The 288,358-nt window shown below is 40.4% G+C and overlaps 7 protein-coding genes and 2 pseudogenes across 22 annotated transcripts; 3 read left to right on the plus strand and 6 right to left on the minus strand.

Moving 5' to 3' along the window:
- Window positions 1–17,558: 17,558 nt before the first annotated feature.
- Window positions 17,559–42,248, minus strand: Pttg1ip2 (PTTG1IP family member 2). Its single transcript, XM_076913176.1, has 5 exons — window positions 42,015–42,248; window positions 34,591–34,637; window positions 23,765–23,858; window positions 22,351–22,444; window positions 17,559–17,655 (listed from the first exon to the last, which is right to left on the minus strand). The coding sequence occupies exons 1-5, from the start codon at window positions 42,160–42,162 to the stop codon at window positions 17,559–17,561; spliced, it is 480 nt and encodes a 159-aa protein (XP_076769291.1). The 5' UTR covers window positions 42,163–42,248.
- A 26,926-nt stretch (window positions 42,249–69,174) lies between these two features.
- On the minus strand, window positions 69,175–69,296 carry LOC117721101 (small nucleolar RNA SNORA17; annotated as a pseudogene).
- Window positions 69,297–79,461: 10,165 nt separating this feature from the next.
- Cldn12 (claudin 12) lies at window positions 79,462–89,242 on the minus strand. 5 transcript variants are annotated; one of them, XM_034519546.2, is made up of 4 exons: window positions 89,073–89,242; window positions 87,509–87,567; window positions 85,433–85,485; window positions 79,462–82,901 (listed from the first exon to the last, which is right to left on the minus strand). In XM_034519546.2, the coding sequence occupies exon 4, from the start codon at window positions 82,870–82,872 to the stop codon at window positions 82,138–82,140; it is 735 nt and encodes a 244-aa protein (XP_034375437.1). In that variant the 5' UTR covers window positions 82,873–82,901; window positions 85,433–85,485; window positions 87,509–87,567; window positions 89,073–89,242; the 3' UTR covers window positions 79,462–82,137. The 5 variants fall into 5 exon arrangements, with proteins under 5 accessions (XP_034375437.1, XP_034375435.1, XP_034375436.1 ...); XM_034519544.2 differs by having other exon boundaries at window positions 87,509–87,589; XM_034519545.2 differs by having other exon boundaries at window positions 87,509–87,594.
- A 21,129-nt stretch (window positions 89,243–110,371) lies between these two features.
- Window positions 110,372–131,618, minus strand: Gtpbp10 (GTP binding protein 10). 2 transcript variants are annotated; one of them, XM_076913086.1, is made up of 11 exons: window positions 131,514–131,605; window positions 130,809–130,912; window positions 129,511–129,704; window positions 128,380–128,471; window positions 127,574–127,718; window positions 119,634–119,707; window positions 118,096–118,148; window positions 115,703–115,810; window positions 114,913–114,990; window positions 113,933–114,056; window positions 110,372–111,109 (listed from the first exon to the last, which is right to left on the minus strand). In XM_076913086.1, the coding sequence occupies exons 3-11, from the start codon at window positions 129,648–129,650 to the stop codon at window positions 110,901–110,903; spliced, it is 1,023 nt and encodes a 340-aa protein (XP_076769201.1). In that variant the 5' UTR covers window positions 129,651–129,704; window positions 130,809–130,912; window positions 131,514–131,605; the 3' UTR covers window positions 110,372–110,900. The 2 variants fall into 2 exon arrangements, with proteins under 2 accessions (XP_076769201.1, XP_034374623.1); XM_034518732.2 differs by lacking the exon at window positions 130,809–130,912 and having other exon boundaries at window positions 131,514–131,618.
- Window positions 131,350–133,356, plus strand: LOC143434432 (uncharacterized). The gene is made up of 2 exons (XM_076913087.1): window positions 131,350–131,682; window positions 132,891–133,356. Exons 1-2 carry the CDS (start codon window positions 131,404–131,406, stop codon window positions 133,188–133,190), a joined length of 579 nt encoding a protein of 192 aa, XP_076769202.1. The 5' UTR covers window positions 131,350–131,403; the 3' UTR covers window positions 133,191–133,356.
- Window positions 133,357–142,038: 8,682 nt separating this feature from the next.
- Window positions 142,039–145,377, plus strand: LOC117720465 (large ribosomal subunit protein eL21 pseudogene; annotated as a pseudogene).
- An 8,838-nt stretch (window positions 145,378–154,215) lies between these two features.
- On the plus strand, window positions 154,216–154,635 carry Fam237b (family with sequence similarity 237 member B). Its single transcript, XM_076913202.1, has one exon. It carries the CDS (start codon window positions 154,216–154,218, stop codon window positions 154,633–154,635), a length of 420 nt encoding a protein of 139 aa, XP_076769317.1.
- A 3,964-nt stretch (window positions 154,636–158,599) lies between these two features.
- Window positions 158,600–225,619, minus strand: Cfap69 (cilia and flagella associated protein 69). 3 transcript variants are annotated; one of them, XM_034519524.2, is made up of 23 exons: window positions 225,286–225,619; window positions 219,016–219,075; window positions 215,772–215,837; window positions 212,886–212,995; window positions 210,356–210,432; window positions 206,611–206,709; window positions 199,627–199,776; window positions 199,353–199,530; window positions 195,552–195,675; window positions 192,757–192,805; window positions 192,538–192,659; window positions 190,878–191,094; window positions 187,575–187,739; window positions 180,856–180,974; window positions 178,614–178,732; window positions 176,501–176,582; window positions 171,241–171,433; window positions 169,380–169,517; window positions 168,661–168,737; window positions 162,464–162,661; window positions 160,261–160,347; window positions 159,721–159,825; window positions 158,600–159,185 (listed from the first exon to the last, which is right to left on the minus strand). In XM_034519524.2, the coding sequence occupies exons 1-23, from the start codon at window positions 225,406–225,408 to the stop codon at window positions 159,018–159,020; spliced, it is 2,826 nt and encodes a 941-aa protein (XP_034375415.1). In that variant the 5' UTR covers window positions 225,409–225,619; the 3' UTR covers window positions 158,600–159,017. The 3 variants fall into 3 exon arrangements, with proteins under 3 accessions (XP_034375415.1, XP_076769203.1, XP_034375416.1); XM_076913088.1 differs by lacking the exon at window positions 225,286–225,619 and adding an exon at window positions 224,420–224,686; XM_034519525.2 differs by lacking the exon at window positions 169,380–169,517 and having other exon boundaries at window positions 158,877–159,185; window positions 225,286–225,617.
- A 7,499-nt stretch (window positions 225,620–233,118) lies between these two features.
- Window positions 233,119–254,950, minus strand: Steap2 (STEAP2 metalloreductase). 9 transcript variants are annotated; one of them, XM_076913089.1, is made up of 6 exons: window positions 254,768–254,950; window positions 243,971–244,095; window positions 243,207–243,728; window positions 238,946–239,473; window positions 237,388–237,552; window positions 233,119–235,141 (listed from the first exon to the last, which is right to left on the minus strand). In XM_076913089.1, exons 3-6 carry the CDS (start codon window positions 243,693–243,695, stop codon window positions 234,854–234,856), a joined length of 1,470 nt encoding a protein of 489 aa, XP_076769204.1. In that variant the 5' UTR covers window positions 243,696–243,728; window positions 243,971–244,095; window positions 254,768–254,950; the 3' UTR covers window positions 233,119–234,853. The 9 variants fall into 9 exon arrangements, with proteins under 9 accessions (XP_076769204.1, XP_034374860.1, XP_034374861.1 ...); XM_034518969.2 differs by having other exon boundaries at window positions 254,434–254,872; XM_034518970.2 differs by having other exon boundaries at window positions 254,611–254,798.
- Between the last annotated feature and the right edge of the window lie 33,408 nt (window positions 254,951–288,358).

Consider the following 288,358-nt stretch of genomic DNA (forward strand, 5'->3'; position numbering starts at 1 on the left):
ATCAGCACAACAGCCATGGCGGCCCCTGAGCACAATGCCTCCCATTCCCAGGGCAACTGCTCAGCCTCTTAGCTGATTTCTCACCTCTCTGAAACTCTTCTAAACCATGATCCCATAGCTTTTGCTTTTCCACCTGAAATATCTGCTTCCAAATAGTTCCCAGTGCAAGTCCAGTGAAAACTCACTTCCCCTATTATGTCTGGTGAAGCCTTCCCTTCTGAACCGCACCGCCTGCTATGCCCTTCCTCCCACTCTTCTGGTTGACCCCCCATATCATAGTTTGGGGTATTTTCATTATTGTATGTTGTTTATATATAACAATAGGTTTACTTATGAGATTTTTTTCATATATACAATATGTGTTCACATTCATCCCTTTTCATTGTACCTTCTTCTCTCCCACAGTTCCCCAAGCAGTCTCATTTCTACCTTGATATATTTTTTTAAAAAAATCTAGACTTTGCACATGTGAGAAGACACAGGTGTGCAGTATTCTGGGTGTTGATTAAGATGCACTCCTTCAGGGACAGCTTCTTGCTGATCCCAAGTAGACCACTCCCCCAGGGCCCTGGTTTCCACCCCTTCTTATCCTCCAGAGCTGCCACAGCGTTCAAGCATTTTTCTTTGCACCTTACTCTTTTTTTTTATCCACACTAGAAAAGATCTGCTCCCCGAGCATAAAGAGTTTTTCCTGTCTTGTCTAAGTTGTATTCTTAGTGCTTGACATACAGAAGAGAAAATCAATAGCTCCTCAATCAATTCTATCCCTCTCTAATCTAGCCCATGCCAGATTCCTTTATTCCAGATTCCTTTATTCTTACCAACTGCACAGCGAACCAAACTCACTACCTATTCAGTTTCATCACTGATAGTCAAATCAATAGGCCTGGGTCTGAGAGGTGCAGCTGTCAAAGCCATTGTACACTCAGAGCCTCTGGTGTAGAGAGGATTTATCAGGCTTTGTATGTTACCAGACCACCACCTCAACCATGTGGGCATGCAACTGTCGTAATCCTGATTTCACAGCAACGAAGTGGAGATCTAGAAAGGCTAATGATGTGCCCAGGACACCACGAGCAGTGAGAATTCTATATTCTACAAGGAGAGATGCAGTACCGGTCCTACCGCGAGTACCAGGAGAGGATGTAGTACCGGTCCTACTGCGAGTACCAGGAGAGGATGCAGTACCGGTCCTACCGCGAGTACCAGGATAGGATGTAGTACCAGTCCTACCGCGAGTACCAGGAGAGGATGCAGTACCGATCCTACCGCGAGTACCAGGAGAGGATGCAGTACGGTCCTACCGTGAGTACCAGGAGAGGATATAGTACCGATCCTACCGCGAGTACCAGGAGAGATGCAGTACCGGTCCTACCTCGAGTACCAGGAAGGGGAGGGGAAATAACATGAGCTGCTCATTCAAGAGAAAAAAAATATGGGTCAAAGAGACCAGGATCATTTGTATGAAGATGAAAGTTGAGTTTTGAGAGAAAAAAGATTAGGGTTTTAATGAGGAACACCAGTAATGGCTTTAGGGTCCTTATCAGAAAGTAAAGAGTGACAGCAAACCTACACAGGAAAAGATGTTACAAGAACATGAGAAATGTAAAACAAGAAAAAAAGACTTATTTTCTTGAGTTAAGGTTTGAAGATTACTGTGATATCTACAGTTAACCTGTTTTCTAGTGATACCCTCCGTTTCCTATCTCCTTCTGGTCACTACTGCCAGTTATTATAAAAGGGTTTGTTTTTTTTTTTTTTTTTTTTAATGACAGGCACTATCAAAATCTTATACTGTTATAAGCAGAAAGAAAAATCTGACAATGTCAGCAGGTAAGAAAAAGAAAAGCCAAGGAGACTCAAAAGAGGCCAGGCTCGGGTTCAGTCAGTGCCAGTGGCACAGAGAGAGCACAACCCTTGCGTTTGAGGTCCTGACATTCTGACGGAGACCTGAGTGCTGCTATACATTCCTGTAGCAGAGCAAATGCAAAGGGTCACAACTCCCAAATTCTGCAAAACAAAATTATTTAAAAATTAATACTGAGGCTAGGAAGATGACTTGGCTGGGTATACTGCTTAGTGTGCAAACATGCCAACCTGGTTCAGAATTCTCAGAGCCCACAGACACAGTGGCACACACCTTAGCCCAGTGTTAGTGGTTGAAAGGGGCAGAGCGATAGACAGATCCTTGAGACTCCAAAGGCCAGCTAGTCTGGCTGAAACAGTAAAGCTCCCGGTTCAGGAGAGGATACTGACTCAAAAACTAACAGAATGAACAGTAGACAGAGACACCTGACATTGACCTCTGGCTTCTACATATGCACACTCAGGCAAATGCACCCATGTACACCTGAGCACACATGTTCATGCACCCCCCCCAACACACACAAAAGTATACATACATAATACTTAAAATAAAAAATAATTTCACAGCTAGAAAGATGGCTCACAACCCAAAATGCAAAAAAATTAGTTCTAATAGTTATCTAAGTTAGTCATATTTTCAAAGGTATTTATGCAAAAACTTCAATACTAAAACAAGTATTTGCTGTGACAAGTGAAAATAAAATAGAAAGTAAAAGCTGCACATATTTATATGGAGTAGGGAGAAGGGCATTTGAACTTAATGTGACTGGGAAAATCCCCTTGGTGAATAGTCCAACTGCCTTCATGTTTCCTGGTCCCTGCCTGCGGCTTTCTGTAATGAAATTTCTTGAGCTGAAGAAACAACTTTCTCCCTCTTTCAATAGAACACAATTACTTTAATTCTCCTTACACACCTCTACTATCCCCTAAGAGTATTTCCCTAATTTCCTAAATAAGTAAACAGAGAGAGAGAGAGAGAGAGAGAGAGAGAGAGAGAGAGAAACTCTTCAGTGTGCATAATTCTGTTGTTTACACAACCAAAGACAATGCTTTTCACTCCTGTACTTTAGAAAGCTTGGCATTCTCCTGTTTATGGGAAGTGAGCACTGGAGAACTTCACAGTGCAAAATTACAGAGACTTGCTGCTCTCCCTCCCTCTCCCCTCTCTCCCCTCTCTCCCCTCTCTCCCCTCTCTCCCCTCTCTCCCCTCTCTCCCCTCTCTCCCCTCTCTCCCCTCTCTCCCCTCTCTCTCTCCCCTCTCTCCCCTCTCGCCTCTCTCGCCTCTCTCGCCTCTCTCCCCCCCTCTCCCCCCTCCCTCCCCCTCTCCCTCCCCTCTCTCCCCTCTCTCTCCCCTCTCTCTCCCCTCTCTCTCCCCTCTCTCCCCTCTCTCCTGTCTCCTTTCTCCTTTCTCCCCTCTCCCCTCTCCCCTCTCTCCCCTCTCTCCCCTCTCTCCCCTCTCTCCCGTCTCCTTTCTCCTTTCTCCTTTCTCCCCTCTCCCCTCTCCCCTCTCCCTTCCTTCTTTCTCCCTTCTCCCTTCTCCCTTCTCCCTTCTCCCTTCTCCCTTCTCCCTTCTCCCTTCTCCTCCCTTCTCCCTTCTCCCTTCTCCCTTCTCCCTTCTCCCTTCTCCCTTCTCCCTTCTCCCTTCTCCCTTCTCCCTTCTCCCTTCTCCCTTCTCCCTTCTCCCTTCTCTTCTCCCTTCTCCCCCTCCCCCTCCCCCTCCCCCTCCCTCTCCCCCTCCCCCTCCCCCTCTCCCTCCCCCTCCCCCTCCCCCTCCCCCTCTCCCTCTCCCTCTCCCCGTTTCCCCCTTTCCCCCTCTTTCCCCCTCCCCCTCCCCCTCCCCCTCCCTCTCCCCCCCTCTCTCTCTCACATACACACATACATACACACACAAAGTCAAAAATGTATAAATGTACTAATATCAATCACACAACTGTGAAGTGCAAACAGTCCCTTAGGAAGCATCAAAGAGAGGAGAAGGTGTGACTTGGTGGCGTGTTCCCTATTCTGCCACTCCTAGGTACATATTGCCAGATCACAGTATTCCTTGGCACAGAATATCCCTAGGCATGGTTTCGATTCCTTTATTGCTCAATACTTCAGACAGCCACTGTCTGTTAAGATAAAACATTTATTGTGCATGACTGCCATTCACTTAGTGCACAGGATGCCCCCTGTAACTCAAGGCCCTCTAGGTAGCTCTAGTCTATTTTCAGCTGCCATAGAACCTATTATTTGGCACAGTGCTTCTTAGTAGCTCGAAACACTAATGGCTTAAAAGCATTGCTGCAGCTTATAGAATAGACTGTATAAGCAGCTCTTGCCTGTGCTGTGAAGAGAGAACATTATCCCCAGCAAGAAGCTTCACAATAAGATGAAACAGGTACAGAGAAGTCCTATGAGTTAGGGTATCTTTATCAAGTTACAGAAAGAGAAAAGAGGAGAGGTAATTATGTTCCTGAAGTCTCAGCCCTAGATCAGATTGCAGAGGTAGATGCTGAAACCATGGAAACCTTAATTTAAGCTTCTGGACTTTGGCAGTCTCTCCAACCTGCATGTTGTTCAGCCTATAGCAGGAATGAATTCCAAAACATCACTAGGAACCATTTGAATCCATTTTGTAGTATTTTTAAGAAACCTGAAGAAAACTTAAAAAAAAAAAAATCCATCCTTGAAGTGGAAGTTTCTTGTTAGATCATGTGATGCAGATTCATGTGATGTTTTGCTGAAGCAAGACCCATGGGAGGACATGTGATGTTTATAGTATAAATAGGACTCAATGGTTAGTGACAACACACTTGCATAGCTAGCTGTGCAGCTCTTCATTGAGGAAGAGACACTGCAGAGAACTCCCGGCATTCCAGCTGGTCCTGGTCACTCCAGCTCACTCATGTCGATTCTGTGGAGGCCTGGTGGTTTCTGCTGCATGTGTTCTGTTGCTGATTCGTGGTTGGTGATACTTTTGAACTGGACTGTTGGTGTCCTGACACTAATGAACTGGACTGCTAGTATCCTGATGAGATTAAAATCACCCTAAGAACGACATCTAAACAGGTCCACATCCCCTTGTCCTATTTACCACTTTTTCTCCCCTAACTTCGGACGGTGGGCTAGAAGGTCAAAGCATTAAAAAATTTTTATTAAAGTAGGATTCAAAAAAATCTAAGTCTATACATCCTTTTTATAGAAACTCCTCCATCTTCCCCATCTTTTATCAGCGCATCACTATCTCCAGTCAGGCAAGCTAGAACAGTGGGAATTTCTCTAGCATCTTTCTTCACTCCCTGCTACTCTATGATTGATCATTGGGCTTTCCTATTCTAACCTCAAACAGTATTCACATCCTTCCTCAACTCTGAATTCCTAACACCCTATGTGGGCTTTCTCCTGTGTTTGTTTTAATCTCTGGAAGGCTCCTTTTAATTATTTTTCCTGCCTCAATCTCTTCTCTTCACACACAGTCTAAAACTTCCCTGCCTCCCCTCACCTTCAGCAATACCATCAAAGTATGTTCTCTTACAAATTTGATTATTTTATCCTTTACCCATTTGAACTGTCACATTCCTTCAAATTAAAGATTGTATACTGCCATCACATTTAAAATAATGCCCAAGTCCCAAGGCATAGATTTTGAGGTTTAACTGCAGATAAAAGACCAAGTGCCTTTCTCAACGCACACTGCCATAAATGACAGCAGAGGTTCTGGAAGCAGAGTGGCCAGCTGTGTGACAATGAGCAAGCCTCTGAGCCATGGATGTTGGCTGAGGTGTCCTATCTGGGGCATCAGGCTGAGATACAGGCATATGAAAGCAGGTTGCTGAGCCATGACTATGCTGTGTCCCTCAGGAGAGCACTTTAGACCCAGAAGAAAGTGGTACCATTTTCTCTTTCACAGAAAGACAACATAGATGAGGGCTTAGTTTCCCTATATGTACAGTGTGGATAATACTGGGTTTACCTACTGGGACTCTTATAAGGACTCAATGAATTAATATACATGTAGCCCTTCGAACAGTGCCCAAAATGTGAATCCAGAAAGGGTGCCAGCCTAATTTATGTGAGTAATAGAACTGACTTACAGTTGCTCATGTGTAATCTGTATTTTTCCACCCCTTTCAGCGCTCATTCTTATTCTTCTTACAAACCTCCACTTCTATCACAGATAGATTTTTTTCCTGTTTATATGCTATGCCCTTCCTTGCTTAGCTGGGATGCCATGATTCCCTGCTCTAAGCCCTACCTGACCCCAGGTGTACATATTCACTGCCCTTTAACTTACCCTTGGACACCTACAAATCTGTGTCATGGAATCTACCAGAATACATTTGGTACTATGTAAACTTGTCCTTAAGTTATGTTTTCCTTGAGGGATTTTAAATGTCTTTCAAAGTTTGAAAGTTCTCAAGAGAATTATAGCGCCATAATAGGCTTGGAGAGCTACAATAGGGTCATTTATAAAGCACCTACTACAAATCAGTTACTGAAACAGTATTTTTACCTTTAGTATTCATTTCTCAAATAATTTTTACAATTTTTTCCTTTCATTCAGGGACAATTCAATAGTTTAAGTAACTCTCTTGAATAGCAAACAAAATATACACAAAAACGCAAAAACAAAAACACAATAGAAGCAAAGGCTATTTGAGATCTTCGTGGCTCAGACAGAGATCTTCCTATTTTGTGGCAGTTAGTACCATGCCTGACTCTTCCCCTGCCCTTTTTACCATGCCTGGCTCTCTTTCTGCCCTGTACTATACCTGGCTCTTCCCCAGACCTGGAGCTGCCCTTTACTGATCATGTGTTATATATTCCAGGAGATTTTCTTATGTTACTGTTCACTTTTCTAGCAAAGCAGTTCTTATTATGCCTCCATCACAGATAAGAAATCAAGGTCTGGAGATATTGAACAACTGCTTTAGATGACCCAGAATCAGTAACTTCCACATGTAACTTATAAACCTGATTCTAGAACTCTCCTTCATTAAGAGGATAAATTTTATTATTTAAATATGTTACTATATAAGCAATTGATCAAGAACATGAGTGATTTATAATTAATATTTATCATCATTAACTTCACTAAACCATTGCATTTTATTTTATACATCATTGTATGCAAGTAACTTGAGAAAGGATAAAATGAAACTCACAAAATAAGTAGGTGTGAGTTTGCTCCCCCAAAGGTATATTAAACTAAACATATTCACAGACAGCAAAGGGGAAAGAAAGATGTAGAATCAGAAGCAACCATCAGGTTTTAATGTAGTTTAAGAATATAATTTCAGTAAGAAAAAAAACTGGGGAGAGGTTTAATAAGACTTAGTATGGCTGACTGCTGAGGCAGATTGTGTTCTGACATATAAGGGACTACCAAGGCCATGAAAAGGTTCTGAAAATATACACAGCATTTAACCAGACATGATTTGAACAGTGCTATTCAATTTTGTCAATGACCATTAACTTGATCAGAAAATTCCTATTGTTTTTTAAAGATATAGATATACATATATATGTGTATATATATATGTATATATACACACGTATATGTATACATATATATATACATATACGTGTGTATATATACATATATATGTATGCTTTTAGAGTCATTTATTTGGAAATACTTTTTTCATATATATATAATACTAATATATATATATGTATTTCCAAATAAATGACTCTAAAAGCATACTGCTGATTATGGCAGTGGTAGTGTCTAGAGCTCCCAGGCTAAGTAGAGCGGCCCTGCAATGCATTATAAATGGGTAATTAACATTCACAAGGAGGAAAGAAGCCGGTGAGTGAAGTAAGGGAAAATCATTTTCTTACAGCTAACCATAAAGCTAGCATTTCAGACAATAATAATCTAATTTACTGAGCCCCATTAACAAGGCCATTGTTATTCTGCCACTCACCCCCGTGTCTTTAACTGGCACCATCTACCAGAGAAAACAATAGGTTAGATCTTTTTTCATGATTTTCAATCACAATTTGTTCATTAGGCTCTGGCATGTTCAGCATATAATTTCATAGGATTTGTTTATCCAAAGACAGACAAGGAATGGAAAGGTTTCTCTTTAAATCGGCTTCAAAGTAAAAATATTAAGTTATAAGATCACATTTAAATGATCATTTGATCATCTAAACAGGTATCCACAGATCATGGCTCATATGCCAAAAACATGTACCTTGCATGTATTTGTAAAAAAAAAAAAAAAAAAAGCAAAACAAAAACAAACAAACAAAAACCTTGATTGGCACACAGACATACATCCATTTTTGAATTGTATATGGGTGTCTTCTCACTACATCAATGCAGTTGTGTCAGGGATTAGAAATCTCCCAAAGCCTAAAGTACTTACTGGCCCTTTAATAGAAGCAGCCAGTTTCAGCTCTCTTTTTTCTAACTGAAACACCGTTCCTTCTGGAAACGCTCTCCTCTTCTTGTTTTCCATCCTCATCCGTTAGTCTGTCTTTAATCTACATCACCCAAAATATTCCATTTAAACGTTTTTGTTTCCTGGTAAATCTCCCATCTCATTTAGTAACTGGCACAATTAACTCCATTCTAAAATTTATTAAAGTTGTGTATTACAAAGGTCAAATGCGGCTCAGTTTCTGCATGAGACTGATTTTAAAAGTCAACTCAATAATGACGAGAAGATAATTGGAAAAAAACTTAAAGTTTACTTAGTGCCCTAGCTAAGGTTTCTACTGCTGTGATGACGAAAGCAACTTAGGAGGAAAGGCTTTACTTAGCTTATACCTCCACGGTACTGTTCATCATCAAAGGAAGTCTGGACAGGAACTCAAGCAAGGCAGAAACCTGGAGGCAGGAGCTGAAGCAGAGGTCATAGAGGAGGAAGGCTTACTGTCTTGCTCTCCCTGGCTTCCTCAGCCTGCTTTCTAGCAGAACCCACAACTTCATAGGGTTTGCCCCCACACAATGATCTGGTCCTTCCCTATCAATCACTAATTAAGAAAATACTCTAGGGCTGGAGAGATGGCTCAGCAGTTAAGAGCACTGGCTGCTCTTCCAGAGGTCCTGAGTTCAATCCCATCACAACTATGGTGGCTCACAACCATCTGTAATGAGATCATGCCCTCTCTTCAGGTTTATCAGTAACAGCATGCTCATATACACAAAATGGATAAATAAATCTTTTAAAAGGAAAGAAAGAAAAGGAAGGAAGGAAGGAAGGAAGGAAGGAAGGAAGGAAGGAAGGAAGGAAGGAAGGAAGGAAGGAAAGACAAGACTCTACAGGTCTGCCTATAGCCCAGTCTTATGGAGGCACTTTCCCAACTGAGGCTCCCTCCTCTCTAGCGCCTCTAGCTTGTACCAAGTTGACACAACACTAGCCAGAACACTTAGACTTTAAAGAGGGGAGGGAAATGCTACCATCACCCCAGATTCATTGTCCTTCACATTCCTCAAGAGAATGGTCTTCAACCTAATACTGCGACCCTTTAATAAATTCCTTATGTTGTGGTGACCCCAACCAAACTTATTTTCATTGCTACTTCACAAGTGTAATTGTGCTCCTGGGTCATAATGCAAATATCTGTGTTTTCCCATGGTCTTGGGCAACTCCTCTGACTCTTGCAAGGGGTCGAGACCCACAGGTTGAGAACCATGGTCCCCATTGCCCTAGCTCAATGTCTGTCTCTGTTGTGGGGACCTTGTCATATTGCTCATATTTCTCCTTTAGGAACAAGGCATTCATTCCTCCAGATGCCAGCCCCTTTTTGGAAACTGACCTCAGTCTGTGTACTGTACCCCACGTCTAGTGATTTACACAGCTACCTCTGTGTGGGTCAGCCCCCAAAGACCTTACTGGTTCCAAAGCTGCTTCTATGATTTGTCATCTCTCCTCTCTCTCTCTTCCCCTCTCCCTCTCTCCTCTCTCTCCTCCCTCTCTTTCTCCCTCTCTTTCTCCCTCTCTCTTCCCTCCCTCTCTCTCCCCTCCCTCTCTCTTCCCTCCCTCTCTCTCCCCTCCCTCTCTCTTCCCTCCCTCTCTCTCCCCTCCCTCTCTCTCCCTCTCCCTCTCTCTCCTCCCCTCTCTCTCCCCCTCTCTCTCCCTCTCTCTCCCCCCTCTCTCCTCCCCTTTCCCCCCTCTCCCCCTCTCTCTCTCCCCCTCTCTCTCCCCCTCTCTCCCTCTTCTCTCTCTCCCTCCTCTCTCCCCCCTCTCTTCTCCCCTTTCCCCCCTCCCCCTCCTCTCTCTCTCTCTCTCTCTCTCTCTCTCTCTCTCTCTCTCTCTCCCCGCCCCTTGGTTGTCTATCTGCAGTTCAACTTTTCCCTCTGCCCAAGTCTGTCTGTGCTTCTCCTGATGGCACCTCTGCCTTTGACATCCTTGGGGAGAGCAGCACTTAGCATGGCTGCTCTCTTCCAGCTCTGCTTCTCTCTTCCTGTGCTCTCCACTCCAACACCTCCTCTTTCTGCCTACTTACTCCCCACCCTTCCTTCTAGCCCTGCTGCCTACATGGCTAGATCAATACATTTTCCCTCGAGAGAGTTCATTATCTTTCCTTTAAATTTACCAACAAATATAAAAGACAAACATGCTAGTTCTAGAATTTGCACTAGTACGTCTCAATGGCTTAACCTACACTTTTAAAATACCCCCTTATAAGCATTTCCACGGTTTGTAAATACCAGGTATAATTTTTTAAACTTTTTATTGATTATTTGTGAGTTTCACATCACATACCCCAGTCCCACTCATCCCTTCATATCTGCCCTCTGTCCTTGCAAGGCTCCCCTCCCCCCACACCCCACAAAAGAAAATAAAATTAAACAGAACAAAACAAAATATAGAAAACATCTCATCATGGAGGCCGTGTGTCCCACAGTATACTCTTTTGTCCACACACCTTTACTTGCAAATATTCATTGCAATGAGTCTGGTTCGAGGCCTTTGGCTTCTACTACACTATCAATACTGGATCCTCACCAGGACTCCTCTGGGATATCCTGTAGTTGCCCTGTGTCATGGAGATCCTGCAGCTTTGGATCTGCAGGACTGGCCCTTTCACATGCTCCAGCAGTTCACAGATGAGTGAATTTGGGAGTGGGCCAACTCAGAGCCCTGGATCTGGGCCTGGGCCATAGCTGAGTTGTCAGCCCAACCACCAGCTCTCCTGTACCCCCACCAGAGAGAGCTCTCCAGCACTGCCCAGGCTAGCTCACTGAGTTCTGCAACCAGCAAGAGATGGGCCCAGCTCTCTTGCTCTTATGACCTCTGAGCCTGCTCTTCCACTGCCTCAGAGGGGAAGGGCGATATATCCCTTATCACCCTATGGCAGGTAAGTGATCCAATGGCTGGCTCACCTGCACCCTCACCAGCATGGCCAGCTGTACTGTGCTGCCAAGCAAGGTGTAGAGCCTGTTCTCTGGAGTGCTACAATGGTGAAAGGAGGGACCAGATCTACAGAGTGTCCAGCCAGTGACTGCGGGACCAGCTCTGCACCCTTGGGTATTTACATGGTCCCAGGCAGTAACCGAGACCAGGGATGCCCACATGTTCTTTAGTGGTAATATGAGCCACAGACAGCACAGTTCCCTGTTGCTGCATGGCTACAGACACAGACACTGCCCTCGGTGGAGTGTAGGCTGGGACTTCACGGTGACCTCAGGCAGTGGGGCTGGCTGCTCGCGACAGGCTACTCCTCTTCAGCCTTGCATCCGCAGTTCCTCCTCTCTTCATAATGCTCAAACTGCTTCTTTTTCTCTCCCATCCACCCAGCATACCCTTACACATCGTAGTGACTCCCCGCCCTGGGCAGGCCACACTGCTGGCAAGACTCTGGGTGTCCTCCTTTGCCCTCACTGTGTGGTGTGGCCCCAGGTGTAATTATTAACAGCGATTTAACATTTCAACAAAATACCTAATCAGAAGTATTTAAGTTTATGTCTTTTCTATTATACATTTAGAAGTCTTTCCATGGTAGTTTAGGGGAACCAGAGCGAGAAAGAGCTTTTCGCCCAGCTTGGTTCTCCCGCCATGGTGTTTTTAAATTACTTTTTTATTGGCGATGTTTCATAAGGACAAATTCAAGGATATCCTGTACTTTCCCATATTCATCTTTCACCACATTCTTTCCTTCCTTTCTTCCTTTACCTCCTTCCTCCAGTCTCCAGCCTTCATTCTATCTTGTTTGTGTATAAACAACAGATTTAATGTATCTGTAAACAATCCAGGATCCACAATGTGAGAAAACATGTAGCAATGGTTGTCTTGTTGAATCTGCCTTATTTTGACGAATAGAAAGATTTTTCAGTTCCACCCACTTTCCAGATAAAAATGATCTAAGTTTGTTGCATATGGCTGAATACAGCTCCATTGTACCTGTATTCCACAGTTTCATTTTTGGAATATTTCATACATGTACAGAATATATTTTAATGATATCCATTCCTCACTCAGACTCCCCCGGACCTGCACAATAAACTTCCCTTCACACTTCATCTCATATATAAACATGATCTAAGTACTGCTGTGCATACGCACACAGTGCGGCTCAGCCGCTGGTGTGTGTGCAACCTGCCAGGGGACAGCCCCTCAAAAAAAGGACTCCTTTTCTGAGGAGCCATTAATTGCTAATAGGCCCTCAGATAGGGATGGGATGCTGGGGTCTCCTCCATGTTGAAATTGTGAACTGTTTTGATCTTGTTCAGGTCGTATATGGGTAAACATGGCTATTCTAGGCTCCTGTCTTGCAAGAGTTATCTCTTATCCAGAAGACAACATTTCATAGTTCTCATTTCTATCCTCTAACACACATACACACACACACACACATACACACACACACACACACACAGAGGGGAGGGTAGTTAGATAGATAGATAGATAGATAGATAGATAGATAGATAGATGGATGGATAGATAGATAGATGAATAGACAGATAGATGGATAGGTGATAGATAGATGGATGGATGGATGGATAGATAGATAGATAGATAGATAGATAGGCTTCCTAGTCCATGATGTTCCCTGAGCCTTGCTAAGGGTTTGGTATAGGAGCCTCATTTACAGCTGAGCATCCATAGTCACTTATACTCAGCAGTTTGAAGTTATGTCTCTGCTGTCTTCTGCAATAAGAAGCTTGTCTGACCTCGGTTGGGAGCAGCATGTGTAACCGGAGATAAGGAGACCTATTCCACATTTTCTGTATGCATTTGTTGAGTGTGGGGAAGTAGAGAGTGCAGATGACTAAGATACATCTGGATATAGTTTCACGATGGTACAGCTAGATCATAAGAGTAATCGTATTTTTAGTTTTTTAGGGATCACCATCCTGGTTTCCATGATGACTGGTCCAGTTTACAATCCCTTAATCATCCTCCTGGCATCTACTGTTGTTCGCTTTCTTAGGCATTTCCAGCCTCTCTGTTTCAATCCCATCCATTTTAATTTGTATTTCCCTGATGGCTAGAAAGGATGAACACTTTTCCATAAGTTTGTTGGACATTTGCAGTTCATCTTTGGTGAATTATCTATTTTATAAGTGCATTCATTAGTGTGTTGTGGGTTGCTAGTTATATTTTCTGCTCCCTCAAGAAGGGTACCCACATTCAGATGAAATCTTAATTGGTCAGATAAGGCGAGAGCCTGTGACTGGGCAGTGGAAGGAAAGGCCGAGCTAAAAGTTTTAGAGAGGGAAAAGAGAGAGATGGAGAGAGACAAGATGAAACCAAAAGGAGAAGATGGATCTGACCCATGTGGTCTGGAGAAGCTGCAAGTATCTAGAGATTTCATAGGTAGGCAATAGAGTAATGTAGGGTACATTTGTCCAGTTGAGGTGTGCAGCTTGTATTTATATCAATTGAGTTTTCTGTTCATTTGGGGGTTGAAGATTTACCTTTATAAATCTGGCTGGTATTTTACAAGTTTCTAGTGTTATCATTTAAGGGGCTCTGAGCAAGTGGAAGCTGGCTTTTTGCAGGCTAGCCACGGGGGAAGGGGGGGCGTGGATGGCCCGGGAAGATCAGAGAGGTTTAGCAGTAGCTGGCCACAAAAAAAAAACAGGGAAAGACCACCACTGGGGTTCCCAATGGCTGTAGGTGAGACCTCCGAGGTGGTGTCTAGCCAGATAAGTGAGATGCTTTTAAAACTACATACTACATTAGAGTGGGTGGGTGTTTGGGTACTTAGTTGGTTGTATTTTAGTTATTTATGTAGTATAACTATCAATCTTCTGTCATCCAATACCATTTGATTCACAACAAATGCTCTGTACAAACAGGAAGGGTGAGAGATGCATTTTAAACTCTTAAAACTAACTTTGTAAAACTAAGTTAAAAATAAGTTTGTTTGGCAAACTTCTGGGGAGGATATGGTGGAAAAGAGAGGGGAATGGAAGAAAATGGGGGAGCACAAAAGATGAAAGTGGAGAAATGAAGAGAATGAAATCCAGAAAGAAACCAGAGTGAAACAAATCTTTAAAAAAGATACTTTTAATTCATGATTTGCTTTGTATGGCAACAGCTACTGAACAATGATTTCCAGAGACTATATATTTGTGAAATAGCATTGGAAGAATATAAATATTCTAGTTAAAATTAAAGTTTTAATAAAAAATAGAAACAAGAAGAATAATGTAATGTATGGGATAGTTTAATTTCATCAACATATTTAAATTATTTATGAGGCTTCACAGTGTGACTATCATGGTACTATTGCTCACCTCTGGCTTTTTCAAGGACTGCACAGGAACATACACACACACACACACACACACATACACACATGCACACGTACACCAAACACAAACACTATATGCGTAGGAAATGATCAAATAGATAACGAATGGCAATGAATAGATGTGCAAAGAAATACTACAGTGTGTGGAGATGGCTCAGTAGGAAAATGCTTGCTGCACAAGCATGAGACCTTAGTTTGGGTCCTCAGCTCCCACATAGAAGCCAGGTGTGTCAATGCTCGGCTGTCACTCCTGGGCTGAGGAGGACACAGGTCTGGCAGAGACAGGAGGATCCTAAGGACTCACTAGCCAGTCAGTCTAGCTAAAACCATAAGTTCCTGATTAAGTGAGGGGCCTTGTATCAAATGATAAAGTAGAGATTATGGCAGAAAACACTATTGTTCATCTCTGGCTTTTTCAGGGACTGCACAGGAATACACACACACACACACACACACACACACCAAACACTATATATGTTTGTGTATGTGTATTTGTTCTAAAAGGTGAATAGAAATTATACTAGGAAAAAGATTCCATCTCATATAACTCATATAAAAATAGACTTTTGAAATAAAGTGTGATAACATCTTTATCATTACACAAAGAAGATTTTTGTCTCTTCTTATAATGCTTTATTTTTCTGGTGTTGCAGGTCTCCTGTATTTTATATTGGCCTTAAACTCACTATGTAGCTAAGGATGAACTTCTGACCCTATGTCTATTTTCCAAAAGCTGGAATTCAGACATATGTCCCCACACCCAGATTTTTCAATGCTAGGACTAACCTCAGGGCTTGGTGAATGCTAATCAAGAATGTTACCAAAGGAGGTCCAATACCAATTTTAGACGTGCTTTTTTATAAACTAAATTCTATTTTGAATGATTTGAGTATACTTAGCCTTGTTCTCTTTCAATTTCCATTTGCATGGAATGTCTTCTACCACATGTTTTTGTATCAAAGAGGAAATGGGTTTCTTGTGTACAGCATTTAGCTGAGGTTGTTTTAAAATATATTCAAAGCCTTTTGATTATAGAATTTATTATATTTATTTCATGATAATTGATGTTATCTTTATTAGTTTTATAGTAACTATCTAGTGACAAAAGAGTTAATTCACCAGGAACTGTAAATACATGCACATCCATCATTGGCACATCTGAAAATGCAAACAAATATTAAATAAATATGATGTGAAAGAAAATAAGAGGGAATTTCAATATCCCAGTTTCAACAGTGTATAGATTATCTATACAGAAACTCAATAAGAAAATGTGGGGTTTGAACAATAATTTAGACTATGCAGACATATACAGAACAGTAGCAACAGAACAGACATGGTCAAAAACCCATGAATCATTTGCTAGAATAATTATGTTTGAGCACTAAACAAACCGTATAAAATTAAAATTTCAATTATCTTCTTTGGTCACAAATTATAAAACTAAAAATCAGAAAAAAAAGAAACCCTCACAGGTATGAGAAAATTAAGCAACATGTTCCTGAACAATAGCAGATCGAATAAGTCAAAGGGAAATCAGAAAATTTATTGAGAAAGAAAAATATAGAAACGTGTAGGGTCAGCAAAGGTAGTTCTAGAAGAAACGTTAATGGTAATGAGTGACATTGCTAAGGAGGCAGCAAGAATGAGCCACTGGGGTTACACACAAGGAAGACACAGGATGTAAGCATGGAGTTAGGGGGACGTAGTGAAGATTGAGACGAAAGTCTTAAATACAAGCCAGGGAAAAGACAAAAGAAGACCCATAAAGCAAAAGCTGGTGCCGTGAAAAGACACCTGTTACCAGCAGCCTTTTAGATAGTCCATGTCCAGATGAAAACAGAAGCCCAACTCAGAAACCCCCACATCTCCATCTTCTGGTGCATTCTATGTTCAGAGATCGAGATTTGTCCATAGAATTTACAGAGTCTGTGTTTATTTCTCAACAATTCTAATTATATATCCCTGAAAAGGTATTTTATACAAACTTTGACTACAGAAATTTCCAGCGGTGTTACTGAGAACCTTACCACGGAAGAACGTTCTCCTTCTCCCTCTGGAAGATCTGTCTTGTCCACTATTTATCAGTAATATGCTATGGAAAAAGAAAATAAATTCACCTTTTAAAATACTTTTTATAAAATTCAATAAAAGCATTAAAGTTTTAACCTTTAAAACATTAACCATAAAATGTACACAAATGTCATAACTACACTAAGGACTTGTGTGCTGTGATTTTAATGTAACTGCTCTTTAATATTTATGGGCCACAAAATATAAGATGTCATTAGCCTGGGTGGAAATTTGACAGAAAGAAAGGGCTAAATGTTTGAGGAAAGCACAAGGTGAGTTGTTCTCAGTGACAGACAATCCACAGACACTCAGTGACTCTAAGCCAGGAAATCATCTGGATACATTTTCTAGGAAAACAGTGTGGGCCAGAAAGCGTGCTCTCTCTCTCTCTCTCCCACTCCCTTTGTGAGACGCACTGTGCTAAAACCACATTGTATGAGCGCCATATTTTCCTCCTCCACAGGCCAGAAGCTTGTTTATTTTCTGTCTTGTATAAACAAAGGTCACCAGCCAGGGAAGCCACACTTTGAGTCCTCTGTAACGGAGCAACTGAAGGACAACTTGAAGAACCCAGAGAAGATTTGGACATCCCTAGAGTACTCGGGGAGATGAAGGGAAATGACAACAAGGATTCCTTCAGACAAAGGTCTCCTTGAGTTCCCTCAGTTAAGTGAGAAAGAAGAAAAAAGGGAAGTAATTAAATCCCCAGGTGAATAGAAAAATTTTAATACTTCACATTCCAATGTTCCCAATTATTATTACAATTACTATTTCACAAATCCCAGTCTAACTATTGAGCATATAGAAGTGTATTTCAAAATGGGGATAAAATCTGCTGTCATGTTTCCCACATGAACGTTAACGCTGTGGTCTACACAGGAAGAACATGACTTCTAGCTGACGGTCACAGACAAAGCCTAGGGGAACCTATGGAAAGGATAAAAGCACTTGCCAGTAGCATTCCTGTTGTAACCAGGAAGTTGTCCACCTCTTGCATAATAAAAGGCCATCTGCCTGTTAAAAAGGATGGTGAATATACAGTAAGTTTAAGAATAGTTATAGTTGAAATTATCTTAATTCATTATATACAGTATAGTTACATGTTAGCATCTTTGTTTTATTAACTTCAAGTCTTTCATCTACTCATCAGGAGAATTAGTTCATTTTATTAAGGAAAATACAGCTGAATTAAATGGAATTCCATCTAAAAATCAATTAACAATGAAACCAACAGTTGCTTCTTTACTCATCTCTGTCCCACATAAAGGAAAAGTATTGGTCTTTTCATAATTATATCTCTGGTGACAGAGCCATATAGCTCATAACAAATAATTATCTTGACAGATGCATTCAAAAAACATCAATTATATTAAATAACTATATTTTATTAATATTTAAAACATTTAAATTCCTTTAACTTTATATGCTAACAAAATTATATCAAATAAAATAACAAACATTTTTAAAATAAAGACTGATGTTTCTATAAGAATCTCTTTTCAAGCCAGGCGGTGGTGGCGCACGCCTTTAATCCCAGCACTTGGGAGGCAGAGGCAGGCGGATTTCTGAGTTCGAGGCCAGCCTGGTCTACAGAGTGAGTTCCAGGTCAGCCAAGGCTATACAGAGAAACCCTGTTTTGAAAAACAAAAAAAAAAAAAAAAAAAAAAAAAAAAAAATCTCTTTTCAGTGCTGTGACTTGAACCCGAGGCCCTATGCATGCTAGACAGATGCTTTTCCACTGCACCACACATCCAGTGGTGCACTAAAACCTAAGAAGGATGATTGGATTATCAAGAACATCTCCTTGATAGAATAAAATCCTCTTGTAAGTCCTGTGCCCACTCAGTTAACAAAGGTAGAGAATGTTCATATAAAAAATTTAAAATGAAGATGGACAACTAAGTTAAAACAGAACTAAATACAATTGTTAGAGCGTGTTTACAAATCTTTCTTTTAAACTGTCAATAAAAGAAGCTTCAGCAATGGGTTTTGCTAAGGCCTCTACTTTTAATTGGTGTCATTTGCTATTTTGTTCATAATAACTACACAACAAAATAATGACATAATACACCATAATATTTTCTAAAATATAAAATATAGTCTCTTGCCATGCAAGTACTGTACTCCATTAGTTCTCCTCTCTTAGTTGTTTTGTTGTTGTTTGAGAGGAAAAGAATATGAACACCTTACTCTGTCTTGTACTAATATGTTAATAAGGAAAGGACATAAAACCCTGATACCAGAAAAAATATAACTTTCTAGACAAAGATGCAAAACAAGCAAACTGTATATATATGTATATATTACATATATTTAAATATATATTTAATATTACACATTAAAAATATATATTAATTTTTAAAAGATTTGTAAACATGCTCTAACAATTATATATGTACATATATATATTTTTTACATGCAGATAAGCCTATCTATGTGCATCTATTTATCTTTGATTCTACCTATTTTATCTACGGGCTCTTCTTATAAAAAGCATACAATCTGACAAAGGAAACACTTATACCAGGCTATAAAAAGGAGGGAGAAGGAAAAAGACAAATTGGTAAGCGACTATGAACTATATGATTACTTTTCTTTATTTTATTTTATTTTATTTTATTTTTTTCCCAGCAGAGTCTTTTTATTTATTTACATTTCAGATTTCCCCATTCCCGCCCCCAGAGACTAACCCCTATCCCATCTCCCCTCCTCCTGCTTCTATGAGGGTATGCCCCCACCCACCCACCCATTCTCACCTCCCCACCCTCAAATTCCCCCACACTGGGGCATCCAGCCTTCACAGGACCAAGGATCTCCTCTCCTACTAGTGCCCAACAAGGCCATACTCCCTTACATATATAGCTGAAGCCATGAGGCCCTCCCTATGTGCTCCCAGGCTGGTGGTTTAGACCCTGGGGAGCTCTGGTTGGTTGGTATTGTTGCTCTCCACATGGGGCCACAAACCCCTTCAGCTCTTTCAGTCTTCTCTCTAACTCCTCCTTTGGGAACCCCTTGATCAGCTCAATGGTTAGCTGTGAACATCCACCTCTGCATATGTCAGGCTCTGTATATGTCAGGCTCCAGCAGACCTCTAAGGAGACAGCTATATCAGGCTCCTGTCCACATGCACTTCCTGACATCCACATCAGCTTCTGCCTTTGGTGACTGCACAAGGGATGGATACCCAGGTAGGGCAGTCTCTGGATGGCCCCTCCTTCAGTTTCTGTTCTACACTTTGTCTCCATATTTGCTCCCATGAGTATTTTGTTACTCCTTTTAAGAAGGACAGAAGCATCCACACTCTGATCTTTCTTCTTCATGAGCTTCATGTGGTCTGTGAGTTGTATCTTGGGTACTGTAAGCTTCTGGGCTAATATCCACATATCAGTGAATGAACGCCATTCTGTGCTAATATCCACATATCAGTGAATGAACACCATTCTGTGTGTTCTTTTGTGATTGGGTTACCTCACTCAGGATCATATTTTTCAGTTCCATCCATTTGCCTAAGAATGTCATGAATTCATTGTTTTTAATAGCTGAGTAATACTCCATTGTGTAAATGTAGCACATTTTCTGTATTCGTTCCTCTGTTGAAGGACATCTGGGTTGTTTCCAGCTTCTGGCTATTATACATAAGGCTGCTATGAACATAGTGGAGCATGTGTCCTTGTTATATGTTGGAGCATCTTTTGAATATATGCCCAAGAGTGATATAGCTGGATCCTCAGATAATACTATGTCCAATTTTCTGAGGAACTGCCAGACTGATTTCCAGAATGGTTGTATCAGCTTGCAATCCCACCAACAATGGAGGAGTGTGCCTCTTTCTCCACATCCTTGCCAGCATCTGCTATCACCTGAATTTTTGATCTTAGCCATTCTGACTGACGTGAGGTGGGATCTCGGGGTTGTTTTAATTTGCATTTCCCTGATGACTAAGGATGTTGAACATTTCTTTAAGTGTTTCTCAGCCATTTGAGTTCCCTCAGTTGAGAATTTTTTGTTTAGCTCTGTACCCCATTTTTAATAGGGTTATTTGATTATCTGGAGTCTAATTTCTTGAGTTTTTTGTATATGTTAGATCTTAGCCCTCTATCATATGTAGGGTTGGAAACCATCTTTTCCCAATATGTTGGTTGCTATTTTGTCAAACTCTGCAACTCCCATTTGGAAAAAGACACTATATTCTACAGGAAAGGAAAAGGGAGGTTCTAAAAAGAAGACAGAAAATCAAAATATTCTCTTCCTTAGGTTATGAAGAGAAACTTTTTGTGAATTGCAGTAAGGTGTTGATAAAAACACGACTGAGGACTACTGGATACATGGAAGGGGGAAGCAGGGTAAGGGAGACAGAGGAAAGGGACCGAAGAGTAAGAACAAAGTGTAATAACATATACTTATAAAAACGTCATAGTGAATAATTATGTGTACGCCAACTTAATTAAAAACTCAGAATAGGATGTCAGCAAAGTTGCAGAAGAGCAACTGTAGGAAAAATATTTTATGAAATATAAAGTTGAATAGTTAGAATAAAAAATACTTTTTTTGTTTGTTTGTTTCTTAAGACAGGGTCTCTCTAGGTAGTCCTGGCTATCCTGAAACTTGCTCTGTAGATCAGGTTTGGCCTCGAAAACACAGAGATCCACTTGCACTTCTCAAGTGCTGGGATCAAAAATATTGAAAATCCAAGGGGGGTGGGTAAAACTCCTGGAAACACAAGGATAGACTAAGAAAGACATCGTGTGTATGTGAAGCAAGCTAATAATGGTATGAATGTAAGAAACGAGTGTGAAGAAAGAGAATTCCATTTACATGGCCATTGATAATTCTCCTTGAAGAAACATGGACTGGTGGCATAAAATTATATTTTCTACTTCCACTTTGAATTTTTATAGAATATTTATACAGTTGTATGTTTTAGTCTCTTGAATAGTTAAAGGTTTTAGACTTAAATGTGAGTATTCCGGGATGTAATTAAAGACACAAAATCTAAACTTACATCTACATAAAGTCAAATGAATGAGAAAGCTTACAGAACTGGAGATCTCAAGGAAAAAAATGGAGAAATGACAATAAGTATAAGGAACCAAAGAATTTTTGAGGCACAATCTCTCTATGTGAGAGATCTCATTCATCCCACCGACTTTCCAGTCCTCCCAGGTCCAACATCCCAGCCTTGTGGGCTCCCAACTCCTCCCCGAAGAATAAAAAGAAGGGGGAGGAGGAGAAAGAGGAAGAAGAGGGGCAGGAGGGGAGGAGGAGAAAGGGTAGAAGAAAGAGAAGGGGCAGGAGGAAAAGAGGAGGAGAGGGGGGAGGAGGAATAGAAGAAGAAAAGAAGGAAGAAGAGGAGGAGGAGAAGGAGGAGAAGGAGGGAGAGAAAAACAAATCCAATTTGTGTTGCCCAGATACTCAATCACTGGAGCATGGTCAAATTCCACGAGTCCTTCCCTACCTACATCCCCACCAGAAGCTGTCAGCTGTGGAGAGCTACACTTCAGCATCCTTACCACACTTTTTAAGAGTTCTCTTTGATGGATTCCTGTCTAGGCTGTTACTATTTTGGGGGTGGGAAATGAGGTGAGGGGTTGTAGGGGTTATCACAGAAGCCTTCTACATCCCTCTTAGACACTTCCTGTTAACTATCTTAGGGTTTTTTTTAATGCTATCATCTTTGAGTGAGTTCTTAGGAAGAATAAAATGACATACTCTTGCATATAAAAGTAATAGACGAGGCAATACCAGACAAATGCTATTATTAACACTACAATCAGTATCAGCATCACGAGTCCAAACAGGTCAACTGAAATTGAAGAAAAGAGACATATTTTAGTGGCAGATCAAAATTTTTCTTATTTTTTTTAACTTTTCTAGTTTTGTGCAATTTTGATTCTTGGTTATACATTTTCAGATCATTGTTGAACATAAGACTACAATAACACGTACAGTATGTTCTTAAAAAACAACCATTAAGACAGAAATCACTGCTGTGAAATTCATCTAGATTTTAGAAGAGGTAAACAAATCATTGCATCATTTTTCTCTCTTCATTTTGCCTTCAATTTAATTTTTGGTACTTTCTCAACAGGTGAGGTAGCATGTGCCTCAGATTGCTGTGGAGGTGCATGGAGACAACACGGGTTGGCTTATTGTATAAGTGCTTGACTTTTTATGATTAGAAACAGCCCACACCTGCTGGGAAAGCAGATTTCTAAGTCTGGTGAGCCCAACCACCCTTCAGACTAGATAATTAATTAGCCTGGTGTACTGTGAAAGGAAATAGAAAGGAAAACATTAAATAGAAGATCAGAGTTTCTGTTCAGACTGAATGAAAAGTTTTTCTTTACAAGGTGCAAATACACATGGTTTAAGCAGATCTATAGAACCTGAAGCAAACAGGGATTCAGGGAAAAAATTACATATTTTCACTTCAATTGAGAAAAAATACTAGACAACTGGTTGATAGAATTTTCTCATAAAGGTAACGTTCTTTTGGAAAGTCACCTGTTTTAGGTTCTCTGGAAATTTCATTTAAAAATATTATGACATTTTTTCTTCCTTATTAACTATCAAATAATGTGGTCAAATTTGATATTACAAATGTAAAGATTCTTTTTGGTAAATGATATTTGCTGTCTTAAGGAGTCACTATTCTTAGTGATAATTCTCCATATAGACTTCATTTGCTGAGGAAATAGATTACAGTAACACCACTGGACTCACTACATGTGCATTTCAGAACTAGCATGCACACACACAAACACATACATACACACACACTTGTGCACACATACACACATACACTCTGTCAGAGTTCCTACAGCATTAGAACACAAACACCCCTTAACTAGGTTATAAATATAATAAAACAGACATTTCTACAAATGAATCTAAACTATCAAGTATTATGGCAAGAGCTCTACCTGACTCAACTTACATCAGCACCGCCTGGCACAATCAATGAGCTTAGATCAGAGGGCAAGAGTGAAGTAGAGCCCTGGACTAGAGGATTTGGCCAAATTCCCTAGCAGATCTAGTCCTTTACAATCCTTTAAGTGTAACAAAGTTCTACTATTTGCAAGTCCATTGAAATGAAGTCACAACAATTTAAAGGAGAACTCACCATTACAGTTTGCCCAAAATATAGAATTGAATTTACAGTCAGAATATGGAAAACAGTACTTTTTGCAAACCCTTTCTTCTCGGCACCAAATACACTGTATATGAAAAATAAAAATAAAAGCAGTGTCAACGTGTAATAACATCTACAGCACGTTTTCTGAACTAGTGTAATACATAATCAATCAACACCCGCCATTCTCATCACTGTTTTGGTTATGGTAGACGCCATTGGTGGTCTGTGGATAGCCTTTTCAGACTGCTGTTCTCAAACCTTAGTATCAGTGAATGCTGGCTGCCAAAGGAAAAAACTCCCCTTGGGAATGTTTCCCCTGGGGTGGCCAGCTTGCTCTTGAGGTTGGTATCTCTCATGGGCCAGTAACTGACTAGTATGGAGTTCCAAACAGTGACCCTTTGCTTTTATTTAAAGGACAATTCTGGTATGTGATTTTTCCCCCAACAGGTAACCCACCAGTCAGGGAAAATGTAGATGCAGAGACCTTAGCCTTTCCTAGCTCTTGTCCCTTATCTTCTTGGAATCCATTTTTCATGGGATTTTTGCTATACCTCAGTCACACCGATGTCTGCCACACTGAAATTCCTTTCTCTGATGCCACATTTGGAGGACTCAACCCACAACCTATGTCAGGAAGTAGTGTTGAGAACTGCTTGAGATAGGATTTAAAATGTCTCTAATGCCTTTCTGAAGATGCTTCTCTGAAGCATCTACTCTGTCTTCTGAGGGAGCCTTCCTATGTGACATATGGTTCTGGTAGTGCTGTCAATCAGTCTTAAGTCAGTTCCCTACACCTGCTCACTGATGATCAGGAAGACTGAACTCGAAGCCCTTGAAAATGTAAGGCACAAAGAAGACAACCACTCTGTGAGACAAGACCAGAGCCTGGAAGAGGTAGTAGACAAAATGTCAAGAGTAGAGCTGGAGAGATCGTTCATCCATCAAGAGGAACTGTTATTCTTTCAGAAGGTCTGGATTTCAATTCCCAGTATCAAATCAGGTGGCTTACAACCAACCACCTGTGACTCCAGTTCTAGTGGACCTAACTCCCTCTTCTGGCCTATGAAGGATCCAGGCATGCATGTCGTATACATATTTGCAATCAAACACTTAAACACATAAAATAAAAATAAAACTTTTTTTTAATGTCAAGACTGATAAACTGGCTGTCACATAGGGCTTAGCCTGTGACAGGCAGTGTTCTAAGTCTTTCATACGCGTGAATTCATTTTGTTCTCATGGAAATACTGTAAGCTAGTGGTTATATAGGTGAGGACAGTGAGGCACAGAACAAGCCACTGACTTGCACAATATGATCACACAGCTAGTTAAGATGGCAGCCAGAGGCTTGACTAGTAAACCATTATGGGGATGACCCTAAATACACTTGCAGCATTCCTTGCTGCAGAATCCCAAAACTGGCAAAGGTAATGACTCACCCAGTGTAAAGAATCCCCTTAGGCACTGCCTGAGAACAGGAGTTTTATCACAGACCAGCTTTGTTCCATACTTGCAGAGATCGAAGGTCAAGTTCAAGCTGGTAAAGCAAATCTAAGACTGATGTCACTTGGGACACTGAGCCTGTTTCCTTAGGCTATGGTTTAAAGACAGGAACTATAAAGGCAAGGTCTAGGCTCAATGAAAAAGGCCTATAGCCAGCCTTAGCTGTTAGATCTCAGAGCTCCTCAAAGTCAAGCTTGTGGAATATGGCAGAGTTTTAAGAGAGAGACTTTGACAGAATAAATGTGAACTAACTTGTTATCTGAGTGCTAAGCTGATTGAACCCACAAGTAAACTAAAGTAGCTCACTCCTCAAATGAGACACCCCTCTTATGTCTCCTCTCTCTTTCTCTCTCTCTCTTTCTTCTTCTTCTTCTTCTTCTTCTTCTTCTTCTTCTTCTTCTTCTTCTTCTTCTTCTTCTTCTTCTTCTTCTCTCTTCTCTCTCCTCTCTCCTCTCTACTCTCTTCTCTCTTCTTTCTTCTCTCTCCTCTCCTCTCTTCTCTCTTTTCCTCTCTTCTCTCTTTTCTCCCCTCTTTTCCCCTCTTCTCCCCTCTTTTCTTCCCTCTTCTCTCCCCTCTTCTCTCCTCTTCTCCCCTCCTTTCCCCTCTCCCCTCCCCTCCCCTCTCTTCTTCTTCTTCTTCTTCTTCTTCTTCTTCTTCTTCTTCTTCTTCTTCTTCTTCTTCTTCTTCCTCTCTCTCTCTCTCTCTCTCTCTCTCTCTCTCTCTCTCTCTCTCTCTCTCCCTCCCCCTCTCTCTCTGGAAAATGGATATCCACATATTTGGTGACCAAAGAACTCATGGCTTGACTTGAGAAACTCAAGATGAGAGCATAGCATACACTCGGTTTGTTATAACACCACTAACCACTACCTTTTTCTCTGAACAGGAATTTCAGCTACTGTTATCTTGACTTTGCTTCTGTGTTGATTAGTGGGTTCTGGGGAGTTGGTTTTGTTGATAGTATAGCTGACTTGATGGAGTATGGAACATAAAGAGTCACATCTAATCCCAGAATTTGTTCATGTCTCTATGAGAGTCTAGACCTGGGGCTGGGAGCAGAGCTCACAGTGACTGTGGGTCAATGTAATTTTTAGTGAGAACTGGTAGCATTATTTTGCCAGGGATAATTTTTAATAATATAGGGGGGAGGGTAAAATGAAATATGTATCCCAAGCAGGCAGAGCCTAACAGGCGGCAGAGGGAAGCAGGGTTTTATTGTTGTTGTTGTTTTATTTTGTTTTTTTTTTTTTAATGTTTGACTATCTTGTGTTTTCTCTTCTGATAATCAGTCCTTGTGGGCATCTTCAATCAATGCTATGTGGCTTTAAAGTTGTCAGTCAGTTCCTTTCTTACAACTAGGGTGACAAACACTCCAGGTAGTCTGTCCAGTCTACAGTGCTGGTTTGATTATAAAACTGAGAGAGGAGCAATTAGAACTTCCTCTGGAGTTACAGACACTGTGAGTGATCAGCTAGCAGAGAGCCTCTCCCTTGCTTGTTAAGAGAGTGCCCATTACTGTGGAAGAAAATGAGGTCAACATCCTGATTGTTGTGGCTGGGAGCTGAAAGCAAGGAGAGAAACTGGAGTGTGACCTCCTCTGAGATTCAGCTGAGCATGAAGCCGTGCATACCCAATTTTGTAAAGGAGTGAATCCCCCCCTTCTATTAACTTACTTTGCATTGAGTTTCTACCACTTACTACAGAAAAAGATAGGATACCTTAACTCCGGTAACTGTGTCTAAAAAGTCTTCAAAGCATGGAACTTCACATTCATTGCCCAGAGGAACAGAATAATATACTGAGCATCCCTAAATTGGCAATGTATAATTTAAGACAAATTACATGGTATTTTCCTTGTAGCTAAGAAGGGTGAACCATGTAACTATGAGAACTTTTCAACCTCAACCTCTTAATATGTGACAACTGAGAAGCCAGTTAAAGGCTTTAGGTGATACATATTGCTCCACAAGAAAACTGAAATCTTTATTTTGAAGTAGAAACCATTTTAATAACTAGCTATAGATATAGAAATTGCTGTTTTATATGAAATGTCATTAAAATAAAAATACAGGAAGGAGAGGCATATAATGATTAATGAGTCATTAGCATTGTATTTAAAAGACCTGATATTAATGCTACCAGACATAGAAAATGAGTGTTAGGAGACAAAGAACAAAAGAAGGTTTCTAATACAAATGCCAGATGTACCAGAGATTACACAGATCATCAGAGCATTGTTTCTGCTTCCTGGAAGGCACAGTGTGCACAAATTTACCATTTGTTTATCTCTGAATCTATTAAACATTTATCTCTGAATGGATGAATGTCATAACATCAAAATGATCAATATTGAAAATGTGATAGTTAACAAGAGAAAGTACTCACTTCGATTCAGAATAACTGGATAAGATTTTTTAAGAAATATGGGAAATAGGTCTTGAGGAACAAATGCATGGAGAGGAGGGAGACAGGCAGAAGTCACAGCAGAACAGTAAGACAAAGACCATGATGGAAAGGTGAAAATCTATCATGGTAGGTTTTCATAATGGCATTCAGAAAGATGATCTCTTGTGGTGGGTCGTGATGGCTTGTGATGGTCAAACTAAGGAGTTTATATATTTTGTTTTATTTGACAACAGAGACTGAATTGGGTTACTTGGAATTCAAAGGTGACTTCATTAAAAACATAAATATAATGATAAAGCATGAGAAGAGACTGAAGGTGTGGGGCTAGGGTGGGAGATACAGTAGCAATTTGAAAGGTCTAGGATTGCATCATTTGAAAGGAAAAAAAATGGACAGATGTTTTATGGAGGCACGAAAAACTTTTTTTTTTTTTTTTTTTTTTTTTTTTTTTTTTTTTTGGTTTTTCGAGACAGGGTTTCTCTGTGTAGCCCTGGCTGTCCTGGAACTCACTCTGTAGACCAGGCTGGCCTCGAACTCAGAAATCCGCCTGCCTCTGCCTCCCAAGTGCTGGGATTAAAGGCGTGCGCCACCACCGCCCGGCGAGTCAAAAACTTTTAAGATTAGAATTCTTGAGGGATGGTGCCAGGAATAAATAAGGAAGTTTTTTAAAAAATTAGCTCCTTTGGGAAGACAAAATGATAAATTTAGTTAGAGATATTTTAAAGTTTGAGGTGATTAAAACAGATACCAAGAAGGAAATGTCAGTCAAGCAACAGAGAGCATGACTAGTAGAGTTCTGGGAGGTGAGATGGTTTCTAGTTAGAAGCCATGACTGCAGGTAAGAGAGCACACGATGACAGTTATGCAGCAGAAGAGTGTTCTTCTTGCAGTGGATGGAAATAAACCCAGAGACCCACAACTGGGCACTGTGCAGAGGCTGAGAGACTTTGGAGTGCTCTGTCCTAAATGGGATGTATTTATGTCCAACCCCTCGAGGTTCAGAAGTCTATGCAGAGGAGCCAGCAGAAAGATTGTAAGGTCTGGAGGTGGTGAGTGACCCCAAGGAAACAGTGTTCCAGATGCAACGTGGCTGGGCACATACGAACTCAGAGACAGTGACAGCTTGTGTAAGACCTGCACAAGTTCAACCCAGACAAAATTCTAGCACAAAGATGAAGTAGCCACAAAGTCTGACCCCCTAGTCAAGAACATATTTGTAACGGACATGCTGAGAGGTGGAAAAATCAGGTTCCTTCAATGAATATATTCCTCAATGAGTATGTCAACCATAGTCAAAGATAGGCCTCATAGGCTCAGGAACAGTTGGCCAACAGACAATGTCCTCCATGTTTTATTTTTCTTCTTTAGGGTGTTTTCTTTTGTTTTTTTTCCAGACAGGATTTTTTTGTGTAGCCCTGGATGTCCTAGAACTTGCTCTATACAGCAGGCTGGCCTTGAATTCACAGAGATCCAACTGCTTCAATCTCCTGAGTACTGGGATTAAAGGTGTGTGCTACCACCACCTGGCAGGGTTGTTTTTTTGTGGTTTGTGTTTGTTTTGTTTTTTAATATCTGCTTTTTGTGTTGGTTTGTTCTGGTTTGTTCTGGTTTGTTCTGGTGGGGTCTTTGGTTGTTTGATCTTTTAAGAGAGAAAGAGCATTAAGTTAGATAGGAAGGGAAAACTGTCTTTGAAGAGCTGAGAGAGGGGAAAGAAGAATTTTATCAAAATATGTTGTATAAAAATTTTAATGAAAAACAATGATACTCCACGTTACAAAAACAAAGACAAATCTATTCATTTTTAGAGTGCTCCCATTTAAGAATATGAAATGAAGAATTAGTAAAGAAAGCAGAGGTGTGTGAAGGACGAGGCCCTGGAGAAGGTCAAGATCACCAAAGACTAAGCGTCTTGAAGAGTGCATGCTTGATTTGAAAGGTCATGGCGTTTGGTTCTGGACAGGCTTTTGTAACCTTCAAGTCAGTTTGCTAAAGATGACATGACAATATGTGACAAGCAGTAGTAAAATACATATACTTCCTACTAGAAAGGGAAAAAAGAAGGTTTTAGATTTTTCTGCATTGTATCTGAACTACAGAGGAAGAAACCAAGGCAGAGAAACACACTGCAGTTCTAAGAGATCAGAGAAAAGACAATATCTCTGGGTCTTTAAATGTTTAAAATTGCTCATTTATCTTATTATCATGTATATATACACATGAGTACACACATTATGGTGTGCTTGTGGAGGACAGAGGACAGACAGCTTGCAGGAATCAGTTGTGAGTTGTGGGGTTCTACCTCAGGTCATTAAGCTTTGTGGTAAGCACTGTTACCCACCAAGTCATCTCACCAGCCCTGATTCAGAGTTTGAACCATGGCTAGAGGCACAGACTAAGAGATAAACCTTGAAATCAAGATAGGTTTCTAGAAGAAAGTTTATAAGAAAAGACATCAATACGGCTCAGAAGAGAAGAGAACATAAGTTGAATGGATGGCTTTAAACATCTCAAGAAAAAGCATCATCCATAAGAAGGGTCCTACCAAGAGCATGGAAAGTGTCAGGAATACTTGCCATAGAAAACAGTCCAGTATACTGGTTCTTGTTTGCTCACAATTGGGGGGGGGGGCCTTTTGATAGGTGACACATATATGTTCAATGCCATATTTAGAATTATTTATTTATTATATATATATATATGAAAACACCATCCCTGTCTTCAGACACACCAGAAGAGAGCATCAGACCCCATTACAGATGGTTGTAAGCCACCATGTGGTTGCTGGGAATTGAACTCAGGACCTCTGGAAGAGCAATCTGCTGAGCCATCTCTCCCACCCCAATGCCATATTTAGACTTGAATCTACCTTTGCCTATTACATATGCTCTACACACATTTCTATGTGTTCACTCAGAAAAAAAATGAATATTAAAATGACTCTTGGTTCGGTGTGAGTTACAGCATTTGTAAGCATGTTTGACAGTCATATGCTAATGAAACTTTCATGTGAACTACTCAACAAATAAGGTAGATTACAAGTTCCCTTTAGCTTTCTGTAACATTTCTTTCTATCCTGAACAATAATCCTTATCAATATGCAATGAATGAGAAAGACTTGATTTTAGAGAGACTCTATAATGTACTGAGTTGGTTTTTAATACATTGCAAAGTTCTACCTTATAATTCTCAATAGTCAAGAACAAAACTTATAACACTCTCTGACATCATTATTGAGAACTATCATTTCAAAGACTCAACAGTGAAACGCAAAATGTTAAGTGGCAACAGAAGACCAACAAAGAATGCTTAACCTGTTTTAGTTGGCATGGTTTTTGAAGTCTTACTTTTAATGGGTGTGCATATGAATGAGTGTGTACGCATATAAAGGCCAAGATTCCACTTTAGGTGTGGTTCTTTAGGAGGCATCTAACTTAGTTTTGACACGTGATCTCTCATGGGCCCCAGGTTGGCCAATTAGGCAAGGCTAGCTGGCCAGAAAGCCCCAGATTTGCCTGTCTCGGCTTTCAGAACCTTAGAATTATAAATCATGTCATCATGCTCCCCCCCCCATTGGTCCTAAAGATCATAACTCAGTTCCTCATGCTTCACAGAAGCACTTCAGTCACTTTCCCAGCAGCCCAGTCCCAACATTTTATTTTCTATGTGCTGTGTTTGTGAGTAGTGAGTTAGTGGTAAGGTTTTTATGGATTTGTTTTGTGGAAGACTGTTCTCTAATTCTAGAAAGGCTGGTCCTTTGTTATTAGACTACAAGGAAAACATGCAGCCAGAATCTAAAAATTCTCTTTCACCTAAAAAGAATAAACATGGACTCAACCAACCCCAACTATAATGTTCAGGGAAAATTGGATGCTGGTGTGAAGATTTTCTTGAGGTAAGTGAAAGAATGAACATAATAAAGTAGGACAGTCCAAGACGTGCCAAACACCTTTCATCCTGTGTGAGTCCATGGAGAGCTCAGATCGTCTTGGTTGCTTTAGTAATTGCCACTTGGAAACCTGGACTTTTGTGTAGTAAGTGGTTAAAAACCATAAGGGACAGCCACTGTGTTTCTGGTTTCTGAGAATCTCCTTTCCAAAAGACAATATATACTAACTCTACACTGACCATGCATAGTTGTCCTTTCATTGTTTCCTATCAATTGCTGGGATTGGTTTTCATATTATCCTCTAATGTGCATCTCTCCAGATATGTCATAGTGGTTTATGTGTGGAAATGTTTTAAGATAAAATTCTTGTTACAATAGAGAGTGTATTGAATGTAATTTAAGCTTCTTCTAATAGCTCAAGAGCTAACTCAATAGTTATTGAATGCTTTCCATTCCGTAACTGGAAGTGTGTGAGGTGCATTGACACAAAGGTGAGTAAAATACTCTGTCTATGGGGAGCAGAGAACAAAGGAAATGTGACAGCAAAAAAACCCAATGTATATTGTATGAAAGGAAATTTAGAAATACGTAGATACAAGTCCAGATGCAGTATGGCAGAGCTCCAGGAGGTATTAACCCTTCCAGGACAAATGACAAGGCTATGTAATTCTAAATAAAACTGACAGCCACTCTCTAATTTGGTGAGTGAACTTAATACCCAAAGCCTTTTTTTAATCTACAAAATAAAAGATAAAGTCACCTATTAAGATCAAAGGGGTGTGGGAAAATACTGGTATTTTAAGAGTGGTTATGAAGTTCTGGAATTAATACTATTGCCATTCTTAGGAAATACTGCCAACCAAAAGGGAAAATAACAGGTAGTGTTTGGCATCAGGTCGACCTTGGAAAATTTAAGTCTGGAGCTGTCCTACTGAGGGCTTTGATGTAGTGTGTTTGTGCAGTAGTCAGCCAATAATGCATAGCACACAAGCATAGAGAGATCAGAGGACCAGAGTCAAGCAGTGTAAGCACCATCAAACATGAGGGCAAGTATAATAATTAAGTTAGAGTTTTTGCAGCCCCCAAGGATACAGTGGATACAGCTAAAGAGAATATCATTTACTGATGACATCACCAAAGACTAGACCATATTCTCAGCCCTCTAATAAGTCTTCATCATAAAATATTGCTACCAAAAATCCCTACAGAATCTGATCAATCCCTTATGTCTAGTTACAAATCTATAAGAACAGGAGGGGGAGGGAAACAACATAATAAAACCATATTAGTAATGGGGATATGAGCAGCAAAATCCAGCCTATAGGAAGCTCAACAGGGCAGAAACCTATTCTGTAACAAATACATTTCAGTAAAAGAAAAAGAGAGAAGAGAAAGAATATATATAGACTCAAACAGTCTCAGTGTATGTATCAACAAATTACAGCATATGGATCTGATTTAAACAAATTAACTGAGTAATTAGTTAAGTTTTAGATGTGATTATGTATAGACTTAATACTTTAAAGTATCTATTGAAGACATATATAGAAGGTCAAATATTTACAAATAAAATATGATATCCATATAACCACTTGCTTCATCACTGTTGGTTTGGGGTGTTTGTTTTGTTTTTGTATGTTTGTTGCTTTCTTTAAAGTTGTAAGTGAAAACAATAATAAGAAACATTTATTGACCAGAGGGGGCAGCCTTAGTTATGTAGATTGCTGTCTGTATGCAAAAGTCAAGTAAAATATAAGGCTGTCTGTATGCAAAAGTCAAGTAAAATATAAGGCTAGAGTCTGTGATTGGGCAATGAAAAAGGAAGGTGGGGCTAAGAGTTTCAGAGAGCGCGAGAGGACAGAGATGGACAGACAGCGAGGACAGAGAAAAATGGAGAAGAACCCGATCCACGCGTCTTGAAATAGCCACAGGTAGCCATGAACAACATAGAAGTGCAATAGAGTGATGTAGGGCCATCTGTCCAATCTAGGTGGGCAGCTTGTATCGGTATCAGTTGAGTTTTAAGTTCTTTGAGTGGGCATTTTGTGGCTTGAGAATTTACTGTTATAAATCTGACTGATAAAGTACAAGCTTCTAGAGTTTTGATTTTACTGGGTTACAGGGATTTGTGACAGCTAGCCTCAGGGGGCAGAAGGCTGAGAAAGAGCAGTTTGGAGGCAGGCAAACCCCAGGAAACAGAGAAGACAGAGGCTTACAGCTCCCAATGGGGGAGGAGAGACTGCACTGCTGGAGTGCAGCCAGCATTAGTGCGAATTGATTTTTAATAATTACATGCAACATAGTCACACTGAGGCTAAGGAGCAGTGTGTCATTCCTTCTAGTCTTTAGAGTTTAGAAATAGCACAGAAAAACGTTGCCCTATTTCAAAAGCTATATATAGCTTTCCTTTGCTTACAAAATTCTTCCAACATTTTGGTGTGATTTTCCTTTTTTTAATTAATTAATTATTTTCTTTATTAACATCCTAAACGCTGTCCCCCTCCTAGTCCTGCCTTGAAGAGTTCTTCCCATCATTCCCCCCAAAGTTTTTTTTTTTTTTTTCATTTGATGTGTGTGAGTTGACCTGCATGTACACTGTGTGTGCAGTGTCTGAGGAAGCCAGACGAGGATGCCCTGGAACTGGAGTTACAGATGGTTGTGCGCCATGAGCCATCATGTGGATGCTGAAAACTGAACTCAGATCTGCTGCAGGAGTGGTACACGCTCTAAACCACGGAGCCATCTCTCCAGCTTGTGATTTCCCTTTTCAAGCAAAAACCTGTTTTCTTTTTTGATGTCTAATTTTCCAGATGGAAGTACATGTTTGTACTAAATTATTTCTATTATTTATTCTAGACCCACAAAGAACAGTTTACAATAAAGGAACATATCTTCATAGCTGTCATTCATTCTTGCTATAAGAAGTGTAGAAAAAAACTTAGCATATCTTTGAGATGATAACTGTAAATGGGTGAGTTTATAATATTCCCAGAAAATTTTCTTCATAAGAAAATTAACTTACTCTCTTATCTTGAGTACACAATGGACACGTTTGCTTTTGAGCACATTCTACAAGGGAAAAAAAGCATACTAATTAAAACCAAAGCCAATTTATTATTCAGTTTTATGTAAAAGTGCATTTCATTTAGGCATTCTTGTTTCAAGCCATATACATCTGTATGTAAACATTAGCTGTTTGTATTTGCATATACCTAGATACTTTCCCCCATGTTATAGTTTAAATAAGAACAACCTCTATAGACTCGTGTATCTAAATGGTTTGTCTTTAGTGGTGGAACTATTTTGGGAAGGATTAAAAGGGGGTGGCATTGCTGGAGTAGGTGTGGTCGTGTTAATGGAGGTGTATTACTGGGTGTAGGCTCTGAGGTTTAAAAGCCCACTCCAGACCAGTGTCTCTCTCTGCCTCCTGCTTGTGGGTCAGATGTAAGCTCTTAGTTACTGCCCCAGTGCCCATGCCTTCCTGCCTTCCTGCCTTCTGCCATAATTGCCACCACAATGGCCATAGGCTTACCCTCTGAAATACACTCTACACACAACACTTTTTTACCATGCTTTGGCCATGCTGTCTCTTAACAGCAACAGAAAAGTAACTACAACACCCCACCAGTTCAGTTTAATCCTCATATTAGTTGATAAGCAACCTCACAAAAAAAACTCCCCCAAACAATCAAAATAAGCTCACTGCCAGCATTATCAGACATTTAATACGGCATACTTTAAAGCAATTTAGTAACACATGTGTTGTCAAAACAGTTTTGCAAACACACTCCTGGCTAATTAATTAATCTTTTAACTATTACAAAAAATTCAATGCTCCATTCTGTTTTGTCCCAAAACTTAAAAACTTGTCTCAGATGAAGGCTTTTTCTTTTGTAGAAAAGAGAAAATATCAATAACACTTATATTTGGAAGTTCTAGAATAAAACCTGTGAGTTCAATTTTCAAAACTCATTTTGATGGCTTACTTTATTACTCTGATTTCTTCTGAAAGAAAGTTTCTATCTGATACTCTTGTCTTATGATACTGGGAGAATGTCATTCTACCTATTGTTTTGTGGCAGAATTCATAGGCTTTGAAAGAAAAGACTATTTAACTTGAGATTGCTTAATTGGCTGCAGATCTCACCTAGCTGGGAACAAAAAAATCTTACAGTTTAGTTTTCAAATTAAATCCTGTTAACCATCCATTCCTTTCTACCTTCAGAGAATGTTAAATTTTCTGGAGGAACATTAAGACAATGAGAAGACAAAGTAAATAGAAAAGATTACATGGCTTCAAGTAATCCAAGATGCTGCTCCAGGCTTATTTCAAGGGAAATAACTGTTATCTAAACTCCAATAGCTTCCTGAGCTTGTTTTGTTAGCCAATGGCATACTGTGGCATAATTTCAGATTTCAGGAATATTTTGAAGATAACATAGGCATTCCTCTGTACTCTGGACCCATTGTAAACATCTCTTATTATAAATCACACAAAGAAACTAGGGCCAGCAAATTGGGCTCAGTGAGTAAAGGTACGTGCCTTGTCAGCCTGGAGACCTGAGGTCAAGGACACACAGATGTAGAATGACAGTTGACTACACACAGTCTTTCTTTGACTTACACTGGCATGTGTAGATACACATCATACAACAATAATACATTAAATTAGGTGAACTTCTAAACCCTAAGAAACCAAAATTAATGTATTGCATTGAACTAAACACCAGATTTTCTCAGGATTTACCTAGATTTTACACTAATTTCTTGTTTGTGATCCAAGATCTTGTGGGATTCCATATTGCCTTTAGTCATCTGGTATCCTTAATCTGAAACAGGGCTTAGTGTCTGTCCTTGTTTGTCATGACCTTGGCATTTTTGAGGAGGGTTGATCATCATTTTATGGGACACCATTTGTATTTGTAAGTGTGTGTGTGTGTGTGTGTGTGTGTGTAAGGTTCACATACACCAAGGACATGTGACATGTGTGGATCTCAGAGGACAGCCTCTACTGTTGGTCCTCATCTTCCACCTTATTTTGAGGAAAGTCTCTTGCTTACCATGTCATGTGCCAGGTTAATTGGTCATGAGCATCCAGGAATTAACTTCCATCTGTCTTCCATCTTGCCACAGATGGGGATCACAGATGCATGCTACCACATCTGGCTTTACACGGGTTCTATTGATCCTAGTCCCCCTGCTTTCAGTCAGGTGCTTTACCCACTTCACTATCTTCCAGGCCCCAGCCTGGGTTCTGTGTTTATTTCTTCTGGTTCTTTCCTTCCATGAAACCACATTTTTCCTGCTTTCTAGAGCATCGCTTCATCCTAGATTTTGTGGAATGTTGATGGCCACTCTTTCAAGTCCTGGGGCAGTTTCATCTACTCTGCAATATCCATTATGTTGCTGATCCAGCAAATCTCATCTTTTTCCATGAGGGATAAAATTACAAACGTCTAGAAACACCTGACCTCAGTATTTGTGTCTAATTAACTAATTAACTATGTACCAAATCAAAACTTACTTTTTATTGCCATTGCAATAACTAAATTATTCAACAAAGTTACTTAGGGAAGAAATTTTTTTTCAAGAACAGCTAAGAGAAAAAAAAGATAAACAATGTTCCATTTGCTAAATTCCTAGATACTGAGAACCTGAAACTCTGATAGTGCCACTTAAAGGTTAAGGGGCATTCTTAGATCTATAGCTTACTTCTGTAGCTACTCTGGACCATGTGGCACCTAGTATGCTTATGAGCAGCGGTCACAATACGGTAGTCTTGTCTAGAATATAAATATCTTCTATTGTCTGTTGACACTTTCTCAGAATAAAGACCTTTCCCACCCAGACTGAAAGGACTCAAGGAATTATTCACTATAACAACTCCTACCCTCTCTCTTGAGACCTTGGACGTGTGAACTACTAAAAACTTAAAATTCTCTTCAAAGGAAAAGAAAGGTTATAATTTACAACCTCATGTTTTTCATTTAGTATATTCCAAGATTGAATTCCTTCATAGAAGTCTTTTGTTTTCCTCACTAGTATTTTTTATAACACTATGAGGGAATGTTACTCTTAAACTCAGAAGCTAAAATGAGGACAACTGTATACCTGATAGTTCCAGACAGGCCAACAGCAGCCCAAACAACCTGCCAAATGCTCACAGAAAATGGCTTTGTGTTTTCTAGGAAAAAGCAGTTCCAAACTAAGGTTTTTGGGATACAGGGATTCCAGCCAACTCCTACCACAGCATATACAGAGCCATGCTGACAAGGTGTTATTGGCTAACTACCCTGCCTCCATCTTAAGCTTAGAAGCCATCTTATAGTAGAGACAAGCTGGGTTCATCCATGCTTGTAATTAAATCTCTGGTTTTCAAGGATTGGACTATGCCCAATCTGTAACCTTAATTATAAATGGTTCTGTACTGTCTGTTCCAGGAAATGGCAACCATGACTTTGTTTCAAAAGATTATGTTGACCACATGCTGTTATGCCTACCTTATGCCTACCTTGCAGCCATGTTGGTTTCAGATCATTGCCACTAAGTTGTTCTGCTTCTGTTCTGCTTCTGTGACCCTGCCTATTTCCCTATCAAATCCCCCATTTAGAACCCCGCTACCTCTGAGTTATAAAAACCTTGTCTTCCTCATGCCCAATGTTGACCTCTTGAACACCATCTTAGGGAGAGGTACATGAATAAGAAAGCTTGCTTGATTGAATTGCTTGCTTTAATTATATGAGCCATAATGAGCTATGTCATGGTCTTTCTCCTCTTGTCTTTGGGACTAACAGTTATGGCCCTCATAGGCAGAGATGGTGTATAGTATATAGAAGTAGTTACAGATGGCGAGTCATCATTTTTCACTCCCTAAAGAGATTTTTGAGAGCACAGTTCTCAGGGGTGATTTGAGGCAGGGGAATGGGGCAGATAGTTAAATTCAAAAGGCCTTTGCAAAGGCTACAAATTTAGCATATAAAAAGAATAAGTTGGCAAAAATGAAGGCCAGCATAGCCTCTTTCTAATACTCTCCCTACCCTAACTTCTGGAGACCAGGAGACCAAGGCCAACTAGATTAGCATAGGTACAGAGACCCTCTAGACGGCCTGGCTTATTACAATACCAGTACAGTCCCCTGGATGGGATTGAGAAGCTAATGAGACATGAAGCACAGGAAGTTGTGCATAGAACTGCAACAGTATAGCATTTGTAGAAAAACCCACACTATGCAGATGACCCCCCTACAGCATGTGCTAGTTGATATAAACACCCAACTCTTTTCAGCTTTAAGTGCATCTTTTCTTAATGAACTAACTATCCCTGCTTGTGTTGGGAAAAATTCTCTCTACCCCAATGTTGTACTTGATCTGTTGACTTCTCACATAAATGTGTAATTTGTCAGAATATCTTTCTTAAATAGTGCTTTTGCTGTATCAATTTTAAAAACATATTTTAGGTAAATGAGAGTTCATTAGTGTGTCATCATGGCTTGCTGTACTGTATGCCAATATAAAATGCCACCGGCTCTTTTGCTTGATTTTTAACTTGAAATCTCTCTATTTAATGTTAATATTGCTACGCTTGCCTCCTTCAGTAGCATTTGCAAAGAATTTTTTGTTCAATCTCAAAAACAATTTTATTCATGTTTAAACAGGGGCTGGAGAGAGGGTTGGGCAGTTCAGAGCACTAACTGCCCTTCAGAGGCCCTGAGTTTAATTCCCAGCAAACACATGGTGGCTCACAGCAATCTGTAATGGGATCAGATGCTTTCTTCTGGTGTGTCTGAAGACAGCGATAGTGTACTCACATACATAAAATAAATAAATAAATCTTTAAAAAGAAAAATAAGTAAAATAACAAAATAAACCCCAAGGGAGGAAAGCTCTAAATCTCAGTAGCTGCCCAAAGAAAGACAATGGGGGTGGGGGGGAGGAAGACATGCTGTTTGATCCAGCATGGAGGTAAGAGACATGACTGACAAACAGCCTCATGGTGGGAATGGGGGAGGGCTTTAGAGAAAGTGCCAGGGAGTCCAAAGTGTTGGGGAAAGCATATATATATATATATATATATATATATATATATATATAGAGAGAGAGAGAGAGAGAGAGAGAGAGAGAGAGAGAGAGAGAGAGAGACAGAGACAGAGACAGAGACAGAGAGACAGAGACAGAGAGACAGAGAGAGACAGAGAGAGACAGAGAGAAAGTTTGGTAGAAGTGGTCAGAGTTGAGATTCATGGTTGCAGCTGAGTGAGGTACTGCACCAGGTGCAGGTATTCTGGGAAAACAAAATAACAAACTATATCATCTCAGGAAGAGACTAAGCACTTTGTCTATCTCTCTAGCTTGGCTTCCTAGGGATAGCCCCTTGGCCTGATGGATGATCCCCTCAAATGGAATGCTGTGTCTTCATCCAAGCCAGCAATTCCAATCTCTTGACCAAAAATAGTTTTTTTTTTATCTTAACCCATCTTTCCTGCAACTCTAATATGTCTCCCTCTAAAGAAGTAAGCCTAAAATCACTTAGGGACTAGATCAGGTATGCGAGGTTTCCCAAACACTTATGACATCTCTGGCCTCTGGCAGTGAGGGGGTTGTCAAGATGCAGAACTGGTCACTTTTTTGGGAGTGTCTTTTTATATTAAACTGGAAGCCAGTTTATACCTCCAGCTCTCATCATTTCAGTTTAGGTAGTAGAAAGAAATAAAAAGAGTCCAATATTAACTAGATCTCCCCCAAAACATCAAGAGCCTTTAAAAGTGTCTTACTGAGCACTGATGCAGCAGATACTGCTAATAAAATTATCCATGGTCTGAGGTCAGTATTTCTATTTTGGTCAAGCTTCAAGAGTGGCATATATAGCTTGATCATGCTAGCCCTTTTTGCCCTGGGAATACGTTTATTCCTGTCCATCATGTTAAAGCTTGTCTTTAAAACAACAACATGTTGGTGGCCAAAGTACATGGCTTGAACCTGAAAATAGACCCCCCCCCCCAAACAGAGTTATTAATTTAACAGGCTGGCAAGCCAAGGATGGGTAAGATTCTGCACAGAGCCTTACCAACCTAAAACATAAATGCATTATTTTTGATAATGAATATACCTAGATGGGTAAGAAAGACATTCTTGTCAGAAAGGCCTAAGACAGTCTCAGTCTTGTTTATGAAAAAAAAGGGGGGGGGGAGGTGGAGTGTTGGGAGCCGACTTTAGCAGAAAGCAGCTAGATCAACTTTGCAGCCATCTGGAACCATATACCCTGACGAAAGATTTGGTTTTCAATAGCCTACAACAGCTGAAGCACACTCTGATATCCCACATATTTTGTGTTGCTGTTTACTGGCCCCAGCTGCAAGGTGCATGTGGTAGTCACGCCTGCAAGACATGCGGTTCACGTGCTGTCCACGTGCTATCTACGCCATACATGCCTGTAAGGCGCACGTGCTATCCAAGCCTGCAAGGCATTGCGGTGCACGTGCTGTCCACGCTATAGACGCCTGTAAGGCTTACGTCATATCAACACCTGCAAGGCACGTGGTATCCACGCGCCTACAAGGCAAGTGGCAAAAGCCTATAAATAGCTCAGAATTCCCTTCAATAAAGAGACTTGATCAGACGCCCTGTCTTGTCTCCATTCTTCGAGTCTCTTGCCCCAAGAGCCCCTCTCTCTCTCTTGACCAGAGCACTTAGCCCCAAAAGCGTTGAGGCAAAAGTGTTGAGGCAGAATGTGGGCCTCAACAGTGGAGAGCTTTTGGGGCTGCTTGGCAAGAATCTGACATGGGCCAAGGACAAGGAAATGGGCTGTTTGGCAGGACTATGACTTTGGCCAAGGACAAGGAAGTGGGCTTCAGGCAAGGAATCTGACATTAGGCTAGAACAAAGAGGCAATTTCAGGTAGGAATCTAAATCTTAGGCTAGAACAAAGAAGTAATTTCAGGCAGGATTCTAAATTTTAGGCTAGAACAAGGAAGTAGACATCAGGCATGAAACTGACCTTGGGCTAGGACAGGGAAGTAGGCTCAGATATTTTGGTCATCCTGATAAGCCCTTAGAAACAGTGATCATGGGAGTGTTCACAGAACTTTGTTTATTGCCTTGCTTGTTCTTCAACTATTTGTGTTTATTGTCTTGCTTGTTCCTTGACTATTTGCATCTATTGTATTGCTAGTTCCTCAACCTAGAACTGACCTTACTACTTGCATATAATTAAAATGGTATAAAAGCAAAAAGGAGAAGGGGAGATGGGATAGGGGGTTTCTGGGAGGGAAAATGGGGAAAGGGGATGGCATCTGAAATGTAAATAAATAAAATATCCAATAAAAAAGTGTCTTACCACCACCACCAAAAGGCAAGTTTTGAAATGGACAATTGAGCCAGCCAGGATGCTACAACCAAAAAGCCAGTGGGGTACAGCCACAGCCTCTGCCCAGTTTTACAAATTACTCACCCTGTTCGACATATTTTGCTTCGATTTTCCGCTTCCAGTGATAGTGGGTTTTAGTCTTATGGTCAGAGAAGTTGATAATTAGCTGGATGAGAGCTAGGGAGAGGAACAGGGGCAGAAGGATCTGACTCCACCCCCTCAGCCAGCACATAGCTCCTTTCTCCCTCCAGGTACTGGACTAGACAGGACGATCCTGCTCTAGCACCCTGCCCAGCCCCGGGCGCTAGGCCCTCCTGTTCTGACCCTTCCATGCCAGCATAATTAGCAGAACCTTAGAATGCTCTGAGTAGAATGAGAACTTTGAGACCGCGCTCCGGGCGCACACTATTCTCAAGCTCTCCACGTGCAGTTTGTCCACTGGACTTGAATAAGGTCTCTTTCTCTGTTCTCGAAGGTTACTTTGTTTGCTTGTTTGTTTTGTTTTGATTGGATTTGTGTTTCTGATATGTTGTTGGGTTTTGGTTTTTTTTTTTTGTTTTTTTTTTTGTTTTTTTTTTGTTTTTTTTTGTTTTTTTTGATGAAAGGACTAAGCTCTAATTTTCAGTGTCCATAATATATAAAGTAATTGGCTCGGGAGAGCATGCTTCAGATGTAAATGAATCTCTACCGTCTCACCCTGCTCAAGGTGGTACACAGGATGCAACGAAACTCGCTGTCCAAAAACTCCCAGTCCTGCCCTTGACTTGCCTGGGACAGTGGGTGTTTTCTAATGCAGTTGCTCAACATATGGTGTGGTTTAGGTAGTATACAAATGAATCTTATTTTCATAGTCTCTTAGTAGTTAGTAGATAACAGCAATGATATAAACTTTCCCTTTAAAGTAAATTTATGTGTTAAAAAAAATGAACTTTCAGATATGTAATAGCTGTACACAAAGGACATGGCAGGAACTGTGGGGAGGCTGGTCCAGTCCATAACGACTGAAACTGGAGCACTACTGACTCCATAGAGAATGAACGGGAAGTGATGGGAGACGGATGGAAATGAACCCTGAAGCAAAAACCATCCTGTTCGTTTTTTAAATGGTTATTCCTAGCATACTGCTCTATACTGTGACTTACTAATGAAGTATCTACAACTGACCATAAGGTAGGAGGAAAGACATGGCCAAGAATTCAGTTTTTTCCTTGTCTATTTGTTAGGCGTACACCAAACAAAGAACTATTTCCTATAATATGAAATGTGCTTTCACAAGCAAGGGAGGTACAAAAGCAAAATGAGAAAATGAGTAGAGATATCAAGAGCTCATTTATATAGAAAAGTAAAGTCCAAGTAGGAAATAAGTCTTGAGAAAAAAATCATAGTACAAAAAAAAACTGTACATCACAGCAGTAATGAGCTGTGTGACGCTGTGTTAATCGGGGAGGCAACCATTTACAAGGGAAACAAACCCTGCTCCTGGAGATGTAGGGAAAGTGACCTTTGGCACAGTTGTGAATTGCTAGTGCCTTTGGAAAGCAACCTGGGGTAAGCTACTATATACATATCATCATCATCAAGTGTGCTTCTTGCTGCTCATTGGCTGTTATGGCACAACTCTAGACATGGAAGTGGAGCCTGAAATATTAGACCTGAGAGACTCGCGGCGTGGAGTTCTTTCAAGCTCCGGGCTGGGCTAATGATCTAAGTGTATCCAATCCAAGACACTCTTGTAACTTTTACAGAAGTTTGGAGAGAGGATGCATGTCTCCTCTGGTTTCAGACTTGGAAGAATTTGGTCTCCGGGGCTGCTAAAAGCCACCGTGACATAGAGCAGGGCAGTGAAATGCCCAGATCAAAGCGTCATTGCCTGACGACCTCAGCTGTTGTGGCTCAGCCTCCAGCACCATATTCATCCCAGAGCTATGCTTCCTGCAAATGGCTCAGTCAAGACTAAACACGGTAGGGATACTAATATGGACTGCCTTCAGTGGGACAGGTTGGCTTACAGACTACCCATAAATCTATTTGAAACTTTCTTGGAACCTTGAGGCGTTCTGAACCCCTGCCAACCCACACTTCTGTCTTCTCGGCTTCCCAGGTGTTAGCGCTGTCTGGGTGTTTAAAGGTTCTCCTTGCTTTCAGTAGCTCTTCCTCTTTCATCTTTTCCAACAGTGCTCTACTGGATATCCTGCATGTATAATCCTATTTTGGCGGATGACTCTTCAAGGACCCAAACTAACACAAACACTAATGGAAGAGTTCTGGGAAGCGGTGCTGCGCTCGCCAACAGTGTTTAGTCGCATTCTGAGTTATGGTTAACTGGTAACCGTGGTCTGCCAGGGGTACTATAAGAAGAATGCCACAGACTGGTTGACTTGAACACTGAATTTGTTAGGGTTCTGGAGGTTATACATCTCAGATGAAGACAGGGGCAAGGTTGGCCTCTGCTGGGGGCTTCTCTAAGTTTTGTGAGCAGCACCCTCTGGCGCTGTTCTCACATCTCACGGGTGCTTTTCTCTGTGCACGCAAACCCTTGGCAACTTTTCTTCCTGTAAGGACGGAAGTATTCCTAGCTTTGGATCCCATTTTGTATGACCTCATTTAACTGTAATTCGTTCCTCAAAGTCCCCGTTTCTAAACTGTAATACGGGTGGAAAGAACTTCAGTACATGCATATGCACTCACACCATCATAGTTTGCCATGGTTTGAAGCATTTCTCTGTTGTCATTCAGCTTACTGGGGTGTTTTTTTCAGTGCATTCCTTCAGTGCAGAAATAATCAAAATTATTTCTGATCCCTGCCCCACACATCATCCCTCCTGCTTGCACAGATCCTGCTTCCTCTCTTCTTCCCTGCTTCTGAAGTAATCCCTGGACTTGCCGTAGTCATAAATAAGCAAATGTGTGCCCATTAAAAGTAGATTCCAAGCACTTTTTTAGATTTTTGCATTTATCAGGTACAGAGTCAATATTTCCAAAAGGTGGAAATAGCCAACAAGCTGAAGAAATCCTGTCCAAAAATGTCTAAGTGTGACGACTACCGCCACCTGTTGGTAGCAACAGTCATGGCGTGTTTTTTGTTTAGTTTGTTCTGCGCCATGGACAGGATGGGAGGGTAAAGGGTGATGTAACATCTCTGTTACTCTTTGCTGTTCCTTACCCCTCCGCCTCAGTGCATAGCCAAGTTGGAGACTTCATTAAAATACTTACATAAAGGGACAAAATACAGAGGTGTGGCTGGATTTACAAGAACAAAGGACAGTGACACACTTAGGGGTTAAGGGTGAGGACAAGATGCTACCACATATCATCAACAGGGACTACACAGAACACTGGATCAGAAGCAGCCACTGCTCTGCTGGATGAGAGCTGTGGTCTCGAGGCTACAGAAATTAGTTTGTCTGATAGATTATGGGGATTAATATTACAATTTTTCTGTCTCTCTCCTCCAGTCTCTAACCCATGCCAGAGAGGCAAAGAAACTCGGGCAACACCACTGCAAAGGGTAAGGCAGGGCAGAGAAGAATGGTGGATAGATTTGGAGACTTAACCAGTGATTTACCAGCACAACCAGACCCATCCCTCTCCCACATGCATGAAAAATAACTGTATTATGCATATTTACTTCATATGCCTGATACTTATACTAGCCTGAGATAAAGTTATCAAATGTCTCATCTGTGATGGTAATACTCCTGTACCCCATTACAGAGGAACTCACAAGTATTTTTAAATAAATTAAAGAATGAATGGATTCTCATTTTCTGTCTTCAGTTTAACATCTTGCTGGAGAGAAAGGCCTAATGCAACCTGTTTCATGTTATGTTTTAATGCTTACTGATTTTATCTTGAGACAATATGTCAGCATTCCAATTTTGAATGATACATGTATCAGCAAAAGAAACAAGATAAGTTCTCCGTTGGCCATTTATGTGAGGAGCAAATTCGAATACTATTTTCTATGACTCTTCCCTCACAGTGCGGCTTTTGAACCCAAAATATATAGCATAATTTTTTAAATAGCTTACTATATTTATCTCTAACCTGGCTAAACATCCACACAAAGACTTTAAATGGAAGCAAAAGCCACATTTATCTCTAAAGGCAGCACTAAGATCAACTGCATTCAAATGTAGCCTGACAGCTGAACTTTGAAATACACAGCCTGTGGAAGGACAGCAGATAAACAGTACCCCATCTGCTACAGGTTAACCAGTGAGTATTGTTATAGCCAGTGCCTACATCTCTTCTCCTAAAGACACAGAAAAACTATGCTTATGGTGACTGATGTCCTTCCCTTCCCTCTGACCATTGTGAAGGTGCTCACACCTGTAGAAGGTGCCTGATCAGACATTTAACACAATCGGACAAGTGTCCTCATCATGGCTGTCTGATTACCATGTTGACAGAATGACAGGGTCACATCAATATTTTAGTGGCGCTATCAATCTCTAAACCTCAGAGCAGTTAGTTCTCCAAATGCCACAGTCCTTGTTCATTCCTCATAAGGGTGGGGGAGAATAATGGAAATTGTTGGTATTCTGTTGTTAGAGGAAAAGGAATGTTTATAATCCATGAGGCATTTCTGGGGGTGCATATATAGCATGAAAAGGCATTTCGATGGAAAGCACATACATTCTGGCTCTCGAGTGTTGCTAAGTGCACGATTCAGCAAATGTTCCACTATATTGAGTTTCAGGCATCGGCTGAATTATATTATGGTGAGATTTGTGATTAAGGTATGCTAACTCAAAATGACAAGCAAGGGCATTTAAAGCCTGCATTTCAATGAAACCTGGCAGCACGAAAACAGCTGCCTTAAGTCTGCTCCTCTAGTATTTCAAAGGCAGAATATGAACGGATTTCTGATAGCATGTGTGCCAACTGCAGAAATTCTAGAACAGTGTGAGAGACTGTGGGTGAAAGGGCACACTGCCTTGTACAGATGGCACGTTTAATTATTAAAGAGCAATTTTCATCATTTAATCATCTCAGGCCTTGAAATAAAAGGTCTTCTTGGGTATCCTGAAGTTTGTTGCAACCTAAACTCCACTATGCGACTTGTATGAAGCCAGTAAGTAGCATATGTTATTTCATACCCTAACTTGATTTACGTTCTCATGGGAGTTGAATTTGTTTTGTAGGCAGGCTCTAAAAGACATCTTATGGGGGGAAAATGAAGGTCATGTCTTTGGCAAAGAATTTTTAAATTAAATCTAAGTCTTTGCTTCAGTCTTAAAGCTGGCTCAAATTCTGCAGGAGAACAGCATCTTCTTTCATCAAAATGAAAGAAATTACGTACAAAATGAAAGAAAGACGTACAAAATTACTTGTACGTCTGCTACACAATTTCTTCTCTAACTTCAAAATGTTTTGGAAAATAGTCACTTTAAATTTTCTCTACATGTACACATACAAAAATCACATAATACCATCAGACAGCCTGGTATGTGACTGTCTTACTTTTACTTGCTGCTGACAAAATGCCTTGCCTGACAAAAGCAACCTCAGCAGAAAAAGTGAATTTGGCTCACAGTTTGAGGTTACAGTCCATGAAGCTGGGGAAGGCACGGCAGCGGTGGGTAGCCAGTGCTGGTCATGTGTTCTTAAGAAACAGTGAATGATCAAAGCTTGTGCTAGATCATTTTATCCTTCATGTTTAGTCCAGGTCTCTGGGAATGGTACCATCCACAGTGGGTGGGTCGTTCCACTTCAATTAAGGTAGTGAAGACAATCTACCACGTGCACGCCCAGAGGTCTATCTCCCAAATGACTCTGGATCTCATCTCCTTGACAACAGAAGTCAACTCTCACACATTTAGTAAATGCTAGGCTCTCTCCTCATCTCATTAAATATATGCACACATTTGCGTGCAGGTGTTGGGTTTCACACAGATGTAGTTTAAAAAGGAATATGTAGAATAACATATATTTATATTATTCCTTAAAATCAGAATCCAATAGGGAATTTCTACCATGCAGGACTGGTTAGAAAGCATTCCTTAACGGAAATGCCAGCAACTCCTGGAAGGTGCTGCGCAGGATTGAACTCACGGAGCTGACCCCCACCTCCATGAAATGAACAATTGATCAATCAATATACTTTGTAAATATCTGACTCATGTCCTATTTTTGGTAAGTGGTGGGAAAAGTGGCTTTACAGTCACTCCCATTTAATACCCCAAATTGTTACCAATACTCCTGGGCCAAAGACCAGCAGGGTGTCCTCTGTACTTGAACAGTGAGGTTTGTTCCTTGTTACAGAGGGAAAGAATTCACAGCATGGGAAAATGTGAGTTGTCTAAGTGAAAAGGAGTTAGGAAGTTGTAGCCCAGAATTTAGACTTGTGTTAGAAATTTGAGAGAAATCTAATCTTAAGGACTTTCTCCGGATTTGATTTCTCACACAGAGTGGGGTCAATCTCATCTAGAAGGAAAGGGAGTGTCTGACACCGTAAGTGGTAATCAGTAGTAACTCTTACTAGCTGGAATAAGACAGATAATGACAACCAGAAGGAAGGTGGTAGAATTGGGATTTGAACTGGGTGCCTAGCTATAGTCTGCTTATTTATCTTGTTCCCAGACATTGTCAACAGAAGCGGCAAAGAAGAAGCAAAACAGAGTAGAAAGATGTTCTAAGATGCCTCGGTTTCACAGTCAAACAAAGGATGGGAAGAAGGAGCTCAGTGAATAGATTCCTGTCAAGTTTGCAAAGTCTTGGCCCTATGTGATGCTTGCATGAGACAGGGTTTTTTAGACAGAGCTGACATCTACGATGCTAGCTTGATGCCTCCTTGGAGTTTGTTTTTACTTTGGTCTCTTTCAGGGCTCCTAGATCTTTTTAGTGCTGTGTGGGGAGGTTCTGTCAGGAGATGGCTGCATTAACGCTTGATGAAAAAGCACAATAGGAGAGGAGAGCACAGGCTGTGTTTTCAACAGCAGATCTTTCTGATCTTGAGCAAGAAAGCCCTGGCTTCTCCTGGGCTAGCTTGCCTTTCTTCACTAAACACAGTCTCAGAAGGAAGTGACAGTGACGATTTCTTCTTTACCAAACCATCAACATACATATCAAGGGGGCGTCTCTTGGTACAAATCAGTAAGTCCAGTGGGATGTGGTGTCACATGCCTACAATACCAGTGCTGGAAAGACGGAGACAAGAGGATCAACCTCTTGTAGCTTCAGAGTAAGTTCAAGGCCCCTTATGCTACATGAGACCTTGTCTCAAACCAACATCACACACACCCCTTGGAAGACAGTGTCTCTCTACCCAGATCTTGGATACGGGTGTGAGAGTTGACAGAAGGCTGTTCTCTGTCTGTCCATTCCTTTCACCAAGATCCCTAGAGCTATTTTTTTTAATGACTACAGAGGATTTTGGTTTTTTAAAAAAGATTTATTTTATGTTTATGAGTACTCTGTCTGCATATTCACCTACATGCCAGAGGAGGGCACCAGATCACAGTACAGGTGGTTGTGAGCCACCATATGGTTGCTGGGGATTGAACTTGGGACCTCCAGAAGAACGGACAATGCTCTTAATCTCTAAGCTGCCTTTCCAGCCCTAAGCTTTCTTTCTTGAGGTCTAATTGTTCAGTATTTTTTTCCTGAGGCTTTTGAGCTTCTCAAAACATTTCCAGCAAGTTAACCAGGCTTTGTTGTTTGCATTGAAAGAACCTTATGTGACACAGATTTATTTGGGAATGTTTTTTATTTTTCCAAGTTTGGGTGCAGTGTCCTTTAACAATGTCAGCTCAACATAATGAGAAAGGACACACTAGAAGCTGTGTCTCTCCAGTTCTTAGGGAAAAGGGATGACACTTCCCCCCAAGGTCTCCTGCTTTATGGTGATCAGGAGCTTCTCCCCTAGCACTGAGAGGTGTTCAGAACAAATGCTGCAAAGACAGTGGGTCTTCGGCCTTCATCTTTACTATGTCACTCTCTTCAATGGGAGCAGAAACAGTTGAACACATAGTGCTGACCCAGCTTATGTTATCAGTGAGCAAAAGGAGACACGTTTATTTCTGTTTATGCAGAGAGCTGAACAAAAGACTTCATCTGAAAAGCATCTCTCCAGAAGTTCACTGGTATATGAAATTAAAGTTATTCCCAAGTGAGGTAACATGTGTTTCTTAAAAACAATATCAAGCCTGTGCTTCCAGTTACACGGCTTTATAGTGCACCATTTGAAGATGAACCAAGGCAATTCTTGGGAAATGGTATCATTGGATGGCAGATGGGTGGGGAGACACACAATTATAATTGTATCCCTTGAGAAAAAAATCAGGATGGAGAAGAAAGTGAATTTGCATTGGAAGGTAGATACCAGAAGGTAGTTTTAGCTTAAAAATCAGAGCTCCTGTGAACTTTTTGCCCTGTAAAGTACAAGTCATGACGAGAAAGGTGGCCATTCTAAAAACACTTGTCTTGTATATCAAGATGATTACCCACATAGAAAATCAAAAAAAAAAAAAAAAAAAAACCAAGAAACAAAAACCAAAAACCTGCAAACAGCTCAGACTGATAAATGAGTTCAGAAAGGTTCCTTGAATCCCAGTCATCAGGGAATCCTGTGCACTCACCGTGATGGTTAGAAAATGTGCTTGGACTGAGCAGATCTTGGGTGGCAGCTCTGCCCCCAACCTCCAAGAACCCAGAGGAAGCAGGGATCCCAGGCGCTTTAACTCAGGCAGTATCTTAGGTAAGCAGACAGCAGGGCCTGCCCTAAACAGGGAGTAACTGGGAACCACAAGGACCCAGGAAGTCACTCCCGGCCCGGAACACTGGTTCCTTCCGGTCTGGGCCAGAGCACTGAGCAAGTTTTGGGTGGCAGCTCTGTCCCCAACCTCCAAGAACCCAGAGGAAGCAGGGATCCCAGGCCCTCTAACTTGGACAGTGTCTTAGAAACTACTTCTCAGATCTGAGGCCTGGATCAGACCTCTGCCAGGTCTGCTGTTGTGTGAACCCCGGATTCTACCTGAGACATACTGGAAGGTCCACTCAACCCAGAGCCATAGAGGAACAACTGAACTCAGAGCGTCAGACAACATATCCTGAGATATTCTAGAGGAGACACTGCACCCAGAATAGCAGACACCTAGCTGGACTACTACCTTGGAGGCACCATATCCTGAGGCATCCTAGAGGTACCACTGTAATCAGTGCAGCTGGAAAAGATCACAGAGACACCTCACCCCTAGGAGATCAGACACAAGCTAGATAACTGGAAAGACAGGCTTCAGTCAGAGACAGCAAGTACAGGCAGCACTAGAGTTAACCAGATGGCAAAAGGCAAGAGCAAGAATGTAAGCAACAGAAACCAAAGTTACATGGCATCATCAGAACCCAGCTCCCCCATCAGAGCAAGCGCTGAACACCCCATCACACCAGAAAAGCAGGATTCAGAATTAAAATCACTTCTCATGATGATGATAGAGGGCTTTAAGAAAGACTTAAATAACACTCTCAAAGAACTTAAGGAGAGCACTGGTAGACAGATAGAAACCCTTAAAGAGGAAACACAAAGTCCCTTAAGGAATTGCAAGAAAATGCAACCAAACGGGAGAAGGAATTAAACAGAACCATGCAGGATCTAAAAATGGAAGTAGAAACAATAAAGAAATCTCAAAAGGACAATACCCTGGAGATAGAAAACCTAAAAAAAAAGATCAGGAGTCATAGATACAAGTATCACCAACAGAATACAAGAGATGGAAGAGAGAATCTCATGTGCAGAAGATACCATGGAAAACATTGACACAACTGTCAAAGAAAATGCAAACTACAAAAAGCTACTAACCCAAAATATACAAGAAATCCAAGACACAATGAGAAGGCCAAACCTAAGGATAATAGGTATAGATGAGGGGGAAGACTCCCAACTTAAAGGGCCAGTAAATATCCTCAACAAAATTATAGAGGAAAACTTCCCTAACCTAAAGAAAGAGATGTCCATAAATATACAAGAAGCCTACAGAACTCCAAATAGTTTAGACCAGAAAAGAAATACTTCCCGCCATATAATAGTCAAAACATCAAATGTACAAAACAAAGAAAAAAATACTAAAAGCAGTAAGGGAAAAAGGCAAAGTAACATATAAAGGCAGACCTATAAGAATTACACCAGACTTCTCACCAGAGACCATAAAAGCCAGAAGATCCTGGACCGATATCATACAGACCCTAAGAGAACACAAATGCCAGCCCAGACTACTATACCCAGCAAAACTCTCAATCATTATTGATGGAGAACCCAAAATATTCCATGACAAATCCAAATTTACACAGTATCTCAACACAAATCCAGCACTTCAAAGAATAATTGGTGGAAAACTCCAACACAAGGAGGGAAACTACAACCTAGAAAAAGCAAGAAAGTAATCTTCCAAAAACCCGAAAAGAAGATAATTACACCAACATATCTCCACGGATGTTAGCCCAAAAACTTGGATGAGCAAAGACTCAACCCGCAGACCACATGAAGCTCATGAAGAAGGAAGACCAAGAGGGGATGCCTCAGTTCTACTTAGAATGAGAAACAAAAATGCTCAAGGGAGCAAATAGGGAAACAAAACATGGAACAGAAACTGAAGGAGGGGCCATCAGGAGACCATTCCACCTGGGTATTCACCCCATGTACAGCCACCTAACCTAAACACTGTTGTGGATGGCTGGAAGTGCATAATGTGAGGAACATGATACAGCTGTCTCCTTAGAGGTCTGCCAAAGACTAACACACTCAGAGGACGATGCTCACAGTTAACCACTGATATGATCAGGGGTTTCCCAATGGAGAACTTAGTGAGAGGACTGAAGGAGCAGAAAGGGTTAGTGACCCCAGGTGGAAAGCAACAATACCAAACAACCAGAGCCCCCTAGGGTCTAAACCATCAGCCTGGGAACACATAGGGAGGGACCCAAGACTCCAGAGGTATATGTGGGGGGGGGGGGGATGGCCTTGTTGCACATAGGTGGGAGAGGAGTTTCTTGGTCCCATAAAAAAAATGAACACAGAGTGAGGGAGGGGAATATGAGGGTGGGGAGGGGATAGTGAGGGGGATAGGTGCAGTCACTGCCTCATAGAAGCATGAGGAGGGGGATGGAATAGGAGGTTTCTGGGTGGTGGGAGGAAGTAGGGTAAGGGGATAAAATCTGAAATGTAAACACTACAACCAATTTTAACAAGCAAAAAAAAAGTTGTCAGAACCAGCATCTTTTAAAAAAAAATGTCAGCCCCCTGGAGGCAGGGAATTTTTTTTTCTTGATACTAAAACTTGTTTTGAGAATTGTATATTGCAGAATACACAGCCTTGGTGTATCTACTCATCAAGCATACTGAGCAGACCTGCCCAAACCTCCGATGTCCTGGAATTCCATCTGGATTCAGTGAAGACACAGCATCAGAGGCTTATCAACTTACTCTTCCCCCCACCCCTCTTTTAAAATCTCAACGCCCTTAATCAGCTTGAAGAAGTTAAAGAAGAGTCAGCGCCCCTATTCCCTGAGCTTGGGGACTAATGTGGTTAATAATGGTCTGTCTTTCTAGGGAAAACTAATGGTTTTGTTGGAACGGGGGGATTAGCTAGGACTTATTGCATAGCCATAACCTATTGGTAGAAATCTGTATAATTATTATCAAGATGAAGTTATAATTTCTTAAATGGTACAAAATTTACTTTGATTTCAAATTTAAGGTTTTCATTGATATGAGCCTCTTATTAATATAAAAATGAGATGAATATTGATACTCTCATGGGCATTGTGCCTGTATAACACATTTAGGAATACAAGGCCTAGACCCAGCCCTTTTTTAACTTTTTTAACTGATTTGGGACGGTTAACCTATGAGTTAAGGGACTATAGCAAATTCATGGTTTTGAGTTTATTGTTAGGGTGTTTTCCAAATTTTATTTAGAAATAGCTGAGAGGAGTGAACAGACAACAATCCAGGTTACCTTACATGGATAGTTGGTTTTCAAAACATCAGAAGTCCATAGAACTGACGCTACAAATATTTATATATTAATGTTCATTTTGATTAGAGACCTGTCTGCTCCTGACAGCTTCCTGTCATGGATTCTAAGAAGAAATTGAGCATCCTTGGAGTTACTCCAGTTGTGTGGTGACAGCCACTAGGCAAGAATTGCCTCTCTCCATCTACAGAGAAATTACTGTCCAGAAAAGGACACACATGCAGAATAGTCAACTGATTATATCTGCCTAGACAGAGTAATCAGCCCTTAATAATCCTGCATCACTAAGGTCTGTCAGATGATTCTGGGCCAGAAGGCTGAAGATTTGATGCTCCAGTGTTCGGTAGTATAGGGGCTTTTCAGGTGTTCAGCGGTCTCTATAAATTGGCTAAGTTTTAGAAGTTATGTTTAGTGCTTCCCATAACTTCAGTTAACTCAGTCATTCTGGAATTCTGATGGGGTTGAAGACCTATAGTCTCATAGCCAATCCTGGCTATTTACTTTGAGAGAAAAGATCTGAGTAGATGGTTTTCAGCTGACATTCATTCTAAAGCCAAAAAAGCCAGGATCAAAAGTAAGTGTTTTAGTTAGAAGAGATGACAGAGGTTCTGGTTAGTCAACAAAATGATGGACTGGGTATTAGGACTATCTTGTACCTCACTGGTACAATTAGGAATAAGTATGCTCTAATTGTATTTTGAGAGAAAAGTTTTACTTTAACAGGAAGAGTGATATGTATGAGGAGCTAAGTGGGAAGGAGTATTGAGAGGAAGAGATGGAGTAAGGAGAGAAGATGAAGGTGAGGAGAAGCTAGGTGATGAGAGAGAGAAAGAGAGAGGGGGCATGGAGGCAGATGTTCACATGTCTCCACCAGTCAAAGATAGCTTTTATATCTAGGTTGGGTATTGGGTTATGCTTCTGATTGAGCATTACCAAACTTATAAATCCTTTAACATTTTAAAAAAATCATATAAAAGCAAAAAGGAAAGGGGGGGCATGGGACAGGGGTGTTCTAGGGAGGGGAAATGTGGAAAGGGGATGGCATCTTAAATATAAATAAAATATAATATAAAATAAAATAAAAAGAAAATGTGCTTGGGACAAAATCCATTTGCAATATCACCGAAGCTAAACATTTGGAGCTACTGGTTCTAAATAACATAAATCTCAAAACAACATTGTTTAGAAAATACATGTTGTGGAACAATACATGTAAGATATACAAATGTTAAATTTGTCATTTAAAATAAGGCAAACTCCTTTATGTAGCACATGTGGGTGGGGTGTGTGTGTGTGTGTGTGTGTGTGTGTGTGTGTGCAGCACATATGTGAGATCAGAAGGCCACTTGCTGGAGAGCTTAGCTCTCTCCTACCACATTAGGTTACAAGGATCAAACTGAGGTTTTCAGGCTTGGTGGCAAGTGCTCTTACCTTGGGAGCCATCAATGTTTTTTTTTTTTAAATCCAAATTGAAAGGTATTATACAAATATTTATAGGTTAATACACGAAATGCAGATTACTGGTAATCTTTGGCCAATGAAACAAGAGAATGGGATTTGAGACGCAGTTGTAGGAATGTTATTGCTTAGAAAAGATTGAAATACAAATATATAGAAAATGTTAAGGTGTGTTATATAACACTAAGGTGGAATCATTACTATCCTCTTCCTTATTCTCTATAGTTCTATTTATATTTCACAACAAAATGTCCTTGAAGTCCTATTGTATATCCAAGGAGCAGGAAAAAAATGTCCCCATGACCTTATTTGAGTCAGAGAATCATGCCGTGGAATAAGATGGCTGAGAACGTGTGCCTTCTTTTGTTGGTCTGTGCAAGCCTCATGAGAGCTTTGGCCAGAGCTTAAGTCGTGCTTGAAACAAGCCCTCACCACACATAGAGAACTGGTGCTGTTTGTGGAAATATTTCCTCTGATGGAGAAAATTGTTGTTCAGGTTTCTGCTCAGTGGAAACTGCTATGGTGACTGTGGGCTCAGGAGAAAAATGCCCCAAGTCCAAGTCCCAACTTTGCCAGCTCCTTACCACTCTGCAGAGGTCACTCTCCTGCCCCATCATTGTTGTTACATAGGCTACCGTAGCAACGATCCAAGATTCTCCTACACAATTTTCATTGATTTCCAGGATGAATTTCAGGAAAAGTCAAACATGATTTAGATGTTAGAGGATAAAAAGGCTCATTTTGAGGGGAACTGTTGGTACCCGTACTCTTTGGGCACCACAAATGTTGTGACCCCGTACTCTGCCTCAACGCTTTGGGGCTAAGTGCTCTGGTCAAGAGAGAGAGTGGGGCTGCAGGGGCAGGTGATGTGAAGAATGGAGACAAGACAGGGTGTGATCAAGTCTCAAGTCTCTTTTATTGAAGGGAATTCTGAGGTATTTATACGCTTTTGCCACGTGCCTTGTAGGTGTTGATATGACGTAAAACTTACAGGCGTCTATAGCATGGATAGCACGTGCACCGTGCGCCTTGCAGGCTTGGATACCACGTGCACCTTATAAGCATGTATGGCGTAGATAGCACATAGACAGCACGTGAACCGCATGCCTTGCAGGCGTGGCTACCACGTGTGCCTTGCAGCTGGGGGCAATAAACAGCAAAACAAAATATGTGGGGTATCAGAGTGTGCTTCAGCTGTTGTAGGCTGTTGAAAACCAAATCTCTTATCAGGGTATATGGTTCCAGATGGCTGCAAAGATAATCTAGCCGCTTTCTGCCAAAAGTCAGCTCCCAACAGGGAACAAAAGTATCTGTGTAATAGTGAAGGCTCCAAAACAGGTCATATGCGTGGTATTTAACTCCCAGGATCCTCTTTAGAAAAAACAGACAGCTGGGGATCCATCTCATATACACTCACCAAACCTGGACAATATTGTGGATACTGGGAAGTGCTTGCTGACAGGAGCCTGACATAACTGTCTCCTGAGAGGCTCTGCCAGAGCCTGACAAATACAGAGATGATGCTCTGCTTGGGGCCAACCATTGGACTGAGCGCGAGGGTCCCAGATGGAAGAGTTGGAGAAGGGACTGAAGGAACTGAGGGGGTTTGCAGCTCCGTGGGGGGAGCAACAGTGTCAACCAGCCAGATCCCTCAGAGCTCCAGGTGACTGGACCACCAACCAAAGAGTACACACGGAGGGACCCATGACTCCAGCCGCATATGTGGCAGAAGATGGTCTTATTGGACATCAGTGAGAGGAGCGGCCCTTGGGCCTGAGGGTGTTCGATGCCCCAGTGTAGAGGAATGCCAGGGAGGAAAGATGGGAGTGGGTAGGTGGGTGGGGGAGCACCCTCAGGGGGGGGGGCTATGGGGTTTCTGAAGGGGAGATCTGGAAAGGAGAAAACAATTGAAAAGTAAATAAAGAAAATATCCAATAAAAAAAATAAAAAAATAAAGAAAAGGAAAAACTGAAAAGAAAAGAAAAACTAGACGGTACTCTTTTCTTCAGTTATTACAGGACTTTATTTGAAAGGTGAACCAAAAGATACAATAGAAATGGCAATTCCTTGGGAAATTTTACGAGGCCCAAGCATATCCTCCAGATTTACTCCAAGTTGAGGGTATCAGCTATTTTCTGAATTTGATCACAGATGTAGAAAGGTAGAGGCTAGAAGCTCAAACGCAGTCACACTGGCTCTGAAGCACCTGCACACAATGGACTGGTGATGGTACTATCACTCACCTTTTGACCGTCAGAGTTTCTGAGGTGACCATGCCTCTCGCTCAGGGTGAATCTACATTTGTGGAGCCTGAAGTTCAAGCTGACAGAGAAATCAGGCACTAAAACAGCCACTTCAGCTCCTGGGGAATTGAGGCAGGAGAATTGTGAGTTAGAGGCTAGCTTGAGTTACATAGGGAGATCTTGTCATAAACAAAACAAAACAAAACAAAACAGATAGCCAAACATGGATGTACAATTTAAGAAGAAATAAAAGAAAAAAAAAAATGTTCATTAAAGCTCACCATGTAATACAGGGGTAGTGATATACTGTTTATTCCAGCACTTGGGAGGTAGAAGCAGGAGGATGTCTGTGAGTTCTGAGTTCCAGACCAGCCTGGTCTACACAGTGAATCCTTGGAGAGACCCTGTCTCAAAACAAGCAAGCAAACAAACAAAAAAGCCAACCAAACTAAACAACAAAACAAGTACAACAAAAACATGTTATGAACCCAAGGATAAGCTTAAACTTCTGCGCTTGTCTTCATTCTTAAATGCTAGAATTGCAGCTGAAGAGGCTGGGCAGCCATCCTCCACACTCTCACCACTCACAAAGCTTCCCCTCGCCTCCACACTCCCTTTCAGCTTGAAAACGCTTCCCCTTACCTCTGCCCCTTGCTCTTTCCCGCCCTGATCTTTCAGAGGAGGCATAACCTGGTGCCGAAATAAGGCTATCCCCATTTCATAGTGGGGATTTCATACTCCCTAATGAAAACCCGCTCCTGGAACTGCAAATGCCAGCTTGAGAACAGATGAACAGCAACAACTCCCAGCCCCTGTGTTGCCGAGGCTGGCACCCTCTCTGATGGATGGCTAAGCACTTCTCAGTGCAGGTGGCCTTTTCCTTGGGAAAAGCAAAAGATCAAACATCCTTGGGGAGATAAGTGCCATACTTTGGGGTAATTAAGCATTTCCAGACAGCCGTGGCCAGTTTGTAAAAATATTACTCCCTAATAGCACCATAAAGGCCAAAAGAGCTTCCCTCCCCAGTTGTGCGATCCTGCTCGCTGTCTAATCCATCTAAACTCCGTCTAAACAAACGGTTTTGTGTTTGAGAGATGACTCCCCTGATCACTTTCCCTGTCTTGTAGCCCTGAAACCCCAGAATCTGCCTGTGTATAGAAATTCTGAGCGGGGTCGCAATCCTGCCGAGTGCAATGGGAACAGACTGAGATCCGAACCAGGTTCGTATATAAAAGACTCTTTTGGCTCACTACATCCCGTAGGCAATTCTTTGAGCTCTTCTGGGAATCCCCAGATCTGGGCTTTCAGGGCCATGCACCATCAAGCTCAGTGCTGTACTGAGGACAGAGCCAAAGGCTTCATGCTGGGGAGGACTCTGCTGACTAAGCCTCCAAATCTAATCGATTAAGAAATATCTTCTAATTAACAATTTTTGTTTTCATTGTTTCTGTCTTTTTTTATGGCTTTGCCGTCTACAAAGGTCAAATGGGCCTAAAACTTGTGTCCTCCCTTTTGACTCCAGAGTGTTGAAATTACAGGTGTGGGCCACCACACCCATCAGAGGCCTTTTTTATTGATAAAATAGTTAAATAGAGAAGAGAGAGAATGGTAGAGTATGGTATTTGGGAACGCACTACTTGGAGTGAAAGCATTCTATAGAGATCTATGCATACAGATTAGTAAATAGTGGTTCTTTCCCCTTTTCTGGCTTCAGACATGCTCACTGTAAAGTGCTTAGGACACAGAATAGCACGATGATAAACAGAATCACTCAGCGCCTTCCTCTTCAGAGTCGCTGAGGACATTTCTGGCATAGATCCACCCAGCAGTTTTTCTTTACATAGGCGGTCTTTAGTTTTCTAGGGCAGGGAGCATTAGTCATAGCTTTATGGCTTGTTTTGCAGTTAAGCTCCTAAGTACTTCCTGTGTTGAGTTTTTGTATTATCTGAGATAACAAAGCATCAAAGACAAGGCTTGGCTCACAGTCTTGGACCAGGCTGCGGTTCTGGGGCAGGTGGTGCATGGCTCTATAGTCAGCTCCAAGGCAGAACATCCTGGCAGAGCACATTTGAGGAGGAATCAGCCAGAAGGAAATCAAGAGAAGGAGTGGGGTTAGTGCCCCAAGACCACCTACTGCACCCCACTTCTTAAACATTCCACCTCTTCCTCAAAGTGCCCATTAGGGGACTGTGCCTTCCTTTAACATCTAGGCCTTTGGGGAACATAGAAATACAATGATCACATCTCCCCATGTTACAAAATGCTCTTTAAAAAGCACCTTGGGTAACATAAGTAATGCATGCTCATGACAGACAATATGGTCAGTAGTAGAGAACTGTACAGATTCAAAAGCAAACACTGCTCACCGTGCCAGTGTCCAGTATGTCCTCCTTTTTTTATTGGATATTTTCTTTATTTTATATTTCAAATGTTATCCCCTTTCCCAGTTTCCCCTCTCCCCCAAACACCTTATCCCATCCCTCTCCCTCTGCTTCTATGAGGGTGTGCCCCTACCCATCCACCCACTCCCACTTCACCACCCTCAAATTCCCCTACACTGGGGCATGGAGCCTTCACAGGACCAAGGGCCTCTCCTCCCACTGATGCCTGACAAGGCCATCCTCTGCTACTTATCCAGCTGGACCCATGTGTCCCTCCACGTGTACTCTTTGGTTGGTGATTTAGTTTCCTGGGAGCTCTGGGGGATCTGGTTGGTTGATATTGTTGTTTTTCCTATGGGGTTGCAAACCCTTCAGCTCCTTCAGTCCTTTCCCTAACTCCTCCATTGGGGACCCCATGCTCAATCCAATGGTTGACTGTGAGCATCTGCCTCTGTCATTGTCAGGCTCTTGCAGAGCCTCTCAGGAGACAGGTATATCAGGTTCCTGTCAGCAAGCACTTCTTGTGTCTAGGTTTGGTGACTGTATGTGAGATAGATCCTGAGATGGGCCAGTCTTTGGATGGCCTTTCCTTCAGTCTCTGCTCCACACTTTGTCTCTGTATTTCCTCCCATGAGTATTGTGTTCCCCTTTCTAAGAAGCACTGAAGCATCCACACTTTGGTCTTTCTTCTTCTTGAGCTTCATGTGGTCTGTGAATTGTATCTTGGGTATTCCAAGCTGTAACGCGCGCCCCCAAAATCCCTTTTCGCCCGCGAATAAGGACAGGAGGCGATACGGGTTTACTGCCACGAGGAACTTTTTACTACCGCACACGATAAAGCGGAAAGACCCAAGAAACCGGAAGAGGGTCCCTTAAATACACCCTAGAGTGACGTATTCACTTCTGAATGGCTGCTTGCTCACTACCCAGTATTACGCCTCGGGATAGGCCAGTGGTTTGGCGCTCTTTCTGCCTAGCAGCTGCGCAGAATGATTGTTTATTGCTGGGGAAACATGTGGCCAGCGCCATGTTGGAAAAACGCACGTGTGCAGCCACAGCGGCTCACTACATCTCTCCCTGTTTAAATTATTAATATGAAACAGCCTTTTGCCTATTAAATGTAGTACCAAATAAGATTCGAACTCAAACCCGATCAAGCAAACTCCATCTTGGGGGGGAGTAAGCGATCAAGAGCTTATAGCCCGAAGATTTTTTCCTTACCCTTCCAGGTGCCATGGAAACGAGTCCTCTGGGTGCATGGGCTAAGGAAATATAAAGAGAATTGACACCCATCCCTGTGCAATGGAGTATATATATAGCTCCCAGGAGTGCAAGGGCTGTCAACCTATTATCTGGTATCACAATTATTTAGGCAAGAGCTGACTGGACAAGACTTCTCATCTACCCAGTGCAAATGAGCCGAGCTCTTGGGGTGCATAGACTGAGAATGTCTCTGTCATAGGCTATTTCTAGCCTAGATCATCAAATTTCAGGGAGGATGCTTGCCCCAAGGCTGCGCGTGCTTAGGCTTAGAGCTACCTTGTCACGTTTTTGCTGGGCTTGAGCTTACAAACCATCCATCTATGAATACTAGTTCACATCCTAGAAGTGTATCACGCAGGCCTATTCCGGCTCTTTGGAAAGAAAGAAAGAAGGAAAGAAAAGGCAGAAGAAATTTATTTTTAAGAAGTAAAATCTCCACGGGCAGCAGGTTTCATCCGCTGGAAATCCGAGCTTGTAATCACGGCTGTATCTGGTCCAACTTCCCATTCCACTTTCCTTTTAAGTAAGCAGAAAGATTATGGCTTTAAATAAATGTATCATTCACAAATCTCAGAGGTGAAATACCTGGATATGGGGTCATTGAGACACAGCTCATTTGAGCCACATCTGCCAGCTGTATCAAATGTGCTTGGAGCGAATAAACTCTCTGATTGACCAACACATCCACTTTCTGTGGGAGGGTCAAAAGCCTCAGAGGTTTTTTTCTGAAATTTGATTAGCAACAGTAGCTGCTGTGATTTGATTAACCATGTCTGAGTCAGCTGTTACAGCTGCAATTTGTAGGGATGGTAATAGCAGCGATAAGGGCTGCAGTTATATTAGAATCTCCTTTCTTGTCAGGATAAAATCAAGGTCTCAGACGTCTGAACGGGGATAGGGATCAGAGTGGTAAACTGGCTATTAGACCTGCTTATAGAAAAGCAGACCAGCACTGTAATATAAAGCGAGTTACATTGGTACAAGTTAGCAGCAGCAACGCCTTTTAAGAAGGCAAGGGCATAGGTTTTTGAGAAGCAGATAGGTTAACCATCTAAATTTACTGTATATACTAGGAACCCGATTTTGGAGAGTCCAAATGGGAGCTGAGAGCGTCTGCAGATGAATCCTTCGGGGGGTCTTTTTCAGGAACCGCGAGTCGCCGCGTCAGTCGCTCTGGCAGCCAAAATGGATTGTCTTCCCCCTGTGGAAACACACAGACCGCTCCCCGGGATCTTATTAAAATAGGATCCGGGCCTTTCCATAGACCAGTCAAAACATCTTTCCATTTTACCATTTCTTTTGGCCTAGTTGGTTCCAGGCAATGTCGATCAGCCGCTGAATTGCCTTGACTGTCCAAATTCAGAAAGTTGAGGGTAAAAAGTGCCAGAGAAATAATAGCTCGTGGCACCGTGGGCAGAGCTTCCTCAACTTCTCCCTTTTGTTTTATCAAATAAGTTTTAAGGGTGCGGTGAGCACGCTCAATGATGCCCTGTCCCTGGGGGTTATAAGGAAGACCCGTCAGGTGTGTCACTTCCATATGGCGACAAAATTGTTTAAATTTTTGAGAAGTGTAGGCTGGCCCATTGTCCGTTTTAAGGATTTTAGGCTTTCCCCAAGCACTCCAAGCTTCGAGGCAATGTTGAATAACATGGGCCGCCTTTTCTCCGGTCAAAGGAGAGGCAAATATAACTCCAGAACAAGTATCAATAGAAACATGCAAATATTGTAATTTACCAAAGGATGGGATGTGGGTAACATCCATTTGCCAGATTTGTAAGGGCCCGATTCCCCGAGGGTTAACTCCTGTATGGGGAACAGGTAGGAATAGACAGCAGTTTTGGCATTGAGTAACAATATCTCTGGCCTCCCTTCTAGAGATGTTAAATCGACATCTTAATGTCTCAGCTGTCACATGAAACCTTTTGTGAAAAGCTTTAGCCAAATCTAACTTTGGCGAAAGGGCAATTGCAATTAACCTTGTGGCTCGATCTGCCAGGTCATTGCCACGGGACATAGGTCCCGGTAAGCCTGAGTGAGCCCTAATATGAGTTATAAAGACCGGGGATCTACGCTTAGCCAGGGTAAGCTGAATCTTTTGAAAAACTTCCACAAGTCTGCTAGATGTCTTAATTAACCCAGCAACTTCCAATGCTTTTACTGCATTAACCACATAGAAGGAATCTGAAACAATATTTAAGGGACCTGGAAATATTTCCAGAACCTCTGACACCACTAAGCATTCCACCATTTGAGGTGAGGTTTCATGATATTGTTTGGATGTAACTTTATCATTAACCACATAGGCACCTATTCCTGTTTTTGACCCATCCGTATAAACTACCATTCCATCTGGGAGCGGCTCCTGAGCTGTAGAGCTCAGTCTGCATTGTCTTAATTCAAATGTAAATATTTTTAATCTCCCCCCTGTTCTCTGAGGCCTGAACTGCACATTTTTTTTTTTAACTTTAAATTTAAACTTTAAATTTTAAAAGACACGTGTTGCACCTTTTTTCTATAAACATAGGCAAATCAAAAATTTTCAAACTCTCGGTTGAATTATCAACTGTAGCCAATGGAATATTGGCAGTTTAACTATGTTTTTAAGCCTCTTTTTTAATGTTAGAGTATAACCATATTTTTGAAAAACAAAACCAATCTTTAACGATGTAAGCAATTTATTTTCTTTAAAATCAACATCAAGTAAATTACCTTTATGCTATAAAGTTTTGCTGCCAGTTCTTATATGTAGATGCACGATAGTGCAGCTTTAAATATCTCACCAAAGAGACACTGTTCTTAAATCTTATCTTTACACACCTGGTTTTTGAATGACTCCAACCCTGAGTCACCAATCTTAAGCCAGCCTTTTTTATCAAGGTTGTAAACCTTTTTATCATATCCAATAACTTTAGGCCAATAATTTCTAAAAATCAGTTGGAAGCAAAAATGAAATGACAACACATCTTATATATTTAAACCAAACAAAATTTCTCGATTTCTCTAGCTGTAATTTTAAGATAAAAGCACCTTGTCACTTTGATTTTTCTAGGACAAACTCTTAACTTCCTTATTTAATCCAAAAACATGTTGGTCCCTAGAAAAGGCAGCCTTTCCAGCTGAGCTCAACTCTTTAGCCACTGCTCTGCATATTAAAACTGCCTTTGAAAACCAAGTTAGACTAGACCAAGTGTTGAATCAAGCAATTTTAACAATCTTTTAAACATTAAACATAGAACATGAAACATAGACGACCAATCATTCATACGAGACACGTGGACAGAAAATACAATGAGACACACGTGGACATTGGTGCACCAAGGACAGGACAATAAACAAAAAAGCAGAACTAAGGATTTCTCTTAGTTTCTCTTATACTAAGGCATCTCCTGGAGTCATGGCGGCTGTAGCTAACCTCTCTACTTGGGCTACAGTAAAGTTAGCTCCAATTCCATATGCGCGCACTGCTTCCGCTAATTCTTTGACCTGTCTATAATCTACGGGAGCATAAACGCGGGCGCCTTCTGCCGCTTCAAAGACCGGAAATGCAAGCTGTAGCTGCCTCTGATCCGCCGGGCTGAGGAATGAGTTAGGGCCTCCGCCCGAATCGTAAGTTGGAGGCAAGAGTGGGGCTGAGGAATTCAAAGGCTTTCTTAGTCTTACTTTGGAACCGCCAGCCTTAGTACAGGCAGCTGGTTCCTGCCCCAGGCCCTCTTCCTCTCCTTGTGTTAGATCTTCCTCGGAGCTGCTAAGGTGTATGGAAGCAGGCTCCTTAATTGGGTGCGGGGGTTCCCGCTTCTCTTCACCAGCCGGTGAAGGTTTCCTAGCTTTAACAGGCCCTGCAGTGGCCTGTATCCCTCCTGAACATTCTTTCCTATAACCAAACTCTCTGGCCAGTCTCTCTCCAGACTTCTTCGTCTGTTTCTCTTTTCCCAACCCTATGGCTGAGCACCTGTTGCCACATCCTGGTTCTGATAGCTTAGAGCAGACCTTTTTTGAAACCTCTCCACTCCTATTAGCTGTGCCTCGAGCTAGTTCCTCACAACAAAAATAGACTGCCAACGAAAACCACACAAGGCCAGCTACTACAGCAGCGGCAGTGAATGAAAATTCGGTCGCAACAAAGGTCTCCACGCCAAGCATACCTTCCAGGATGCACCTCGAGTTCCGCAGTTTGTAACCCGTCCCCAAGCTTGGGTGGTCTCCCGCAGCGCCTTAAAATTTCCCGGGTTAATCGGCACCAGATGTAACGCGCGCCCCCAAAATCCCTTTTCGCCCGCGAATAAGGACAGGAGGCGATACGGGTTTACTGCCACGAGGAACTTTTTACTACCGCACACGATAAAGCGGAAAGACCCAAGAAACCGGAAGAGGGTCCCTTAAATACACCCTAGAGTGACGTATTCACTTCTGAATGGCTGCTTGCTCACTACCCAGTATTACGCCTCGGGATAGGCCAGTGGTTTGGCGCTCTTTCTGCCTAGCAGCTGCGCAGAATGATTGTTTATTGCTGGGGAAACATGTGGCCAGCGCCATGTTGGAAAAACGCACGTGTGCAGCCACAGCGGCTCACTACACCAAGCTTTTGGGCTAATATCCATTTATCAGTGAGTGTGTTCTTTTGTAATTGTGTTACCTCACTCAGGATGATATTTTCTAATTTCATTCATTTGCCTAAGAATTTCATGAAGTCATTGTTTTTAATAGCTGAGTAATACTCCATTGTGTAAATGAACCACATTTTCTATATCCATGCCTCTGTTGAAAGACATCTGTGTTCTTTCCAGCTTCTGGATATTATAAATAAGGCTGCTATGAACATAGTGGAGCGTGTGTGAAGGTGTACATATTACCTGCATGAGGTCTGTGCACAGCTTGTGTGCAGTACACACTGATGCCAGAAGAGGGCGGCAGATCCCCTGGAACCAGAGCTAGAAATGGTTGTGAGGTGCTGTGCAGATGCTGGAAGAGCCACTATTGCTCTTAACCTCTGGACCATTTTTCAGCTCCACACTAATAATAATCTTATGTGTGTGTAACTTTGACTAGTCTGTGTGTGTGCCCTTTCAGAAATTTTCTGTGTCTTGCAGGTACATGATTTTTCTGCATAAATAAAATTATATTGTTAATATTGCTCTCATGTATACTGTCATCTTTTCATATCTGAATATATGGGTTCATACCACAATCTTTCTTCATAACTATATTTAGATTTGTCAATCATCTTTATATTGATAAGGAAAAATAGTGTTCTATCTCTATATTTCTTATTGTTGAAATTTCAGGTGATGAAATGTTTAAATGAAATAAAATTGTTTGAGTATACATAGCATGTAATCTGTATAGACATATATGATATTTTACTCTTATCCCCTGAGAGAAGAGGCAGCCATATAGTGTATGAGTTGAAAGTACAATTATAAAGGAAAATGTTACTGTACCTCAATACATGAGGAATTACAACTATGCAAAGCAAACTGTATGCACGAAGCTCCTGATTCAGGCTTGCATGCGGCCTGAACTAGGGATAATGTGCACCTGTGCTTCTGGAGATCGGGTGGAGGGAGAAGGAATACAAGGCCAAAGTTATCTGAGATTGGCCTGGGCTAGCGGTCTTGTCTCAAACAAAAAACTCACTCCCAAAATAAAAACCAAAGCCAATAAATGACAAACTGAGATGTTTTAAATGCAAGTGATGACAAATGGCACATTTCATCAATATAAAAAACTTACAAGAGGGGATATAGACAGATGTTAGTGCTTCATCAATGAATGCAAACGGTCAAACAAAACTTAACACAAAGAAGGAGAATGTGAACGATGGTCCTCGTATTTAGAAATGAAACATTAAGGGAACTGGAGAAATGGCTCAGCACAAAAGATTGTTCTTGCAGAGACTGGGTTCAGCACCCACAGCAGATGCTCTCAACTCCGTGTAACTCCAGCTCCATGAGATCTGGCGCCCTCTTTTGAACTCATGAGCACTGTATTTAGCTGTGCAAATTCCCACACACAGACATACATACACAAATTTTAAACAAAATAATTCTTCCTCTTCCTCCTTCTCCCCCTTCATCCTCCTCTTCCTCATCCTCATCCTCCTCTTTATCCTCCTCTTCATCATCCTCCTCTTCTTCTTCCTTTTCCTCCTCTTCCTTCTCCTCGTCTTCTATTGGCTTTTGGAGACAAAGTTTTCTTTGTGTGGCCCTGCCTGGCAGAGAACTTGCTCTGTAGACCAGGATGGCCTCCAACACAGAGATCCACCTGCTCTGACTTGTGAATGCTGGGATAAAAGGCTAAATAAGTCTTTTTAAGATACAAAAATGAACCTATTAATACTAAGATGAACCTATTGTTGGATGGATGCAGAACTATTATAAGACTTTGGTGGAATAAACTGGTGTGCATCATAGGTGAAACGGCAGGGGCAGTGTCCTAAGTTTAGTATGCTCTGATTTCCCTTCACACTGTATAAATGACCCTTTAAATGAATTTTAAGAAAAATCTCCATTGTAATTACTTGATCTATCCACTAGATGTCAGGGTTGTTCCACATAAAGAAAGCTGCAGGCACAGGCCTCTCATCTAAGTCACTCAGGGCAAGTGAAAAATGGGCGTGTGTGACTACTTTGAAGAGCTACATTTCGTAATCTGATCTTCAAATTATTCTTTATAAGTGTCTCCATGTAAACAGAAGTATTCATTTGGTGACTTTTTAAGATTCATTGGAGTTTAAGCAAGAAAAGTCAGCAACCCTGTGAATGAAACGCAGGACAGCTGAGGTGAGGGCACAGGAGGAAGACAGCTTTTAGAAGACATGGTCTTAGCCTGGGCTTCACATGTCTATGCCACTGCCATCCAAGCTAAATGTTTTATACGTGCTCTCATCCAACGTGGTCTCACCAATATCTTAGGACCCCCAGGCCGTGGGCGGTACTGACCTTATTAAGATCCACACTGTCAGGCATATCTAATGAACCTTTATGAATAGAGATGCACACTTTATTCTGATTTAAAATCGATAAGCAAAAATATGCTAGTGACTAGATGACACTTGTTTCAGTGCTAAGTGATTAGTTTCAGTGCTAAGTGCTAAGTGATTAGTTAATCACTAAAACAAATATTGAAACCAAACCCACATTTGGCTTCTGACTAAGGAGTTCCAAATATAAGAGTTTCTTGTACACATGAGGCAATATGTAAAATAAAACTTCTTTAAGGACAGAAACAGGTTAAACAGGGTTAGGTAAGTGGTCCCTATCCAGTGCAACTCCAAAACACAGACACATGGTCGTGGAATATGTTTGGCCCAAGGGAAGTGGCACTATTAGAAGGTGTGGCCTTAGTGATTAGTGCTGCAGGGCCATGGTCCCAAATGTGACCCCTGGTAGCAGCACGGGCCAAGACTCCACCATGGTTCCAGATGACAACACCAGGTACACACATCAGTGTTTCCCCACTACTCTCGAGTCTCCAGTTCTGCCTCTCTTCATTGTGCCCACATCCTTCTGTTTCTCTTTCTCTTCCATGTCTCCACCGCATACTTGCTCCTCTTATAAACTAACACCCATCGTCTCTCTGAATGTGTGGGATCATCTCAGGAGTGCTATACCCTGCATGAATTATGACACCAGACAGGGGTTATCTCAGGCCTGGACTGCACCCTCCCAGGCTGCCTTGGTACAGGCTGGTTGCAGTCTCAGGCTAGCTCCCTGTCTGGGCCCCACGGCTCCAGTTTGGTGGTGGACTTGGGCTTGCTCCTCTCCTGGGCCTGCCCGAGTAGCCCCATGTGAGGGTTGTCTCATGCCCACCCCGGAGCCCATGGTCCCAGGTGGCAGTGTTCTAGTCTCAGGCTTGTTTCCTGTTCTGGGAAACCATCCGGGCCTACCTAGAACTGAACTGATCATCTCAGGCTCACTTTTTTCCAGTGACTGGTAGCCACTAATCATTCAGATGTTCATAGGTCAGAACACTGAGCGCAGACATAGCCTTCCTCCTCTCTGTCACCTACACATGACACAGCATCACACCTGCAATGCCTCTAGGGCCAGGGCTTTTTTTTTTTTTTTTAATTCAGAATTGTTTTTCTAGGTGTGTGATGTGTAGAGGTCAAAGGATGCCTCTCAGGATCAGTTTTCTCTTTCCACAGTGAATGCTGGGGATGAAGCTCATGTTGTCAGGCTTGGCAGCAAGCACCTTTACCACCGAGCCATCTCATTGGTCCAATGCCTTCTCTCAACAGACTGCCATACAACTTTCAAATCAAGTTGTCAGACATTATTTTACTTTATCCTGGTGAATTAGTTTTCTGTCTTGGTGCAAAACATAGTGACAGCTTGTTACCAAATTTCCCTACCCATAGGTTCATTGAGTTAAATATTCTTTAATGGTAAAGACAGAGTGGAGACAACTGGAGAAACATAATGACAAATGTCTATGTCTAAGGTTTTACTGCTGTGAACAGACACCATGACCAAGGCAACTCTTATGAAGACAACATTTAATTGGGGCTGACTTACAGGTTCAGAGGTTCAGTTCAGTATCATCAAGGTGGGAGCATGGCAGCATCCAGGCAGTCATGGTACAGGCCGAGCTGAGAGTTCTACATCTTCATCTGAAGGTTGCTTGCTAGCAGAATACTAGCTTCCAGGCAGCTAGGATGAAGGTGTTAAGTGACACACCTACTCCAACAAGGCCATACCTCCTAATAGTGCCACTCTGTGAGCCAAGCATATACAAACCATCACAGTCTACCTAGAGAGACAGCAACTGGGTCAGCATCCTGTCTTACCCCAACTCCTTCTGGCTCCAGAATAGAAAATTTTGTTCTGTGAATATATCCTTAGGGTGCGCATGACCAGCAACTGATGGACTACGAAAGCTTCCTCCAGGACCATGGCTAGCATGCACATGGAGGATAGATACTTCCTGCCTGAGAACTGGAAAGTCAGGGCTGCATCATGAATGTACTGGGTGGAAGAACGATGTAATGGCTGTGGCTGCCCCAGGGTCTTTCTAAGGAGTGTCTGCTACCTACCGGAACCCCCCCCCATTACAGCAGCGTACTCTTCACTGCCCCTCCCCCTAAATTGTGGCATCAGCATGCTAAGTGTTAGATCTCATTGCTCATTTTCCCCTTTAAAATTCTAGCCGATACTGGGTGTGGTGACACATACCTGTAATCCCAGCGATAAAGTGGTCGAGGCAGGAGGATTGAAAGTAGAGTCTATCTTGGCCTATATAGCAAGACTCTGCCTCAAAAACATTATAAAAATCCTAGTATGAATAGTTAGACCCTAAAACCCACTGACTGAATCCCTTTACATTCTTTAAGACAGCAAGTTTGGCTAGAAAATTCTTCAGTTTATTGTTCCATCAGATACATAATGCATTTTTAGGAAAGCATACTCATTTTTCAAATACATATATATTAGTATATATTTGGTGTGCTCTCTCCCTGGGAGATGCAAACAAAGTACAAAGGAAAATTTTAATGCTTTTGCCTTTTCAGTCCCAACCCTAACATGAAAGAACAAAGAGAATGTCCAAATATCCACTGCCCTCTGGGCACTGCACTAGGAGAAGGAAGATGACCATTACTAGTCTCAACTTACAGAAGAGAAAACCAAGACACACCAACAGGGAGTTTCAGATGCCAACCCAAAGCCACCCTGCACACAGGATGAAGGCTGGAATGAGAGGGTTCCCAACTGTTTCCCCTTCATATGCTCCCTGCTGTGCCCTCTTCAAAGTACAAGGTCCAGTGCTGTATAGACGTGCATTAATTTTTGAGATAGGACATTCCTATATATGCAAATTGGGCTCCAACTAGTAATCCTCCTGCCTCCGGCTCTCAAGTGTTAGGTTTACAGAAATGAGTTAATGTGGTTACCACATCCGATTTGTGTGCATCTTAAATGACACTGGGTTCCTTTTCTGTTTGAGTCCACTGCAGGCCTAAAAATCGTTGCCTCTTTTAACTTCTGTTCACACTTGATCATGGATGCAATATTTATGAATTAGCCTTTTTACAAAAATCTGTTTGTGACCCAAGTCAGCACTCACTTTGCTTTTGTGGCCACGCTAAGACATCTACAGAGCTGAGAAACATTTCCGTGGGTAGGAACCCTTGTTCCTACTCAGGGGTTAAGAAGGAAACTTTGCCTCTTTGCTTCAGTTCTTGTACTGAGAACAAGCACCCTTTCTGTTGCCTGCTTACTACTGTGTGTGTCTGTGTGTGTGTGTGTGTGTGTGTGTGTGTGTGAGAGAGAGAGAGAGAGAGAGAGAGAGAGAGAGAGAGAGAGAGGTGGGGGGGTTGATTTTGCTGAGTCCCCTGCCTCTGAGGATAATTTGGGATTGCTATGTAGTGTTCACAAGCAGAAGAACATGACATGTCTGCAGGAAGAATGAATGCATTAGGTAACATTTCTTTCTTTCTTTTTTTTTTAAATTTTCGTTTGTTTGGGTTTTTTGTTTTTTTGTTTTTTTGTTTTTATTTATTATATGTAAGTACACTTACTTACTTTTTTATTTATTATATGTAAATACACTGTACTTACAGTGTATAATACACTGTCGCTGTCTTCAGACACCCCATAAGAGGGCATCGGATCTCATTACAGATGGTTGTGAGCCACCATATGGTTGCTGGGATTTGAACTCATGACCTCTGGAAGAGCAGTCAGTGCTCTTAACTGCTGAGCCATCTCACCAGCCCCAACATTTCTTTCCTATTGAACCATAATGCTGCCGGGCATGAGTTGTTAGTAAGACAACATATCCTCATAAATAACATATCCTTAAACAGAAGCACACACGAAATAGTTATAAACCTACCAATTGATTAAAATGTAACCAGAGGTTCCCAGGCATCTCCTGGGTGCAATGGTTTAGGATTTGCTAATTCAGTATCTGTGGTGACCATATTAACTGCCACAAAATAATGAAAACAGGCTATTTAGGCACAATCTCATATACTGGCTTGAGGGACATGATCTCAGTCCTATGGGATGTTAGGATCTGTACTAACTCCCTGCTCTCTTCTCCTGTGGGAACTACACAGCTGATCCCGGTACTACTCAAGATTTTGTTTCTGTACTGGCTAGTTTTATGTCAACTTTAACCTAGCCAAAGACAACAGAACAGAAGGAACCTCAATTAAGATAATACCTCCATGAGATACAGGCAGACCTATAGGCATTTTCTTAATCGGTGATTGATGGAAGAGGGCCCAGTCTATTGTGGGTGGCGCCATCCCTGGGCCAGTGTTCTATGATCTCTAAGAAAGCAGGCTGAGTGACCCATGGGGAGCAAGCCAGAAAGTAGCACTCCTTCATGGCCTCTGCATCAGCTCTTGTCTCCAGGTTCCTTCCCTGCTTGAGTTCCTGTCCTGACTTCTTTTGATGATGAACTGTGGTGAAGAAGCATAACCATATGAACTTATTCTTCCCAAACTTGCTTTTTTGGCCATGACACTTCATTGCAGCAATAAAAACCCTAAGACAGTTTCTCTTTGGCAAGTTCTCTGAAAGGGATGGACAATAAGCTATATCTCTTTGGCTGCAAACATCTTGGGAGCAGGTTTAAAACGAGAAGGTACCTTAGGAGAAGCTGCAGCTTTGATAATGGGAACAGTAGGGAAATCCTCCATTGTGGACAACTAGAAAAGGGACAGACACACAAACATTTACATCGGATCCCATATTCTTTCTATTCACTTTCTTATTTGCACACTTGTCTAACTGAATCATTAACAACAGTATGGCCACATTACAAGAAGTAGCTAACATTAAAAGGACCATTAACTTTCTTTATCTCCATTACAGTTGATATCACAGTCATTAGACTCTATGGAGATTCTGGCGATAGTACGGACAATGTAAGTCCACAGCTCCCTGTAAAACAGACATCTGTTTTTCTAAAGGTATGCATTTTTGTGACCAGCACTAACTTTCTAAAGTTTTTGATAACTTCATACATGTGTACTGTATGTACACTCCTAAAGCCCCTCTCTCTCCTTCCCTGTTTGTTTCCCTACCACCACCACCATCACCACCACCACCACCTCTTTTTCTTTTTTATGGGATAATAATAAAATAAAAGATAAGATAGAACAAAACTAATACATCAGAACCAGACAAGACAAATAACATTTAAAAAAGAGCCCAAGAGAAGACACAAGAAAGAAGACCCTCTCATTCGAACACTCAAGAATCCCATAAAAACACTAAGCTGGAAGCCATAATATTCAAAGGACCTACAGGGTAGAGATTAAGTTTATATAAAATTATAAGATGAATAAAGGAAAATTCTTCACAGAACATTATGAGACAACGAACCTCCAAACATGTGACCGAGTTCATTTTCTATTGGCCATCTATGGCAGGGCATGCAGCCTACTCTTAAGAATAGTTTGTTTCCCTGGTGAGACTCCCTTGAAAGACACAAGTTTTCATTTGAAAGCTGTTATCAATTGAAGACTGTACCCCATAGTTTTAAAAAACAATCCACACTAGATCTGGTTGATCATCGACATTGGGAGTCTTTGTCTATTTCTAGCCCAGTACATAGCCCAAGACCGAGACCATGTGTTTCTCCTAGCCAATGCCTCTCCTACAAATGCTGGCTCTGCCTCTCCAGAGCTCCAAGATCACTCTCTCAGTCCCCATGGCCAACTGTGAGCTCTCTCTCGCCAGTCCACACTCCACTATGGTTACCTCTCCCTGGGAGCTTGGACCTTGCCCAATCTTCCCATTCCAAAACCTGGCCAAACTCCTTCCCAGATATGTTCTTTCCCTCTGCCCCACCTGAGTGACTGGCAAATAGAAAACACCAGACAATCTTAGTTTAAAATCAACAGATGACACAACCGCTGGGCACAAAATCTATCGTCCTAAACTCATCAAGTATTTTATGTTAGAAATCTGGTAGCATTCACCACCACCAAGTCTTAACAATTTCTACATCTTGTTTCCTTTCCTGCCTCACCATAAAAAGGGCCGTTCCTTCCTTCTGCATCCCCTCTTCCCCTCTCAGACCTGGAAGGCTTGCCTCCTCCTTTTTGCCCAGTGATTGGTTTGTCATCTTTATTAGCCAATCAATCAATTAGGAGAAAATTTCACTACAGAACATAGTTTCTGGGTTAGGGACTGGGGGCATGTGTCCACTTCATTCCCCTTAGGACCGCATCAGGTGCAAATCCACGCAAGCCTCTGGCATACTGTCTCAGTCTCTGTGTTCAAACATGCATTGATCCTGTTGATTTAGAGGGCCTTGTTTCCTTGGTCTCCTTCATCCCTTTGGCTCTTACACTCTTTCTGCCTCCTCTTCCAGGAGGTTCCCACATCCCCGAGAGGAGAGATTTGAAGAAACTTAATGATGGCTGAGAAAGGTATTAATTTATTAGGAGTCATTTAATTGCTATTTTTTAAAACAGTAGTATTTGGGTTTACCATAGGTCCCTGGGCTATTTAACCTCAGGTTTTTAGTCACTCAAGCAATGCTGGGTTTGAGTTCCATCTCATGGAGTGGACTTTAATTCAAGTCTGATATTGGGTGATTACTCCGGCAACTTTATGCCACTGTTACTCTAGGATATCTTGCAGGCAAGACAGTACTGTAGATCAAAGTATTTGTGGCTTGGCTGGTGTTTTTGTTTCTCCTTTGGTAGAGTGCAGAACCCCTTCTTGTAGCAATGATGCTTAGGAGTGAAGGTTCTATGTATACAAAAGGTTGACTTCTCTATGATCAATGAGTTGTGTAAGTGTTGGCATCAGTAATGGGGCCTTGCCATCAGTTTGTGGAGAACAACCCATAGACTTGGCAACAGCCTCAGTTATTTGGGGGTTTCCATCAGACCCCTTTGACCAACAACTCAACTGGATGTAACCCAGTCCCAGAATTGGAAACTTTACTTGGTGACAAGATGTACCAGTTGGGGTTCTTACTATTATTTGGTGACTTTGCTTAGGTCACCTTCATATATAAATACATACTTTAGGAAGCTTCTACTCTATTAGGTTTCTATACTACCCCTCAGAGGGCCCTTAACTGTAGCTGTCTTCCTTGTATCCCTTCCCTCATTCTTCTCCTCCCTCCCACACTTCATTTGGTCCTCTTGTCCTAGTCCACCCACCTCCCATCCATCCATTACTTTCTGTTCTATTAACTTTTCCTGGGGAGATCTTCTCCCCCTGTGCCACCCCCCAAGTCCCTTATTCTATATAATCTCTGTGGTTCTACAGACTGTAGCTTTGTTACCACTGATTTAACAACTATATCTACATATAAACAAATGCCATATTTGTCTTTCTGGGCCTGGGTTACCTCCTCACTCAGGATGACTTTTTTTTCCCTAGTTCTAATTACTTGTGACTTTCATTGTTTCATTTATTAAAGCAGCTGAGTAAAACTCTATTGAGTAAATGTAATTTTTATTTATTCATTCATCTTTTGAGGTACACCTAGGCTGTTTCCAATTTCTAAGTATTATAAAAAAGAGCAGCAATGAATATAGTTGAGCAAGTGTCTGTGATAGGACGAATCATTCTTTTGGTATATGTCTAAGAGTAGTATAGCTGGGTCTTGAGGTAGATCAATTTTCATCTTCCAGAGAAACTGCCACACTGATTTCCATAGTAGCTGTACAAATTTGCACTCCCATCAGCAAAGGAGGGGTGTTTCCCTCTATCCTTGGCAGTATGACTTGTCCCTGATCCCAGCCATTCTGATGGGTATTAAGATAAAATCTCCAAGTAATTTTGATTTGTAGGCATAATGTTTTTGTGCACTATGTAAAAAGTATACTTGTGTTATTCAAATGTTGATTTCTCTGCCCTCTTACCTTGTTTCAATTGGATGGGCATTGTAATACTTATGTCAAGAATCTCCTGTCTCAAGTTTGTGTAAACAATGCTCACCATTTCTTCTTTGCCTTGTCAAAAATGGTGATCACTCAGTGGCTGGGCAGAAGAAAGAACAAGGAGGGACTTCCACCAGCCAGGGGAGGGAAAGAGAGAGAACTGTAAAACAGACTGAGCCACAAGAAGGGAGGAGGAGACAGGAGACATCATGAGAGTTCAGCTGGGGCATGGCAGGCCCTAAATGCAAGTGTTATGGGGATTTGGGGTGGAAGGTAGCCAGATTAGCGTAGAGGACTGAGGTGGATCAATGACTGCCCCGGTATTGCAGTAAAGATTGACTAAATCTTGGTATCTCTTTGTTGTTAATTGGGGAGTTAGCTAGAAAAAGTATAAACAGTCACTAAATACATTTATATTAAAAACTGCTGCTCCAATGATTTGCATTCCCCCCGATGACTAAGGATGTTGAACATTTAAGTCTTTCTGAGAGATACTTGCTTGGCCATGCTCATTGCTGCTCTACTCAAAATAGCTAGGAAATACAGACAACCTAAGAATCCTTCAACTTAAGCTGATTGCACAATACTTAGGAAGCTGGTCTTGTCCTGGTGTCAGAAAGCCCCCAAAGACTGTTCCAGCAGAGTCAGGAAAGTGTGTAGTGAGTAGTTCTTGTATTTGGCAATGGCATTATTCATTCTGTGTCATTCATTGCTAATTTCTTTGGCAGCATGGGTGCCTTTGCTTCTAAAATAGATTTCAGAGGCATCTGTCAAAACCAAAACAAATATTTCAATGTAGAAGCACAGGCTGCCAGACTCTAGAAATGTAACCGATGACAGTGGAGCTTTTACAAAAACAGACAACCAAAAAAAAAAAAAAAAAAAAAAAAGACAAAGGCAGGACTTTGTTCCTCAACATTTAAACTTGAAATAACATTAAATTTTGATTCCTTGATTCCTTAACACTTGCTTTTTGTTCTCAAAATAAATGGAATTTGTATCCATCATGCTTTTTTGGATACAGCCTTTGAGCTGTGCTACAGATAATCTCCCTTCCCACAGAGTGTTAGAAATTCCTTGGTTTCTGTTCTGTTCTTTGTCGAAGCCAGCTTAATGCCATGGCACTGTGGTACTTCCACTGTCTTACTCTCCTATCAAGGGGCTCTGTGTCCTCTCTGGACATGGGAAACCATCTGATTTGGTGTTAGGGAAACAATCAGATTAAATGTTCCATACTAAATCACAATGTCTCAGCTTCCTCCTCTAAATCCTTTGCTCAACACTGGCACAAGCTTTGATCATATTTGTCTTACCAGAGGAAAGCTTGACACCTCAACTGCTAATGAGTTTTAGATTAAGCTATTTCCCTCCTCCGAATGAGAAAAATAGCCATGGTACTTTCTTAAATGAGGGACCCTAGAGACAGGTAGTGATATTAGAAGTATGTGTTTTAAAGATAGGAATTGCTTACTGCTACCATAAGTGAATAGCATAATTGACCACAAACATGGTTGAGTAGCAGAGGCTGGTTACATTTCTTAGATCTTTCTGTTGCTTGTGTACAGGAAGAGTTGGTCCCTAACATGGACGGAGCCAGAGCAGTTGTGGACAGGAACACCTGTTAAGAGGCTTTTCAAGTGGTCTTTTCATCAGTTAATAATGCTTTACAGTTGTAAAGCCCAACTTTGGCTATGTTTCCTAACTTCCTTCCTAACTAATCTGAAACTCAGCAATTTGATCTCTTCTGGGCAGCAGTACGCTGGCAAATGTGCAGTAACCAGCTGTCCTGGAAAGAAGAGCCGGACTTGCAGCATTTGGCAAATTTGAAAGCACAAATGCTTCTACCACGGCCAATCTGAAGCTAGCAATGTCACACTGCTCAGTGTGTTGGGAAGCAATGCATCAGCTGGTCCTCAGGGACCACCACCTGGCCACTGCTACCTCTGTGCTCTTAAAGCAGCAACCAGAAGTCTGGTGTCCTGGCACTCCTTAATCACACCTGGGAGGACAGGTCTCTGTGAACTTGGGATCAGCCTGGTTTGCATAGTCAAGGCCAACAAAGGACAAAGTGAGTCTCCCAGACAGCTGCTTACCAGAGAGGAGGGGCTGCCAGGTCTGTGGCAAGCTTCTGGTCTTTCCACTTCACAAGATTATTTACTATACAGGCAAGAAAAAAAAGAGTAGGGTAGGAAGTAGACTAGTGGTTCAGCAGTTAAGAACACTGATGGTTTTTCCAGAGGATCCTAGCTGAATTCCCATGTATCAGCTCATAACATCTGTAACTCCAGTTTCAGAGGATCTGATGTCTTCTTCAGGCTTCTGAAGGCTCCAGGCACACAAGTGGTCAGTAACAGGGAAGACACATACATAAAGATAAAAATAAAGTAGCAGGATATGGGAAGAGAGGACCCCATTTAAAGATGTTAGTGGCCTACCTTGATTTATCAGGTTTTTTTTCTGTATTTTTTTTTAAGTGTAAGTGACTTGCTGCATTTCTATCAGTATGGTCACACAGCTTACTTTACTGAAGAAAGCTCATTACTGTTATTTACTGTGATGCTCAGCCGTTTCCAGTTTGGCCAGTGGGAGTTCCTTGGGTTTGCTGCTGTGTAATTCACCCCCACGGCTCTCAGAGCATTTTCTTTCGTATGGCAAGTGTGCTGTCTTGCCCCAAACCCTGAAGTAGCTGTATGCACAATTTAGATAATGAACGCAAATGATGTGTATTTTCCTTTCTGGCCAAAGCCCAGACTTTTGTGATTTGGTTAGCATAAAATGTCTCTCTAGCATTTGATCACCTTCCACAAAGCTGCAGAGCTGAATGCAAACTCTGGATTACTAGACTTTAGTGTCACTAGCTGGGATGCTCAATTTGAAGCTGTTTCTGATTTTTGGTGCATCATATGGTTCTGCCACCTAATAAACCCATGAGTTTCAGTGGGGGAGTTCATCTCTGGAATGGTTGTAGATGGCTATAATTCCAAAGTAAAGGTTCATCACAGGCTTTAAAAAGTGTTGACGGCACTTTCCTATAAACCTAAGCTTTGAAAAAGGAAAGTTGCCACTACCTACATGTTTCGAATTCCCAATTACTAGCCTACCCATAAAAGTTCACTGATGAAGAAAATTTGGCCAACGACTTTACTGAGTGTTCTTTTGTGGACTGGCAAAAAGCTCACTGAACAAAAGCCCACTGAACAGAGGGTGTGACCCGTCTAAAGAAATGGCGTCTTGCTCTGCAGTGGCCCTAATTCCCCATCCATGGTCTTTAGGAGTGCCTTCCTTTCATTGACATACATGTGACAAACAATTTCCAAAATATTCAACCTTAAAGCTGAGAAAAGAACACAGACAAACTTGTAAAAATACATCTTTTAATAAACATGAGGCAGCACAGCACACCCACTGAGGTTTTCACCTTGTGGTTTATAGCATACACTAGCCATCACAGAGCGTATGTACAAGCAGAGTGAACTCAGGGTCTCGGATTTATTCTTCTCCCAAACCTGGGTAACACAAACTCTGTGCACCATCTCACATTCAAGGCTGTTTGCCAAACTGGCTCCTTAGAAGGCTTTTTAAAATCAACAGCTTTTTAGCAACAAAAGAAGTTATCCACCCGATCTCAATAACAGGAATGTTCAAGTGACTCAAACAGATTGTAAATACATGCTTTCCTTTGATGGCTTTAAAAAAACAGCTATTTATGCCAAATCTGGAACACTAAAAAGATAATACAGAAACAGCTGTTTCTCTTCCTGAGTGAATTCATAATAGTAATTGGAGGCTATAGATGATAATGCCAAAAGATTCTCATAAGAAAACTTAATAGGTATCTGCAGTTACAATCCTGTGAGCTAAAAATTGTCTGGTATTCTCATTGCTGAGTCCACTTTTTTTTTTCCTAAATTTTTTTTTAAGACAACATCTCACTGTGTTTCAAGCTCTGACTGGCTTGAAACTTGCTATGGAGACCAGAATTTCCAGAGATGCACTTGTCACTGCCTCCTGAGTGCTGGTATTAAAGTCAAAAGCCACTACACCTGGCTCTATTTTTATCTCTTTATACCAACACCAAGGTATGGTGGACTTCTTAATTCTTCTGAAAACAGTTTAGTAAGAGAAGAACTAAGATTAATTAACAAAGGGGAAAAAATTAGTATTAATCTCAAAATTCCAGCTGCCATTGTCTTGGAATGAGCAACACTCAGCTTTATTTATAAATGAGAAGAACCAGAGGTGGAAAAGACTAGAAGCCATAATTTTAAAAAACCTTAGATGTGCATGCTTTGTATTGACAGCATTTAAAAATTATACAATTGAATTTACTTGCCTACATGAGTAGTGTTGGACTTAGGGAAAAGTGCTACATATCTCTATAGAATACTCAGATTTGCAAAAGAGGCACCATAAACTGTTACCATAAGACCAGCTGCTTGTAAAAATCTATAACCATAATATACTACAATCCTTACAAACATAATGCTATTAAGTGAACATTATACCAATTAATGAGCAGCTCAAACCCCTAAGAGTTAAGACCCAACATCCCTACTGTCAGAGATGTTAGTACTAACATGGTTTTATCCATTTGATATCACATCAGAAGAGATATTTTCAAAACTTGTCCCTCTCTAATGTATCATCTTAGTTTCAGAGGTAGAACGGGTATAATTTAATCTCTCTCCTTTCTTGCCCATTCTCATGATCTGAGACCATTATTACAGCTTGTGAGCTATGGGAGGAGACCTAACTAAAGTGAATTTCCAGTGTCCAGGCTATTGCTGCGGGTGTACCATAGGCTGGCTGTGTCAGAAAGACATGTTTCGGGTGAAATACATTCCTGGGTCAATGCTTGACAAGTTTACCAGCTACCATAAAGTCAGACTTGCCACTGGTTATCAGGTTTATTAGATCAAATTCCTACACAGACATGGCTACTTCTCCTGTTTCTGTATCCTCTAAAGTACTTACTCAAGTGTTAGGCAGTGTTAGAAGCAAGTAATCAGTCCTGAAGCAGGAACTGAACACAGTACAGCCACTACTCAAATAGTAGCCACTAAATTAATCTTTGGCGCTGACACTGAAGAACAGACTCCCGTGCCCTACCATTTGTGTCTACAAGACAACCATTTGGCTTCAACAACCTTTTACTCATTTGTCCTAGGCACTAAGTGCTTGTGCAGCGCGGGAGCACTACCTGACAGAGATGTCTGAAAGGATTCCTGCTTCGAATGAAGCAACATACTGTCTCCTGACACATTGTTAACCCCAGCAATATAATCAGTTAACTAAAACTTATGGGGCACTAGACGTAGTTGGGTGTGCCTGTAGTTAGTGCTCAGGAGGCCAGCGGGTGGAAAGTTGAGTACACACTGGTCTACAGAGTGATTTCTAGGCCAGCCAGGGCTACACAGCAAGACCCTGTCTGAAACCAACAAAGAAGTCAAATGTTAACCATATTTAAATGTTAGCCTTACTCTGTCATCATTTAAAATGTGTTTTACTCTTCACTGAAATGAGGTAGAAGATAGTAATCTTCAGTAACTGATGCCTATTCAATTAGTCCCAAGAGAGAACAAAATTATACCTTCAAGATGGCAGGGTTCTGAAGACAAACTACTAGCCTTATCCGACCAAGATGTCTTAAATTTGAAACTGCCCCTTTCACTTTTAAGTCATCGGAGACAATGCACAATCTGAAATATCGGTAAGGATCAAACAGCATTGTTCAATATGCTGTTTTCATTGCCTCAGTTGTTATCACGGGTCCTTTCATGTAAGTAATTGATCAGACATCAACAAGGAGGGCTACAGACCCTCCTAGTCTTAGAAGCAAGATAAAAGAAATGTTTCACTTTAGAAGAACACGTACCCCATAAATCTAGCAGCATCTCATTCTACCAAGACACACAAATGTGGCTCCACTGACTGGTAAGGAACATAGGAAACATGTACACAGGTCCGAAAGGCTCGTTATGCAGGGGGCTGTGAGGCTACGAAACACCCTTTGAACAGTTACTTGTGTCTCTGTTAAGTGCTGTGTGAGACTACTGGAATGTCGATCTCAATGGCGGAGAGGCGGGACCGCGATGAATAGGGCCGTGAGTAAGTGTGCATCCCGGGAGGGTGAGAGTACAGTGGCTGCCAGAAAGGAGAGGACAAAGCCTTGCATGCACAATACCAAACGAACAGCAGAAGAGCCGTCATAAACAGGCCCCCTGAGCTAGCAATAGTGACAAACACTGCGTAGTCAAAGGTAAAGACTGGCTCAAACTTCTTGTTGAGATGGCTGTTATAAAAGATGACCCAGATGGATGGAGAGAGGCTCACGGTACCTGCCAGGAAAAACAGGAGTCCAGCCACCAGGTGGCAACCTGCACTATTGACCAGACACTTGGCCAGTTTAATGTTAGGCACGGAGGACTTGAAGGCCGTGTTACACATTCCAATCAAGCAGAGTAGCAAGGCACCCACTGCGATCACGATGCTGAGGGGCAGGGCAAACTGGAGGACACGCAGGTCCAGCTGGTCAACTGACAGGTACCAAGTGCGGTCATACATCAGGCAGTCGGTGCTGCCATCGTACCGGGCGCACTTCACCCACAGGCCTGTGTAAATGGTCAGGTTCTTCTCATTTCTGTTGAACGTGAGCAGCCGCAGTTTCCTCCAGTTGGGAAGCAGAGTCCCCGCAAAGAGGCCTGCTACAGAGGCAATACCACACAGGAAGGACAGGACAGTGGCTGCATGGACATCTCGGCAGCCCATGGCAGGAGGACTTGGGCAGAACGTTCAGTCTGGGGGATGACACACAGAGCGCAAATCAGGCACAGTAGGAGAGCACAGCTAGAGCTGCCACTGACAGGCAGCACATTTACAGAGGAAACACTAGTGCAATCCCAGCACTTCTGAGGCAGGAGGACTGCAATATGTCTCAGGTCAGTCTGGTCTCTAAATTGAGTTCTAGACCAGACCCTGCCACCACCCACCTGTCCCAACAGAAAGAAAGGAAAAACAGAAGATGGAAACCCCTGTTTCTTCCCTGTATAATACGAATGTACATTAGCATGTATGTCCCAGATCAAGTGTGCACATGTGCTTTGTCATCACTTTGTCACACAGTAACAAGTATCTTTAGCTATCATTATTTTTCTTCATAATTAAAGAGAGTAACATCACACCTAAAATTTAAAATTGGTTGTCAATATTCACTCAGCACACATATATGGGCCACTTTGCATATCAGGTATTCAATGAAAAAGCATAAATTACTCAAATTGTAGCAAGGGTTAGAACACTCAATACCTAACAGCTATAGGCTCTACAACTTCAACCTAAGAGCTCAAGCAAATGTAAAGTGAGATCCAAGCAGCAGGTGAGTAAGTGGTCTGCCAAAGGCAAATGAATGGAAGAGCATGGAAGACAGCAGGACAGCTGCCTCTTGACCTGGCTGACAGACAGACATTCCTTGTGCCTTCACTCCTCGCCTGCAAACTAAGTAAGAAAGTAGTGCCTACCTCACAGGGTTTTTTTTCTTATAGATTCAATGAGTTAATGCAATGTCACGTGCTTAGAACATACAGGAAGCACAGTGTAAAGTGAATGCTGGGTATGAGGATGAGTGACTGCCTTTTCTGCTTGACCAGTGCTTAGTACTTGGCACACTAGAATTGTTTAAGCAACATTTACTGAATGAATGCTACATGAGAAAAAGCAAACTCATCTCACTGCTGTAATTTTGGCACACCAGGAAATTATTACAGGTGAAATGGGCCCATCTCCAGTCAATCAGTCAGATAGAAGAGAAGACAAGGCCCTGGGATCTCTGCTTACCTACCTTCTGGATGATTTCATTTGACTCAAGTGCTTTTCAGGGAAATCTCTAGCCCTTGGTAGTTATAAAGCTATTAATGTTAGTGTAAGAGAAATGCAGATTCTGAAGTAGAACATCTTCAGAACACCTTGCCATTGTAACATAGCAGCAGCACAGCCTTTCTTCTCAAATTATAAGGCTGTATTCTTTTCCCATCTATAATTAACTATATACAGCAGTATCTGATTCAGATTTAATTTTCTCCAGAGTTTATAATGTACCTCAAAGCACTACTTAAACCTATTTTCCACCATGACGCAACAGAGCAGACAACTTTTAGGAGCACATTTACTTTGTTGTTATTTAAAGCAAGATGAAGGGGCAAAGTTGACAGTGACTTTTAAATCTGATATAATATCATGATGTTCACAGAATCCATCATCTTTTCCAGAATCAAATATTCTCTACTGAGATGGTACAGGAACATTCCCAGGAAGTCAGAATCAGAAAGATAATCATGGTGAAGTGCTAAGAAACTAGGTTAGCCCACGCTTCAGCAAGCAAACACAATGTTCTGTAGAAAACAATGCCATGTTATACAGCCATATAAATTAGGAATGGTTTTACTAATAAAATTCTATACCTGTGTATTCAAATAATAATACATCATTAAGTGTATAAAGTAGAGCTTGGGCATAAATGGCCTTAAATGAGGTTTTCAAATCAAACATGGGTAGTTCTAAGTTTTCCCACAGTATTAGCTACTACTTGTTATGCTGCCTTCTGTCAGCATCAGACATTGTAACTGTTCCAGAAAATTTTCACAATTAAATTGCAAAAATATAGGTTAGTTTTCATGTAAATTAGAAAAACAATCCACCTTTCTTGTTTAATTTTAGCAACAAAGACTTTGGTTCAGAACTAACACCTTGGTACAGGTTTGAGAATACTTGCATTAGAAATGCTTAGTGATACCAGGTTCCACAATTCAGTTCCAGTTCTTTTTTGACCTGTTTCCCCCATATATGATGAGCAATTTGCATAGTAACTGGCATACAAATCATTTTAGGCTTATATGAATGAGAAGTGGGCCACGTACCAAGGCCATACAGTGTATTCACAAATGTGGGCCAGACAAAGAAACAGCCATGACTAAGAAGTCAGTCATGCAGCAAGTATTTGTAGTGTGTGATGCATATGGAAAATGCCCTGAAAGGACACTGGTTTAGTGTTAATAAAAATATGCTGTTTCATGCAAATTCAAAATACTAATGGTTAACCAACTGTATAATTACCATGTATCAAATGATCATTGTTACTATATTAAGCAACGTAAGCCAGTAAACCATTTATTAAAAAGTTATTGCCCTGGGTTAGGTAAAGATGATGGAGCAATAAGAAAAAAGTTATTCCTGTTTCTTCTAAAGCTTCAAGACTCCTTCAGCAACTACTCTCAACCTCTTAACTCAATCACGATTCCATTCTTGTTTCCAGAGACGGGAAACAAATACTCACAGTTTCAAAGTAATTGGTGTTTCTCCAAACAGCCTGTCCTATGCCACTGATCCCTGCAACCCAAAGGCAATGAAGAACAAGATCAGAATATATAGCTTTATTATTAATACTTTCCAGCAATCCTTAGCCTACAGACAATCAAACAATATTAATGAACTGGGCAGACCAGCATTTATTTCAGCGCTAAGTGTCTTTATACCTTCCTTCGAGTTGATGTTAAATTCTGCATCAGATCTCTGAACTTGCTATGGTAACACATGCTTAGTTAAACTCTCAAGAACTAACAGTTTTATAGAGTCAACTGACATACCATGAAATATATTTCAGAAACAGAACATTAGTGATCTCAAATCTTCAGGTTCAACCCTAGTGCTGAAACTAATGTTTAGCATCTCCTTTGGTCATTTAACTTATCCGGTTATAAACTCTACATATCAATAATTTGACAGTAAGTTTCATCCCATAGTGAGCTACGTCTCACAGGGTGATGGAGGAATGATATGAAATGATATATTTAGTGTTAAAACTAAAAAAATATTGCTTTCAGATTAAGTCTTGTTCAAATCCGAGACTCTTGTGCTATGTCGATAATTTCTGCATCCAAAACAATTTTTTGAGATGCAGACCTATCACTTCCACTTTTTTTCCAACTCAATAGTTTCCCACTTCCTGAATAATGAAATCTCTAAAAACCTCAAACCCACAGTGTACACCCTCTGGCTTCTCCCCATTCTCAGCCTCTTTGTATGCCACTGTCTTATCTTATACAGCTGTATATGTAACCTTACTGTTTATCTTTTCCAAACTTTCTATTTAACCTCTCAGTTTTTCCGCTTTTTAATTCAATTCAAAGCTAGGCCACACGGCATTCTTCAGAACTATCTTTTTAAAGATTTATTTTTATTTTATGTGCATGGATGTTTTGCTTGCATATGTACCTGTGCATCACAGGCACGAAATGTCTGAGGCCAGAAGAGGATGTTAGGTCCTCTGAAACTGGACTTAGAGATGGTTTTAAGCTACTATGTGGGTGCTAGGAACCAAACCAGGTCCTCTGAAAAAGCACCAAGTGCTCTAAACTGCTAAGCCAGCCCTCCAAGCCTTTAAGAACTTTCTAAGTCCCACCATATTCTTTAACTGATATCCAGTCATACTACTGGGGAGGCCTACCTAACCCCTCCTTCCCGTCCACAGCCTTCCTCCATCCCCATCTGCATCATGTGAACAGCACTGTTTTACTGTCTTTGGTAGCAGTGATAATGTCTACAATTCCTTCTTTATATATTCTTCTTTCCCAACAGTTTATGAATTTCAGGACAGAGATCCCTGTTCTATTCAGTGTGTTTCCTACTGACACACAGAAGTACTTCATTACTTACTGACTGAAGGAATCAATACATAGCTAGAGACAGAGACAATTATAAAGTTAGTTTAGTATAAGTTGAACTCATTTCATTTGGTAAAGGTCACTACAGCCTCATCTCTGAAACACTAAAGCTGTTTCAGATTACGTCTCTGTTTCTGCTCCTTATTGGCCAAAAGTCTCTCCAATTTTGTAAAATGAAAGCAAGATTTGTCTAGCAATGACATAACTTTTGTTTTGGCGTGGTTACTGACCAAATCAAATACTCTGTTCCAAAACAGTGACTCCACATTTCTCATCTGTTCCAGAGAGACTTTCAGAGAGGACAATCTGGTACATCAATGTTATTGATGGTATCATTTTTAATAAAAATATTTCAAAAAATTATTTTCTCTGGCTTTGAAGAGAGTTCAAAGAAAGATGATACAGAAATGGTGGCTAAGAGCTTTTGGAATTCTCAAAACCATTATAGTTTTTTCAGGGACAATTCCAAGGAATCACTATAAAAGAATGTATGCCTCATGGCCACAAATTAATTTTTGATGCTAACATTGGCAATCCCTTCTACCTATAATTTGGGTGTCCTTGGAAACTGTAACCATCAATCACTGTACCCACAAAGGTCCTCCACTGTTATTTTCTTGAAGAAGAGAAGAAGAGCAGCGTTCCTGATTGAGACAGCAGAAACATTATAAACCAAGAGACACACTTACCCTTTAGTGTACCTGATCCTCCAAAATCAGGTTAGTGAACTCAGATGGAACAGGAGCATCTGCACACAATGCAGAGATAATCTGGACTTATCAAAGTAGAAAAAAAGAATTATGCTCCAAATTACTACAATCCTTCTCTCATAGGTCTATTTTAATTCACATATAACAGGGAGGGGGGAGCAGTAACCATCTAGACTTAATAAAATGCTACAGCAAACAGGCAGGCAATAAGTTTTTCAAAAAGACTGTTTAAGGTTGGGGTGTGTCTCAGTGCTAGAATTCGAGCCCGTCATGTAGAAGGCCCTAGGTTCAAACACCAGCACCATGAAAAAGCAAAACCAAAAACACAACAAAAATAACACAGGCAGTCTGTTCTTATGTTCACTAGTAAATGTGAGCCTCAAAAGAAAAATAACTCTTATTTTGTGATTTGAAAGTTCAGGATAATTAAGGCTAAAATTAAAAATCACTTCACTGGGTTAGAAATCTAAGAAAAAAAAAAATGATTTTATTTTTCCAAGATCCAGTTCCTGCCTATCGTGTCCTAACGAGCATGATGAAAGCACTATACAACTGTCTTGGAATGAAAAGAAATGCAGTATTTTCTAAAGTGCTTTAAAAAACCGGTATTTACAATAATACCAGACAAAACTGATCTGCATTGTACAACCTAAAATCTGCATGGCATCGCCCTTGGCTCAACCTGTCATTTGGTTTGTTTTCTTATCTCTAAAGAGGAGCGACTTCCTCTTTAGATACCATTTAACTCTAACAGGTAGGATGAGTGAAAACTCATAAACGCCGGGGAGCTTCCCGGATCGAGGCGTTTATCACGGGTCCTATTACAGTAATTATGCAGGATGTGGCCCGGGTGCCGATTTTGATGAGGGTCCCCACCTCCCAGCTACAATTCAACTTGTTATCAAGCACGGTTGCTTCCAAGTCAGAAGGGCTCGGTTTTTTACAACCAATGACACCCCTCGGACCCCCGGGCAACCTTTTCCAGTGAGGTCACCTAGCGTGGACAGTGGCCCCTTTGCAGGCCGGGGCAGTGTCGAGGGACAGCAGAGCCAGCTCGGCCACCTCCGCACGCTCGTCCCCGCCTCGGCCAGCGCCGGTGCCAGCCGCGTCCTCAGGAGACCCCGAGCGGCCGAGCCGGGGGGAAAGGGGACGGCTGCGCACAGCCAATGGCGTGAGTCCGCCCCGCACGCTCGCCGCGAGCCCACCCCTGCCCGGTGCGCGGGGAGCGCGAGCAGGTCAGCGTTACACAACCGGCTCCGTCAGCCGCTCGGTCGAAAATAGCAGCTACCTCGCAGCTCGCGCCTCACACCCCCGCCCCCAGCCCTCGGCTGCCCCGGCAACGCGGCTGCACATTCCCACACTCACTCCTCTGAGGGCACGAAAACGTCTGAACCGCTGTACCAAATACCTCCTCAGCCACTTTCCACAGCCACCCATGTGGGCAACGTTTAAAATGCCGACTCGCCGCCACTTCGCCGGTTCACGCAACACCTTCAACTACTTGCAAAATACTCCGAAACGGGAGCGTTCCTACCACACCTACCGATTCCTCACGGCTCGGGCATCCGGCTCGCCCACTCGCAGCTGCTTCTCCTTGTCTCCCGCCGCTACCGCGGAAGTGCGTTCTGGCGAAGCCGCCCCGGAGGTTTCAGGAAGCCAGTCAGGCTCTCCCCCGGCCCTGCTCTGGAATACCTTGGCTGCCTAGAACTACAGTTCCCAGCATTCATCGGGCCGCTGGCCTGAGGCTATATCCAGAGCCCACCTCCTCCTTCCGGGTCCCGCCTCCTTCGCTTCCTCTTGCACCTTGTTAGAGCTCGGTTTAGGGCTTGAGATTGCTCTCACGCACATGCATGAGAGACAAGCTTTGAGATTCGTTTGGGTACTCAATCAAAAGTTGTTCATTAAATGCAAGAAAAGGTCTAATTTCAGAGTCACGCAGGTTTACAAGGGGGGCTTTGCAAGTTCTGTGGTTATCTAACTATAGGCAAAACACCGCAGTAAAATTCCCTACGTAAAACTAGTCATTAAGTATTTAATTCGACTCTTCTACATACACATCAACTTTCCTCTCCCGTCTTTTTTAAATGTGCAGATAAACATGTCAAACGATTCATATACAGTATTTATTAGATTTTTAAAAAATGATGCCTATGACTTCCAAATGATTCCATCCCGCCGTATACACACGCACAAACGTAGAAACAAAAACTAGTCGATGTTGACAACTTTTCCTTTAATTTATCTTTTTTTTTTTCTTACTCACTTTACACCTTCCTGGATACCCCCTTCCTACACTCCTTCCCCCATCCTCCTCCCCTTCTCTTGAGTGTGTAAACTCTCCCCATCCCCCAACCCTGGCAGTTCAAATCTCTGTGAGGCCAGACAAGGCAGCCCAGCTAGAGGCAGGTACAGTATCCCAGGTACAGGCAACAGCTTTTGGGATAGCTCCTACTCCAGTTGTTCAAGACCCACTTAAAGACCAAACTGTACGTCCGCTGTTTATGAGCAGGAAGGCCGAGGTCCAGCCTGTTTGTTCTTTGGTTTGGTTTGTTCTGAGAGCCCAAGGGTTCAGGACAGTTGGTCTTCCTGTGGAGTTCCTATGCCCTTCTGGGCATGACAGTACTTCCTCCTGCTCTTCACTAAGAGTCCCCAAGCTCCATCCACTGTTTGGCTGTGGGTGTCTGCATCTGTCTGAGTCAGCTGCTGGGTGGAGCCTCTCAGAGGACAGCCATCCTAGGTCCCTGTCTGCAAGTTTAACAGTATCATTAATAATGTCAGGGGTTGATGCTTTCCCATGGGATAGGTCTCAAGTTGGGCTGGTTATTGGCTGGCCATTCCCTCAGTCTCTGCTCCATCCCCTCTGCCTGCGTTCCTTGTAGACAGGATAAATTTGGGGTTGAAAGTTTGGTTGATATCCCTAACACTCCACAAGGGTTTCTGCCTGGCTACAGGAGGCGGGCTCCTCAGATTCCAAGTCCCCAGTGCTGTGAGTCACAGCTAAGGTCACCCCCATTGAGTCTTAGGCACCTCCCATATCCCAGATCTCTATGTTGACAAGTTTTTTATTATTTAATTTTTTCATACGAATTGTTGTTATATTTCCCTCTCCCCAACCCCTTTCAGATCCTTCCCACCTCCCCACTCAACTTCATGTTATTTATCAAAACAAACACAAAGCCCAAGAGACTTAATCAAACAAACTAACCTCAATAAAGCAAGAAATCCCAAACCAAAAGCACACAAAAAACATGGAGTCTTGTTTTGCAGTAGCCAACTGCTCTTGTGGTTGATGTCATTTTGGATAAAACTGGTCTCTTTCCCAGTAGGTATCAATTGCAAAGAGCCTCTAGGTTAGAGAATAACTTTTGAATCTAAGCAAGTATACAATTTTTTTGGTATAATATTTATTTAAAAGTTCTGTAGATTCTCAATTGCCATCTCTCAAAAAGGATACACAATTCTTATAGTTGACAGGACTGTAAACCATCTCACCCATTCTCTGCCCTGGTATTACCTTAGAGAAGAAGACTGGAGTGTCTTATGGTCTCCATCTGTAGAACAGTGTGTTTGTACCAGAAAATCATGAGAATTAAATTAATCTAAGCCTTATAAGAAAGAAAACATAGAAAAGTACAGCAGTACCTCACACACAGTTAGGACTTCACTATTAATACTTTCCATTTTGTGTTGCTATAGTAACCACTAGACTCTTACTCAAAAAGTGGGGGAAGTCTATTATCTGTCCACTGCTATCTTTTTCTCACGATGGCCATATTGCTTCAGATGGCAAACAAGTCCATCTAAGGCCAGAAACAATTAGCCCCCAAGCAGAACTGGAAAAAGCAGGTCTCTAGCACACAGGTCTTGTCACCTGAGTCCTGTTTCTGGCCCAAGCTTTTCTGCCTCCTGAGTGTGCACAAGATGCTTCATGGGCCCTCTCCTCCCATGCAGGCACCACCCTGATGGTTGTACTCTCAAATATAATCCAGAATAAACCATTCCGCCTATGTTCTTTCTGTGAAGTACTTTGTCACAGTCATGAGAAATGCAATGCAGCCCCCTCTTTCCTCCATTCTTCTTCCATCCTAAGAACCCTTTGACTACTTGGGGACACCCAGGCAATACAGGATGTCACAGTTTTATGGACCTGATTAGCAATTTTAAATTCACCCAGAACCTTACCTCACTCTTTGCCATGTAATATGACATGTTTAGGTTTGGAAAAGGTTGTCCTGACTTTAGAAAATCCCATACTGCCTATTATATTCCAACAACCTCTTCCAGGCTGAGTCCAAAAATCTGATTTTTTGAGGCTTAATTTTCTCCACTTTTTTTTTCTTTAACCACTTTTCCAAAAACCTTCTTTTCCTTGGATTTGAAAGTGCTGCTACTTCTATCTCTAATCTCTCCAGTTAGTTCCATGTCAACCTTTCCTTTCCTTTTCTCCTTCCCAATCTCCAGTGTAATTAGCAACAGGCTAGGTCCTCTGCTCTTCCCGCAGCCAACACACTTTCTTGGAGTGGAGCAACCAATTTTCTCAAATCCACATCTTTGGCCCAGACTTGCCATTACTTTAGTATATAATTACCAGCCTGTGTGCTTTTCTGCTCTCACATCTATTCAGTCTTTGCTAATACAAATTAACTATAGCCCTGTGGCGTTAACCAAGGCCTTACCACGTGAGTGGTTTAACTTCATTATCCATTTTTTTATTGATATATTTCTTTTCAGCCATTTTTATTCGATGTTTTATTTATTTATATTTCAGATGTTATCCCCTTTCCCCATTCCTCCTTTCCCCCCTTAATCCCCTATCCCATCCCTTCTCCTTTTTTGCTTTTATACTGTTTAAATTACATGCGAGTATTTCGGTCAGTTCTAGGTTAAGGAACTATGAATACAATAGATGCAAATAGTCAAGGAACAAGCAAGACAAACAGGCAGAAATCTAAAACTAGAACAAAGAAGTAGGCTTCAGGCATGAAAATGACTTTGGGCTAGGACAGAGAAGTAGGCTCTGATATTTTGGTCATCCTGATAAGCCCTCAGAAACAGTGATCATAGGAGTGATCACAGGACTCTGTTTATTGTCCTGCATGTTCTTTGACTATCTGGGTTTATTGATATATTCTTTATACTCTATTTAAATTAGGAATCACATCTTGATTCCTCCTGTAATGGACAAAGAAAACAAGGGAAGACAGTTCTGAGTATTTGTAGTAGTCAGAAAGTGGGAAGCTAGCATTTTTTATTAATTATTTTCTTTCTTTACATTTCAAATGTCCTCCTTGCCAGTCCCTCCTCCTCAAGCCCACCACGCCACCTCCTCCCCTTCAGCTCTAAGAGGGCACACCCCTACCCTCCTCTTTGCCTATTGCATGTGTGTCTTACATTAGGCTTTGTAGTGAGGAACTCGGGCCACTGAGCTAGCAGGGCAATATGAGTAGCATTAACTGCCTGATGCAACAACACTCTTTAATGATGGATTGTGGCCTAGAAGAACAAGCCAAATGAACCCTTTCCTCTCCTAAGTCTTTTGGGTTTTTTCTTTCTCAGAGTGGTTTATGTCAACCATAGGAAATGAAGTGAAACAGTAGGTAAAGGTTTACACAGAACTGTTAAACACCTAGGTGTGGTGCCTCACGCCTATTACTACTTGGCTGAAGCTGGAGGATCATTTCAGCCTGGGAATTCAAACGGCTTCCTGAGTAGTGTAGAATATCAACTCACACACACACACACACACACACACACACACACACACATACACACACAGACACACACACATACACACATACACACACACAGACATACAGAGAGAGAGAGAAAGAGAAGAGAGAGAGAGAGAGAGAGAGAGAGAGAGAAAGAGAGAAGGAAAGGAGAAAACTTTGATGCATTTTCAAAAACTTAGGAATCCGTAGTACAGTCTGTAACAGGAAGCATGACAGCTCATTTGTTTCTTTTTATGAGTTGTTATACTGGGGACTGAGCCTATGGCCTCACACATGCAAAGCAATCTGCTACTAAGTGATATCCCCCCCCCCCCCCTTTTTTGCGTTCATTTTTCAGTCAGGATTATATGTAGCCCAAATTGACCTTGAATTTATTCTTCTTGCCGCTGGGGTTACAGAGCTATCCTACCAAACCTGCAGTAAGATTCTAATCTTTAATAGTTAATCTTTCATCTTTAATAGTTAACAGTTTAATCTTTAATAGTTGCTATCTGCAAATTGAGGAAGAACAGATGATACAGAAAGGTTTGTCTAGAAGTGAGGCAATGGAAGCTTTGTCTGTACCTGTTTTCTGGTTTCTAAACTGTTCAGTGTAACCATGACCACCACCTCCTGCCCTGGTTTCAGTTTTAAAGGAGAAACTTGTGTCTTAACTTTTGTAGGACTACATTACAGATTTGGAAAAATCACATGTCTGGTTCTTTGAAACAGATTAGCTTTGATGGTCTCCTGTTTTATAGGGAAAAAAACCATCTGTATCCATGGTATAGTTTTTTACTGTTATTCTTGATGACTTCTGGGAAAGATTGTTTTTAAAGCTGAGGTTCAATTATTATATAGTATTCTTGTTTTCCCGTCATGATGCAGCTGACTACGGGCTTTTGCTATTTTATTTAATCATGTTTCAAACCTAGTCAGAAGCTTTTACTCAACATCTGTCCTTGGTTTAAAACAGTCTTCATATCTTGTAATTTTTAGAAAACCATATACAAACAGAAATAAAGGTATATTTTAGCTGTATAATTATGTCCTTTTGTTTAATACAATAAAATTATACTGAAGTCTTCTTAAGGCTTTTTATATAGAAATAATATCAAAATAATGTTTGATTACCAATAAAAAATAAAGGCATTGGTTAAAAACCACCGGCAATTTCAGAAAAACACACTGAAATCTGAGGTCATGAACAAAGGAAGCTTTTGTCCTTTGCTTTCAACTTTAAACACACTCAGACTTTAGAAAACAAATAGGAAAAAAATATTTTGTTATATATTGCTCTAAAATTAATTACAATATGAGCCACATATCCTGTTCTTCAAATTCCAAGTATTTCAAAGGTCATGTTTCAGACAGTAGTTATACCTCACATAGCTTGGTATCTATGCATTCCAAAGACTTAAATTTCTACTGTAGACATTTTAATGCTATGTACAAAGAGGATAACTTCCTCTATAGTCTTCCGAATACCTGATAATTATTAATTAATAAACTGTCACATGGTGAAAAACATTTAAAAATTATAATTTGCCCCAAATGAGTGGGCTGGTACAGTCAGAAATAGTAGTTAAAATTAAACTGTCCTGATTAGTGCCAACAGAGGCAACGACCCTGCTTGTTCCTCCTAAGTATCCATGGGGAATTTACAATATTCAAAATTATCTTTCTTCTACCCCCATCCTATTTATATTGTGTGTTTTTTATTCTTTTTCAACTAGTTAACATGCATGCAAAGAAAGATAAAAATGAAACCCTTTGTGAGTATGTTCCCACTGCCTGCCAAGCTCTAATCAGAAGACAAGATACCTCTTTAAGGAGAGAAACAACAAAAACAACACTGTTTTTCCTTTCATTAATTTTAGCCAGGCGGTGGTGGCACACGCCTTTAATCCCAGCACTTGGGAGGCAGAGGCAGGCGGATTTCTGAGTTCGAGGCCAGCCTGGTCTACAGAGTGAGCTCCAGGACAGCCAGGGCTACACAGAGAAACCCTGTCTCGAAAAGCCAAAAAAAAAAAAAAAAATTTACAGTAAAAATGATATTGTCCTAACTGCCAACATTTAATCTGACCTACCATCTCACTGGCTTAATCCCAAGTGATAACATTTTGTAAAGCAGACTATTTTTCCCAAATGTCTTTCACAATTGGCTATTTGAGACTCATACTGTTTTCTTTTCTTACTAATAGTGAGGTAGTCTCATTATATAGCCTTGGCTGACCTGGAATTCAGTAGGTAGACCAGGCTGGCCTCAAACTCATAAAGACTCAATGACTCTGCTGGGATTCAAGGCATGTGTCACCACACCCAGCTTCTCACAACATTTGTATAAAGCCTATATGCCCCTGCCAACATTTAAAAAATGACTAGGAGAAAATGTACTGGGGTATTAGACATATACATATTCTAAGTACTCAGCCTATGGGTACCATTTTATCTGATGTGACAAACAGCACAGTCCACATACAAAATGTCCAAATTTGTTCCATTTATTTTAAAGAAAAGTCAGATTTAAATCAAACTTGTGATGGTCAAGAAATAGAAATACACAGTAAATTCATTATGATCTTTAAACAAAAAGTTGACACACTTTTAAAATAACGCAATCTTATGTGTACTTGTATTTTTTTTTATTTCTCATTTTTTTAAAAAAGATTTATTTATTTATTTTATGTGAAGAAGGCATTGAATCCAGTTACAGATGGTTGTGAGCCACCATGTGGTTGCTGGGAATTGAACTCATGACCTCTGGAGGAGCAGCCAGCCTCTTAACCCCTGAGCCACCTCTCCAGCCCCTTATTTCTCATTTTTTAAGACTACAGTAAGGATGTTTATGCTATTGCTTTGAAATATTTTCATCATTATAATTGAGCATCTGTGATGTTGGAAATCAAACCCAGGGCACTGGACATGTTAGACAAGTGTTGCCACTAACCAACATCCCAAACCACTGAAACATTTTTTAATGTATCTTCTTTGTAGGAACCGGTATTGGCTCAGGACACCCTGAGACCAGTTCTCAGCACAAAGAGGTTTATTTTCCCTAGTGGGACAAAGAGCAGGAGATTGAGACAAAGACAGGAGATACAGGATGAGGAAGAAGGGGAAGAAAACAAGTGAGAGGGGAAGGAGTGTTTGTCTGCCCTGCCCTGTGGTGGGGGGCCCCCCCCCGTACACATGGACAAAAGCAGATTGATATGCCTCGACTAGCTCAATGGTTGAGCATTTCTAAACCTCTTAGTGGCTGGCATACATTTCCCCCTGGTATTCCTGGCTCAACAACTTCTAAATCTATTTTGTCTTTGCTGCCCTGTTACCTTCTGTGAAGCACCCCCTCCCCACATAGGGCTGCTTTCTCTTTCCATCTACATTGCTGGATAATTTTTCTTTTGCAGCTCTTAAATCTGACCCTTCTCCCTCCGAATCATGGTGACTCTCCTCTTCCTCCCCCCGGTACTGTGAGTCTCTGAGGTTTTTGAAGACCATCTATCTATTCACCGGATATCTGAACAAGCAAACATTGCTTGTTTCTAACTCTTTATTATCTGTTCGACCTAGGGTGTATATTTCTGTGATTTCTAGACTAGTACCGGACATGACCATGAGCTTGACTGTCTGACTATTGTATTTCTTAAATACCCTGAACAGATTGTAATAGCAGCTTTTAAAGGACTGGAACCGAAAATCGCATTCTTAAACAAGTTATGAGGGTCCAATACCTTATATGAGACTTGAAAACATGTAGACATAGTATGTTGTGACAAAAATATCCTTAAGTTTTGTATCAACATATAAAGATTTTTATCAATGAGAATCGTAAACCTGTATCACTATACAATAATTCATATCAATGTAAATAAAAATAGCCTTGTTTGAGAGTAGCAATAGATCTAAGTTGAAGAGTACATTCAATAATATACCCTTTTATCTTATTATTCCTACATGATATTTCTATATTCCCCCCTTTTCTTTTCAGCCCTGTTCCCTTTATTTAATAAAGAAAGGATAGATAAAAAGAAAAGCAAGACAGAAATTCCTGAATCTAACCTTGTTCTGTTTTTTGTTTTTTATAATCAGGGTCATTAACAACTTATAAACACCCACCTAAATGACAACAAACATCCATAACTCATAAAATGTCCAAAGCATCTACCTCATCATAAGGGGACAGGATGACAGTCTTATTGAAATTGTTTCCTGGTGATTTGGGTGTCTCAGTATCCCCAAGGTAAATCTCATCAGGGCTCTCTTTTTGGTTTGTATTTACAGCGAACATACAAGCTCTCACAAATGATATACAATTTTGCATTGACATATTATGGAATGGGGAAGGCACACAGATCAGTTAATGAGGAATCTTTGCTCTTTGAGCAGATTTGAAAGATGTCTTTCTTAAGCTTGTATGGATTGTAACTAAACTGCAATATGAATTTTTATCTATGTCATTAAAAGAATTACTATAAGTCCTGGGGATTTTGTAGGATATTTAAGTCCCAGTCAATCTTAGAGCTGTTCCCATAAAGAAGAATCAGCATATAAATTGCCTGTCTTGGTCTTTTTAATTTCCCTCTTCTTGTCTGTAGCTGAGATCTTCAAGATGTGTCTCCTGTCACATCCAAATTTTATCAATTTGGAAGGAATCCATGGTTTTCTTTCCCATGGAAACATAGATGTAAAACTCTCCTTTAGCATAACATATTTTCTGTTTTCCACTCTGAGGTTAGGACATGTTTAAAATACACCAGATAGTTTAGTTCAGCAGTTTTTCCATAATCCAATGTCTCTCAGTACTTGTAGAGTTTTGTTGGCTGGCATTTAAAACATTCATAGTTAATAAAGTACTATGATGTAATCTATCTCTGGGGGTCTTTGTTACCCCTTTCTGTTTGTTAAGCATTTCTTTTAAGGTATGATTGAATCACTCCACAATTGCTTGTCCTGTAGAATTGTGTGGTATACCTGTAATATATGTAGCTGGATATTTTATAATAAACTTCGTAGTGTGAGAGGAGTTGGGAGGAGCAAAGAAAGGAAGGAGAAGGAAGAGGAGGAGCTAAGGAGGAGGACTGGAGAGAGGGGAAGATGGTGGCAGATATACACATGTCTCTAGCAGTGTAAGGTAGTCGTAATATCTAGGTTAGGTATTGGGTAACACCTCTAATTGTGTGGGCTTCTTGTTAATTGAGCATTACCAAACATATAAAGCCTTTGGATAATCTTTAAGCATCAGAGTCTCATTTCTAACGGGTACCATGTGGATGGTGGGATGGTCTGGGCTCAGTCAAGCATTGTGGAGACAGCACAGCAGAGCCAACTCCCATGCTGGCATCTTGTGGGTACAAGGGCTGGTGTTTCTGGCTGGTCATTTCTGCCTGAGCTAAGCAGAGCCACTGCCACTTAGATAGCCCAAGAAAATGATGTTTTAAATTTTAACTTTAACAATATATTTTATATATGTAAAAATATAAATTAATATATATTTATATTTGATTTATATTTATATTATGCATGTATACAAATAATTTATATTTATATATTACACCACTCCTGGGCATCTATCCAAAAGATGCTTCACTCACTAATCTCACAAAGACATGTGCTCCACTGTTTTCATAGCATCCTTATTTGTAACAGCCAGAACCTAGAAACAACCCAGATGTCCCTCAACTGAAGAATGGATACAGAAAATGTGGTTCATTTACACAATGGAACACTGTTCAGCTAATAAAAACGAAGACATCATAAGTTTTATAGGAAAATGGATGGAACTAAAAAATATCATCCTGAGCGATGTAACCCAAGTTAAACTTAAAGTTAAACTGGGGTCCTGAGTCTGCCCTGCCACAGGGCTAGGTCAGCTCGGGGAGGCAGGCTGTGGGAAGTTTGACTGCATTTACCCCAAGCCAGAGGAAGTTGGGCTATGTGAAGCCCAAGGGACACTGCTGGGGGCTGGGGGGAGAGCACAACAGTTTGAGGTCCCAGAGGGCAGCTGAAGCTGGCTCAGGGGTCCCTGGAGCCTGCAGGGTGGCTGGGGACTTTCTGGTTCTCAGGCTCTTTGGAAGCCAAGGAAGACTCCCTGAGGGGAGACTCCTTGGCTTGTCACAGTGGTTGGTGGTCACTGTGGCTGGGAATGTAGAGAGGTCTTCTGTGGAAGATTAGATGGGACTGTTTAGGCAAAGACCTGCTCCATGTTCCCCATGGTGGGTCCCAATGAAGAGAGACAGTCCATGGTTTTAAGACATTTGTTGTCATGGTATAAAGTTTTTCTCAGGGCAGGCCTGAGGTTAAATACCTTTTGCAGGGAGGAGTGTCTGGGAAGGAAAGCTTAATTTGCTAAGCACTTCAGATCTTTAGTACCTCATTAAAACAGAGATCTGTCTTGAGGCTATGTGGCCAGTGGCCACATCCTCTACCTGTGAGGGGCTAGGGGTATTGGCTTTATGTGACTGACTGAAGAACACAAAACTATGGAGGGCTGCGGCCTTATGTCAGGAGCCTAGTGTCTGAGGGCATGGCGAAATGCCTGCCGTTCCTTAGGGTCACCTGGGTTCCCTCAGGATCACCTAGGGTCACCAGGGTTTCCAGCCTGTGCTCAACCAGAAACTAGGCTACCTTTCATGATACTACAACCCATCCCCAAAAGGATTTGTATGGTATGCACTCACGCAGATATTAGCCAAAATGTATAGAATACCCATGATACAACTCACAGACCATATGAAGCTTAACAAGAAGGAAGGCTTGGGTGTGGATACTTCAATCCCACTTAGAAGAAGGAACAAAATAATCACGAGAGGCAGAGAGAGGGAGGGATCTGGGTTGGAAAGAATGGTAGAGTGAGTGGTGAAACAGGGACGCTCAGGTATGGGGGGAGACAGGAGAGAAGCCCAGAGGGCCAGGAGAATGAATGGAAATAGGCAGTAGCAGTGGGTAGGAGGCAGAGGGACCCTCTAGAAAGTTCCAGAGCCCTGGGATGTGAGAGGCTCCCAGGATTCAACTGGGATGACCTTAGCCAAAATGCCCAATAGTGAGCAAGTGGAACTTGAAGAGGCCACCTGCAGTAGATAAACATGGCCCCCAGTTCAGGCATGGGGCCACCCACCCACCTCCAAACTTTTGATCCAGAATTGTTCCTGTCTAAAGGTAATGCAGGGACAAAAATGGAGCAGAGACTGAAGAAAAGGCCATCCAGTGACCAGGCCAACTTGGGATCCATCTTTTGCACAAGCACCAAACCCTGACACAATTGCTGATGCCATGTTGTGCTTGTAGACAGAAGCCTAGCATGGTTGTCCTCTGAGAGGCTCTACTAGCAGCTGACTGAGACAGTTGCAGATACTTACAGCCAACCATTGGACTGAGATTGATGAACCCTATGGAAGAGTTAAGGGAAGGATTGAAGGAGATGAAGGGAATTGTAATCCCATAGGAAGAATAGTATAAACTAACCTGGACACCTGAGAGCTCCCAGAGACTGAGCCACCAACCAAAGAGCATACATGGGCTGGTGTTGGGGGCCGACCTTTAGCAGAAAGCGGCTATCAGCTTTGCAGCCATCTTGAGCCATATACCCTGACATGAGACTTGGATTACAATAGCCTACAACAGCTGAGCACACTCTGATAATCTTGGTTTAGATACCTTGGGTGTGTGAGATTAAAGGTGTGTGAGATTAAAGGTGTGTAACTTAAGAGTGTGACTTAGAAGTGTAGAGATCAGATTTAGAGACAAGACCTAAGGGCATGATTAAAGGTGTGACCAAAAGGCATGGCTTAGAAGTGAGACATATAAAGGTGAGAGGCAGACAGAAGAGGAGAGAATCAGACAAACAATTTGGAGTAACAGAGATTCAGACACTAGGAGTAGGAATAGACATAAGACACTTCAGAGAGTACAACTTGGAGTAGGAATTAGGCATTAGATAGCAGGCACTTGGAAGAGAACTTGGAAGAAGTAACTTGGAACTTGGAGGCACTAAGGACTAGGAACTAGAGACTAGGAACTTAGGACTTGGGACCTGGAGAGAAGAAGAGAGACTGAAGAATAAATGGGATTGAATCACACTCTGTCTGGTCTCCCTCCATTCTTCAAGTCCGTCCTCACTCTCTCTCTTGCTGAACTCTGACCCGCAGACCTGAGCGGCAGCTTGGGCCCGGAAACAGTGGCCTCCAAGCATGGAGTGGAGTGGGCTGAAACATTTTTTGCCGCCCAAAGTGGGCCAGCCTAGGCCTCAACATTTTTGGTGCCTGAACAGGGACTCGAGCTTGGGCCTCAACAGGCTGGTCCATGCCCTCGCCCAGGCCCCCAGCATATATATAGCAGAGGACTGCCTTGTCTGGCCTCAGTGGGAGAGGACTGCCTGAAACTTGGTGTACCAGGGAAGAAGGATGCTGGTGGGATGAGGTGTAGGTGAGTGGGTGAGGGGAGCACCCTCTCAGAAGCAAAGGGAGGGAGAGGGGGTAAAACACTCGAGGAGGGGAATTGGGAAGGGGAGCAACATCTGGAATGTAAATAAAATAATTTAATAAAACATAAATGTTTATATATAAATGTTTATATACAAAGATGTGTGTGTGTGTGTGTGTGTAAAAATTGCAACATTTTACTGGAGACATGCTGGAGCACTGTCAGTCTTAATTTGTACAGGTATCCCCCATAATGGCCATAACTTCTAATAAATGAATAGTTACAGAATCTGCCTTTTCAGAAGATAAAGCTGGTGCCCATTGAAATCCTGAATATGTCTATAGTGTGGTGCACTTATTGTAGTTTCCCGAACTCTGTGAAATGAAACACACCCATTTGTCAAATTTAATTTCTTTGGGGACCTTTAGAGTTACTTCCTGCAGATGATGAGGTTTGGTTATATAAAGAACTAGGATACTTCTTTAGAACTTCCTTACACTGTTGCTAAGTGATAGATAATTCTTTCTTTAAACCTTTGATGTTAACATGTTTTTTAAAATGAAATTCGGAAGCCTCTAGCACAGTTCCTATCAGTAGCTGATCAGTTCCATTATTATCTTGTGCTAGAGGGCCTAGAAGACACTTACAGGATCTGATGTGTTATGTACAATACATGACTTCTATTTCTGATCACTTGTAATTGAATAAATGGTGAAATCAATTTGGAATCATCCTGAATAAGTTCAGTGGTTTCTATATGCAAAACAACTCTTTCTGCATAGAGTCAGTAACTATATTAAGAGACTCTGGAAAAGCTAATAATACCATTAGAACGGCATACAACTCTCATTTTTGAACTCAAAGGGCTCTGAGCCACCTTATTTATTTTCTCTTTCCTTTAACTTTCTTTTCCTAATTTATTATTGCATTAGTAATTATATTCTAAATGTAGCTATTTTGAAATATATTTGAAAGGTAAAATGAATATCCTTGGTAAAAAAAAAAACAAAGTTTATTTCAGGAAATGTTAAATATGTACTTCATTATAAATAAATTAACAGCAATGGAGGTCAAATTCAGTATCCTGAACATGCATTTCTTTAAATTTTTTTTTCTTTTAATAAAGTAGAACATGACTCTGGGACTGTGGAGATAGCTCAGCCATTAAATGTTAGGCTCAGAACCAAAAAGAGTTGCTAGTTGTCATGAAGATCAAAGTTCAGATTCCAGTACTCATGTAAACAAGATTAGTATCTTGCAATGTCTTCAAACTGCAGCTCAGGGGATCCAACCTAAGGCTGCATTGTTGCACATGGACACATATGCACACACACACACTAAATTGTCTTTATAAACCTAGGTTTTCTCTTTTTGTTTAGGAAAATAACCAACAGCTTTAAAAAGATGTAAACAGGCTACACCTTCAATAACATTTTAATTACACAATGAACCATGAATTTCTTTAGTAGTAGCCCAGGCATCACTCATACACGTATTTCTATTCATCTTCAAACCCTGTGGTGGTTTGTATATGTTTGGTCCAGAGAATGGCACTATTAGGAGGTGTGGCCTTGTTGGAGTAGGTGTGTGTCACTGTCTGGCTGGCCTCTAAGGCTCCAGTGCTCAAGTTCCACCCTGTGCAGAACAAACCCACCTCCTGGCTGCTTGCAGAAGAGATTCCCCATCTGACTGCCTTCAGGTCAAGACATGGAACTTTTCAGGTCCTCCAGTACCATGTCTATCTGCATGCTTCCCACCATGATAATGGACTGAACCTTTGAAACTGTAAGCTAGTTCCAATTAGTTTTTCTTAGTTGCCTTGGTCCTTCACAGCAATGAAACCTAAGACAGAATTTAGTCCCAAGGACTGAGGCATTGTTGTGATAGCACTGAGCACGGTTTTGTTTGGAGGAATGTGGATTTGGGGACTTTAGATTTGAAAAGCAACAGAATGTGCTTTATGGGCCAGCCCAGTAGGAATTATGAAAGACACTGTTGCTGAGTATGACTTCAACTGGCTTAAACGGTTTCAGGGGAAAGGAATTTTAATATGTTGCATGGAGAGCAGTCTTATGATGTTTTGGTGAAGAATATGGCTGCTTTTTGCTCTTTTCTGGGGAGTCTGCCTGAGGCTAAGGTGAAGAAATTCAGATTAATTGCATTGACAAAGGGAGTCTCAAATCAAGCAAATTTAGACTGTCCTGTGGTTCACTCTCATGAGGGGCATTTTGATCAAGCATAGAAAGAAAAAATACAAAACATACGGTTCAAGTATTAAAGGGGCACCTGTAAATGCAATGGAGCTAAATCTTGTATTCAGGGATATTGAATGGAATTTAGGGAACCTCAGGGCAAGATTCCACCCAGCTGAGCTTAGAGCTTATGCATTTGCAGTTGAACAAGGGATAGTAGTTATATCATATTAGGCATTATGATGGCCTGGTTATTGCTTCATTTGGACATAAGGAGATATTGTGTCAAAATGACAAGGGGTGGATTATGATGGCTATTCTCAGTTGTCACCTTGACTACATTTGGAATGAACTACAATCCAGAACTTAAAAAGATCTTGTGAAAAGGTAAAGAAATGCTCAAGTTCAGCTCTGGTGGTATACACCTTTAATCCCAGCATTCTGGAGATGGAGGCATACAGATATCTGAGTTCAAGGTCAGTTTACAGAGCAGGTACTAGGACAGCCAAACCTAGGCAGTGAAAGATGTAAACGAACAAGGAGGCCAGGTCCCAACCCCAACAAGCAGCAAAACTTGGCAGCTTTGGTCATGTGGCTCTGGCTTAATAAAAGGGGTTACTGAACAATTGATGCTGGTAAGCTGCAGGTAAGGAATTAGTGGTGATTAAGAAGCAGCCAGCATCGAGGTAAGATCTTCTGGTTAGTGTTTTCTGAGAGCACAAGGATGCTGTGTCACAGAGCTGGCCAAGGTTGTGCCTCGTGCTGGTAGCTGGAGTTGGTAATGTGTAAGAGTCACCCAGGTGGTACTGGTTTTGAGTATAAAGGGGCAGGGAGAGCAGCTGAGGCTTGGCTCTCTGAGAGGCCAGAGACCATTGGTGAAGGTGCAGCCGGTTTCAGTTGACAGCCCAGGACTGAAAGGGTCACCCAAAGAAGTTGAGGCTTGGCACCATGAAGGGAGTCTATGAGAGGCCATTGGTGAAGCCTAGTTATAACAGAAGACCCTAGGGTATTGGAGATGCCACTAACATGGGGTGACCACCAAAATCAGCAGCAGCAGTAGGGTAGAGTTGATCAGAGACTAGAGACTAGACTAGTGCTACAGAGGGCAGAGCTGAAGATGAGACCCAAGTCATCTGGAGGAGCCTAGATGTGTAGATCCCAGACATTGGGACAAGCTATAAAGTTGTGTTGCCTTGGAGACTCCAAGATGTTAGTGATGCAAGAGCTGTGAGATACCTGCAGAGGAAAGCTGCTAACTGTTGGGAGCTGACTTTAGTAGAAAGCGGCTAGATCAACTTTGCAGACATCTGGAACCATCTCTGATGAAACCATTTCATCTCTGATGAAAGACTTGGTTGTCAAAAGCCTATAACAGCTGAAGCACACTCTGATAAACATATTGTTTATCCCACATAGCTTGTTTTGCTGTTTAGTGACCTCAGCTGTATGGTGCATGTGGTAAAGTGTTTTCACCTGTGTTCTCCTGCTTGTGTTGATCAATACCTCAGAATTCCCTTCAATAGGAGAGACTTGATCACACCCTGTCTTGTCTCCATTCTTCGGGTCTCCTGCCCCTGCAGCCCCACTCTCTCTCTTGACCAGAGCACTTAGCTCAACCAAAGCGTTGAGGAAGAGTACGGGTCACAACTTTGTGTCGTCCAACGTCAGGCTCCAGTAAGCGGGATACAGTGGAAGACACCCTGCGTTGGAGAACCAGTCGACTAACGGAGCTGGCTGAATTCGGAAGTGAAACAAAGGTGATTGCATAGTAACAAAAACGGGGCAAGAAATAAGTAAATAGAAACAGATGAAAAAGGTTTTAAAGATGCAAGTAAATTGCAGGCTGCTCTGAGTCAAGAGAGCCAAACAGATAGATAAAGGTTATAGTAACAAAAATGGGGCAAGAAATAAGTGAGTAAAAACAGATGAAAAGCCGGGAGGTGGTGGTGCACGCCTTTAATCCCAGCACTTGGGAGGCAGAGACAGGCAGATTTCTGAGTTTGAGGCCAGCCTGGTCTACAGAGTGAGTTCCAGGACAGCCAGAACTACACAGAGAAACCCTGTCTCAAAAAACCAAAAAAAACAACAACAAAAAAAACCAACAAAAACAAAAACAAAAACAAAACAAAACAAAACAAAAACAGATGAAAAAGGCTTTAAAGACTTGAGGAATAAATAGAAGGCTTCTCTAGGCAGAGAGATAAGAAGAATGATAATGTTAATTGATTTAAGTTTTAAAATGGGTGTGATTCTGAGTTGTATAGTTATATTTTTCTGGATAAAAACTCAATGTAAAGGTTTTTCTGGTTACTGGCTTAAGGAAAGGCTGATTTGGAAAAAAAGGTTTTTCTATGAGTTTTCTGAAGAGGTCATTAAGGTATGCCTTCCAGAATTATATGGATCAGACATGACAGAGGTAGGCCTCCAGAACACTAGATTCCAGAATCAAAATAATTATCTTGATACTAAAATTTGTTTTGAGATTTGTATATTGCAGATTACACAGCTTTGGTGAATAAATCTTCTTACCACCTGCATGTTCACTGATGCCCTGGACTTCCAGCTGGATGCAGTTAAGACAGATGTCAGATGCTTATCAATTTACCCTTCCCCTCATTCCCCTTCTAAAAGTCAACGCCCATGTTCAGCTTGAAGAAGTTAATGAGGAGTCGGCACCCCAATTCCCTGGACTTGGGGACTGAGGTGGCTAATATTAGGCTGTCTTTATCTGTATAATTGTTACTAAGCTGATGCAAAATTCAAGGATTTCATTGGTATAAGTTTGTGGGTACAAGGCTTCGACCTTTTACTTCTCCAACAGGGGAAGTTGTGTGTTGCTTTAATATCAACAGTTTAGATATTAAGTCTTTTGTCTCTCGGGTTCATGCTGTTCAACAAACTGATGGCTTTGGTACAGCAACAGATAACAAATGAAACCCATACAGGTCCAATATTACAGGCTGGAAGTAGGGGACTCAGAAAACTCTGTCATCAAGACTGATGAGGATTAACCCCTAACTTACGTGTTAAGCCGGATAGCCAATGACGAGTAAGAGAGCGTATTGGAGACCCTTGCCCCTAAGATAAGGGAGGCCTCACCATCTTAAGTGAGGCTGGGGTCCTTTGTTCCAACCTAGGACAGGCACGGTTTCCGTAAGTTTTCCCAGCCTTCCCTTTTGAAAAAAATTTAAAAAGGGGGACCTGTTGGGAGCCGACTTTAGTAGAAAGCGGCTAGATCAACTTTGCAGACATCTGGAACCATATACCCTGATGAAAGACTTGATTGTCAAAAGCCTATAACAGCTGAAGCACACTCTGATAAATATATTGTTTATCCCACATAGCTTGTTTTGCTGTTTAGTGACCTCAGCTGTATGGTGCATGTGGTAAAGTGTTTTCACCTGTGTTCTCCTGCTTGTGTTGATCAATACCTCAGAATTCCCTTCAATAGGAGAGACTTGATCACACCCTGTCTTGTCTCCATTCTTCGGGTCTCCTGCCCCTGCAGCCCCACTCTCTCTCTTGACCAGAGAGCACTTAGCTCAACCAAAGTGTTGAGGCAGAGTAAAGGTTACCAACAGCTAACAGGGAGTGGAACCCCTGAAGAAAGAATTGTGTTGCAGTCATCAAAGCTGAAAGGGGATGGACATCAGACAGAGATGTTTGGAGTTTGCCAGCTGGTTTTTTGGCTTGCTTTGGTCCAGTATTTTCTCACATGATGTTTGGAAAGGTAATGTATACATTGTGTGATATTGGAAGTATGCGATCTGCTTTTTGATTTTACAGGGGATTACAGTTAAGAAATTGCATGAAGAGACTCTGCACTTTTAAGCATTGCTGACATGTATTTTGCGTCATGCTCTGGCTAGGTTTGGCCCCATAGTTTTGGCTCATGTGTTTGAACAAGCCTACGGGGCCAGGGAGTGGAATGGAGTAGTTTGAATATGCAGGCAATGGCACTATTAGGAGGTGCGGCCTTGTTGGAAGAAGTGTGTCACCATGGTGGTGGGCTTTGAGTCTCTAGTGCTCAAGCTCCACCCAGTGCAGAAGAGACCTCACCCCCTGGCTGCCCACAGAAGAGTCTCCATCTGGCTGCCATCCAATTAAGATGCAGAACTCTCTGCTCTTGCAGCACCGTATCTGTCTATACACTGCTTTCCTTCCCACCATGCCAGTAATGGACTGAACCTCTGAACCTGTAAGCCAGCTCCAATGAAATGCTGACCTTTATAAGAGTTGCCTTGGTCATGGTGTCTCTTTACAGCAATGAAACCCTAAGATACCCACCTAAGACCACCTAACTAAGACCAGCACTAAGACAAAATCAGATCAAAATGCAGCCCACTGAATTCACCTCATGAAGCTGCCCTCACTGCTACTCGCACGCTGATGGGAGAAAGGGTCTAACAAGGCCAGCTTCAGTCACGCAGGCTGAGCGGTGTAAGCTCCTTCGCCGTGCTTTTCCTCAGCCTCACTTCTTTGTTATGAAGTAGGCCATGGCAGCTCCCTGCAGCCTCTGCTGTGTGGTATGAGTTGGATGAGGATTCTACCTGTTCTTTGTAGCACGCCACGTGCAGCAGCCTGCACAGTGCTCAATAAATTCCCCTGTAATGAAGAAAAAAGAGATATAAGAAAAACTAGTCCATGCACTCGAATGGGAGAGAGGTGGGCATTGGGAACAGAAACTAGATTAAAATGAAAATAATATTTTTATCCAACAATACATATTATCAAGTCAGAAGAAATTTAAGTCCAATCAACATACAATTAAAAAAGAATTTTTAAAAAAGGGTCAGTGACCACAACTGTTACTAAACAATAAATTATTAAATAATTTTTAACAAAAAAGTATTATTAAAGAAAGGGGCTGGAGAGACAGCTCAGCAGTTAAGAACACTGGCTGCTCTTACATGGTGGCTCACAACTGTAGAGAACTCCAGTCCCAGGATATTTGACACCCTCTTTGGGCTGCCACAGGCATTTCATTCACACATCACATGGTACATGTACTTACTTGAAGACAAAATAGCAAACCACATACAATAATAAAATAAACATACTATTAAAAAACAATATTTTTGAAACCTGGTTCCATTATAAAGTGCAGAGCAACCTAGAACCTGCTATGTCACCCAGGAGGGACTTTTTACTCAAAATCCCCTACTTCTCCTTCCCAAACAATGTGAATAGAGAGGCCCACACCACCAGGCTTGGCTAAGGAGGTTTTTAAAGCTCATTAACTTGCTGCTACTTTGTGTGTGTGTGTGTGTGTGTGTGAGAGAGAGAGAGAGAGAGAGAGAGAGAGAGAGAGAGAGAGAGAGAGAGACAGAGAATATTACAGTGAACTCATTACTCATTTGTGGAAAAAAATGTAAAATTTTCCATAAAAACACAAGCTCAACCAGACTGAAGGTCTCAGCAAACAGAAATGTCTTTTGCCTCATACTCCTGTGTACTGCTTGAATTTATTTTTTTAAAAGAGAACATGTACATTTCACATAATAAATTTTACCTAAAGGGAAAAAAAATCTCTATTTGTAAGTATTCTTTAAATACTTCAATCAGGAATTAATAAAATCTATCTCCTTGGAAGGTAGGCTTCCGCACTCATTATATAATGTACTTTTCCTAGAAACTTCAAGTGGCTAACATAAACTGCCTAAATTTGAAAAATAATGTAATAAAGAGGGGGTAGTTGTAAGAAACTTGAAAATCAAAGTTAACCAGTGAGGACCCTTTGACCCAATTAGCTATTAGTCAGACTGTGAGGTCCTGAAGCTCCCACCAATGGGATAGGACCCAGTCACCACCCACATCAGGAATAAAATACAGGAGCCCTGCTGGTCTCAGTGTGCTTTGCTAGCCTGGGTCTTCTGTACACTTTATGCAAAAAGGTAATCGCCTTGCTGAGCTAAAACCAGAAGGAGAATAAAAATTTATCTTCCTGAATGATTGTTGGGAGCTGACTTGTAGCGGCTATCAGCTTTGCAGCCATCTTGAGCCATATACCCTGACATGAGACTTTGTTTTCAACAGCTTACAACAGCTGAAGCACACTCTGATAAATATCTTGTTTATCCCACATATCTTGTTTTGCTGTTCAGTGCCCCCAGCTGCAAGGCGCACATTGTATCCACGCCTGCAAGGCACACGGTGCATGTGTTATCCACACTATACATGTCTGTAAGGCTTACGTCATATCCACACCTGCAAGGCACGTGACAAAGTGTATAAATACCCCAGTCTTCCCTTCAATGAAGGAGAGACAATAAGAGAGAGAAAATGGACTTGATCACACATCCTATCTTGTCTTCATTCTTCGAGTCTCTTGCTAGACCCTGACCCACAGACCAGAGCAACAGCGCAGGCTGCAACATTTTGGCCCCAAAGCATGGGGCAAAATGGTCTGCAACACAGTGGCCACCAAGCCGGGCAGTATGGGCCTCAACAAATGATGACACATATATCAGGAAACCTACCAATAAATACTATCTTTAAAATGTGGACAAGCTTTTAAATTAATGTAATCTCAATGCTATTTTTAATTGATACAAAATTATACATGCATCGTTATTATACACAGCATGTTTAGAAATACAGAGTCAATCTACTTTAAAAGATATTTTTCTCAAAATTTTTTAATAGTTAGAACACTTAAAACCTACTTTCTTACAAAATTTCAAAGTATGATTCATTGTTCTATAAACAAGGTACACACCAGGTCGTCTGTAAAGCTTAACTGAAACTTTGTATCCTTTGACCAACTCTCTTCATCTTCTAGCTCCTACTTGTACCAGGAATAGTTACCATTTTCAGTATTTCTGTCAGCTCCATTTGTCTTTTTAGGATTCCATGTGTGAGACCACTGATATCTGTCTTGCTGTGCCTGCCTTGCTTCTTTGATCATAATGCACTACAGGCTCATCCGTGTTTTAAACACGATTTTCTGATTCCTTAGAACCAAATAGTACTCTGTCAATATGCCACACTAGGTTTAAATGCTGCCCTTTCTGGAAATAGTAGCAGCACAGTTTGAGGTGGCTCAGTCTAAGACACTGAACTGGAACTCCGCAGATGAAGCAACTGTTTGCTATGATATGCATCGTTTTCTTTGTCATCCTGTTCATCCAGTGCTTTTCTTATACAGTTCTTCAACTCTTCAATCCCTTCACCAGTGACTGTTGAGATGGGAATGATATGCTGGAATTCTACAGCCTTCTCTGGAATCATCTTTGCTTCAAACAAATGCAGAAAATCTGAAACAAGAACAGGTGATTTTCATTGCCTTTTAAAAAATTAATTCAAAACTGTGAAACTGACAACTTAGCATCTAGAACTCTTTCCCTGTTCTTCCCTGTCTCATAAACTCTTGGGATTTGTGTTTTATTGCTGACAATGGTGGTTCTTAGCACATGGTCAGTACTGAGTAAATAATTGTTGGACAAATTTATTTTAAACAAAATGAAGAATAAATACTAGGAAATCCTGACAATACTTAAAGGAATAATAAAAATTGCTTGAAGAGGCCAAATAAAATGAGGTAAACATCCTATAAAAACAATGACATCACTTGGAACTTTCTAGCTTACCCTAGTACACATATAAGTTCTAACTTCTTTCAGGCACAGGGTTATCACTATTTAAATGGAGGTCCTGATCCCATTAAAAATTGCAGCACGAGGCCAAACAACTCAAGAGCAGATCATCTTATCTGAGTTTAGTCAATCAATTAGGGGATCACAGATGCTGCATGACTTTATCTTCTTCCTAACACAATGGCAGTCAGGGAGGGGTACAGCCAACTGCCAAATAACCAAAATGGGTAGATTGAAAATATCCTGACTTCTAAGAGTTATAAACCTCCAAGAAAATCCAGAGAGATGAACCCAAGAATTGTGGTGGTCCAGAATACATATATGCTCTTGAGTTACCCTCACGTCTAGCACCTCATCTGCAAGATCAATAAGCACAGTGAACTACTCAACTGATAAGGCAAACGTTATTAGTGAATGAAGACTTTCAGAGAATATTTATGACCCAAGACTAACTTACTAACTCAAAGATAATTCTAACATGTACATTATATAGGGGAATGATTTTCCAGAAAAGAAAAATGATCTTGGTGCTGTCTACTAATCTTAGTATATTAAAGTCTGTTTTCCCCAATTATCATTCCAATAACAGAAAGAAATCAGTATTCTTCAAAAGCAGATGGTCACTTGCCATTTGTGCCTGAGGTCCCCTTCTAGACATCATCACCACAGGATAAAAGTGTTCTACAACACTCAAGTTTGCCACACTGTTAGAGTCCTTGTGGTGGTTTGAATAAGAATGGCCCCTGTAGGCTCATAGATTTTACTCCTTAGTCAGCAAGAAGTGTCACTGTTTGATAGGATCAGGAAGACTAGGAGGTGGTGTTGGAGGAAGTGTGTCACTAGAAGTGGGCTTCCATGCTTTGAAAAGCCCATCTTGGGCCCAGTGTCCATCTGTTTCTCTGCAGATGTCTCTCTGATCAGGATGTAGCTCTCAGCTACTGCTCCAGTGCCATACATGAGGCTATGCCCCATGATGACAATGTACTAAGCCTCTGAAACTGTAAGCAATCCCCCAGTCAAATACTTGCCTTTACAAGAGTTGCCTTTGTCAGGGTGTCTCTCACAGCAATAGAATAGTGACTAAGTCAGTCCCTCTAGGTTTTACAATGGAAATATTTCCATTTAAGAAATTTCAGATATATCCTTTTAGTCACAGATATTAGTCACACACACTACTTTCTCTGTCACATAAACACAGAACTAAATGTTCTTTTCTAAAGACTAATATTCTTCAGAGTTACCAAGTTAATAGTAGTAAAACAACAATAACAACATCAATAAAAAAAAAAATCCCTCTTTAAAGCGACTGGCTTGGGGTCTGGAGAGATGACTCGGCAGTTAAGAACACCGGCTGCTCTTGCAGAGGACAGGTTCAATCCCATCATGACAGCCGATAGCTGTCTGTAACTGCAGACCCGGAACCCGATGCCTTCCACTGGGCATGCACACAGCACACTGACATACACACAAAACACCCATACATAAAGTCTCAAAAAACAAAACAAGAAAAAAAAAATGTAAAACCTTACTAGGTTTGTTAAACTACAGTGTGCACCAGTGACACAAAGTACCAGGGCTGACGAAGCTACTGTGACAGAAACATTACGCTCCACAGGTGTTGCTGACTCTTCTCCTTTTACACACATCTTGAGTGGTTTTGTTTTCTTTTTAAAGATTTATTTTATCTTTAGCTGGTCATGATGGTATATAGCTTTAATGCCAGCATTCAAGAGCAGAAGCAGGTAGATCTCTATGATTTCAAAACCATCCTGGTCTATATAATGATTTCCAGATAGCCAGAGCTACGTTATGAAACCATCAAAAATAAAAAAATAAAAACAAAAAGTCAAGAAACAAAGACCTTTTATCTTTAGTTAAATGTAAGGGAGTATGGGTGCAGAGACAAGAGGCATCTAATTCCCTGATGGGTGGTTATGAGGCACCTGACATGATGTTGGAAAGAACTCTGGTCCTCACTAGAACAGCGTGTGCTCTCAGTGTCTGGGACACCTCTCTAGGCCTTCTCTCACACCCTTTACAGGTCCGTATAAATTGTAGTTTTTTATGAGACCTGACCTTTTCCAACATAAGTAGTCTTTTTTTTTTTTTTTTTTCTTTCTCTGACTTTATGTACTTGTTTTGAGACCGATAATGGCTGCTCAATGCTATTTTAGTGCTTCAAACATCATGTGTTCTTTCTTTAAATATAGAGTTTCTAGAGTAGAAAACACTAGTTTTTTTTTTTTTCCTCATTGATTTTTTTACTATAATCGGCCATACTAGTACATGCCTATAATTCTAGCACCTGGGAGGTAGAGGCAGAAATTCAAGGTGAGTCTTAGATAAACAACAAACTTGAAGCCATCCTAGGCTATAGGAAACCCTGTCTCAAGAACTTAACCCTCCCACTAAAAACAAAAATCCCTGATACTCTCTGCACACAGCTAGCGTTGGGGAACACATGGAAGTGAATGGATGCTTTACCTTTAGGGCTCTGGAGCTGCTTCATCAGTTCATGAAGTTTAACCTGGGCATCCGGCAGGTCCATCTTATTAACTGCCAAGAGTGCTGGTTTTGTCTGCAGTTCTTCTTTGTATAACTCCAACTCCTTTAAATAAACAGTATGAAGGTAATGGCAATCTTTAATAACCTGGTAACTCTGCAGCTCGTTAATATCACCACAAAGCAATAAATCACAATAACTGTAAAACTAACAATGCTTTTTGCTAAACCAGTGAATGGAATGTTAGCTTCACATGACTCCCCAGAAACAACTGAGTTTGTGCCTAGAGCCAAATGCAAGTTACTAGCGTCATATGCTAGTTATAGCAATTTCATATCTGTTGCATTCTTGGAAAAGGCATATATACTTAAAAGTAATATCAATAACATTGTGGGGGATAGCTATAGAATTAAAACAGAAAAGGCTGCAGTTTTTTCCCTTCTTACTTAAGTGTTTAACGTGACATTCAGTCACAGATGCCTAGTAAGTATCTAGTCTAAAGCATAAGTAAGAGCTGGTTACCAGTTACAGACTGAGCAGTCGGGAGCACACTAACTGTAAGAATGAGAAACAACGGCAGTAAGGTGGGATTATTCAGTAACTCTCGGCAGTGTTGCTTACGTGCTGGGAGTACATCTCCATGGCAGAATGCTGGAGCAGCACTCACGGTTTAATCAGCAGTTCCTCCAACAGAGCAAAGAATGTGAGGAACGTTCACAAGCGGAGAATGTTTCAGGAAAGACGCCAGAGCAGGAGCCAGACAAGATGTGAGGGGAAGTGGAGCAGAGGTGGGCGTGGCCAACGTCACAGTTGGGGGAAAGGGTGAACAGTGAAGATTTGGAAACAGCAACCTTAACTTTTCAACTGATATAAAATTTTTAAAAAGGTGGTTATTCTGATTTCTATGTGACATGCCTATGTGGTGGACTAGATCCAGAACACAGTGAACCAGAAAACTTACTTTTGTAAGAAGAATTATAGTTTCAAAGGCAGTTCTATATGGAGTTACAGAAGAAAGCTGAAATCCAGATACATCAACCTAAGGAGAAGAGAAACACAGAACATAAAACAGTTATTCAGTTTTGTGCTTAGAAATATTTTCTCTCAATAATTTCAAAAAGGAGTAATTTCTCAACCTATATTTAACTGGTAATTCAGACATTCAGTGAAATAACAAACTGCATGGTTATGATAACTACAAGCATTACCATAAACTGAGTCACTGATAAAAAACTAGTATAGACAACTGATATCAATACTGACAATCTCATGCTTGACTCAAGCAAACCAACTAGACTGAAAGAGATATTACACAAGACTATGCCAAAATCTCAAGGAATGAAAGTCTTGGAAAGTCTAGCCAAATGTGCATACAAAACAATAGCAGCCGCATTTCCATCCCTGTATTATAGACAAGCATTACCCACTGTACTTGCCCCACTGAAATAGACTTACAGGAGCAATATTTACTAGTACCATCATGTACTGTTTAATACCAGGACTACATTCTGAAAACACATCAAATGATTTTATCACTGTGTGAACTCACAGAGTACGATCGCACGTCTAAGGTGGCTATAGTGGTGTCACCAGGTTGCAGGGTCTTTTGGTGCCACCATAATTTAAGGAACAGCATTCATCAATGGTGAAAACGTGGTGTTGTGACACATTATCTTTAATCTTACTCACAAAGTATTTCTAGAAAGAATAAGTTAATCCATTTGAACATCACTGGCATGCATGTGACTTACAACAAAAAGCAGTTGTCTGGTTCTCTCTAAATGCTTGAGGAACTTGTGGCCCATGCCTTTGTTCATATGTGCCCCTTCTATCAAACCTGGGAGATCAGCTACTGAAATCTGATAAAAAAGGAAAAAAATGAAACCAAGGTCAATTTTTCCCAAATTTTCAAACTTCTTATAGTTTCTAATCCATCACTCTGTGACATCTTTGAAATAAATATGCTAAAATCTTTTGTTATCAGATCTCTGTATCCCATTTTAACTCATTAGTATACCAAATTATAGTTATGGGGGTAGTTTAATAGTTAACAGTTACTACTGTAAGTGTGTAAATAATTACTTAGTGTGTACATCTGTGAGAATGTGTGCAGGCACACATGAACTAGAACATGCATGTGGACAGAAGACAACTCTCAGGAGTCAGTTTTCTCTTGCCATCTTTGGGATCCAGGGATTGAACTCAGGTCATGAGGTCGGCATGTGAGCTCCTCTACCTACCGAGCCCTGTCAGTCTTTAATTCTAACCCTGTGCTATGCTTATCAATTCTTTTATAGAACTATAACTTTGAATTCATTAACATTCACACGTAGCGAATACACTCATATTTTCTAAGTTTTACATTCCAATTGTAAATGGCACCATTGCTCTTTTTCTGTTCAAGATATGCCAGCAGGGTGATGGTCTATTCTTACACAGTGAGACAATACAGCATCCCATAGTCCTCCTATGGATGATCATTATTAACAATCATGTTATACTTTTCAAGCCTTGCTGTGCATCATATATCTGCTGTACCATCACGATCACTGAGGGGGCATCTATTGCAAACAAACTGCCAGGCAATCCATAAGACATTAGTTTGAAGTCTCTGGAGACTAGGCATCTTTTGTCACTGTAGTCCCTAGCCCACCCAGATGGTTTGGGATGCAATAAGGAAGGAGAAGGACTGTCACCCATGTTGTAAAGGAATCCTCAGTCTGAAAGGAAGCTGTGGCTATATGACAGAGGTGTGTGCACCAGCAAGGGGCTCACATCCTAAAATCTCCTTCAGAAATCTCTATTGATCTCCCTTAAACAATAGGCATAGATAATGTTCTTTTCTTCTAAATATTGGTTATTATATTCAACATATACTATACGTTTATTTGGCATTTAATACTTTATAATAGTTGATGTTTTATATTTTTTGTTAACATCACTACTCAGATCTTTTTATTGTGTCTGAAATTTCATGAAAACACTTACACACACCATTACCACTTAAGATCCATATTTTACACAGGGTTCATCCTTGATCTCGTATGTTTTGAAGGTTTTCACAAATAAATGACACATCAGTAGTAATGGTGACACATAGAACAGTTTCTTTATCCTAAAAATCATCCGTGCGTCCTCTATGCATGTCTCCTTTCTCTTTATCGTGACAAAACTGAACTGTTTGTTTTTGCCATCATCTGCTTTTACTAGAGTAAAAATAGTTGAAATTGCAAGAAGATAGCCTTTTGGCTTCTTCCCTGAGTAATATGTATTCAAGATCTTATCTTTGTATGGCGTTGTAATCCATTAATTTTTAAGACTGACTATTCTGTTCTCTAGGTATAACAGACTTAATCCATTCATATACTGAGAATCTTGATTGTTTCCAAGTTCCAGTAATTGTGAATAAAGCTGCTAGAAACACTGCCGTACAGGCTTCTGTGTTCATAAAGGGACCTTAAGAAGAATATAAAGCAAACATCAACGAACCGCCCGCCTCCCCCTTTTTAGAACCAGAAACTTGGAACTAACCAGTTTCACAGAAGTACTATAGTTTCTACAGAAAGTCATTTTAAGAACTAGAGATTAACACTTCACTGGGGTAGTAAAATAAGGACAACACTGAGAAAATACAACCTAGGGAAGACATTAAGACATAATTCTGTAGAGATAAAGTGAGTATAACACTTGGAAGGAGAAGAAATTCAATTTTTGTTTTACTATAATAATGTTGAGCAGAATTACTTTGTCTATAGTTTTACTTATCCTCCTCCAACAACAATAACAACAACAACCCCTCTGTTTTTTCCTTCAAAACCACAGACACATGTAAATATAAAAGTCCTACTACCAGGCAAGAGATAGCTCAGTGGTTAAGAGCATATGTTTTCTTGCAGAGAATCGAAGTCCAATTCCTAGCACACCATCAGATAGCTTAGAACTGCCTGTAACTCTAGCTCCAGTGAATCTGACACCCATTTGACTCATACAAAGACATACATACATACATACATACATACATATTTATAAATAAAACATATTTTTAAAAGTTCTATCAAAAAAAACCCAACTCCCCCCCCCCCCAACAAAAACAAAAGAAAAACCCAAAGCAAAACCAACTGTATTTTAATTTAAAACTACCAACCTGTTTGAAATCATTGTACATAATCTTTCCAAGTTCAGGCCTTAGTGTTGTAACTGAAAGAAGAAATGGCAGTAAATTAAGGAAGGAATAAAAGACTATATTCTCTAGAAAAATGTCAGTGTTATATATAGGTCGAATAATATCTATTTGCTGAATATTTAATCCCATTTTAATTTGTTGACATGGGTATTACAGTTATCTCTGTCATTCAAATTGCATGGCCAGGGCAGCTTGAGAATGTTTAGGGGCTCAGATTTAGGTTCTGACCACAATCACTGGTTCTGCAGTAAACTTTATCTTTCTTTCTAAGAATTCATTACCTTTATGTATTTATTTATCCGGGAAAGGACGTGTGCATGGAATGCTATGCATGTGACGGTCAGAGAACACCTTCAGGACTCAGTTCTCTCCTTCTACCACATGTCAAACTGACTGTCAGGCTTAGCAGCAAGTACCTTTCCTTTACCTACTAAGGCACCACACAGGGCCTGGTGAAGTTCTCATCTGAGCTGTTCTTATGCCTTCCATTTCTATACCAGCCCTCTCCTAGGACTTTTTGTCTTTCGTTCTATCAAGGCTAATCTGGCTTGTCAACTGCCATTCTGTGGGGTTTGTTTAATAATGGCAAATACTGTATCATAGTCACTCAATACTTTAACCTGATCTCTCACTGCGCCCCATCTAGCTACCGCACCAGCATACCGATCACTCTTTCCAGATTCCTTAATGCTTTATGCCAACCAATTTCTATAGTACAGCTAAGAGAACTCTGGAAAGTCTATTCTATCCCTCACATAAAGTCTTCTAAATACTCTTAAGATGTTTAATAAGATGAAAGACAACCCATGTAGTTTATGGAATTTGATCTGATTTTAATCTCACTTCCTCTCTCCATCTCTTACTTCATGTTTTTTAGACAAACAAATTTCCTGTAACTACTGAGCTGTGAATAGGTTCTTTTCATGCCTTAAAGACCCTTTACCTCTATACTAAAGCCCTGATTAATTATAATTACTGTGCATATCTCTGCCCAAACGCAGTCCCTCAGGAAGGTCTACATACAGCAGTTACTTTTGCTCTTTAACACTTCCTCCCCTTATATTTATTTATCAGTGATATTCACACACACAAACACACATTCTTTTCTCCTTAGTCTGAGTATAATTAATGTCACATCATTGCTGGTAAGTTTTGCTTACCAGTTTCTCTAGCAGTATAGCCTAATAAGGTTCCTAGAAAAAAATCCTTATAAAATTAGTAAAAACGTTTATCTTTGTCTTTCCAGTATTTATCACAATGTATAACATGAGCTAAGTAGCATTAAAATCCTATAGTAACCAAGTTAGTGATGTGCAACAGAGAAATAAATGCAGCAATGTTCCTAACAAGGACAAGGACTGTAGTGGTCTGAAAGAGTAAAAAGAAATGTATGGATTCTAACTGCTGAAAGCTTTCAAATGAAAGCTAAACTCTGACTTGCATTAGTCTTATGCAAAGACAAAATACCTCACATATTAGAATACACCAATTATACTTACATGCATAATCTGCAATCACAGGTGTTGCATGGGAAACCCGACTTAGTAAGGAGGATTTTCCAGCATTTGGGAATCTGAAATACGTTATATATGTGCATTATAACAAAATCAGAATTAGTTGCACGTTTCTGAACACTCAACATTTCAAGTGTTTACTACTCTAGTTGGTGGTGTGACCCTGGGGGAGCAGGGGCTAAAAATGAGGTGGAATAAAGTCTCAGGCAATAGCCAATTTTATTCAGAACATCAGGAAATTTATACTTGGGGGTTAAAAAGAATCATATGAGCAAGATGCTCAATCACAAGACTAAGTCACATGTGGCAAACACATGTTTTTCCGTAGAGGCATGTGACTAACAACAGCTGAAGAAAACTTCCTCCTATTGGCTATACCTGGAAGGAACATGAAAACACATTCCAAGAATAGTTCGCTGTTTTGAGGAAACTAGGTTACAAGACTCTTGTTCTCTTGGAGTTTTCTCACAAGCACCCAGAATTCTCATTTGACTCCTTTTTTTTTTTTTTTTTTTTTTTTTGGTTTTTTGAGACAGGGTTTCTCTGTGTAGCCCTGGCTGTCCTGGAACTCACTCTGTAGACCAGGCTGGCCTCGAACTCAGAAATCCCCCTGCCTCTGCCTCCCAAGTGCTGGGATTAAAGGCGTGAGCCACCACCGCCCGGCTTTTGACTCCATTCTTGGACTCTGTTCTGACATGTAGATTTCTTGCTAGGTGGTGACGGCACACCTTTAATCCCAGCACCTGGAAAGCAGAGGGAGGTTCAAAGCCAGCTCAGTCTATAGAGGTCCAGGAGCACCAGGCTACACAGAGAACCCCCGTCTTGCTTTGTTTGTTTTTCGATACAGGGTTTTCTGTATAATCCTGGCTGTCCTGGAACTCTGTAGACCAGACTGACCTCAAACTCACAGAGATTTGCTTGCCCCTGACTCCAAGCCCTTCCTCTCCCAAATGTAGATTTCTTGAGTATTTCTGGAACTATGATTAGAATACAGGGATTACACCTCAATAGTAGAACGTGTACTCTACATTCAAGAAGCATAGGAGTTAATTCCTTATTCTCTCTCCACAAGATTGTAGTCTAAAATAATTTTGGAGTAAGTGAAAAAAATATACTTATAAATAAAGTAAAAGTATGAATTTAAGAATTAAGAGAGTAAAGTACCTCTTTTTTATCTTAAGTAAACAACTAAATAAAAATTCAGGGCTGAAGAGAATGGCTGAAGGATTAAGAAGAGTCTGCACTGCTTCTGCAGAGGCAGAGTCTGTTCTCAGCATCCACGATGGCGGCCCACTAGTGCCTATAGTAACTCCAGCTTCAGAAGGATCTGATAGGTCAAACCTCCACACGACCTGGACTCACCCCCATACAGACACATGTACATACACACAATTAAAAATAATTCTTAAAGCTCAAGACCTTGTAATTCACTCTCTCTCTCTTTTCTCTTACTTTGTCTTTCTGTGTGTGGGTGTTGTGCTTGTATGCCTATGCATCACATGTGTGATGAGACCAGAAGAGGGAATTGGAGACCCTGGGAGTTACAGACAGTGGTGGGTAACCACCTGGATGCTGAGAATTCAACTCAGATCCTCTGGCTGAACATGAACAGCCAGTGCTCCTCACTGCTGAGGAGCTCTTTAGCCCTGCAATTTACTATCTTTACCAAACACTGACAGAACATTACTTAATGATGTTTGGATTGTGAGCATTAGAAACAGAGACAATTAATGTGGTAATCACCGAGCTTCAATTACTATTAATATACTATCAATACCATTTTTATTTAATTTTTACTTTTTCATATTTTTGAGATTATAATACAACTAAGACCTTTCTTCCTTGCCTTTGCTCCCTCCACATTGTCCCATATACGCCTCCCTACTCTCTTTCAAATTCAGTCTCTCATTTCATTGTTATTATACACATGGGTGTGCGCTCACACATACAAATTCCCAAATATAATCTGCTCAATCTGCACAATATTCCTGTATGTATATTTTCATACACATAGTAGTTAGCTAGGTTTCTAGTACCAGATGTGGTATCTCTCTTCTCCCAGCCCCTCTAAACAGGGTCTCGCTGTGTAGCTCTGGCTGCCCTGGAACTCACCATGTAGACTAGGTTGGCCTGGAACTCACAGAGATCCACCTGCCTCTGCCTCCCACGTGCCGATATGTCAAATTTGTCTTAAGTCCAATTAGAGACCTTCTGGCTACTGCCAATGTGTACATGTCACTATTGCACCCTTAGGGTCATGATGCTACGTTGGTTATTGATAGGTTCATACGCATCATAGCTGGATAAGACTGGGTTGCCTTCTTCCTTTGGAAGCTTACATTGTGCTGTTTGTTTCCATGAAAGCTAGCCCTCAGGGAGAAAGCATTCTGGTCAGTTTTAGCTCAGGGGTCTCCAATTTTTAAAGTCTGGTTGTTTGGATACAACTGAAATAAAGCACTGGAATTATAATCAGCTGGAGTGGCTCTGAAATCTCTTTTTCACATAGGCTTACCTTCCATTTTGCTTCTCTTTTGCTATCTATTTTTAAAGAAACTGGGTCATTTGTCCCACAGAGCTTCTTCTCTACAGTTTAGAGTTTCTGCTGCCATGTACACAGATAGCATCATTGAACACAGCCCTTTGCCCTGGATTTTATATGTTTTGTTCCTCTAGAGAACCTTGGCTAATAAAATATGCCTTGATTTTTTTTGAAGAATATTTCATAATTTACTGACCGTTTTTAACCTGTGTGACATTAAGAACAATTTTTCAATGGTTAATACACAATTTATCCAGCCAGCTTTCTAATGACATTCATATTGCTTCTATTTGTTGCAATTATAAATATCTTTGCAAAAATATGTATATAAAAGCCATGGAGAAGCCACTGAGATGGCTCAGTGAATAAAGTCTTACAACTTGTGTTTGATCCCTGGGATCTACATAGTAAAGGAAGTAAGCCAACTCCTGAAAATTATTCTGATTCTACACATGTGTAGAATCAGAATAATTTTCTGTGCTGTGTTGTGCTATGGCAATTACATGCCTACACACATATACACAAACACAAGTAAATGTGATAAAAATATGTACATAACTGGAGAGATATATACTTTCCCCTGATATTTGGAGTGGTAGAATAGCTAAATTGTTCTTTTATTTTCTCTCTGCAAAAAAAAAAAGTAATAATAAATACACATTATGTGCAGCCCCAGTCCCGGGGGATCTGATGCCTTCTTCTGGCTTCTAAGCATACCAGTGGTACACAGATATACCTGAAGGAAAAATACCCACACATAAAATAAAAATTGAAAAACAAAAAGCAATATGGTGATTATCTTAAATCTTTGTATCTTTAATTTCTTTACTATAATAAATTTTTATATGAGTAAATATGGGTTTAAATATGATCATTTTAAAGGCTTTTGATTTTATTGATATATTTCCCTTAAGGGCCCATCTTGTATTAGGTATTAAACAAACATTACGCATAAGAATTAAAAATAAACATCACTTTAAAATATTTTCTAACGATCTGTCCTACACGCTACCACCACAGGTTCCTTCTGTGATTTATCTAACTTCCCTACCCTGCCAGACCTTCTCCAGGGTCTAGCGTAGTGAATCTGACTTCCTCATTCATGCCTTCTCCCCAGCCACTCACAGGTAGCCTGGGTCACATATTCAGGGCCCAGGCTAGTCTGTTCTCCTCTGCAGTCATCTGACATGCACCCTCACCCCCGCCAACCAACTTCCCGAGCCATCTCCAACTTTCCCATCTAGTCCTATCTCTGCCCTACTCCCCGCCAATCCAGGCAGCAAAAGGCACATCTTGTACAGTGCCCCAGTCCACTCTGCTCATCTGACTGACTATTCCACTCAAGCCACTCCAGCCTGCAGGCCCAGCCAATTCATACAGCTTCTTTTCTACCCTACATCAGACTTAGAATCAGCAAAGTCCACATGCCCAAACCAACAAAACCCATATACATAGATTTCATTGCAAAAATATCAACCATACAATACAAAACGATCAAGTTAGTATCTTCACTCTAAAACCTACTAGTCCTTTAGAAATGTTTACTGATGAGAAATATGAGGATGAACTCCAGGACACAGAGTTTAAAAGACAACCATAAGCTTCATCAGATAATTCAGCTGAGTTTAAAGAAAATACAAACAGCTCAGTGAAATTAAGAAGAGGCAACGCAAACATGAAGCTGATGGAACTGTAAGACAATGCAGAACTCGGAAGAGGATCAAACTGAAGTGCAGATGGAAGTGAAAACCCAGCAACTCAACTCGGAAATAAAATGAAAGCCGTTAGAGTAGAAAGAATTAAACAGAGGGGAGAATCAGGAATGGAAGATAAAGTTAAGGAACTAAACAAAATAGGCAAGAAATATGAAAAATTAAAACATGCACACACAGAGGAGGGAGGGAGGGGAAAAAGGAACACAGGAAATGTGGGACACCATAAAAAAACTTTCGAATTACAGGTATTGATGAGGGAGGAGAATCCCAAATCAATGGCATAGGCTAGAGCTTCAATAAGATAATAGAAGGAAGCCTTGCCAAACTAAGGAAGCACGGCCACAGAAATACAAGAAACACACAGAACACAAATAAACAAAGCCAGAAAAGAAAATCTCCATGGTGTACCATAGTTACAACATAAAATACTAAGTATACACAACAAAGAAAGCATATTGAAAGCTGCAAGAGAAAAAACACAAGCCACATGTAAGGAAAAACTCAACAGAATAACAGTTGGTGTCTCAATGGAAACTCTGAAGGGCAGAAGAGCCTGGAACAATGCATTCCAACTCCTAAAAGACTGTGATGGCCAGGCTAGACTAACATTCCCAGCAAAACTATGTGTCAGAACTGAAGGATAAAGAAACACTTTCTATGATATAAACAGCCCTAAACATTCTATCTAACAAACCAAGCCTAACGAGAACACAGGAAGTAGTGCTTGAGGCTGGTGAGAGGAATGAGCACAGCAGAGACCATGGAAGGAAATATGACACCGTGAATCCCCACTGAGAACACAAACAAGCCCAAACCACCAAGCAATGACTGCCCAACACACATCTCAGTAATGACTTCAAGTATCACTGCCCTCAGTTCTTCATCAAACACACAGGCTGACTGACTGAACGGATGACGAAACAATACCTATCTATCTGTAACTTATAAGAAGCACGCCTTACCTTTAAAGATAAGTACTGCACAGACTGAAGGGATGGACAAAAGTACCCCAATCAAATGAGACCAGGAGGCAAACAGGAGTCACTGTCTTAGTGTCTGACAAAATAGACTTCAGACTAAAACTATCCAGAAGAAATAAAAGAGGGCACTTCATTCTGATCGGGGAAGAACTAACCAAGACACATCTCTATCCTAAATATGTATGTACCAGATGCTGGGGAACACAATTTCACAAAATTTCACAATTTCACAGCTTTTCTAAATCATTCCAAATCCTTTGACACATAACGAATCTTTACTAATCCAAAGAGATTGAAATAACTCCTTGTATCCTATGTGATCATAGAGTAATAACATTTAGAATTTGGCCAGACATAGTAGCACATGCCTTTGATCCCAGCACTAGGGAAACAGGCAGGTGAATCACTGTTAAAATTGAGGCTAGCCTGGTCTATAAGAAGAGTCCAGGACAGCCAGGGCTGTTAGACAAAGAGATCCTGTCTAGAAAAACCAAAGAGTAAATGAATAAATGAATGAGTGAGTGAATGAATGAATGAATGAATGAATAAATAAATAAATAAATAAATTTATAATGCACAGCAAACAAATTTCTAGTAAATACACAAACTCATAAAGATTAAACAACTCATCACTAAATGGGTCAAATAAATAAGGAAAAATAATTACCTGCAACTAAATGAAAATGAATTGAGCAATCATGAGGGTGCTGGGAACTAACAATTAACCCAGGTCCTCTGTAATGCTTTTAATCACCAATTCAGCTCTCCAGTTCATGTTCTCTCTCTCTCTCTCTCTCTCTCTCTCTCTCTCTCTCTCTCTCTCTCTCTCTCTCTCTCTCTCTTCCTCTCTGTTGGGGGCCGACTTTTAGCAGAAAGCGGCTATCAGCTTTGCAGCCATCTTGAGCCATATACCCTGACATGAGACTTGGATTACATTAGCCTACAACAGCTGAGCACACTCTGATAATCTTGGTTTAGATACCTTGAGATTAAAGGTGTGTGAGATTAAAGGTGTGTGAGATTAAAGGTGTGTAATTTAAGAGTGTGACTTAGAAGTGTAGAGATCAGAGTTAGAGACAAGACCTAAGGGCATGATTAAAGGTGTAACTTAGAGGCGTGGCTTAGAAGTAAGACATATAAAAGGCAGAGGCAGACAGTAGAGAATCAGACATTAGGGAGACACTTTAGAGAGAACCAGACACAGCAGAGAGAAGACAGGTAGCAGGCACTTGGAAGAGAACTTGGAAGAAGTAACTTGGAACTTGGAGGGACTAGGAGCTAGGGACTAGGCACTAGGAACTCAAGACTTAGGACTTAGACTGAAGAATAAACGGGATTGAATTACACTCTGTCTGGTCTGCATTCTTCGAGTCCGTCCTCACTCTCGATCTTGCTGAACCCCAACCTGCGGACCGGAGCGGCAGCTTGGGCAGGGATACAGTGGCCGCCCAAATGTGGGTCGGCCCGGGCCTCAACATTTTGCTTGTGCCACGACATTTTTTGGCCGCCGGAACGTGGGGCCAGTGTGGTTCTCAACACCTCTCTCCCTACCCGCCCCCCCCCCCCCCCCCCCCGGCTCTCTCTCACACACACACAATTATAAAACACATAATGAGTGTATGCAATTTTTACTACATCTAGTACATATAACATGTAACGTGCAAATAGCACAAAATAAGAACTCCCAGGTCAACAACAGGCTGTTAGTAGTTAAGTTTTCTAGGAATCCAATTATATGCAGACCCAGACCTGGTGACTATGATGTTTACTTTTAATTGTCAACCTGACACAATCTAGAGTCAGCTGAGAAGAGTCTCAGTGAGGGATTATCTACACTAGGTTAGCCTGTAGGGAAGTCTGTGAGGGACTGTCTTGATTGTGCTGGCTGATATGGAAAGACCCAGGCTGAAAGTGGGTGGCTGCATTCCTTGGGTTTGGTTCCTGGACTGTATAAAGTGGGAGAGGTCCAGGTGATTATATGTGTGCATCTCCTGCCTGTTGTCTTAGTTATTTTTCTATTGCCATGACAAAACATCACGGCCAAGACAATTCATTTAAAAAAAAAAAAGTTTAATTTGGGTCTCACTGTTCCAGAAGATTACCTGTACATAGGAGTATCTGAGAATTTACATGAGACAAAGAGAACTAACTAGGAGTGGTGTGGGCTTTTGAAACCTTAAAAGCTGGCCCCCCAATGACACACCTCCTCCAACAAAGCCATATCTAGTCCTTCTTGAACAGTTCCACCAAAGACTAAGCATGCAAATGTATGTACCTATGAAGGCTCTTTTCTTTAAAACCAGCACACCTGCACCTGAGAGGCAATACGTTCATGAGCTTGAGGCTGGCCAGAACTGTTTGGTAATTTCCAAATCAACATGTTTAACATAGTGACCCAAGAAGTAAGTAAGCAAGCAAACAAGGAAGGGGAGAGGGGGAGGAAAGGAGGAACGTAAGGAAGAAAGAAAAATAAAGAAATTATATACAGATTTTTTAATTGCAGGAATATAGTGATGAAATTTGTACCTCAACTCTTAAAATTTTAAGGGTCAGTTATGTTTTTAGCACAAAGTACTAATGTACAAATTACATAAACTAGGAATGTTTACTGCCCAAAATTATTATTTACATGAATTTTGTAGTCTTGAACTGTCTGCTTGAACATATTACAGGAGGATAAATGATACTTACCCTACTAGGCCTACATCAGCTATAACTTTCAGGTCAAGGTGAATTATTCGCTTCTGGCCTTTCAAAGGTAAGAAATTTGTATGTAATTTACCACCAAGGCCACCTTTAGCAACCAGAATTCTGTCTTCTTCCTTATTGAGCTCCCCTTTAAGAGGAAAGATAACAAACATTAATAAATAAAACTAGTAATATGTTTTGTTTTGCTGCATAAATATGTCAAGAAATTCCAATTTAAAAATCTAAAGGGCTAAACTGCAAGATTAAATTTCTTAAAAAACAAAACAAAACACCTTTAAAAGCAATTCCCTAGGGCTGGCTCAGAGGTACAGTGTTTGCCTACCATGGACACAAGGCAAATAAAGACTGACCCCAGAAAAACAATTTGTACACAGCTAAAAGAAAGCTGATTATATGTTTTAAAACCAAGTAAGTAGCCTTACCTCTTTAAAGCCATCTTAAATCTAGCAGTAAGTTTTTGAATACATTTTATATACATTAAAAAAATCTTTAATAAGCTAGTAGCTAAAGTTGTAAATGTTAAAACCCTTTCTTCTGTGAAATGGCTGTGTGTGAACCCTTGTCACCAACCATGATGACCTGAGTTTTATCCCCATCCCACAGGATGGGAGGCGAACTGATTCTTGTGAACTGTCCTTTGACCTCCACGTGTGGTCTCCCAATGCACAAAACAATGTCGTTTTAACACTGAGGAACATTTTCGTCACGCGTTAGGGAACTCTTATGCTTTCCCGCATTAACTTTGGACAATGTGCTCATCTGTCACAGCGTGGAAGCCAGGGCCTCACCTAGCACTTTGCCGTTTTCATCAGTCACTGAGATACCCACAGGAGCAGGCACCTCACAGTCCTTTCCCTTGGAGCCCTTCAGCGCGCTCACTCTACAAAACAAAACAAACACCACTAAATTAAATGATTTATAACAGTGACTAACAATCAGCCCTTCTCACTCAAATAGATATTAAAAGATTAAATACTAAAAAGAAAAGATTATTCTTATTTTTTTTTACATTTTATACTAATGTGTCCTATAAAAAATGGAAATAAGTTGTTACTAAGTTAATCACTAAGTCATTCCAACCTGACATGAACTGATATATTATATATCTGAAATCCAAAGATGACTTCTACAATACAAATCAAGTACAAAGACCCAGCAAGTCTAACAAATATCACTTTTCTAAAAGGCTGACCATAACTGGCAGTGTTTAAGTTGGAAGAGGCTAATTGGCTACTTTAAAGTTGCTTACATAAAAATAAGCGGGTAAAACCTTCTAACAGTAACTCCACTTGGAAGAATTTATCAAAAACATTAAACATATAAAGAGCGTCTATACAGGATATAATTAAAACACTGTGGTTCTGGCAATAAAAAAGGATAGTACCAACACCAGCCTAAACTGGCAAGTGATAAAATGTTAACTCTGACACTGTGTTACACAGCTCTCTGAATTTAGGCTTGAAAAGGTTAAGAGGGCATTGTAAAATACTTTTGCTCTGCTATCTTTTTTCTTCATGCTTGACTCTATACACAAACACATAATCACATTTGTAAAACCACAGAACTGTATTAGAAAAGTCAAGTCAAAGCAAATAGTAGTTATATCTGGGTGGAAGAACTATAAATGAAAGGCTTCCCATAGTGGGGAGTTGCTGGGGCATTACTGAAATTTTGCACAAGGTAAGTTTGGAACAAAGAAGGGATTCAGACAACATCTATTCCCAGGGAGAAATGCAAAAAGGACATGGGGAGAATAAATGGACAAAGGTCAAAACCATCAAAATAGTCCTGTTAGACTTTAGACTTTTGCTTGATGAGAATACAGAAAGTAATACGGGTTATCAGTAAAGTTCTATACTCTGGACTCCCCAGAAGAGCCTGACTTTCATGAAGCTGAGAACCATCCCATAAGCACTCACCGACTGTTTGCTCCTCCTCCAGCCACAAACCGTTTCTGAGGATATTTGTTTTTAAGTTGTTTTAAGGTCATATTTTTATGGGCCACAACCCAGACATCACCACCTTTTCCACCTTCTCCACCTAAACGAGGGTAGCCCATTCCACCGCTTCCTCCCTTGGTGAAGATTCTTAGGTTATCAACAAAATTTCCATACTTAAGAAAATGAGAGAGAAGAGAGAAGGTATTTATACATCAAACATTGTATTAAGGCAAAAGGTTCTAGTTTCATTCTACTGAGGCTTCTTTCAGGAAAGGATCAAAGCTGTCTGCATAGCACTGTATAGCCCTTTCTTACATTACCTTCCTTCCCATCTTCTCTCCCTCAATGATCAATTGTTTCACCTAGCCTCACGGTCTCTGCCTTTTCTCCTGTTTTCATTCTAAACCTTCTCTACAGGGTGATCTCAGTAGGCACTAGTAACTCTCCCCCAGAAGAAGTTAAGTTTTTAATAGTTTAAAACAACTGAAAGCAGAACTGCTTTCCACTTACATTTGAAACCCTTTAAATGAGTAACCTGGTGGGTATCCACTGAGTGGATGTTCCCTCCAAAACAGAATGTTTTAAATGCAGCAGCAGCAACAACGAAAAGCTATTCCCTCAGTTAACTATCAAAGCTTCTCTGCTCACCAAGACTGAACAAATGGATGGCTTTTTACTGTAATGTTTGCTTTCCAAGAAGCCTAACTCCTTTCCAGGACCACTGTCCCCTTAGATCCTTGACTGTTAACTCCAAATGGTCTTTCAGTGTCTCATCATTCCTTCTTAATGCATCTGCCACCATGAGCCAAGAGCATTGTTTTTTTTGTTTTGTTTTGTTTTTTTTTGTTTCCCTTAAATGAACTTGATGTCTATGTTTCTCTTTACTCAGAAATGATTGTGACTTTGGGACTTTACTGCTTATGAAATAATAATAAAGTTCAAGTGCTGGATCCAAAGCCCTCACCCGATGGCTTGTCATTTGTTACAGCTTTACAGTTCTTTTCTGTCCACTGCCCACTCTCTCTGCCACTTGATTCATGTAGTAGATTATCTCTGTGTAGATTATCATTTGTTCTATCATAAACCCATTTTCTGGTATCAGAGTTTCAGTGTATCCTCAAACACAACTAAAATGTGGTTTATGGTTTTATGATCTGAGCATCCTTGGAATGTCCCTCTCATTGAGTCTCTCTGGCTTTGCAGACTTCCTCAGATACTGTATTATACATTCTAGTACTGTATATTTAGTTTCCCTCGCTAAGTAAGTATGTTCTTACCAAGCTCTTGTGTCTTAATCCCAGGCTTCCAAATGATAGAGTAATTGTTTAAGTTAATATTTGCAATTCTGGTAATCTGCAGTACTTTTGGGTAACAAAAATATCTGTGGGTTTAAAAAAAGTGAAGATTGACCCCTGAGATAGTCTTGGTAAAGGCTTTTAAAGCTGTGTTCAATATGTAGTTTTTTCTTTTTCGTCACATTTAGGGACTCTCATTTATAAGGGCTATCTATTTTACAAAGCTTACGTACGGAAGATGACTTCTAGCTTTCACAAACCTTTGCTAGTTAGCTCAGTGATTTTTTTTTTTTAAATCAAAGTGGTTGGTTGTAGATTGTTATAAAAATGAATTCTAAGACAGGCAGTACATAAAAACTGACATAAAATCTCTGAACGAGGCACAACAAGTACACATTTTGGCTTCCAGAAAAAGCAGTGCAAAAAAGGAGAAATGTATAAAAGCAGGTTATGGCCACACGGCACGTGCCCCATAATGCTGTGTCTAAACCGCAGGCAGGTACCCCAACTATCCTCCCATGTGCTTTGGGGAATATTATAGGGATTCCCTAAAGCTGGACCCCGAACAGGCGTAAGCATGTCACAAAGACACACTCTTCTCCCAGGACAACGGGGACTGAGGAACGACAACCCAGGAGGAGAGAGGCGAGAGACACCAAGGTTGGGGGACGACCCCCTGACACGGACCTTTCTCAACAACGCGCAACCGCAGCGCACCATGAGCTCCAAAGGGCAGGACTCACGCCCGCAGAATCCGGACAAACTTCGGTCAGGCGCGCCTTCTGACGTCACTGCTGGTCGCCGAGGTGACGTCCCAGCGGATCCGCGCGTGCGTGCTGCAGTGCTCTCGCGGAAGGTGGGCGTGTGCTTTGGCTGTTCTCCGGGGTCTCTGGGTGCAACAAGGAGCGTGCAAAGCTGAGATTCGTTTAAGTTGTGTGCAAGGGACAGCAGGGCTCAGGGTAGGAGTCTCTGGAGTTGACGTTTTGAACGCTATGCGCTGGAGAGTGTCCTGCCTCACAAACATTTTTATGTTAGCTGAGGAACCTGAGGTGCCAGGATTTTCTCACGTTGAAAAACCCTCGCAACAGGAGTAACGCTAAACTTGTACAAGACATGGAGAGCCCTAAAAGACTGTTGGATGGTGACTTGAGTAATTTTTCTAGCCGAGGCTTTAACTTCAGGAACCAGTCACATAAAGCTTGTAGAAGTATTGAAAGAAGTGCGAGGATCTAGATCTCTTCAAAGAATCGTGTGTGCAGTGGAGGCAAACAAAAACCCCACCGTGGTCTCAGCCAAGAGTTTTCACCTATCTTTTGAAGGCTGCCCTTGTGAGAACACGAGAGATTACATTCCAGCGTGGGAAGGAAGCATCAGAATAAGACCATCGAATGGCAGGCTCATTTTGGCACCTTTCTGCCAAGTCTTTCAGTGAAAAATGCACACAAGCATACCAGAGGGGTCTCTCTACACTGCTCAGTTTATTATTTTCTATCACTGGGATTATTAGGTTTAGAATCCTTCCTGGTGAAATGCAACTCCGTCATGGTCACTGGCCAGGGCATTGCAGCTGAGAGTAGCTGAAAGATTGTTATGTTCTATTTTTCAGTATGAGGTACATTTAAAGTTAGTTACAGATAGCCCGAGGCCCTACGCCTCTAAGGTCGCTGGAACTCGGCAAAGGCTAGTCTTGGAACTCTCAAAATTGCAAAGTTACAGGCAGTCTGCTACATGCCTGAGTCCTGGACTAGAAAACGGGGCTCCAATTTATTTATTTAGATAAGATTCTGAGTCCTAAACAGTAGGATGGGGAATTTGGGAAAGGCGCAAGTCCTAGCATGTGGAAAGAAAGGGAAGGAATTTCACCAGACCAAGGAATTTTTAAAAACCATCTTCTTGTGCCAAATGACCAAGTCAGCCATTTTTGTTCCTTTTCTGTGCTGGTGTCCCTTTTTGCAGAAGGGTATATTAAAACAATTTCTTCTTCTTCTTCTTCTTCTTCTTCTTCTTCTTCTTCTTCTTCTTCTTCTTCTTCTTCTTCTTCTTCTTCTTCTTTTTTTTTTCTAGTTTCTTAATTCTGTTACCTTATTCCGCACACGTCCACACCTTGACGGGACAGCTTCTTCGCTGTTGGGAGCCAACTTTAGCAGAAAGCGGCTAGATCAACTTTGCAGCCATCTGGAACCATATACCCTGACGAAAGATTTGGTTTTCAATAGCCTACAACAGCTGAAGCACACTCTGATATCCCACATATTTTGTGTTGCTGTTTACTGGCCCCACTGCAAGGTGCACGTGGTAGTCACGCCTGCAAGGCATGCAGTTCACGTGCTGTCCACGTGCTATCTACACCATACATGCTTATAAGGCGCATGTGCTATCCACGCCTGCAAGGCATTGCGGTGCACGTGCTGTCCATGCTATAGACGCCTGTAAGGCTTACGTCATATCAACACCTACAAGGCACGTGGTATCCATGCGCCTACAAGGCATGTGGCAAAAGCCTATAAATAGCTCAGAATTCCCTTCAATAAACGAGACTTGATCAGAATCTCTGTCTTGTCTCCATTCTTCGCGTCTCTTCCCCTTTATCCCCACTCTCTCTCTCGCTAGACCCTGACCCTCAGACCGGAACGGACAATAAGGGCTACAACACTTCGCCTCTCATTAATGACACCTATTTGGAAGTACGCACTGTGGAAACTACTGCTCTGTCTAGATTCGTTTACTGTTACTGAACTCTGAAGCTATCATTTTCATTTAGCTACTAACAGCTAGGTGTTTGGTTGGTGGCTTGGTTTTAACCTCTGTAGATTAACATTAAATATTGACCCAAATATCAGATTTTAGCCTCCATCAGTAGGCTAACATACACAGAAAATGATAATAATAAAATATAAATGAAAAAATTGATATCTAAAATGCTATTGATTATTGATGATGTAAACAAAGAAAATACATATACCTTAAACAAAACATGATCAGAGCAAGAGATATTTTATTATAATTCTGATAATAAGATAGAAGAAACTTCAAATCTCTAAACTCTCTCTCCTAAAAACATGCTGCTAAAATTGATCCGAGGTGGAGCTGGAGAGATGACTCATTGGTTAAGAGCATTTCCTACTCTTCTAGAAGACCAGAAGCTGTGTCCTAAACTCAGGCTAATTGTCTCATAGGCTCATGTAATACCAGCTCCAGGGCATCTGATACCCCTCTTTGGCAGCTGAAAGCACCTGCACTCATATGCACATATCCTCACATAGATTGTGTGTGTGTGTGTGTGTGTGTGTGTGTGTGTGCGCGCGCGCGCGCGCGCGCGAGCTCGTACACAGGTACACAGTCCCCCAACCCTGCACACATGAATATATAATTTAAATGCTTTAAAAACTGGCATTAGGTGACCCAAGGGATCATCCAGATGTCATGCAGAGGTCAGTATTGCATGAAAACACTGGCATTTCTATTAGGAGAAGAGCATACTTTCCCAGGAATGTGGCTTCTCCGAAGATGAGAGTAGACAAACCACTAATCTCAGCAGCACTGGGGAATTGTTCATGTTACTCATCAAAGTCACACATGACTCACCACACAACCCATAATTTGATTTAAAAATATTTCAGAACAGAGTTTCTTTAATCAGAATTTTAAGCATTTACTTTTGAAAATTTTTTTTTCTTTTATTTGATTTTTTTGTTTTGGAAAATTAATTCATGTATAGAGCACATTTTGATTACTGTGACTCTTCATTTTCTCTTATCTATTTTCCATCCCCGTTTTCCCTCTTCCCCACAAATCTCTTTTCTACAGTCATAACTCTTCCACCTCATCATCCTTTGAGACCCATTGAGTTTAATCAGAATTGTCTGTAACAATGGCTTTGAAGCTATATATTGAGCCTGATAGACTCCTCAGTGGACACACAATTGAAGACAATGGCAGAATTCATCATCAGTAGCCACAGTAGTTCAAGGAGGCATAGAACCATGAAAACCCCCCTTTCTGACCCATGAATAGCCTTCTAATAGGTCCCTGCTAATAGATCCCATCTTGTACAGGCAATTGCAAACACTCACAACAGATTGAGGTCATGTCTGCAATGTTCTGCCATGTCCAGAAGACAGCATCTCACAGTGATTTCCCTATCTTCCAGTTCTTACATTCTTTCCGCCACCTCTTCTGCAATGATCCTGAGCCTTGGTGGTATAAGTGTTCTGTTTATAGCTCAGCATTCAACAACCACTGATTCCCAGCACCTTGAGTGGTCACGAACATCTTCATTCACTGCAGTTCACTGCAAAGAGAAACTTCTCTGATTCAGCACATTTACCAGTGAGTATAAACAGTGAATATTTAGAAGGCAGCTAGATCCCATAACAGTTCAGCAAGGTTGCCTCTAAGGCCTCCACATCTATGGATTTTCACCAACTTTACACTACCATGTTGTGGCATTTTACCATTTACAAGAAAATTGAAAAGATAGTACAAATTTGCCTAGCTTGTCTTAATGTGAACATATTATATCACTATAAAACTGGGGGAAAATTAGGCTGGACGTAGTAGGGCATGTCTGTAATTCCAGCATGTGAGAGGTTTAAAGCTGGAGGATTGGGCTACATAGTAAATTCAAGGCTTTCCTATATATAATGGGACAGAGCACAAGGGGCAGGAGAAATGGCATTAGGACATTGGTGCTCTTCAGTACTCACAGGGCAGCTTACAATTACAAGAATATGTAACTCTAACAGACCTAACTCCCTCTCCTGACCTGTTCAGGCACTGAGCATATGTGGTGCACAGATAGCAGGCAAAACACCCATACACATAAAATAAAAACAAACGAATCTTTTAAAAAGTTGGTTTGGGTACAATATCATTAATTAAACCTCCAATTTCCATTTGTTTGTTTGTTGAGAACCAATGTTTTGAGCCTGCTAGACAAACACATGAATATTCAGCTACATCCTAGCTGTAAGCACAAACTTTATTTGCTCTGACCTTTATCTATTTCAGGTTCAATTACTGTACAGGTTGCATTTAACCTAACAGATTAGTGTGGATACATTTTAAAACACAGAGTGGACAAATTTAATTAAGAAAGCCATTATGCATTGTTTAAATGTATTAACCAGTTGAAATTCGAGTTGCTTGCCTTGGTTCTCTGCTTTGTAGATTGCGGCCATCAGTCTTTGGCTGTTTTCCTATCCACTCCTTATTTGATTTCTACTATGTGTCTACAATGCTTTGGGCTATCCTTGTACAAGTGGGCCTAACGAAGTTTATGTGATTCAGGCCTTGGCTTCAGTAGAAACTGAATATTTTCTGTTGGTTGTTACTTTATTTAAAAGAGAGACAACAGCTATAGTGCTCACTTATGACAAATTATTTCATTTTATTTATTTTTTATTAGATATTTTATTTACATTTCAGATGCCATCCCTTTTCCCCATTTCCCCTCCCTAGAAAACCCCTATCCCATCCCCCTTCTCCTTTTTGCTTTTATACAGTTTTTATGTTAATCAAAGGCTTCATAAGTTTGATAATGCTCAATAACAGGATGCCCATACAATCAGAAGTGTAACCCAATACCCAACCTAGATATATCAATTATCTTTGACTGGCGGAGACACTCGAACATCCGCCTCCATGTTTCCCCCAAGACCCCTCTCTCTCTTGTCACCTAGCTCTTCCTCTCCTTCTCCTCCTCCTCCTCTCCTTACTCCTCCTCTTTCTCTCGGTACTCCTCCCACCTCAGCTCTTCCTACATATCACCCTTCCTGTTAAAATAAAACTTTTCGCTCAAAATACAATTAGAGCATAACTATACCAATTTGTGTCAGTAAGGTACAAGATAGATTTAATACTCAGTCCATCATTTTGTTGACTAAAAAGAACCTCTATCATCTCTCCTAACTAAAACACTTAGTTCTGAATCTGGCTTTTGGTGTGTGTGTGTGGGGGGGCTTTAGAATGAATGTCAGCTGATAACCATCCTCTCAAATCTTTTCTCTCAAAGTAAATAGCCGGGATTGGCTATGAGACTATATGTCTTCAACCCCATCAGAAATCAAGAATGACTGAGTTAACTGAAATTATGGGAAGCACAAAGCATAGCTTCTAAAACAGCCAATTTATAGAGACTGCTGAACACCTGGACAGTCCCTATACTACAAAATGTTGGAGTATCTGATCTTCAGCCTTCTGGCCCAGGATCATCTGACAGACCTAGTGATGCAGAATTACTAAGGGCTGATCACTCTGTCTTGGCAGATATAACCAGTCAACTATTCTGCAAATGTGTCCTTTTCTGGACAGTGATTTGTCTGTAGATGACAAGAGGCAATTCTTGCCTAGTGGCTGTCTCACCACAACTGGAGTAACTACAAAGATGCTCAATTTCTTCTTAGAATCCAAGACAGGAAGCTGTCAGGAGCAGACAGGTCTCTAATCAAAATGAACATTAATACAGAAATGTTTGTAACATCAATTCTGGGGACTTTTGACATTTTGAAAACCAACTATCCATGTAAGGTAATCTGGATTGCTGTCTGTTAACTCCTCTCAGCTATTTCTAAATAAAATATAGAAAACATCCTAACAATAAACTCAGAGCCGTGAATTTGCTATAGGCCCTTAACTCACAGGCTTACCATCTCAAATCAGTTAGAAAAGTTAAAGAAGGACTGGGTCTAAGCCTTGTATTCCTAAATGTGTTATATAGGCACAATGCCTATGAGAGTAACATATTAATCTCACTTTTATATCAATAAGAAGTTCATACCAATGAAAACCTTAAATTTGAAATCAAAGTAAATTTTGTACCATTTAAGAAATTATAACTTCATCTTAATAACAATTATACATATTTCTACCACTAGGTTATGGATATGCAATAAATCCTAGCTAATTCTCCCTGTTCCAACAAAACCACTACTTTTCCCTAGAAAGACAGCCCAATATTAACTACCTCAGTCCACAAGCCCATGGAATAGGGGCGCCAACTCTTCATTAACTTCTTCAAGTTGATAATGGGCGTTGAGATATTAGAAGAGGGGCAGAGGGAAGAGTAAATTGATAAGCCTCTGACGATGTGTCTTCATTGCATCCAGCTGGAATTCCAGGACATCATAGGTTCCAGCAGGTCTGCTCAGCTTGCTTGATGAGTAGATACACCAAGGCTGTGTATTCTTCAATATACAATTCTCAAAACAAATTTTACTATCAAGATAATTTTTTGTTTGAATTCTGGAATCTAGTCTTCTGGCAGCCTGCTTCTGTCATGTCTAATCCATATAATTCTGGGAGTTTCTATGAGGGTATGCTCCTACCATCCTCCCATTCCTGCCTCCCTGCTCTCGAATTCCCCAACACTAGGGAATCCAAACTTTCAGGCACCAAGGCTGTTCACTTCCACTGATGCCTGACAAGGCCACCCTCAACTACCTATACAGGTGGAGCCTTGAGTCCCTCCCTTTGTGTTCTTGGGCTGGAGATTTTAGAATGGCTCCTCCAGCTTGTTTCTTAGGACTATTTGCTTGAAAAGTTGTTTTCCAGCCTCTTATTCTAAGGTAGAGTCTGTCTTTGTCACTGAGGTGGGTTTTCTGTATGCAACAAAATGCTGGGTCCTGTTTACCTATCCAGTCTGTTAGCCTATGTCTTTTAATTGGGGAATTGAGTCCATTGATGTTAAGAGATATTCAGGAACAGTGAATGTTACTTCTTGTTATTTTTGTTATTAGAGGTGAAGTTATCTTTGTATGGCTATCTTCTTTTGGACTTGTTGGAAGAGGATTACTTTCTTGTTCTTTCTAGGGTAAAAATTTCCTTCTTGTTTTGGAACTTTCCCACTATTATCCTTTGTAATGCTGGGTTTGTGGACAGATATTGTCTAAATTTGGTTTTGTCATGGAATATCTTGGTTTCTCCATCTATGGTAATTGAGAGTTTTACTGTATATAGTAGCCTGGGCTGGCATTTGTGTTCTCTTAGGGTCTGTATGACATCTATCCAGCATCTTCTAGCTTTTATAGTATCTGGTGAGAAGTCTGGTGTAATTCTAATAGGTCTGCCTTTATATGTTATTTTACCTTTTCCCCTTACTGCATTTAATATTCTTTCTTTGTTTTGTGCACTTGGTGTTTTGATTATTATATGACAGGAGGTATTTTTTTTTAGTCTAGTCTATTTGACATTCTATAGGCTTCTTGTATGTTTATGGGCATCTATTTCTTTAGATTAGGGAAGTTTTCTTCTATAATTTTGTTGAAGATATGTATTGGCCCTTTAAGTTGGGAATCTTCACTCTCATCTATACCTATTATCTTTAACTTTGGTCTTCTCATTGTGTCCTGGATTTCCTAGATGTTTTGTGTTAAGAACTTTTTTGCATTTTGCATTTTCTTTGACAGTTGTGTCAATATTTTCCATGGTATCTTCTGTACCTGAGATTCTCTCTTCTATCTCTTGTATTCTGTTGGTGATGCTTGCATCCATGACTCCTGATTTCTTTCCTAGGTTTTCTATCTCCAGGGTCGTCTCCCTTTGAGATTTCTTTATTGTTTCTACTTCCATTTTTATGTCCTGGATGGTTTTGTTCAATTCCTTCACTTGTTTGGTTGTGTTCTCTTGTAATTCTTTAAGGGATTTTTGTGTTTCCTCTTTAAGGGCTTCTACCTGTTTACCTGTGTTCTCAAATTTTTTGAGAGTGTTATTTATGTCCTTCTTAGAGTCCTCTATCATCATCATTAGAAGTGATTTTAAATCCGAATCTTGCTTTCCTAGTGATATTGGGAATTCAGTTCTTTCTCGTGTGGGAGAACTAGGTTCTAATGATGCCAAGTACCCTGGGTTGCTGATGCTTATGTTTTTGTGCTTGCCTTTCACCATCTGGGTCTCCATAAGTGCTACCTGCTCTCTCTCTGACTGGCGCCTGTCTTTCCTATCATCTTGGTTGTATCAAAACTGTGTGGGGTGGGTGTTACTACTGGGCTTATAGCTGAGGCCCAAGATCTGCTCAGTGCTTGGACCCAGACTGGAAGGCAGCAGTGCTCCAGCCCAGGAGTGACTTCCTGGGTCCTAGTGGGTCCCAGTTACTCCATGTTTGGGGTGGTCGTTGCTGTCTCCTTACGTAAGATACTGCTGGTTTAGAGCTCCTGGGATCCCCGCTTTCTCTGGGTTCTGTGAGATTGGGGGCAGAGTTGCCCCCTCCCCCGCGATTTGCTCAGTGCTCGGGCCCAGACCTGAAGGACATGACAAATTATTTTTTAAAACCTGCCAAAGTAACATAGTAAGCAGTCCCTGTTGTATGCTATTCAGATGTTATGACTCCAAGAAATAGTATAAATTAGTGTCTGAAAATTTAATATGAAATCAATTGAATTCTTCCAAATTATAAATGTGACAGTAGATTAAACCAATGCTGGGCTATATACCAGCTAAGGTCCTTATTTCTATAAACAAGGATGAAGTGTCATCACAGTAGCATCCTCTAGATATAGAATCTTTGTCCCTAAACAAGATCTCCATGAAAGAAAAAAGTGGATTTTAAGCATTACCCTTTTTTTCTAGAAATTTGTGGTGTATCATTCTTTCACTTAAACTGCAATTTCTGGACTCTGAATTTGTCCCACACAGCTATGAACAGGGACACTGCCATACCTATTGGAGTACCTGAACCATAATTAAGCAGAATGGTTGAATTAATGTCATAAAAACACATTTTAAAACTTTCTGATACTTAATTTTCTAAAAAGCTGTGAAAAACTCATATTGAATATCATCTGTTTTGTTCTTAACGTATCTTGTTTTAAATCTGAAGAATATCTGTTAAAGGTTCATTTTTAAGAAATACTTATAGAAGCTGTAAGAATCAGTTGAATTATAATTTTAGTATCCGTATTGTCAACCCCTGGTTTCATAGAATTGAAAATACTTAAGGTTGTCTCTATTGTATTACTCATCATCAATTACACCCTCTTACAGATTTTCTTCTATCCATCAACAGGCATAAAAGTATCAGTTCAGTCATTAGATGGAACTCTCACAGTAAGCTTTTTGTTTGTTCAAAACAGATGCTCAGAAAAGCCAGAAATATATTTCGGTTTCTTATTTACTTCATTTTCTTTATTGATTGTATAGAGAATTTATAACATTGTTGCTAACATGACAATTTTTATAACTTAAATAAGGAAAGGTGTAATGCTTTATACACATACTGTTTAAAGCCTTTATTATTGCTATATTGTAATTCAGTGACCTAGAATAATCTCATAAAGAAGCTATCATATGAACATGTTAGCTATTGCTGTATGCATAAATAATGAACTCCTCATCCACGTGTGGTAAGTTACTACCTTGGAATGAAATGTCATTTATACACCTTGCACCTTTTGTATAGAGACTTTTCTGCATAAAGGACATGGCAGATTATTGGAGGACATGGGTGTGAAAGAAGAGAGGGGAGTTATTATAGACTCACTGAATTCAAGAATTATTTAGAGTATTCTGAATACAGGCTTTTACTTTACTTTTTCTGAAAGATAAATGTGATGATTAGTTTTAACTTATAACCTAACACGATCTGGAATTACCCCAGAAAAGTCTCCTTAAGACATTGTCTAACAGTTCTCTGGTAAGCATGTCTGCTGGGAGTTACTTGATTTCATTAATTGATGTGGGTGATGCCATTCCTTGGATTTGGATGACGAGTGGAATAAAGGTGGAAAAGTCTCTCTCTCTCTCTCTCTCTCTCTCTCTCTCTCTCTCTCTCTCTCTCTCTCACACACACACACACACACACACACACACACACACCCTCCCCCTCTGTGTTCTTGAGTGTGTAATTGACAGCTGTTTCAAGTTCCTGTTTTAACTGCTCCACAGTAATGGAGTTGGGAAGTAACATAAACCTTTTCCCATAAGCTTCCCTTTACCACTGTATTTCAGCAACAGAACCGAAACTACGACAATAAGCAAGTGAGATAATTTTAAAAATTAAATCTGACTTTTACTGCTGCTATCCTAGTTCTTGTATAGCATGGCACCCCTCATTTGCCTTACTCGAGGCTCCCGGAAGTCCAGGTTTTCATTTCAAGTATCTGTTGCCTTGCTTGTCACTTGCCCTTCAGTGCACTAGAACTGTAGTCATGTCCCTAACTTTTACCTAACATTGTAAGTACCAAGTCCCTTCCCTGGTCTATATTTTATTTGGCTGGAAATGGCCACTAGCAACAATAAGATCGATGAGATTTTCTCTGTCTTGTTGAACAAACCGAATGTTGATAAAGAAGAGAAAAATGAAGACATAATATCAACAGTACACTGTTTAAAACTTTTATTTTGTATAATTTTTTTTCTTTCTTTCTGTTTCTGTTTCTGTTTTTGTTTCTGTTTCTGTTTTTGTTTCTGTTTCTGTTTTTGTTTCTGTTTCTGTTTTTGTTTTTCGAGACAGGGTTTCTCTGTGTAGTCCTAGCTGTCCTGGAACTCACTCTGTAGACCAGGCTAGCCTCGAACTCAGAAATCTGCCTGCCTCTGCCTCCCAAGTGCTGGGATTAAAGGCGTGCGCCACCACTGCCCGGCTTTTTTTTTTTTTTTTTTCTTTTAAGGAAAGGTCTTACTATGCAGTCCTGGCTGTCCTGAAACTGTGTAGACCAGGCTGGCCTTGAGATGCCTCTGCCTCTCTCCCTGTCTCTCGGCCTCCTCTGCACCTCTTCCCCTCTGCCCTGTACGGTCAGTAAAGGCATGCACCATCATCACCAACCAGCATTTAATTATTTTATATTATTCGTTAAAAAAAAAATAGGCACGAGTCCTAGTGTGTAACAAACAGGGAGGAAACTCCTCATGATTTCGGAGTTAAGTCTGAGCGTCCGTGGAGACCAGGAACTGAACAAAGGAAAGTATGTCTCTCTTTAGTTAGGAGTAAGTGGGCAGTAGATGGCTGTGAACCGAGAAGGGTAATTTGTAGCCAATCTTTGTGATACTTTTTCATGAACTTAAGCCACAACCTATGAGACTTAATTGAAAATTCCCTCTCTCTTACTATTTCCTTAAGTCTTTTTATGGCGGAGGATTTTCTTCACGACTGAATCTGAGCTGGAGATTTTCTGCTCACTTCTAGATGCTGAGTACTCCCAAGACTCTTAAAGCCCTCAGACACTGTGCAGATTAAAACACCGTGTCCATTCAAAAGTGTTGGTTCTTCCACTAGTTTTGTTGACAGGAACAAGAGTATGGCAGCCTGAAAGCCACTGGGTGAAACTGCCCAGTTCAGTCCAGGTGGCTGTGAAGCTAATTACTCCAAGATCCACTCACTAAGAAAGTTGGAGCTGGGCAGTGGTGGCGCACGCCTTTAATCCCAGCACTTGGGAGACAGAGGCAGGTGGATTTCTGAGTTCAAGGCCAGCCTGGTCTACAGAGTGAGTTCCAGGACAGCCAGGCTTACACAGAGAAACCCTGTCTCGAAAAACAAAAAAAACAAAAAACAAAAAAAATAAATAAAAAAAAAAAACCCCCCAAAAAAACAAAAAACAAAAAAAAAAAAAAACAAAAACAAAAACCCCCCAAAAACCAAAAAAAAAAAAAAAAAAAAAAAAAAACCAAAAAAAAGGAAAGCAAGAAAGAAAGTTGAGTCTGCTGTTCATTTGAACATGCACCCTGCATAAAACCTCCCTTGACCAAATACCACTTTTTCATGTCAACAGGTATATTATATGAACAAAATAATATTTTCCTGACATTGGCTTTCCAGAGTGGACAGTCTTGAGAGGCCACAGCTCGTAGCTGTGTGACTCACATTTTGTTTTTAATCTGTCATTGGGTTTGAGCCATTTAACATCTGGGGGTCTGGGTTGTAATTTTGCTTATTATCGTTGCCCTCCTCCTCCTCCTCCTCCTCCTCCTCCTCCTCCTCCTCCTCCTCCCAACTCTGAGTTGCTTTCTGTTACATCCAGGATCTTATTCCTGTTCAGGTTTGTGTCTGTTTCTTCCTGTGAGTTCCTCTTTCTAAAACTGTCTCTGAGGGCTCCTGCTCAGAGTTCATTGTCTTGCCTTGCCCCCTTTCTTTTTTTTTTTTTTTTTTTTCTTTTTCTAATAGTATTGCCATTTCTAAGTGCTCTAAATGCTGAATTTTTATGCAGTTGGTTTAAGTTTTTAACACTTAAGGCTTTATACTTCCTTCTACATAATGTAATTATCATTTTTCCCTCATGGATTTAAACTTCACTCTTATTTACCATAAGAGTAAATTAAAATTAAAAGTGTTGGTTCTTAAATGAAAATCGATAACAATTTTAAGTTACGTCTTGACTTCTCCTTTGTGAGCCCTGATTTAAGGTATAAACATATTAATATTAACTTTGGGATAATACAGATTCGAGAGAATACAAACAAGAAAGATAAGACAAGTTACATTTAGTAGATTGGGTTTGAGTGTTTGGGATTTACAGATTTTGAAGCTAACTCTCATGGGTGCTTTTGAGAGTGCTTGCCTCATCTCTGGGGCCTCATCTCTGGTAACCTAGTAGACAAATAGGCATTTGACTGAATTTAGAATGCCATTGCTTTTCTACCTGAAGAGATATCGGAAACCTAAACCCAGTCACTTCCTTTCTTTTGGTGGCCTGGATAGACTGAATGCAAAGCACTCTACCTCATCTCCAGCCTCCAGGCCATGACACATTCATTTGCACTTTACCACACAAATTTAGAAGAATAGTGCAATCTCAAAGCATTAAAACTCCTTTCTGTAACAATTAGATCGAAAACAATCTAACTGGTGAGCCAATACTGTCACTTCTTGTTTTCTATGGACTTGTCACTGCAGGGGAAATAAAGTCTCTCAGTAGGTTTGTTGTGGATGCTTATCCATCCAAAAGAGGGAACCAAGTACACATCAACCTCCAACGCTTTAGGAGTGGAGGACCTCAGAGGTCTATGAATTTTGTGTTTACCAATCTGAGTTCGTGTTCCACACATTACTTTGGTCTGAAGCATACTCAGACACAGATGCTCCACTTGATGTGTCGTTCAGTAACTGACACATTTCTTATTTGGGAAAATGTAAAATTGGAGGCTAGAATTGAGTTTTATTAAACTGTTTGTTTGTTTGTTTGTTTTTGCTTTCAGCCGCGGCAGCCATCTTCCTTTTAGGAAACATGAAGTTCCTTGGCCACATACATGTGGATCTACAAGAAGGGTGATGTTGTAGACATCAAGGGCACGGGCACTGTTCAAAAAGGAATGCCCCATAAGTGTTACGAGCAAAACCGAAAGAGTCTACAATGTCACCCAGCATGCCTTGCGCATCATTGTAAACAAGGAAGTTAAGGGCGAGATTCTGGCCAAGAGGATCAGTGTGCGGACTGAGAACATCGAGCACTGGAAAAGCAGAGACAGTTTCCTGAAGCGGGGGAAGGAGAACGACCAGAAGAAAAAGGAAGCCGAAGAGAAGGGCACCTGGGTTCAGCTGACGCGCCAGTCAGTCTGCACCACCCAGAGAAGCACACTTTGTGACACTGATGGAAACAAGCCTGAGCCGCTGGAGCCCATTCCATAGGAATCCACGGCACACCGTACAAAAAAGAAATAAAGGACCCGGACTGCAAAGTCTTTTTCTTAAATTTATTTTTAAATACATTTTTCTTCTCTGAGACATCAAACACGTATTATTTATCTTTCCTTAATCAGTGTGGGGGAAAGATAGAAAGGTATTAAATTTTTTTCTTTTCAATTTTTATTATGTGTTTGGAAATGGTATTTCCAGCTCTGTTTTCTTCCAAAATAGGAAATTAAATCATAATCCTACAAATAAACCTCCACGGGTTGCTCTCTCACTGTTAGACCTACCCCCTTCCGTGCTGTTATTAACTCCAGATTTCTCTTTTTTCAGCTGCCTCGATGTCAAGCGCGGCCATCCCTGCTCCTTGACGAAATCACGTCTCACAGAAATGTCATCTTAAAATGTCATGAATGTCAATGCCAAACTATGCCAAACTATGGACAGAAAATCCTCTCACAGATGAAAGATGGTTGTTTATTTATCAAAGAAGCAGTGTTGGGTTATTAGCGGAAGTAGCCTGTCTTCTTAAAAGAAGATGAGCTACGCAATATATGATGCCATCTTAGAGTTCACAGAGGAGACAAACCAATAACCGCATTGGTTTCTCATTGTTCCCTTCTCAGATCCTGAAATGTTACAATGAGAAAGCAGAGATTACACAGAAATCGTAGTCAGTCTAGATATAAAAGACTCTGGCAGAAGTAGAATTAGAGAGGACAAAAAATTGAGTAATCTTGACTTATTTACTTTTCATAGTTACAAGGAATTGCTCCTGAATCAAAGCTATGATCCATCCAGCCCGGTACTTTATTAAAATGATAGCTGAGACATGAATGGGGCCAGATGACATCATAGTAATAGGAACGGGCAAGGCACAGAAAAACAAGTACCATGTTCCTCACTAGACTGTGCAACATAAAATCCAATTGCATAGAAATACAGTGAAGAACAAAAGTCACTAGAAATTAGGAAGGCCAGGGACACCGGGGATACTGAGAAGGTAGAAAAATACAGACTGAAACACGGAAGGGTTTAATGCTTCTAACGGAATAATTGGATGGCAGCGTATACAACAATTAATTACAACGTATATGTTATTATTTAATAAAAATCCAATTCTTATTTTTAGGTTCATTTTTATATAAAAAGGGGGGATCTGAAGCGATAACTCCATGTTTAAGAGGAGTATCTGCTCTCCATAGAGTCTGGGTTTGATTCCCTGCACCAACATGGTGGCTCACAATCATTTGTAACTTCAGTTCCAGTGGATCTAATTCCTTCCCCTTGGGCACCACTAACACATGTATGTGCATCTATGAATGCACATACCCATGCACATAAAATTTAAAAAGAAAAATAAATATTAAAACATTTTCAAAAAATCTAACAAAAGGAGAAAGGCAGAAAAGAAGAGAAGATTGCTGAAGTTTTTCTCTTTTCTCAGAGTCACTATTCCATTCACCAACCTTCCCCATGTTCCTGGAAAAACAGCGCTGCTTCTTCCTTCAATTATCAGAGAACATTTTTTTGTTTTGTCTCTGCAGGGTCCTTCCTTGTTTCAGCCTCATTTCCTGCTCTCTTTATCAGCAAGGTCATTGAATTACACTTTGATAAATACGTCGTAATTAAGGATTACCAGAGGGGATTGGGGTGTGGGTATTTAAAATGAATGTCTTTAATTTTAATGAGTCAGAAAGTCAATGACTAGAAAAATTATTCTTTTCTTGGGTATTCAGCACAATTACGCAGTCAGCGTGTCCCCGCTGTGTGTGGAGGACTCTTCTAGATGCTGTGTGGAGTGATGATGGCAGTATTTCCTGGGGAACTGTGCAATGTAAAACAGAATCAAGATGAGCAGAAGCGTGACAAAGCTGCCTCTGAGTGATTGAAAGAGAGGAAGCAGAGAGACGAGTGAGTCTGCTATTGTTTTGATTAAATCAGGAAACCTTTCCAGGCAGCACTCAGGTTCTGAAGTACTCAAGGACTAAGGCTGCTGAGAAGCTGGAAAGTTCCCATGAAGCTGTAAATTTCTAGCACAGAAATAGAAATCAGCTAAAAATACTTGAGTGTTCTTTGTACCTTATGACAATAACTAGAAAGTCTGTGATAAATGTGTTTTATTATGAGTGATCTCGAGGAAATGACCTATAGTGCTGTACACACAAATCACAAATGATCTAATGAAAACGGACACTTAATTATAGCCATAAAACTGAGCTGTGTGAAAGGGACCTTGCAGTGAGGACCTAAGGTGACAAAGAGGAAGGCAGAGATAGCCTCTATCTAACTTGGAGATGAAGTGTAGGGGCATTGGAAGTGAATTTAGAACAGAATGATTATGATAGGACCATGAGGAATACTTTACCTCTGGTAAAAATCATGACGAATGGCTTGGAAAGCACTTGCTGATAACATTTTTAACTACTTTTAAAATGTTTTATTTATTTTTTATCTCTCTCTCTCTCTCTCTCTCTCTCTCTCTCTCTCTCTCTCTCTCTCTCTCTCTGTATGTGTGTATACCCCTGGAGGCCAGAAGACAGCACTGGATTCTCTAGAGTTGAAATTACATGCCATGTGAACTGCCTGATATGTGAGCTGGAAGCAGAACTCCAGGCCCTCAGAAGAGCAGCAAATGTTAAATTGGTGCACCTTCTCTCCAGATTCTAGAGGGTTAATTTTTGATAAAATGATCAATGAGATGGATACATTAGGTAGCACATTTGGCCGTAGTAGTCACCTCTGAAGTTTAAACTTGTGCAGGCAATTATTATTCCCTCCCCTGTTTGAGAGAGAGGATCTCGAAGTATGGCTCGTGATGGCCAACGAGTACTGATTCCTTTGCTTCGGCTTCCTCAGGCTTGGGCTTAGGATGCACATCACCACACCTGGCCTTTGTAGCCACTTTGGGATGTGTGCTTTTTGCCACTTTACTCCCTGTTTGCCAGATCAATTGTATCAATTCCCCCAGTGCTAGACATTTCTAAGATGCTTAAAGCAATGTAATGTGTCAATCACATCCCATTGTCCTACACTGGTGATTGTCCACTCTGATTGGCCCTAATCTTAGTCCTTCATTGAGCTACCTGACAGTTTATGGGCCCTGTGTTTGAGCAGAGTGCCCCCTCCTCATCCAGACTTTCCGTTGCCAATGCACATATTCTGGCAGCAATTAAGATTCCATCAAAACAAAGTAGTCTCAAATCTAATTGTATTTCTAGGTAATTTTCAGAAATTGTAGGAGACTAAGGACCAGCTCTCATACAGCATGCCAGTTCATCTTTCTCCCCAACCATCCTCTTTCCCCTCCTCCATGTTTGCCAGCCTCACTCTTAGAGCATATATGCTGAAAGAGGTTCTTTTCTCCCTGTCTCCAGCATGTGTAGCCAGACACCAAATATTTTTTCCTATCTTGGAAATATGTCATTCCTGATACTGTCTTACATATTTTTTTGAGAAAGAATGTAATTAAAACACAGGAGCCATAAACACAAAGATATTACAAGGGCTCTGGTGCCACTAGTTTCCCAAGAGGACATAATAATGAACTGTTCCTTACGTACATTTATAGAAACATTTTTAGATTTATTTATTTTATGCATTTGGGTATTTTGCCACATGCATGCCTGGTGCCCCTGAAGTCAGTTAAAAGCATTGGATACCCTGGGACTGGAGTTACAGGTAGTTCTTGACTACCACATTGTTGCTAGAATTTAAACCCAGGTCCTCTGGAAGTGGTCTCATCCTTTAACCATATGTTAGTGCATCTCTGAATCCTATCTGGACAAGTGCCCTGTGTCTTTCACAGATCTATTTCTCTCAAATATCCAGTCTTAACCACATCCCTGAAATGTTATCACCACTAAATTGTTTTACCGCTTACACATATTTACAAAAAAATTAGTTTAATTTGGACTTTGTAAAAATGATGTCTTCTATGATTATATTTTTGAACTAATGCACACAAAGAAAAATCTAACATGTTGTGTACATGTGTGTGCACAACTGCTACCTATTAATCTCATTGATAATATCTTACATTTTAAAAATATTTTACAGTTATCTTAATATTAATGGTCATTTTTCTTGTTTTCATTTTTCTTGTCTTTGCTGTTATGTACAGTGCCACTATGAACATTCTGTTGTCTCTGTTTACAAGAATTCCTTCCAGATCTATTCCTGAGAATGTAAAGACTTATTGAAAGTTATATGTATCTAAGGACCTTTGAAAACACCATCTGGAAACATGCTACAGTGGAAGCTTCCTGAAGCATACTTAGATATACATGTGTGCATGTGTGAGTGAGTACATGTGTGTGTTTAAATGGAGTTATTGTGTAAGAGAGCGACAATGTCTTTCTCAGCCACTATAAACAATCAGGTAAACATATTACCATGCATAGGTTGCCTCTTTTAATTCAAAAAGAGCTGACCAGTGAGGTGCCGTTGATCCTCCAAGCATTATAAGCTATTTCTCTTGGTTAAACTCTAGACCTTGATAGTGAGATCCTGTTGCTGAAGGCATGATATACTCAAGTCATATGACATGGAGAAATCATGCTGGTACCAACCTGAAACTTGGTCCTTACTGGCTAGCTTTCATAGTGCTTGAAGGTACTACATAAGTTAGTTTCTTGGAAGAAAAAGAATCAACAGTCTTTCCCATCTGTGACCCCTGTGAGTTATAAGGACTGGCCTGGAGAGATACACTCACTGGAGCAATCGTCGCATAAATATTACAGGAGTAACTGATCACCTTCAGATTGGCTTTAAAACCCACTCTAGAAGGCAGAACTCATTCCTGATGCTGTTAACTGTGCCAAAAACATGGGGTTGACTAAGCCATAGGCCCTTGGGGGGAACCTAGAACTATTCATTTGCTAAATGGACATAGTGATTAAACTGGTCTTTACGTTTTCATTTTTAGTCTCCCAGATTACTACATTTCTTAACCTTCATCAGAGAAGTTTCCTTTTACAGTAGAGGGTGATTAATACAGAGATACGCAATTACTCCATCCATGGAGAATAAGAAAGTGTAGCATGCTCAGCTCTACATGTGATAGCTACCCACAGAGCCTGGGCTCATCGTGGGAGAGGCTGGAGGGAAGACTCTAAGAGGCAGAGGCAGTGGACATCTTTGGTGGAAGAGTATTTGCCTGACATGACAATGAATACCATTGCACACATGAACTCACAACAGATGTAGCTGCATGCTCAAGACCTGTACGAGATCAAGCCAGCTCAACTCCCAGCCTGGTTGGGGGAGCAGTTCTCAAAGTTCCTCCACTAACAGAGAAGCTGTTGACAATGGTTGGCTTCCAGGGGATGAGGAGTCAGTTTTCTTCAGGAATGCAGCCCCTGAGCGGTTACCCATGCTCTAGTAGATTGCCTGACACCCATGCACACCGAATGGACTTCAGTGGATTTTAAGAAAGAGTGACACAGAGTTGGGGGAGGAATAGTATTGAGGGATTAAAGGTAAAATTGTAGGAGAGAAATGGGGATAAATTTGATCAAAATGTGTTACGGAGTGCATGAAGTTCTCAAAGAAAACACTAGGATTTAAGTTACAGTGCCAATTGTGGCCTAGTTGTACCAATTTACAACATTCCTAGTATTACATGAGAGTGTCACTACTTCAGAAGTTGGTTATGTGTGTGAACTTGACCAAGGGTTCTCCAGGTATTCAGTAAACATTTCTGTGTGAGTCTGAGAGTTTGATATTGAATGAGATTTGTGTTTGAAATGGCAGGCAGAACATAGCAGATTGCCTTACTGTTCTTCCAGTCACTGGGTGGGTGCCATCCAATCCACTAAGGACCCAAGAGAGAACAACAAGGTAGAAAGAGGGAGAGTTTGTTCTCTCCTTGACATTGCTGGCTGGTATTATTTCTCTTGTAGCCTTCAGGTCTTTGGACTCTGGCTAGTACTATATCACCAGCTGTCCTGAACATCCAGCTCCATATTGCATAAGCTAATTAAGGACATTTTATTGGTGTGTGTGTGTGAGAGAGAGAGAGGGGGGGGGGGAGAGACAGAGATAGAAAGACACAGAGAAACCCTGTCTCGAAAAACAAAAACAAAAAGAGAGAGACAGAGAGACAGAGACAGAGACAGAGAGAGAGAGAGAGAGAGAGAGAGAGAGAGAGAGAGAGAGAGAGAGAGAGAGAGGAAAAGGTCACTGTTTTCATATGTATTTTGTAATACTTTAAAGTATTTTATAGTGATAAAGGGGTGTGAAACATTTGAGAAAAAGACCTGGAAAGAAATGTATCAACTGTTGTCTACCTCTGAACATTTTACAGCTTTTCAAAAAAAGAGTTTGCAGGATTTGTATAGGTACATTATTTTATGAAAAGTATCAACTTTTTACAAAGACATATGATTTACATGGTTATTTAACAGAAATTGAATTTAGATGAAATTGTTGAGTGGATAACATTAATTGAAAAGTACAAAAAGGTTTCCTTACGGCAGAGGGTGTGTCTGGGCATTCGTGTGTGTGTGTGTGTGTGTGTGTGTGTGTGTGTGTGTGTGTGTAGTCAAGTGAAATTGGATAGCGGCTTTGGTGAATAGGATTCCGTATAAGAGTACAAAGTTCAAATTTAAGAAGAGGTATTATATTAAGTAACTTTTAACATGTCTACTGTGACAGTCCATGAAGAATTGTGGACTGGGACACCTGAAGTACTGGAGACGTATACTGGTGTGAGATGGTTTTGCATATATTCTGTATGATCTGAGTAACAAATCTTCCCTTTTTCTCAGCCATGTGTATGTAGGAGCTTGGTCCTGGAGGCAGAAGGGACATGGGAAGTGTTTAAGGTTAAGATATGGGGTATTGTAGTTAAACATAAACCTCGGCTCGTAGGATGAGAAGAGCAGAAGGAAATATTTGTAGTATTTATGTGCTGGAGAAGCCTGTTTCATTTTAGGGGGAGCGACAATGAAATGGGGATGTTGGAATTCATCTCCATCCTAGCTCAAGAACCTGCAGGGAAAGAAGACCTTCCTAAACCGAGGAAGGGCTAAATTGGGGTTTTGGATTAATTTTCCATCCCGTCCATCTGACCATTGCCCTGGAGTTTGAGCACAGGAAACAGGTGTAAGTCCCATGATTAATCCTAACGATGCACCAAGGATGAAACCAATGGCAATAATATCACGGATATAACATGTAAGAGACGTTCTCAAATCTTCCTTCTACTGAAGGCTGTAGAATACGGTTATCAGAGTTAAATTGTGTATTGAGGTAGAGGTGAGGTCATACCTGAGTGTGTTAATGGTTAGTGTTAATAATGTAAATGGACATTAAATACGTCTTCAGTCTTAAGAGAATTTTCCTTTGGACACAGGCGCGCGTCACTGAGCGAGAAGATGGCTTAGGGCTGATAACTGCGTACTGCCAACACCGAGGATCTCAGGGAACAGAAAGAGGGAGCCAGGAAGAAAGACAGACGTGATCATGATGAAGTCAAGTCTGGGTAGGCAGGGGCAGGAGGAGCCGCAGGGTCGGGGGACCCCAGAGGGGGCGTGGCCACCCACTTTGCCGGCTTGCTCTGTCCCTAGAAAAGGAGGTCCTGCCTCTGGCTGTCTCCAGAGCGGCGCCCGGAGTCAGCGTAGCACAAAGGGTCCCTGCTTCCAACCTCTGCGCCCCTGGGTCTCGCTGCACCTTCTTCACCTTCCTCCTGCATCCTGAAGTGGGACGCCCCGAGCCTCCCCCGACACCGCCTGTCCTCCAGCCAGAGGCGCATTTGGGTACCGTACTAGGACGCGCGCGTGCCAGATACATCCACCGAAGGTACTTGGTTCCCCGGTTCCCAGGAGGGGAGGGGTTACTCTTCTGCTTCTCAGCAGCAGTGAATGGAAAGGGCGTTGGTCCTGAAACTAACCAATTGAAGGGAAAGAAAGTCTTGGCGCCAACCCCTCACACCCTTTTAGAACTCCTGTTGCCTGCCACGCCTGCTGCCTGCTAGGCTCAGCTCACTCTGCGAGCAATCTGCACAATTCCCGACCATATAAAACGACGTGGATATTAAATTTCTTTCTTCCTTGAAAATAAATTATTATTCTTTTTTTTTTATGATGAAGAGAAAGGCAGTAGTAAACAGGAGATGAATTTTGGTTTCTGGGTACCAGATTCTTCTTCCCATCTTGTCTGAGCTGGCTAGCAAGGGGGTGATACCTACAGGAGTGTTTAGCGTACCAGTCTGGATTAACAGCTACGTAGCGATCTACTGGCTCTTCAGTCCTTGGTGTTTAGCCATGTTCTAGCTCAATTTGCCGAGGAACCAACTGGCAGAGAAACTTTCAGAGAAGGCACTACAACATGATAGTATATGCTGACCGTAAGTGGGTCCGAGTCATCTCATACTAGTTTGTACCCACCCTGTTTTCTTACATTTTTATGGATACATCTTCATTGCTAAACTAATCCCAAACAATCTAAGAAAAACCAGAATCCACCAAACATGAGTGCTTAACAAATATTTTTCCCCCCGTGGGGGGAAAATATGAATACCTGAGACAGCCAGTGCCATTAGGTAAATAGATTTCTAATAATTAAATTAAAAACCAACAGAACCTATTCTAGCTCCACGTAGAATGAGTTGCACTTTAATCCGTTTGGACAGAGAGACAGGAGGCACATCACTGAGAAGTGTTCTAATCTGTTTAGAAAGAAAGAGGGTATACATGTCATTAAGGCTTCTTGCAGCTGTAAAAGCCTGTGATGAAACGAACATCACATTTTTACATAAGTAGATCCCAGTGACTCCCAGAAACACTCTTTTAAAAACATTTTTAAAAATGTCTTTTTTTTCCCCCTCTGTATAGAATGGGCTCTGCTGTAAGAAGGTGGTTCTACCTTCCCCTGGGCTGTCTCCTGCTGTTCAGGCTCTCTGATGCTGACTTGGAATTTCAAAAGGGAGTGCTCGCCAGCGTCAGTACCGGCATCACGGCAGACATAGATCTCCAGTGCTGGAACACTTGCTCTCTGACACTGATAGACCTCAAGGAAATCAAGATAGAGCACAATGTGGATGCGTTCTGGAATTTCATGTTGTTCTTGCAAAAATCTCAGCGGCCTGGGCATTACAGTGTCTTCTTAAACATAGCCCAAGACTTCTGGGACATGTATATAGACTGCTTGCTTTCAAGGTCTCATGGGATGGGCAGAAGACAGGTGCTATCTTCCCAGTATCATTTTCCACAGAAAATGGCAGGACGTGTTCTGAAGGTGTACCTACGCAAGTAGTGATGTTTTATTAAAAACTCGCCATTTAGTTTGATTATTTCAGGTTTGTCAAATAAGCTGGAAAATTATCATGTTTAATTTTTTAAATATACTTTTTTCATTTTTACATTATGTAGAAATCACGAGTGCTTGGTTATAGGTAACCTTGAATATACATTGCTAGATCATTAAAACCATCTCGTTACCGGGTGAGTAGTTCATAAGAAAGCCATGTACCTTTGTATCCATTTCTATTGTAAATACAAAGCTTGTGGTAGCTTTTTAAACAAAGCATTTTCAATCGGGTTGTATAGAAGAATGGAATCTTATACTGGTTTCTCCCAATACTAAAGAAATTGATTATAAAACATTTAAGAAGAAAAACATAAAAAAATACCTCAAGCAAGATGGCAACTGGAAGCTTAACTCTGTATTTTCCAAGTCAAATATTTTCTGTTCTAATTAAAATTATGATTTCCAGTTTCTTAGTCTGGTGGTCTTCTTTCTTAAATATATAATTACCTCATTGGTAGTGGTGAATTAATTGCAAATCTTTAATTTGTTAATAATTTGTTGTTTAGAAAGCATTTTGCCAAGTTATCTTTCAAACATTTTTTACTATTTAGTGAAGTAATTTTATTAAGTATCTGGTACCCTAATATTTAAAACTGTGCTCCAATTAATGCCAGTATCTAAAAGTGATATTTTTCTTGATGTAATATTGTTTGCCTTCTGAAATGTGCATTTCAACACTAATCTATCTTATATAGCAAATATTTTTCTATGTATTAAGGACTAAAACCTTTGATATAAGTCTTTAACATTTTTTGTGTGTATGGATGTGTTCCGTGTGTGTGTGTGTGTGTATTTCCTTGTGTATGTATGTACATGTTTCCTTGTGTGTGTCTTTGTGTATATATGTTTGTGTGCATGTTCATGTGTGGTGTGTGTGTGTGTGTATTTACTGTAGGCATACAGTACCTGTAGAGGCTAAAAGGGCAGTTTGCACATCCTAGCACAGGGATTGCAGATGGTTTTGAGTCACCATGTGGGTGCCAAGGATTGAACCTAGGTTCTCTCCAGAGAGCAGCCAGTGCTCTTAACCTCTGAACCATCTCTTCAGCCCCTATAATTTTTATTGTCTCAACATTAAAAACTACCAACAAAAACAAAGACGCTACAGTTTAGCAGAGTACAACACGACAGAATTTTTGCCTAGGCATTATGTCAGTCCCATTTTAGACTCAGTCCTCTTTATATCACACTTACAACTCACATCATAGTCCACAAACAGAATGAAGCTTTAAAGAATTGTACCACAAGAAAGAACGACACAGGAGGAATTGGAATGCTGGGAAATGATGGCAGGAAACTACTAATACTCAGTTAGGGTTCATATTAGTGATTTGATTGACGTCAAACTGGACTTCTGGGGCTTGGGAGGTGACTCAAGTTGGTAAAGTACTTGTGGCACAAGCAGGAGAGCTTAAGACCAGACACTTAGGCAGAGGAGCATGTGTCTGTAAGCCCTGTCATAGGAAAGGGAGGACAGGAGAATCTCTGGGGCTTCCTGGACAGCCTGTCTAACAGAACTGGTGAGTTTGAGGTAAGTAAGACACCTTGTCTCACAAAATAGAATGAGGAGTGTTAGAGGGAGACACCCAACCTCAGCCTCTTCCCACCACAGCCTATAACTCTGATGGAGACCTGAAAATTGGTGAGATTTTTTATTTTCAAGGTGAAGAGCAGTTTGAAGATTCTTGTTTTCACAAGAAAAACCAAACCAGGTTTTTAAAGGAAATCCCCACACTTTTCCAGGACAAAGAACAAATAGAAATCTGCTCAATAGACTTACCTATCCTTATCATGATATAATTTTCAAATATTTTGATGATGATGACACATTCTTCTCTGTACACAGTTAAATACAAGCAAACTTATAAAACAGCAAAAATACCTGGGTGGTGGTGGCACATGCCTTTCAGTCCAGCACTTGAGAGGCAGAAGCAGGTGATCTCTATGAGTTTGAGGCCAGCCTGGTCTATAGAGATAATTCCAGAACAGCCAGGCCTACACAAAGAAAGCCTGTCTCACCACCACCTCCTAAACCTGGCAAAAAATAATACTGAATAAATATGTCTGATGGCTTGACTTGACCTAAGAATAAAGCTTGAATTAAGAAGGTGTGTATTCTTTGAGTTTGAACCACTTTGAAATTCCCTCCATGGGGAGGGAAAGGGCCGTGTTGGGGATGTAAAATAAATAAATTAATGAAAAAAGGAGAAAGTTGCACCTCATGCTTTCTGCATACAATGTCAACCTTCTCCAGCTTTCCTGTAATTGTACTACAACAGACGCAAATTCTGTATCATCATTTGAGTTTATGTTGAGTTTATTTAACCTGATGTATAACCGGTGAGTTTTTCTAGAAATCCTAAGGATATGGAATTATAAAAACGGCTAATTCTGATTTCAAAACTACAAGGTTTATTTATTTGATTAGTCCATATTTCAGTTTTAAAGCTTTAAAAATTTGTCTCAGCTGACTCACAGAAGAAAATAGACTGTCCCTTGCTCAGGCAGGGCAACCTAGACACCGTATCCACTTGGACTCAAGAGGAGCAGTGTAGGATAGAGAAAGAAGAGCAGGGCAGTTTGTGATGCTCTCAGAGAGCATCCCTGTCTCACTGTGTGATGGCTGGAACTGTACCAGAGAAACGTGTTAGAGATCTGTCTGCTGTGTGTTTAGTTTCTGCATTAAGCACCATTGCTGCTTTCTACCAGCCTATACTTCTTCATGTAGTAAGTATGTGCTAGAACATAATCCGTTTTATCTTTTCTCTCTTCCTACTGGGTAGCAGAACAGTCTGTCGACATCAGATGATGCGGATGGGGATCGGTCTAAATCAACCTGGAGACAGGACACTACTGGGCCTATGTCTAGAACTGATATTCAACTGAATCATATCAAATTTTCTATAATGTTTATATCTACACCATAGCACTTATGCCTTACAACTTGAGAAAAGCCCATAGTTACTTTGAAGTGCATGTATCTGAATTACGTTAACATGCGGCCTTGCTTAGCATCGTGTGTGGAGTATATCCATCCTGTGGGCTGATTCTTCCCTTTGAGGCCAGAGCATTGCTGCCTTTGAAGACATCAAAGGAAGGACTGCCAGAGACAAATCCGTCATCACTAATTTCATTACTGAGGTGCTGGTCATAATCGTAAATTAGACATGTTCTCTCCCTTGCCTTTGGGCAAGTAAAGGTTTGACAAAGCTCATAGGCTGTAAGTGTCGGAAAGATTCATTGCTCTTAGCTATGGACACGGCAAAGGGTTCTGAACCTGTTGGAGATTTTAATGTGACATTATTTGGTGCTGTTTGTATGAACATGTATTCTTCTATCTGCTCCCCCGTATACTACTTGTCCCTATCCCATTAAATAAATAGCATCAGAATTAGCTTCAAACTTCTATTTACTTAAAAGTAAATAAAGGAGTTTTGCTTGCGCATATGTCTGTGTACCACGTGAGTGTCTGGTGCCTGAGGGGGCCAGAAGAGAGATCATATCCTCTGGGTCTGGAGTTACAGATGGTTGTGAACTGCCATGTTGGTGCTGGGAATTAAACCTGAGTACCTCTGGAAGAGCAGTCAGTGCTTTTAAACTCCCATCTCTCCAGCTGCACTTTGAAAATATATAAATTTAGAGTAAAACCATGTGTATCTGTATGTTTATTTTCAGTTTGTGACTGGCACCTGCCTTTAATAGAACACTTTCACCAACATATTTATTGCTTCTGGTATTCATATAGTCTTTGGATAATAGCACCTTGGTTCCCAACTCCATTTAGGTATTTTAGATGATGTTGGACTGTTTATGGCTCCAAGAGGAGGGAGTACTCAGATCTAGCTGACTCTCAGGTGAGATGCTCCAGAGTAGGCATGTGGCCATGGCCAATAAAGGGTTCCAACACACAGAGGGAGCTACACAATTTATTGAGAAAAATACATCTACACTTTGCCACTAGATAAATGTAAGGCTGGGCGGCTGGAAGGAGATCCCTCCTAACTCAGCTTCAGCCCTCTGACCCAACAGTTCCCACAGTCTAAACAAAGAAAGCCCACAGAAATGTCCCTTACTATGGACTATTTGGAGTAACTTATGTACAGCCAAAAGTCTTAATTGTTAAACAAATTTACAATTTCAGATAAGTGATCAATAATCTTTTTGAAGATAGTGGTGTTTTCAATAAAAATAAAGTATATTATCCTAACTTTAATTTTTATAATATTTTACTAAAATATTTATTCTAATTTTTTGCCTTACATTTGTATATAAAATACATTTAACTAAAAAGTTGCCCATAGAATTTATTTCAGACGCTGTGGAACGTATCAGGTGGGGATGCTCTTCTTAGGGTCGCTCAGTGGCTTCACTTTCACCGGCTGCAAGGCTCCTCCTCGAACAGGCAGTTTTTTCAGAGCGATGTCTGTGTCAGCCAGAGGACCTCCCAGCAGACGGGTAGGAGTGCTTTCCACTGTCACCACTCGACCCGAAGGGACCTGGAAAAGGAAAAGACAAATGTCTACAGGTCTTCTTTTAAAACCTTCTGATAACAGAAAAACCCATATATCCTATGGTTTGCTTTGTAAGACATGGAGCAAAAGAGACAGATGACAGAAAAGAAAGATAGGACTCTGGGGCCAGGAAAGTGGGCTTGAGCTCTTCTCTTGTTCATTAGTTTTGTGCCCATGGACAAGCTGTGTCCAGTGAAGATCACTGAGAACACTGGTGTGCGGCCTGGTCTGCTTCCAGGCAAAGGAGAACTGCACTCATCCTACAAGGGAGATGCAATCAACACATGACCAGAACTGGTGGCAGCTTAGGAAGCCTGTGGGGCTGGGTCTGCTCTAACCTAGCACCAGAGGTGAGGATGAGGGAGGGAAAACATATCTTGGAGATAAATATGCCATAATGATGGGAAATTTGAACAACACAAAGCAAAATATATGAAGCAAAAGTTCCCCATAGAAATAACATTTTGGCTGCTCACACTTTGTATGTATTAAGAAAGAGATGTAGGGGAAATGACCTTACCGTTGTGTTAAGACCTTTAATAACTGTTTGGTGGAAGGTTGCATTTTGTGGTCGTTCACTGTATTTAGAGGATTCTATAGCCTTTTCTTGAAGCTTCTTTGCTTTCTGAAATTTTTTAAATTAAAAAGAAAACAATATTAGTCGCCAGTAAAGCATGGCTGATGGTCCTTGCAGAGAAGGTACATTTGTTCTCGTGTTCCTCATTCCACCACTTATAGAAAGGAAATCCTTCAATAAGATGGTTCAGGATGGAGGGCAGGGCACAGTCCTCTCTGCCCTACTTCTGGCCTTCATCTTCCTATTTCAGGAGCACGACCCTGGCTTCCTGGTGTGAAGTAAAATGAAATGCAAAGCAGCATTTTCCATTTGTAAAAATGGGCCCTCAGCTGACAGTCTAAGAGGCAGGCAAACATCTAACAGTAGTAACATCCTACAGAACATTAGCAGAAAAGTGGAAATGAAGATTCTTTCTTCGAAAAAACCTCTGTCCCTATGATTGGCTTGTTGTTGGGTATAGTGGTAGTGCTTTGAAAATCTTACCTTTAATGTTTTAACATTTGATGTTCTAGCCAAGAAGTTTTCCCATGACTTGTTAGCTTGTTCTCTCTGCTTATTTGTGGCTTGGATCTGAAACAAATACGAAAAATTAGGAGTTTCAGTTCATGTGAAACACACCAAAGGGCACAGACGTCCCTATTTTAGAGGAAGTGCCTCTGTTTTGCTAAAGGAAAATTTGAGTCTGGCTGAAAAAGAAATTAGAATGTATAACATAATTAAAAACAAACAAACAAACCAAGTGTTGTTGTTGGGCATGCTGCTAGAAACCTCTAATCTGAGCCCTCTGGAAGCCCAGGGAGGCAGAGATATTCCACTTCTAGGCTAGCCTCCTCTACACAGTGAGTTCCAGGACAGCCAGTGCTACATAAAAACCTAGTTTCAAAAAAAAAAATCTTAAAAAAGTTATTTTGTAGTTAAAATTTGAACTACTTTCCATAGAATGTAAGGCAAATTACTCAAAATAGTTTAATACTAACCATTCTTTGTATAGTTTTGGTATAGTTTATACATATTCTAGGTATAATTTATATATACCAAGACTTCCTGTTTGTGAAGACTTTATAGTCTGGAGAAAACTAAATGTAGGATTTAAAGACAAAATCACAGGTGAAAATACTCTCTTCCAGCCATGGATCATAAGTTTAGGCAAAATTATATTGGTAAAAGTACTTTTAATCTATGACTGCAGCAAGGCAGCAATTTTGTGAGACCACTAAATTTGATGTGATACTGTGGTCTAGAAGGATGAGTATTAACCAACAACTCTATTTCTTAACAGGCTTCCCACCAAATGTATAATCAGAGGATACACGCCATTGGTGTGTGTGTGTGTGTGTGTGTATATCATATAAATACAAACATATAATACTATTATAAATATAATATTCTTAGGGATACTTAAAAATATGTAATTAAACAACTGCTTCAAAAGTGGGAACAGAAGTGCTTACAGCATTACACATGTCATAAAAACTTACCCATGCAAGCATTTGAAATCAATTAGCTGGGGGTGGCATTCACAGGTGAATGGACACAGATCCTAAGCTGTGGAGTCAAACATTCAATAGTCTATGTGGAAAGATTGGACAACAGACAACATTGGAGATCACTTCAAGGAGCTACAGTGCTTAACTGTAGTCACAGAGAACCAGGACAAAATGGTGACATTTCTGTCTATGGATAACACTGTTTAAATTCCTCTTAACCAGTCAAACATGAACAAATGATACCACAGCTTCTCACCTGTGCAAAGTTCTAGGGAACAGGCTATTTTCTTGGCTGGCTTTCTCTGTTTAGTTAAAGTCAGGCCAGTTTTCCAAGGCATGTAGAAAATCAGTGCTCTTAAGTGTTTTGGCATTGAGATGAGGATGAAGCTTATGGATGGATAGCCCTATAGCTGGCAACAGTAAAGGTCTATGACAGAATGAGGTGGGAAAGAAAGACAACTGTATCTCCTTATGAAGTTGTATACTCCTTACAGATAAACTGCCAGGCACATTCAAAGTATATATTTAAGCAGGTTACAACTTTTGGAACCCTGTTGGACATTTCAAAGAACAGAAGTGCATCAGAAGTATCTCCTTACCTTGTAAAATATAAGAGTACAAAAATCAAATTACACAACCAGTAACTTGCTTGTTGTGCAAGCATGAAAACCTGAGCTCACATTCTCAGAACCTATAGAAAAAGCCTGGCATGGTGGCCCAGTGCTGGGGAGAGACAAGAGGATCTCTGAGACTTTCCAGCTAGTTAGTTGAGCTGAATCATGATTTCTGAGCTTAGAGAAAATTTTTTGGAACGTGATTAAGAAAGATACCCAACATCCACCTCTGGGTTCTACATTTATGTATACATCTCCATGCACATAAATGTATAAACATGTATACACCACATGTACACACAGAAAAAAAGAACAAAAAAATTAAATGATAATGCCCAAAGCAACACTGATAATACTAATACTAATACTAATACTAATACTAATACTAATACTACTACCACTAATAATAATAATTGAATTTAACCCCCTAGGCTCCATAGTTTCTTTTAAATTGCACAAAGGCATTGAAAATAGCAGAGAAAAAAACCAATTCAATGTTGAAATATTTACAAATAGGACAAATCTATTTTATGGAAAACATCATGTAGCCTAGTTTATACACTGAAATCAACAACTTGTGCTTACTTTAGCATATACCCTTTGTTCATTTTGCACGTCCTGGAGTGCTTGGTTTTCGATCATCTCAGTTTGCAAGGAGGCAACCATCTTTCCAATGTTTTCTGTTGCTACTATAATAGAGTGCAAAGATTTTTCATCTGTCGTGACTAGTCTTAACTTTTCCAGCTTTATTTCTTCCGATACTTCATTCCATATTTCTCCAATCTGTCATGGCAAAGTTTGAGAAAGTTAGATGAAACAGAAGTGAAACCTTCTTACATAATTCCCTATATGGTGGTCATTCTGTCAATGCTGAAGCATTTCCTAACTTCTTGGGAGTAAGTTAGACATTCTGAGAAAGATATGGGCATCAGCTACATCTGTGGATTCTGGTTAATAGTTCTTTCCCGGTCCCTTCCGGTCTGGGCCAGACCACTGAACAGATCGTGGGTGGCAGCTCTGCCCCCAACCTCCAAGAACCCAGAGGAAGCAGGGATCCAAGGCGCTCGAACTCAGGCAGTATCTTAGGTAAGCAGACAGCAGGGCCCACCCTAAACAGGGAGTAACTGGGACCCACAAGGGCCCAGGAAGTCACTCCCGTCCCGGAACACTGGTTCCTTCCGGTCTGAGCCTGAGCACTGAGCAGATCTTGGGTGGCAGCTCTGTCCCCAACCTCCAAGAACACAGAGGAAGCAGGGATCCCAGGCCCTCTAACTTGGACAGTATCTTAGAAACTAGTTCTCAGATCTGAGGCCTGGACCAGACCTCTGCCAGGTCTGCTGTTGTGTGGACCCCGGATTCCACCTGAGACATACTGGAAGGTCCACTCAACCCAGAGCCATAGAGGAACAACTGAACTCAGAGCGTCAGACAACATATCCTGAGATATTCTAGAGGAGACACTGCACCCAGAACAGCAGACACCTAGCTGGACTACTACCTTGGAGGCACCATATCCTGAGGCATCCTAGAGGTACCACTGTAATCAGTGCAGCTGGAAAAGATCACAGAGACACCTCACCCCTAGGAGATCAGACACAAGCTAGATAACTGGAAAGACAGGCTTCAGTCAGAGACAGCAAGTACAGGCAGCACTAGAGTTAACCAGATGGCAAAAGGCAAGAGCAAGAACGTAAGCAACAGAAACCAAAGTTACATGGCATCATCAGAACCCAGCTCCCCCATCAGAGCAAGCCCTGAACACCCCATCACACCAGAAAAGCAGGAATCAGAATTAAAATCACTTCTCATGATGATGATAGAGGGCTTTAAGAAAGACATAAATAACACTCTCAAAGAACTTAAGGAGAGCACTGGTAGACAGATAGAAACCCTTAAAGAGGAAACACAAAAATCCCTTAAGGAATTGCAAGAAAATGCAACCAAACGGGAAAAGGAATTAAACAGAACCATGCAGGATCTAAAAATGGAAGTAGAAACAATAAAGAAATCTCAAAAGGACAATACCCTGGAGATAGAAAACCTAAAAAAAAGATCAGGAGTCATAGACACAAGTATCACCAACAGAATACAAGAGATGGAAGAGAGAATCTCATGTGCAGAAAATACCATGGAAAACATTGACACAACTGTCAAAGAAAATACAAAATACAAAAAGCTACTAACCCAAAATATACAAGAAATCCAAGACACAATGAGAAGGCCAAACCTAAGGATAATTAGGTATAGATGAGGGGGAAGACTCCCAACTTAAAGGACCAGTAAATATCCTCAACAAAATTATAGAGGAAAATTTCCCTAACCTAAAGAAAGAGATGTCCATAAATATACAAGAAGCCTACAGAACTCCAAATAGTTTAGACCAGAAAAGAAATACTTCCCGCCACATAATAGTCAAAACATCAAATGTACAAAACGAAGAAAAAATACTAAAAGCAGTAAGGGAAAAAGGCAAAGTAACATATAAAGGCAGACCTATAAGAATTACACCAGACCTCTCACCAGAGACCATAAAAGCCAGAAGATCCTGGACCGATATCATACAGACGCTAAGAGAACACAAATGCCAGCCCAGACTACTATACCCAGCAAAACTCTCAATCATTATTGATGGAGAAACCAAAATATTCCATGACAAATCCAAATTTACACACTATCTCAACACAAATCCAGCACTTCAAAGAATAATTGGTGGAAAACTGCAACACAAGGAGGGAAACTACAACCTAGAAAAAGTAAGAAAGTAATCTTACAAAAACCCCAAAAGAAGATAGTTACACCAACATATCTCCACGGATGTTAGCCCAAAAGCTTGGATGAGCAAAGACTCAACCCGCAGACCACATGAAGCTCATGAAGAAGGAAGACCAAGAGGGGATGCCTTAGTTCTACTTAGAACGAGAAACAAAAATGCTCAAGGGAGCAAATAGGGAAACAAAACATGGAACAGAAACTGAAGGAGGGGCCATCAGGAGACCATTCCACCTGGGTATTCACCCCATGTACAGCCACCTAATCTAAACACTGTTGTGGATGGCTGGAAGTGCATAATGTGAGGAACATGATATAGCTGTCTCCTTAGAGGTCTGCCAAAGACTAACACACTCAGAGGACGATGCTCACAGTTAACCACTGATATGATCAGGGGTTTCCCAATGGAGAACTTAGTGAGAGGACTGAAGGAGCAGAAAGGGTTAGTGACTCCAGGTGGAAAGCAACAATACCAAACAACCAGATCCCCCTAGGGTCTAAACCATCAGCCTGGGAACACATAGGGAGGGACCCAAGACTCCAGAGGTATATGTGGGGGGGGGAGGGATGGCCTTGTTGCACATAGATGGGAGAGGAGTTTCTTGGTCCCATAAAAAAAATGAACACAGAGTGAGGGAGGGGAATATGAGGGTGGGGAGGGGATAGTGAGGGGGGTAGGTGCAGTCACTGCCTCATAGAAGCATGAGGAGGGGGATGGAATAGGAGGTTTCTGGGTGGTGGGAGGAAGTAGGGTAAGGGGATAAAATCTGAAATGTAAATACTACAACCAATTTTAACAAGCGAAAAAAAAAGTCGTCAGAACCAACATCTTTAAAAAAAATGTCAGCCCCCTGGGGGTGGGAAATTTTTTTTCTTGATACTAAAACTTGTTCTGAGAATTGTATATTGCAAAATACACAGCCTTGGTGTATCTACTCATCAAGCATACTGAGCAGACCTGCCCAAACCTCCGATGTCCTGGAATTCCATCTGGATTCAGTGAAGACACAGCATCAGAGGCTTATCAATTTATTCTTCCCCCCAACCCTCTTCTAAAATCCCAACGCCCTTAATCAGCTTGAAGAAGTTAAAGAAGAGTCAGTGCCCCTATTCCCTGAGCTTGGGGACTAATGTGGTTAATAATGGTCTGTCTTTCTAGGGAAAAGTAGTGGTTTTGTTGGAACAGGGGGGATTAGCTAGGACTTATTGCATAGCCATAACCTAGTGGTAGAAATCTGTATAATTATTATCAAGATGAAGTTATAATTTCTTAAATGGTACAAAATTTACTTTGATTTCAAATTTAAGGTTTTCATTGGTATGAGCCTCTTATTAATATAAAAATGAGATGAATATTGATACTCTCATGGGCATTGTGCCTGTATAACACATTTAGGAATACAAGGCCTAGACCCAGCCCTTTTTTAACTGATTTGGGATGGTTAACCTATGAGTTAAGGGACTATAGCAAATTCATGGTTTTGAGTTTTTTGTTAGGGTGTTTTCCATATTTTATTTAGAAATAGCTGAGAGGAGTGAAAAGACAACATTCCAGGTTACCTTACATGGATAGTTGGTTTTCAAAACATCAGAAGTCCATAGAACTGACGCTACAAATATTTATATATTAATGTTCATTTTGATTAGAGACCTGTCTGCTCCTGACAGCTTCCTGTCTTGGATTCTAAGAGGAAATTGAGCATCCTTGGAGATACTCCAGTTGTGTGTTGACAGCCACTAGGCAAGAATTGCCTCTCTCCATCTACAGACAAATTACTGTCCAGAAAAGGACACACATGCAGAATAGTTGACTGATTATATCTGCCTAGACAGAGTAATCAGCCCTTAATAATCCTGCATCACTAAGGTCTGTCAGATGATTCTGGGCCAGAAGGCTGAAGATTTGATGCTCCAACGTTCGGTAGTATAGGGGCTAGTCAGGTGTTCAGCGGTCTCTATAAATTGGCTAAGTTTTAGAAGCTATGCTTAGTGCTTCCCATAACTTCAGTTAACTTAGTCATTCTGGTTTTCTGATGGGGTTGAAGACCTATAGTCTCATAACCAATCCTGGCTATTTACTTTGAGAGAAAAGATCTGAGTAGATGGTTTTCAGCTGACATTCATTCTAAAGCCAAAAAGCCAGGATCAAAAGTAAGTATTTTAGTTAGAAGAGATGACAGAGGTTCTGGTTAGTCAACACAATGATGGACTGGGTATTAGGACTATCTTGTACCTCACTGGTACAATTAGAAACAAGTATGCTCTAATTGTATTTTGAGAAAAAAAGTTCTACTTTAACAGGAAGAGTGATATGTAGGAAGAGCTAAGTGGGAAGGAGTACTGAGAGGAAGAGATGGAACAAGGAGAGAAGATGAAGAAGAGGAGAAGCTAGGTGATGAGAGAGAGAAAGAGAGAGGGGCCATAGAGGTAGATGTTCACATGTCTCCACCAGTCAAAGATAGTCTTTATATCTAGGTTGGGTATTGGGTTATGCTTCTGATTGAGCATTACCAAACTTATAGATCCTTTGATTAACATTTAAAAAAAATCGTATAAAAGCAAAAAGGAAAGGGGGGGGCATGGGACAGGGGTGTTCTAGGGAGGGGAAATGTGGAAAGGGGATGGCATCTTAAATGTAAATAAAATATAAAATAAAAAATAAAAAAAATAGTTCTTTCCCTTTCATAGCTGCAGACACTGCTATTCAAGCTTGGCTTTCTGAATCACTCATGCTAGTCCTACCCACAGCTCCCTAATGAAGCCTATGTCATGCTGAACCTGGAGAAACAAAGAGAGGGTCATTCTGGCAGTTTGAAACCTGTGACCCCTAGAAAAAGGATTCTGGTCTTCACCCACTAGCAAAGGTATACACCTGAATCTCAAGAGTTTTATTTTTGTTTTTAATAATTATTTTACTTATTTACATTCCAGTCATGCTCTCTCTCTCAGTCCCCCTCCTTGAGTCTCAAGTTTTTAACTCCACAGTTTCATTATGCCAAAATCTCCATCTTACCTTCTGAAAGGAAGGTGCTAGAATACACTGAGAACTAGAGAAACAGTTGTATCATTTAAAACAGGAATTCAACTTGATTTTTTTTAATTGGAAAAAAAGACTTATTCATTCATTCATAATATCCAAATATTAACAGAAATAAAATGTTTACTTCAGAGAATTTTTCCTGAGACTTCAAAGACATACTTTACTAAGTTCACTTAGCAGAGAACTAAGCAATTTAATCACTTTTATGTGAAGTTTGATAGATGACCTAAAGATGTAATAAAGACTACTTTGGTATATATGAACACTACAGTAAAAAACAACCCACTTCACTCTGTTTAAAATCCTGTTAGGCTTCAGAATGTCTCTGTCTGTAATAGTCATCTTCTTCTATAAGCCAGCAATTGGACCGACTGAGAAGTTCATAATGCATACCCTGAATTTACCCAGTCCACTCCCGGTCCCTCTTCTCCAATTCCTCTATTACCCCTCCCCCCACCATTCCCTCTCAATTTCACATGTTCTCTTTTTAGAACAAGCAGCCGCCCACGGAGTCCAGTTAGTACTGTCAGTATGCGTATGGGTGTATGGCCATCTACTTGAGTATGAATAACCCATCAGGGGAACAGCCCTAAAGAAAAAAGAGTGGCCCTCTCCTCGCAGCTGTCAATTGCCAATAGCCCCTCAGCTAGGATGGGATTTCCTTTCCTCCTCCCTGGTCCATGATGGGACTTTGGTTTTCTGGTGTGCGTGTTTTGTGTTTGCAGTCAGAGCCAATGTCAGTTTATATGTTCAACTGTGCTGCTGTATGATTGTTAGGCACATGGCTCTATCATAGTTGCATAAAATCTTTTCTCATGAAAGAAACCCAAAGATTGGAATGTCTACTTAATCACATATGAAACGTATTGAGAATACTAGAATATGTGATCAATTGTTCTGGTTATGGGCACATCTTTTATTTCCCAATTTATTTTTAAAATAATAGATTTTAATTTATTAAAATGGTACTTACTTTAAAATCAAGGTATCTATGTATTATACAGAGGGTGACAAAATCTTCAGCACTTAAGCCTGGTAAGTTTTCAAAATCTATCAAAGTTTGAACAGAGAGAATTATTTTAACAGGAGCAAGTCATTTCAAGAATCACCATAGAAACAAATTCAAACACAGACTCCTACAAGAAAACCTTCTGCCAGGTTGTCACTACACAGTCATTAGTAGACAACTCATTTGCTTTGGACTGTGGTCAAGAGAGTTTACTATCAGAAGCTAAAGACCAAATAAGAACCTTTCCCTTAATAGGAAGCAAAGAGTTTAAAATTTGAAATAATTTCCTCATTGGGAAAGGATGTGTCTAATTTGGCAGACTTGATGTGCCAGGATAATGGGATACTCAGGGGGCCTCTACCCTATCAGAGAAGAAGGGGACAGGGGATGAAGGGAGGGTCTCAGTGATGGGGGGAACAGGGGCAGCACTGAGATTGCCTGGAAAGCTAAAAAACTTCTCTTGGGGCTCCGAATTCCAAAATTCTAACTTTTGATTGGTGTTATGACATGGGCACTGAGGTCATGAGGGAACATGCATTAATTGTACATAGGGACTTTATTCATGTGTGTCATTTATCATACAAAGGGACTTTATTCATGTATGTCAAGGGGACTTAGTAGCAAAAGCAAGTGCAGCAATACTTGTCACATACAAACTCTTGTGAATGTCAGGGCTTTCTCACCTAGTTTATCCAACACAGCATAAATTTTTGCTCTGATATTTTCAGCAACATCCATAACTGCAATAGATGGGCAGTTAGCAGGAAGGGGCATGACCTTTTGTTCTTCTTGAAAACTAGTAAAAAGAGGTCTCTTTGTATCTAATTATGGGGTATTATGAAACATGAAGGAAGAAATAAAGACCACAGTGAATTAGATTTTATTCTCTATATAAAATGGATCAAAAACAAATATATGTCTAAAAATTAAAACAAAAATATAGTGCATTGCTATTTTTTTCTTTTTTAGAGTTCTGGGAATCCATCCCAGGACTAGTTAGCAAGCATTCTATCACCGAGTTCCCTGTTACACTGCCACCCAGCTCGTGCCTACTATTTTGAAAGCATAGGTGGTAAATGTTTCCCATTCTGTGGCAAAACTTATGACTTTCATTTTTCTTATTTATGTAAGATTTAAAAAAATACGGCTATGTAGGACACAATGGCACATGTCTTTAATCCCAGCACTCGGGAGGCAGAAATAAGAGAGTCTCTAGGAGTTTCAGGCCAGTCTGGTCTACATAGAGTTCCAGGAGAGCAGGGGCTACAGAGAGGGACCCTATCTCCAAAGAAAGAAAAACACAGATATAGTTTTGATTCTTTAAAGGTTTATTTTATTTATGTGTATATGTCTGCAGAGCCTTCTCTCCAGCCTTTGCTAAAGGTGAATATTTAACGTAGAAACCTTGTCAAGCATAAAGTTCTAGAGATGGGATAATGTCAGATCAATAGTGATGTGATAATTTTGATTGTTTTTAATAAATTATTCCATAAAGAGAAAAGCTATCTCATAATGTTTTCATTTAAACCTCAGATAGAAAAAAAAAGATTAGAGACAGAAATAACCCAAAGTGGTAGTATTTTTGTTCAATATAGATATTACTAATAGTTTTGCTAAAAAAACTGTTTGAATGTGAAAAAAAGACGCAACACAGTATCACAGCTCTACAATTACTTGTTCAGATACCGTCAACCTCATTAGAACGTGGTCGCTAACACTGATGAACATTTGACTTATTTTTACTAAAAGAAAACATCCTTGTGTAAAAAAGAAAGTTATAGGAACACCAGTGCACAAAGTACTTTAAGGTTTGTTTTGAAATACTATTTATCTATCAAATTGTATTGTTACATGAAACGTCATAAGCGAACATGAAACGTCATAAGCGAACATGGTTATAAAAGCACGAAGCCCAAATAAACTCATTTAGGAAGTATCATTAATTTCTGAGCTAAAGAATACAGGCAAATGTCACATTTTAAAATAAGTCTATTAAATCTGAACCCAGTACTAACTTATTTAATTTTCTTTTAATTATTCACAACTTATTTTATTAGAGAAGCAGGGCAATGAGGCAGAGAACAACTTATATTGTTGTTTCCAGGTGCTGGCCACTGTTTTTGCTTTTTTGATTCCTTTTCTGTTTTTTGAGACAGGGCTTGTAACTGGCCCTGGGATGTTTGTTTCTACTTTGGGGCTGGGCAGGGAGACGGGGAGGCCAGACACAGTCCTGACTCTAGGGAGGAGACTCTTCTCTAGGATTCACTGTCAATTCTGCAGAACCAAGTTTGTTTGTTTGTTTGTTTGTTTGTTTTATTGTGTTTTGTTTTGTTGTTCTGGGGTAGAACTACCTGCAAGCCCTTTACTGATTGAACTATCCCCCTGTACCCAAGTACTCACAATTTATGATAAAAAGTTTTTAGCATCTTGTTGGAAGAACCTCATTAAATGGGTGAGCATCTTCACACTCCTATATGCCTTAAAACCTTAAAACTCTAGACAAATCTCTGAATTGTTTCTGTGAAACCTTGTAACCACACTTACCTACTATCTTGCCATTCTTGTCACGTTTTACTCCTAGTTCCTTTTCCTCTTTTCTCCACAGTTTAATTAAAAGACTGGCGGCAGTCAGGTCTTTCTTCCCACGCCAAGCATTGACATGAGCAGAAGTTTTGGGATTATCGCAAAATTCAACCATTATTCCAAGAATCAGATTACAAAATTTTTTTTGGTTCAACTTTGCAAGGAAATAGAAAATGACAAAAATGTTAATGAATATTGAGAATGAAAGAGACAGCTGGATTATCAACCAGTGCCTTCTGAGCAGTCTGACTGTAACAATGTCCAGTAAGTCAGCCATGAGCATCTATGAGCATGAATTAACACTAAAACAATAAAGAGATTGACTATAATTCTTAAGTAATGATAAACATACTTCAAAATAACTATGTATTCATTTGGTGGAAATGGAAGAGGAAGTTTTCAAAAACTGAGAGGATATACATATTTATTTTAAATGGAGCATGGTCATCAGGCCTCTGTGAGGACAGAAGCTTTTCCATTTACATTCTTCATTAAGGTTTGAAAAGATTATTATCAGGTACACTCTTTGTTATCAAGAGAATGACTGCTATAACTATGTCAGTCAAATATGAAAAATGATGTGTAAATTTATCCTTTATCAGCAACTGTGTAGGACCTTTTAAGAATTCAAGAAAACTTCTCTTATCACCAAGCATACATGTTTTAAAACCAAAATACAAAATTAAGATGTAGAAAATCCCATCTAATCCTAACTTTGAAGCTTTAGATTTGTACATTTAACTAGGCCCTGTAGAAGTCAGTAAACTCGAAAAGCTCCAGTTGGGACCAGGGTGCCTTATATAAGGGAGGAAGGCTTATACAATGCAGGCGATATGAACGAGATGGAGATATGGGCAGAGCAAAGACTACAGACAGGATTGGGGCAGTGAAAAGATGTGATGAAGGCCGGAGAGGACGGCTAACCAGAATGAAGGATGTATGAAAAAGGCATATGAAACCCTGCGACTGTGTAAGCCAATCAGACCGTGTTCTGAGGATGCATAGAACCCTCAGTTGTTAAGAACAATTGTTCTTGCAGATGATCCAGATTTGATTCCCAGCAGCCACATGGTTACTCACAGCCGTCCAAAGCTCCAGTTCCAAGGGATCCAATGGCCGCTTCAGGGCTTTGTGGGTACTGGGCATGCACATGACACATACATACTTCCGGGAAAACTCATATGCATAAAATAAATCTAAACAAAAACATTAGAACTATGTTTTTCAAAAAGTTATGATGAAGGTATCTGAATGGCTGCATAACACTGACCCTAAAAGCCATTGTGTATTAAAAATCCAAGTGCCAGGTGTGGACTCCTCATGAGTTGTTGGCTAGAGAGGCCCCAGAGATCCTCAAAACAATACCGACTCCTGAAATTCTTTTTGGTTGCTCACCAGAACCAGATGATAAGATCCTATTGCTTAAGAAACAATATACCTTGGTTGCAATATGGAGAGAAATCAAGCCAGAGCTGAGTTGGAACCTTCCACACTGCTGGCTAACTTTTATAGTGTCAGAAGCTGCTATGCAGGATGCTGGGGAGAAAAAACATCAGTAGTGTTTCCCAGCTATAAACTCTACAAACTACAATGCTACCTGCCGGGCAAGATCTAAATACCAGTGCAACAGTGGTACAACTTTTATGGGTTAACCAACCACGTTCACATTGAATTTGAGGCACTCTCCACAGATGGTGCCTGCATGATACCGTGAACCTGGTTAACGATCCCTGGCTGAGGAAATCATAGGTCCTAGAAGTTACTTATCACTCTGGTTTAGCTAAAGTGCCATGGTGTCAAACTAAATCGTAAACATTGATCTTTATATCCATAGGTAAATGCTATTCACTCGAATCAACAATCTGTTTGTAATCAATAGTGCTGAATGCAGATATTTGTAGCTGCTCAAAATGCTAAGAATAAGTGATGGTTACATACTCGTCTCTAACTAGGTATTTATATCATTCCCTCTATGGCTCAGGGAACATTAAGGAAAAGAAAGCAGAGAGATTATAAGAGGTGGAACACGGGTAGAAGGCCTTCTACATACTATCTTCAGAACATGACACAGCCATTGCAAACTGCCTGACCTCACAGTAGCTATGTTTGCCTGCACTGGACCTGTTCAAAACTGAGCTTGTCAACTATCAGAGATGTACCTGTGGGACCCCACCCTTCCATGATAAACTATTGGTTACTTATGACTTCTGGGAAGGTGTCTTAGTTAGGGTTTTATTGCTGTGAAGCAACACCATGACCAAGGCAACAACTCTTAGAAGGACAACATTTAATTGAGGCTGGCTTACGGTTTCAGAGGTTCAGTCCATTATCACCATTTTGGAAAGCACGGCAGTGTGCAGACAGACATAGTGATGGAGGAGCCAAGAGTTGTACATCTTGGTCCACAGGCAGCTGCTTCACACTGGCCAGACTTGGGCATATCTGACCTCAAGCCCACCTCCACAGTAACACACATTCTCTTCAAGGCCATATCTACTCCAACAAGACCACACCTCCTAATAGTGCCGATCCTGTGGACCAAGCCTTCAAACACATGAGTCTAAGGGGGCCAAACCTATTCAAACAATCACAGAGGGTGAGTCATTATTTTCAGTTGTATATCCACTCTTGAGTCTGCTAGGCTTCAACGGATAGTGCTAAACCTATGGCAGTATAGATAGTCCCGGTTAAAACCAAACTAAAGGACACAAATGTGGGAAAGAGATTGGTAGGAGGGAGGGAAGGATGACACGATGGAATGGAGGTAAGAGAGGGTGAGGGATGAGAGTAAAGAGGTTTCATTATATACATGCATAGAATTGTCAAAGAACAAACTAAATAATAAAAATCCTTACAACAATGAATCATGAATTTTCTGTATATTCTTTGTTGATAACTCTTCTGGCACAGAAAACATATAACCTTTTGTTTGAATTGCAAATGTGGTCACTTGATGTGATGGCTATTATCAGCTGTCAACTTGATTACTTCTGGAATTAACTAAAATCCAAATGAGAGGATGTACCTTGAGGGATTTTTTTCTTAATTAAATATTTGATGTGGGAAGATCCACTTCTGATCTGGCTCTTTGATGTCGGAACCTTTAATCCAGATCATTTGAGATAAAAAAAAAAATCCATTTTTACTCTGGGCCACATCTTCTGCTGGAAGTTTATATAAATGACATGGAAGAAGGAAGCTTGCTCTTTTTGCATGTTTGCGCCTGTTAGCAAGTCCATTCCTTCACTAGCATTAAAGCCTACAACTTCAGGATTCTGGTGGCTACTGAAGACCAGCTGATACATCAAGGCTCATGGACTGAACAACTGCTGGATTCTTGGACCTTCTACATGTAGGCAGCCATTGATAGACTAGTGGACCAGCCTGTAGGCCATTCTAACAAATTCTTTATGTCTATATTTACATATTTATGTCTATATATGGATATATATATCTATACATGGATATAAATATGTAGGTTCATTTTAAAAGTTGTTTCTATAGAGCAGTGGTTCTCAACTTGTAAGTCATGACCCCTTGTAGGGGTATTGAATGACTCTTCCACATGGGCTGCCTAAGTCCACCAGAAAACACAGATATTTACATTATGATTTATAACAATAGCAAAATTACAGTTATGAAGTGGCAATGAAAATAATTTTATGGTTAGTGGTCAGCATAACATGAGGAACTGTATTAAAGAGTCATAGCACTGGAAAATCGAGAACCACTGCTCTGGCAAACCATGACTAATACAAATATCCTTTATACGAAACAGAGCCAGGTGAGGTGGTGCATGGTTTTAATCCCCATACTCAGGATGCAGAGCCATGTGGATCTCTGTGAGTTCAAGGCCAGCCTGATCTTCTACAAAGTAAGGTCCAGGACAGCTAGGACTACACAGAGAAATCCTGTCTGGGAGTGGGAGGGGAAAGACTGCAATACACAGTAAATACTCCATAATATTTAACCTTTTAGCAGAGCTGTTTTGAAACAGAACCTTAAATCAAATGAGTGGTTTTTGTTGTTGTTTACTTTTAGGATAAATGTTAATGGTTGAAATTGATGCAACAACATTTTTAACACTTAATGACTAAATCCACACTCTGCACAACTTAGTGACCTAATCATAGCAAACACATTGCAACAATGTATATAGGCATAACAAGTCAATGAATGTATATTCATACATACATAGCATATCCATGTACATATTCACTGAATGCTCTCACACACACTTTATGTCACTCATTAGTCTCCATACACCAGGATGAGACATGCTGTTGTTATGTGGTTTTATAGATGAAAACATTATGAATATAATAATGTACAAATTGTTTTGCAAGGATATGATAAGACACTGGTAATTTTGGTATGTTTATCAAATCAAAATGGGTTTGTTATTCTGTTAATAAAATAAAAACTGTGGAAGTTATATTGACATGGCTACGACTCCGAAGAGACTTGCAAATTTCACTGAAAACAAATCATGACTTCCCTCTGTTATAATGCTGACTACAGTCCTAATTCAGATCAATGGAACTGACATCTGTTCTCCACAGCTGCAAGGTGGTGGCTCCTAGCTCATGTCTGGCATGCCATTGTTCTTAGATACCTCTGGACTGCAGATACTTCTTTAAAGAGTCATCCTTTCCTAATGTTATCCATAATGTTGGGAAAAAGCTGAAAAATTTTGAGTGGTTGATAGAGATTTGATAGAGGACACAGTGTAGCTTGTCATAAACTATGTCTTGACAGGTAGACAGAGTAGAAGGAAAAACATTAGCTTCTCCGTGTATGGGAATATTGACCTATGTAAACTGACTCCTTAACTGGAGGAATGTTCAGAACTCTTAATATGCTAGTGTTTTGGGAATCTTTGGGAGGGATTTTATTTAAAACACTATATCTGGCTGAGCATGGTGCACACCTTTTATTCCATCACTCAGAAGGCAGAGGTAGGAAGATCTCTGTGAGTTCCAGGCCAGCTGATTTATATAGTGAGTTTCAGGATAGCCAGGACCACATAGAGAGACCATGTCTCAAAACAAAGCAGAACAACCCAAACCCCAAACAGGTAAACAAACAAAACCCATCACTATATCTGAACATGATTTGAGGCATGTTTAGTCACGACACCCTGTTTCCTGGCACTTGGTTTGGAAAAGGTTAGCATGGACACATTTATCTTTTGTGTTAGCATGCTGTGGATATTACTTACCGCTAGTATATCCAAGAGGAGAAAAATCCCTTCCTTTTCAAGAAAATAATCCTCAGAAGCATAACACCCCAAAATGCAACACCTTCAATAAAAGAAAGCCAGTCATTCACCAAACATTTGTTGTTAGAATTAACTTGTAGACCCTCCTTCCCATCACAGCACGGTTACTTTATTTCTCTAAACCAACTAGTTAATTTGTTTCTACTTTAAAAATAGAAACTCTGAAGCTTTATAAATGTAGTTCAATTGTATTTTTTTCGATTGTATTTTATTTCATTTTGTGCGTGCATGCAAGCACACATGCATACCCTTGAGGAGACTAGAGGTTGGTGTCAGGTGCCTTGCAAGTGGAGTTACAGGAACTTCTCACGGATGATTCTTGAAGACCTCTAATTGCTGTAATAACTGCTTCTTCAAGTTTATCTGCTCACCATCTCTTTCATGGTTTGGTGCAGCTGAATTATCTGATGAATCTTGATTACATTCAACTTGCACTCGCCATTTGCTACAGTGCCTACTATTTAAGTCCATGTGGACTGGATGGAGTGAGGGACTGCAACTACTTCCAGGGCTACTTTTACTGTTTTTCTCAGTAGTTTCCTTATTAAACTGACAAAGCTACTGGCAATAGTAATGATGATGATGATAGTCGATAGTAACAGTTATGTTTCTTCCAAGCCTTAAAGCCTGCTAGGGTTATTAGCTTCCTCTGTTATTTGGTTAAAATGGCTTCCTTTTTAAAACAAGAGACCAGTTGGCTTGGGCAAGTCTTTGGGGGATTATGTTGATTACATTATCTGTGGTGAGAAGACCCATCCACTGTGGGTGGCACCATTCCCTGGGCTATCTACTATACCCTATGCTTATCTAAGAGTAGAGAAAACAAGCCAAGCAAAAGCATTCTCTCTTCTTCTCTTCTTCTCTTCTTCTCTTCTTCTCTTCTTCTCTTCTTCTTCTTCTCTTCTTCTCTTCTTCTCTTCTTCTCTTCTTCTCTTCTTCTCTTCTTCTCTTCTCCTCTTCTCCTCTTCTCCTCTTCTCCTCTTCTCTTCTTCTCTTCTTCTCTTCTTCTCCCCTCCCCTCCCCTCCCCTCCCCTCCCCTCCTCTCCTCTCTCTTCTCTTCTCCTCCTCTCCTCTCCTCTCCTCCTCTCCTCTCCTCTCCTCTTTCCTCTCCTCTCCTCTTTCCTCTCCTCTTCTCTTTCCTCTCCTCTCCTCTTCTCTTTCCTCTCCTCTCCTCTTCTCTTTCCTCTCCTCTCCTCTCCTCTCCTCTCTCCCCTCCTCTCTCCCCTCCTCTCTCCCCTCCTCTCTCCCCTCCTCCCCTCCTCCCCTCTTTTCTCTCCTCCCCTCCCCTCTTTTCTCCCCTCCCCCCCTCTCTGTTCTTAGCTGTGGATATAAGGTGATTAGCTGCTTCAAACTCCTGACAGCTTGACCTCTTACCTCTCAGTGGTGGATTGGAACCTGGAATTATGAACAAAAATAGACCCTGTCTTCTCTAAGTTACTTTTGTCAGGTCATTCTGCCATTGAAATTAGAAAAGAAGCCAAGATAGAGATTTAGCTTGCTTTGTTTTTTCCAGCTTACAACTTTTCAACCTGTAAACTGGGCCAATTCCTACAAGAAATATTCTCTGTATAGCATATATTAATTTTGTTTTTCTGGATAACTCTGACAACATTTAATGCAGCTAAGTTATCAATGAAAGCTAAGAAGAAAAAGGAGCAAGGAAAAACAATTACTGTACCAAATGTCCAGCTATACTTAAAAGTCATAAACACCACACAAAATTACAGAACAGTTAGATGGCTGTCACTGGAACAGAGGTGAGTGCTTAAAAGAGCCGAAGCAGAAGCATCATCCTGCATATGGAACACAAAGCTTCTGATTTCCTGGACGGCACCAATGTGGAATGAAATTAATCACAACAAGCAATTAATTTTTGAAATGAGCAGCTTTTCTACTTGAGTGGTAGATGGGCTTGGTTGCAAACTCTCATTCAGGCTGTCTGACAGAGAAGGCACTGTCTTATCCCTCTAGTGTAATTCTGAGGGAAGAAAATGCTAGCTGTAAACTTAATTTTTTTATACTAAGGTGTTCACTTAACCATAGTAATACTTACCAAATGCTGTCTAATGTACTGAAAAGAAGGACATTGTAGCCTAAGCCCCTCTGTAAATTCTTGGGGTCTGTTTTCATTACATGAAGAACTATGTCAACTCCTTCAGTTCCAAACATTTCCTGTCAAAGAGAGTTGTTTAAATAATTTCTTGGAATAAATATATAATTGTTCTGATCTCCATGTCATCCTACCCCTCAAAACTAGTATTGTTTGGTTGCTTTCAAACTAGGTTTGCTAGTTTCCAAACTAGGAATTTAAAACAACTGAAAACTGTACTCCTCTGGAGCTAGAGGGGTAGCAGAGCAGTTTATAGAATTCTTGCTGCTTTTCTATCGGATATGAGTTCAACCGTCCAGAACGCACGTCCATCAAGCTCACAATCATCCAGTTTCTTCTGACATCCGAGGCCACCAAGCACACATATGGTGAATGTATACAGGCAGGCAAAAGACTCATACACAGAAGGAAAGAAATCTAAAATGTAGTTTGTTTCTAAAACATGTACTCATTCATTCTTAGTTCTTTATGGTAAATTATAAACCAATCACTTTAAAATCAGTGTGCTAGCTTAGTGTTCTTAGTAATTTTCTCTCTCTGTCTAAAAATGTAAATTATATAAAACTTGTCCATGACTTCTTCTACATTACGGTGAATGCAGTCTAGAGTCATGTCAAATGGATAGCAGGCATCAATATGTATCATGTCGTATTCTCAGGAGAGGAATAAGTAGATGAGTGACAAGTCAACCTTTAATGACTTATATAAACTTATCACCATTCAATCTTCTCCCCTTACCAATTCTTTTTCTGTCTTGCCATTCTGTTCTAGTTTCCATTTAGTTCATGATTATTATTCTAGATGAGCAGGCTCAGGACAGAAAAGAATAGTACATTATATGTCAAAGTTTGGAGCTAAAACCATTTTTTTCCTATTGCTTCTCCATAAAAATCTCTATTCATGGTATTAGAGAGGCAGCTCAGCAATTGAGAACACTCATTTTCCTTCAGAGGAACTGGATTCGATTACTAGCACCCACACAGCAGTTACAAACATCCATAGCTCCAGGAGATCCAATACCCTCTCCTGACACTAGTACCAGGCATGCATACAGTGCATACACATACCTGTGAGAAAAACACTCATGCATATAAAATATATGAATCTAAAGTTTTTAAAAATCTATCTAAATTTTTAAAATTTTCATCTTTCCAATTCTATCTCTTATGGAAATTGTCATTTTATGACACTCAGTAGTTTACAACGGAGCTAATGACTATAAAAGAGAATTAAACCATTGTTTTAACATTTTAGTTTTACATAAAGACAATTGAAACTCCAAGCAATATTTCTGACAATTCAGCCTACCATGAACAGCTGCTTGGCTACTTTAAATCTTGTAATTCTAGTCCTCGGTTTTTACTCAGAAGTGAAAACTACATTTCTCTAAAAGACTGGATCAAGAGTGTTCACTCAAACTTTTGTTTTAACAGTCCAAATACAAAAAGCCTAAGTGCTTATCAATAATGTACAAGATAAACAGGGTTTGATAGGTCATAGATTACTGTTTATTGATAAAAAGAATGATGCATGCAACACTGAATACATTCCAGAAACACATGCTCTTTTTTTCTGGATAACAAAAACATATCGATTTTGATATGAGTGAAATCACACAGTTTTTTTTTGGAAGACCAAATACTGTGTGATTTCACTCATATCAAAATCGGCAAAACTAATCTTTAGGTGCTTGGCTGTGAGGCAGATAAGGAAATGTGATATCTGTACAAGATTGTACTTAGAGCCACATATTTCATGTTCCAACTGGAGTGCTGGTAAAATGTGTTATGCACATTCAAAAAATCTACTGAAATATAGATTCAAGCCCTGCACATTACACAGTATGTATGTAACCATACTCTAAAAGTATTAAAATCTAGTTAGGTTTTAAATTTTGTTTATTTATTCAGTGTGTGTTTGTGTTTGTGTGTGTGTGTGTGTGTGTGTGTGTGTGTGTGTGTGTGTGCAGGTGTGTGTTATGATGCATGTTTGGAGGTCAAAGACAAGTTTCTCGTTCTGTCATGTGGATTTCAGAAATGGAGCTCAGGTTGCTAGGCTTAGTCCAGGTGTGTTTAAATGCTGAGTCATCCCACCATCCCACATTAGACAGATTAGAAAAAAAGGAAAAAACATGTATGGGCACCGGGGACCGGGAGATCTAAGCGTTAGGTTTTATGTTACATACCTTCCTTTGGATATAATTTTCACAAAGACCCGACAGAATAAGTAATGTGTCAGACTGGATTTCTAAGGCAATGGCCTCTTCCTTCTCAGCAGGTCTGCTCATCATAGTTTTAAAGATTTCTGGTAAGAGAAAAATTGAAGAATGTAATTATTAGATAAATTTTTATAATTTACTATTAGGATCCCCCTTTTAAGAAGATTCTCCACATTCTAGCCCACAACTCCAGCAGAATCCCTCTGCTCTTTCAGATGCCATTACCATATCCAGAACCACAGACATCCAACATTTCCTCAGAGTCTGCCCAGCATGTCAACAGCACCCCACCCCCATCACTATATCCCAGCCCACAGCTCCAACAGAAGCCCTCTACCAGAGGACACACAGGTACCCTGAACCCCAGAGGCTATCCTAGCTCCCAGAATCTCAAAATCTCAACCCACACAGTCTGCCCATACCCCTGGAGCATAGGAATCACCTGTTACCAGAACAGAGGACCAGAAAGGAAATGGAAAACAAGGGGGGAAATCCACCCAACAAAGATAAACCCCAAAATTGGCCTATAAACCTATAATTAGCCCACACCCAGCGACAGAGGCCAGTTTGACAACACAATTAACAACAGCCAGGGCAACATGGCACCACCAGAACCCAGCTATCCTACTACGGCCCTGGAGATTCCAATATATCTGAAGCACAAGAAAATGACCTTAAAACCAATTTTATGAAGACAGTAAAGGCCCTAAGGGAGGAAATGAATAAATCTCCCAAAGAAATCCAGGAAGACACAGGCAAACAATGGGAAGAAAATGAATAAATCCTCCACAGAAACCCAATCAAACCAAGAAAAAGCAGGTAAAGAAAATGAATAAAACTATTTAAGATTTGAAAATGGAAATAGAAGCAATAAAGAGAACACAAACCGAGGGAATCGTGGAGATGGAAAATCTAGGTAAGTGAGTGATCAGGAACTATGGACACAAAAATCACCAACAGAACACAAGAGATGGAAGGTGTGGAAGATAAGGAAAAATGATACATTGGTCAAAGAAAATGTTAAATTTTAAAAATTCCTGCCATTAAACATTCAGGAAATCTAGGCACTATGAAAAGACCATACCTAGGTACAACAGAATGGAAGGAAAAGAATCCTATTCCAAGATCCAGCAAATATTTTTAACAAAATTATAGAAGAAAATTTCCAAGCTAATGGACCCAAAAAGCAGGCTGGTGTAGACATTCTAATAGCTAACAAAACAGATTTTCAACCAAAATTAATCAAAAGAGATGGAGAAGTACACTTCATACTCATCAAAGGAAAGCTCTGTGAAGAGGATGTCTCCATTCTGAACATGTGTGCCCCAGAAGCAAGGGCACCCACATTTGTAAAGGAAACATCAGTACAACTTAAATCACACACCTAATTGAACAGCTTAATAGAGGGAGAGGAGATTTCAATACCCCACTCTTACCAATGGGCAAATCATCTAGACAAAACCTTAAACAGAGAAGTAATGGAGCTAACAGCATGAACAAAATTGAACTAACAGATATCTACACAACATTTTGACCAAACACAAAAGAATACACCTTCTTATCAGCACCTCATGGAGCATTCTCTAAAACTGACCAGATACTTGGTCGCAAAGCAAGTCACAACTGATACAGGAAAACTGAAATAACCCCTGTATCCTAGTAGGCCTCTGTTTCTTAAAGCTGGATTTCAACAACAGAAACAATAGAAAGACTATAAACTCATGGAAACTGAAGAACTCTCTACTGAATAACTGGTCAAGGCAGAAATAAGAAATTAAAAGACTTCTAGAATTCAATAAAAATGAAGCACAATATACCCAACCTTATGGGACACGATGAAAGCAGGGCTAAGAGGAACGTTTATAGCACTAGTGCCGTCATAAGGAAATTAGAGAGATCTCATACTAGCAACTTAACAGGACACCCCAAAACTCTATAACAAAAAGAAGCAAAAACTCCCAAGAAGAGTAGAGGGCAGGAAATAGTCAAACTCGGGGATGAAATCAATATATTAGACACAATACAAAGATTCAATGAAACAGAGTTGTTTCTTTGAAAATAATCAACAGGCTAGACAAACCCTTATCCAAATTTACTAAAAGACACAGAGAGAATATACAAAATAACAAAGTCAGTAATGAAAATGGGGACATGTCTTCTGGCCCCAGGCACTGCAGGATCTGTGGGTTACTGTACAGATATGGCCAAGTCCACACCACACACAATCAGTCTCACAAATAGCACAGAAATAGCATCAAGAAACCATGGTCACAAAGATACGAATCTCTTACCGGGGGTTGGCCCCAAGTTCCTGAGCTTTTCCAAGAGGCACAACAAGAAAGGCCTGAAGATGATGCAGGGCAACAATGCAAAGGCAGTGAGTACATGCTCAGAGGCCATCAAGGGCCCTGTGAAGCCTCAGGCCATCAAGCCCAAGATGCCAAAGTGCCCCAGCTGCAAACTCAGCCATCTGCCTTTCATCGCTCACCCCAAGCTTGGGAAGCAGATTCGAAGCTACATGGCCAAGGGTCGTAGGCTCTGCCAACCAAAGCCCAAGGTTCAAACCAAGGCAGTGGCCAAAGAAGAAATTGAAGAGAATATAAAAAGATGGAAAGATCTCCCATGCTCATGGATTGGTAGGATTAACACAGTAAAAATGGTCATCTTACCAAAAGAAATGTACAGATTCTCAAAGTAATTTCCATCAAAATTCCAAGACAATTCTTTACAGACCTTGAAAGAATAATGCTTAACTTTATGTGGAAAAACAAAAGCCCAGGATAGCTAAAACAATCCCATGCAATGAAAGAACCTCCTGAGATACCATCACTCTGGATCTAAGTTCTACTAAACAGCTGTAGTAATGAAACCCACATGGTCTTGGCATAAAAACAGACAGGTGGGTCAATGGAATCAAACGTAAGACACAGGGTTAAATCCACACACTCACGGACACCCGATTTTCAAAAAATAAGCCAGAATTATAAAATGGAAATGTGAAAGCATCTTTAACAGATGGTGCTGGTCGAACTGGATTTTAGCATGTAGAAGAATGCAAATAGACCCATGTGCATCACTCTGCACAAAATTCAAGTCCAAGTAGATCAAAAACCTCAACATAAAGCCAGGCACACTGAGACTGAATGAAGAGAAAGTGGGGAATAGCCTTGAATACACTGGTACAGGAGATAATTCCTTGTACAGAGCACCAACAGCACATGCACTAAAATCCACAATTAACAAACGGGATCTCATTAAACTGGTTCTGTAACAAGTAGGCTCAAAGGGGGATGTATGAACCTTCCTGGGAAGGGAAAATAGAATATGTTGTGGAGGACTGCAGGCGTGTGGGGATGAAAACAAGAGGGATCAGGTCAGAGAGCACAGAGAGAGGGAGGAGGAAGAGAGGGAGAGGGAGAGACAACCAGAAATGAGGGCATCTCAGCGATGAGCTGGATACTCAGTGCAGTGGAGACTCCCAGGAATCTACGAGGGTGACCCTAGCTATAACTTCTAGTAATGGGGATAAGATCCTGAATGGGACATCTCCTGTAACTTGGCACAGTTGCCTATGGATCCCCATCCTTTTAGAAGGGAGGGTGGGGAATGAGAGCCCAAGGAACACAGCAGAGCTTGCTAGAGAGTCAGTGCTGGATCCCCCAGGCTCGGGGGTATCTGTGTTCCTTTATTAGAGCTATCTACAGAAATCCTGGGACAGCTGGCTACAGTTCTCTTTTCAAGATTACCTCATCTTGCTTCCCAATCTGGGATGGAAATTATGGGCCTTTGATCTGGAGCACACAGTAGGTTAATAAAGAATAGTTTTCTTCATTTTTAAAAGGTGCCTTGAACTCTCTGCCTTTACTTTCTCTGTTCCACTCTTTCTAAAACACAGTATCAGGGCCAGGGATCTCTGTGTAAAGATGCCGGGTTGGAAAAGCCTGATAATGTGTGCTTGATCTTGGAAACATATGCAAGGTGGTAGAAGAAGAGAAGCAACTCCATAAAGATGTCCTATGATCTCCACATGTGCATTGTGGCATATCTGACCACACACACACACACACACACACACACACACACACACACACTCACACACACACACACACACACACACACACACACACACCATGCATGCATGCATACATACATACATACACATATACACAAATTTAAATTATATTAAAATAAAATTGCCCACAGCATTGCACATACAGGCTATCTATACAGAATCTCTAATCTCTTCCTATCAAGTATGGAATTCAAATTCTTATTTTCTACTTAAAATGTTTTTCCAGTTTGGTCACTAATTGCACAATTACCTCTATTTCATCATGCTTGTCTTATGAAACTTGGGCTCTATTTATGCCTCCGGTGAACACGTTATCTTGCATATTTCAATACTGTATCTCTGTTCACAATATCCCTTTGCTTTTAAGAACAATTTTTTAAAAAAGATTTATTTATTTATTTTATGTGAGTACACTGTTGTGCTCTTCAGACAAACCAGCAGGGGGCAGCAGATTTCATTACAGATGATTGTGAGCCACCATGTGGTTGCTGGAGAAATGAACTCATGACCTCTGGAAGAGCAGTCTACTCTTAACCACTAAGCCATGTCTCCAGCCCTGAAACAACAATCTTTATTCCCTCTTCTGGAAACTATCGTCCACTGAATCTCCAATTAGGACTGCTCAAACCTGAAAACACCTATGCCTCTTTACCTTTCGAAACATTTACTCTCTACACCACTTAGATGCCTCGCTGATTTTCTTTTGCTCTTATGAGGGCAGGTTTCCCTAGCATTCTGATCGATACAGTTTTTAATCTCTCTGTATATGGAGAAAGCATATTTCACAGATATTGGATTTGCAATGCACTTTCTATATTCTTGATGATGGAACTGCTACAAAGCCCTGCTAGGTTAAAAAAGACAAAGGTCCTGCATCTAAGATTTGTGTAACAAAGATCAACTTTGAATAAGGAATTTATTTGAGTTTGAGATAACTCCTGCTGTTTGCTAAGCTTCCCCCTAACACATTCCCTCAGCTCAGGCAGGAGTACTATTTCTCCCTGGATATACAAAGTTGCATTTCCAGCTAAAAGTGGATCGTGTGGACTGAAGATTGTGCAATGGAATGTACATAACTGTGATTTAAATGTACTTCATGATGAGTTATTTTAAGCCCATTTGGAACAAAGATAAATGTTTTACATAACTTCACTTTCAATTTATTTGTTTTAAAACTGGGCATGGTAGTGCAGACCTCTGATCGTACAATTCAGGAGGCAGAAGGCAGGTGGACTGTTGTGAGTGTGAGGTCAGCCGTTTCTACACAGTTGGGCCCTGTCTCAACATATATGTTTGGTTTTTTTCTCACGAATACTATAATCGGAGAGCACCATCTCTCTTCTAAGTATGGGTGAAAAATATTATAATAAGTAGAAGGGTCTTTTTAAAAGAATACTGCACTTGGTTGGCAATAAATACTAGCAGTGTTTATTTATTAAACTTATAATTTATTTATTAAATAAAACACTAGCAGTGTTTTATTTAAATCGTGACTGTTCCCACCCCCGCCCCCAGGCCCATGTGTTGGGAAGTGGTGTGAAGTTGAAGTGGTGTGAAGTTGAAGTGGTGTGAAGTTGAAGTGGTGTGAAGTTGAAGTGGTGTGGCCTACTGGAAGACAGGGTGACGGGAACCTGGTCCTTTCCTGTTTCTCTTTTACTTCCAGGCCACTATGACACACGCATGCTTTACCATAGGCTCCAAAACATTAAGCCAAATTACCATAGGTGGAGCCTGTAAAAGTGTGAGCCATTTTCTCCCAGGTATTTATCATAGCAACAGAGAGCTAGCATGGGCAGACTACAGATGCTCCTGAGAAGCCAAAATCCAGGGAGGTCTAGTTCTCTAATTAACTGGCTCTAACTGGTAAAGTATTTGCATATGAAATTGTGTGTGTATTATGGTATACCTTGAATCACCTCTGGATTACTTATGATTACTAGTACAGTGAAAATGCTATGGTAATATTTGTTATAAATCACTACTTACTGAGTAATGACAAGAAAAGTCTTCTGCTTAGACACTTCTGTGGTTGGTTGAATATGTCATGCAGAAAGCTTGGCTACAGAGGGCCAACCAACTTCATGACATTTACATGAAGCAATGCTGAGACAGCACTTTTCAGAACAGGAATGGGAGGACAGGAGGACAAGTATTTTCAAATAATAAAGGGCAAGGCAGCTTAAACTGGAAGTTGAAACTCATGAATTTTCTAGTATTCGTTTTAGAAAAGTAACTCTTGGATACTTTTCTCTATGCACAGACGTGCTGGTTATTCTGAATGGATTGGAACCTTTATCTGCTTTGAAAATGGCTCTACACAATTTCTACACAATAGAAGTGGCAATCTTATTACCAGAAAAATGAAACCTAACAATAGATCACTTAAATTAAAAGGGTACTGCTTAATAAAGTAGTCTCTAACTGAGAAATAAATGTTTAAAGGATTAATGATTATAAAAAAGAATTGCTTGATATCAACAAGATGAAACAAAACCTAGGAAAATAGTAAGGATATGCTCATTCATAAAATCAATTTGTAGAAAAATATTTCATATGAAGCTTTTAGAATTATAAGCACAAAATTTCCCCAATGGGCTGCCATGCAATATCTTACCTATCAGTTGATGGATAACGCCTCTTTCACAAAGGTCCTTGTTCACAGTCTCATCTTCAAGATAAACCATGGCTCTGAGGAGTCGTAAAGTGTAACGCATCTGGGCAAACTTGTTTCCACGGCCACCTGTACCATGGAAACTGTTACCATGAATGAAGTGGGAATCTGTGGGGAAAAAAATCATAATTTAATTTATACTGAGAAACCCAAAGCCTGAAACATTTCAAGTAAATGTTCTCATTTAGAAACAATACAGCATACAATATATTTTAAGTATTTGTTATATTTAAGCAGATAGCAAAATCCAATCATCTTTGCTTTTTTCCTGTTTTGTTTTGTTTTTACAGAAATATTGGCCCTTCCCTCTTTCTTTCTAGTCTTCAGAATGGAAATGTGCTTCCTAAAATTTTACTCAAAGGTATCATTGTTTGTGTCTTTTGCAATGTTCTCCTGCTAGTAAATGCCATGTTTTAAAATTACTCACATTGGGGGCTAGAGCTACAAACAATACGTATTGTACTTCCAGAAGATCCGAATTCAGTTCCTAGCACCCACAGTGGGTAGCTTACAACAACTGCAACTTCAGCTCCAGGGGATCTGATACCTTTGGCTTCTACAGAACAACTGCACTCACATGTGTGCAAACAAACACACAATTAATAATAAATAATAATAAACAAAAGTAATAAATCGTTTAAAATGGTTTAAAGCATCATAAGTAGACTTGGGGCATTATTTTAGTTGCCTTCAGCATTCATTTAAAAACAAATCACAGTTTATCCACTCACTGATACCAACACTACAGGGAACATTCTGTCCTAGTCCTGCATGGAGAAGGGGTTCTCTGAGTGACCCAAGTCATACAGGAGATGTTACCTGAATCTTAGGAAAGTTACCAAATGAATACAATGCACAAAACCAATTGTTTTGTTGTTGTTGTTGTTAAGTCTGTTAACTGTTATATAGTAAGTAGTTCATTTTTTAGCTTAACCTGCATTTCTTTTATTACTTGTCTGGTTGAACACCTAAAATGTTTTTAGAACATCTGAAACTTTCTGAGTGACATAGCCATCCACATCTTTTCTATGCTTGTTAGCTGAATTACCTTCTTGATAAAATACACATTTTTTAGAAAGTTCAACCTGGACTCCTCATCAAAGAGTAGTCGCTGCTTCAAACTATGGATTAGTATGTTATAAATTTTGTTTTACAGTTGTTTGTAATTCTCATAATTGTTATCTTTCCCTTCTGAAGCTTAAGCTCCCAAGTTTTTAAAGCAAAAGTTTTCCCTCTTGATATCTATCAGAATGATAGCTGTCAAGTATTCTTTAAGAGTCTTACAGTTCAGGTATGCAGATTTAAGCTTCCACTTTGCAACCCTTTTCAACCAAGGTGAGAGAATCTAAATTTTTTCATTTTTCTGTGGAGGGTCCATTGCTTCCATACAATCCTTCTCCTGTGGACTATCAGTGTCTCTAAAAATACCGTCTCTCACAGCCAATCATTGGTCTGTCCCTGGAACAGCACTTCATCATTTTAATCACTATAGTTTAGTGGCAGGTTTTGGTAAGAAGCAAAGTAAAATTTCCTCTCCTTTTTGAGACAGAGTCTTATGGGTCCCAAACTGGTCTTTAACCTGTTAGGTAGCTGAGAATGGCCTCAAACTTCTGGTCCTCCTGCCTCTACCTCCTAAGTGCTGAGATTATAGGTGCATGCCATCACACCAGGTTCTCAGCAAGCACTCTACTAACTGGGGTACATTCTTAATATTCTCTTTTCTTTTTGCTGTAATATATTATTTCAAAGGTTCTTCTATAAGTAGCCTTGGGGTAAGGATTTTTAAAAGAATTCAAGCACTATTGTGTGTTACAATGGTGTCTGGGTTAAATCTTTGCTTTGCCTTTATTATGTGGTGAGAAACACATTATGCAACTTCTCAGACTGAGTTCTGCCCATCTGACAAGCCAGAGGCAGAGCTGCATGAGGGAATCTGCAAAGTGAGTGAGGCCCAGGACACAGGAGGCACCAGTAACTGTAAGCTACATGTCTTCTTATGGGGTAGCATTTTCCATTTTGCTTTGGAGTATTCTGTAAATATAAAACAATGTGAATAATGCTCAGACCTGTTTTATTTACTAAATTAATAAGGTTAAGTTCAGTAACTTAATATATTAGAAGATAGAACATACAAAGGATAAAATGTTATCTCCTTTGTGAATGAATACATGATTTTCTTCTCTATTTGTGAGACATGTTGCTCAGGCCTGTCTTAAAGTCATGGGATCAAGAGAGCCTCTTGTCTCAGCACCTTTAATAGCTGGGACTTACTATAGTCTGGGTCTGGCTACTGCTGATATAATGGAAATGCACCATACAAGATTCTTTTCATTCAGGTGTGCTGGTGAATGTCTATAATTCTAACACCCAGGAGGCTGGGCTGGGAGGAGTATGAGTTTGTGGATAGCCTAGTAAATTTTACTAAGTCTTTTCTCCATCTTTCTTACACCCCCAACCTGTTCTAGAGAAAAATTACTGACAGAAAGAAATCAGATCTTCCTGATCAAATTTGTAAGCACATGAATATATTCATTTTCTTTCTAAGAACTGAAAAAAAACCAACATTTGCAAATTGAGGCTTTTCTCTTTTACAGACAATATCTTAGAGATAGTGCTTGTGGGATAGATAACTAGATTTTAAACTTTATGAACTTATTTAGGGATTTGTACCCACTTTAACCTAAATGTATTTTCAGCAGCTGTCTAGCACTCAGTAGACAATGCTTGTTGGATGAATATACTAAAATATTGTCCAGATTAACTTCCTTCCTAAGTATAATCGTTGTATAGACCTCATAATACAAAAATTTGAATAAAATTATAATTTCTTTTAGACATTTATTAATTATATTTAAGATCTTCGTTAATATTTAACTTTGAAATCTCAATGTTTATAAAACACTTGTTTTATATTTTATGATGTATAAGTGTGGAGCCCTGCACACCTGTGCACATGAACACAGGTGCTGCACAGGTCACTAAACGCCCTGGAGCTGGAGTTACAGGCAGCTGTGAGCTCCCTGACACAGGCGCTTGGAGCCCAGGTCAGGTATTCTGCAAGAACAGTAACTGCTAAACCATCTCTCTAGTCCTAAAATCTCAATGTTTATTAACTCATATAATACACTAAAAGAATGAATTTGATGTTTTGGTTTTCTTCAATGTAACTCTTGCTTTTCACTGCAAGTAATGAGAGTTCAGTTGAAATGCAGACTAGAGTCCTGACAGATCCTGAAGAGCACTCACCTTCATGCCCACACCATTCTAGAAATGCAAGGACCCGAGCATTGCCATGGCATGACATGTACTCTTCTATTAGCAGAGGAGCCACTGAGGACAAGGTGGCTATTGCGTGCAGTTGTAGTTCTTCATACTGGGCTGCGGACCACTCGATAATTTTGAGTCTCTCAGGCTTTTTTACATAGGTCAGCAAAGCCAAAATAACTTTGCCATCGATTAATAGCTATAAGAAAGGGCAAAATGTACTTTGTTAGGAGCATAATGAAAATAGCTTTATTTAATTTAGCAAAATTAATTCAAGATCTCAAATTTGATATTTCAGTGATAATTTCCAATCATTTCTTTTCTATCTGTGACAGTACAGATATCCCAAACACATGGAAACAAAAAAAAGACAACACACTAGCACCATCAAGGACAGCTTTGCAACTCTAAGAGCAATGACCTCTTTCCTGGGGTGTGAGCTCTTCAGCCGATGATAGGAGAAAATATACACTAATCATTTTTGATGCAATTCATGCATATGCTTCTACATATAACAAAACCATAAAGGTAGGAGATTGGAGGCAAGTAAATGGGCGGGGTTTCTTTCCTCCCTTCTCAGTTTTCTTTTGCTTATAGTACTAGCGATCAGACCTGGGCCCTGGTGCATGCTAGTCCAACAGCCTGCCACTCACCTGCACACCTAACCCTCAAAGGCACATAAACGCAGTAAGAGGGCACTGTAAGCTAATTGTTTCTTATGTACAAATGAAAGAATTGATAGATCATATCAATGACTGTCAGTCAGGTCACTTTTAACTAGACACTTTAAGATTTTCTAATTCTACTGAACCTAGCATTTCAATAAAAAGTTAAAAATGAATAATTATAAAATAACCAATGGCGAAAGGAAACGCCCAGTGGTTAATATAATCATTAATACTGGTTAATGCATATTTCAGTTCATGAGAATGTAAAGCACTGTCCTATATAATACTATTTTCCCTACGAACTTAGTATCAGTCTACATAAAAATTATGAAGTTTTTAAAAAAATTCTCTACTTAATTCATTAGCATGTCACTTCGTGGTCTGGAGTTGAGTAAGAACAAGAATATTAGTTGTAGCATCATTGTGAAAACTCAGTGGACAACATTTGAATACTATGTGACACAGAACATAGAAAGAGAGATGGGTGAATAAAAATGAAAGATGTTAGGCTTGTGTGGAGAAAACACGGGCTCATAAGGGTCTGAGACCAGCATAGCAGATGTCAGCAGTTGCTGTCCATGACATCATCCCTTTCCTCACAGTCAGAGACTGATAGGCAATAGGTGCGGGCTATGCCTGTGACTTAGTGGTGGAGTGCTTGCCTTGGTGGCAGCAAGGCCAGATGTTCAACTCTGAGTAACTGAGGGGGTGGGACTTTGTTTTATGTTCTCTGAGATCTGATATATTGCTCAATCTCTTAACTTCTACTTTTTTTGGTGTGTGTGCTTCAAAGTTATTCTCTGTATTTACTGTTTGCAAAGGACATTTTAAAGGACTACAGTTCAAACTGATAAGGTTGTTACCTTCTATGGTATAGAAATGAATTGGTTAATGAGAGATTTGCAATCATGATTTTTAAAATACTATGCTATAAGAAGCTTTTTATTAACTTTCCTATTTTGAGTCACCTTTACCTGTACAGTAGTTAAATCTTTACATAAGATCACAATTATATTGAACAGCAATTTCTTCAGCTCGAAATCTTCATAGCAATTAAAAAGCTTAAGACTTTTTACCAAAGGATTTTGACTTTTAACTGTGAGAGAGAAACACACAGAGGGAAATAAAAGCTAAAGTTACACACAAGACTCACCAAGACACTCACAAAATGCTCAAGATGGTACAATTTTTACCTTCATTAAAAGTTGCAAATAGTATCAAATCCCTGGTAAAGCCACATTCCTATTACAAACACACAAAACAAGCAGAAAGGTGAAATTGGACCGGCAGTCAAGCTCCAGGTGCTCAGAGTTGCCTACTATTCAACTGCTGCTACATCACTTACATGCTGCAACTCATTTGCATTCTAATCCTACGAATAATGAACAAAAGGGAAAGCGCGCCACCACAGGACTTGTTCAAGACAGCTTGAGTTTACTTATCTTAGACTTGCTGAAGCGTCTAAGAAGTATTTATATTAGTCCATGAATACCTGATGTGCTACGTGAGCCGGTGAGACGTCAGCACACGGCCACCTAGTTCTTACCTCTAAGTGATACCACAGCAGTGGAGAGGCCACTTCTTTTCAATGTTTACCTTTATCCCAGTCACTCTCCTTATATCAAAGGACAGCCGGGAGAGCAAAACAGCACTACTTAACACAAAAGCCCTGAAGAAAGACCAGAGCTGCAAATATCTCAGCAAAGGGAACTCATTTTTGATGAGACATGCTCAGTGGGATTTGCATATTAAGCAAAGTTTACAGGTGCACATAATACTGGGCTTTTGCACTGACAGTATGATTTTTCTCCCTCCTCAGGATTCACATGGCTGCCTTTAAAATGTAAGAATGTTATTGCTTTGGTTTATATTCATGCAATTTCTGGCATATTGACAGTGACAGAACTGAGAACTCACTGACTGGCCATGGCCTGTCAGACAAATATAGGGTCTATCTACATATGGAAGACTTAACTAGGTGTTATGTCATGGGACTGTTTATGGTGTTTTCACAGAATGAATTCCATGACTTTTCTTATGTTGGATCACTTGATGTACATTGACAAGTATCAGGACCTTTATAGGTAATACAGTAATATGGCTGATGTGTAAATATTGTGATTTTAATCATTCCATTATTTGTTCACTATACAGTGCAGGGAGGGGCTGGAGAGATGGCTGAGGAGTTGAGTGTGGACCTCAGTTCAGTTCCCAGAACCCACTCCAGGTGGCTCCCTACCACCAGTAACTCCAATTCCAGGTGTTCCAACACTGTCTGTGCCTCTGTGGTCACTTACATGTATAGACAAGCCTACACTTATACACATACACAACACTAAAGTATTCAAACAAATATTTTTAAATATAGGGAGAGTTAGTTTCTGATATGGCTGGATAGTTATAAAATAATCTTTGAACAAAAATATAAAAAGCATCAATCTTTTGCTTCTCTCTTGGCCAAGTAAAAGTAGACATTTGAAGAAAGTTACAACTTTGATAAAGACTAAAGAATTCACCGTGTAGATTCTCATACCAACTCCTTCAAAAACTGGCTTTTATCCCAACAGCAATCCTCTTCCTACACCTTGTGTACGGATGCTAAACTCAAAGGAAAGCCTACAGTCTAAATGGACCAGGAATCGGAGGACAGAGGCAGCTGCAGCCAGTAGAACGAAAGGCACAGTCTCATAGAGGGAAAGCCAGAAGCAGAATCCAAACATGCTCACACAGGCTCAGACTCCGACTGCTGCCTCATCTGTCCAAACACAGATAATTCTACATATGGTAACCAAAGCTAGAAGAACCAAACTGAGATTTGAACCATAATCCACCATAGGTATGAATACAGACAAGTCCAGTGTCTGCTCGTGATAAAACTGAGACAGTCCTCTCCGGAAGCCTATGTCAGAATCCATGCTCACAGTGAATGGGAACACAGAAAGTACGTAAAGTAGAAGTGGGGAAAGGGACTCAAAACACTAGGGCTGTAGCTCAGGGGTAGAGTCCTTGCCTACCATGCAGAAAGCCCTGGGCTTGATCTCCAGAACTGAAAAAAAAAAAAAAAAGAGAAATTCTAAGATCTGAAATAAAAACACACTAGAAAGGGTGTTTGTACAGTGAATGAGGCCAGAAAAATTAGTTAATTTAAATATGTAGACCAATACAACCACCCAACCTGAGGACTAGAGAGAAAAATTCTTGAAAACAGTGACGAGAAGCCTACAACCACATGAGACCATTTCAGAAACTAATTAACTGTGTAAGTATTTGGAACACTATACCAAGGGGGAGAGAATAAACTGAAAACTATTGATAAAAATAATGACCCAAATTTGTTCAAACTTGCTGAAAAAAATTACATATGTAGGACATTCTATAAAGTATAAACACAAAAGGGATAACATCCTGGCACACTTAGTAAACCCACTGAACAGCAATGATAGAGGGGAAAATCTTGAAAACAGAGTTTAAATGACACTTTCATATCGGGAAGCAAGAATTCCAAATAAGCAGTACTTACCAGGAACAGCAGAGAGCAGAAGACAGTGGAACATTATCTTTCAAGTGCTAATAGAGACTTTTTTCAACCTAGAATTCTATATGCAATGAACATAAATTTCAAGAATTAAGGTAAATGACCGATAATTTTAGAGGAAAGAAACCCAAGAGACTTTGTTGAGAGCAGGTACCATGTTTGTACCACAGGAAATGATAAATTTCTTTCAGTGAAAAAAAAACCTCATAAAGCTAGATAGGGAGGAACAAAAGAAAAACAGCAGAAATAACGAATATGTAAGTGCTAAAATACAGAGCGGATGCTGGGCTTCCAGCAGAACACAACAGAGTGGTGGGGGGCAAGAGCGGAAGTGACTATTGAGACATTAAAACACAGTTTAGCAGTGCAGTAACACACATAAATACCAAATAGAATTTGGAGTACCCCCACCACTTTCCCTGTTAAAGTTCATATGATCTGATATGTACTTACAATCATCGGTGCTCCAGGGTTCTGAGCTATAATTGTGGTGATAACTAATATATCATTTCTAAGCTGTCGCTCATAGTGACTATGCCCCCTCAAAAACAGGTTTTTAAATACTTCCTTCAAAGCCCTAGAAAATAAAACATTAGAAAAGGATAACGTTATACACAAAATGTTTGTGTTTCTTCAAAATTCGTTTGTCGAAACCCTCCCTTGTATGAAGTGTATTGGGAAGGTGGGTTTGGGGAAGCAGAATACAAAAGTGGAGCCGTTATACAGGAATCAATGCCCTCACAACAGGAAGCCTGAGAGCTCTCTTGCCCCTTCACTCCCTGTGAGGCACGGAGTCAGGGCCTGCTATCTGGAAGAGCATGTTTACTGGAACTCAGCCATGCTGGCACCCTGAATTGATGTCTACTCTCTAAGACGATGAGAAAAAGATTACTGTTGTTCATAAACTACAACTCTCTGGATCCTTGTTAAAGAAGGGTGAACTAAGGCCTATTTCTATGGAAATACTTATGCCTCTATCAATAAAATCCTACTTTTAATTTTAGTCTTTGCCCAAGTATTGCTTTTCTTTCTTTTATCCTTTCCAATCTGCTTCTAATTCACAACCATGTACCAGACAAGAACCCACTGATCTAAGGGCACACTGCTGCCGACGTGGTTGCTCTGCATGATTTAATCATGCCGTGTTGACGCCATCCAAAGCTTCTTGTTATTCTTAGGATAGGTCCTCTCTTCCAGCAGGCTTCCCGGGGCTCTGCTGCCTTGGTTCTTGCTCTCGCTGGAGCCTCAGCTCTCAGCAGTCTGCTCTACTCTTCTGCTCTCATCATACTCAACTTCTTTCAGTTTTTCCTCCTAAAACTGATTTTTACTTCTTCCCTACACATGATGCATGATGCTCTCTGCAAAAATCTTTTCCTGTGACTGATTCCTAACTGCTGAGATCCTGCTAAGGTTAATGAGCTCGAGGAAGCATAAACCAGCTCAGTTCCAAGTCAGACTTCTTAGTAGACAGTCATGGTTTTTGCCTCTTGGGACCCATTTGCCGTTTTCTTTGTAATAACGTTATATTTCTTATTTGGGCATTCAGTCTGCCTAGCTTGTGGCTCTGTGGGATTGATGTCTAAAGAGTGGAAGACAGAACCAATAAATAGAGAAGAGCTAAGTCCTTAGGTTTGATGAGATCTGAATAAAATGGCTCACTTTTTAAAGTTGTATCCTCATCAGTCGGTGTTCTAGTTTCTTTTCTGTGATAAAACACTGACCAAAGCAACTTAGAGGAGGGTATGACTTATCTGGCTTATACTTCCACGTCACGGTCCATCAGAAGTCAGTGCAAGAACTCAAGGAGAAACCATGGCAGAAACCATGGAAGCTCTGTACTGGTTGGCTCACTCATAGGCTCATGCGTAGCTAGCTTTCTTGTACAGTCTAAAACCACTGAATAGGGAATGGTGCTGCCCACAGTAAGCTGGGCCATCTTAGACTAGTTACAATAAAGACAATCACACAGAGATATACAGGCCAGTCTGATCTGACCAATCCTGCTCTGTTGACTCTCTTTTCAGTAACAGAGACTGTGCCACATTAACAGTTAAAGCTAACTAGAACAGTAGGGTTGGGTTTTGGGATCAGTTGACAACAAAAACACATTCATCCATATTATTCTGAAAAAGATGTGATACCTTGCAAAAATCTCTTTCATTATAATTATTATGCCTTCTTTTAATTGGTTATGTACTTATTTTTCTCTATAAATGTAAGAAAAGGTCCATTCTAGGTTTTTAATTAAAATATATTTTTAAATTAATATATATTTTAAAATTGTGTGTGTGTGTGTGTGTGTGTGTGTGTTTGCTTTCAGGTGTGTCTTCATTACATATGCATGTGTGTTATCAAGGGAGGTCACAGGAGGGCACTGGATCCCCTGAGACTGGTGTTATAAGTGGCTGTGAGCTGCCACGTGAGTGCTGGGAATCAAACCTAGATTTTTTGCAAAAACTTAACTGCTGAGCCATCTCTTTGGCTCTTATTTTATTTTTTAAAATAGGGTCTCATCATGTATCTCTGTTTGGCCTGGAGCTCACTCTTGAACTCACAGAGATGTCTTTCTCTGCTTTCTAAATTCTGGGACTAAAGGTATGTTGCTTAGGCTTTAGTTATATTATTATAATCTCGGACTGACCCTAGCACAACAGACAATAACCATGTGTAAAATAAGTGAATTATTTGAAACTTATTTGAAAACTTGTGCACATTTTACTGACAATTTTAAATATACAACTGGAAAGGTAGTAAATACTAATCAGAAACCTAATGAATAAATAGTTCTAGAAGTCTAATTTTTACTTTATCCATCTGTAGAGGCACAGTTTACCTTTATAATAAGACATTTTTAGAGCATCCTACAGACAAGTGTGACTTCTCCTGGGCATGGAGGCACATAGTTGTATTTAATTCCAGTCCTGTTAAAAAGAAGACTATCTTCACTCAGCTATGTTGCATGTTCCAGGTCAATCTTACTACATAAAACCTATCTCAAAACTCACAATACGGCAAAAGTATAGCTTCTTATTGTAGGCATAATGATTTTGTTCACTGTGTAAAGTTTACCACTGAGTTATTCAAATGCCGATTTCTCTGCCCTCATATCTTGTTTCAATCTGGACATGGCTTTGTTATATTTATTCTTAAAAGCTCCTGTCTCAAATTTGTAAAAACACTTCCTCATTTATTCCCAATGAAAGTCAACCGCCAATACAGAGCTTCTAGGAAGGGCAGAGAAAGAGTCAGGAAGTGAAGGAGGGAGCCGCGAGGGAGGTGGAGAAACTATCAGGAGAGGAGAGCTGGATCAAGAAAAGGTAAAACACTGCAGGTAAGATGAGAATGTTGTCTGGGGGAAGTCTGACCAGCTTGGAGGTTTAGAATGAAGTAATAATTACTCAGGATTTGGCTCAAGGCAATTTAACAAACCTTAGTCTTTCTGTGTGGTTTTTTTTTGGGGAAATTAGCTGGTTAAGAAATACAGCCACCAGATTAATTCACTAATTATATTAAAAATAATTCCTTTTATAAATTGCACCCCATGTTGGGCACCAATTTGCTTTGGTAATTATTATTCTGGGGTTTTGCTACATCCCCTTGTTGCCTTTAAATATCTATCAGGGGTTTCTACCCCACTTTAGATCCCTTAATTCCCAATTAAAAGACATAGGGACCTTTAGATTTACAATAAGCTTTAGAGCACTAGAGCTGGGCAGATATCAGCGCTTTCTGCTGTTTTGTCTACTTCCCTGTGGTGATCCTCGAGATATCACTCTCCAGGTTCCTCCTGGGCTGCTTCTACTCCATCAGGCCAGCCCTCATGGCCGTGCTCTCACCAGTCACCTATCTCCCGTGGTGATTTCCTTTCTTCTTCCTCTCTCCTTCTCATGGTCCCTACCTCAGACCCTAAGTCCAGGAATCTTAGCTCCTCCCCCTTTCCTCTGCCCAGCCCAGGCTGTAGATGTCTTTATTAGCCAATCAGTGATAACTTGAGGGGCAGAGTTTACATAGCATCATTTGGTGTGTATGAGAATCTCCTCCTGGGGGTGGGGCAACAAGATCTTGGGGGCCAGTATTTAGCATTTGAATACATAGCAGCACCAGACTAACCCCTTACATCTTAGTATGGAGATTTCATGAAATGCAGCCTTCAGATGAATCAAAATGTAATTGAACACAGATTCAAAGTTGTGGTTATTATCATTGGCTATGCTTCAAGGCAGAAGACATTCCTATCTATCTATATGCACTTACAGCAGGCATTCCAAGTTACTAAGCTGTTGTATAATTTCCTCCTTTGAAGATTTTTCCAATAAATTCCAAAGTACTTCTGATGAGCGAAATAAAAGCTGTCCTGAGGGATCTGGGTCATTGAGGTGAGCACAGATTCTGCTGGCTGCTTGGGCTTTCACCATTAAAGTGCAATTAACTCCTGAAAATTAAATTTAACAAACTATTTATACTGCATAGTCTGTTAGAGCACACTGTTGGACAATGAAACGTTCGAACTCAGTAACACTATACACACCAGAAGTAGAGAGATGCTGCAGAACTTTAAGAACCCAGAGTTTCTCAACAAGTTGATTCTCAAGCAGGAGCTCTGACTGTACCATTGCTTTAGCCAATCCTCCGACCTCTACCATTTTAATCTTGTATGACGAGCTGACTTGCTGGTAGCCTAGCACAGCAACAGGGACAGTTATTTCACAACATGATCATTTAACAAGAGAAACAATTTCAAAACCTTTTTAAAGAACATGTGATATTTGTACAGTACAGGAATGGACAACATTTTCTATCAAGGGCCAGATGGTATTCACTTAATCTTTACAGGTTATGAAGATCTGTATTTCAACTATTTGGCTCTAGATGTTGTAGCATTGTATCATAGCAAAAAGAAAGCCATAAACAATATAAAATAAATGGACATGGCTGTGTGCAATAAAATTTAATTTGTGGTATCCCAGTTTTAATTTTGGGCCCCATAGATTTTGGCCTTAAAATAAATGCACAGATTTTGGACACATATCTTAAATTCTAAAAAACAAACAACCAAACATCAAAAAACAAAACAAAACCAACAATAAAAGAAACAAACAAACAAATGCAACTATCTGTCAGTAAGTAGTAACTTTCTGTAAGGCCGAACAGCATGGAGGACAAATACTTTACATTTTCACTCTATGGGACCAAGTATTGCTTTAGCTCTTTTAAGGAACAAGAAGTCTATCACATCAGTAGTAAATGAGAGGGGAGAAGTAAATGATTGTGAATACAGGGCTATTTTAAGGCAACTGAATAGTGCAATCTCACAAAAACTTTGTTCTGCTGTAGGTCCTATGAGACTCGCCCACTTTTGCTGGTTCCACAGGTGCCTGCCTAACTATGTTTAGTCACAGGGATTAATGAAACCACAGTGAAGGGGAGCTATATTTTCTCAGTGATCACACTTACGACTCCTTGACATCTTGACCTTTGAAAACAACTAGATTCTTTAAGCTTGACAGAGTTCTGAGTGGTCAGTTTGCCTTAACTTTCTGAGCTTGGTCTCTGAGCCTTAGACAAGGCCCTGTCTATTCCTGGGATGAGTTATGGTGGAGTATGTCTTATATACTCACTATATAAGTTATTAAAGTACAAAGAGGGATGGGGAGATTGCTCACCGGGTAAGGGCACTTGCTCTACAAGCATGAGAACTTGAATGTGACTCTTTAACACCAAGGTAAAAAACTGGGAGTAAGCTAGGCACGGTGGCACATGCCTTTCATTTCAGCAGTTAACAGGCAGAGGTAGGGAAGTCTCTGTGAGTTCTCTGGTAGTCTGGTCTACACAGAAAATGCCAAGAAATTCAGGGCAACATGGTGACATTATGTCTTAATAACAACAAAAACAGACAAATAATACTCAACAATAAAAAATTAAAAATAAACAAAAAACCATGGCATGACTATCTACCTGTCTGACCCCAGGGCTTAGGGGTAGAGTGGAGCCAGTAAGACTGCTGGAGCTCACTAGTTACCAGCTAACTCTAGGTTCAGTATTAGTTTCAAAGGATTAGAAACGGACAGAGCAGAACACCCAGCATCCTCAGCTACCCATACTCAATGTGAGCACATACCAACGCATATACCACACACACACAGCTCATGGTATGCATACATGGATATGCATACACTTACATATATACAAGATTTTAAAAGTACAAAGAATAAAAATTGCTTATAAGTTTACAATTTAAAGATAATCTTAAGACTCAATATATTTATTGCTGATGTTGTAATACATGAACATAATTGTAATAGCACACTCTATATAGAAGTTTATACTCTACTGTAGTAGATCTATTTCTTAGAATGAAAAATGCTTTCCTAACTTGTGACTTTGGTTGTGTAACTCTTTCAAATGGATGCCCCAAGTACTTTATATGTGTTATTTTTTACCAATGAGTTTCCATTCCTATAGAAGGACACAGTAATATCCAGGCTCATGGGCCAAATTTGTCTTCAGGACTATATGTTTTCCCATCACTCTACTGAGGCATTTCCAGCTCTGCTTCTTGACATCCAGCCATGCCCATGACATGGAACCAAGTGAGCCACACTTAGTAATGGTACTGTCTACAATTCCCAATTGCCACAGTTTGGTCATAGCAAAGTCACTTCCCTGTACCTCAAAAGTCCTCTCTCTTAACTCTGTACCACTGTCTTCTTTTTTTATTTTAAATAAAGTTTCAAGATATTATTAACTTTAATTCTATTTCTTTCGGTGTATGCCTGTGGTGATGTGTGCTATGACCCATGTGTGCTATGGCATGTGTGTAGTGGTCAGAGGACAACCTTAGAGTTGGTTCTTTCCTGTGACTCCATGGGTCCTGTTTATTGAACTCAGGTCAACAGCCTTGGCAGTGGACAACTTTACCTACTGAGCCATCTTGCCAGTCCTGTGTTCTTTCCTTTAAAAGGCATCTCTATATTGCTGAGTTGATTCTACTCTTGTGTTCTTTTTTTTTTATTGGATATTTTATTTATTTACATTTCAGATGTCATCACCTTTCCCCATCTCCCCCCATAATCTCCCTATCCCATCCCTCCTCCTCCTTTTTGCTTTTATAGCTTTTTAAAGCTTGTGTTCTTAATTACAACTTCTCATGTATGCTTCAAGGTTTTTGCTTTTCCATTTCCCATTTAGAAGCTTCTAGCTTGTTTGCCTACAAACTTCGTTTTAACATCATAAATCTTATAACAAAACCCAAATAACTGTCCTTTGATTTTGCTTCTAGTTAAGCTGCCCCACATCTTGTTTTCTTTATCATTTCAACTCTAAATATGAGTTTGTATTTATGAGCTGCCCATGCTTCATTCTGAAGTGACTCCTTGTGTTCTCATGATCCTTGGATAATTCTATAAGATCACCTTCATCAACAGATCTCAGACATTAGCTACAACTTTCCAGGTATGACATTAGCATGAACTTTCCATCCATCATTACCTTGGGATGGGCAGTTTTGTCATTTTGTGAGAAATAGAGATGTTGTCATTTTAGGGATGAGTGCAAATAATCATGGTGTATGACGGGGAGAAAACCAGAATGGGAGCTCAGGCTCAGGAATTTCTCTCTCTCTCCTTCCTTTTCTCTATCTTTCTTTCTCTCTTAAAGGGAAGGGTGTTGAGAGGAAAAGGGGGGATATAGAAATAGAAGAAATTAGAGAAATGGGGGTAGATTTTACATTGTTAGAAGATCGATGCAGATTTAAGGTTGTATTTTTTATATTGTCATAGAATTTTGTATATTGATACAAGTTTAAAGCTTTCATTAGTATAAATCTTTGTATATTGATACAGAATTTAAGATAAATTTTGTTACAACATGACATATGTATAGTTCAACTCTTGTATAGATATTATGCTTATGCAACTCATTTTAAAATACAAGGTTTAGTCCCAGTCTGTTTAATGGCTGCTATTGCAAACTGTTTAAAATAACTAAGTAATGCAAGTTAATAATCAGTCAAACTCATGGTCATATTAGATACTAGTTTAGTTAATTACAATAAATTAACTTTCAAGGTGGTCAAGCTGTCTCTGTCATTTCTATAACTCTTGTCATTCCCGTACTTCCTACATACTCAGGTAATTTTTACTCCTCCTCAGTTCTCAGATGAGATTGAATATTACATATTCATAGTCTTACTACAAGCTTAAATTGTTTAGGATTTAAGAAGATTTTCTAGGTCTAAGAAGATTTTTTAGGTTAGTGATACAAGTTAGAATAGAAAATGACTTAGATACAGAACTCTGAACTCACCAAGATAGGATAGATGATAGAATAGTTTATTTAAGTTGCCAAATATATAAGAATTGGATATTATAGATGTACAAATGCTTTCATAATTGTTATAATTGAATTCAATTTGTATTAGAAAGAAAAAGAGCTGTTTATTGAACTAAGAAGGGGAATTATACAGAGAATATCTTGTGTATTGTACAAATGCACCACCTGTCAATTAAAAAACCTATGGCCTATGGCTTAGGCAGAAAGCAGAGGTGGAACATCTGGGAGGAGAAAGAATTCTGGGAGAGAGCCAGAGGCAGGAGATTTGCTGGAAAGATGTGACGAGATGGACATATGGTAGCTGAGCACAGGTAGCCAGGCATGTGGCAGAATGCAGGCTAGGAAAAAAATGGGATATTTTAAGTTGTATCTAGTCAGAGAAGAGCCTAGCTATATGGACAAGGTATTTGCAAATATATTTTGAGTCTGAGTCTTATTTCTGGGGCCATGGGGCTGGGAGAAAGAACCAGGGCCTAACTTCAACACATGTATTTGAAACTAATTGTTGTGACAATCTCAATGTGTTTGATGCTTACAAACACAAGGCTTCTCTCCAGTGTGTTATTTCACACACTCGAAGGGAACATGGACACGGAGGCTTTCTCACATTGCTCACATACATCATGCTTCTCTGCAGTGCAATGTTATGCTTGTCTTTGAACAGAGGATAAACCACATGCTTCTCCACATTGCTTATGCTCACAGACTTTCTCCACAGAGCAGTTTCTTTCACATATTGGAAATGAAAGGGAACAGCCAAGGCTTTACAAATACACCTTACATTGCTTACATATATAGGTTTCTCTCCACCTTGTGCTACCAGATGTGTCTGAAAGGCTGGCAGACATATAGGCTTTCCCATTTTGCTTATCTATATATGGCGTCTCATCATGATGTATGTGCCCTTTCACGTTTTGGAAACACTGGGTATGGCAATGGTGTGTGTGTGTGTGTTCTTTACATTTATTTTTGTGGTTTCTCTGCTCTCTTGACACTTATTTCTTCTGGTGTGAGCAGGCTGAGCTTTGGAGGGTACATTTGGAGATGAAAAGCCAATATCTTCTTCTCCACAATACAGGGTTTTCATGGTTTATGCCTCGTGGAATTCTCTTGTTCAGAATAAAACCTAGAGTCCAGCTCACCACTTTTCTACAGTGCTTGCTTTGATTTGGGTCCATAATTTCTCTACCATTTGTGCCCTCCTGCCTGTGAGAGGATATTAGTTAGATAAGACACCTGAGTTAAGACTGTCTCACTACCCTCCTGCCTGTGAGAAAATAGTAACTAGATATGCAGCTTGAGCTAAGGAATGTTTGTGGGAGCATTTCGGTTACAGGTATCAGGAAATTAGAGATGTTGGTAGGATAGCCCTGGACCCTGACCCTTAGATAAGTTTTCCGCCTGCTTGTGTTTATAACGGCAGCCTGAACAATAAATTTTAAAGCACTTGATCAGACATTTAGACTGGTGCTTCCTCTTTGTGTCTCTTGTCCTCCCATTCTTTCTTCCCCTTCCCTAGGGTCTCCTCGAATCCTCGGCAGGCCGGGCACATTTGACCTTTTTAGGTTTCCCCTGAGGTTTTTGCTTTTCTCTACAAAGTTCTGGCTTTCTCCTTTTTGGCATTTTCTACCTTCCTGGTGTCCCAGGTTCACTCCACGGCTGTTCTCTCCTGCAGCCTGCAGCACACCAGGTCTCAGAAGCACACATGGAATCTCAATGATGGCGGTGCCAGACAAGGCGCTTCCTCCTTTTAAACCTTTCTAGTGTTTGGATCCCTTTTGAACCTCTCGTATTTCTTTGCGTTATATTTTCCAACTCTCAGTATGAACACTTTCCATAATGTTCTTCTTGGTCCCTTGCTATTTCCATGACGTATTTTCTGACTAATTCAACCACTGACAGGTTCAATTTTCATTTCTACTCAGTGAATTTCAAGCCTGTTTGTCTTCGCGGATGCTTTTGTGTTTGTGTCCACCCTTCTGCTGTGTTCTCTAATCTGTTTATCTGAGACTTCACGCCGCATATTTAATTGTAGCGGCTTTCGTTCTCATAGTAATTGTGTTATCCAACAAACCCAGTTTACAATGTACATAGACTAAAGAAAGCCTGCCCCCAGTTGGCTCTGATTGGGAAATAAAGTTGACAGCAGCCAATGGCTGGGCAGAGTGAAAGAGGCAGGACTTCTAGATTTCCAGGACAAGGGACAAAGGGAAGAGGAAGGAGAGAGTCAGAGATGTGACGAGATGGACAGAGACAGAGATGCAGAGAGATCAGAAGTAAAGGCCCATCAACGCATAAGAATCTGGGGCCACTTCCCTGCTTGGGTCAGGGGAATCAAAGGGGTGGTGTGTTGTGGGGAGATTTAGAAGTGTCCAGCCATTGAGCTAGTGAGGCATATTAAAAATTAAGCTGACGTACGTGTGTGTGTGTGTGTGTGTGTGTGTGTTTTCATTCAAGAGCTCTGGCAGGTGGCTAGAAACTGGATCACCTGACAGGAGCTCTAAGCAGATTAACTATCCTCCTACATTTCCTACATTTAATAATCCCCTTAAGTATTTCACTAGTTCAGATGTCTTCTCTTGTTCTCCTTAGTCCCAAATTTTTAGACTATCATAGATTTACTTTTATCTATCTAAAACCATATAACTTTTAAAATATCATTTATCTATTCTCTCTTACTATATTAATTGCAAATTATATAATCAATGAAGTATGTCTTAATATTATATACTCTTAAGACTAATGCTTGATATAATTTACTCGTAAGTATCCATTAAGATTTCCTAGCTATAACATACAGAATTCTCCACAAGCATAATAGAGAATGGTACCAGTATTCCTATTTCAACACTTATTTGGGTGGATTGATAGTGAGAAAAATAATTTTATTTACAATTCTAAATAATACTATTGGTAACAAACTAAATATGCTATTCCTTTATCAACTGGGCCATAAATATTTACCATCAAGATAAAATTTGATATAAACTTCCAAACTAAGAACAAGAAAACTTATACAATTTTTAGAGATAAGAGGTCAAAGCTAAACAAATTTGTTCTTTTTATGTATTGAATCCATGAGCCCCTGTTTGTTCAAAGTTTAGTGAAATATGAGATAATATTATTTTTTTTTGTTTCCCAAAGACAAAAGTTATCATTGAAAGATCAATGAAAAATTTACCTGGAATACGTTTCTTTAGTGGTTCTGCATGATAAAAGTCAACAATACACTTACAAATTTGTATCCGTAATGCAGAACTTGGTATTTTCATTAATTCACCTGCCAAAAGGATAAAGAAAAGCAATATAATATCATGTTATAAGTTTATTTTAAAATGTAAGCATATAAGACTGATATTATAATAATTAAGATCTCATCAGATACATTGCGTCATATAATTGCATGTGTGATCTTATGCGTGCTTTGCAATACTTCATATGAGAGTGTATGTTGAAAAAGTTCTTGTTAGGTGTTGTTTTTATATGAATATTTACACAACCATGATGTTACATTAAGTTCAAGAGAGAACAGAACAAATGAGATACAAAGTGAGGGTAAGATGTAGGAAGTTGTTGCTGGCAAACTGTATACTGTTTGACAGTCGATTCAAAAATAGAAAGTATACTCCAAATGATAAAATATAGTAAATACACAATCCAGGAGCACAGTGACTTGCCACGTCCCAAGTGTTATCAACTTCATATAACTATGTTGCTATATTTTCAGATAATTAGCAATGAGAGGTTTGTTTATACCATTTTCACCACAAATATGTGGATAATGATTTGTACTGCAACAAATTATGCCTTCAACAGGGGAATAGAATTTTTTTTTGGATCAATGATAGATTTATAGAACCACCATCTTACATATGTTCTGTTGTTGGGTGAAATGAGGTGATAGGGTACATGACAGTATATGTGAACATACATGCACATGTGACTACATAATACTTTGAGTCTATCATTATTATTTGGTATCTCAATCACTTTAGCCTGTCATTTCCAGAAAGAACAGAATGATACTAATGACATAGATACTGAAGCCAAGTTACCCAAGATTAAATTCTGGCTTTGCTACACATTCCCTTTGTAAACTAGTACTTTGGTTTTTTTCATCTAAAAAAAAAAAAAAAAAGAGGTCTGACAGTTACTACATTTAAGAATGCTATAAAGATTGATTTCATGTGAGACAGGGGCTGAGAATAATGTTTAGCATAGTTAAGTGCTATGTGTGATAGTTACTGTTTGATAAATGCGGGTTAGTATTCTTTCTAACTAGACTCAGAAATTTGTGTTCCATGGTGTATTTGTTCTTTAATGTTCCATATTAGCTTGGCTCTCAATTTGCTGGCAGGCTGACAGGAAGGACTCTGGGGCAGTCTTTGTCTCAAAGGCAATAATTACATGTTCAAGTTTTCTGGGTGAGGATGAAGGACACAGGATTTCTTTTCAGCCATATCCATACTACTACTGAATTCAATTTGGCTAACTCAATAATTCAAACTAGACTGCATTCACTTATTTGAAGTTCAACAAGAATGTCTTCCAAGAGAATCTGAAGATAATCTGCAGGACTCTGTAATGACCCATGCTGCCTGGATGGATACCTAAGGACAAGCAGCGTCAACAGAATCAGTTTTAGGATTAAACTGGTTCAGATTGAAGTCTCTGAGCATAAAAGAATAAAGAATCCTTTTAAGCCTGGGCTTTCAGTTGGGCCTCGTGTAATGTTCACTTCCATCAGAGGGGACATGTGAGAGGGGACATGGGGACAGGGGTAGAGAACAAGGCCTCCTTCTTGCTTTAGCACCATCTCCTCCAGAAAGCTGACCCTTAATAAGGTCAAGAATATCTCCTTAAACATCATGCTGGAATCTTCATTTGGAGTTAGAATGTTAGTGTTTGAAAAAAATAATAACAATAACAGGGAAGAGAACAATTAAACTAGCCAAAGAGGAAGCATGGGAAGCTTTCTTATCTGCTTCTCCTTCTTTTCAGTTCCTACAAAATAAGAAATATCTTACAGCTTCCTGATTTGGCATTTTAAAGCAGAGTACCAATTTTTTACCTTATTTATTTCCAGAACCCTTTTCCTGAGTCAGAAATATCTACACATCATTTAGAAGAAATTCTAAAACTTACTTATACATGGTAGAACCTGGGGGTTCTTAGTAATTGCCACAAACATATTTTATTAAATACTTCATATTGTGTATTTTCATTTACTTCATGTTTCCAGAAATTAAAAAAGGCACAGAGCAGTATTTGCACTACATTATTAGTAAAGTAAGAACTTAGGAGTCCATACTGTCCCCAGTGGAACAGCAATGTACTTTTACAAACAGGGTGTCAGTAAGTAAAGAATAATGGGATGACAGGTCATGTATTATTCTAGAATGTCTGCTAGTTTTCTAGGAGGCAACATTCTACAACAGTAGGGCCAGCAAGGACACTTAAAAATAATATTACCAATAAAACCTATTTTTTAAAATATTAGTATGTCATCTTTTAGAACAGACGTCTTTATATTTAACTTTTCCACTAATGACAGGGTTGAAATCTCCCATTACTTCTGAATCTACTTGTTTCTTAAGGTTTTCTTTAATTCTCTGTATTTAATCTAGTCTTTGTGATACTTCTACTGTTGAAGCTGAAATTTAGGAAATTCTCTCTGAGTAACTATAGTTGAAGATAATGAAACCTAGGCAAAAATAAATAATATTTACTGTTAAAATAAACATGCTTTTTATTCACTTTGGGTGAGCCTTTAAAATCTTCTTGTATGGGGAACATCACTTGGAAAACAGCTTAAGGAAATGGTTTTTAAAGTTTACTGATCATTTATCTATTATTTCACTTTTATAAAGAAAGACATAAACTAATAACTATGAATTTAATGTAACAGTTGTTTGGAAAACATATCATCATGTCCCAGACTCTGATTATCAGAAAATGTTGGGGTTTTTTTGTTTCACTTTTTTTCTTTCTTTTACAATTTATTTATTTTTATTTTTTAATCCTTTATAGTTCAGCCTTCATCCCCCTCTCCCCATGTCTGCCCACCCACAACTGCTCCCCATCCCATACCTCCTCCCCCAACCCTCCTCTCCAAGAGCATGTCCCCAGCCCTATGCCCTGACCTCACCCCACCAGGCTTCTCCACTCCCTGAGGCTCAAGAAATTGTTTTATGTGATCACATTTCTTAGGAAATTATTTTTCTATTTCTAAAAATAAAATAAAAAAACCTTTATGACATTTTTATATTTGATTTTATTTAAAATTTGCATCATACAGACAACAATGCATGTGAACTCAATGGTTTCAGCAAGTCAGCATAAGAGATCAAATGAAAATGCTTCTGTGCTTACTAAAAGGAGACTACAGATACTTGGAGGGAGTTGGACATGGAATTCCACCCCCAGCTATGCAGCCATTGGCAGTTGATAGCTGCCAGATAGGAGACTGGTTTCTCTGAGAGTGCATGCTCCAGTGAATCCCACCAGTTCAAGAATATTTGGCAGCACAAACTGATCTTGATGGGGACAAAAGGACAGTCAAAGTTGGGTGTACATCTAAGGGCAGTTGGATGAGGAGTGAATATGACCAAAAGATGGCGTATAAACTCTCAAAGAATTAAAGAAAGGCTAACAAACACACAGCTAATTTATACATCAAGTCAAAAAAAAATCAAAGAAGTAAAAGCCAGTCTTCCAACATAAAGAACAGAGGAGGGCCTTGCTGATATTATCAAACACCTCAGATGCAAACCGCTCCAGAACTATCACAGAGTACACCATGATAATTCTTAACTAAAATAGGGAAGAAGGAGCCTTGGTGGGGGAAACCCCGTTAAGGAAACCACAAAAGCAGATCCCCTCTTCCTCAGGTCGGTCATTCCCCATCTAAGACAGTCTTAACTTACCCAGAAGTGCAAATGAATTAGCTGTATCTTCAGTGTAAGTTATTTCATCCGATACTTTCTTTTTCAAAAATGGCAAGCTTTGGTAAGAATGAAGAATGACAGAGTAATTTTAAATGGATTACGTGGTTGATACATCCCTTATAAAAGGGGAAATATTTATATTCTAAAGAATAAGGGATATTCTCTCTTAGCCTAACTTATTCTTTAGTGTAAAGAACCAAAAGCAATAAGAAGAAAATTGTATTTCTAATTAAGCAAGCAGAGATTAAACAAACACATTAGTAAGAGTAAAGAGATAAGGATGAGCTAAGCAATCTTACATCACTCATAATAAAATACTTACCAATCATCTTTCTGACGGCAAAGTCACTGTGAATTACAGTTGTAATCAAAGTTAGGAGAACTCAGCTAAAACTTAAACATGTTTAATGGCTTTTCCTCAAGTTCATAAAGCAGAAGCTACTAAATTCATGGTCAGTTTCTTTGCAAAGGCAGTGCCTCCTTCTTATTAATCCGATTTGCAACTATTCACAAAAGAATGAAATACTTTTGGAAACAATAACTAATTCAATTTTAAAATATTAATTATATTATAATTGCAATTCAAAGTTACTATAACTACCATTATCTGAAAATACTTATTTGTAAATCACAAAAGATCAAGCTTATGAATCCCAAGTCATTATACTAAATTTCAAAGGACAGATAAAAATTACTTCTTAAAACAAAATATAAACCATTCGAATCTCGTGTGCTGTTTGAAGTATATAACATGTTTGTATATACCACTTTCAAGTCAGATCTTTCCAAACATTTACTAAATCATTGGGAAGTGACATTGACAACAATCGTATGTGGATACAGAAACAGTGAAAGTGGGCACACTCTTTTCCTCGTGTTGGAAAGTAGTTGCAAATAGGAATTGAAAACGATCATATGTGGATACAGAATAAACAAGTTAATTTGAATTTAAAAGTGTATCAAGGCAAACTACAAAGAGACAACTTTATAATTTGTGTGGGGACACATTCCTGTCCTTTGAGAATTAAGTTCAAAGCAAATAATATTATCATCTAGTTGACTGATGGACAGCTAAAGATTTCAAAACTAAGACTCTAAATATCTTGCCCCATTTTTACATTTTTTCTACCAAAGGAGACTCCAATGGGATAGGGGGTTCAATCCAAAAAGGTATGCAGGAAATAAGAATGTGCTCCTGGTATAATGAAGAAAGCAACTAGAGACTAAAACAGACAATCTGATGAATTTTCAATGTTTTAATCTCCAAAAAATTCTTGAAAAGACAAGTGAGAATTGGGCCTAGTGCAATGCTGAATATAGGTGGAACTTTGAAATGTTAAAAAAAAATGTCAATAACTTACAAAGGAGAGAAAGGGAAGAGCATAGCTGGAAAGATGTGTAATGTTTCCCAGTGAGACATTCTGCAGGCTGAACCAGCTGCATTGAGCAGACCCTGGAGGTAAGGCTGTGAGCCTAGTCCTTTAGATCCTGCACAGCCCCACACGCAAAAGGGCTGTTTGTAATACATATCAACACAAAAACTTCTAGTTTGTTTCACACTAAAGCAATAATTTATTTCCTCGTATATAAATCTCCATTGAAAAGTAAGGCCAGACATGGACATCTGGAAAATGATTGTTCTATGATATCAAAGAATTAATGTAAATGGCTACAAAATTTTTTATTTTACTACTGCTAAATCTAAGAGTCGGAATGCATATATGTGTGTGTGTATGTGTGTGTGTGTGTGTGTATACACATACACGAATAGTGTCACTTTACTATTTAGCATATTAAATTGATAGATAGGTTTAGAAGATGAAATTGTCAAATGATTTCTTTCCAACTTTAAGAAGTCTTTTCTCCATTGGTGTATTGACTCCATTGGTGGCTATTTAAACATATATCTAGATTAGCCACTATGTGGCAGCAAAGAAGCATTTATATGTGTGAGAATCTACACACGTTAAGTGTGTGCATATTTGATCTATATGTACATAAAATATATGTATAAACACATATATGTAGTTTCCAGAATTGGTGTAGAAACTACACTAGAGAGAAGCATAAGGCATAATAATTTTATAACTCTTATCTCTGATTTATATTCCCATATATACCAAACATAATTTTTCTTCCTCATTCAAAATGGCAAAATCAAATGAAACATGACATAAGAATATACTTTTTAGAGACAAATTGTTTTAAAGAAAGAATAAAAAGAACACCAAACTGAAACTAAATACCTTTAAGTTTATGCAAAGATTCTCTCAAATTACTACATTCATTTGTTGCTTACCAATCATGTGAGCATGACTACATGTAAGAAAGTATTTTATATATACTTACAATTTCTATAGCAATCTGTAACATTTGAATAATAACTGCCCAAATTCTGTCACCAACTTGATTTTTTTTATTATTTTGATATACTATATATCCAACATCTTTGTAATATAAACTAAAGCATATAGTACAAAGTAAAATTTAAAAAAAAGAAACAACTTACCCACACAATTTTATGATGTCAGATGCAGGTTCTACAAAACAGGGCTGTTTTTCAATTTTTTCTGCACACAGACTCAGAATTTTAAATATCTGTGCCAAATCTCTTAGAGGCTTTAATATTTTTGTTAGGAAAGTTATCATTAATTTATAAACACATTTCTTCTAAGAATTTACCTCAGAAAATTTACAAAATCCGATGTATCTTGTTAAGTATGGTAAGTTTTATTTTAATTAGTTTGAAGTCTAAAGAGAACAGTTTATAACTGTACTTTTAGAAACATTATATTTTCATCCATTTATTTCAACTCACAACACAAACAGATATAAATCTTATTATATAAACAGCTTAAAGCCTATTTTAATGTAGTACTTTATCTTTTCAGATGCATTTTCTCCTAATCAGAATTAAAATTGTGTGAGATTTTTATTTTACTTAAAGCTCACATAAAAGCAAAATGTACCTTTTCTAGAGAGCTTCAAGTAATATATTTTATTTTGCCAGTTTAAAAAATATGACTAATACAAAACCAAATTTTGTTGATTCTGTTTGATGACTAAGAGATCATTCTGATCATGACTTCAGGCTCTAGGTTGAATCCTATTGTCGCTAGCTTTGCTGCAGGAGCTTCTTAGGCAGGGAGGGGACACACTTCTGTTAACTTCAAGTTCCTGTGAATTGAAGCATCCACTCCTTATAGAAGAGGCTCATGTGACTCAGGAATAACTTTACAAATCTTGGAAAGCTGACATTTATGACTAGGGGAGCTTCATACAACTTTCAAGGATGTAGCTTTGTGAGCTCTCATTGTCATTAGTGATGGGGAGTGCTGTTTAGTGATGCATCTTTCTCTGAGTCATCCATGTTCCTGTAAGATAAGCCAATAACGTCAATAGTTCACTAAATTAGACCTGGGTAGAACTCTTAACTTGGTTTTTCATCAGTGCCTTATTGAGGGTAAATAGGTTCTGTTCATGTCTCCCCAGGAAATATTACATAACATACTTGGTGCCTGAACAGGGACAGACAGAAGCAAGGAAGAATTGGGACAGAATAGTTATATGGCCCTTGCAGTGTGTGATGAGACATGTATCTATGACTCATCAGTTTGAAGGCAGAATCCTGGGGCACAATCCCAATACGGGTTCTCTTCTCCCATGGTAAGGGGTGGTGTGCCTCCTTGCTTCAGTTGTGGCTCCATACTCCAAGATGTGTGACAGGGCATGCAACAAGGTTGAGATGTCTCAGAACGGAATATCTTTGTGGGAATCCCACTTCAGCCATCTTCTTTTATGTAATAAGGGGATGGGGAGTCTCTTGGTGACTGGAATTCAAAGCATGTGTATGCAGATACTCTGACAACAGTTCAAAGACTAGAGACTGTATGGTAGTCCCCCAGGAGACAGTCAGCAAGCTGTGGTGACCTCTACATGTCCACTTTGAGGAAAGTCTTGTTTAAAGAAGGAATTACAATGGGAAGGGACCTAAAGCTGTCATCTTCCTTGTTAGCCTCTCATTTGGTGGGTAGCACTCATTCTAAGCAGCTGGAAATGCCAGGATTCAATCAGGAGGTATAAGTCATGATGAGGAGATGGAAGGGAAAGAGAGCATAATTTAGAGCTGCACTGGGAAGCCCTTCATGGGCTCCATAAGCTTAGAGCTTGGAAGAATCTAACAGTGATGTGACAAAAACAGATCAGAAGTAATCCATGATACATAGCCCTCAGGTCTGACCGTTAATAGAGATGAAGGGAAAATCCACAATACAACACATTGTTTTTCCTTAGGTTTAGAGAGCTGGTAGCAAGTAGCTCTACTTCTGAATACCTTTTCAATAGGCTGGCTTTAGAGGCTGTAAAACTTTACAAAGCATGGAAGTATCACTTCCCAGGAAGCTGCTATGAGACTTTTCCTGGGAGATGTGCACTTTAGATAGGTCTGTTTACTTTGGCTAGGTCACTGCTAACAGATTACAGAAACAGTTCTACGTGGTCTAGCTTAATGAACCAGTGAGTATGTTGTGACTACTTGCAGAATTATACATGGGCAGTTGCTTAACAGGAATGTAGATGACTCAAAGGCAGCTGCAGCACTGAAATGTGTACTTTATCTTGAGTCATGACTCTCAGAATCAGGATCCCTGGAGTTTCTTGCGTAGCGTGCAGGCAGCTTTCCAGTTGGAGAGCTTCCTTTTCCCAGCAGTTGTATATCTCTAATACAATCTTGGAGAGTGACTACATGAATCTTGTAAGTTTCTGCTTTCTAAACATGTGAGTTTCGCTTACTTCCTCAGCCTTAGGAACCTCTGTCCTTTCTCCAGGACAGAATACTTGAATTAGAAGGAAAGCCTATACAACACTTCACCCCTTCCTCCAGATCCACATATCTTCTATTCTCCTCTGAATTTCCCCACCCCACACCAAGCCTTGAAAGGGGTGATATAGGTGCTTGATAGTCTCCTTCCTCTGGGCAGAGTATTGAGCAACTATGCCTGAGTAATAGTCAAGTCACCTCAGAAGTTTGATGGTTTATGAGATTCAGGTATAACACCCATTGCAAAGAGGAAGTTTTCCGTCCCAATTGACTGAGTCTGACAACAGCAGCAATCTCTAGGTAGAAATGTCTAAAAGGCAATTTAACAAGAAGATTCCATCTCTTCAACGGGACAGTAGTAATTGCATCCCCTCTGAGACCTATGAACTCCTTAGTCATGAGCTTTCCACTTTCCTGTCAGTTCCAGATGGGGATCCCTTCTCTGATCCTTACAAACAGGTGATAAACTTACATGGCTTGTGACACCATGTTACCACGACCATAGGAAGGGATCTAGTGTGTATTTTAGTGTTTCCAGAGGAATGGAATAAACATACCCACATATATAAAGGATACAAATCCATTCTGATAACAGTGTATCAGTTTCTTGATGTAATTAAGTTGTTTTTCTTCTGAGACATCCTAAAATAAATGGTCTCTTAGTTGTTTTGTGCTATTAAATTAGTTAAGATTTTTGAAATTTTATTCAGTGTATAGACACATAAAAATTACTAAGTAATTCATATTCATATATATATGCATATATATATATATATATATATATATATATATATATATATATATATATATGCAAGCAGCCTGCATCTTCCACAGGGACCCCTTCAAATAGCTGCAGCAGCTGGAAACCCGTGGAAGCCAGTGGACTCAGGACTCATTCCCTCTGCTCCAGCTCCACCTCCCTTCCCACAGGGGCAAATAACCAGCATGTCTGCCCCGCTGAAGACCCCACAGTCTGAAGGCCTCCCAGGAGATCTGTTGCACCCAGGGCAACAGACCCCACAGTCTAAAGGCCTCCCAAGAGATTTGCTACTGCCAGGGCTGCAGGTCTCCCAGGAGACTTGCAGTAACCCAGGGACACAGGAGGCCATTTTTACTATGTTATTTCTGCCAATCCATGAGCATCGGAGATTCTCTCCATTTTCTGAAACCTTCGATTTCTTTCTTGAGAGACTTGTAGTTATTGTCGTACAGATCTTTCACTTGTCTGGTTAGAGTTACCCCAAGATACTTTGTATTATTTGTGACTATTGTGAAGGGAGTTGTTTCCCTAATTTCTTTCTCAGCCTGTTTATCATTTGTATAAAGTAAGGCCACTAAAGCTCAAGTTCAAGTGGATTAAGGACCTCAATATAAAACCAGATACACTGAAACTAATAGAAGAGAAAGTGGGAAGGAGCCTTGAACTCACTGGCACAGGGGAAATTTACTAAATACAACTCCAATGGCTCAGGCTCTAAGATCAAGAATTGATAAATGGGACCTCATGAAACTGGAAAGCTTCTGTAAAGTAAAGAGTCAATAAAACAAATCACCAACATAAAGATTGGGAAAAAAATCTTCACTAACCCCATATCTGATAAAGGACGAATATCCAAAATATATAAAGAACTCAAGAAGCTAACCTCCAAAAAAGTCAAACCACCTAATCAAAAAAATGGGGTATAGACCTGAACAGAGAATTCACAATAGAGGAATCTCTAATGTCTGAGAAGCACTTAAAGAAATGTTCAAAATCCTTAGTCATCAGGGAAATGCAAATCAAAACGACCGAGATTCCATCTTACACCAATAAGAATGGCTAAGATCAAAAACTCAGGTGACAGCTCATATTAGCTAGGATGTGGAGAAAGAGAAACTCTTCCATTGTTTGACTGCAAACTGGTACAACCACTCTGGAAATCACTCTGGAGGTTGCTCAGAAAATTGGAAATAGCTCTACCTGAAGATCCAGCTATATCACTTCTGGGCATATAACCAAATAGATGCTCCACCATACCACAGGACATAATGCACTACTATGTTCAGAGTGGCCTTATCTGTGATAGCCAGAAGCTGGAAACAACTCAAATGTCCCACAACAGAAAAGTGGATGCAGAAAACATGGTTCTGCACAATGGAATACTATTCAGCTATTAAGAACAAGGACTTCCTGAATTTTGCAGGCAAATGGATAGAACTAGAAAATATCATCCTGAGTGAGGTAGCTTAGATCCAAAGGACATGCATGGAATAAGTGATAAGTGGATATTAGCAAAAAAAAAAGTATAGAATACCCAGGAAACAATCCACAGAATTCAAGCAAGTTAACAAGCAGAAGGGCCCACATGAGGATGCTTCAATCCCACTTGGGAGGGAGAAGAAAGCGATCATGGGAGACAGAGGGGGAGGGGGGAGGGGAACATGATCAGGTATTGGGAGGGGACAGGAAAGAAGTCTAAGGGGCAGAAGAATAAACGGAAATATGCACCCTTGGAGGGTGGGAGGTGGGCGGCCCTCTAGAATATATCTGAGGTCTGAGAGGTGAGAGACTCTCAGGACTCAAAGAGAGAGACCTTGAATGAAATGCCCAACACTGGGCAGAAGGAACTTGTAAAGTCCATCTCCAGGAGAAAGACAGGGCATCAAGTGGAGGGATGGGGTTGTCATCCCACAGTCAAAAACTCTGACTCAGAACTGTTTCTGTCTAAAAGGACAGCAGGGACAAAACTGGGGAACAGACTGTGAGAAAGGAAGTCCAGTGACAGGCCCAATTTGGGATCGAGCTCAAGGGGAGGCTCCAAGGCCTGACACTATTACTGATGCTATGGTATGCTTACAGACAAGAGCCTAGCATGGCTGCCCTCTGAGAGGCCCAACAAGAAGCTGACTGAGACAGTTGCAGATACTTACACCCAACCAATGGACTGAAGTTGGGGACCCATGTGTTTGAATTAGGGAAAGGCTGGAAGAAGTTGAGGAGGAGGGTGACCCCACAGGAAGACCAGCAGGCTCAACTAACCTGGACCCCTGAGATCTCTGAGACACTGAGCCACCAACCAGGCAGCATACACTAGCTGGCCTGAGGCCCCAACATACATTCAGCAGAGGACTGCCTGGTCTGGCCTCAGTGAGAGAAGACACACCTAATCCTTGAGAGACTTAGGGCCCCAGGGAGTGGAGAGGCCTGGCAGGGTGGGGTGGAGTGGGGTGGGTAGGGGCATCCTCTTGGAGACAGTGGGGAGGAGGAATGAGATGAGGAACTGTGGGAGGAGGGACTAGGAAGAGGGTACCAACTGGACTGTAAAAAAAATAAAAGTAATAAAAAAAGCAAATGTCTATGTGGGTACCATATCACATAAAGAAGAGAGAACAAGCAAGGCTGAATCCAAGGGGATAAGAACTGGAAGCAGTAATGGACACGAGTCACCAAAGAAGAGAAAACTTTTTCTAGTAATGAGTTCTTTTTGTTTTGGTGATGGATACATGCACAAAATATACTAAAAGTTAAATAAAATTTTATGTGAAGCCCCGCAGCTTCTGTCCTGAATGTTAATTTTACTGTATTCATTTCTTACTGTATGTTCAATGAATCATAAAGAATTTGGGTACAGTTAATAAACATCTACACACTAATGTGCTTTCAAACTCATGTGTCAACCAAAACCAAACCCCACACTGTGACATGTGTTCTTCCCATTTCATCTTACAGTCACCCGGTGTGTGTGTGTGTGTGTGTGTGTGTGTGTGTAAATGCGTATTATTGTCCAGGGAAATATAACTTTCTAAGTGATTTGGCAAGAACGCCTCAAAGGTCACTCACCTTATCATCATCTTCGAGGAGTTTGATGATACGATTAAGGTCCATAGGCTTGAAAATACCCTGAAAACACATGGCTTTTGTTATTCCACACCATGAGAATAAGGAAATTAAGTCAAGCACACACATGACCACACCACCTTCATACCCCCTCCCACAACCTCACACACATGTTCTTTGAAAATGTCATAGATGTATACAATGCAGTCATATCAGCACCCACTCCCTCTCTGTCCCCATTGTATCTTCCTTCCCACTTTCAGTTCTAGTTCTTCTTCTTCTTTCTTCTCCTCCTTCTCCTTCTCCTTCTTCTTCCTTTTCTTCTTCCTCTTCTTCCTCTTCTTCTTCCTCCTCCTCCTTCTCCTTCTTCTTCTTCTTTTTATAACATACTGTTTCAAATTAAAACCACCCATATGTATACAGCTATGAGGTTCTCAGATCCAGCATGGGCAACCTGCCAGTGTCCACCCTCAAAGAAAAGTGACTCAGTTCCACAGCAGCCATTGATTTTTAAAAGCACCTCAGGCATGACTGGGGCCTTGGAAACCATCCCAATTGTTAAGTATAACCATTAAATTGTTATTTTAACCATTAACAAATAATTTGGTAAACAGAATTTTGCCTTTAGAGATATGGAGCTTTTACAGTGTCTATCAGCTGTGATTACTTTGGCTTTCTCTTTCTTTTTCCCTGTTGTGTTTTCAAATTTTATGGATGCAGATAAAGCTACAGACAAACAGGGTAGCCTTTTGCATTATAATTTCTGAAATAACCTGTCTCCAAGAGGTGGCAGTAGATGGAAACATGCAGCAACCCACAGCTAAACATCAGGTGGTGCTCGGGAAGTCTTGTGGAAGAGTTGGGGATAGAATTGCGCAAGCCAGAGGGCTCAAGGACACCACAAGATTTAGAGTCTACTCATCAGGGACCATGGGGGAATCTCAGAGATGGAACTACCAACCAAAGAGCATGCAGGGGAGACCTAGGCCCCTCACATATTTGTAGCAAATACAGTTTGTTCTTCATGTGAGTCATCCAACTGTTGGAGTGGGGTCTGTCTCTGATTCTGCCATTGGATCTCCTTCCCCTACCTGGACTGCCTGGTTGGGCCTCCGTGGGAGAAAATGTGCTTAGTCCTGCTGGAACTGGATGTCCTAGGGTTGGGTGGTACCCAAGGCGGCTTCCCCTTTGAAGAGAAGGTGAAGTGGTAACGGGAGGAGAGACTTGTAAGGGTGGGACTTCGAGGAAGGATACAGTCAGGATGTAAACTGAATATATAAACAAGTTAATGAGAAAGAAACAAAGACACCCAGGAGGTTGACTTTGCAGGATTAGTAAGTGATGGGATGGAGTGGGGAGGAAGGGTGCATGTCTGCCCTGAGGAATTGCATGAGACAGTGCTGGGAAGAGGTCCATGCTAGGGCTGAGGAAGACCTCTTTCACAAGCTTTCAGTCATACCATGCTGCTGACTAAGGACCCCATCACAAAGCTTATCATATTTCAGCTGCAGAACGGTGTGAGGATCCAGACACCCGATGAAACCTGGGCACAGGCTTCTGAATCATGGGCTCAATGTAGTAACAGAAGGTTTAGGGTAAATTAGACAACTAATCACAACCACAAAGTTGACTGAACACACTGTCCTAGGTGCTAATGATATGAAAATGAAAAATGCAAGATCTGCTTACATAAACACTATTCTATGGGGACATTAAATTAGCAAGTTCTATAGTACAGAGTAAGAAGACAATGTTCTGGAGAAAATTAAATGGTTATAAAGTAGTGGCTTTTTTGAGAAGTATAATTTCACACCCAGTAGTTGGTGAAGGGCTGATTCACAGAGAGGGTACCATTTCAGCAAAATGTTAGAGGAGGTGAGGGGATAACCTGTGAGTAAAGAAAGGATAATGTCCATGCAATGGGCACAGAACATGCAAAGGCCTGGGGGTTAGAGCTCTTTGCAAACTTGAGAAGCCAGAAGGTCAGAGTGACTGGGCCTAGCTTATAAAGAGGAGTTTTATAAGCAAGGACTTAAGTCTCTACTCGGAGCCCAGGGAAAGGAGCTCAGGGAAAGGCATGTAACTCTATTTCCATCCGTAGGAAGATGTAATCTAATGGAGTGCATCCAAAAATGATGCAATGACTAACAAGAAATAACCTATAATTAGGTAAGAAGTGGCATGATTCAAAGCTAATACTATTCCTGCAGAGATAGATAAATAAGGATGAAAATAAACAGGAAACACATCCTGTCTGAGGAGATGCAGTCCCTGAAGATAGGATGAGATTAGAGAAATGCATGAGAAGCGGCCATGCATTCTAACTATGTAATATCACCTCCTATTTGTTTGGTATTGTACTGAGTAGTACATTAAAAACGCTGCAGAAAAAGACTAATAAGATTCTGTCCTCACAGAGATGAAGTTAAGCAGAGCATCAGATGCAGATAGAAAAATAGAACTGAGACACCCCAGGGCCAGCATTGAGCTTGGACAGCACCAGCTCAGAGATTCTGGTGCTTCAGTGGGACTTGAGGGAACACTGTAAGGTCTCATGTTGGTGACTATAGCAGATTAAATGTGCACTAGGGCCCAGTTATGCCCAGTGTTCCCAAAAGTTTTCCCAGAAGACTGTGATGGTCATCTAGAGGTTGGGGAACATTTACCAAATACAGGCTGCTTTTACAGGATAGGGAGAAAGAAAGCTAGAGAAGGTAAGTCATTTAAAGGGCAATTTTATTAGATATGGCAACAGTATCCTGAAAGGAACCGAACATGTTCTAGGGGAGAGAGAAGCATAACAAAGTGTGAAAGGGTGTTCAAAGGCAATAGATTGGGCAGAGAAGAGATGTGAACCAATGCACAGGCCAAAGGACTGAGAACCTGGGCTGATGGCGTCTGTGCTCAGCAGAGACAAAAGGAGAGCAAGCAGGTCTTCTGAAGCCCCACTTGGAGCCTCCTACTTTTTTTTTTTTTTTAACAAGATAACACTACCTGATTTATTTGGGGGAGGGCTGGAATGTTGTTTTCTTGCTATTGTTTTGTAATTTGAAACACAGGAAACTATTTCTGGCTACCTTTCCAGGAATTAGTTATGAAACTAATTTGTTTATGCCATCCTCCTGCTATAATCCACGAAGAGTTGCTATTTAGATTGGGAAATGGGTCCCTCCACTAACAGCACCAGCATTCCCTGAACATCTGTTAGGAAATGAGAACATGAAATTCCACCCCCAGCTGCACTTCCGTAAGCTCCCCGTGTGCTTTATGCACACACTGGGTTTGGGAAGCTCTGCTCTAAAGGGGTTTAGAGTTCTTTAGAATAAGGGAGGTAGTTAGAACCAGATCTGAAACAGACCACGAGTAACCAATTAGATGCTCGTGATTTCCATTGACTCAACAAAAACTGCATTGCTACCCATATCCACTTTCTTAGAAAACAAGGACTTGGCCTTTAGTGCCTAATTTCCCTATCTTCTTGAACAGAGCTAAGAGCCCTGGGACTATTTCTAGAGAAGCAACCTCACGGCAGCAGACCCAATAAAGGTTTAGCTACCCTGCAAACATCATCAGAGTTTACTAAGAACAAAAATTAGAAAAACTCATGATCAGAGCCATCAATAATAGCACATTGATCCCTACGTATGACGGGCAAGGTGCTAAATGAGTCACAAGTCTTAAAGTTATTAAGGAGAGAGGCAGTTACACATCTCTCTCACAGGTGAAGGACACAACTTAGAAAAGGAAAACAACTTCACCAAACAAAATAAATAAAAAATTATCATGGGCTGGACCTCTGCACATATTTGTAGCAGATGTGCAGCTTGGTTTTCATGCAGGTCCCCCAACAACTTGAGTGGGGGTGGGGGGTTGTCCCTGACTGTTGCCTGCCTGTCTGCAGATCCTGTTCCCCTAACTGAACTGCCTTGTCTGGCATCAGTGGGAGAGGATGTGCCTAGTTCTGCAGTGATTTGAAGTCCCAGGGTGGGTTGATACCTGGGCAGGGGATTAGGGAGTGGGCAGGCTTCTCTTTCTCAGAGAAAAATGGGAAGAAGAATGAGAGGAGAGGCTGGGGGGGGGGGAACTGAGAGGAGGGCTTCCATAAGGATGTAAAGTGAATAGATTAATTAATTAAACAAATAAATAAATGGGAAAAACCTAATCACTAAATTTTAGTAGGATTCTATTGTTTGGAAATCTAAGAAAAAAATGATAGTTTTCTTAAAGCTTTAATAATCATTATTGTAGGCAGAGTCAAAATTCTTATAAAAATAAGGTTTGAATGTTCAAGTAGAACATCTATGAAAATCACAATAAAGACATAACATAATTAACAAGATTCAAAATACTCATGTTAGGGTGACTCAAATGCTTCAAATTTAGGCCTATAGTAACATAACCCTTAGAAGCACAGGTACAGAAGTACATCTTTATAGCAGGAAATCTTTAGCTGCTACTTTAAAATTCCAGATACTCCATGGGTTTTAATGACAAATAAATATTGCAAGCTTTAGTTGCCTCTCTGAATAAAGAATGACAGCAACACTGGATATCTCAGTACATGGGGCACTATATAGTCTTTCTGTGTGCATTTTGTTTAAGCTATACACAGTCTTTACAAGTGACATTGTAAAATGGCTTTTATGTTTACATTAATTTTGTGTAGGGAGGTGGGTGTGGAGGTGAGAAAACATACGGAGGAGTCAGTTATCTCCTTCAAACATGTGGATGGATGCTGGGGCATGGAAGTCAGGCTGTCTAGCACCCAGACCCATATCCAGGCCTTCACTAAGATAACCACAATGAACATCAATACTAGCATAATCTCCATCTTAAGCTCCATTATTGTCACCACACATCTTTGATTTCATTGCTGCTGGAGTGGCATGGCTGTCTCTTGAGTACAAGCAAACGTGGAACGCTTTGAATGGTCTGGAGATACTAAGCATCCAAAGGTCTTTCTCTGCTAACTTGAACAGAAGGCTAATGGTTATCATCTTAACTATTACTGGGAACACCAGGCCCCACGGTCAGTAAAGGAACTGAGTGGCTACAGTCAATTCCTGGTGGATTTAAAGGCACCTATTTGTAAAAAAAAAAAAAAGCAACTGCAAACAAAACATTCAAGAGGAACCAGAGACCACTGAGATTTCTCCTAATTCTGAATTATTTGTTATTACATTTCTTTAGGAAGAAGTTGTCTTTTTAATTTCTCAGTACTTTTTAAAAATGTGAATACTCTAGAAGGAGAGACAAGTACAAACATAAGACACATACCGCTATGTTACTTCCTATGTCACAGGCTTTTTTTTTTCTTTTGCAATGACCCATTGAAACGTATTTCTTTAAACCCGTTTGTCTGTGTCATGTAATCTTTATCCAAAACTAAAATGAGAGCCAAACTCACCTATTTCTTAGTATAGTGGCAATACTTAGGTTCCTTGTAGCCCAGAGAGTGGAAAGCTGTGATCTGCTTATACTTCTCAGACCTTGTTCAGGAATACCTCCACTAAACTGATTCTGTAAATTCCCCTGGCATCCTCTCTTTATGTAAAAGCACTGTTGCTCTGCGGGGTGTTGTGTAAATGTGTGAGTGCCCTCAGAGAGCTCAACCCAATTCCCACAGAAGCAGTCCCAGCCAACTGACTGCTCCCAAGGAACTCTCCAAGGCTCCAGGATGTGGACGCAGGAGACAGAGTTCCTGACGCAGCTTGGGAGTTGTGACGCCTCAACCGGAATTCCCATAGTGGCCCCCACACCATTAGTGTGGGGGGCAAGGCAGAGAGGTTCCTTAACTCAACTTTTATAAATAATCTTTACATTTATAACAAAAACAAACTCGAAACCAAATATAAACACAACAACGAAAAATGTGCCCAGCTCTCCAACAGCATCTTCCCTACCAGTGAATACAAGCTTCAGTAGCGGGCAATTCAGCAGGAAACAAACCCAGGGAACACCACTTTCTAGATCCGCTGATCTACAAACAAAACCCACCACAGTGATCTAGTTATCAAATCAATGCCACTTCCTTTCGTGGCCACAGTTCAAAGAGCAGTTTTTTCTCTTCTTGAGAACCAAGTAGCTGGAGTCCCCAGATAGATTGGTTGACGACATCCAGCCCCCCTCGCTAGCCGCAAGGCCTCCAGGGACCAGCTGGGCTATGGTTATCTCCATCCCACAGATTCCCAAGTCTCACTATGGTCCTCATTCCACCCGGTTGCCTTGGAGCCTCACGCCCTTCCCCGCTCCTGCTCCACAGCCCGGCCGTACTTGCATCTCCCCATCCGGGATCGCCACCCCAAACACCGGGATTGTGCGGGGACTGCTGGTCTTCGTCCTTCCGCCCGCTTCGGCGGCGTCGGCCGCCGCGGTGGAGGCCTCGGCGGTGGACATGGCTCGGGTGGGAGCCTGAGGTCTTAGGTGCGTCCGCAGCCACGGGACCACGAGCCCTGGCAGAAAACACGCTGTGCAATCTGAGCTAGGGAGGAGAAAGACCCAGAAAGTCCAGTCGTGACCCCCGCCACAGCCACATAGCGGACACCCAACTGCTGTTACTGCCCACAGGAGAACCAAGGCACCTAGCGCGCTCCAGTTGCTAACACAAGCCCTAGCGTTGCTAGGGGCGGGGCCTACGGAAGCTGGGAGAGCCAAACTTCACCAAAGGAGAGTCTGCGGATGTGCAGCGCGGGAGACAAAGGAGAGCAGTGATTGAGACCGCGGTATGCACCTAATGTTTCAGTCTTGTAGCGATGGCCCTTGCTTAATAAGTGTCTGTGTGGGGCGGAGGAGTAAGAGCTGGCGGTGGGATGCATTCAGACGGATGTGATTAGCATAATGTTGAAAGCCTAGCACTTTACCCTTTCTCTAGAGATAGGACCAGTCAGTGTAGCTTAAATTTCCAGGATTTTATCTTTTGTTTTTTTTGTACTTTAGTGGCCTCACTGGACAGTTAGACAAACAAAGAAGGCATCGTACAGACTTTTGAAAATCTTTCGAGCAGTACAGTGGTTGGGTGTCTAGTATGGCCTGGGGTGGAAAGTTCACATTTTGCAACCAGAGAAAAACTCTGAAATTGTTCGCGAGATGGGTTCTTCTACTTGGCAAGTCAACAGTCCAGCATTGTAATAGTTTTTCTACGATGGCATATATTTTATTCATTAGTAGGTTGATAAGCAATAGGGACAGAAGTTCTCAAACACTTCATACTCAGTCACCTTGTGATCTTTTGAGAGCACAAACTGCATGCCACCATCTTCAGAAGGCTCACTGTCTATGCATACAGCCTGACCTGATCTTTCCTAGGAAATCTGTATTTCTTCTGTTGTTTTGGATGCGATGCTGTGTGCATGCTTCTTTTTTTTTCTCTCACTGTATAGTTGGTGGTATTTATTGATGAAGCAGCCCAACCATGTTATGCTACTAAGACTAAGGCAATTAAAGGAGATTTGTACATAGCCACTAATCTGCTCACTTGCTGAGCAAGGGTGTGGCTGTGTGTCCCCAACCTGCGAAATGCTGCTGATGTGGGTAGGCGTGGTGTGAACACATCTGGTTCTGGTTTCCCTTTATAGTGAGTTCCCACGTGATGCTGATGTAGTTGGTCTAAAGGCCATATTCTTGGTCCTTCTAGTGAATAGCATAAGTAGGTACTCAGTAAGTAAGTTCATTAAAATTTCAAGATTAGATTTTAAGGTAAAATGAAACCATTTTGTAAATTATTCAGATTAAGCATTCTAGATCCTTACTACTCAAAGTAGTTTCCATGGACTTCCTAACTGCATAGCCATTAGAGGCTCGTCAGGAATGTAGAATTCTGGACCTCCTGGTGTAAATACTGAATCAGAATGCCCATTTTAACAAGTGTTCATATAAAACTGAGATGCTTGCCGGGCTGTGGTGGTGCACGCCTTTAGTCCCAGCACTTGGGAGGCAGAGGCAGGCGAATTTCTGAGTTCGAGGCCAGCTTGGTCTACACAGTGAGTTCCAGGACAGCCAGGGCTCCACAGAGAAACCCTGTCTCGAAAAACGAAACAAAACAAAACAAAACAAAAACCTGAGATGCTCATGTGTGTATATTCTTGTTATTATTGTTTTGGAACAGTTTTACTAAAGTTAGCTATCTCAAAAGAAAAACACAGGAACAACTGGCTCTGGTTAGTTCTATTTGCCAATTGACTTGGTGTCAATTATTTGTTTTATTGCATTTTCTCCTTAGAAGTACATCAGGGTTTAAGTTTGTAAGAGCTTTGGCTGTTTAAATGTGTGGATTTAATTTTAATTACTATTCATTGATCCTTGTATATGATAATGCAGGTGGACACAAATGATAAAAAGATTAATTAACTCCTGGGATGTTCAGTTACCTCAACAAAAGATCAATTAATAGTAGAGAAGCGTGAGAAATAAGGTCTACCTAGAGAATAGGAATGTTTTAATGTTTCAATATGTTGGCCATCCTGCAGAATGTAACATCATAAAGATATGGATCAGTGCTTCTTAGCAGCGCGTGTAGATGGAAAACACAGTTTTTATATATATCTAAGTACAATTTGTATACATTTGCAAGTGATGAAGCTAAACATAGACTTAAATAAATAAAGTCAATATTAACGTAATTCTCCCATTTTGTTTTTCACCCCACTTCATTAGTATGTTGGCAAAATAGCACTTATTCATCATCATGAGTTAAGAACATTTTGTAAGTATTTTAAGTTACATAATGAATTTAATTCTCTCTAAACAAATGCTGCTGATCCTAAGTGTCCAAACAAAGATTATTACCTGCTGAGACAAAGTAGTTTGTTTTAGGGAACTTTTATAGCATTATATTAAATATTATTAATATAGTGGGTTAGCTTTTGGGGAAATTTCTAGCAGAAGAAATACATATAATGCTGGAATTTAATTTACTCATGTGCTTTAAGCACTCTTTCATATTGACTTGGAGTTGCTTACAAACTAATCACCTCTGACAGAACCGCTCATGAAAACGTACGCATGATAAATGAAACAGAAAAGACTCGTACAACAGCTACCCCAGAAGTCGGTTGCTCAAATCAAAAGCGTATCAGCAGTAATTCAGATTCCAAGTAGAAGGCAGGGGAACCGTTCATATGTAGACAAATGAAGTATGCAGTCACGGAGGAAATGAGTTTACAAACACCAGACAAAAAAAGCAAAAGCAAAACAAACAAAAGACCTGCTTCCACCAGATCAACTCTTCAGCTTTTGACACAGGAGTATCCCTGTGAAGTGAAAACATTCCTGTGCATCTAGAACTATCAACTATGTACCATGCTTACATGGTAGAGGGCCCTAGGAGGGTCTAGGACCCTAGATGCAGGTCTTTATTGCAAAGTAGGATTCACTAGACATGCTTATTCCAATGACGTCATTTCTCGAGTTGTAGAAATAACCTCACTTGTTTGGATTCCAGAGTCTGTGCATTTGTTATTGAAGTCTGCAGTAACAAATGCCATGGATCAGGTAGCTTAAAAACAAAGCTTTTCTAATAGTCCTGGGGGCTGGAAAATCAAGACCAAGGTTTTGTGTAGAATTTTTTTCTTGGCTTGCTATTTTCTTCCCTTTTCTTCATGTGGCTTTCCTTCTGTCCATGTCTGTTTTCTACTCAAAAGGATGCCAGTCAGTCATGTTGGATTAAGACTCACCCATTTGCTCTTGCCCCAGTGATCTCTTTAAAGGCCAGTCTCTGTAGACAGTCATTTTTTGAGATGGTTGGGGGTTAGGACTTCACCATACAAGTTTTGGAAGACACAATTGAGTCCATAATAAATCTCACCATCTTTTAAGTTGAAATAAGAACTCTTCTGAACAGACTGAAGAACACACTATGTTTAGTTAAAGCCAGATTAGTCTTCTCACCTGTAGAACACTGGTAATTTCCAGTGTCTGTCAATTGCAGCGATGCTACTTTAGTCTCTACTTCTTTACACTTGTTCAGTATGAATCTGTCCCGGAGCCTCTCAACACAGTCTGGATTTCGAGCTTGCGAGGTCTTATGCTTACAACTACAAGGCTCACTTTGTTTCATACTTCATTTGCCAGTCAACAACTCCACTTGTGCTTCCCTGTCTCTGCAGCACTTCATAAACACGCAGCAGGTGTCACTTTACATGGGACTATTATTCCTGGGAAGGGGAAAGGAAAAGAGTAGGTGTTGCTAAACCTGGCTTTGCACAGGTCTAGTTAATTGCTTGGTTTTCTAGCAATGAAGGTCTAGCATGAAGGTCTAGTTAATTGCTTGGTTTTCTAGCAATGAAGGTCTAGCATGAAGGTCTGCTGAACTGCATTTTGGAACAGTCCATCTGGAGGAAACAAATGGAGAATAGCTCTACTAGAGCGATTTTATGTTGTGTCTCCTCAGTCAGGGTTTACCCTTGATCTGGCCTGCTGTATCAGGAAAATAAACAGCCATGTACTGCGTGTACCATACTTAAAATACCTACGGTAAAAAGTTACTTATTGTTTGCCTGTAACTCAGACTTGACTGAGAATCCTCTTCTGGTAGTCTTGTCAGAATACACACTCAAGCATCTTCATGCAGATCCACACAGAGTCCATTTCTCCCGCTCTGCTGTATGTATGGGACCCCTCCACACGAAGCAGTGTGACAGCGGAAGTGGCAGCACCCTAGCAACTTCTCCTTAGAAGGACAGAGCAGCTCTGGACCACTGGCCAGGAGGCAAGCCAAGAAGGGGAGACAGCGATGGTGAGCGACATGAGGTCCAGGCAGTAATAAATAGGCACAGAAGAGAGAAATGGTGTAATTTTCTATAGAAATGAGTCGTGTCTCTTTAAATATCTGCTATAGAACAAACTGTATTAGACACTGGACACTTAGCAACACATAACACTATATTCCTGTCTTACAGAATAGCTTAAATATTGTAGGTATCCTCATCTAAAAATGCCCAATAAAATGAAATAATTGTCATTAAATAAAATTTTCCTAAATGACCACTTCTGTGAAAACAGAGTTCCTACCCAAGCAAAGCTATCAGTTGGATTGCTTTCTGGATGCCCTTAAAAAGGATGCCCTTTTTAAAAAAGCAAAGACCAAAATATTAGATGTAACATTCAAATTATTCAATAAGATAAAAAAAGCAAATTAATAAAATGTTAAATAATACCTTTAATTGAAATGTTTATAAAGCAGATCTATGAGAATGACATAAAATATGGTGTATAACTTAACAGCAACTTGTTCCAGGATAGAGGCCTTTAGCAAAAATGAATACAAACACAAAAAATAGAAGTCAATTCAAAATAGCTAATGAAAGATGGAGACAAGTATAATTAATTAACAGAATATCAATTTTAATATAAATTGTGTATGATCCTTTAAAATCTTTTAAAATTAAGGATTATTACAATCTAACCTATTCAGGAATGTTAAATTCATATTGTGAGAAAGAACTGGCAGGGCTAAAATTTACATTTCACCGGAACATAGAAACCTAAATTTATAATGGTTTAAACACAGGAAGAAGCAGAGGCTTGTCTGTTCACTAGTCTCTCCCCAGCCTTTTCAGTGTGTTGCCCTGACCCTCTGGGGACAGCTGTTTATCTTCAACCTTATCAGCCAGACGAGGGCCCATAAAGAACACACACCAAGTTCCTTCGAGCAGAGAGAGCCAGCACTCATCCCAGGGTCACCTCTCAGTGAGTCACAGAGATTAGTCACAAGGACACCTAGCTCCAGGAGTAACTGTGAATGGCTGTCTTCAGCAGCTCCAGGGTGAGGAAGGAAAAGACCGTGAAGGATGAACATCTGTGATCTGTGAAAAGCCTCAGAGGGAGATCTCTGCAATCTGAAAATCGGACAAAGCACCTGCCTTTCTTTGTGCCTGTCTTGTTAACAGAAGAGTCCCTAAGCTACCAGGAAGATTCCTAGTCTGCCTGCATGGTGGATCAGTGCACAGTGGAAATTTAGTGACTTATGAAGTTAAAAACAATCCAACAATTCCTAATATAGATCTCAGGCTAAACCAGAAGCCCTGTTTTATCACATGGCTAGAACCCCTGAAAAACCGAGCACTTTATAACACTCAAAAGTAGTGAAGAGCCTGTTCACTCCTGGGGTTCACAAGAATGGATAGTTTCCACTAAACTCACTGCACTTTCATTTACAGTTAATTACCAAGACGGAATAGATGTTGGAAATGTCCTGCATCTATTGAATTCTAATCAGAATTCATCTAATGAATTCTGATCAGTGGAGGGTTGAGCATCTCATTTTCCTGACATGGCACAGAACCCTAACACTGGACTAGGTGCCTTACACTCTATGTGGTATTCTTTGTCGTGAATGGGCAGAACAATTTCTCTTCTATTTCAGTCTGCTTGCACATTTCAAAGCAGGATTTTATAGATTTATACAGGTATATTTAGCTGCTTACACTATAGTTATGAATTACATTTATGATGCTCATATTTTAAGTGCCATGTTAAATACTTAAATTTTATAAATAGGCCTCATTTGAGGAGGGAACATTATGGAATATATTAGTAAACAGCATAAAGGCATACAAAATTTAAAGTGAGACTTTTGTTATATTACATAAGACATAAATAGTAGCAAGGTTGAATATATTCTTTTTTCTTTTTTTTCTTTTTCTTTTTTTTTTTTTGAGGCAGGGTCTCTCTCTCTAAATATAACCCTGCCTATCCTGGAACTCACTATGTACATCAGGTTGAATATACTCTTGAAGTCCCTTTAAAAATAATTTTCATAATCTGACTATAAGTAGGAACATTTTTATCATCAAATTAATAATTAATTTTGAAGGTAAAATTCTTCAGTCAATTTGAAGTTATGCTTATTTATAAGAATCAGGCAGTTTAACATGAACTCATCAGCCACCCTCTGTAATGTACAAAATAATTAGCTCTACTAAATAATCATAATTTACTCATACTTTATAATGTTTTAATATTTGAATAGAAATCTCATGTAGATTATCTGAGCTAAATTTCAGTGTATCTTCTTAAAATGGATGAATACATTTATGTTTAAATGTGGTTTTAGATGTATATGGGGATTTTCCCCCATAGGAAAAGTTATTTGGCTGTCATTTCAGAGGACTGAGACAGGGTCTGTTTTCTACAATCCTAACACTTCCTCTATCATACCTTTCAAAACAAACATCAGCAAACACATTTTCACTCCTCTTAAAGTCTCCCTATTCTCCCTCCACCCCTATAAATTTTAATTATATTTCGTTGTGTGTGTGTGTTAGAAAGACGCAGAGAGACAGAGACAGAGAGAGACACAGAGAGAGGGAGGAGAGACACCATGAGTGTATGTGTCAGAGGATAATGGGTCTGTTCTCTGACCCCGTGTCCATCCTAGGGGTCAGACAACTCCATCCCAGGGTTCAGGCCTTTCAGCATTTAGAATTGCAATGACTATATTACATTTATTCTAAAAACTAAAGCTATCCCATTTTTGTAAGATTCCGAAAAAAAAGGTGTCATTTGAAATCATATTCATAGCTTTTACATAATTTCATATTTTCAAAGGTCCCATGTATATATACTAGCAGTATTTTTGTATGAGCTACCTATCATATACATAACAATATACTTTAATCATCTAACTTTTGGAAATATTTCATTGTATTTCCACATTCAATTGCCTTAGAATGAAGTTCAAGAAGTAAGTAAGAATTAAAAACACATTGCTATTTTTCACTAATTCATGACAGTACCAATATGTATATAAGTATGTATGTATGTATGTATGTATGTATGTATGTATACAGTGTCTCGCTGCATACTTCTGGATGGCCTGGAACTCATAGTGTGGACCAGGCTAGTCTCTAACTCACAGAGAACTGCCTGCATCAGCCTCCTCTGAGTGCTGAGACTAAAGGCATGCGCCACCACACCCAACTTGTAGGCGTTTATTGTTAAGTCATTACGGTAGTACTGAATTCCTACAAAAAATGATTATGATTAATAAAATGAAGATGAGGTGTTCAATATTACAGTTGGCCAAGAAGACAACATCAAAGAATAGTGGGCAATTCCCCAGACCAACAATGCAAAGATAGGAAAACAGACACTGGTAGAAAAGATAGGTTCCACAAAAATAAGAGTCCTTTTATTTCTGATGGTTGGATTCAAGTCAGTAGGTTAACTTTAGAGGTGATACAATTTTAGGAAGAATACACACAATTACATCTTGTCTGGAACTTTTACTACAATAAATATGGAACAAATGGAGAAAATGTAGTATATCTTAAGGTTTGAACAAAATGCAATTTACACATGGAAGACCAGCTCTGACAATTTTGTGAATTCTATGTCCAGAGACACATAATCATATAGATTTATAATTAACCACTTGCCCTAATATCCTTTGTGCTTAAAAATGGCTTCCTAATGAACGGTAGTAAAGGCAGGAAGGCTTCTCAGGAGGAGCAAAGGACATGGCCACCTTATGGGAACATTAAAGAGTTGTAGGGTCTCAATAGTTCATCCACAGTTCGGCCTTCTCCCTGCTCAGTCCTTTACTGCATGGGGAGGTTTTGTGCTACTATGGGTTTCCAGGTAACTATGGACTACCCACAAGCAATAATAAAATTACGATTGAGATACTTTTAGACATCCTTTGATGCACATGACATACTCTAAGATTGTCTATGACTATACAAGAAAGGAACCATCGTGGCTGGCCTCATGAATACAGTGCATGGTGATGGGTGGGGCAGGGTTATGTATACTGATGTTTATAACGTCATGGCTCCTGATGGTGACTCCCTGGGATGACAGCTCACCCTGCCACTTCCTCACTGTGTGACCTCAGGCAAATTTAACTTTCCCATCCTTCAGTTTTCCATAGGGGAAATGAAGATAAATATTTCATGGGTTCATTGTAAGTATTAAAGAGGACAAGAGTTTAGAACCATTCCACACTCCCTCAGTGGGTGTCAGTAAATCCCACACAGGAAGGGTGGTGACTGGCCAAAGTAACAAATACAGACTGATGTGTAACAATTACTTTCATTGTAATTAAAGGCAGGTCCACAATTCCTGGGGTTGGTACTGTATTCAGAGTACCAGCTTGGGAGGTCCAGTGTCGCTGGATCCTTCCCCTGATTGACATAAATAGGAGAATGGAATGGCCCTGTAATGTGATAGAGACTAAAGCTCTCATGAGTTGTGTGTTAACAGTATTAACGTTGCGTCTCCAGTGCACGGTAAATACAATTTTAGGTTTGTCTTTAATTCCTTCTCACATACTCACACTGCTCTGTATAACAGATGACATTCTTCTGGTCTTGTTTTTATGAAAGCATAAGATTGCTCCTGCATACCCCCTGGATGCTAATGTGATGTGCCCCTCCTCAATAATATATGACTATGCATTTCTGCTCCTTAAATTGGATAATAATTAAAATCTTTAGCCTGGGGGTGGGGGGAAGCATATCCACTGAGTAATGTTAAAAGCTTCTAGTTCTGCTGTTTTGCCAAGTGTTCTAAACGTTGTATCTCATCTGTATTATTAACTACAAATATTTCTGCTCAACTATGCAATACGGTTAAAAGAACAACAGTGTTACAGTTGCACAAAGGAAAATCCTCCTGGATTGTAACAATAGATGTGAACTACAAAACTGCATGTTGGAAAAACATGACATTTATAAAAATTAACTGGAAGAGAATCCGATCTCTCTCTTTCTCCGCTGAAATCTCACTTCAGGTTTCAGACTGCCGCCAATCGACAGTCTGTTAACAGGGACTGTGGTGAGGGCCTAATGTAATGACATGGATGGAAGTGTGTGTGGTGTCCATCCGAGAGCACCTCTTGTCATCACATCACTGTGACCCTCTCTGGGGACAGATGAGGAACCGCTCCTCCCATGCCTTCCTCTAGAAACTGGCTCTTTTCCCAGCCCTTTTTAATTCGTTTTAGCTTTCGGCTTATGCACGGGAGGAGTAGCATCATCTTACCCAGAATTACAATGGAGGGTAAAACGAGGGCAAGAACGAAGTTTGGCGGTGTGTAAAAGCGGTAGTACTCTTCTGCAAACGCGCGCTTCCATCCGTAGATTAACACGTGAAAGGTCGTGATGAGCAGGGCGACGTAGCCAAGGGTAGACTTGAGATGGAGGAAGAGAGAAGTCCATTACTCACTCATGTAACAACCCATGCAGATACCCTGCTTATGTTTTAATTGTAGTGACTGACCTACTATCTTCTGCATTGAACAATTTAAGGAGGTTGCATAAATTCCATATACATGTATTTACAGTGCAGCAATTTTGCACAAATCAGATCATATTGAATAAACTGAATAATCTCATTACTTAATTCATTATATCACAAGGTTTTCCATGCCCTATCAAAACACATCATGAATATTATGTGATGTTTTATTGAATGAATACAGTTTAATCCTTCCTTTGTGTTGATCATTCTGATCTCAAATTTCTTCAGCTATAAATAATACCACTGTAGACCTCTTATATTCTGATTTATATCCTTGGAACTGGCTCTACTACTAGGATTATACTGATCAGAACATCTAGCTTTTCTCAAGTGGTTTAGATATGCATGGTGTCCATATGCTTTATAAAGGTTTGTACAGCTGTCACTGTGGCACACAACTATGATCCCAGGACTAGGGGGGATGAGAAAAGAGGACTACAAGTTCAAAGCCAGCCTGATCTACATCACTAGTCTGAGGCTAGTGTGGGCAATATAGTGAAACTCTATCTCAACAAACAAGCAAACTAGTTAGTGGTAGAGATTATCCAAATTGCTATATGTTATATATAAAACTGTACAGCTTAAAAACAGGTATATACAGATGTGTGCATAAACATAGATGCAACATTAGATACGAAAGAGCGATCACTTGAGTACACACATACACATTATAAACAGATTCTAGTTAATAAAAAACATGCTAAAATTTGAGTATTACTATGTAATGTGGGTAAACAATTTAAACATGTGGCCATTGACCATGATAAAAGAGATGACTAAAAATGCTTTAGTTGGTCATTTTATAGGTTAAACAGTTACCAGTTTTCAGTTCCCTAAATTATTACATTAAGGCTGCTTACTTTGACAACTAGTTTATATCAGTGTAGTGATGTAACGTCTAAGTTCACTAGGAAAATGTCAGCTTTCTAGCAGGCAAGATGTTTGCAATTACTTGTCTAACTTTGTGATGATAGGTGTCTGTCTAGCATCTTCTATCAGAAGGCCTTCATTTCCTTTCAGGCATGATCAAAGGGAGAAAACGAATTTAGACAAGGGTTGGCCTTAATTAGAATAAGATTCCTGCATGACTTTAAAAAAGTGGGTTGGAGGGAAGTGGTGGGGAGTGTAAATAATAAAGACATATTGTATACTTATATAGCATTCTCAAAGAATAAAAATATCATTTAGAATTTCCCTAAAGCAGCCAGGCATATGGTATATACCTTTAACGCCAGTACTGGGGAGGCAGAGGCAGGAAAATATGAGTTTCAAGTTAGCCTGGTCTACAGAGCAAATTCCAGGAAATTCTGGGACAGCCAATACCACATAGATAAATTGTCATACCACCTTCTCCATTCACTGCTGAAAAAAACAACAATACCCCCCCCAAAAAAAACCAAATAAAACAAAAAAACCTCAATAGGCAAGGGACAAAATAAAACTTAGTATAATCCCAAATGACTCTACTGTATAAATTATATATATTGTGCTATAGACCATTTGGATCAGAAAGTACAGACTGTGGCCATATAACTAGAATCCAAATTGTATGTATGTATGTATGTATATATATATATATATATATATATATATATATATATATATTTATATATGTATGTATGTATGTGGATATATATATATATATATAATATATACTTAAATATGTAAATGTGTTATATAGTTATTAATGGAGATGAATGTTTAGCCTTCTAAAGAACTCAAGTGTTCTTTGACTTTCTTTATGGATACTCTTATGCATTAGTTTGTAACTGGCATATTAAAACACATTAACAAGATCCACAAATCCAGTTGCCTGTCACAACCCATTAGTATATTTATCTAGCATGACAGTGCTTATAACTGTGTGTGTGCGTGTGTGTTCAGTTGCCTATTAATAAATTGACTTTCAACACTGAATTTGACCTAAGCCCGCTTCTCTCTTTATTCTTAACATGATAGACAAGGTTATGTTATGATGTACTGGCCTTTTACTTACTAAACTGGCCTTTAGCTACATGTGTCATCTAAACTGGATGTGCAATTAGGGCACTCGTCTTAGATGGCGCATATTTAACATTGAACTTAACAATGAAACTCTGTGCTGCCCAATGCGGTACCAAACAAACCCCCATATACCTGAATAAAACTGAACTCCCTCCAGTTTAAAGCGTTGCTCACTGAAGGGATAGAAGTGACTGCCAGGAGGGACAGTAAGCCCAGGCTCATGATGCCAAAGGAGATGTACATTTCGATCCTCCAAACCTCTTCTTCATTCCAGGCATTTTCAATATTTGCATGAACCTAACAAGAAAACAAACACAAATTTCCCGTACTTATTAGAACTTTAGCTGACTCTACACATTGTTCACTCTTGGTCAAAGAAAAATCAGGCCATTTAAGATCATCTTTAAGATTAATAGCATTAACTCAGCATAATGAACCATGGTGGAGAACCTGTTCTTATTATCCCAAACGTAGAGAAAAGGGGAGAAAGTGTTAATTCAAAACAGGACTAAGATGCCCTCCTTTTCAAGACTGTAAGGGGATGTGTGTGGTGGGGCTAAGTATGTCATCAGGTTCACAGTGGATCACGACTGCAGTCCAAGACAATGGGATGCCAGCTCGCTGCTTCTCAAGGGACAGAAAGAAGAATCTGTCGTCAGACTCAGTTCTGAGGTGCTTTTACAGGCTGGTATACATGTGGCTGAATGTTTTGGGTACGCTTTACTAGGTTTAACTTAGAAGCCAGGCAGGGACTTCAAAGTCACCTTCTTCCTCACCCAGTGTTAATGTCTCTTTCTTACCCTTCTTTCCTGGAAACCAAAAAGTCCTCAGGATATGGATATGGAGTTGAATTATCTGTCTACTTGAATTACCCCACTAATACACCTTCCAAACTTCAAATGGCTTTGCAGTATTTTTTTTAAATCCTTCCCTTATATTGCTAATACTCATTACTCAAGTATGACTTAACTGTGAATTTATGGCAATCTGCATAGTGAAGACATGTAGAATTATTTATTCATCCATGAACAATTAGAGTATAAATTATGAGTTGGGTTCCTTCAGCTGAAATTTTGATTTAAATTTATCTATTTATCTATAAGTGGAAGAAAAGATTTATCTATAACTGGGAGAAAACAAACTCTTAATACCATCTTAACTTTGTCCAGTTAACAAAACATTCATATATATATGCCACCACTACCAACATCGTGAAAGAGCCTTTTGGGCTTCTATGCTGAAAAAGCTCTAACCAAATTCCTGTCTACTAAGTGTAGTGGCTCATGCCTTTAATCCCAGCACTCTCGAGGCAGAGGCAGGCAGGTCTCTGTGAGTTTGAGGCAAGCCTGATTTATATAGAAAGTTCTAGGCCAGTGAGGGCTACATAGTAAAACCTTGTCTCAAACAAAACAAAACAAAACAAAACAAAACAAAACATCCTCCTAAACATATTCCTCTCCTAAATGTATCTACACAGCTATACAGAAGAGCAACATCCACTGATAAATAGAGACCCTGTCTCAAAACACAAACAACAACAACAAAACAGAAACACTTTCCCACCCCAAATATACCAAAGGGAAAATGCCATTTAAAAGCACATATAAACTTACACTACTTTAACTCAGATTTTGCAATTCCTATGAAGGTATCACACTAGAACCAGATAAATCACGAGCATGTTCAGTACCTGCTGATAAGCCATGTTGAGGAACAGGTATCTTTCTGACCTCCTCATTGGTAAGCAGAGGCTGTAGGCAACATGAACAACAGCAAAGAAAAAGCTCAGCAATCCCAGCTGTTTCCTGCACTGTAGCCAGGTATCCAACCACGGCGGAAATCTACGGTACTTAGTGCCGTAATAAAGCTGATACGCAGCTGCCAGGAGGCCCGCCAGGTACACCAGGGACAGCAGGGTAATGGCGACTATAGGCAAGGTTTTGTTCACAATCTCAATAGGAATCTTGTAAAAGTCACTCTGCTGGTTTCTGGCATACGGATGGATCACATCTCTGACAAAGGAATAAAGAAAGAAAAATGTGGCCAAGCTTATAGCTACTACCACTGGTCCCCTCCAGAGGGTGAACAGTCGCAGGGGTAAGTTTTCAATCTCCTTGGCTGATGATAAAGATCCCAAGTCGACAGGAATAAAATTCAGCTGACGGGCGAGCTCAATAACCTGTTGTCGAGCTTGGATATTGTTGCTGCATATATAAACCTGTAAGAAAAGCCAAAAAGGACAGTTGTCACTGCTGTTCATAAAAGTCCTATCCTCAATCACAAAGTCGACTGAATCTGCGGGACATTGTTTATTGACTTTGTGTGACGCCAGTGAATGGAGAAAAAAATGATTAACTGTAAATTATTAAAGAGACTTAAAGTAAATACTACCATAGGTGTTAGTTATCAGTTTTAAAACAGCATCTTAACAGTAGAGTAATCAAAAGTGTCACATTATGGTTAAATTTATTAGTATCTTAAAAGACTTAAAATACTGCAATTAAAAATTTAGAAAGTCTTTGCCACCTATGATGAAAATAAAGTTCAGAGAATCTAGCTGTAACCTGGAAGGCTCCAAGAGATCCTCGTGACAGGGAAGCTGCTGGAAGAGGGGACACTCGCTCTTCTAGGACACCAACGTCATCAGCAGCTGCAAGGGAAGGCACATTCCTCCCCAGAGGTCTACCTGGCCATATCCTCCCAACCCAGCTTTTTTTCTTTTCTGTCTTTCTGTCTCTCTGTCTCTGTTTCTCTCTCTTTGCATTCCAAATGTTGCTCCCTCTGGTGTCCCCTCCCAGAGTTCTTCACCCCATCCCCCCCACTCCTTTGCCTCTGAGAGGGTACTCCCCTACCCCATCACGATCCTCCCTCCCCCCAGCATCTCCATTTCCTGGAACATCAAGTCTCTACAGGATTAGGCACATCCTCTCCCACTGAGGCCAGACAAGGCAGTCCTCTGCTACACATGTGTGTGTGTGTGTGGGGGGGGGGGGTTGGGGGGGTGCCATGAGCAGCCTGTGTATGCTCTTTGGTTGGTGGTTTAGTCTTTGGGAACTCTCAGGGGTCCTGGTTAGTTGATACTGTTGTTCTGCCTATGGGGTTGCCATCCCCCCAACCCAGCTTTCTAAGAGTGAGGCTGGATCCTCTTGCTCCCTTCCCTGGACAACTTTCAACTGTAGGAATGTAGAGATTCTGCCTAGCATCCTTGCTTATCTGCTCCTTATCCAGCAAGTGCACACACATGAGGAGCCTCTAGGCAGTAGCCTTTGCAAGTAAAATGTGCAAATTGTGCCATGATGCCAAGCTCCCTGTAAAACTCAGGGTCAGAGGCCAAGTCATCAAGTATCTGTAAAACACTCGAACAATTCCAGGTATGCTATTTCATTAGCGAGCATAGAACATTTCTTCATTTTATTTTTGATAATTATATTTCTCACAAGTAAAACAATGATTCTGTAAGGCTTAAATTTAAACACAATGGGAACTGCCATTTTCTAAGACTAAACATAGCATCTCCACAGGAACACTAATGATGCAGTAGGTAGGGCAAGAAAGATCAAAACATCACTGATTATATAATATAGTTTATAATTCAACAAGTATCTGTTGAGCCCCATGTTCACTGTTGGCGTGAGCTACTGCTATAGACAGGTAGACCATCTCACTCAGGCACAGAAAAATATCGGTAGAAAGTCTCCAGCACTGTTTGGGAAAAACAAATTTCCAAATATATCCCTGAAGAGATGTGTACCTAGACTCTGAAAGACATCACACTGAAGTATTTGCGTGTGATGCCTAGTCACACAACGGTGGCAATACAGAGCTCAGCTTTCGTGTTTTGAATCTCAGCGGATGGTGGCCAGATAAATGATCAACTCTGTGATGTTGAACAAATATGTATTTCTAAAATGGGAATTCTTTTATAGCAAAGAAATAAGGGAAGCATTCACCTTGATTTATTGCAGGTGTGAGATGGTGGAGCAAACCCCGTTTTCTTATTTGGAGAAAAGGCTATAAATGAGGACAGATTTTAATAATCTAGATCTACAAGTGAGACATGCAAAACTAAGGACACGGGCATTACAAAGTACCAATTATATGGCTCTTGTAGCTGGATGATGGAACTTGTAGCTCATTCTGAATTTAAATTTAATCTCTGCTCCACAAGGTTTTTTTTTTTTTAATTCTGTTAAAAATTAAAATGATTATGAATATGAGCAAGTGATTAGTTAACTTTGTCTGATAGGCCCTTGTTTGAATTTGACAAACATTACAGGATATGTTTTTTAAAAAGTAAGAAAGGACAGTCTCTAGAAGCTAGAGTCTGGTTTGTGTTTAAGCACGTGCTTAGTCTAGCTTGCCATGTCTGCTCAGTAGCCCAGAGCAGTGGGCAAAACCTTGGAGGAATCACGTACTGTTTTAAATACGTGATTTAAAACAGTGATGAGCCAGGGATGGTACTTATGCCTATAACCCCAGTATTTCAGAGGCTGAGAGATGAGATTGAAACAGTCTAAGGCCAGTGCTGACTAAAGTGTGTACCCTCAAAACACTGGAAGCAAGGAGGAGGCCAAGGAGAGAGAAACCGGGAGACTTGAAAGTGGTCATTGTGATGGCTAGTCTTGTCAATGTGACTGAATTTGAAATCACCTAAGGGAAGATGAGGCACACTCCTGTGTGTGTCTGAGAGGTATTTCAGCAAAGATTAAACGGGGAAGAAAGACTCCCCTCAAGGCAAGCAAACCTTCCCGTGGCCTGGGGAACCATCCCATGGGTGGGGGTCCTGGGCTGAATAAAGGAAGAGAAAGGAGAAAGACAGCAAAAAGGTGGCTTTGCCCTTTCTCTGTGTTCTTCCCTCTGTGATGTAAACGGCACTACTCTATCATTCTTTCACACCATGACGGACCGAACCCTCTAAAACCTGAAGCCGTGAGCAAAGTCCATCCATCTCCCTTGAGGTGCTTGAGTCACAGTGATAGGAAGTACTCAACACAGACTTCACGGCCGAAATGCATAGCATAGAATGGTAATACATTTACTGTACAATGAATGCAATTAACCATCTTTTAAAAAAAGTTTATTGTATGTGGTTTATGCCCATGCGTGCAGGTACCCTCGGAGGCCTGGAGTTGGAGTTACAGGTGGTTGTGAGCTACCCAGGGTGGGTACTGAGAACAAAACTCCTGTCCCCTGAAAGAACAGTATGCACTCTTAGGTGCTGAGCCATTTCTCCAGCCCCACAATTAACTGTCTTTATGAACAAAAATGAGAAGGTCCTTTTACCACAACCCTGAGATTTAATACCTAAGCATACCTCCAGAGGACTCTTAAAGTGCCTTACGCATTTTCTTATAGATGCTCTATTCCAGAAGCACTAATGGAACCTGCTGTCTGCGTCAGTCACAGACTGAACTAAGACTTGTATGCTGAGAGTAAAGCTGAGAAATCCACTCTACCTCTGCCCACCTGCCCCAAAGCTTAAACTCTGTGCTTGAAACAGACTTTACACTCTATCTGCTATAAAAGCTTAATCCATGAAAATACAAAGGCTGTTCTTGAGGGTTCCTAAGGGTTGTATGAAGTTCTTTCTCTTTCAGAGATGGGATGCTGTGTTACCAAGTATCTACAAAAAGGCAGGAAGGGAGAGGAGGAAAGGAAGGGCAGAAGAGGGGAAAATATATTCTTTTAAAATTCTGGGGGATTAATGTAATGCATCGGAGGACACATCAGCTAAATCACCCTTTCTTTAATTAACTGGTTATTACAGAAAAATCCATGACATCTTATCAAATACTTGCATCATTTTTGTGAAGAGAAGTATGCATTTACAAGGTTGGACTATAGTCTTCACGTGATCTCTCCTAGTTTTCAAACCATGTCTAAAATAAATGCCTTAGAACTTGGTTTACTTGACGACAAAATACCAAATAATAAAATGAAAGACTGCATACCTGGCGGCTGGCATCCTTGGGACCTAACTGAAGTGCCCAAGCTGAGATCACATTAAATCCTTTGACAATCAAGGAATCCGGGAATAATGAAGCCAGGTACTCTGCATTGGATTCTGGGTACTGGTTTACTCTCATGTTATTACTCACATCAATGAGGATTTTGCCCACAAGCAGATGTCTCAAGTCCCACAGAGATGTATAATGTTCTCTATGGATAGCCACGAATATTATATTTGTTTTTGTTAAAGCATCTTCATGGTGGGTGACATCTACCACATGAGGAAAAAATTCAGATGCAAACTTAGGATTTCTGCTTCCTATGACCACGTGATAGCCACACCTAATAAGCCTAATGGTCAGAGATTTGGCAAAATCCCCACTTCCTATCACACCTACGGTGACCTTCCTTGCATCTTTGATACCATTTATGCCATTAGGCAAAAAAGTCTCCAGACTCTTAGGGCTTCCCATCATGGAGATGGATTCCATGGCAGAGACTCTTCTAAGATCACCAGGAGTGTCCTAGAAGAGAGAAAAGAAAATGTTCACCAACTAAACCTATTGACAAACATTAAAAAACAACAATAACAACTTTTAGACACTGTAATTATGTCCTACGTCTCTAAGGACAAAATATTTTGACATGCTATATATAACCCAGAACACAGCAAGCACAATCTGTAAGTTAGAGAAGATCTCAGAAATAGAAAAATTAACAGGTGATTGATCAGCTAAATGGGGGCTCTGCAAGCACACACAAATACCTGGGGATCTCAAGATGTGGCTTCTCACTCAGAGGATCTGGAAGGAGGCTCCAGAGGCTGCATTTCTAAAAGAGTGCAGCAGATGCTGCTGGACAGTGGAATTGCCTATGTGTAGCAAGGGAGGCCTAGGGCAAAGAAGGAATTTCACTCAGAATGTTTGTCAAAATCAGCTCCGGTGAGCATGTTATTAGCACATCAGGTGGCAAATCAGAAATGACATCAGCAGCAGAGGAAAGGACCTTGATCCCAAGAGATAGCTAAGAAAGAGGTGGGGGAGGAGGGGGAGGGAGGAAGGAAGAGAAAAGAAAGCCCATAAAAACAAATTTCCTCGCAATACACTCCAAACTAGACAGTCATATTCGGGGGTAGAGTCTATATGAGCTATCCTATATATACCTGATTAACTACAGATTTGAAAGGAGGCCAAGATAAAACTAATGTCATTATTTAAACAATATTAAAGTAAAGCAGGCATCAAAATCTAGTTAGAACCAGGCATGGTGACACAAAATTTAAACCCTAGCACTCAGGAGGCAGAAGCAGGTGGATCTACATGAGTATTAGGCCAGTCAGGTATAGTGAGTTCCAGTGCCATTCAGGGCTATATAGTGAGACCCTGTCTCATAAAATAATAAAATAAAAAACAACCACCTACTAAAGAATCCGCTAAACCCCATAGACATCTTGTCATTCTCCCTATACCCCATAACATAGCTCCCCTATTTAAAATGGTTTAGTTTATGTTTAGTTTAGTTTATGTGAGCTTTCTTTTTGTCCAGTTTATGGTTTTGTTTGTTTGTTTGTATGTTTTTTTTTTCTCAGAAACGTTGGTTGTTGTTGTTGCCGCCGCTGCTGTTGCTGGCAGGGAAGCGGCTAAGAGGACAGGGTGGAGAAGGTGATGTTCTTCGGCCATTGTACTGTTTTCAGCATTACTTAGTGGTCTTAATGTCTAATTTTGATTCCCCGAAGGGGGAAGATGCACCACCTTTACACCTATTACAGGTCTCCTTTCACGCCTTTCAAGTCAGAAAGTGTAATTATCTGCTCTCCCTCAAGGCACGGTTCTAGCTCTCAGAGAGTCCTTGGCAACCTGCTCTTACAAAGCCATCTTCACATTCCTGGTGTAGTGCTGACTACCTGGGGAATCTGCAGTTAAAGGCACCAGCACCCTTTTCATCTCCAAATGAAGGGTGACCAATTTACCTTCCTCTTCTCCTAGGCATGACCTAAGGATGAAAGTGCTACTAGATTCACTCAGAAAAGCCAGAGATCCCCACTAGTCCTGAGCTACTCAGTATATACTACAGCATCTCTCACTGAAGAACTACAAAACCATTCACTCTAATAATCACGATAGTAAGGCCTTTTCCAACTAAAAACATGAAGTTACTTACCTGCCTTAAAAAAAAAAAAAAAAAAATAGAACAAGTTCAGACCTCTCTAAATCAGACTGTGAAGAAGTACATAAATACCTTAGAACCTAACAATGTCACCACTCGGTAAGCCACAACTTTTATATCTATTAATGGGCAACACCTGTATAAACATGCTTGGACCTTAATCACATAGTGTTCCTAATGGCAAGTTCTAACTGAACCCTAACAGTGCGGTATGGCTAGGAACAAAAATTAGCCTAATATATGAGACTCTTTCATTGTGCTGTGTGTGTGTGTGTGTGTGTGTGTGTGTGTGTGTGTGTGTGTGTGTGTGTGTGTTTGAGAGACAGACACAGAGAGAGACACAGAGATGCACACTTGCACACTCAGGGATTTTAATTGTATTACCTAGTGTGTGTGTTGGCACAGCCCCATGTCTGTGGTGATCAGGAACAACTTTGTGGAGATAGTAGTTTTCCCTTTATACTGTTTGCTCAGGGGATCAAACTCAGGTCACTAGAGTTACAGAGCAAGCAGTTACTCAATACGCCAGCTTGCCAGCCCAAGAGATCTTTCATGGGTCTAAGATATGAAACATTTATTGTTGAAACCATACACCATACTTTTGCATATAATTTCATGGCTCGTAGAGTATTTTTATGGACAGTATTATTTTAAATCCTCAAGTGGATGGAGAATATATATTATCCCTCCTCTGAGACTCTGTAGCCTTTAAGAGGCATATTTTGCTTTTAGAGAGAAGAAAAGAGAAAGGGCCAAAGAGTGTGTTCATATCTCACTCTCACTGGGCTCAGCTATATTCAGACCAAGAGCAGCCCATCTCCCACAATGGATCATATCTGATGCTGAGATGGTATCAACTTCATTCATCATTTGTTTATTCTGTACTCTGGGTCCTTTCCTTCCTGTCTTATAACTGGATACATGGGTTACTGATGACATCTTCACATTTATTGTGTTAGGACAAAAAAGACACTGTAAACATTACAAGATTTACACATTTCAGTTGACAAAGGATGATGCAGTTATAAACTCAAGGTAGATCTGCCCTGCAGTGGCCTGCTGTGAGTATATCCGGGGCCACTGTATGCTCTGTACACAGAGATAAAGGCAGGGGACGGCACCGTGCTTACACAGGAGAAAATCGGTCTCATTAGGGAGTGACCTGATGTACTTATAATAAAAAAAACTAAATTGTATAGTCAGGACATAACTTAGAAAGCCAGGAGACAACATTGCATGGTGCTTGTTCCCTTATTTCAAGACAGTGTGTTTGTGTGTGCATGTACAATCATATCTCTCTCTCTCTCTCTCTCTCTCTCTCTCTCTCTCTCTCTCTCTCTGTGTGTATGTGTGTCTGTCTGTCTGTCTGCTGCTTCCCTCTCTCTCTGTGTATATGTCTGTGTTTGTATATGTTTTTCAATTTTTTTTAAAGTTTTATTTCTTTTATGTATATGGGTGTTGCATGTATGTCTATACACCAGAAGGCATTGAGTCCCATGGGACTAGAGTTATAGATGGTTGTGAGCCACGAAGTATGTGTGGGAATTGAACCCAGGGCCTATGGAACACCTGAGCCATCTCTGCAGGCCGTATGCCATATGTGTAAAAGATAATTAATTTGTATTTACAAACTACTCTCTAATTCATGTGTGGCTTCTGCATCATTTTGTGCTAATGTGCCATAAATACAATCTAGCTTAAAACTAGCAATGTCTCAACGTGAATGCAGCTTTCCATGGCCTCAGGAAACCTGCTAACTCCTGAATACCAACTAAAAATACACGGAGAAAGCAAGGCGTTTTCCACATAGTTACTCTTCTTCATGAATTGTCCTTTATACTTAAAGTGTCTCATTCCTACTTGTATACATCCAATGTCCTTTGTCCAGGAGAGGGTAGTGATAGCAGTTGTCTGTGCTGGCAATCCTAAGCAGCACTTGTATCATTTGACTGGTTTGTAAAACTGCCAAGCTTGAGGGCTATCATTGCCATAGCCAGTAGGAGGCTCCAAGTGGAAGAGCCCCAGTAGCTGTTAGGAGAACAGGCCTTTCCCTAGACCCCAGTCAGCCACCCCTATCCCAGCCCCCACCCCTAACCCACAGTTATCTGCTGAGTCATACTCCAAAACCAGGCGGTACATTCCAGAAATGGAATGCCAAATATCCTAACCTCTCAAACTAGCGGATGACTTTAAACACTACAACTATTGGCTTGTGCTAAGACAGTCCCTAAATCCTCTTGACATTTAAATAAACAAGTAAAACCCAACTGCTCATGTAGGGCAAGAACAGGTTTCTATGGGTTTCCGTGTTTGTGTTTTGTTTAGAGATTCTGAACACTTTCAAACCCTTCAGAAAACCCCAAAGGCACGGCATAGGATTTCCTAACGAAGTGGAGTTACTCCCGGGCTGTTTGAGATTTCCAATGTTTCTTAGGTTCAGTATGTATTCAATAACTAACTGTTACGTAGATGTAATCCACATACATTCCTCGAAACAGAGTCACTAAACAGCATGTTATGTTCATAGTGCTGCAATTACTAATACAGAAGTTGGGCGCAGATGCATACAGCAGTAATCCCACCACTCCACTAGGCAGGTGGCGTCAGGAAGACCAAGTGTCAGTGGCGGACAACACTCCACCCCAGAACTGGGGAGGGAGAAACAGGCTAATCTGTGAATTCAAGGCTGGCCTGGGCTCTATTGAGACCCTGCTCAAACTCGGAGGTTGAAGGAACAGTTCAGTTATTTTTTAGAAACATTTTCAACCAGAAAGATGTGTTAAAAAAAAATCTTGTTGAATCTAATAATCTGTTAGTTAAAACACTTTTCTCAAAGATTTCAGATAATAATTTTAGGTGTGTGCATATGTGTGAGCATCTGTGGGTAGGTGTGCAGGCATGTATGTGCCTGTGCCTGTGGAGGTTAGATGTCAACACTGAGTGTCTATGTCAATCAGTTTCCACTTCATTTTTTGAGGTAGGGTCTCACAGCCCCATCCCCGTCTCAGCCTATGTGGTGCTGGGATTATAGGCTCTCTTCAAGGGTGCTGGGGACAGAATGAAGGTCCTCATCAGGCACTTTACCACCTAAGCCGTCCCCTCGGTCCTTAGATCCTTTTCAATAAGGCAAAACATCTCCCTAGTGTTTCCTCAACTAAGAACCTCATGTATTCTCAGTGGGTGATATCAGTTTAGGCATTGGTCCAACCTCAATGACCCCCCCCCCCCACACACACACACACGGACTCATCAATCCCCATTACTTATCCTACCAAGCATTCAACCAGGCGCAGACTCTCTAATGCCACAAAACAGGCACTGACTTCCTGGTTATCCAGTCAATGAAATTATGAATGACAAAACATCCACAGACCTTAAAAAAAAATACAACTTGTGATTTACACAAGGAATTTCTCCATTTTAAATATACAAATGAATAGCTTTCTGTAAATGTGCCACATTGCGGTGTCCATTTTTTATCAAAGCTAATGTCACTCACTCAATGTAAGAAAACTGTCTAATCGCAAACTCTCCTTTTTTAAAAAGGTCCTGCATCCCTCAGTGTCTGAAAAAGCCACTGATCGATCAGTTAATATAACCTTTCTTTCTGTGGGTCTGTCTGAGTTTGTTTGCACAATAGAAATGGGGGAGGGGGGGTGAGGAAGGTCCTCACTGGTAAGCAGAACCTGACTCAGAACGGCCTCAAGATAGCCATCTTCAACTGTAGCTCCACTGGATGACCTAGAGAGATTCTAAAGTCATGATCCCTGGTCACCTGTTCCTCCATCCTGATGTTTATTTAAATCTGCTGAGGGTTCGGTGTGGACATCAAAAATGTTATAGATCATGAGGTGTGAAGACTAGGTAGACAAGTTCAAAAACACCTCTAAAAGGTCAGAATTCAATTTCATATTTATTTTGCTGCTCCTCTAGAGACTGCAGATTTAGCTGATTCTTATGTCTGTTTTCCCATCGTTCTTCCCCAGCAGTGAAAAATAACCACCCACAGGACAACAGCTGCCCTTAATAAGTGGAGGTGAAGCCTATGCCTGCCGTCCACCCCCTCCCCGACTCTGAAGCAGTGTCAGAAAGCCCACTTACTGATTTGCAACATCCTCCCTTCACTTTTCTGGGAAGAGTGAAGCCATTCCTTAAAATGTGTCATCACACCACACAGGACACTGAGTTCCTGTTTCATAACACTCAAAATTCCAAGTGTTCTGAGGATATTAACCCTTCACTCTCCCGAGAGGGGGTGCTGTTTTGTCCTCAGTTCTACTAGCTCCAGAAGTCCCTTGCCTGAGCAAACCTGTCTGTTAACTGGAGAGCTTGGTAAACTTTAATGCAGATGCAGGCATCAGGGCTTGAGATTCTCCTGGAATATGGAGATCTGGGGTGACTCTGACTTCTGTCTTGGTTACGAGCTCTAGGTGATGGTCATAGTGCTGGCCCAAGGGCCACTTTAGCTAAAACATGTTTGATCTTCTCTAAGTTTTTATTTAATGTTATTTGAAGGTAATATAGACTAAGTAATTGATAAATTCATTCCATTTCTAGCGAGTTTTATTTCTTTGGGCTGCTGAGGTAAATGAACTGGTGTAAGTGCCTGAAACCATCTTGACTGTCAGCCCGCCTCTACTTGATTCCTATGATCTTCTCCAAATGCTAACATCCTCCTCTTTTGAAGTCTGGAAGCAATATAAGATGTTACATTATCACCTCAGATTTAACAGCAAGTACAGGAGTTCCCGTTAAAAGTATATTTTAAGTAGCATACAGGCTCCTTGAGATTCAAGGTCCCTCTGGGTATTTAACTTGACCTCTGCAGTTAATATTTGAAGGAGTACTAACACTAGAAGACAGTGCAAGTACAGTACGCTGCACAGCCCTTGTGTTAACCTGAATAAAAACCTCCAAAGGCTCATATAGGTGTGGCCTTGTTGAGGAAGTGTGTCACTAGGGATGGGCTTTGAGGTTTCAAAAGCCCACGCCAGGCCTGGTCTCTCTGTGCCTAAAGATCAGAATGTAGAACTCTCAGCTCCTTCTCCAGCACCGTATCACTGTGTGCCACAATGCCTCCTGCCATGATAATAAGGGACAAAGCTCTGAAACTGTAAGCAAGCCCCCAATTAAATGTTTTTTTTTTTTTTTTTTTTAAAGAGTTGCCTTGGTCATGATGTCTCTTTACAGCAATAGAACAGTGACTAAGATAGCCCCTAAGATTCTTTTTTTTTTTTTTTTTTCTCCAGTTTAGGATTCCTTGACACTCCTCTAGCAGAATAGTATCGGTTGTGCTAAACTGACTTTGGGGAAAAAAAACAAAAACAAAAACAAAACAGAGCTTAATTTATGTTGCGTGGGAATATCTAGGACATTAGATGCTGGATGACCGAGATTCAGAAAAGAACTGTTCTCAGAGATCCTCATGACCTGATGATTGCTATCAAGAAAATCAAAAATCCTCCAGGACCATGAGGCAGGTTACTATATTCTTCACAAGCTCATACCCGAACCTCCTTAACTTATCCTGAAAATCTAAAACTTCTCCCTAACCTCTCTGCTCCCTACTGACTTCTACGTCATCCCTTTCCACTGGAGATGTTCTCTGTAGCCCAGCAGCTGTCAACCATCTCAAGACTTCACCATCACAGGAGATAAACCTTTTTTTTTTTTTTTTTTTTTTTTTTTTGCCGGGGTTTCCCTGTGTAGCCTTGGCTGTCCTGGAACTTGCTCTGTAGACCAGGGTAGCCTCAAACTCAAGAGATCCAACTGCCTTTGCCTCCCAAGTGCTGGGATTAAAGGAACCACCTCTCCTGGTAGAGCTAAACACCTTACCCCCAGGGTCTATTGTTTTCAGGACTTGTTCATCAAAAGCAACAAATCCCTGCCTCCCCCCCCCCCCCCCCCCCCCCCCCTCTTTCACTTTCTGGACACCATCCAATACCTTCCTAGTAACCTCAGCTTAAATCTTCACACTGATATGTCTAGAAGGCAAAACAACTTTTGTCTCTGGACCTCCTATTCCATTCCTGGCTTCCCTTTAAACCCTGTGTACATTGAGAGTCATTCCCTTGAAAAGACCCTCCTTTCTTACTTGCCACCGCACACACTTAGTAAAACTCTGGAAGAACCCAGCTACCCATTTTCTCTGTGTCTTCACTCGGCAGAATGCTAAAGAAAAACCAAACAACCATGTTTACTAATCTCATACATTCATGAAGGCTACCTTCACCCATCAAAAGCCAGTCTTGACACTCTCCCCTGGAGACCATCCCTTTTGCCTCCTAAGGGCATATAGTTATAGCCTTTCTCATGACACCTCAAACTTAACAGGTTCAAAACTCAACTCTATCTGCAATATACCAGCTTCACCATTTCCTACCAGATGCTTAAGTGAGAACTCTGGGGCGGTGGGGGGTGGGGATTTGGGGGAGGGACGGTCAATCTCTATGCTTTGTTTTCCTTCACCCAGAAACCCCTGTTCTTTAAAAATGTTTCTTGGTCTTATAGTGTAGCTCTGGCTGGTCTAGAACTTGCTATGTAGACCAGGCTGGCCTTGCCTCTGCTGAGATCAAAGGTGGGTACCACCAAGCCCAGCCACTTTAAAATATCTCTTATGCTTTCTCCATTGACACCAGCACACCCAACTAGCCCAGGTGCTTTTACCCTCCATTCTTACCACAAACCTTCACCGGCCCCACCCCGCCCAAACTTTGAGATGAGGTCCCCTGTGCTGCTGAAGCTGGTCTCAAACTCCTGGGCTCAAATGCTCCTCCTGCCTCAGGATCTGGTACCTGAAAGACATTATCATCATGCCTGGCTTGCCAACATCTTATAAATGGCCAGCCTGTCTTCACCTTTTACACAACCGATTTCTACCTCAGAGCTATGGTCATCTTAAAACACAAATAGCATAAAACGTTTCTCTTCCTTAAAAGTCAGTGGCTCCTTCTCATATCTGACTGTGACCCTAAAGGCCCCAAATATGACAACCTCTCCTTACCTCGCCAGCCTTATCCTGATGGCCGGTATTTCCTACTGCCTAGTCCCAGAATCATTTTCAAAAATCAGAAAAGACAGATCTTTTTTCCATCCCGGGAACTCTATCTCCTATAGGTATGATTTATTCCAGCCTACCAACCGCAGCTTCTTTCAGCCCCTGTTAAATTCCTGGAGAGATATTTTAAAGAATTCCTTATTTACTTTTTGACTGTTTACTTACACTCCTCAACACACACACACATACACACACACACACACACACACTCCTATCCACTCTGCCTGGCACATACCAAGTATGCAATAAATGTTGTCACTACATGCATTTTTATAAACGCCAAGGCCAAAGAATATGTAATGAGTCTCTAGGCCAGATCTGTCTTTCTGATGGTTAAGGTCTGTGGGCCCAAAAGGCCCTAAAGGATTGAGTAGTGTGTCAATGTCTTGGTTACCTCAGAGTCATGGTTACAGGCTGAGCAGAGAGTAACTGTACCTCCTGATAGTCTGCCTGCATCTTTTCTCACAGGCCCAGCCTTTGGAGCTATTGTTGCGTCTTTATCCTTCTCATTTTTCTATATCATTTGTAATCATTTTAAAATTCTGCCTTCATCCGTGCTCTGTTCCAGTGTTAAAATACAATTTGCTCATTCAATAGAAGTACATTTTCCATGGTACCAGTACAATGAAAGTGATTTAGATGAAGCTTTCTCATTTCCATCTTTCACAATTAGCTAACTTATCACTGTTGATACTGCCCCCCACTCTCCACCTCTCACACCCCACCCCGACTAGCTGAGAGGCAGAAACTGCAGCGGATGCCACCATCTCACGGGCATCTCCAGGCAGCCCGATTGCTGCACCGATGCTGCTACAGACTCAGGATTTTGTATTTTGCTTCTCCAAATAGGTTATCTTGAGGTTGAAAAAAAAAGTATAGTGTCAAAGAAAGGAAACAGACCAGCTAAATAAAATAGTAATAAAAAGCTATGAAAAGGGTGGGGGGTAAACTGGGGAGAAGGTTGCAAGCTGTGGGGTGGTTAACTGGGACTTTAGGTAATCAAGTCCTTAGGGCTGAAGTGGGGGTTGGAGTCTGAATTTTATTTCGCCTACAGTGATGGGCAATCATTAAACGTGGCCCAGAAAAAGTTTTTCTACCTAAAAACAAACAAACAAACAATCAGCCTGAAGGGTAAACACTGACACCAACCGTGCCCCACAGGATAGTGAAGATAATAAACGGAAATCTCCCCGACCACAGGGGGGAAAATCTCTTTATCTCCCTATGTTATTTTCAGAACAAGATTTTTAGGGCATAATTTTCAACAAGTTTCAGCTGAGGCTGAACACGGGACGCAGAGGTAATTAAGGACACTGAAAGAACAGACCAATTACTTCTAACGCAAAATGGCCTGAGCACACCAGGATTACATGACCGGGTTTATAAGCAAAGCCACTGCAGGCATTATTTACCTGTTTGCCAAGCAGCGCTGTATGACAGTGAAAAGTGCCGCATCAATCCAAAGTGGCTGGCAAAAGTAACCTGCGGGTCCTTTCTCTTTCGGGCACATCCTACCTGGGACAAGGTCTCTCCTGGCCTCCTTTCTGCTGGGCCCGGACCCGAGGACTTCCCGGAGCTCCGGGAGGACGGTTGGGGAGAAGTGGGCGGAATAGGTGCGACGGACATCCTCCCGCATCCCTCGCACTCACCACCTGGCCAGCTCCAAGCCCCCCCACCCCCCGAATCAGGGAGGAAGGATGCGGCTCACGCACGGCGCCCGCTGCTCGACGACCCCGTATCGGCCACCCCGGCGCTCTGGCCACCCTGCTCACCTCCGCTCCCTCCTCTCCCGGCCACGCTCGCAGCGCCGCGCCGTGGCTCCCCCACGCCGAGGGCCCGCCGAGCTCCCGGGCCTACGGAGTGCTCCTCCCGCCCGCGCTCCTCCGGCCCCAAGCCGGACCGCAGCGCGCGGCGCCGGGGAGGTGGAGCAGGGGGAGGCGCGCGGAGGCAGGGCTGGCGGTGACGCGCAGGGGGCGCGGGTCGGGGCAGACTGTGTGGGGACTCACCGGGCTGTGATCCCCACGCCTGCGCGCGATCTTGCGGAGACCCCCGTGGGAGCAGCCCTGCGTGGATCCTGCTCGCGTTTACACTCCACTGACTCCGAGACGCTCCCCACGCCGCCTCGGACTTGGCGTCCCTCCTTCCTGCCCACCCCCCTTCTCCCTACTCTGCTCCACACAAACCTCGAAGAAAGTGCGCTTTTTTTCTCCCTTTGGGCTGGATCGTGTCCTTGAAAGAGAATGTTCAGAAATGCCCTTCCACGAACCGCATTTTAAAACTCCCTGGGACTAGAGGCCCATCGCAGCAGTGGGCTGCAGGGGTTAGTCTGTGGACTCTGACCTTCACTGTCGCTGCTGCCCCCGAGCTCTGTGCAGACTGGAAGGTTAAGCCGAGTCAGGAGACCATCGTGCCTGCGGAAAGCCGCCTACCTCCAGACTCTGCAGTGGCCTTGGAGCATCCAGGGTTCGCTGAGCTGTGTAAGGGCACCTTGCTTTCTGTAGTTTTTCCTCCTCCTTTTGGATTAACAACTTAGATAGGGATCCTTTACATTTTCGGTCAAAAGTGTCAATGGAGATCTTATTTTAAAAGTATATGTGCAATTTATCGAAAATTGTCAAATGTACTCTTTTTTTTTTCCCCAGACGTTAATAAATTCTCATTTCAGCAAATTAGGTTTAAAATTATCTTTCTTGGTGGTTTATTAACCAGACAAGTCAGAACAAAAGCAGAAGAGGGTCTTGGATCAATCCTCGGGGCACTGCACTTTCCCCTCTGAAAGGCATAGATAGATTAACCTCTGCAGTGCAACTTGGGAAACATTCTTTGTTTGATCCTTGTGAAAAGCATCTCTTCCCCACCCCCAAATACGGTCGAGGTTTAAAGTTTAGGTATAAACTCCCGCTGTTAGTGCTGTGTCAGGGTAGAGCAGGATTGACAACTGGTAAAATACTTTCCATTTTGGTAACAGGAGAAAAATCCTTACATTTTATATCAGTGTTTATTATTTCACTTCAATTACTGTCAAATAATGAGAACAGCAGAGTATTTCTAACACTTCTGGAGTACCAGTGGAGGAAACTGCTGTGTCCTTACATCTTGGCAAGAAGATGTAGCTTTCCTATCACATAAACAAAAGCATTATGTAATGTCTAGCAAAGATTATCACGTTTTTTTTTTTTTCTAGGTAGCATAAAACTGTAAGTCATTACAGAAAACAGGTAAAGTGTGCATTTAAAATATCTTCAAAAGCTGTTTAGACATAGAGTCTGTTTATGTAAAAAAAATAAAAGTAATATGTAAAATCATTTACTTCCCAAAAGAATGAATCAGTCAACAATTTGCAGTTTCCAGAAGGAATATCTGTTTTTCATACTTGGACTATTAAAATAAACAAACATCCTCCATGGGTGGAAAAGTCCAGGCTGGCCAAAAGTGCTCCAAAGATGGCTGTCTGCGCTGCAGAGTGTGGCTCCGGGTCCGTTTCATGAACCGTGGTCATTTTACCAGTGATTTCCAGTTACAGTTTCAAAGTATATAAAGTTGATTTTGAAAGCCTTTTTTTCCAGGTCATGAGGCACTCTCTGAGAAGTGTCCTCCTCCGTTCCCTGAAGTAATTTATTCCACTGAAGCACAGCAATAATTCATTACATAAATCTCTAGTGGCCTAGAGGTGTTAACATAATTTCTCCTTTGAAGTTATTATACAATTGGATAAGTTTGAAATGATAATGCCTAAAGGAACTTTAAGCCCTGGAGCTCTCTGGCAACTCATTCACACCAGAGAGCACGTTTGTTGAGTTCCTGCCATGTGTCCTGGGTGTCAGGCACTCTTGAACAAAGCAGCAGACAGAGTGACTACGAGTCTTCCAAATATTTGTTGTTTGGTGGGTGAAGATATTTTATTAAATAGGTGCAAATAAAATGTTCACAAGGCCTGCTACATGTGTGATGGGTAAAGCTGAATAGAAACAGTAGACTTTGGGTAAATCACAGGCAGGATCTTCACTCTGGAGAGCCATTGTGTACATTAATGTGTCAAGGTTCTGTGACTTTCTACACTAAAGGCATTCACTTAGCCCACTTTCAGCAAAGATGATGTTTTTCAGAGTACCGAGTTTTCGTGAACAGTGTATATAATAGAATGACATTTTTATGAAATTCTGCTTTTGTGAAATTAACCAAATCAGTAAACATAAAAATTAGTAACCTACCTACTTTTTATTTTTGAAAGCATATTTATATATTTCAAGATAACTGCTTGAAATAGATTTTATTTAAAAACTGTGGTGATTTGAATAAGAATGGCCCTCCCATAGGCTCATACATCTGAATGCTTGGTCTATTAGAAAGTGGAACTACTTCCGAGGTATTGGGGGTGAAGTCCTGGGTGTTGCCCTGTTAGAGGAAGTGTGTCACTGGAGGTGGGCTTTGTGCTTTAAAAGCTTAATCGAGGCCCAGTGTCTCTGCTGCCTGCTGATTCAGATGCAGAACTCTCAGCTCCTCCAGCACCATGTTGGCTGCATGTTTTTTCCCACCATGTTCAGATTAAACCTCTAAACTGTCAGCAAAGTTCAGTTAAAGGATTCTTTTTATGAGAGATACTGTGGTCATGGTGTTGAAAGATATAGAAAACTTATGAAAAATATAGAAAGTTTTTATGTCCCCTAGACTTGAGCAAAAGAATGCAAGTTCACTAGTTCCAAGGAAGCGGAACTGAATGTAAGATTTCAGGCCTTCACTGCCCCAGGTTACATTCCGGGAGGAGTACATTATCCCTGAGTCAGAGGACACTTGCTGGATTAACATTCCTCAGACCTCAGGGAAGAGAACCCACCTGTGGGTGGGGAAGGCCCAAAGCAGGAAGACACATTCCTGACCACAAAGAAAGATGCAAGTCATCTGGGTGGTCCCAGGAACTGGCTGACCAAAAGATAAATGGTTGGGCAAGGTTACATCCTTACAAAAGATAAGTGTATAAGATGTCTTCTGCATGACCCTGACTAAATTTGGGTTGGGACCTTTTAAGACTTTCTACTGTTACGTTATGTTTCCTTGGTAACCCTTCACCCCCCCCCCCTTGGTTTGTGGTTCTGCCCTATATAAACCCTCAACTCCCAGCCGACGAGGTCAACACTCCTCTGCTGCTGCGTGGGTCACGAGTCTCAGCCTCAGTTGACTGACCCCGAAATATACCTCATGCTGTTGCATCAAGAATGGTGTCTTGTGAGTTATTGGGTGGCTGCGAATTTCTGAGGCTTGAGGAAAGCCCTCCCTTCGTGGGGGGGGTGGGTCTTACAGTGTCTTTTCACACCAATAGAACTAACACTAAGACAAAGACTGAATATAAAACACTTATAAAGCAACTAAATGATACAAATGTGCATCTGTACAAAACATATTTCATAGTTAACATTATTTCATGAACCTCTTTCCATCAATACAATTCAGCAATCCCCCTCAAAGCCTGTCTCACAGTTTAGCCTTTGCAATGCTGGGATGTGCTATGTAGACCAGACTGGAATTGAACTCTTCTAGAGTGTTAAGATCAAAAGCAAGTGCCACCACACACAAAGAGAAAATTATTAATTGTTATGTATTCCATAATATGATATGTAATAGTCTAACACAAAGCTTTAAGAAAATGTGATTTCTAGCCAGGCATCATGGAGGCATACGCCTTTAACATCAGAACCTGGGAGGCAGAGGCAGGCACATCTTTATGAGTTCAAGGCCAGCTTGGTGCTTGGTCTACACAGAGAGTTTCAGGATAGCCAATGAATGGTACACAGTGTTACACTTGTCTCAAAAAAAAATCCAATTATTTTTCTGATATTGTTAGTTATCTCAGATGTCCGACCGCAGCTAACAGACCACTCCAGACAACATGGTTGGGGGGGGGGGGCAGATAGGGCAAAGGTGGGGGGGAAGAAGATGGAAGAATAAGAGAGAAGAGAAGTAGAGGCCGGCCATGACCACGTGGAGAGAGAGGAAGAGAAGGGGGGTGGGGACAGAGAGGCAAGAGGGTAAGAGATTAAGAGAGTAAGAGAGTAAAAGAGGGAGGAGGGGGCAAGCAGCCCCTTTTATGGTGGACCAGGCCTACCTGGCTGTTGCCAGGTAACTGTGGAGGTGGAGTTTAGACAGAATACTAACAGATATGAGTAATACTGCTTTAACAGCTTCACATAACTCACTCTTTGGGATATTAAGTTCAAAGAATATTTCTTTAATATATATTCCAAATTATTAAATGGATTTATTAAAAATTACCTTTATGGGGCTAGAGAGATGACTCAGCAGTTAAAAGCAATGGCTGCTCACCCAGAGGACACAAGTTCAACATCCCCAAAACCCATGTGGTACCTTACAACTGTCTGCAGCTTCAACTCCAGCCCACCAGGCATGTATGTGGTACATAGACATACACATAAAAATAATATGAATATACATTTGTCTCTCAAATTCAGCATCTCATCAGCAACAGATTTTATTATTTATATTTGTTTAAGTAGATTAAGACCACACACTTTAGAAGGTATGCCATTGAAATGAATGCATGGGAAATGGCACAAATACTAGGAAGAATTTGGTTGAGTAGTTCTGTCATTGATCTACTAATATTCTGTATTTCTCTCCTAATATGCATCTGCCCTGTGGATTCTTTTCAATTAATTTTGGGGTAATAAAAAATTAACTATGAGCCCTAGAGATGTCTCTGCTGGTGAGAGCAATTGCTCCTCTTGAGAAGGACCCAGATTGGGTTCCCAGCATCCACAGGTGGCTCGTAACTATCTGCTTAGGTACCTCCTGCTTACAGGTGGACACCAAACAATGCACAGACATATATGCAGGCAAACAATTACACACAGAAAATAGAATAACTGAAAGAAATTTAAATTACAATAATGCTTAGAAAAGTCAAAATATATAGATCCCCAAATGTTGACCTAGGCCCCATGTCATGTAAAGAAGCCAAAATCTGAGACGAGCCCTAGTGTAGCAATCTTTGAAATGTTCCTGTAGAAGAAATCTTTCTAAATGCTCAAAAGGAATAAGTCAGGCACAGAGAGGACTCTGTTTCTTCAGAGTGAAGACCCCCAAACGCAGGAGACCCTTCCTCAAGTCTCAGGAAATCACGACCACCCAAAAACCACAAGAAACCATACCTGGACGAAATCAGCAGAGGTTTATTAGGGAAGAAAGCTGGCAGCCAGTGGTCTAACTACACACTTGCGCAGGAGTAGAGTTCGACCCCACCAGCCAGTCTGAGGAGGGTTTTAAAGGGAAAAAACCACAAACCAGGGGAGTGGGAAGTGGGATGAGGGGTTGTCAAGGATACAAAACATAAAAATAGTGGAACATTTCAGAGGTACTCACCCTAAATGATTAGAGTCATGTGAAAATCACTTTGTACACTCATTCCTCTCAAAAATGTAGTTCTACCATGTCATTACCAACTATTTCAGGTTAACTACTTTCACTCCTTTTGGCTATAGCCCCACCTAGATGGCTTGCATCTTTCTCTGTGGTCAGGAATGTGTCTTCCTGCCATTTGGGCTTTTCTCACCCACAGGTGGGTCTACTGCCTGAAGCTTGAGGAATGTAAACCAGCAAGTGTCCTCTGATTCAAGGGTAATGTCTTTCACCCAGAATGTGTTCCCGGGCAGTGAAGGCCTGAAATCTTATTTTGAGTTCCTCGTTCTGGAACCTGCACTTTTTCTGCCCAGGTCTAAGGGCAAAGAAAAAAATCTACATATATTTCATAACATGGTCTTTATAATTTTTCACTCTACAAGAGCTTTGAAGTGAGCAGAAGCCCATAGCAGCTAGCTACTGCTAAACCCACCAGTCATGAATAAGACCACTGCCACAATTTTTGGAGCCAAATTTGAAGCAAGCTTTAATTAAATACTGGCCAGGATGATGAACTCTGGCCCAGGACAATTCTGGGCTTTCCAGAAATGAAAGCAGAGGCTTATAAAGACAAACCCATAATGCTATGCATTTCCCACCAGGTCCAATCAGAGGCAAGCATGTATCCTGACATAGTTCCTGCCTGTAGCTGCCACCTACAACCAATCAGGAGAAGCATACATTTTGATGTATTTCCCACCTAGGTATCTCCTGCTTACATGTAACCAGACACATTTGGTGCTGTTGGGTCAAATAAACTTGTTTAAGGAAGTGAAAACTTCTGGCCTGTTATCTCCATAAACAATAGACCCCAGCATCTCAGGAAGTATATGTCCTTGGGCAAGGGTATTGAGGTTTGGTCTTTGTAATGCTAAATTCTATACCAGAAGGTCTAGACCTAGAAGTGACTGCTTATGTTTACAAGCTTTTGCTGTGCAAACCTTGTTCCTTGATTTAAATCTATTGGTTAAATAAAATTGGCTACAGCCATTTACTGGAGGGATTAGAGGTAGGTGAGTTTGGAGTGACCTGGAGGGAAGAAGGAGGAAGGGAGAGAGGAAGGAAGCCACCATGAGGGGAGAGGAACCATGAGCACATGGCCAGGAGAAACAGTATCTGGGGTACAGTGCCGAGGTGGTAGCCAAGCCTGTAGTTAGAAGAGTAGATTGGGGTGACCCCCAGTAATTATCAAAGCCAAATAAAATAACCATAGTCTGAATCTCATTGATTTGTAAGTTAGTTGAGGATAAGTTTAAATTGTTTGTACTACACAAGGGACTTACAGGTTAGAGGCAGTTTTGTCTTATGGATCTTATGGACATAGTAATTAAAATTGTAGAGTTAAAAATTATAAAGATCATTTTATAAAATATATACAGGCTTTTTCTTTACCCCTAGACCTGAGCAGAAGAATGCAGGTTCACTAGTTCCAGAAAGCGGAACTGAATGTAAGATTTCAGGCCTTCACTGCCCCGGGATACATTCCGGGAGGGGTACATTATCCCTGAGTCAGAGGACACTTTCTGGATTAACATTCCTCAAGCCTCAGGAAAGAGAACCCATCTGTGGGTGGAGAAGGCCCAAAGCAGGAAGACACATTCCTGACCACAAAGATAAATGCAAGTCATCTAGGTGAGACTGAGAAATAGTTGGGCAAGTGACGGGGCAACAACTGAGAAATAGTTGAGCAAGTGACATGACAAGACCACATTTTTGAGAGGAATATCATTCCTCTCAAAACAGAGTGTTTTCCACATGACCCTGAGTCACTTAGGTTGTGTTCCTCTGGAATTCTCTACTATTTTTATGTTATATTTCCTTAGCAACCTTTCACCCCCTCCTCACTCTCCTAGGTTTGTGGTTTCCCCCTTTAAAAACCCTTCTCAGACTGACTGGCTTTGTCAATTCAGCTCCTACGTGAGTGAACGAATTGACCTTGGCTGGCCAACTCTCCCTAATAAACCTCTGCTGATTGCATCCAGGTACGGTGTCTTGCGATTTTTCGGTGGTCGTGACTTCCCGAGACTTGAGTAAGGGTCTCCTGAGGATGGGGGTCTTCAAAATGTCTTTGGCTCCCATTAATACCTTGAGTCCACGGGCTTCCAGCACCCATAGGATTCATAGACACCAGCATCTACTTATAGAGTTCTTCTGATAATAATCAGACAAGCTGTGCATAAAAATAAAACCATAAGCACATGCTCATCTCTTGACATGCTGATGCTTAAATTTACATACAAGTCAATGCTACCCCTAGGTTAAAAAGCACTTATGTAGTGGGCTGGTGCCACATACCTTTAATCCCAGCACTTGGGAGGCAGTGGCAGGTGGAGCTCTGACAGGGCTACAGGAGACCCCCATCTCAGACAAAACAAAACAAAGTGAAACAAAACAACAACTCATCTAAATTTATTAGGGATTTAGTCCACAAATAAATCAGAATTTAAATTGTAGATATTTTTGAGTATGTTACTATTGTCTATCAAGCACTTAAGTTGTGGGATGTTTTGTTGTTTGTTTGTTTGTTTAATGAGCTGAGTGAGGCAGCACTTACCTATAATTCCAATACTTGGAAGGCTGACACAGGACTGAAAGTTTGAGAGTAGCTTGACCTATGGAACTGCTCTGTCTCAAAGAAAAGAAATTAAAATACATCTTAAGAATTCTTTACTAGTGAATTTAATTTGGGGTTTCATGAATTACCATCTTATCACTGAGTAAAACCATGCAATTTCAGAGCATATGCAAAAGAATGCATATGTATATTTTAATAGCATGTTTTTATAGATAGTAATAGTTTCATTATATCTTAATGAATAATGTATCTTGACTACATTCACCCCGTATTATCTTCTCTGGTCCTATTCCCACTCCAGGCAATAGTTCCCTACTGTGTGCTGTGTGTGTGTGTGTATGTGTGTGTGTGTGTGTGTGTGAGTGTGTGTGTGACTCACTGAGTTTCAGTAGGGTTGCTTATAGGAACATGGATGACAAAGCCATTTATAGGAACATAGGCACCTTACTAGTGACCATAGCACTAAAGAGAATGCTTTCCCCTAACCCAGCAACCATTAACTGCCTAGAGCTTCTGGGGAGGGAAGGGACCTCAGAAGCCACTCCTCCTTGCTTACAGTTAACTACCTATAAGTGCTCAGAAAGGGTTGGGTTTCTGGAGTTCTGCCCTTCTCCTGGACAGGGTGTGGAAAGGCCCAATCTTATGCAGATAAGCACAGCAGAGCTCACACTTTGCATTTCATTGCATTGGTTCAATATCATTCTGTCAACCCTTGAAGAGAATTCTAAATGACAAGAACAGCATCACTATTACAAATGAATTAACAGAAGTGTATCTCACATATACAACAAAAATTACTTATTTTGTTAGAACACACACACACACACACACACAGAGAGAGAGAGAGAGAGAGAGAGAGAGAGAGAGAGAGAGAGAGAGAGAGAGCAGTGACTTTTTGGTTCTTGTCTCCTGAACGAGAAGAATAAGATTCATTCATGGCCCACAGAGGGTGAGTTTCAGGAAATAGTTTATCACAGATTCCTAGGTGGAAGCTTAAGAGGAAGACAGATAGGGTCAGGGTGGGGCTTGCACAGAACTCCTTTGTAGCATGGTGACTCCCAGGAAATAAGGTGCCTTGGAGTTACTCAGCTGGGGTTTGAAGGACTATGGCAGAGACCAGGCTTAGATGTGGGGGAAGATGAGCTGCTCAGCCCAGTTGGGGAAGTCATCGGGTGACAGAGGCCTCTCCTCAGTTTCAGTCCAAAGTCAAGTGAAGCCCTGAGGAGATGAACTGATTTAAGAGATAACAAAAAAAAACCAGCACTTAGAACTCTCCCTGGCTTTCCTGCCTCACAGCAAGATCATTTTTGGACCGTTACTTGGGGCCCCTGCCCTCCCTGACTAATTTCTAGCCTCTGTTCTTATCAGCAAGTGTAAGACACTGTGTTCGGAACTGTGTAATGAGACTTTTACAGGGGTAAGAAAGCTGATCGTTGTCCACTTCTAAGCAGCTTTTCAGAGTCAGTAGCTAAGGGAATTAAAGAGCAATGTTAGCAGAGTCAGATACATCATGAAGAGACTGCAACATTTCCATCAGCCATTCTTTTAAAAGAGCAAAATTAGATGCAGCTATGTGGGTGAGGAAACCTTTCTTGTTACACCTGTATAATCCACAATTTCTGTGAGTTGCCCTTCATTCTCTTTCCGGGATGCTGCCACAGGGCTGCCTTGCATTATTCCGTGCTCAGCAGGGTTATTCTGTGGTCACCGGTGTTAGCCTGGCCTAGGGCTGAGGAGGAGGAGGAGGACAGTGCTCTCGCCCCCTGTGCCCAGTTTTGCAGCTGGCTATGGCCACCTGTGGTATTACTTACTGCCTCTCCTTTGGTCACATCTGGATGCTGACACCTGACACGATTTCGTGCTCAGCAACAGCACGTAGTGACTGTTTTGCATGTATTAAACTCACATGCTGTTAACTCTGCAATTTGTAGAACATATTAAGTTGGGAGATACCACTATACATGTCCTAGACTGTTTGAAAGCACTAAAATAACTTTCAAACAGTTGCATACAAAATTGTCATTTGAAAGACTGCAACACGAGCTGATACTTAGAATGGACCTTGCCCTTAGGACAATATCCTAAGCCAAAAGTCTGAAATATAAACAATTTTAAACAAAACATTAAATCTCATTGCTTAAATGTCACTTTTACAGTGTCACTAAGATCAGAACTTTAAGGAAGTTATCTTTAAGGAGGCTTGATGTTTCAGATGCAGGACGTAGGTACTTGTTTTACACTGGTGTCTTTACAGAAGAACATTTTAAAAATCTATAGTGAATCTCATTTCCTTAGTTGTTTTTTCTAAACACAGACAAAACCCTTCAAATAGATTCAGAAAAGCCCAACAATGGCGGGGCCTCATGGTTTATGCCTTCAACCCCAGCCCTGTAAAGGTAGGTAGATCCCTTGTCAGGAGGCCAGCATGGTCTATATAGTGAGCTCCAGGACAGCCAGAGCTGTGCAGTGAGACCCTGTTTCAAACAAAACAATCTTCCCCCAGATGATATCAATTATTAATATTTAAATTTCAAACTGTCAGAGGCTGACAGGGAGTCATTTTAGGATACAAACTGCCTTATATTCCCCCATGCCCACAAGAGACAAATACTATAAAAGTGAGACAGGAGATTTTTTAAAGACAAGAGATGGAAAGGATGGGCTGGTGAGATGGCTCAGTGGTTAAGAGCACTGACTGCTCTTCCAGAGGTCATGAGTTCAAATCCCAGCAGCCACATGGTGGCTCACAACCATTTGTAATGAGATCTGATGCCCTCATATGGGTGTCTGAAGACAGCTACAGTGTACTTACCTATAATAAATAAATTAAAAAATATAAATTAAAAAAAAAGAGATGGAAAGGAGAGGCAGTAATTCCAAGACAATTAACACTTGCTGTATAGGCTACCAACATAGAGTTAAATAAATAAGTTTTAAAAAGTAACAATGACCCAGGCATAAGAACTGAATGCATCTTGCTTTGTGTAGGGTCTCCTCCTTCTTCTTCCCCAGACAGTGTGTGAGAATTTCAAACAAGATAGTTACAGTAAGGAACTCACTCTCCTGTGCCCCGTGTGCTTAGACGTTACCTTCTATAATAAGCATAACAGGTTTCCTCCACAACCACCTACTGATAAGATAATAACCTCAAACTGCACCAGAATCTCATCTGTGACTACTGTCTTAAGACTGTTAAAACTATCTTTCCTGTTCTATTTTACTATGCTGCCTAATTCTGAAATTCCTTTAGGCATTGAAGCCACAGATCCTGGTTTGACTTAAGCTGAGGTCCCTAGAACTCTGGAAGAACTCTCAGGCTATGAGGATGTTGTTAGTGGAGAGATGTACCTCCTGAGCCTGTACCATGGAACACTGACAGAATTACATCCAATTTTTAGTTTGCAAGTTATTTTAGATTTTTACAAAGACAAGATGTTTTAAAAGACTACTTTTTTAACCCTATAATAACTCTATATAGGACTAAGATGTCTCAGACTCACAAACTTGTCATTTCCAGGTACCTGAGGGCATTTCTTTTCTTGGAGACTGGAGAAGAGAAGAGGAACCTCCATCCGTTTCTGGGTCTGCCATTGCTCCCCGTTTTAAGAGGAAAACTGTTGCTAAGCCTGGTAACACATATCTTTAACTCGGGAAGTGGAAGAGGCAGATCTCTGTGAGCTCAAAGACAGCCTGGGCTACATAATGAGTTCTAGGAGAGCCCGGGCTACAAGAGAAACTCTCCTTAAAAAGGAAAGAAAGAAAGAGGTGAGGTGGGGGCATAGTGGGAGGTAGGGAGGGAGAAAGAGGAGGGAGAGGAAGCTGATAAATTTAATGGACAAAGAAAAATAAAGACTTCTTTTAGAAATATGCTTGCCCTATTAAAATAATAGTCTTTTTTTCTGGTAATATTACTGAACTTGGGGGTCAAGTCTGTCTTCAAAGAAGTCAAGTTCAGCTACTTGTCCTAGAGAAGCCAATGAAAACAGCCAAATTACTAGAAGCAAGTAAAGGAGATTTATTCAAAGTGGCCACAATGGGAAGAGAGACAAGGAGTAACTTCTCCTAGAGTCTATCCCAGGTTCCTGAAGTGAAATTAAACATTTAAAGTCAGGGCCAAAGCTATGCACATCTATCTAAGCCATCCACATCAGGGTGTGGTCCAGCCCACCAATGACCCAGCACGATCCAGGCTTCAGCTTCCATCTTCTTATAGTTTGACAAATTGCTAGGGCCATGTGCGACTTCTTTTCTGGGATGCAGCTTCTCCCTCTGGTTAGTCCCAGCCTCTTGCTTTCCCTGGCATGAAATATCTTGAAAAAGTTCCATTTCTTGGAGTTCATTGATTCAATAGTATGATAGATTGAGAGAAACAAATGTCTCTTTAGAATATCTTCATTTTTGCCAGGCCAGTTACACTAATAGAGATTACAACCTAGATGTACCATGAAAACCTCTTCTATGTGGGCCAGTGAGATGGCCTCAGGGTGAAAGTGCTTGTTGACAGGCTTAATGACCTAGCTCTATCCCTGGGACCCACATGGAAGGGGAGGACCAACTCCCACAGTTGCCCTTTGTTCCGAGCATATGCACATGCACACCCAAAATAAACAAAAATATGTACAATTTAAAAAATTCTGTTAAGTGAGAAGAAGATCCCAAGCTCCAAAATTGTTATGATCCCATTTAGAAAATGCCTACAATATGCAAACCCATAAAGACAAAATACAAAAGTTGCAAATCTCCTAGCTCATGGGGAAGGGGCCAGAGATAGAATGCTCAATGGGCTTGTGGTTTCTGTCTAGTGAGGAAAATATTCTGCACTTCATGGTGATAGATGCCCAGCTTGGTCAATATACCATAACCCATTGATGTGTGCACTTCAAGTGGGTGACTTTTACAGTAAATTATATTGTTGTTATAAGACAGAAATAGTCATCAAGATTGTCTTAAGAAAAGCCCAGTAAACAGACATAGTCTTGCTTTGCAACATGGTATTCCATTTATTATATACAAAAATCATAATCTATATGATGAAGGGATCAATTCATTCCATTTTGTCTCTACTCAGAAACTAGGCCATAAGCCATCTGCTCCAGCAGCAGACCCCAAAAGTCCAGGAACAAGACAATAAAATTCCCCACCCGAAGAACGGCCTGAAGATAACCACATGAATGGGAGATATCTGATCTCAGAATAGGCCATCTGTGCTGGGCAGCCCATCTGGGGATTCCAGTACCCACCAATGAGGTTATAGATTACCTAACTCTAACATAGTAGCCAATCAAAAATGTACTAATGTCAGGGCTTTGCCACCCCCCCCCCCAATCAAATTAGAGATTACCTAAACCTTCTAGAAAGTTTTCCTCCAGTTCCCTATAAGAAGACTTGCATCCCTTTGTCCGGGGGTCACCACCACATCGGTCATCACCATTTTGATGTGGTGGTGACCCCATCATGCTGGTTGTTTCTATAGAATAAATACTCTTTGTTTTTGCATACTATTTGAATCTTGGGTCTTCCTTCAGCGATTCCCGAACTCTAACAATAATAAATCATAATCTAGTTAGCACCTGAGAATTAAAAATTAACTAACTAAAAAATTAGTTAAGATGGTGTCTTTCAATGTAGCTGTGGCTGTTCTAGAACTTACTATGTAGACCAAGGTGGCTTCAAATACACAAAAATCCATCTGCCTCCACCTCCAATGTGCTGTGATTAAAGACTCATGCCACACCACAGGAATGAGGAGAGAGGTACATTGCTATGAAGTGCGTTTTAGTGTGTGTGTGTGTGTGTGTGTGTGTGTGTGTGTGTGTGCGTGTACTTGTGTGCATATGTGTGTGCATGTGTATGTATGTGTGTGTTAAGCTCAGATGTACAGAGAGGTGGCCTGGATCACGTTCAGTGCAGGCACTTTAATAGTTCTATATAACCTCTGATCAGGGTGACTCTGAGATGAGGTAGAGGAAGAAGTGGAGTGAATAAGATCAAAATGCCTAGTGTACATGCATACATTATTAAAGAATTAAGGGAAGTATTTTTAAGGTTTTACAATTACATTTATTTATTTTGAATTTTTACTTATTTTGCCCATATGGACATTTTGCATGTATGTCTGTGCCTGGTACCTGAGGAAGCCAGAAGAGAGTACTGGATTCTTTGGGTTAGAGTTAGAGAAGGTTGTAAGCTGCCTTGCTAGAGCTGGGAATTGAACCCTGGTCCCCTGGAAGAAAAGGCACTGCTCCTACTCTCTGAGCTATCTCTCCAGAAGCTCTAATCATGGGGGATTTTTTTTTTTTTTTTGGCCATGTATTCATAGCAGTAAAAAAAAATTTAGATCAGCAGAGTGACCACTGGGTTTTCCACTTTGCTTTAAAAGGAGTTCATACCTTGTGCAAAACTGGGAAACAGTCTTCTGGAACAAACTGGGAATTATTTTTCCCTTCATGCTGTATATTAGCCATTGTTCCATAGCTGTTACTTTTAAAGTCTAAATATAAAGAAGGAGCAGCCACAGCTAATTCCAGCTGGTTTAGTAATAATTATAGCTGGGATTCTCATAGGTAAGTGAAGTTGACAGCATATTGCATTGCAAACCACTGGGGACCTACACTAAGAGTGTCTTCAGTGACTTGCCTGGATGTCTAGCACAGCGTCTGCTTTGGGCCTTGCCTTCTGAGATGAAGGCAAGTTCCTCCATAATTCAAAACCTCGTGATGTTTAATATATCCTTGATTGTAGAGCTGTCATAAGTTAGCATACGCAGGTATGCTTGATAGATAGTTTCCAAGGGGCCTTTCAGGACATGTTGACCCTTAGAAGTTGTTGGTTCTGAAATTTTCTCAATCTTTAGCATTGCTCTGAAGGTACAGTTAGGTTATCCAAAATTTAAAAAAAAAAGGGGGGGGGAATTTGGTATAAAGAAGCAAGAGATATTGGGATTATTTGCAGATTAAAAAATTAATTAGAAAATTGATACCTCCATACCATTAAAGAACTAGTCCTTAGTGTCATCCCCAACCACACACATATACACCAATGTCACAACATATTGTAAGAGGAGCAATAAAGACTCATTAAAGAGAAATTTTGGGGTGTGGGGACTTGGCTCAGTGGTTTATAGTACTTGTTGCTCTTATAAAGGACCCAGGTTAGAGTCCCAGCACCAACACAGTGGTGATTCACAACCCTTTGTTGCTCCAGTTCTAAGGAATCCAGTACGGTCTTCAGACTTCCATGGGGACCAAGCATGCATATAGTATACGCATTCACAAGCAGATAAAACACTAACACATAAAATAAAATAATAAAACATATTTTAAAAAAATAAAAAAAATCTAGTTAAGAGAATAGACTCTGGGCTGGATAGACTTGATGTTTCCGTTGGGATAGGTCAATCACACTGCTAAGAGATCAGAGGACTGCTCAAGGAAGAGGGGACCGCCCATAGGAAGGCAGGTTCACCTTAAGAATGCTTAAGAGATGGTGGAATAGTTCTTTCATGAGGTCATTTACTTTTTCTTCCCACAATTCCCTTGCCTTAGCATAGTCCCTATACGTAGCCACAAAGTCTGCTGAGGCTGGGAAAGGTTCAACTAACTCCCTTTTGTTTTGTCTTTCTATCTCTGTATTTCTTCAAGATGGTGACCTTTTCTGGTATTTGGGGTTTCCTTGCCCTTTCTCTGAAGCTCAGCCCCCCCCCCCCCCGCCCCGTGCCTCCGCCCTCACTCCCCTGCCCCAAGTAGTTGCCTTGATTTCCATGCCAGCTTAACACAACTGTCTTTTTTCCTTCTCTCTATTATCCTCCTCTGGACAGCTGTATAAATTTACAGCTTGCCTGCCCTGGGGGGTTCTCTTTTACATTCTAATAAAACTGTCCTTGAACTTCTGTCTGAATACATCCTTAAATTCCTTTATTACTAAGAGCCTTAAGAGGGGACTTGTTCAAGAATCAGCTGGCAACAATAGAGGCAGCCCCATGATTTCTGGTAATAATATTTTTTTGATGTGTTGGACACATCTTGGCCATCCTTTACATAAAATGGGAGTACTGAGGTAGTTTGTCTTTCTGTGAATTATTCTGTCAGTGATCCATGGTCTCCTACACTGAATAAAGGCTGGCACCATGGGACTAACAGCAGATGATGCTGTGTGACTTCCAAGGTCATATCACCAGAAGACTGGTGGGTTTTGCTGTAGCCTTTTGGGATGTTTCCTGCAGATGAAGAGTAGCACTTTAAAATTTTTGCTAAGACTTCCCTAGTGAGGAAGTCCAAACTAGCTTTATAGAGGGGCCCCGTAGAGATACATAGATACCTGATCCAACCTACAGGTTGTAAGGATTCAAGGGGGTTCAAAGGGGTTGTAAGGGGGCACGCTAAGTCTAAAAGTTACTTGTACTTTTATGCGTCAGAAGACTCTGATGTAGCTCCCTGCTACTGCGTGAAGATACTAAATTCCGACTGAGGCTTACCATGCTGAGGAGATTGAACTCACAAGAAAGTGAAAGAGAATATATTGTTTTAAACTGCCATTTTGGAGGGATTTAGTTACACCGTAGTGCATAACAAAATAAGGACGCACACCCCCACTTTCTGTTTTGATTAATTATATATAATATCGTCTACATCTTTCTCATATAAATGGCTTGACAGCTTATAAAATACATGTATGAACCGATCCTCGGCAAACCATTTTCTTCCTAGGGCTGTTACTTCAAAAACTCACAAAGGCTTCATTCATTTCATAGTTTCTTACTATTTCATCATCCTCTTGATGCTCAGGTCAAGATACCAGGTTCTGAAGATAATTAAGTTGTCCCTAAAGTTATAAATCCTGTTTGTCAGAACCAGAGAAACCAGCTTTAAGAAGCAAATCCAACTGCAGGTTCTATAAACACAGTGTTTGACCTTCGTGACTGTGAGGGATCAGAGGGGATTAATGAAGACAGAGGAGATGTGAAAAGTGAAGTCTGTTTAAAGCTCTGTTTTATCAACCTTTTAAAATTTGATTAATTTATTTTTAATTAAATTTTTCATATAATCTATTTTGATCATGTTTTTCTTCTACCCCAGCTCCTCCCAGATTCTTCCCACCTTCTTTATTAATTTTTAAAGTTGTGTTCATTTCTAAATTGTATTTGACCTTGCTCACTTATCTTAAAAATATAGTTAAGTAAAAATGCCCAAATTTTATGAAAGCAGAGCACCATTTATTTAAAAAAAAAAAGATTACAGGAATTGATTATAATGTCTATAGTAACAAATTTCCCTGTATCTAGTTTCACACAATACATGAAAATAAAATTTATGTAGCTTTATGTGTTAAAATTTAAAAGCCACAGGATAGAGAAAAGTAAAAAGAACATTTTTCATATTTATGGTGGGGAAAAAGAATATTCAAGCTTGAACAAACAGAATCTTAAACATATATTTATAAGTTTTTGTATGTTTACCAGTGTATAAACTGATGGGAAATGTCAGTTAGTTAAAAAAGAATGATCCTGTCTTCACTATTCTAAATAACTAACAACATTTAGAAGGGAAGCAGAACTGTGGTCTTTAAAACTGGGCAAAGGGGGTAGTTTTTTTGTTGTTGTTGATTTTTATTTTTTAATTGGACAGGGTTTCTCTAATATGTGTCTCTGGCTGTCCTGGAACTCACTATGTAGACCAGGCTGGCCTTGAACTTAAAGACATCAACCTACCTCTGCCTCCTGAGTGTGGCATTAAAGGGGTGCACCACCACACCTGGCCAAGAATAATCTTTTAACAAGTTTGGAAATGGAAGCGAAAATGGAAAAAAAAAAACATTTTATAATTGTAATAGAGATAGTGAGACAAATGCTCCTTATAGACTTTCTACACCTTTCTTCTGTCTATTCATTTTGAGCAATCTAGAATTTCTTTCTCAACATAAACCATCAAAGGTTTTAGTATTTAAAGGACCTCTTTAAAATCTGCATCTGAGCCTGTATTAGAAATGTCTGACATTGACTTAAAGATGCTGAGAAGGACATTTCTCTCCTTCTTATTTTTATCACCCGTGAAGCAGGTTGCCAAGACTTTTTAATATTCTCTGCATGCAATGGGCCCTGTTAACACCTGGAACATGTCACATCACCAAATGTACCCATTTTATGGAAATCATTAATAGCCACACTTTACAGGATGTCAGTCAGGGTGGATTCATATTGTATCTTAAAATAATAAACAATTACTTTTACTTTTTATTATTTTTCGAAGCTATTAAAGCATTCTATAAACATAGATTTTAAAAAGTCTTGGATAAGTCTTTCATTGTAGGTGGCGTGAGGGGTGATCTGTATCAAAGGTGTTACCACACATTCTGATCCTCTTAGATTTTGAGACGGGGTCTCTCTCTAAGCCTGGAGATTGCTATTTGGCTGCCTGGTCATTGGTCCTCCCAGGATCCTCTGGTCTCCTCCCCACAGCATTCGACCAGGGTTACAGGTACACACCATCATGTCTGGCTTTTTGTGGGTTCAGGGATCTGAATTCAGGCCTTAACACTCACAGGGCAAACACTTTATCTACTGAACTATCTCCCCAACCTAAATAACTTTGGGACTGATTTTGAAAGCTTTAATGTGAGGGTAACATTGAAAACTAACATACTAAATATATTTGTCTGAAGAGGTTAAAAAATAAACTGAACAATTTTACAATCAGCAAATAAATTGACTAGTTAGTAGTCTCCAAGTCTAAACCTATAGACTTCCTGGTGACTTACTCAAATAGTCAAATGCAGACAAGTCTGACAGAACACAGATTTTTCAGGAAGTCTTTTTGAACTCACTGTGAGCTAAGACAGCGGCAGTACAATCATGTTTTGGAACATCGATTAATTAAATTTAATTTAAAGAACTCAACAAACTGAAGGCAGCAATAAAATATGATTGTCAAGTTTATTACTTGGAATGCTAAATGACTTTAACACTACAGAGTACGCTAATGTAACTCTTCTCCTCCGTTAACAGTTTACAGAGGAAACCATATGATCTTCTCGGTAGATGTACAAAAGGCTGTTGGCGTGTTTCCACTTAGAAAGACAGAGTAAGCTAAAAATAAGGGAGTTGGCTTTTTTTTATTTCTTTATTGAGTCTTTGTGAATTTCCCACCATGCAACCCAATCCCACTCATCTCCCTGTACCTTTGAATCCATACTCCACTCTTACAACCTTCCCCGCCAAAATAAATAAACAAACAAACAAATAATAAAAACAAACAAAAATCTTATTGTGGAAGCTGTAGTGTATCACAGTGTGTCACAATGTATACCCTTTTGTCTACACAGCTTGCAAATCTTCATTGCAGTGAGCTATTTTTCTGGTTCAAGGCCTCTGGTTCTGATACACAATCAATACTGGATCCCCACCCTGTGTCATGGTCCCATAGCTTTGGATCTGTAGGGCCAGCTCATTGTCAGGTTGAGAAAAATCTTACAGCACACCTCACACTCCCAATGTTGAAAATAAGTAAGTCCTAGGACAAGAATGTTCTTGAACACATTAATTGTTAAAGATTGTGTTTGTAATAAAGAAAAAAAGAGTTTTAAAATATAATATTGAATGAAAGGAAATAAAATTGGTGTTATTCTTAGATGAAATGGTTTTACGAAGAAAACTCCAGGACCTTCAGGAAAGCTAGGACATGTAATAAGGAGAAATCAGTAGTGTGTCTATACAGCAGCACAAAGCAGTTCACTAATAGAAAAGATAGTATTTATCCCAGATGCACAGGCACCTAAGAGTAAGTCTAACTACAGCCACGTAAGCTCTATATGGAGACAGCATAAGCTCTGTTAGAAAACCATTAAAGGATTTGTGGGTATTATCAACATGCAACTCTCCTCCAATCATTGTATCAGTGCAGTCCAGTTCCAACCAAAATCTGGTCAGAATTTTTATATTGGGACTGGGTTCGTTAGTTCTGTAACAAGTATAGAAAATCATGGCATTAAGACTAGTCCTGACATCTCCAGGAAGAGGAACTTTATTGAATGATTTGCCCTTCCAGATATCAGGGCTAATGATGAATCTACAAGAATTGTATAGCACAGGATTAGACAGAAAAGCAACAAAATACACAACATTACAATTGATATATATATGTATATACATATATATATATATATGCACATATATACACATATATACTTCATTTATGACGGATCAGCTTTTGTATATCAGTGAGAAGAAAGAATTATGTTGATTTATGAAAAATAATTTTAAAAAACAAAATAAAATTATATCTTAACTGTCCCAAAAATAAATACTAGGAAAATGAAGAAAAAACAGACAAATATCTTCAAAGAATAAAATATAAGAGACTGTCTGCAACTTTTAAGTAATGATAAATTTATTAAGATATATAGGAATATAATCTTTAAACGGAGATAATATATACATTTGATCTAAAGAGTAAAACTAAAAATATAGAAAATAGAGATAAATGACACTGTGAAAAGCTGTTTCATATACACAGAAGTATATAAATATATGTGTGTGTATCTATACATAAAGACTCATGTGTAAACAAAGTGTTCTCAAAAATAAAAATATATACAGAGTAATATAAAGCAGCAGCAGTACAAATGAAAGCAGGGAGAGCCACTTGGCCATGCTCTTCAGACTCCCAGATCCATCCCTGGCCTATGCCTCAGAACTTAGCTACACTCTTGAGAATTATTGATGAACTTCAAAGAGATTTATTTCTGCATATTCTCATCTATCAAGATCTACTTATAAATTACATCTGTGAAATTTAAGTAATATTTCAATTAAAACAATGATAGATCAATTATATCCTAACATATCTGTTATAATTTTATGAAAATCACTATTTTCCATAATGAAGAGAGAGGAGTAACTTTTTTTATTTTGTAAGCTTGCTCTCTGTCCCTCCTTTCCTTTCTCGCTCCTTCCCTCCCTCCCTCCCTCCAAAAGATGACCTCACTAGGTCATCTTTCAAGTTCAAGCTGGCCCCATACAGTAGTTCTTGCTTCCAGCAATGTTTTGGTTTTGTTATTTGTGTCTTGTTAAGATGGCATCACTCACTACGTATGGCTGTTAGGATGAATCCAAGCAGAGGATGATTTTCAATTCCTGAAATCTGCTGCCTCCACTTCCTGTGTGAGGAGATTACAGACATGTATGGCTATCTCCAGTTTACGGTTTCTGTGGTGCTGGGGATGGAGCTCAAGGCTTACTGCATGCCAGGCAAGCACCAAACTAACCAAGTCATTGCCCCAGACATCCATCCAAATATTTCAGTTTGACTCTCTCTCATCCAACTTCGAGAGATATTGCTTTTCCTGTCTGGACTTGGCTCACATGAATTGCTGACTGTAAAGCATCTTCCGAGGCTTAACGGTTCACACTGCTCATTATTTTGCACGCAGCTTGAACTTGGTCTTTTTGCTAGAAGGTGCTTTGACTAAAAAACCAGCTTTCCTCGTAAGAGTGGTATCATTCTAACTGAAGTCATAGTAAAAGCATTAAGATAGAAACATTCAGGTCCATCTTTTCTATCCCAGGTGCTTCTTCAATGGGTCACAGTTTCAGAATGTACTAAATTTTAAAACTCTTGCAACTTTTCATGTGTCATTTTGCTATTTGGTATTTTTTTTATGTTTGTCCTATTTTTAAAACAATACTAAACAATGGTAAAACAAAATAAAAAGCCACATTGTAATACAGAACTTTTCTAACCTAATTATGATGGTCACAATTATAATTTACTTAGAATAATTATGAAATCATTTAGATAATTAAAAATTTCCTCTTTAAGCCCGAAGGTTGTTTTATTAAAGTTATTCTTGATAATAATCTTCTCAAGGCCTTATGCAGATTAAGTGCTATGAAACTTTGTGTTCTCATCGTGATGCAGGGTAATTAGGGCTGTTAATTACTTCATTATAATTACAATAATTTTTAATGCAAGAAGATGTTTGCTTCTATACTTGAGGCTGCTTTAACCAGTGAATGCAAGGTTTTCATATTTTTGTCTCTATTTGCATGTTGGCTTTAAGTTTTTATTGTTATTAACATACTATCATCTAGGACAAATTCTTCTTCGATGTGCTATGCTGAAAAGACTTTCTAAACATCTATTCTTGGTCAAAGTATCTGTAGAATGGATTCTGAGTGAAGTCCTTACTCAAAGCACTTGGGTTTCAGTGCAAACTTTTTGATGTTCCTGTCATGTCGTAAAGCTTTAAAACTTTTAATTATATTGTTTCTCCTGAGTTTCTAGTTTTATTTTCTTAAGGTTTATATATATATATATATATATATATATATATATATATATAATATATATATAATATAAATATTATATATATAAATATATATAAATATATATATATATATACATATATATATATATATTTAAGCAAACACTGAAACACTGGGTCCTGGTATGGTTAGGAAGGAAAGCTTGCTGTGAGAAAATACCAGAAATGATATCAGCTTACTTTCCTATTGCTCTTTGATTCAGTCACTACAAGGTTTACATTCTGTGCCCTATTGCAATTTTGACTTTGAGTTTTATTAACTCCTTTCTAGATTATGTGTAATATCTGTTGGAAAGGATTGTTTATGAAGCACAGTTGCCATCTTATGTTTCCCCATGTAATGGTTTTCTTTAATCATCTGTGAGGCTGCTGCCAGAGGTTCTAACATCAGGTGTGATATTCTGTTCTTTCCAGATTGAGCTCTAAACATCTTCCTGTGAATGTTCAATAGTGTAACTGCACAGAGTTTGGGAACAGAATAGGTATTCAAGACACTTTCTTCAGAAATGTTACTGAAGCCTTAGGAGTGACTGTGTAGATGCCAGGAAATTAGAAACGAACTGCGAAAGGGAAAAAAAAAAAAGCTTTAATGGAAATGGTTAGGGAAGGCTCTAGGCCACTTGTGATAGAAAAGTGAAAGGAGGAATGGGGGTGGGCAAGAAGTATTTAAATATTTAAATGAAAATGGTAGGCAGGGAGGTGAAGGGGAGAGGAAGCCACTGCCAGACTGACAAAATTCAGTATATATAAGTTGCTGTAAGGAAGTCTGTGACTTTGCATTTCAAAAAAGTGAAAGAGAAAAATGAAAGAAAGAGAGAAAAAATAAGATGAGAAGGAGGAAAGAAAGGAAAGAAGGAAGAAAGAAAATCGGCTTCTATATGACCAAGGTGTGGCTCAGTGGTAGTGTGTTTCCTTAGCATATGAAGAGTTCTGGAATCAGTCCCCATCAGTGGAAAAATAAAGTTAGAAATGTCCCTGAAGAGCTAGATCATTGGATTCAAATCACAATATGGATAGGATAGGGAGAATGAATTACTCATGGAGCAGGCTCAGATTACCAGGAACACAGGAGTGGATCCCCTCCTGCCCCAAACAGACTGCATTCCTGTGGATTTTTTTTTTCATTCAATTTAATTGGCTATTCCAAAGAATTATTTTTCCTATTCTTCATGATTGGAGCCCTTAAGATGCATGATGGAACTGTGTTTTGCATTTTTTGGTAAAAGGAGGAAAGTGAGGATCTGGAGAAATATGCTGGAGCAGTCTCCTTGGAAGGATTCAGCATGAGTAGATGGTAAGCATTGAAAGGGGAAAAGGGGGGTTTGTTTAAAGTCGTATGTCAGTAAGTCACTTCTAAATTTAAGAAAACAAAATTGGAGTTGAAGAATAAGTAGGTTTCCAATTGGCTATTGCTGATTTTCTCTGAAAAATAAACATTAAAAAAAAATGTTTCTGAAGGTTGTGGGCTCTACTGTGTGTTTGGTTCCCATTGGCCACAACCCCTGCGGTGACCAGGGTCAAGAGACTTTGAACTCTTGACACAACTGTTTCTTCTCTTTCTTTGTCTTCAAAGCAAAGGCCTATCAAACAAAAGCCATCTCCAGCTCTCTATCTCTTTTGCTGTGGACTTATTTTTAATGGTTTAATTATTTGATAATAAAGGACTACTTGAAAACTTAGAAATGTCCATTGTCTGTATTGCAAAATAAGGAAAATTAAACCTTGTTCTAGTGTATTTCCTAATTTTCTCATCATGGCCCTGTTGAAACTCCCCTTTGCATCTGGTTGTTCAAGAATGTGTCCTGTTGATTCATCTCTGGTAGGACTCTGTTTAAAGTGGCCCACCTTTATTTAATTATACACTGACAAAGTCACCTTCTCATTGAACCCTATCCTGGATTTTCTTAGCCCACGCTAGACTCCGTGTTCTCTAATTGCTCCCAGCAACCTTATCATTCATTTAGACTGTGCATAGTGTTTTGTGTTTCCCCCTGATGAGAGTGATCCCTGGATAATTTGTGTATCCACTATACCTGGCACAATGTTTATGTAACAGAATTCAAGTACTGTCGTAGTGGGCTGTTGGTAAGGAAGTGGCGGATGGGTTCCTTTAGAATACATGTCCTTACTCTACCTGCCACTCTTTCGCCGTGACCGTCAGTGTGAATTTCCTTTTGGCAAGGCCCTTATAGCCAGACTACTATGAGTACAACATCTCTACCAGGAAAGCAAAAGAGAGACTGGAAGCCAAAACTCAAGGAATTCTGGCCAAAGACATAAACAGCCAAATTCTCACCGAAGTGGATTCCTAGAAGCAATCCGCATTGATTGTGTTTCGGTCCAACTAGGCATCGTTGAATGTACGAGGTAAGATTGTCACTATAGACTGTCAGCTTAAAATACAAGTAGGTGAGCGTTGGCTAAACCCGCCTGGATGATGGTTTCAGCTGCTAGTTCTTTCAGAAAACCATAACTCATTTTCTATAAATATTTTCTAGAATTTTTATATTAATTTAGTATCAGAAAATATTTCTAATTACTGAACATTTCTTCTGGTACGGATTCTGGCTGAAGCTACTGCATTGAAGGAATTTTTAAAAATATAAATGTCATAGTATAGTGATTAAAGAAAGAAGTCTATAGAAACAGTTTTTTTTTTAAAAAAGATTTATTTATTTTATGTATATGAATACACTGTAGCTGGTCTTCAGACACACCAGCACAGGGCATCAGATTTCATTACAGAATGTTGTGAGCCACTATGTGGTTGCTGGGAATTGAACTCAGGACCTCTGAAGAGCAGTCAGTGCTCTTAACCACTGAGCCATCTCTCAGTGTTTCTCCCTAGAACCAGCTTTTTAAAAAAAATGTGTTGTTTGGCCAGAAATCCTGGTCTATAAGTAGGGCTAAGGTTATTTGCTCCTATACTTCTCTATCACTGCATCATCAAAAAAACATGTGAAGTTGTTCACTAATTGCAGCCCAAGCAGTCAGAAGATGAAAATAAATATAGCTCATAACATTGTCTGTAAGAAGTTTGCAAAATTAGCTCAGGCTAGACAAAATCCCAGCATGGAGTGGGTAAGGGTGAGCATGAAATTCTTCCACTATTGGTGCTTTGGCATTTGGTAGTGGCTGGGACAGTTAGTTCTCTTTAGTGGTGTGACCTCTGGCAGGAAATCCATATGGCAGGTCCCAGTCCCATGAGTAGGTGGACAACACAACCTGGATTTCGTAGGCTTAAAAAAATAGAAAAGTCCAAGTTGCGTGAGTAAGGGCCTAAGGGCAAAGAGGGATGTAGGAGGAGCTGTGGGAAAGGAGGATATGAACAAAATACACTGTATAAGAATCCCAATGAATTAACACAAATATTATTTAAAAATGGAGTTTGTAATACAAGGGTGGAAATATGAGTTACTCATACAAATATTAATTAATGATAGAATAAAATAGTATGTCATTATTTGTTGATGAATGATGCAAAAAAATATTGCTATGAGAATAGGAAAGTGTTACCGCTGGGTTATGATCGAAGAATAAGTGGGTTATGGGTAAGGGAAAAAGAGAAAAGATTTTCCTGCTGCAAAAAAGAATCTTAATTTGAATATGGCTATGGAACCAAAGCCATTTTTTGGCAAAACATTGGCAAATTATTATAATTTTTTTTAGGGAGGTGAAAAATGATAGATTAAATTAGAACAGGAATTTGGGTTCAGTCTGTGGAAGAGTGTAAATACCAGGTTTACAACTAAGGAATTACCTCATGGTGATGATGAATCATGGAAGATCTGGGTACGAACAAAGAGGTTGGTCCAAGTTGAGTTTCTGGAAACTTAATATTAATATTAATAATTTAATACTCCAAGTAGATATGCACTACTTGGAAAGGAAGAGCATCACACAGGGCAATTAAAAGATGTCTACAGAGAAAAATACTGTCTTCTTTAGGAATGCTAAGCTTATCAGTGGCCATCTTCCTGTAACATTATTTGGTACCCACCTTCCCACATGCTCTCCCCCCACCCCATGTTCTCTCTGGATAGTCCTGCTTTTGTATACGCTTCTTCATTCTGTGCTGGTGCTGGTTGGTTGGATGCATGAGTTGAACGTATAGCAGGAATGATGGGAATGCTATAAAACTGGTAGGCAGGGAAAGACTGGCAGGTTCCAAAAGAGAATCAGCAACGCTTGATCACTGGTTCGTTTTAGATGTAAGAGAACACGAAGACTTTAGCTTGACAGAGCAATCACATACATAATAGATGTAACAGTGTCTGGGAGGAAGTTGTTCATGCTGTCGTTGTGAGAAATGGTTAGGAGAGATACACAATACAGGTTTACACGGAGACTTTAAAAAGCAATAGTAGAAATAATTAGGGATAGTGAGTTACATTTAATTTCCTTGATGTTGGAAACTCAGGTAGTTTTATAGCATCAAAGGCAGAATAAGCAGCAAAAGACTGGATTAGTCAATCTCAGCTCTAGGCTTAGATTTTTAACAGCCTTCTTTAATAAGGGTTCTCAAATGCTTCGATCCCCCTGCTAGCCAATCATGCAAAGGTAGGGGAGAAAAGACGGTAAATGGCACAAGGGGATGTAGATCTGCTTAAAAGCAGTTCTTTGGGGGTGATTCCAGTCTCTGTTTGTCAGTACACCAGCAGTCCAATTCACTAGTGTCAGGATACCAACAGTCCAGTTTAAATCAGTATGCATTGAATCTGCATGATCCAGCAGAAATCACCAGGCCTAGGGAGAGACCAGGACCAGCCAGTATGCCATGAGTTCTCTGCTGTACCTCTCTCATCCAAGTGGAGATTAGCAAAGCCTCGAGACCAATGAAGAGCTGTACAGCCAGTTATGCAAACGCCCTGTCACTGTCCATTGAGTCCTATTTAGACTCTCTCCAAACATCACGTTTTCTTAAGCAAAATATCACATGAATCTGCTTTAGCAAAACAGCTCGTGAGTCTGTATCACATGACACAACCAGAAATTTGCATTTCACTCAGCTAGTCAGTATACAAAGATACACACACAGACACACACACACACACACACACACACACACACACACACACGAGTACACAGGGGTCAGGGTGGGGATGCTCAAAGTAACAGAGGCAGTGGCCCAAAGTCTGCTATTGGAAGCGTGCTGATGTATACTCTCTGTTTTTCACTTGCTGTTTAGATGGAGTCTAACCTCTGTGCAGTCCCAGCTTTCCTGGAAATAAGGTCAGGGGATTTGTGGTCATTTCATCTCTCATCCTTGCAAATCACTTCAGTTTTATGCTCAAATGATTCTAGGCTATGTGGTGCCGGCTGACTCACAAACAGACATTTCTCCAGTAAACTGACAAATCCACATGCAAATGCTTTAAGCCCCGAACACGTCTCTCCTTACATTGCGCAATGTTTTTGACTTCTCTTTATTTTTCTTTTTAATCATCATTTATTCCTTGTGTGTAAAAAAAAAAGTACTAAGTAGATTAGCAACAACAAAAGCCTTCATTTTATTTAATACAATCATGAAGCATAACACAGTTTTACTTGGAGAAAACAGAAAATGTAACAACGGACCAGGTAATAAGCAATTGCATGGATTCCTTTTAGCTCATAAACTTAAATACTAATTCTTAAGTATTTTTGCTTCTTGTTTCAATAAACATAAGTAATAAAGTACTTTTAATATCATTATCCAAGTCATGCTTTTTGATGTTTTCATTAAAGTTTCATTAAAATTCAGTGCGGGCTTAAAAGGGGTTTGTGGACTGGAACAAGCTAATATCCTTCTCTCTGAAGTCTCTTATTCATATGAGGCCAAATCTTGACATTCAATAGGGTTTTGTAACACAGCAAACACGGAAGTGGGACAAAGTAAAGAAAATCCTCCCACCAGAGCCACGCCTCTTCTCAGCCTCCCCCACACCCTTACCATCTTGGATTCACTTTGTACAATTTCCTTTTGAACCTGAAAAAAATCTCTTTGGGTTGCAGTATTTGCTAGGTGCCTGCCTTAGATACCTGCCCTTGTTTTCCTTTGTATATAGTTAACCTTTTCATGGAAACAGAGACTTCTCCAAAAACAATTGTTTTGGCAATGGTGAAAAAAAAAATCTAGAGAAAACATTAACCATTTCGGTGATTTTTTTTTTCTGGAACCACACTGTGGAGATTCCCCATTACTTGAAAAAATATTTAAAATAATTTTTTTTCCTGCCACATAGAAATGTCAAAAAGAGCAAATTAGTATAATAACCAAGCAGAAGCTGTTTGGTGAAGGCCAAGGGATTCCTGCTTGGCTGTTTTGTAGCTACACTACACCTAGCTGGTGGGGTTTGAACTCATTAGTTCTGTCTGCACGAGTAAATGCTAGTCAGCAGTGTCAGGAGGCAACAGGCTTCACTGAGATGCTCACTTCCCCACTGTCCCGCCCTCTGGCCTCTCTCTTTGTTGAAGATTCTTTTAAAGATGCAGAAGAGGACATTCTCTTTCAGGTTAAAGGGAGATGGCAAGTGGGAGGCAAAATTGCAGCAATAATCTGGATTCTCTCGAAGACAATGCATATTTGTCTTTTATTCTTTTATTCCACTAGAAGGGAGAAATAGATCTCACTGTAACCAAGAGACTTAGCGAAGCCTTTAGCTAAGTGTACTTCCTTTGCTATGCTAACGGAAGATTCCCAAATGCTCCTTTGTGCAAGCTTGGTTTGTTTGTATAATTGTTTGTTTTGTTTCTCCTAGTGCTTTGGTTTTTCCTTTGGTATGGCTTGACTTGTTCAATAAGAGTATAAATTAATAAAGAAATTCCAGCTTTCGTGTTACAAGTCTGGTTGCCCTACTTTAAAATTATATGTTGACTTATGAGAATCACATATTTGGTTGCTGCAGTGTTGGGAAGGTTGTTTGGGCAGAGGCAGTTGTTGGAGAACAGAGGCTTGCTGGATTTCCTCTAGCTTACATTTTCATTGTCAAGAGCTGTTAGGCCATTGTTACCCCACTAGTGAAGTGCAAAGACCAAATGTCATGAAAACCTGAAGTCATTTCATCAATGTGTTAACTCTTTAGACTATGTAATGCAGATTTAGAAAACCCTCCTATGTGAAAAATATAGGTATTAACAGGCTAGTTTTTCACTGAACATCAGTTTTTCAAAACACTGAATAAATTCCAGATTTATTTATCCATATATCAAACTACAAAATTTACCAAGTAATAAATGGTACTCTTAGCTTGAAAGTGTGTCTCACTATTTGGGCCAGATCATGCATTTTTAGTAATTATTCAGGGGTTGTTTTTGAAGAGAAACTATTGCCAGACTTGTTGCTTAGATTTTACCCACAAGGCCCGAGGTTCTAAAAATGGGAATGGTGCCCGAGGTGGGTCAGGAAGTTCGGGTGATGACTAAAAGATGCCAGACCATCAGACCTCCCTTTCCTCGCCACTAGAAGGAAGACGGTTGACACGCAACGCTCATTAGCAGTTATTGAACAACGCCTGGGCATGGGTTTTCACATGGCACGTTCCCAGCCCCATACACACCCAATCCCTCTGGTGACCTGAAGTAATCTTGGAATTTACTGCCCATGCCCGGTGAGATCATAAAGCCAGAATTAGGGCTTCTGCAGAAGGTGACGTGATTGTCCTGTTTTGAGTCTTTGGGGTCATTTCCCACCCTTCCAGGGGCAGAGTTGCCCATCCTTCTGCAGTACCACAAAGGCAAGTCTGTGGAAAGAGCTCTCCGCATGACACCAATGCTGATTACAGAGTCAGGAGCCCTGGATCCGTCTCCAACAATGTTGTGTTTGTGACTCTGGGAAAGTCTCCTCTTCTCCTCTTCTTGGTCTTAGTGTCGTCTGTAAAACGAGCCCTTATGAGAACTTAATAAACGAAGTGATGCTGTGTGGAGTTTACAGAAATTACATTGGACCATAGATGCACTGATGTTAGAATGCCATCTTAACTCCGCTTACAAGACATGGATGCCAGACAGGTTTCAATAGCTGGGTGATGATGCCTTGGCGTCAGTCCATTTATAGCTGGGGCCAGGATTATAATTACTTTATTCCTTTCAAACATGAAGGTTTATGAGGAAAGTGAGAACTTTGAATCCCCAGCTCAGTGTTAATGACATCCCTTCTAGGGATTCTCTCCGCCACTTACCTTGCTTTGGCAAACACATTTTTAGTAACTTACGTTGCCATTTACTTTCTGTCCTCAGGGACTTGGAGTCGTCTCCCCACCCCACCTCCCATCCAATCAGACTGATCCATCTGTGTCTTCCCAATGATGAAGGGTTTTGAGATTTTTCTTTTTATCTTTGATCCCTGAACTTTTTTTCTTTCATTTTTTAATTGGTTATTTTATTTATTTACATTTCAAATGTTATCCCCCTTCCCAGTTTCCCCTCCACAAGCTCCCTATCCTGCTCTCCTCCCCTGCCTCTATGAGAGTGCTCCCCCACATTCCCACCCACATCCCTGCCCTGGCATTCCCCTACACTGGGGCATCGAGCCTCCACAGGACCAAGGGGCTCCCCTGCCATTGATGCCTGATAAGGCCATCCTCTGCTACATATGCAGCTGGAGCCATGGGTCCCTCCATGTGTGCCTCTTTAGTTGGTGGTTTAGTCCTTGGGAGCTCTGGGGCGTCTGGTTGGTTGATATTGTTGTTCTTCCTATGGGGTCACAATCCCCTTAGGCTCCTACAGTCCTTTCCCTAACTCCTCCATTGGGGTCCCCGCGCTCAGTCCAATATTTGGCTGTGTGCATCTGCATCTGTATTGGTCAGGATCTGGCAGAGCCTCTCGGGGGACAGCCATACCAGGCTTCTGTCAGTAAGCACTTCTTGGCATCAGCAGTAGTGTCTGGGTTTGGTGTCAGCAAATGGAAAAACTTGGCAGTTGAGTCTTTAAGATCCATAAGTCTGTCAAGAGCTGTGTGTACTCTAGAATTAAGTACATTTGTTAATATTTAACGTTCTTCTCCTCTATGAATGAATCTTTGGTGTAAATAGCCAATTATAATACCCTAATTCGTTAGCAAATAGGCCACATGGCTCTTGTTTCATTCATTTTTTTTTTTTAGAATATTCATGTCTAATTTGTATTCTAAACACTGCTTCTATTTAAGATGTTTTTATGTGTTATCATATATGTGTTATTGTTTTAAAAGTTTTAAAACTTTTATTTATTTATTATTTATTTATTTATGTGTGTCTCTGTGTGTCTGCCACATGCATACGCGCATATGGGCAGCTGCGGAGGCTAGAAGACAGTATTAGATTCCCTGGAGCTAGAGTTACAGGTGGATGTGAGCCTCCTGAGGGGATGCTGGACATGAAACTGAGGTCTTCTGGAAGAAGAACAAGGGTTCTTAATCTCTGAGTTATCTCTCTAGCACTAAAAATAATTACAGTTATTTACGTACTTGCGGCAGTTAGAGGACAACTTACAGGAATCGAGTCTCTCCTACCTTGTGGGTCCCAGGGGATTGAACTCCAGTCTTGAGACTTAGAAGCAAGTGCCTTACCCACTGAGCCATCTTGCTGGCACATAAATGTGTATATATTCTTATGTGCCAAATGATCTTTCATTTTAAACATTAGATGAACCAAACAGTATTGTTACTTAGCATCTACATGGCAAATAATAAATACTTGCCAATAATATTTTGATTCTGAAAGATTCCAATAATTCAAAGTAAAATTTGAGTCAACACAGTTGTTTTTGTTTTAAATCTCTCCAAATAAATGTTTTGCTTAATATTTTATTCTGTGGTCTCCATTGTTCTGCTGTAATTTTTTACTCATTCTGTTATTTAAATCAGATTATCCTGGCTGATGCTATTAAATTTCTGAAAGTATTTAGTAATGATTTGTTCTGTCATTGAAAAGATTCTATTTCTTTGGCCAACTGAAAATTCATATTCACTTGTCTGTTAATTATTTCTTTTTCCCTTCCCCATGGAAATGGCATTTCTTTGAGTTTTATAAAGGAGAATGGAGGCAGCTTTCTTTTAATAGTTGAAATGGTCTAGTTTTTTTTTTTTTTTAACAACAACAACAAAGTTACATTTTCATTTTGTAATTAAGAACTTCTTTTTAAAATATTCTTACTGGTTATTTTATTTATTTACATTTGAAATATTGTCCCCCTTCCCGATTTCCCCTCAGCAAAGCCCTTAACCCATCCCCCTTCCCACTGCTTCTATGAGGGTGCTCCCCCACCCACCCACTCACACCCACCTCACTGCCCTAGCACTCTCCATTGTTGGGGCATCGAGCCTCCACAGGATCAAGGATCTCCCCTTCCACTGATGCCAGATAAGGTCATTGTCTGCTACATACGCAGCTGGAGCCACAGGTTCCTCCAAGTGTACTCTTTGGTTGATGGTTTAGTTCTTGGGAGCTTTTGGGTGCAGGGGGGTGGGGGGTGTCTGGTTGGTTGATATTGTTGTTTTTCCTATGGGGTTGCAAACCCTTTCAGCTCCTTCAGTCCTCCCCCAACTCCTCCATTGGGGTCCCCCCACTCAGTCCAATATTTGGGTTCAAGCATCCACATCTGTATTGGTCAGGATCTGGCACAGCCTATCAGGGGACGGCCATACCAGGCTCCTGACAGCTAGCACTTCTTGGCATCAGCAATAGTGTTTGGGTTTGGTGCCTGCAGATGGGATGGATCCCTTGGTGGGGCCGTCTCTGGATGGCCTTTCCTTCAGTCTCTACTCTTTGTCCCTGAATTTCTTTTAGACAAGAGCAATTCTGGATTAATATTTTTGAGATGGGTGGGTGGCAACATCCTTCAACTGGGAGCCATGCCTAACCTCTGGATATGGTCTCTACAGGTTCTCTCTCCCCTTTGTTGGGTATTTCAGCTAATGTCATCCCCATTGGGTCTCTTGCTTTTCTGGCACCTGGGACTTTCTAGTGGCTACCCCCAGTTCCCCATCCCCCACTGCTACACACCTCCATTCAATTCCTAACCCTCCATATTTCTCCTCCCCCCCCCCCCCCCCCGTCTCCTCCAACACCTGAACCTGCCCTTCTTTTTCCCTCCCCCTCCTCTCATCCTCCCAGGTCCCTCCCTCCCTCTACCTCCCATGATTATTTTGTTCCCCTTTCTAAGTAGGACTGAAGCATCCACACTTTGGTCTTCCTTCTTCTTGAGCTTCATATGGTCTGTGAGTTGTATTGTGAATATTCTGAGATTTTTTTTTTTTTTTTTGCTAATGTTCACTTATTAGTGAGTACATACCATGTGTGTTCTTTTGTGTCTAGGTTACCTCACTCAGGATCATATTTTCTAGTTCCATCCATTTGCCTGCAAACTTGATGAAGTCATTATTTTTAATAGTTGAGTAGCACCCCATTGTGTAAAAGTACCACATTTTCTGACCCATTCCTCTGGGTTGTTTCCAGCTTCTGGCTATTATAAATAAGGCTGCTATGAACATAGTGGAGCATGTGACCTTGTTATATGTTGGAGCATCTTTGGGGTATATACCAGGAGTGATAAAGCTGGCTCCTCAGGTAGTACTATTCTCCTTTAAAATAAAGCTGAGGCGTGTTACAGATACTCCAGCTGGCGGCTACATGTGTGTCCTTTATATGAACCCGCTCTCAGCTCACCCTATG

Source organism: Arvicanthis niloticus, chromosome 15 (genome assembly GCF_011762505.2).
Source record: "Arvicanthis niloticus isolate mArvNil1 chromosome 15, mArvNil1.pat.X, whole genome shotgun sequence".
NCBI lineage: Eukaryota > Metazoa > Chordata > Mammalia > Rodentia > Muridae > Arvicanthis > Arvicanthis niloticus.

Coding starts and splice junctions, on each gene's coding strand:
- Pttg1ip2 (XM_076913176.1), bottom strand. CDS start 42,162: ATGTGCTGGCTGAGGGGGTGGAGTCAGATCCTTCTGCCCCTGTTCCTC. Junction 23,859..34,590: donor TGTGTACTCAAGATAAGAGA/GTAAGTTAATTT, acceptor TTTCATATACAG/TGTATTTGGTGCCGAGAAGA. Junction 22,445..23,764: donor ATTTTGGGCAAACTGTAATG/GTGAGTTCTCCT, acceptor CTTCAATTTCAG/TTGACCTGTTTGGACTCGTG.
- Cldn12 (XM_034519546.2), bottom strand. CDS start 82,872: ATGGGCTGCCGAGATGTCCATGCAGCCACTGTCCTGTCCTTCCTGTGT.
- LOC143434432 (XM_076913087.1), top strand. CDS start 131,404: ATGTCACAAAGACACACTCTTCTCCCAGGACAACGGGGACTGAGGAAC. Junction 131,683..132,890: donor CTGCAGTGCTCTCGCGGAAG/GTGGGCGTGTGC, acceptor TTTTTTTTCTAG/TTTCTTAATTCTGTTACCTT.
- Gtpbp10 (XM_034518732.2), bottom strand. CDS start 131,546: ATGGTGCGCTGCGGTTGCGCGTTGTTGAGAAAG. Junction 127,719..128,379: donor TGAAAACGGCAAAGTGCTAG/GTGAGGCCCTGG, acceptor TTCCTCTTAAAG/GGGAGCTCAATAAGGAAGAA. Junction 111,110..113,932: donor GCAGCTCCAGAGCCCTAAAG/GTAAAGCATCCA, acceptor TTCTTGTTTCAG/ATTTTCTGCATTTGTTTGAA.
- Fam237b (XM_076913202.1), top strand. CDS start 154,216: ATGGGCTCTGCTGTAAGAAGGTGGTTCTACCTTCCCCTGGGCTGTCTC.
- Cfap69 (XM_034519524.2), bottom strand. CDS start 225,408: ATGTCCACCGCCGAGGCCTCCACCGCGGCGGCCGACGCCGCCGAAGCG. Junction 192,806..195,551: donor ACCCTGGAGCACCGATGATT/GTAAGTACATAT, acceptor TGTTTGTAATAG/GAATGTGGCTTTACCAGGGA. Junction 162,662..168,660: donor ATAGATACCTTGATTTTAAA/GTAAGTACCATT, acceptor TTGCCATGACAG/ATTGGAGAAATATGGAATGA.
- Steap2 (XM_076913089.1), bottom strand. CDS start 243,695: ATGGAATCCATCTCCATGATGGGAAGCCCTAAGAGTCTGGAGACTTTT. Junction 239,474..243,206: donor CCAAGGATGCCAGCCGCCAG/GTATGCAGTCTT, acceptor CTTTTCTTACAG/GTTTATATATGCAGCAACAA. Junction 235,142..237,387: donor GGGAGTTCAGTTTTATTCAG/GTATATGGGGGT, acceptor CTCCATCTCAAG/TCTACCCTTGGCTACGTCGC.